The sequence below is a fragment of the Oryctolagus cuniculus genome, chromosome 1 (assembly GCF_051225735.1).
Source record: "Oryctolagus cuniculus isolate XC-2025 breed Fujian yellow rabbit chromosome 1, ASM5122573v1, whole genome shotgun sequence".
In the NCBI taxonomy this organism is placed as follows: domain Eukaryota; kingdom Metazoa; phylum Chordata; class Mammalia; order Lagomorpha; family Leporidae; genus Oryctolagus; species Oryctolagus cuniculus.
In genome coordinates, this window is record NC_142867.1 from 210789279 (window position 1) to 211029919 (window position 240641).

At 44.0% G+C, this 240641-nt stretch overlaps 1 protein-coding gene and 1 long non-coding RNA gene across 23 annotated transcripts; one reads left to right on the forward strand and one right to left on the reverse strand.

The window, feature by feature from the left end:
• Window positions 1-13840: 13840 nt before the first annotated feature.
• Window positions 13841-15725, reverse strand: LOC138844943 (uncharacterized). Its single transcript, XR_011381428.2, has 2 exons — window positions 15326-15725; window positions 13841-14989 (listed from the first exon to the last, which is right to left on the reverse strand). It is a non-coding gene; the product is annotated as an uncharacterized LOC138844943 (long non-coding RNA).
• Window positions 14884-163682, forward strand: ZNF462 (zinc finger protein 462). 22 transcript variants are annotated; one of them, XM_089319136.1, is made up of 14 exons: window positions 70705-71310; window positions 75058-75307; window positions 76164-81796; window positions 82568-82732; window positions 84315-84386; window positions 84498-84601; window positions 88069-88187; window positions 91091-91282; window positions 123929-124196; window positions 127373-127509; window positions 137428-137651; window positions 155116-155248; window positions 161821-161944; window positions 163280-163682. In XM_089319136.1, exons 2-14 carry the CDS (start codon window positions 75088-75090, stop codon window positions 163485-163487), a joined length of 7599 nt encoding a protein of 2532 aa, XP_089175262.1. In that variant the 5' UTR covers window positions 70705-71310; window positions 75058-75087; the 3' UTR covers window positions 163488-163682. The 22 variants fall into 22 exon arrangements, with proteins under 22 accessions (XP_051711938.3, XP_051711936.3, XP_051711942.3 ...); XM_089319140.1 differs by having other exon boundaries at window positions 84318-84386; XM_051855978.3 differs by lacking the exon at window positions 70705-71310 and adding an exon at window positions 14884-14983 and having other exon boundaries at window positions 84315-84601.
• Window positions 163683-240641: the final 76959 nt, after the last annotated feature.

Here is a 240641-nt window from a genome sequence, read left to right on the forward strand (position 1 = left end):
GGGATTGAATTGGAATTCCCTGGAGATTTTATTTATTTATTTGAGAGGCAGAGTTATAGACAGAGAGGCAGAGGCAGAGAGAGAGAGAGAGAGAGAGAGAGAGAGGTCTTCCATCTGCTCATTCACTCCCAGTGGCCGCAACCACAGGAACCAGTGGATCTGAAGCCAGGAGCCAGGAGTTTCTGAGTCTCCCACACGGGTGGGGAGGCCCAAGCACTTGGGCCATCTTCTACTGTCTTCCCAGGCCATAACAGAGAGCTAGATTGGAAGAGGAGCAGCTGGAACAGGAACCAACACCCATATGGGATGCCAGTGCCTCAGGCAGAGGCTTAGCCCATTATGCCACAGCACTGGCCCCAAAGCCACTCAGAACATATTGATGAATTCCCTTCCTCCAGAAAAAAACAAATTTAAATTTTGGTTAACTCAGCTTTTCTACCTGCAGTTGAATGTATCTGAATCTGTTTAGATGCTGGTACATAGTAAAAATGCCGATGTTTCTATGTTTACCTTGTATTCAGTTTCCTTATTGAACTTTAATGAATTCTATTAATTTTTTTTAAAAGATTACTTGAGCATTTCTAATTTGTATTTGCAGATCATGAGAGTTGGTCTTGCTCTTTCTAACGTTTCTTGCTATTTCTTGAATTGTCTCAATTACCTCAGTGAAATGTTGAAATGTAATGGTGGATGGCTGGTATTTCCCTTTTAAATTTCTGATCTTAATAAGAATGCTTCTAATATTTTAGTAGTAGAATTGTTGTTATAATTTTATGGTAGATACCTTGATAATGAAAGAAGCCCCCTCTAGTTCTTGATTTTGTTTTCATTAATGACTATTAAAATAAGTCAACTGGGGCCAACACAGTGGCATAGTGGGTAAAGCTACCAACCATACCATATGGGCACCAGTTCGAGACCAGGCTGCTCCACTTCCGACCCAGCTCTCTGCTATGGCCTGGGAAAGCAGTAGAAGATGGCCCAGGTCCTTGGGCCCTTGCACCCAGGGGGGAGACCTGGAGGAAGCTCCCAGTTCCTGGCTTCGGATCGGTGCAGCTCCAGTCATTGCAGCCATCTGGGGGGTGAACCAGCACATGGAAGACCTCTCTCTCTCTCTCTCTCTCTCTCTCTGCCTTGGCCTCTCTGAAGCAGTAAATGGTTCAGCAATGATGATAAATCATTGCTATATAGATTTTTAGAAAATTATTCAACTACTATTTCCAATGTAGTGCTGTAATAGTCTCCTCTGTCTGCAGTTATATCTCTTTCCTTGTCTTGATGTCATACATTTGGGTTTTCTATTTTTCATCAGACTTTCCTGAGTTTTCTGTTTGCAGTTTGATAGAGCTCAATTTTACATTTTCATCAAATTCTGCTTTTAAAATTTTTTTAAAGATTTTTATTTTATTTATTTGAGAGGTAGAGTCATAGACAGTGAGAGGGAGAGACAGAGAGAAAGGTCCTCCATCCACTGGTTCAGTCCCCAAATGGCTGCATCAGCCAGAGCTGTGCCTACCCGACACCAGGACCCAAGAGCTTTTTCCGGGTCTCCCACATGTATGCAGGGGCCCCAGGACTTATGCCATCTTCTACTGCTTTCCCAGGCCATAGCAGAGAGCTGGATTGGAAGAGGAGCAGCCATGACTAGAACCGGTGCCCACATGGGATGCCAGCACCACAGGCAGAAGATTAACCTAGCAGCGGCCCCAATTCTGCCTTTTTTTTTTAAAGATGTATTTATTTATTTGGAAGGCAGAGTTACAGAGAGGCAGAGAGAGAGAGAGAAGGGGAGAGAGAGAGAAAGAGAGAGAGAGCACGCGCGAGAGAGCGAGCGCACTTCCATTCACTGGCTCACTCCCCAAATGGCCACAATGGCCTGAGTGGGGCCAAGCCAGAGTCAGGAACCTGGAGCTTCTTTCCAGATCTCCCAAGCACTTGGGGCATCCTCCACTGCTTCCCCAGGCCATGGCAGAGAGCTGGATGGGAAGGGGAGCAGCCGGGACTAGAACCAGTGCCTACACGGATGCTGGCACTACAGATAGTGGCTTTACCCGCTACACCACAGCACCAGCACCAGAATTCTGCTTTTAACACTCAATTCCTTCTACTTTAATTTTGAAAGAAATGAACTCCCTTAACTGAGGGTGTTTGTGAACTTTTAATATTTTATGCTTTCTAATAAATACCTTTAAACATTATTTTCTGACTAAATTGGTTCACATTACATAGATTTTGATTTTTGTTATACTTAAATCAGGTAACATTTCATAGTTTTTTTTAAAAAAAGTTTTATTTTTATTTTTTTTTTCATCTACTTGAAAGGCATACTGATAAGGAGTTGACATGGAGGAGAAAGAGAGAGATTTTCCACTTACTCTTCACTCCTCAAATGCCTATGACAGCCAGAGCTGGGCTAGGCGGAAGCTCAGAACCTGAAATTCCATCTGGGCTTCCACGTGGGTGTCAGGGACCCAGGCACTTGAGCTGTCATCTGCTGTCTCCCAGGGTGCATCACTAGAAAGTTGGGTCAGAAATGCAGCAGCCAGAACTCTGGCTGGCACTCAGATGAGGAATGTGGGTGCCCTAAGCAAAGGCACAATACCCTATATAGGTTTCAATAAATAGTGATTTTACTTTATTTAAATAGACTATAATTTCAACGTGGCATTCTTTTTAACTGAGTCAATATGAAAGGCATTTCAAAAAAAATGTTAGTAGATATTATGCATTTCTGTGTTTCTATCCCTTAATTTTGATTATTGTTTTATTGCATTCTGGTTGTATTCTACTTTGGATGTTTATTGAGTTTATAGAACTTTTTGGTGTGTGACTAACTGGTCAATTTTTTTAAAAAGATTTATTCTTTTTATTTGAAAGTGTTATATAGTGAGGGAAAGAAAGAGACAGAGAGCCTTTCATCTGCTTGTTTACTCCCCAAATGACTGTGATGACTGGGGCTGGGCCAGGCTGAAGCCAGGAGCCAGGAGTGTCATCTAGGTCTCCCATGTGAGTGGTAGGGGCTCAAGTACCTGGGCCATCTTCTGCTACTTTTCCAGTGCATTAGCAGAGAACTGGATCAGAAGAGCAGCAGCCGAGAGTCCAACAGGTGCCCATATAGGGCGTTGTAGGTGACAGCTTAACCTGCTAAGCCACAATGTTGGCTCAATTTTTCTTTAAATGTTGCACAGATACCATAAGAGAATATCAGACACTCAATGTTATACATGCAACTTTAATTCGGTTGAATTAATGTGTCAATTAATTCCTTTTTTTTGTATTTAAGGTTAACTTGTCAATTTTTTTTGGTGAGATATGTCAATAATCTACAATTATCATTGTAGTTTTGTTGTCAGTTTTTCCTTGTATACATAGTAGATCATACTTGACATATTGAGAAGTTATTTGGATACAAAAAATGATGAATTTTCCCTTTTATCAATTATTTTTTCACTGTAGTGTCTTTCACTCAACTTCATTTTGCCTGATAAGACTATATTTTCTTTTTGACAGTAGTTGCCTAGTTTCTGGTTAGTGTCTTTTGTTTGAAACTCCTGTTCATTTAGCTTTATTTGTGGACTGTTTTAACAGCTATCTGCATTTTCTGCTTCTTAGATGTCTTTCTTGTTGTTTAAAACATCTTCTTCAGACTGGACAGAATCTGTGACCCTCAGGAAAAAAAAAAGATATCTAAGTTGAACAACCCACATAATAAACTTGATTAAAGTGTATGGCTATCTATTCAGTTTAATAGTGAGAATGTCTATATCTCAATAGAAAAATTTTATCTACTGACATTTATTCTGAAAATTAATGTAAATGTATCAACCAATTTTATTCTTGACATCTTACTCTTATTTCTGGCATTGTGTTTGTGTTTTCTGCTATCATATCTTCTGTATACCTTTTTTCTTTTCTTTTCCTGGATTAATTGGATTTTCCTGTTTCTCTTTTACCTCATGAGTTTTGAAGTTATCACTTTCTTACCTTAACTGTTTTCTCAGTGAGAGGAAACAAAGTCCAGTAGTGAGCAGTTGTGTAAGATATTAGACCCAGAAGCTCAGCCTAAACTGTCTTACGAAAAAGCTGATGTAAAGTTTTGAATGGATTTGTAACTTACCAGTGTGTCTGTAATTTTGTAAAATGATAGAGCCAATATTTGGGGGCATGACTTAAACTTGGGTGTTTACTAAAGGAAGCTAAATGCATATACATATATGGAAATTTCACCCAAATATTTAAAAACATATAAACAATATTTAATATCATGATCTTTTTAGTTCAAAGGGATAAATATGACAAAAATGAGTAAAAAGGAAGCAAAAATAAAACTGACATATGTTTGCTAAAGTATTCAGGCAGTCTAGAAACTTATCTTGTAATATATAAAAATTAAGTGTGTAATAAAAGCAACATTTCAATTATGTGAGTAAAGGAAGGCCTTTTTAAATGATGTTGTGACAACTAGTTAATGATCTGGAAAACAATTATGTTTGATCCCTACCCCATATAACATATTAAAATAAATTCTACATAAATTATAGTTAAATGTGAAGATAAAAATGTTGAAATTCATAAAAAACCCAATGACAAATGATTGTTCTATTAGGGCATTTGAAAGCTTTTCTAATACTACACTCTGGGCACAAAAGTATAAAGAAGATGATTGATAAATTTAAATTTAAAAGTAACACTTATATCAAAAAGCATTCTTAAGTTAAAAGAAATATATATCCAAGAAAATATTTTGTTGCATGTTATAGGGCATTAATAACCTTTATCTATAAAGTGACATCACAAATCAATGTGAAAATATACACACAGCATACCAATAAAAAATAAGCAAAATACTTAATCAAATGACAAAGAGAGAAATATAGGGGAAGAGTTGGTAGTTTTCTCCAATATGGGACTATGGGATTTTTCTTTTTTAAAAGACTTTTCTGTATTTGCTAAATTTGCTACAGCATATGTTGTTTTTATATATACACATGGATACATAGACAAATCACTATATTCCTATGCTGTACCAGGAGTTTAATGCTTGACACTGGGGAAGGATGGTGCTCTGTGGAATCAATAGCTCTGATTTCAAATTCCAGTGCCAGTTAAATGGTCTTGTGCAAGTCACTTTTAGCTTCAGTTTCTCCAGTTATAAATCAGAGAAAGGAATCTTCCTATCGCAAGCTGTTGTGGACAGCAGTTTTAAAATGTGTGTGGAAATGCTCTGTGATTATCATTTATAGAGGGCAGAAAACCCAATTCTGACCAGTGTGTTTGGGAATTCACCAGGCTCCAGACAGAACCTTGTCTGTCAAACATACCATGTGCCTCCTGAGTTGCTGTCAAGGTGACAGTTGGAGATATTTTGGAATTTGCTGTCCCTTCAGTTAATGGGACAGATCATCTGTTAGACCCCGCTACAGGTTGTTGTCAAGTTCAACTGTGATAACCATCACTTTCGCTGTTGTTTTTCACTTCTAGTATCCACACAGTTAATTTCATTGCCAGGTTCATTCCGTAGTCTCACATCGATGACATTAAAAATGTTCTATTTTTAAATTAGGCGCCCCATGGTAAGTCAGTGACAACCCTGGCCCACCTCCTCCTTTAATAATGGAAGCAGATCCTTTGGGAGTGCCCCACGACACAGGATAAATGCAAAAGCATCAGAAGAACCCATTTTTTTTATATGATCCATGGCTTGCAGAATGTTTCTGCATTTGTATCTTTATATGAATAAAAACAATTTTAATTTTCCAAGTGAAACACCATACACCTCCTTTGTCTTTCTGCCCCTGTTCTAAGCCTATAAATTAACTTCAGATGGAAAACAAGAAATACAAGTGGATAATAACGCTGAATCCTTCTTTTTTTTTTTTTTTTTTTTTTTTTTTTTTTTTTTTTTTTTTGACAGGCAGAGTGGACAGTGAGAGAGAAAGACAGAGAGAAAGGTCTTCCTTTTTCCATTGGTTCACCCCTCAATGGCCGGGGTGGCCGGCGCACCGCGCTGATCCGAAGGCAGGAGCCAGGTGCTTCTCCTGGTCTCCCATGTGGGTGCAGGGCCCAAGGACTTGGGCCATCCTCCACTGCCTTCCCGGGCCACAGCAGAGAGCTGGCCTGGAAGAGGAGCAACCGGGACAGAATCCGGCACCCCAACTGGGACTAGAACCCAGGGTGCTGGCACCGCAGGTGGAGGATTTGCCTAGTGAGCCGCAGTGCCGGCCAATGCTGAACACTTCTAAAATCGAGAAGTGTCAGTCTGGGAAGATCCTGATTGCTGTTCCACTAACCCCTGAGAGTCAAGAAGGTAAAATGAACTGAAATTCAATTCATCAAACTAAAAACCCTAAAATTATTTATTTTGTAATTGAACTGAAAGTCATCAAAACCTTACAATTATCTATTTGTAACTGAAAATTATTTTTTATTTATTTGTTAGGCAAAGAGAGCATGAGCTCCCATTTGATGGTTTATTCTTGAAAAGCCTGCCATGGCTAGGGCTGGGTCTAGCTGGAGTCAGGAAGTGAAAATTTATTCTAGGTTTCCCACTCTGGAGTGGCAGGAAGCCAATTACAAGGGCCGCTGTCGCTGCCTCCTAGGGTACGCATTGGTGGGAAGCTGAAATCAGGACCTGGCATCAAAACCAGGCACTGTCCTGTGTTTAGCACTAGGCTAGACATCTACTCCCTAAGTTCTTAACTATTATTGTCCATCTAAAGTACAGAATCTCATTTCTGGGAAACCTGAGAGAAAAAAGGCATGGCAAAAGAGGAAGGGGAGAGAAAGGAAGAAAGAGAGAGAGAAGAGATAAGGGGAGGAAAGATGAAGAAAATTGGGCTTTTGATTCCACACAAAATCAAGGAAATCTCTCTTGCTAGGTTGGGAAACAGTGGGTGCAGTGGAAACAGCCATGAAGGAGAATTGATTAAATCTCCATCTTACCTTCTGCAGAAACTTGCCTGTAGTCTTCTGCCTTTCCTTTAGGAGATCTCTTATCTGGACTAGGTGTTTTCCAACTGTGTTCTAGAACACAACTGACCAGAACCCAGACTGATGAACAATGATGTCAAAGACAATTCAAATCAAAGAAAAGTGAAAAATGGAGTGAAATAAAATGACCCTGCTTTGCTGTAGTTTATTTAGTATAACAACTCTTGCATAGTTTGGATTTTCTTAGCATATTGAATTATTTCTTGGAATCAAAATAGCAATAAGCACAATTTCCTTGATCTTAAGATTTGTTCTTCACATTTAAAAAACTATTTGCCCTGTGGCCACCTGTCTAGTAGCTGAGTTTTAGTAAATGACAAAGTGAATTCATAAGCAGCAAGTGAATAGTAAAAGAACTTAGATGTGATTTTTTTTAAAAGATTTATTTATTTATTTGAAAGAGTTACACAGAGAGAGGAGAGGCAGAGAGAGAGAGAATTCTTCCCTCCGATGGTTCACTTCCCAATTGGCTACAATGGTCGGAGCAGCGCCGATCTGAAGCCAGGAGCCTGAAGCTTCTTCCAGGTCTCCCACGCGGGTGCAGGGACTCAAGGACTTGGGCCATCTTCTACTGCTTTCCCAGGCCACAGCAGAGAGCTGGATCAGAAGTGGAGCAGCCGAGAATAGAACCGGCCCCCATATGAGATGCTGGCATTTCAGGCCAGGGCTTTAACCCGCTGTACCACAGTGCTGGCCCCAGATGTGATGTTTAAATTATCATCATTGGACTTTTTATTTGTTTAAATATTAATGGGTTGGGGGCCAGCACTGTGGCACAGCGAGTTAAAGCCCTGGCCTGAAATGCCAGCATCCCACATGGGCGCCGGTTCTAGTCCTGGCTGTTCCACTTCTGATCCAGCTCTCTGTTATGGCCTGGGAAAGCAGTAGAAGAAGGCCCAAGTCCTTGGGCCCCTGCACCATGTTGCAGAACTGGAAGAAGCTCCTGGTTCCTGGCTTTGGATTGGCCCAGCTCTGGCCTTTGCAGCAGCCACTTGTGGAGTGAACCAGCAGATGGAAGACCTTTTTCTCTGTCTCTCTCATTGTCTGTAACTCTCTCTCTCAAATAAATAAAATCTTTTAAAAAAATAAAAATATTAATGACTTGTTTGTTTTTTGAATCATGGTTACTCATTGCGGTTTTGATTTTCTGGATTAGAACCTCTCTCTTGATTCCAGTTCTAGAGCCCTTTCTTCCCCTTTTGCTGTGATTTAAGGACATAGATGATATGAGTTTACAGTTTCAGATTCCTATGATGCATACATTTTATTTCATCCTCATAGCAATCCTGTAAGTATTTAAATTTTTTTGTCTTTTACAGATGTGGAAATTGATGCATGCAGCTATTTAGATATGCTTTAAGACCAGGTCCAGGATTATCACTAATAAAACAGGAGCTGAGAACTGGTGAGCAGTAGCTGTTCATTGCTAGCTTTGGTTTTGTCTTTATTCCAAACAAATGCTCTTATACATTTTAAACCTATTCTTCGGAAAGCCGCAAATTTTCAGGATGAACCTAAGAAAGAGAGATGCTAGAAAATAAACTTGTTCTGCATTCCAGAAACGTGTGTATGTATGTGTGTGTATGTGAGCTCTGGTGACAATTATATATGTAAAACAAGCAATGAGGAACTTTTGTGAGACACTGTACTTAGTGACTTGCTGAGAAGTAAAACTGCAACCCAGTAGACAGACGAGAGGGTGTGTGTAGATTCTGTTTTGGTGAAATCCATAAAGGATCACTTGCCAGTGGGTGGTTTGGGGATACAAAGTCAAGTCAATTTGGTGCTAGCTTTCTGCACTGAACTCTGAGTTAAGGATGTTTGAGACATCAGATGAATACATGCAAGGATTTCAAAGTGTGTATTTTTTTTACAAAAACTAATTGTGAGAAAAAAATCTTACTTTTCTAAATCAGACAAACATCTGATTTGGTGAGTCTTTGTGATATAGGAGAAATTTGTGCCCACAAAATTTATTTGCAAGCTTTAAAATTTTTCTAGTTGCAAAAGCAATGCATTCATTGGGGAACTATTTAAAACTGTAGAAAGTCAGAGTGCAAAAAAATATGTATTATATACCCAAAACTTAGAAAAAAAATTGTATCACCTGGAAAAACTATTAATACTCTGATTCTATTTTATATGAAAGGCAGAGAGACAGATAGACAGACACAGGTCTCCCATCTACCTGTTTATTCCTCAAATGCCTGCAGTAGCCGGGCCAAACCAAATTCAGGAGCCGAGAACTCAATCCAGGCCTCCCTTGTGAAGCGCCAAGAATCCGTCTACTTGAGCCACCATCTGTTCAGTCTCAGGCTCCACACCGGCAGGCAACTAAGGTAGAGCTAGAACTTGAACCTCACTCTCTGACAGGGGATGCAGATATCTCTAGTGGCATCCTAACTGCTGTGCCAAATGCCCACTCCAATTACACTTTTCTAATCATTTTTCAGTGTCTACGCCCACGCATACTTACAAATATAGGATGATACTATATATAAATTATTTTTAAATCTGTTTTTTCCTTATCAAATACTCATGAAATAGTTCAATGTCATTTCATATTTCCTATACACTTTGATAGCTATACAACTTTTTACTACGTAGATGAACACAATTTAACAAATCATTTGCTGTTGGGTATTGATGCCACAATAAAAATCCTTTGCACATTAAATTTTGATGATTATTTCTTTAAGTCAATTAAAAGTTAAGTTCCTGGGTTAAAGATTTTTAATATATCCAGAAAGATGGAACCTTTTCAAAGGCCTCCCAATAGAGAATTACAAAACCTATTTTTCCATACGTTCAACAACTTAGAATTTTATGCTCTTAACAATGGAGCTATTTGGTACATACTTCCTCCAAATTTTATATATAAAGGAGTACTTTCTGTCACTGATATAACTGGTGAAGTTGAATTATTTTCATAGTGGCCATTAACAACTTTTTTTTGCTAATATTTAATACTTTTAAATTTAAGAGTAGGAATTCTGAGACCTGGATTTTATTCTTTACACCATTAGCATTGGAAGACTTTAGGTAAAATCATGAATCTTTTGGTTCTATCTAAAGTTTCTTTTCTATATAAAGTGTATTTAAACTGCCATTTCAAACCTTCATCCTATTTTCCTGTGAAAAGCAAATTAAGATATCTATGTGAAAACTGACTATTATACTATTATTTTACTAGTAGAATTAATATGTTCTCTGAAACAAATAAGTTGAACCTGTCATTTGCCTTATGTTTTTAAAATATTTTAAAAATATTCAAATATTTTCAAAGATAATTGACAATTCCATTTAAAACATTTGATTCCATAGCATATATAAAACACACAAACACCCAAAAAGACACATATATATGTGTAGGAGGTGACTTAAAAAATTTGTGGAAAAGTGGAATTAAAAATGTTTGTTTTGTGGCCAGCACCGCAGCTCACTGGGTTAATCCTCTGCCTGTGGCACCAGCACCCCGGGTTATAGTTCTGGTTGGGGCGTGCCGGATTCTGTCCCGGTTGCTCCTCTTCCAGTCCAGCTCTCTGCTGTGGCCCAGGAAGGCAGTGGAGGATGGCCCAGGTGCTTGGGCTCTGCACCCGCAGGGGAGACCGGGAGAAGAACCTGGCTCCAGACTTTGGATTGGCGTGGCGCGCAGGCCGCAGTGTGCCGGCCGTGGCAGCCATTTTAGGGGGTAAACCAACGGAAAAGGAAGACCTTTCTCTCTGTCTCTCTCTCTCTCTCACTGTATAACTCTGCCTGTCAAAAACAAAAACAAAAAAATGTTTGTTTTGGTGCAAAAAATTTGAAGTCCACACATAGGTTTTTTTCTATAGTTTCCATTTTTGTAAACTTGAAAGACCATTTGTGTGAATGGTTTTCAAAAATGTTTGCACCAAAATAAACTGATTTTTATTTAATTTTTCCTCAAATGTTTTGAAGTACCTATGCACATATAGCTTCATTCATCATAAAACTATATTTTTTATGATAAGAAGTCAACCTTCTGTACATACATGCAAGTATATTTCCTTTCAAGGTGGTATTTTTGGCAGATAACATAAGTCAAATCATGATCATAATATTTTATATCTATGCCTTCATGTAACATTAGACCACTCTTCTGTTTAATTACAAAATCATCAAATAATTTTAAGCTGCCTAATATGTCATAATGGGGATGCATTAATATTTACCTAACCATTTCTCTTCTCTTAATCACTTGAGTTATCGTCACTTACTTTATCACTTCTTGCATAAATCTTTCCTACATTTCTGTTTTCTTAGGGTAGAGTCTAAGAGGAGGCATTAATCATATGGAAGTATGAACATTTTCAGATTTTAAATATATATTGGTTAAATTGAGCCAAAAAAGCTTGTCCAAATTTTTAATTCCCACTAATAACATATAGTGAGATGATTTAATTTGAAGATGTACTAGCCACCATTAAGCCACATAATTTTTTCTCTTAATTTTTTCAAAATTATAAAGTTATTCATGTTTGAGTACACACACAATTCTTAACAACATTTTCCTTTCCACCTCTTTCACTCTTTGCTATTAAGAGTTTGGCACATATTATCCGACTGTTTTTTTCAGTCCAAAAATCTTTTTTTAATTTTAATTTATACAATATGCATTGAAAATGCATGTATAAATAGCCTATCAGATCTGTGAATTCATGGATATTATTTTTAGAAAAATCTTCTCTGATTTATTTGAAAGTCAGAGAGACAGAGAGACATCCACATAGAGACAGATAGTGAACCACTCCCTGGTTCACTTCCCAAAAGCCCTCAATAGGAAGAGCTGGGGCAGGTGGAAACCAGGAGCTAAGAAGTCAACCTGGGTCTTCCACAGATGTGGCAGGGTCTCAACCACTTGGATGATCATTGCTGTCCTCCTGGGTGCACATTAGCAGAAAGCTGGAATCAAGAGCAGAGCTGGACTTCATCCCAGGCACCCAGATATGGGATGGGATGTGGGGATCCCAGGTGGCATCTTACCCACTGCTGGCCATCATTGGCATTATTGCTTGTGATGAAGCTAAGAACTTTCAAAGTGGATTTAAAAATGTATATACTGAGTAAATAACAGTATAAGTGGTACAGAAGTGTGTAAAAATATGTTGAAGGCGATATGAGAAGATTAACTTTGGAGGAACTGCCATGAACACAATTATAACCAATGACTCTCATCAGCTCTTTGTCACTTTCCTTGTCCGGGCTTAGTTTAATACAAGGAGTAAGAATCTGAAAAGATTGACCTTTCTGCTGAAAGGGATGCTTCAACAAATGGGCAATCTTTCAGTTGAGTGTTTGTTGTTGTTGTAGTTATTTGTTTTTTGCGACTTTGGTTACTAGTTAATCTAGGGTTGCTCCTTTTTCCTTCTTACTCGTTGAGTAAGAATTCCATGTTAAATTGTGAGTTAAGGCCAGACATTAGACTTAACATGAACTCAAAAATTTTATTTTAAAAAAATATTGCTTCTCAATAGCTCTGTTTTGAATAGAAATGTTCAAATTAGATTCTCCTCATTGGCCAAATTTGTTTTGCTTTTGAGTAAGTAAAAAAATCTAAAGTTCTATGGCCAAGTGAGGTGATTTGTAAGCCATAGTTCATGAAGTAGATTATGCAACAAAATAATTGCCACTCATCTTCTCTTACTCATTTTGCACCACTGGTATCCAGTTTGGGTATGATATATTGTAGATGGTGTAGATTCAGCGGTTGATTGATACTACACATGTCTCATATTATAGTAACTAGTTTGATAGAACTGTAAATTTAACATCTACCTGTGGGAGAAAGAATTCCTTTTGAATTTTAGAACACCACTGTTGAAACATATTCTTTTGTATCCAAAAGCATCTATACAAAGATTCATAGAGCAAGTTTAATAAGTTATTGGGATTTCTCTTCCTTTGAGAGCTGTTCAGAATCATGAATGGTTCACCTTTGTTTTCTCTAAGTTCCTTCTTCCTAAGCGTGGACAGTAGACAATCAGTTTTGTTTGTTTGTATACAGTTTTATGAAAATACGCTGAGTTTTCTGTATGAGGTCAGAAAGAAGGTGTACTACTGACTTCACCTTCTTGATATTTGCAGAGTCTACAGTCATCCAATTTGAAGTTTTCAGAAAAACTTTCGAAGACTGAGCAATTTCTAGTAAGGGCAAAGATCTCAAGAATTCAGGGTAAATAATCCATTAAAAATCACAAACTCAGATAGTAAAAAAGACGTATTGAAGTGCACAGAAAAGAGACTTTTTAGATAGGCAGGGAAATGCCACCACGTTCAGGGGTGTGTAACAATATGGTAAATGTTTAAGGATGGAGTTAAGACTTCTGAAAAAGTCATGCTAGATAGATCTTTGTTTTGCTAACATCATCAGCTTGAACAGTTTTCCAGCTAGAATTTACAAGACGGACAATCAACTGGAATTTCTTTGAGAGGGGTTATTGCAGTCAGGAAGCCAGCAAGTTTTTTTGCTTTTTTACTTTATAGAACACAAGAACTGTGATAGTGACATGAGAATCTCCATACATGCTTCCTTCTGTTGAACTTTCGCCTTTTTAATGCAGCCTCCTAACCATCTCTTAGTCCCTCCTGCAGGTGTAGTAGAAATCCCCATCTTTCCCATAAATATTTTTCTTTGAGAGACCTGGGTTGCCTTCCATCTTTAACGTTTTAATAACCAAAATGATTTATGGACTATCTGTGTCCTGCAAGAGTTGGGCAAGTAAGTGGATCATATTTGCATGGGTCACTCTGATGATAGGATGCCAGTGTTTCTTGAACTAAAGTCGCAAGATTTATTATTCTATTAATACTCATCAAGTCACTCTTCTGATGAGCTATAATTTCTCTTTATGAGAAGTCTGTGTGCCAGCCACCAGGATAACAGAGAAGAAAGTCCAGATTCCAGCATATTCATATTTCCTGAAACATTAATAGTATTGAAATCCCACATGACACTGGGTGATACTGACAGAGGGTACAGTAACTAAAGGTTTCTTTCAAGGAGTCACCATGCCCCCACCAGAGTTCTCACCTATCCTTGGCTATGTACAACACCCAAGCTTTTCCACTTGAACTATAAAATGTAAACGTTGACCCTAAAGTAGAAGATAACCCACCTAGGAGGCTTGCATTATCTTTGTGAATATTCTTAGGGAATGAAGTAGCAGGAGGTGTGAACTTTCTCCTGTTTGTCTAAATGGTCCGCTAATGGGAAGGGATAATTGCAGTTACTTAAGTGCCAAGTTTATTAAGGTTTTCACTACATCCTTTAGCCACAGAGCTTTCTCCAGTGACCCAGCTTCTATTTAGTAATTTCAGTGTCCCCATCGTTTGAAAAACTGCCCCAAATAAAAACACACAACAGTCCCAAGTAAAAAACCCACTCCTCTTACAGTTAATTTCTTTCAATTATTTTTGCTGGATAGTTACTGCACTTGTGAATTTTAAAAAGAAATATATATGTATATAAGTGTATATGTATATGTGTATATATATATATATAGTGTGTGTGTGTGTGTGTGTGTGTGTGTGTGTTTGGCAGCACTAACTGAAATTTCAGCCTTCTCACATTCAAAATGCAGGGTTATGCAAGAGTTCTGCAATAGTTTGCTTCACAGCTTTGGGAAGTGAATTCGCTGCTAAGCCAGAAGACCGGGGATGTCTTCTAAAAGACCATCTTGCAGTGCCCTAATTTGGGGATGAAAACTTAGCCAGTGTACCTTTCTTCCCAAGGCACCCACACCCGAAGCCCGAAAGCCACCAGCTCTCCATCAGTCTCTGGATCTCCTCGTTGTCTTTGTCCCTTCCAGACGTGGAGCCTTGGAGAGGAGGTTTGGTTTCCAAGGATTGGAGCGTTTGAAGGGCGGGGCCATCTCCAAGTCCATCTCCCCTTTTTGTCCTCTCCTCCTGGGACGGGAGGGTGGAGCCAGGTCCCCCCGCGGCCGGTTCGGGAGCTCTATCTCGGTCGCTCGAGGTGAGTCTGCAAGGGCGGCAAGCCCGGGTCGTGGTAGCGCAGGTTAATTTCTCGAGTTCACCGCAGTCGGCCGGCCAGCCGCCTCCCGGGTCTTTGCCAAGTGGGTTTACGAGGTCTGGGGCGTGCTGGGGCGCGCTCCCGTGACCGCGGAAGGCTCCTCCCCGGGGCTCGTTCCCCGACTGCGGGAAGCCCTTGGGCGCCCCAGGAGCCTGGGAAACCCCAGGTTTCCTGTGACCTGGTCGCTCGTCCCCGCTGCCCGCCGCCCGCTTCCCTACGCGCACCCGGGGGAAGGGGTGGCCCCCATCTTAGCACTTCCCCGACCCGAGCCAACCCCGGAGGTACCTTCACGTCGATGAGGATTTTATCGCCGCGGTCCAGGGAGCTTTCAACCTGAAAGAACGATTGTGATGTTCCCGGTGCAGGGTTTGACAGAAAAAAAAAAGTCAGCTTTTTATTAAAGACAAAAGAGGTAAATTAGCAGCCGGGACCCTGCAGGGACGGCGGAGCCCTGGCGCGCTTCCTCCGGTGGCCACGAGGAATTGACGGGGCGCGGCGGGCGCGCTCGGACGCCCCCGGGGTCCGGTGGGGAGGAGCTCGGGGCAGAAGGACTTCCCCGGCTCCCTCGGGGCACCTGGCAGGGGGAGTCCTCCCACTTGCGCACAAAGCCGGGTCCGCCGAGCCGGGAGCAGCCTCGGCGTCCTCCTGGCTCCTCTTTCTCCGTGCTCTCGGCTTTCTTTGGCTCGCCTTTCCCCTCTCGCCTGCGTCCTCCTCGCTCCGCCGGGGCTCTCCTCGCCGACTTTGCCCCGTCCCTCCCGCGCCCCCTCCTTTCTTCTCCACCGCACGCGTAGAGTGTCATTTATTTATTTATTTATCACCCCCGCCATCAACACCCTTTTAGGGCTCGGGAGCTTTTTCAATGTGAGTGGGAGGAGAGAAGGGCAGGAAGTGTTGACTGGGAAGCGGGTGAGATCGTGCCTCCGGGGGGTGAGAGATTTCTGCCCTGGAATATACAATCAGGGAAATCTTGGGAAACGAGCTTTTAGATCTGCTTAGGAAGCCGGCCCCGCTCTCCGCTGGGAACCAACTCCGCGCGCGTCTCCTCCAGCCCCTTCATTGTACGGATTTATGGGTTTATCTGGCCGGATTGTTGTTTGGGGGGAGGGGAGGGGCGCGTAGGAAAGCCGACGATCTTGCCCAGGACCCTCAACACCGGCGCCTTCACCGGATGCGCGCTCCTCAATGCAAAGGAATCCAGCAACATCCCCCAATTCAGACGCGGACAAAAGAAACTTTAATTAAGGTCTCTGCCCCGCGCGCTGCGCGTTTCTCTCTCCCGAGGCGGTGGATGTCCAACTCGAGGATCTGGGAAATAGAAATGGTGCAACCAGCCCATGCCCTTGAACTTCAATCGCTCCTGACTTGCTGCCTTGATTTTTTTTTCTTTTGATACTGTCGTTTCCCCCCCTCTCCCCCACCTTCCCCGCCCTGTCAAATTAAAGCCTTAGGAGATGTGTGACCAGGTGGAGGTGGGTGGGTGGACACGCCTTTGCCACACACACACACACACACACACACACAAATAGTTCCGAACGATTTGAGGAAAATTACACTAAATAAAAATTCCAGGTGTGAAAGCTTCGTCTGGGCTCTCTTGTCTTCAGCACCCTGACACCTTATCATTAAGAGCGCTGATTGTGACTACGCGAGCCTTTTAGATGTTCAGCCAGAAAGTGCAAACGACGCGGGGCTGGAGGGTGTAAAGTTATTTAAGTAGCCTTTTTTTTTTTTTCCTTTTTGGTGCGCCGTCAAAACATTTCACAAGTTAGGAAAAGAAAGTGGTGGTTCCGAGCCTCGGAATGATCGTGCCCCCCCCCACCCCACCCCCCCGCTTCATATCAGAAAAGAAATAAAACGCACAATGAACCTTTATTTCGGGGGAGAAGACTTCAAAATACGTGCCAGTCATGGACAATTTGAGCTTCACTGGAGATCCTCACACCGCAAGCTGAGAAGGAATTAAGCCGCCCCACGTGGTTGATCTGGGCTTAGACTTGAAACCTCCACTTCCCCATGTATGTTCTTGGCAGAGGTTGGCCTCTTAGATGGATGCCTGTGAGGGACCCTCGGGGGCCGGGGCTTGGCGCCCGGGGCAGGGCTGACGGGGCGAGCGCTATGCGCCGCGGGGCAGGCTCCTCACTGGGGGCTTCCTCGGCGGGCCGGGGCTGCGGGGCGCCTCCGGGACGCGAGCGCGCACGCCTCGGCCGGGCGGCCGCGCTCCTCGCACCGCCTTCTCCGCAGGTTTTTATTCATCTCATCTCTCTCTTCCCCTTCTCCTCCTCCTCCTCTGCCTCCTTCTCCTCCTCTTCCTCCTCCTCCTCCTCCACCTCCTCCACCACCACCACCACCTCCTCCTCCTCCTCCTCCTCCTCCTCCACCGCCGCCGCCGCCGCCGCCGCCACCTCCTCCTCTTGCATCTCACTGGCCTGGCTCTGTGTTGCTCTGAGTGACAAAGACAATGTCCCAGCCTTAACTTTGCAACCACCTTGCCTCCTTCTGGGGTTCGGCGGGGGGGAGGGGGGACAGCAGCCGCAGCCTCAGCATCTCTTCCAGCTTCTCCTCGCTCTTCTGCAGCTCTTGGAGAATTCTTCGCTCGCTCTCCTTTTTTCTCCCTCAGCCCTATCCTCATTTCTTTCTTTCCCCTTTTCCCCCCTCTTCCTCTGCCGCACGTTGTTGTTATTAGCAAGGCTTCGCGCACCCCCTGGTGCTCCGGCGTTTTGTGTGGCAGGAGAAGATTGTCTTCCTTCTCTCTTTCTGTCTTGCTTTCTCTCTCCCTGTGGTTGCTCATTATTCAGAGAGAGACACAGAGGGAGGGAGAGCGAGCGAGCGAGCGAGCGCGCGAGGGAGAGGGAGGAGAGGAGAGAAGAGGAGAGCGAGGGGAGAGAGAGAGAGAGTGAGAGGGAGAGGGAGGGAGGGCGAGAGGGAGAGGGAGAGGGACGGATATCTCAGGTCATCTGCAGCTGCAGCGAGTCTGAGGAGCCGAGGAAGGCAGGGAAGATGGCGATCCTCCATTGCTGAGACCCGGCAGAAGCACATGAGACTCCCAAACAACTTCCACAACAATAACCCGAGCAGGAAGAGGAGAAAGAGAAAGAGGATAAGGAGGCGGTGGGGCTGGAGAACGCGAAGCACCTTCCGGCGCCGGGACGCTTCTTCTGTAAGTTACTGCAATTAAGCAGCACCTCGGGGTGGTCCGGGTGCCCCGGGGAGGAGAGCGCCGGGTGGTGGAGGCACCGGCGCGCTCATTCATTCGGCCGAGGAGGGTTGGAGGCGCGGGGCGGAGAGGAAGTCCCCTGCATGGACTGGCTGTTGGGAGAGAAGAAGCCGGAGAGGAGGAGGAGGAGGAGGAGGAGGAGGAGTGGGGGAGGAGGGAGAGCAGGAGGGGGAGGAGGAAGAGGAGGAGGAGAAGCGAGGGAGGAAGAGGAGGAGGAGGAAGAGGAGGAGGAGGAGGAGAAGGTGGTGGTGCTGGTAGTGGCAGTGGAGGTGGCTGTGCTTTTCCTGCTGGCTGCTCCTTCGGCGGAGGGGCGGGGGGGGGGCGGGAGCGCAGCGCTGGGGCTTAATTAATTTCGTGTAGTTCTATGAAGAGAGGAGAAAATGAAAGATGAGTGAGAAGAGAGCTGGAGGCTCCGGACGGATGCTCCGAGTGTGGGGACAGGAGTAGGGGCAGAGCGGAGGCGGAGGGCGGGAGGCAGGAGACCTGAGCCGGGCGCCGGCGGGAGCGAGCGAGGGTCAGGGGAGCGAGCGCTCCGAGCGGGCGGCCCCGACCTGAGCGGGTTGACCTCTTTCTTTCTCTGTCCCTCTCCTTCCTTTCCCCCCCCCCTCTGTCTGCCTGTCCCCCGCCCGATGGCAAAGCCCAGCGGATTGGCACCCCCCTCTTCCTCAGGTATTTGCCTCCTCTCTCTCTCTCTCTCTCTCTCTCTCTCTCTCTCTCTCTCCGAAGTTGGGATGCGGGGTCGGGATGTGGCGGGGGGTGGCCGCCGCCGCCGCCGCCGCCGCCGCCGCCGCCGCCGCTGCCGCCGGTGCAGGCGGTGAGGAGCGAGGCGAGGAGCCGGGGGCGCGGGCCGGGCAGAGGGGCGCAGGTTCAGGAGCAGCTGAGGAGCTGTCTCCAGGCTGGGGCTACAGAAGCGTCTGGTGGAGGAGGACAACGGTTTCTGGAGAGGAGAAGCCATTACACACGCTGGGCTGTGCTCTGAGGAGGGGAGAAAGGGAGGCAGGGGCCTTGAGGGGGGGGCGGCTCACTCCTGGTGCGGTTCCCAGGGGTCTGCCCGGCTTCCAGGCGCGAGGGGAAGCCGCAGCCGCCCCCCATTGGAGCAGCCCCTCTCCTTTCCCTTTCTTTATCTCTCTGTCCTCCATTTGCAAGCTGTCTGCTTTGGTTCCAGTCCAGACTCCACAAACACAAAGCTCCTTCTCACGTTCATTCTCCAGGCTGCTCACCATTCCTGAAGGAACCCTCATTTTCTTTTCATTGTGGCTCCTGACCCACAGCCTGCCCGGAGTTCCTTTTATATTCCTCCTCAACCCTCTCCCCCCTCCACCCCTAGAAAAAAGGAAGGAAGAGAAAAGAAAAAAAGTTTCATTTTTTTTTTTTAAGCACGCGTCTGGGATGGGGAAAGACCAACCAGTTGGGGCTTTCTCCCAGGGCTCCCGGGGGCTGTGTCTGCATGTGTGTGTTGGCTGTTTGGTTTGCTTTGGTTTTGTTTCTGGAGGTTGCTTGCAGGGGTTTGGAGGAAGTGACTAGTTGGGTTGAGAGCTGAGAACTGAGTCAGGTAAGCCGTGTCATGTGGTAACTCCACCAGAAAATGGAGGAGAGCGGGTTTCCAGGAGACAAAGCTGAGATGAGAAGTGTTTATAAAATTATGATGTCTCCATTTTGAAGCTCTGTTGGTGATGGCTGGAGGAGGAGGCTTGCCTGCCTCTGCCTCCTCGCTGTCCAGGGGGAAGCCTTGAGGTGGACCCTCACTGTCTGTTCATTATGCAAGGGCTGGTGAGGGTTCCTCAGGCTTCTCTCCACCCAAGGAGCGCTTTCACAAGTTGAGGCCGTGGTTTCCCTTTTAAAGTAAACTTTTGGAATTTTTTTCTCCTTTTGAGTGGACCTGAAGGGTTTTGACTTCCTTCAGGAAAGGCAATGCAAAAACCTGGAATGCTTCTCCTGAGGTTTCCACACAACTTTAAGCTGCGCCAGGTCTCCTGAAACTCACCAAGAAATGTGATTTCTTCCTTAAGAAGATGGTGGTGGCCCTGAGCTGAGATTTCTTCTTTTTTTTTTTCCCCCTGAGTTCTGGGGCTTGATTATCATCATGTGGGCATGCTTTGCAAGACTTTCTGACCTGGTTTGGGTTGATTTCTGCAAAAACCCAAACAACAACTCCCCCCCCCCCCAATCCTGCAAGATCTCAGAGGGAACTCTCACACTGGCTGAGTGACGCACCAGCTTCTCCAGGTTCTGTGTTTCTCTTCAGGCTGATCCATCTGTATGCTAGGCCTTCTTGGAGTTCCTTTGTTTCCCTTTCCTACTGCTGTTCCACTCCCCCCCCCCCCATCCCCCTGTGTTCTCAAGTACTGTAAGTCTTCAGGAATATCAGTGTGCCTTCTTAACAATGTCACTATGGAAACACACTTTGAAAATCTTATGTCACTTGACGAAACCTCTGTCCAGGTGTCTTCACCTTTTAATTGGAAGGAATCTATTAATCTTGTAGGAAGACATTTTGTGAGCATGGTTTGCAAAAAGGACCCAGTCCTACCCCAATCCACACACAGTGATAGATTGAAGCTCATGACAGATTTGTTCTAGGGAATTATGTAACTGAACCAAGTAAAGAACTGAATCTTGAAAGGCTTCAGGAATTTCTAAAAGCCAACCATGAAGATGTTGCTTTTCCATTAGGGAAGGTAGCCATCTTGAGGATGAGGGAAGATCTTGGATGAATTTCAGATGGACTCTTGAAGATAGGTGAGGAGGGTTCCATAGTGGAATGAAAACTTGGAGGAGATTCAAAACGAATTAATGTATTCTCAGGAGGCTAATTGGACCTGACTTTCCACTAAAGAGAAACATAGGAAGGTACCAGCTTCAACAGAAATAAGGGACACATTGGTGAGCGACTCATATCAGCTTTTTTTCCTGCTTTGCTTTCTCATTATGTATCAGATTGTGTGTGTGTGTGTGTGTGTGTAAAGTTCCTTATGTCTACAATATTCTTATGCATATTGAAGTGGTTTTGGATTCCAGATGTAATTATATTCTGTTGAGTAGCTGGTAGCAGTGTCACTCAGCAAATGCACAATGCTGCATATGACAACATCACATTTTTCAAACCAAACTGTTGTGTCATTAATTGAGGGTTATTGTTCTTCTGAGGGGTGTGAAAGGAGAGGGGAAATGCATGGTTCTTTAGCTGATAATTGTCCATGGCCAATGAAGTAAAACCCTGTTTGTACAGATGAAGATGTGTGGTTTTCAGTTGATGAGTATTCTCATTTAAAAATTCTTCTGTTCAGATCCCTGCTCTTTTGTTAAAACCTAGGTCCTTCCAAGAGCACTTTAAAAAAAATCTTACTTGGAATCACTCATACCTTTCATTATTCATTTTTGAATGCTATCCTTTGATAACATTACTTTGCTGCTTAAGTGGAATGTCCTCAATGTTATATTTAAAATTGCTAATGCAGGTATGGATGCTACATGTTCAAACTTGGAAGCTCAAATGCAATAGATAAAGAGAGTTATTTGAGAAAGTAATTACCAGATAATTTTGTGTCTAATTAACCATACATGTTTATGTAAACAAATACATTCTATGTTGATCCTGAAGCAAACTTTCCTGATATCTTTTTTTGATTGTTGTTGATGGCTGGGCAACTGATTAATTGATTTATTTAGTAGCATGGAGTGGGAGGGGATTTGAAAAACTGGTTGCCAGTCCAGCAGTTTGACTCACCACAGTTTGCACTTTGCAAGCAAATGTTTTGGTTTCTTAGTAGACAGTCTTAGAGTTAAGCTTTTCTGGAAGAGAAAGAATTTAGGGATGTAAGTGGCATTTGGAGTTTGAGAGTATGTTCTGACTGGTTCCCTAAGAGACACATCCTCCATCAACATGGGAATCGCCGTAACATCCAAAGAGGTCTACACATCCAAAATGGTCTACACATTTGAGTTGAGTTGAAGATTTTGGATAAACACCAAGAGAGATCTAGAGTGTGTCAAATTGAGCATTCTCATTTAATAGAGAAGCTCAGCATTCCTTTCTGGTTTTGAGACATCCAGTTCATGGGGTTTAATATACAAATTTTTTGCCGCAGCTCTAGTGTATCACAAAGAGAAATTCTGGAGAAATATTTGTGAGCTATGATGTACACTACCATAAAAATAAAATTCTTGTTGCATCTTCATATTCTGTATTATTTCTCCTATAGGACTTATGTCAACTTAATTCAATGGTGTCACCCCCATCCCTTCCCCTTCAGCTGGAGATGTCTTTTAGAGAAAAAGAAGACTCTATTCTTCCTAAGGAGTCTTCAGAATGACAGTAGGAGGAAAGACAGGAATGGTCAAGTTGCCTTGGGAAAGAACCTTGTTTTCTCTGGGGTGGAGTTTAATAGGGTCTAATCTGTCTTGAATTATTCTTTAATGTTGAAATTTCTTGGTTAAAGTAGCCTTACTTATCTTGTGGTATATGTGCTTTTCACACTTTCAGTTCACTGCTTCATGGAACAGAGACCCAACAAAGCCTTTGTTTGTTTTGAATGTTCTAAGTTGATGATTGCAGGGAAGAGATGTTATTTGATAATGCCACAGGTATAAACTAGGGAACACACAAGTGTATGATGGTTGGTATATGGAAACTAAAGACGTTTAAAAGAAGTTGGGGGAAAATATTTGCAGGGTCTGTCTCTAAAATCTGCTGAACTAGAAGACAAAAATCAACTTGTGTGTGTGTGTGTGTTTGTGAAAGCAAGTACCTTGTGAGTTTCACATACTTGTGAAGTTGATGGCTTTGAGAGAAGCATTAGCTGGGTGTTGGTGACCTATTAATTGATTATGAGAAAACAGAGGGGAGAGTGGATAATGCTAGGGGAAAATTCCTCTCCTTGTGTGATATGCCAAGACATCTGGCAGATGTTATGTTGGGCCCTAAGGAATGGACAGTTTAATTTTAGCCCCAGTAAGGAAATGGGAAGTTCTAAGCTCTTTTAATAGCACAAGTCTTAGTTTGGGGAAGGTTGCTTAAAAAAATAAGAAAGAAAGGAAAAGAGACATTTAGTATAATATGAAAAAATTCTAGTCAACAAGGAACATAAGCTTAGATTTTGGGGTGACAGTCCAAAATAGTATTTTCTAAGTAGAAATTAGGATAAAAATCATTTGAAAATGATATTGTATATATCTGGACACTATAAATGAGGAGTATTAGATAGTTACTATTTATCAGGCAGAACTTCCAATTTAGAAGCTAGCTTTGTTTTAAATGCCTTCCAGAGATAGTAGACTTCACATATCCTCCTTCCACCCGCATTTTACTGAAGAGGAAACTGGCACAAGGACGTGAAGAGACTTGCACAAGGTCAGAAAGTTCAGTTGTAACAAAGCCAGGCCTAGAACTCAGGTTGGCTGAGTCCAGCACAGTGCCCTTTCCACTACCCCAACTGCGTATGATTGTCACTGGTTGTGAAACAGCCGCTCTCCTCTCCAGGGCCCCGGGCTCTGAAGCACTCTGGAATCACACACTCATGGGACAGGAGTATGAGTTTTTGTTGGTTCTGTTGAACATGTTGGGAGCCCAGGGCAGAGCATGGTTTCATTCATGGATCCGTAGCCTGAGTTGGTTCCTGTGACTTTCAGTCAAGCTCTAGTTACTGGGTTTGGAGCTGTGCTTTTCATTTTTCTTGCTCTCTTCTCATTCCATCGTCCAGGGCTTGGGAGTCCTTTTCAAATGCCCTTCTTTAGAAGTTTGTCTGGGACTATTGCAACTCACAAAAGTGCCCACAATTGGACTCAGAGGATCTATTTTGCAATGCAGTACAGATTTAAATTGGCTTCTTTCAGAGATGCCATTTTGTAATACTGATGAATGGCTGAGAGGGTGAAATCCAGTCTAAAACAATTACTGGTGATTTTCCAGTGTTCCATACTCATTCAAAACCATGCCCTTCATGTATCTTCTTGGAGCTCATTTCTCCCTTACAGACCAATGGCTAATTATATATATATATATATATATATATATACACACACACACACACACACACACGTACAATGACTTTTAACAACAGAGCAATTTAACCATGAGCAATGGGGCAGGGGACAGCATACTATAGGAAAGGTGAAATAGATTTCCATTCCTGTGTCCTCTTGGAGAAGCAAAAATAATTTTGCAAAGAAGAGAGTGATGTTTGGAAGTTTCCACATTTTCTCAGCTCCTTCCAAATGAATGCATGAATGCATAAATTCTTCATCCAGGAGACAGTCTGGAGAAGGTAGTGTTGGATGTGGACTTCTGGCAGAAAGACAGTTAACGCTGTAAACAGTCGAACCTCAGTGTGGCACTCCTCCAAATGAGTTGACTGTCGAAAATAAAATGTTCCAGAAGAACTGGGAGAACAGGAAAGAAGTTAAAACAGCATGGTTTGCATGCCAGTACTGAAGGAAGGAAAAAAAAAAAAAAAAAAAAGCAAGGGGTTGAGGGGGGGCACTGGAGAGAAGATAATCCAAAATTGAACTGTCTCCTGGATTTATAAGACCCAGGAGAAGAAGTTTCCAATGTGGGAAAATTGACTTTTGTGAGTTTAGATTGTATTTGCAGTTTCATAGGAAACTCTTTTGAATTTTTTGTCCTGTTGAACTTTGCTTCTGGAGAACTGCACGGACTGATAAATGGGAAGTCCATTGGAAACGATTTGAATTTGCATTTTTCTGCTTGGAAAAGCTGCCCAACAATTTATCTTCTTTCCAAGACCTCCTGTCCTCAACCATTGAAATACATGTAAGAGTTTTGAAGTCTTCACTTGTGTGGCTCCAATACAAAGTTGTTTTGTTTTCGGGGCTTAGAATGGTGTGATGTGAGAGGGGTACTAGTATTGTCACCTACAAATGCACTGTCTTTTGGTGAGCAGATTACTTGGTGTCTTCAAAGCATTCTTGCCTAATTCCTAGCTGGAGACGTTTCTTCTTGAGTTATTCTTGGAGGGAAGGTTTCTTTTTGTGCCAGGTCATGGGTATTTTGGTATTGATTTCCTTGCTTTCATGTGTTTGTTTGCTTATTTAGTTCACTGAATGTTGCTTCTGGATATTATAAAATACTTGTGCTGTGCCTGTCCACATCTTCCCTCTGACTTCATTCGAAGGGTAGAACCTGCTCCTCGGGGTGAAGGATGGTTGATGGATACTTATTTGTTCAGAAAATAAATACTTGAAGATGGGGATTGCATAATTCAGAAATTATGTAGACTTTTAACAAAGACTTTTAACAAAGGAAAGTTGGGGAAAATTCTACCAAGCATCCATGGGTCCTGATTAAAATGTTTGAGGATCACTTAGTAGGAAATGAAGCATTTGCCCACGGTGAGTAAGAAAAGACTTACCTTTGGATTCGGATTGGGCTGAGCACTAATGGAGCTGGAGGCCCAGGCAGGACAACTGTGTCAGAAGTAATTAAGCCCAGGATTTGTGGAGAGGCTTATCCGCCACAGAGCCCAGCTGGGAAGACCAAACGGGCTCCCTAAGCCCTTGTCTGGCCAGTTGAACCAGAACACCAGCTAAGGCCTTCAAATTTTGGAATTCTTCTTTTCTCTGTAAAGATTTAAGAAGGTAAAGCCATTATTCTTCAGTTTTGTTCTTGTCAGCTGAGGGCCTCTCTCTCTCTCTCTCTCTCTCTCTCTCTCTCGCTGAGAAATGCCAGAAGCAGGGGGATAGGAGCTGATTTCCTCTGAGGGGACATTCTCCCTGCTCACACTGCAAATGCACCTATAACATTGCACTTATTACTCAGAAAATAATTGTGCAGTGGCACAATGTGGGATACTTGAAAGATGTTTGCCGCACAAAGGTTCCAATCCTCACCTGCAGATTAAGAAATGGGTTTCTAAACCACCTCATTTCTATTGCTAATGAAAAGCTTTGGAAGGCACCTGTGAATTAGAGCTCCAGCTGCTATCATGGTAGGGGAAGTTAGGCCTTGAAAGGATATATGGATTAGCCCATCAGAAAAGCAAACAGTAGCATCAGCACAAGTAGAAAATAGACAGGGTTGTTAAGCTAACAGAAAAGTAGGCTAAAGCATTGCTGTAATTATATGGTGGAAATTTGTTGGGAAGGAAAGACTGCTTGGACAGAAGAAGGAAAAGAAGAGAGGCCAAGGAGTAACTGACAAGTCAAAATAAAAGAGATCTGTCCACTGGGAAGAGCCTACAGGAAGGAGCTTTCAAGAAAACAATAAAGCAAATAGAAAAAGACCTTGAAATCTGGTACCTATTGCATGTGAAATACAAAGATCAGGGCTTAGACCTACATTCTTTGGTCAGTTTCTGTTGGAAAAAAAATAGAAGTGGGCTTGGAAAATAACTTCTGGGTCACAAATACAGTTTTTCTGATACAGTACAGGTGGAAAGTTAAGGGTGCTAGTTAGTAGGCCTAGGATTTTCCTGGAGAATGAACAAAGTAGAGAATAGAGCACAAAAGAAAATAGCTACATTATTACTGGGTAGAAAAATGGGATCATTCTCTCTAAAGCTATCCATACAGTTTTTCCACCCACATGCTGGATATTAGAAGAAATGAAGAAAAAGACATGCTCATTTCAGAGGGGGAAAGGAATAGACAACGAGTTGTCCTACCTGGGGTCTAATTTGTGATTGAGTCATTTTCTTGTGCCAACCATCACAGGCTGATCTGTCAATCCATTCTCTGCATTTTAAAATCCAAAATAAGGCTGTTGTGGTCCAGAATGTTTAACTGTGCTAATCCTAATTACATCATCCCTCTGTGTTATGACCAATTAGTCAGCAGTTGAGTACCAATCATTCAATCCAGATTGTCATGAATCTGATCTAGGGCTCTTTTATTTAGGGGTAAAATTTGAACTCTGGGTTATAGACTAAAGATGGCCAATGATAAATGACAGCTAGAGATCATGTAAAGATTTCAGTGTAACAGATACTTATCGCCCAGAGTCTTGTCTTGTCAGTGTTTTTGATCTTAAATAGTCTTCTCTGAAGACAGTTAATTAGTATTTAATAATAATTACTGGGAAGAGGATCTGTGTGGAAGAGACCATTTTTCCATTTGAATGTCAGAGTTCAACTGCAGCATCTTCTCCCCTATCTTCTGTCAATGGAATATCATCTGTCTTGATACTGAAGAAGAACAATAAAGAATAAATATGATTGCTTCATCCAAAAATTCTGCTAACTCCTCTACAAAGTGGAATATCCCGTAGACCTTCAGAGAAATATTATTTCCCCTCTTGAATGGGTTCATAGTTAATATTAATACTCAGAAGCCTTTGTTTAATATTTAGTATGAACTGGAGACTGTTCATGTTGTAGAAAAAAACCTAGGTTTAGGGAAGCAATTTACCCAATTTCCTACAAAGTAGTGGAATCAGAATTCACAAGAGTGGGGACCGCCTTCAGAGCCCTGGCTCTCAGCTGGTGGGACCTGGCCTTGGTTATTACTTAGTATGCTAATAGCTTATGTTCCTGATGGTTTATCTCTCCCAATTGCTTCTGCCAGGAGTATATCCTTGGTGTTCTGGAAGGAAATCAGCATAATGGAGAATTAATTGTAATATATTGGTTGATTTGAGAGCTATAATATATTATAATAGCTTGATGAAGTGTGTGTAACTGAAGAGTACCCCTTTTTTGTTCTTCTGAGTTACAGAGGAAATGATGGGGGAAAAAAAAATCAAGAGACTAAGGTGGAGGGAGGTAGAGTAAAAATATTCTCAAACTGTACCAAACTCAGTAGTGTAAAGTACTTACACACAAGGATTTTTGAAAAGAGACCTTACCTTTTAGGGTAATAATGACATGCCATGTGAAATTTTTTCTTTCTTTCTTTCTTTCTTTCTTTCTTTCTCTCTTTCTTTCTCTCTTTCTTTCTTTCTTTCTTTTTTTTTTTTTTTTTTTGAAGTAGAAAAGGTGTTTTACCTTTTTCTTTCCTAGGACTTCCTAAGTTTCAGTATTCTAGATATGGCTCTGGTTACTGTAATCCCAAGACATGTTTTCAAAAGCTACACAGACATTTGAAAATTAGTTTCACTACCAAATGGTCATTTTTTGGAAAATGGTGCAGATTTTCTTAGAAGTCTGGGTGCTAAGACTCCTTATCCCCTTTGGAGATCACCATGTGCTTTGTTTAGATCACGGAGGCTTCATGAATGTTTTGGGGTATATTTGTCTCTTCCTGAAATAATTCAGCACAACAAGGAAGCTACTGTTGGTGGATGACCGAAAATGCCCTTAACAGAGTAACACGCTGTACTGAGAGAGACAGGGCAGGTCCAAATATCCCTTAGATAGCTAGGACTGTAGCTTTTCTGTAAGACAAGTAGTTGGTCACTGAATGCTGTGGACTCTCCAGCCCCCAAGCTACAAGTGGTGGTTTTGTAAAATCTCAGCTTGGGTGCAGATCCATACAGTTGATGTCTGGTCCCCAGACAGACCCACAACCACGACTACTATAGGAGGATACACATGTATTCTGTCTATAAGGTGTGCTAGAGAAGGCAGCAGAGTCATCCTCTTTCACCTCTTATCCATCTCATCTCTACTAAACTTATTAAAACATTGCTTCTTGAGATAAAGAACTTCAATGGGAGAAAGGCTCAGAAAAAGTAACTTTATAGTTGAAGAGAGTAGAATTGAACTCTACGAAAGCATGTGGATCTGTGTGCAGGATTTCTAATTTACAGAAGTAAAGACTTTATTTATAGCTCCAGTTAGTAGTGCCTAACCTTCTCAAAGGAGCAGGTGCTTGGGCCCTCATCCCCTGTCCCAGTCCACTCTGAGTTCCAGCTCCCTACTGATGCACACCCCGGGAGGCAGTGGTGATGACTCAAGTGGTTGGGCTTCTACCATCCACATGGGGGGAGACTGGATGGAGTTCCCAGCTTCAGCCTAGCCCAACCCTGGCTGTTGGCAGCTTTTGGAGAGGGAACCAGCTGATGGGTGCACTCTCTCTCTCTCTCTCTCTCTCTCTGTGTCTTTCTACCTCTCAAATAAAATAAATAAATAAGTAACTTAAAATAATTCCTTAGGCCAGCCTGTCGTAAAGACCAGTCCTTGTATCTTCAATCTACCTCTTAAATCTTTGATGATAAACCTCCCCAGGGTTACCCTCAGGAACTATTGTGCAGAAAGTGAGGTGAATTAGGGATATATATATACATATATATATATATATTTATGGCTAATAATTTCATGACAATCAGGAATGAGATGCTGAGTTTGAGAACCCACTCAACTTGAGAGGCCCTCTAGGAGAGGGAGCCTTGGAGCATGTTGCAAGGAGGTAAGGTCAAGTTTTTGTATGCAGTCCAGGCACAGGAATCATCCATTATCTAGAAAAGAGAAGAAAGTCACATTTTCAGAGATAGATTCCATGGTATTGTTAAAGAGGTCTGTCGTGTAGATGGCGTAAAGTAATAGGTATTTAAGAAAGCAGGATTGTTATCATTTCATTTGAGCGGAAGTTCTCATTCATTCCATCTTCCCTCGTGGCTTTGCTTCCAAGTAGCAACTGTGGGGTGCTTGGGAGTGAAGAGGTCTTGAGAAACAGATGTGAACTGTCCCGTGGTTGACTCAGTGTTCAGGAGCACCTCGTCCATTCTTTTCCTGACCATTGGCTGTAGCTTGTTAATAATGAGTGAACATCACCCATAGGTCCTGAAATTAGCAAGTGTTAAATGTTATGTGATTATTAGGGGAAAACAAGATAATCGAGTCAGTGGGCTTAATTAGGTTGTGATTGCCCAATTGCTGCTCCATGGTAATTATATTCATAACCCCATTTCTAGACGTCAAATACAATTATCAAAATTGACCCCATCACAGGTAAGTGCGAATGATCTTATCTGAAGCAGCTTCTGCATGGTGAATATCTGCTGTTCCCTCTTCCCCTCCTGCCACCTGCCCAAGATCTTTTCCCTGCCTTAATTGAAAGGTCAGTGACCATATAGCTTTGCTTGTGACCATGCCTGTATTGTATAGCTTATATTGGTGTCCATAGAAAAAAGATCCTTAAATGTTGAGGAATTAAATATGCTTACAAAGTATTTTAATAAGCCACCAGATTGGAATCTTGGAGGCATAAAAATCCAAAATTGACTAGCTTGTTTTTTCCCTAGCCCAAGAAACCTATTCAGTTGATTTAATGTGATTTCCTTTGAGTAGCTCTTTTGTCTTTATAAGGCACAATCTTAAAATGAAAGAGAGACAGACCTCTGTGTTTAGGATAATGCCTCATCAACATGGTCATTAAGGTCTGAAGAAATGTACAATGAGAACTTTTAACCATGTTACCCCTTCTGTTCTCCCAAACTTAGGAGGTTTGCTGCCAGTGTTGTCTAGTATAAAAAGAACATGCCATTGCTAGAGAAATTGTTTACTATTTATCTCTCAAATGAAAGTGCTGATTTCTAGGAAATACAAACAGTCCGTATCAGAAGTGTGCATGTCAGTGTGACACAATGAATCATTAGGCCAGACTGTCTTTGGCAGCCTTCCCTTTGGACATGTAATTATATGGAAAAATAATTCACTTAAAAATTTGTACACTGTGGGTAAACTTCAGTACAGATGATAGGTCTGAAGAATATCTAGGATCCTCAGTTGTCAGATGTGCTGCTTTACCCAAATGAAGTGACTTCAGAAAGTTTATGGAAATTGGAATTAAAATAATGGTATTTTTGAAGCTTGTGTGTGTGTGTGTGTGTTTAGGAAGGAGGGGATGAAAAAAGATTCTCTGGGTGCTTAACTTCTTGAGGAAACATCAGGAGAGGCATTTCTACTGAGCAGTCATCTCTACACCTGGGTCCATTAAGGAAGTAGAGGGTGATGGGTGGAGCCTCCTGTTTGGGGCTACATAAGTGCAGTTTGAAATTCAACTCTGTCCCTTCCTGGCTGTGTGACCCTTACTAAGTCACTTAACTTCTCTGTCCCTATGATATCCTACCCAATGAAATAGGAATGATAATAATATGACTCTCTGGAACTGATATAAGGATTAAAAAATATTATGTATCTAAGGGTCTCATTTCCGAATGGATACTCAAAGTGATAGTTTCTTCCTTTCTCATGGTTAGAGAAGTTGAGTTTGAAATTTTCTTTCAAGGTTTTGCATATTCATCTACGGCCAGTCTATTGGTTATTTTTTCCTTAGTCCTAAACTCAGTTTTTTTACTCTCGCTGGTTTAATTGTGTGCTGTGTGTGCCTTTACTGATGGATGCTGTTGGCCACTCACAGGTAGACACTGCTCCCTTGGGAGTGCTGGTCTGTTTGATTGGGGACTCAGTGGCGCCCCTTATCTCGGTGTGCATTTAATAGGAATTTGTAAGGCACCTGAGAATGATGGCAGTTCCTCTCGAAAAGTGCATTTACATGGTAACAGCACCCATCTAGCCCAACTTGGTTGAGCTAGTTCCTGAGGTTCTATAGGAGAACAATTTTTAATCTTTAATCTGAGCTCTTTGGAAGGAAGATGTTTTTATAGTTCCTAGTATTTGGTATCATTCTGGCATAAATGATTCATCTGAGAAAACCATATCACTATACTGTTTTATATAAATGTTGGATGCCTCATTATTGCTTTATTTGTATAGATATCTCCGAGCAAGATTGAAGACTCTACTGGAGTCTTTGCTTAGAAATGCTTTGGTTTTCTCTGCGCAAATGTTTATTTTAAAAGCCTGTGTCCACTTGGTCTTACTAATGTACTGTAATATCAGATGCTTTGAAATCTCAGGGGTAAGGAGGCTAATTATAGAGTGTCTGAAGGGTAGATGATATTTCAAAATGCGGAAAATGTGGAGTGGTGTTGGTAGAACCTAACAGAAACTCACCTTGTTGGCTCTGGCCAAAGAACATTCATTGGTGGCTTCGTTGGTGGCAGTGTGGTGGTGGTGGAGATGTTGGTGGCGAGGATGAAGAACCTGTTAGTGGTTCTTTGGTAAAACTGTGATTTTTCACCTTTAAAATCAAATTGCCCATGAAGGTTCTTTTAATTGTTATTTATTTACACTTTGGAAATTTCTAGAGAGGCAAAGATATCAATGGGTTTTTCTTTTTAAATTATAAAAAACTTCATGGTTGCCTCTTTCAAATTGTGCTCAATTTTTATTTGAGGAGAGAAAAAGTGACCGTGTGTTTATTTACTAATGTTCAAATCACATGATTCTCATGAAAGAGAGACTTCTGGTTTCAAAGGGCAATCCTTGAAACCGAAGGAGTGATGTAGCCATGATTATAGTAGTAGTTACGTCATCCACAGTGCCCTCCGTCTGTTAAGAAATGTGGAATGACACTTAGGTAACCGGTGTACTAAGGAATGCCACCTTCTCCTGTATTCAATTCTTTACATGTCCTAGTAACCTCACCTGCCTGTGACCAAAGAGTAGCAGAAACGCCATGGGCTTTGGAGAAAGACCTACATCCACACCCCTGCCTCCTCCCACTCCTTAGTTCTGTGAATTTGGGTCAAGCTCCAAATTGTTCCTGGTCTTGTTTCTTGGCTTCAGAATGGAATCCTTCTCTGGTAAAGACTACTAGGCATAATATATGTAAAACACCCAACACCTGCCAGGTGCCCAATAAATGGCTACCTCTTGCAGTTCATTTGCAATGAACCCCAGTGGCTGGGGTGCAAATGGCTTGCTCCCTGCCATTCTTCTGACGCCTGCCTAGTTTTACATGCCTACTTAGCAGTTGTGGGATGATGACAGAGTTGCAAAGAATTTAGTGTCTTCATTATAATAAGAGGTGTTTTATGGAAGCTGTTATATTTAAGAAACATGTACTCTTCATCCACTCAGTCATGAAACATTCATTGAGCACCTTTTGAGTACCTAGCTTGCCTGCAACATGCCTAAGTGGTCAAACTCTGGGGATATGGGATCTTTCTATCAGAGTATGTTAGACCCCTTTTCTTGGTAATTGTGGTGATTGTGATGGAGATAGGTGTCCTCTGTCATATTAAAATAGCCTGGAGCCAGGGAATGGTGACCCAGGGCTTAGGCTGTGGGTAGTTGATTCCTTGTTTAGATGCTTTCACTTCCGCCTGTTTGTGTGAATTTATTTACAGTATAATTTGCTAACCATGTACTCAGTGCTGCTGTGGTTCCTAATCTGGCAGACCATTTAAATATTTACTCCAAAATATCTTGTTCTCTGTTGGTGTGAAGTTGAGTTTCCAGTTATTTTTAGGTCATTTTCATCTTAGCAACCCTGCTGGAGATGAACCAGACACGCTGCTGTAAACTGTCCCCACATTTGGATAGAATTTAATAAAGTAAAGTTTAATGGTTTGGTCCCAAGAGGCAAACAGACCATCTGGTTAGCAGAAGGTTAGGTCAAGTATTGCATGGCTGCTGAGAGGGCCACACACCAGCCCAACGCACTGGTAATGTGTCCAGTTGCTGAATGCATTAAGCATTGAAATGGTGCTTTTCAGGTCTGCCGAGCCAGCAGTTCTGTTACCACCGCTGTGACGCAGGAGATAATTCAGCTGGGCAAGCGGCAGCATGGGGGTGGATCTACAGTACAGGATGTGTAATGTCAACATGAAGGATTGGAGCTGGCAGAAAACAGGGAAGCAGTCATTTCATGCCAGTGCAGGAAGCCTGGAGAGACGCTTCCCACCCCCCCACCCCCACCCCCTTGCTTCTAGTCCTCTTCTGGAGCTTCCCCATTATGTGTTAAATGATTACCTTGTGCATGGTCCATGGCAGAACTTCAGCTGATTTTCTGCCTCTTTTGGAACCTGTCAGCACAAACAGAGTAAACCACATTCCCCACGCATGTAGGGCGGGCAAAGGGAAGAGTCTGCTGCACAGACTGGGAGGAGGAGAAAGGGCTTCATTAGGCAGGAGCATCTTTGTGCTTGAGATGGAATCCCATTGTGTGTCCCTTTGTGCTCAGATTTGAGACTGGCCATCCATTCAAAGGCTGCAATCATCTCGGAACACTACGCTGCAGCTGTAGGTCTGTAGAAGGCTGCAGAATGTTCCCAGTGATTCTGCAGAAGCTTAGCAATTACATAATTGCTATGTAACTAGAGAGAGCCATCGGAATTGTCTACTTCTCCTGCAAGGGAAGCTTCTGCAGTTTGAAGGGTGGATTGTTTTCCCTTGTTAAACCTGAAAGCTGATGAGCAAGTTCATCGAGCTACCAGGCTGAAACCGGGTCCTCTCCCTACCAAGAGGAAGAAATTCACAAGTGTGCTTAGCTGGACATTCAGTGGGCTTCACAGCTGTGCTAAAGGCAGAGCGGGAACAACTCAACGGACTCTTGGAATACTGGGTCTTTTGATCCGTTGAGCATGATATTTGACTCATTTCTGATAACTGAGAGTAGGTTCTGGATGCATTCAAAGCCTGAGATTTCCAGAGCTCCCGTAAGGATAGGATCCGTGGAGTCGTCCGATATCATTGAAATTGAGCCCTCTCAATTTCTGCAGCCTGCCCGGGAAGATTATCATAGCCTCTCTTCAAGAAAATACTTGCCTCAGATGCAAGTCCCTGGAAGCCTCACAAAGCCTGGCTATCATCAGACGTTCCTAAATCTTCTGGAATCTTCTCGGCACCTCACCAGCCCAGGGAGTGGAGCAGACTGGACAGTCTGTGTGGTGTGAGGACCTCACAGAGCAGGAATGAATTCCTTCTTTCAGCCACCTCACCACTTGTTTTCCATCACTGAGAAAACTTTGAGGTGGAGTTGGTTAAATGTAGGTGCGAGAACCAGTGAGAAGTCCAGGCCCCATTTCATCCGATGTAAAACAGTCATCTAAAATTAGCCACATCTCTAACCCAAGTGTGGACTTTGTGTTTGTTTATGTTAAGTAGCTCTAAATCTCAGCAATCCTGCCTTTCTGGTGTTGGTTTGTGGAGCTGTGAGAATAGAAAGAGTGGTTGTCGAAGTACTTCTTCATTAATGGTATAAGTTGGGCCTTTGATAGCTGTGATATTCTTCTATATTTCTCTAATTAATTGCGTTTGTACTCGGGATAAGGAAAAAATAAAGTCTTTTGGTTCCTTTGTGAATGAAAAAGGACTGCTCAGTAGGCAATGTGAGGACCTAGACTTCCAAGATGGGTTGGGTCCAGAGATTCCTAGACCTTTAACCTTTAGCCCTTAGCTTTACTCCTTCCCTCCTGGGTTTAATTCTGAGGTTGAAGGATGCAAATAGTTTCTTGAAGAGTTTTGATTGCGATGAAATCTCAAGGAGAGCCTGTCTTAACACTGAGCTTTTATTTTGTAGCAGTCTGGAGGGGGTTTGGGATCACCCATGGTGACCCTTTCCTGCGTCATTCCAGGCAGGCCTTGGCATGCTCCAGCCGATGAGTAAGGACAGCAATTGGCAGGAGGACCACTGAGTTCATCTTGCTTCTTATCTTGGGAACTGGCTTGACCTTGTTCTATCATCAGTGTTTGGGCACTCTGAGAAACACTAGACCATCTTCCAAGGGTCCAGGAGATTATATTAGGAGCAACATGCACTCATATGAACAGGAGGAACCCTTGACTATGGCACAGAGACCACATGTAAGGGAACTTTTCTCTCAGCATTGGCACACCTGTGAAGACCTTGGCAGTGAAGACTGTGGTGTGCAGTGGAAAGATCGTATACCTCAGGGATGATGAGTAGCTGGGTGACCTTGAATGAATGATTCCATTTCTGAGTCCTAGTTTGATTAGCTAATATAAATAGTATACTTTGTAAAGTTCATGTGGGAAATAAATGAGATCATGAATATAAATCTTTGATACCCAGCTTGATAAATAGGGGGCATATAAAAAACACAAATTCTCTTTCCTCTTGTCCTTAAGTTCTGAAAAACACTGATTGGCAGAAGACTGTTGGACAGTGACTATCTGATTAGGAGTTAAAATGCAATGGAATTTCTAATGAAATCCCTGTTAGGGGGCTCCTTGAAGCTTGTCCTGGTGGGATTGATAAACACTTATGTTCTTGGCTTTTGGGGCTGAACAGTGTCTTTTATTATATGTTGCCTTTTAAGAGCCAGTATGTCTCCTGTATGAAACATGACTCCAAAATCTGGTCAGGGAAAAGAAAAGTACCTTAACTTCAGTTTGCACTATCTTGAATATTCTATAATAGTTTATTTATTAAATTCCTTAGATGAGGTTCTAGTTTTTTTGTTTTGACTATTGCTACACAATCACTTCTTAAAGATAAAACCTGATCTTTTCCAAGAACAGCACAGATGTGAGAGATATTTGGTTATGCTTAATTCCAAAGACTTAATAATTTTAGTGTGTCTCATTTGCAAGTCTCTTTCTTTGACCTCTCGCCTAGTGTGCCATTCCCTATTTTGGTGCTCAATGAAGCCTTTGTTGACTGTTTTCAGGGGAAAAGATCTTAGTTAACGTTTTGCAAAATAAACACCCAAGGCCAGCCACTGGTTTGTTTCATGATCAGTTACAACAGCAGACTGGACTAGAAGCTACAGAAAGGCAGGCTGAGTCTGCTTTGTCTACCCTGGTGTCAACTGGTGTCTTGCATGGTTCCCAAAACAGGATATAATATAAACAGGCAAAAGGGTTTGTATTGAGTCAGTAAGCCAATCCTCAAATTTTTAAAAAAGATTTATTTATTGATTTAGGAAATCAGGTTACAGAGAGAGAGAGAGTGAGAGAGGGGAGAGAAAGAGAAAGAGAGATTGAGAGAGAGAGAGAGAGAGAGAAAGAGAGAAAGAGATTTTCTATCTTCTGGTTCATTATACAGATGACCGTAATGACCAGGGCTGGGCCAGGCTGAAGCCAGGAGCCAGGAGCTTCTTCTAGGTCTCCCACATGGGTGGTGGGGGCCCAAGCACTTGGGTCATCTCCAGCTGCTTTTCCTAGGCCATTAACAGAACTAGATTGGAAGTGGAGAAGCCATGACATGAACCTGTAGCCATTTGGCATGCCTGTGTTGCAGGTGGCAGTTTTACCCACTGTGCCACAATGCCTTCCCCCAATACCAACATTTCTCTAAAAGGTCAGGTCATTCCTAAATATCTGTTCACTAAATATACATAGATTTCTGAAACAAAACAGTGTCTATTAGTTTTTTCTGAACAGTGACTACTACAAATAATCATAGACATACAGCATTAAATGTTAGGAAATGAGGGTTTGACCAATGCAAAGATGAGAGTTAATGTAAATTCTTAATCAAGGGAATGTAAATTCTTAATCAAGGGAAACTGCCCAACTCTGCAATCCGTATTAAATAGATTTGGGAAGTAAGAATGTCTAGATAGTTATCTACATTAAGGAAGTTAAGGAGGAGTGGATGTTTAACCTAGTCATTAGGACACCCACATCCCACATCATAGTGCCTAGCTTTGATGGCTGGTTCTGGCTTATGACTCCAGTTTCCAATCACTACAGACCCTAGGAGGCAGCAGTGATGGATCAAGAAGTTGGATTGCTGCCATCCATGTGGGAGACATGGATTGAGTTCCCAGCTCCTAGTTTCAGCCTTGTCTCAGCACCGGCTGTTGCAAGCATTTGGAGAGTGAACCAGCAGAGGAGAATTCTGTCTGTCTCTCTTTCTACATCTTAGGTAAAAATTAAAGAAAGAAAAAAAAATCAAGAAGAGTTTTGGTTGTTAGTAATTTTGAAAGACACTCATTTGAGGATGATAATTTATAAGTATAATCCTAGATGATTCTTAAGTGAATTGTTAAAGTTTCATTTTGTAGGACTGAGTCTGAAACATTGGAGAGGGGAGATTCAAACTCAGAGTACTCAATGATTCAAGGCCATTGGTTCTGGAAGAAACTCAATTTGTAGTTTTATGTGAAAAAAAAGGATAAATTTTCCAAGACTATTTGACCTATTAAATCCAAATAGATTGTGGTATGTATTCCATAGGGTTAATTGGTGGTATATAGAGAAAAATGTTATGGAAAGAAAAGATAGGAAGCAATATTTCTTGTAAGTTTAACAAGGTTGGGAGAATGAAACAATGGAACCAGGATAATAGTCATTGTCTTTGAAGATAGTCAAGTAGATTCAGAAAACATGCTTCTTCACCTTTGACTTTTGTTCTTGAACATTTCAATAGGATGATTTAGAGCGTTGAAAGTCTAGTATGTGCAGGAGCCTTCTAGGTATTAGGTGACCTTGCAGCATTAAAGAAACCCATGGATCCTGTTAGTTCCAACCTCACTGAAGGACATATTCTGAAGAGCCAGCTCATTAAGCAAGCTTTTGAAGGGTGTGCGCTGCAGAGCAGTTTCCTGTTATTTGGTTAATGGTTGACCTAGTTCTATTGCCATATGCTTCCTGGAACGCATTCTAATATAAAGTATGTGTTAAAGCAAGACTAGGATAATAGCAGGAAAGTCAAAACCCCTCTGAAGCAGAGACCGTATTAATGCTGGCCCAGTGAAGACAGAATAGTGTATGGATGGAAAATGAAAAGACTTTTCTCTTCATGATTCTGTTTGCTAATTCTGACTTGAATCCTCAAGTTTCAATCCTTGTTCATTTTACAGAGTTGCATTTTCCCCGAGTACCTTGCATATAAGGCCTGCATCATTAATTCATTTATTGTGCATGCTAGGCCAACTTTGGTGTTGAAGTAACTTGAGTAAAATCATTACTGCAAAGAAAGGTTAGATTTGGCTAGTGGCAACTGATTTGGTTTTGTCTTATTATATTCATATCGTATACAAGGGATGTATATCGTAGAGTCCAGAGCTAAGACCGAGACTCCTTGATGTATTTATCGTTTTACCTGGAATCAGCAGCCACGGCTTGTTCATTTGGATGGATGGGGAGCCCACACAAGTCATAGGGACTGGTAAGCAAACTTTGCACCAGACACACAGTGTTTGTTTTAGCAGCTTCAGAATGTGAGGAATCTGTGGGTCTAGTCCTGCTAATTGCTGAATATTTGGGTGGTAGTGGAGGAAGCTGTTCTGCTCTCTTCAATGCTCCTAAAGAAAATGTTTGAGGAACCACAGTGTGTGTGTGTATAATGGGGGAAGGGTGGACAGCTCCTTTTAAAGGGCTTTTTGAAAAATCACCTGAAGATTGCAGTATGGATCAGTGATTTCTAAACCAAGTGGATCTTCAGGATTATTCTGAGTACTGAAAAATGAAAAGAGATTTATTAAAAATAGAATTTTAGATTCAACCACAGGAGCAGGATTCATTAGGACTCAGGGTGGAGCCTAGCGTGTGTATTCTTAGAAGCCAGGTTGCAGCCACTGGCCCTGGGAATGCAGCATCATTAAGCAAGGGAGGAAGAAGCAGCCAATGTGTCTGAGTGGTTTACATGCAGGGGGTAGGAAAAGGAAAAGAGTTGCTGTCAGAAGTTGATATTTGTAGCTGCTAATAATTTGAACTGTGGAGGAGGTTTTCGTCTTTTCTTCCCCAGGATTTTAGTACCTTCAGGGCACCTTGAGGGTACTGTATACTGAGTGATTTAGGTTTGGGAAATGTCATCTCACTGGCAGGCTACTTACTATGCTCCACCACCAGCACCATCCTTCTCTGCCCAACGTCTCCCTCCCACCATGAAGAAAATGTCAGCAGAATATCCGTCATTCATCAATTATATTGGATACACTTTTTTTCTCATTAATACATTGGACAGAAACAAAGGGAAGTTATATTCTGTTGATTTCTATATACAAAGAATGGCTGCTGATCCACTCAAGTAAATTTTGTTTTGTTTTTCTACTAACAATAAGGAGATCTACTCATTGACCAATGACTTGCTCCACATGGGTTCCTGCCTGGCCTGATTTGAAGCTGTCACTTCTGCTACTGGGCCATCATTAACTAAACTGTGAATCAGAGGGAATTGGCGAAGGAGCAACATCATCTGGTGTCTAATAGCATGCCTGATAGGTAGTTGATCCTCAGTACCTGTTAGTGAACGTGAAGTTGTTAAGATGCAGGTTCTACTTCATTGCATTGCATGTGGTCAGCATCACCTTTCTAGGATGTTTCCTGTATTAATCCCAGCAAAAAGAAAAATGACCCTGACATCAGAATTTGTCAGATAAACACTTAGTCTTCCTAAGAAGATGCAGGGAAATTATTTCTTTTATCTGTTGTCTACCCCTAAAGCAACTGGATCACTGCCATAAAACCCCTGCACACATTGAAGAGAGTGGCTCTAGAATAAATATTGTTAAGAGAACTTGGTACTTCCCCAACTTTGGAGATCCCATAGAAGGTGAGAAGCATGTTGTTTTTAAAAGTGAAAGAGAAGAAACAAGTAGAAAGAAGGATGTTAGGGGCTGGTGTTTTGGCTGAGCAGATTAGGCCGCCCCTGGCAAATGCTGGCATCCCCTATTGGACTGCCGGTTCAAGTCCCGGTTGTTCTGCCTTCCATAGCTCCCTGCAAATGCTCCTGGGAAAGCAGCAGCAGATGACCTGAGTACTCGGGCCCCTGCCATCCATGTGAGAGACACAGACAAAGTTCCAGGCTCCTGCTGTGGCCTGGCCCAGCCCTGGCTTTTGCAGCCATTTGGGGAATGGGCCAGGGGATAGAAGCGCTCTCTCTCTCTCTCTCTCTCTCTTTCTCTCTGTCATTCTATCTTTCAAATAAATAGAGAAAATAAGTCTTTTTTTTAAAAAAAGAAAGTTGTGAAGAATTGTCTGATTGCCATACTTTTTTAGTTTCCAAAAGAGCAGTGATACCCCAAGAACGCATGCTCATGTCCTTTGTGTGCTGAGAAGCTTCAAGAAGGGAGTGTAGCCTCTTTAAAGTTATTTTGAGGAGTTGGACACTGTCTGCTAGACTCCTAATGCTCACCCACGTTAAGAGGTTGAAGTGTCTCCAAGGCCTTAAGTAGCAGCTGAACATGTGATCTTGTTAACCCTGAGATGTTGCTAAGAAGTGACTCAGATCACCATGGCAAACGATCCTGTCCTCTTCCAGCTGCCCCAACAGAAATCAGCATTAGGTCACCCATTAGGCATATGGTGCAGAGCCCAAGCCACCAGCAAGACTTGAGAGAAAGGACAGCTCGACGTAGCTGTCCCGCAGATGGGTCGGCTGTTGAGGATGGCTTGGTGTTTTGGGGCCTATCTGATTCCTAAGAGCTTCCAGTTCCTACCTTGCCTTCATCTCTACCTTCACATAAACTACTTGGAGAGAAGGAGAGGATGCCAGAGAGAGTCATGTTCTCATAATTATGTGCTCTTTGGGTGTTTCCTCATCTAGATAGATGGAGGCTTTTGGGTTCCCCAGGAAAGGGTGAAGTATGCTCAAGGTAGCCTAAAAAATGTGTGATGCCTATTTTGAATAGAACAACAAAGTCAAATAGTTTGTATTTTGTTAAATCATAATTGAGAGGGAACTCATACCCAAGAAGTGAATTTGTTGGCCTTAACGTGATGGGACCTGGTAGCTGCATGATGAACCACTGAGCAGCCCTGGTTAAAAAAAAAAAAGAAAGTGGAGGTCAAGTGGTAAGAAGGTGGTTGGGGCTATCACATCCCCAAAACACTCTCTTTCATAACATGACAACTGTGTGTTTCTGTAAATCCAAACTTACTTTAAGGCTTGAGGTGTCTTTCTGTTCAGCTGCGTGAATATGCTGTCTATTTCGAAAGTAGATAATGACTCAAGGGTATCCAACTCTCAAGATTCAAGCCACTGCATGTTGGCAATGATATGGGATTCTGGTTTTAAAAATAAAATGCGGGGATGCTGCCTTGAGGATCCAGACATAGACTGCAAGCACTAATCTAAATCTTGATTCCCAAATACATAGCAGTGTCAGCTACAGAAACACACACACACACACACACACGTACACACGGAAGAGATCGTCTGAAAAGGAAGGAGTTAGAGTCATTTGCAGAGAATCGAAGTCACCAGTTGTGTGGACCTTTGAAATCATCCCATGCAACCCCTCCAGTGTGTCAGTGTGCAGCTCTGGGAAGGCTAACGTGATTTGTCCAAAGTCCACAACGTAGAAAGTTAGTTCAGGAAGCCTGAACTGGAATCTGCGTTTCCTGCTTTGGCGATCCATGCCTATTCCACTACAACGGTGCTGGCAGATAGCTTCTGTTTCTCGTGCCAATTTTGATTGATCGGTGGGGACTGCCTGGAGCTCTACTTTGAGGATTCTGTGCCTTGTCTCAGCTTGTTGGAAAAGAGTGTGGAGATGAAGCAGGGACGGCTGCAGTAGGCGGGAGAGGGTGAATGACAGGCAGTCGTGCTTCCCCATCCTTGGCTGTCCTGTCCAGTTATGTGATTCAGAATCACGGGCTTTATTCCTTACCAAAACACGTTCTCACTTGGTGCTGGTGAAAGCATCCTCTTTCCAAACATTAAAAAAAAAAAAAAAAAAAAAAAAAGACAAGTATGTTTAGTCAGGAGGCAGAGCTACTCAACGTAGCTTACTGAGGTGACTTATCCAGGGTAACAAGGCTGTTAAGTAGCAATTTGAACCAATGACTGGGTTTTTACCATGACTTTATCAGATAGCTTGAAGAACTGTATTTCTTTATAGTTGATATAATCTGACATTTGTATCAGAGTGTTCTCTTGTCTCCCTGTTTCACTACCATTTTCTTACACATTTTTCTTCTCTGTTGTCCACAGTTTGCCTTTCATTGCCTACATCCTTTAAGGGACCTTATTGGCCATCCCTGAAGGCTCTCCCTCAGTAGAGAGGAGTACGAAAATGCAGGTTCAGAGAGATCACAACTTGTGCAGGTAGCACAGAGCCAAGCTAGAACCTTGGGACCCTGACCGTAGTGCTAAGACACTTCCTGAGAGGTATTCCACCCATTGTAAAGATTTTGAAACTCGAAGGAACCTTGGAGGTTATTGATTTAATCTCATTTTATAGTCAGAGGAGTTGAATCCAAGAACATTTAAAGCATTTGCCCAAGGTAACTAAGTTGTTAAGTAGCACAAAACCCTCTCTGGATCTTGAGGAACACAGCCAAGCCCACATTGTACGTCCCCTCCCTCCCCTGTTCCTTCTTTTACTTATTTATTTTAATGAGATAAATGTACTGTTTATCATGAAATTCCTGGGGAGCATGATTGCCTTGCAACATATTGGAATCTATAGATTTCATATAGTTAGAGTGATTAAACTATGATTGAAGAGGACACTTGGGGTTATTCTTAAATAGTTGATATAGAAGACTTAGCAGGAGAAACTTTAGTCATAAATTTTCTTATGACTCTGATGTGGTGTGAAATGTAATTTTGGAACCCTTCATACATTCAGTATAAGTTGTTGTGAGGATGAATGTTGGGGATCAGTGTGCCTGGCAAATCTGCTGCTGTCCAGCCCAGTACTAGGTACAGGATAGTTACTGTGCAAGTGTGGACTTGCTTTGTCTTCCAGGATATGGTGCACCTGCAATCAGAGTTCTGTCTTGATTATCCTCTTATGTACAAACTGATAATACTTTGCCCTTGCCAGGGTTAGCTTTTGGCACAGAGGCAGCTGTGGTTCACAGGTAGAGCAGTCTGTTAACGTCTAGTTTGAGAAGAATGTTATTGATAACAGTAGAGAAAATGCCACTATCAATTCCTTCAGATGCAGCCATTTCCCTCTCTTGGCTGGTCTGTAAAAGAGAATTGGGGCTCTCCTGTTTTTTTGGCATCTTCATGATCACACAGCTCCTTTGGCAAGGATCTGTCATCTATTTCTACTGGCTACTCTACCTCTATCGCTCTGTCCACTACACTAGCCATTGAGATGAGAGAGGTACCCAGATTTCTGAGAGGTCTCGGTGTTCATGGACCTGTTGGGAAGTAGGTGATGTAGGCCACCTTGAAGCTTTTGCTCTCTGATGGAACATTTCCTTTTGAAGTGCCACCACTTATAGAATCATCAATAAAAATCTTTCCTTTGTTCCTTCTGGAACCTCAGATAACCTTGAGCCTTTGTTTGGAAGATAATGGTATAATTTCTATGCAAAACTGGGAACAAACCTCTCTTGATTCCTTTTCCTCTCAGTCAGTTGTTTCAGCAGAATGATCCCCTTTCACTTTAACAAAAAGATTCTCTTTCTAGCTTAAAATATTCCGGATATGCTTTAACTTGCCTTGGGGTCACAGCACATGTCTTCCAGGACTGATGAGTCTTGTCAGTTGCCCCAGGGTGAGAACTTTAATAAGCAAATTGCACACACCTGGTTTGCAAAATATTGGCCTAATGGGGCACCTAGGTGGAAGTCAGTACATCCACTTTGTGTGTACACACCCATCCTCCCCACCCCTCCTGAAAGGGAGGCCTCAGAAATTGCTGCCTCCCCATTTATCTTGTAAAACTTTCCCGTGTCTCTGCTCCCCTGTGCTCTGGTAGCTCAGAGGGTTGTGATCGTTAACGAGCTCAGGTTGTTGGTGTCACTGCTGCTGTCTTTCAGATCTGAAAGTAATTCCAGTGATGGGATGTGGTCTCCCTACGAAGGCGTCTGCTTAAAAGAGAGCAGGGCTGGAGAACTCTGTCAGGCTGTGCATCCCTCTGCCCTTCTCTCTGATTTGTAGCTGCCATTGGTGTTTACACAGCCTTCTCTGCTCGACCTCTTCTTGGTTACTGGAAAAACACAGCCTGTTCCCCTGTTGCTGAGTGCTGAACACTCAGCTTACTTGCATTTGTTCCCTGGTTCAAGCGTGTGTTGAGCATTTGACTACTTCTCAGGCTTCGTGCTACATGTTGGCTAAACAGAAAGACCTTGACTCTGTCTTCTAGAAGCTCAGTACCTAATATTCACACTTCCAGTCTTCAGTAGGTGACACGTCTTTGTCTTTGGTTCCTGTGCTTCTTCTAATTGCTGAAGAACAACTCTCCCAAATAAAGCTGTTTGGACATCTTCCTTGGCACCTGTTCTTTTCAGACATGGTAGTTGATCCAGGATGTAGGACCACTGCCTTCAGAAGTCGCAGACGTCACTGATACCTGTGACTATCCAGACCAACTCATGGCTGTAGCCATTTCTTCGAATGTTTTATGCTCTCGATTAGAGCTTGATTCCACATTGATCTCATCCTTCTAATGTGACCACAGGATTCTTAGACAAAGCTTTTTTCTGCACTGGTTAAACTGTGTTAATAGATGATACTATGCCCACACGTTTATAAAATCTGGTCAAGGAATTTAGGCCCTTTAACTATTTATATATGTGTATATGTATATACACACATATATGTATATCTATATACATATACACACATACATATATATATATGACTATTGATCTTGACTAGGCTATGCATGATATCTTCAAATCTATCGTCAGCCTATGTTCCACTGCCACTTGTGTGAATGGGACACAAAAATTTCAGGCATCTCTATCACAGAGTGCCTGGGTTCAAGTCCCAGTTCTGTTTCTAATTACAGCTTCCTGCTAATGCACACCCTGGGAAGGAGAAGTTGATGGCTCTAGTACTTGGGTCCTTGTCACCTGCATGGGAGACCTGGATTGAGTTCTGAACTCCTGGCTTCATCCTGGCCCACGCCTGGAAGTTGCAGGCATTTGAGGAGTGAACCAGTGCGTGGAAAATATCTCTGTCTCTCCCTGTGTCTTTCAAATTAATGAAAAATAGGGGCTGGCTTTTGTGGCACAGGGGGTTAAGCCACCACGTGCACTACCAGCATCCCATATGAACTCTGGTTCAAGTCCCGGATGCTCTACTTCCAGTCAGCTCCCTGCTAATGTGCCTGGGAAAGCAGTAGAAAGATGGCCCAAATGCTTGGCCCCTGCCACCCATGTGGCCTAGATGGAGTTCCAGGTTCTTGGCTTCAGCCTAGCCTAGCCCCAGCCATTGAGGGCATTTGAGGATTGAAGCAGTAGATGGAAAATCTCTCATTCTCTCTTTCTTCTCTCTCTCTTTTTCTCCCTGTCTCTGTAATTCTGAATTTCAAATAAATAAATATTTTTAAAAATTAATGAAAAATAAAGATAGAAAAAAAATTCCACTCATCAACCCAGTGATACCTGAAGCACTCCTTCCAGGAACACCTGATCTAGTCTCTTTGGAGTTTCTCAGACATGTTTAGCAAGGTTCTTTTATCTCTTTCCGGAGACCTTATTGGGTGAAGTCCTTTCACTTATTAATTTATTTGAGAGGCAGAGAGACAAAACAGAAATGGACTGAAAGAGCATCTGTCCACTAGCTCATTGTCCGTATTCCCCCTTCTCCTGCGAGGGGTGTGCTGAAGCTGGGAGCCCAGAAGTCAGCTCATGTTCTCCCCTGTGGGTGGCAGGAATGCAACTACTTGAACTATCACCACTGCCTTAGCGATCCGAATAGGCCAGAAGCTGGAGTCAGGAGCCACAGCCAGAAATGGAACCCAGGCACTCCGATGTGGGATGTGAGTGTCTTAACGTCTTAAACACTAGGCCAAAAGCCTGCCCTTGGGTCTTTTTGGAGCATTCTAAGCTAGCCCATGAAGACATTTCAATAAAATATCATATGCCCCGCTCTGCTGTTATTTCTCTTTGGCCCTAGCCATGGTTTTTCACTTGTGTTAGGCAGTTAGCCCTAATTCCATGTGTGATCACAAATATTTGAGGCTGTCCCCAATCGCACTCACAAATATGGACTTACTTTGATAAGTATGGGTGAATGTCTCACATTGGTCAAATGTGTTTAGGTCAGATGCTTTGGATAGGGAATTCTGGAGGTCATTCCCCATCTTTATCCTCTGCACTACAGCTCATGTCACTTGCATCGTGCGGTGACATGAAACAATATTGCATCGTAGGGAGTGCATAATAGACTGTGTTGTTCAGTTATCATGAGGTGACTGCGTACTCTTGCCTGGAGACTTGCTAGTGATAATGAACAAAGAGATGACCCAAGCAACTTTCTCACTTTTGTTCTTGAAGACTAAATGGCATCCACAGAATCTCAGTCGTCTTCTGTACCTTTCCGGTTGAGTAAAGAGTAAGCCAGGGTTTTTCTTTTCTTCTTTTGGTTTTTGGAGATAAAATGTGGCTAGTATAGGAAATCAAGAAAATTTAAGCCCATTTGGTGAGAATTAGTAAGATATCAAGTATAGAACTGAAACTCCACCAGCTAAAAAGTGAAATGATCGATTTCTAGGAAACGGAAGATTTTTCAGTATATTTACAATAATGAAGAGTTCTTCTTGGAAAAAAAAGTACCAAAGAAATAACAAAAAGAGGCATAAAAGAATAATGGCTTTCCCTTGTATCCAAACCACGAAGTCCACACTTTTTATCACTAGAAATTCTGAATTCTTGAACTCTCCAACTTTCTGGATTTTTAAAAATCTTAGCGTTTAATTCCCAAATCTTTATTCATCTCTGTGTTTTCTTTTCCCCTGAGCTATCTGTGGCCTCCGAAAGTTTCAAAACAAGTGATTTTTTTTTTCTCCTCTCTGTTGGCGGAGGCACACAATGGGCTGCCTTTCCCCTTCTCTGTGGAAAGAATGGAAACATAGCAAGGAGCCAGGGGAGCGCCATACGGATTGACATTCTTGCTTCTGCTTTTGAAGTTAAGATGGTCACCAGAGAGAAAGATATTTTTGCTTCCAAGCCTACGAAAAGGACATTCCTTTTAATATTGGCACTCTTGTTTTCACGGTGTTGATTTCTCTCAGAATCATCTTCAGTCCCATTAATAAATCACATCAGAAAATAAAATCACTTTTGCAAGTTCTTCCTCTTTCCATATCCTTGATTAAAGAATAGATGACATTTTCTTAGATTTATCTCGAGCAGCTTTAGGGCATTTTCTCCTGGCATTCCCCCCCCCCCCCATAAATTCCCATTGTTGATCAAACACGTTCGAGAGAGTTTTCCAGAGTCCTGAGAGACCCATCCGTGCATTCTGTTCTTTTAAACAAGGAAAAAATTCAAAAAAAGGCAAAAGGTTTCGTTTTCACCTTGCTTTAGAGAAGGAAATCTCAGAAGAATCATTTTCCTTTCAGGAAGATTGGGGTTTTTAGGTTAAATTCCACATTATACAAATTCCCTCGTGACGAAGAATCTATGCAATCAACAATCTTCCTTCAAAATGCGTTTTCCTATTGAAAGAGGAGGGACCTCCATTTGAAGCTGTTGATTAAGACATGAAGACAAAGTCTGAAATTGGTGGTGGCCCAAGGTCATTGGTAGAACTAATGGACCATTTGAAAATTATTAGCGGCTGGTTTAATAGAGTTTTAATAACTACAGCTGTGTGAGAAAATCCAAGCACAGAGTATTTGGAATGTTCCCTTTGAGGTCCTTTTCTCTTGTTCTGTAGTAATCCTGACATCCACTGAATGAAAGTGCAACTTGGACAGATGACTCGGCAGCTCTGTGCAGGAGCATTGTATGGGGCTTTATTTGCTTTAGGTTTTTGACTTTTTTAAGTTTCTCATACAACCTGCACACTCTGACAGGCAGAGTGGACAGTGAGAAAGAGAGACAGAGAGAAAGGTCCCAGCCAGTAACTCCACAACTTAAGGATCTGAGTGTGTTGGAGAATTTCAACAGCTTATCTGAGGGTTTTCTTTCTCTTCACTCACAGTTTTTACCAAAATTTTTAATCCCATCTAATAACTATATAATCCCATCTAATAACTCCAAGGCAATGGAGCAAAAGGCAACTAGAAGACACTCTACATTATAAAACCTGTTTTCTCAAAACACTGATTTGGTTTCTGGTTTTATCCAACTTGATAGAAGAATCACTTGCTGAGTGCTTTGTCTTCCTCTTTGGAGGCATACACACACATACACTCGTGTGCACGTCTGCATATACAAACAATTTTTAGTCTACAAAGAAGTGTGCTTGTTTCTTCCATTTGTCATCTGTACCTTGCTGGCCCAGAGGCTTGACATGGAGGAGAAATGCTGAGAGCATTCCACTGTTAATGGATTCCACAGCCATGAGTCAGCCTGGCCCCAGGCTTCTCGCCTGTGCCTCATCCTATTCCTGCTTGAAGTCAGAGGTCTGGATCTCTAGTTAGGAATGTTGGAACTTGGAAGAAGGGGAAAGTTGGAGGAAGGTGACACAAGTGAATTAAAGCAAGACTCCCCTTCTATGCCTCAGAGAAAATGGCTAAAATACACTATCAAAACCAAAATTTAGAAATAAAGCTTTGATAAACCTCTTCCTTCCATTGACTTACGAATCTCTTTTTAAATTAATAAAGGGCTTTCAGGATACATTATATGAATTGTTCTTTACTACAACCTTATGAAGTAGAAACACTCTCTATGACCCAGAGAGGTCAAACGACTTCCCCAAAGTCATAGCTGGTTGAATGCCAAGGACAAAAACCCAAACTTTGTCTTCTGACCAACCCTTTCCAGTATAGCATGGATGACTCACCCACGAAGGACACATGCTTTGTAGGCTTTTAGAGGAAGTTGGGGATATTCAGGGGACATCCTCTAACCTTGTGAGGATGTATCATCATGGAAGGAACTCACCATGCTTTCACAGACTAGTCCTTACGGCCTGTCGCTGAGATGCCTTGCTATGGCTTATGTAGGATGGATTTTAGTGATGATTCAGGCCATGGCAAAGACTCGGGAAGATAAAAGAGCACTGTCATAATGATTTGTTTTTTACTTTTGCTAAACTCAGAAGGGGTCTACCCCAGGGTATCCCCAAACCGATGTCTTCAAAGCAACAGTCTGATACAGAAGGGAAAGGGAAATGTCATAATTATTTTTCCTTTACCTTTGTTTTTACTCAGAAGGATGCTATTCCAATGCTAATGGAAGAGGAGAGGACAGGAACCGTGTTCCAAGGGCCAAACTATCTGCCATTTCTGTTATCTAATTTAATCCTCACTGTATTGGTGTGTTTTGGACCCAAATTTATTCATATTCCTACTTCACATATGAAAACACTGAAGTTGAGATGCCTAAGTAATACGTAACAATTAGCTATTAAACCGGGGATATGAAATCAAGCAACTTTCCATTGGACAGTTGTACCCACAGCTCTCTCTGAAACTGTTGAGAAGCTCGATAGTAGTTTCTCAGAATAGGAAAGTCCGTGAAAATAATGGCAGAGAATTATCAATAACTCATGTGCCGAAATAACTTTCATGTGTTACCTCGTTTATTCTGTCCTATAATCCTATGAGACAGTGGCACTTTATCAGTTTTTACAGATGAGGATATGGCTGCACAGAGAGGCTGTACAATGTAGCAAGACCAGACAATTGTTAAGTAATAAACACTGGATTCAAACTCGGGCAGATGGGCTCCAAGCCCCTGCTCCTAATTACCAGGCTAAGTGCTGTCTGCAGAACCAGTGCCAGGCTCAACACAGCCCTTGTTGGCTGAAGGCTTTTACACCTGGACCTGCTTCAGGGCTGGTGCATTCCAAAAATGACCAGTTTGACAATGCCGGCGGTAGTGACAGTGTGCTTTGAGGAAGACCCTTATCTCTTATTGTTACAGAGAGAACACATGTAAACATCTTTGCTCAATAATCCATAAGACAATATAATATGTAGCTTTTTGAACGGGAGGGATCCGTAACTCATGGGTCTTCATCTTGATGAAAATATAGAGGCAATACAGGACTGTTACGCGCAGCAACAGTTGTGATTAAATCGGCATTTTTAATCTTTCACCCCAGATGTTCAGCTGCCCAAGGTGACTACCTCAAGGTGAATGCCAATGCAAACTCTTGAAAACTATTTTGTTCAAAGGGGTCTTTCAAGGCTTTCTAGGCCTGTGCTGTCCACTACAATAGCCCTGGGCTACAAGTGGCTTTTGAGCACTTGAAATATGCCTGGTCTGAAAGGATATGTTGCTGTAAGTCTAAAATATGCCAAGTTTTGAAACTTATTAGAGAAAAAGCAAGAATGCAAAAAAACCTCATCAATACTGCTTTATATTGATTAAGGGTAGATGTTGGTGCAGCAGGTAGCAGGCCACTTGCGATGCCCACATCCCCTGTCATAGAGCCTAGGCTTGAGTTCCAGCCCCTGTACTGATTTCAGCTTTCTGCTAATGCATACTCTGGGAGACAGCAAGTGATGGCTCAAATTCTTTGGTCTCAGCCACTCATGTCAAAGACTTGATCGAATTCCAGGCTCTTGGCTTTGGCCCTGCCCAGCCCTGGCTAATGTGGGCATTTGGGAAGCAAAATAGCCAATGGGGGAATCTCTCCATCTTTGTCTCTGTCTCTCTCTGTCTCTCTGTCTTTTGAATAAAAAGAAGCAAAAGTTATTAATCAAAGGAAAAATTTTAAAAATTGGTAAATGTGTTATGTCGATTGCTGATGTAGTATTTTTGGATATATTAGGCTAAATAGACTATATTATTGAAATTAAATATGCCTGTTTTTGGCTGCCAGAAAGTTTAAACTTCCATACATGGCTTGTATTATAGTTCTCTCTGACACTGTTGGTCTAGGTAATTTACTTGCTATCTAGTTAAGTAGAAAATATATGAGAGTGCAATTACCCGTAGTTGATGCCTTGTCTCTGGGCACCATCTGCTTAAACTATTCCAACATGAAGGCTGTTGCTTCTTGGGCAGTGTTCTGCACCTTCATAGGCAGTGTTCTTAAATTCAGCTAAAAGTGCAATTTTCTTTCATAACTGAAGAACAGACTGCACTTGACGTATGTCCAACAAACCGAGCTTTGACCACATCTCATCAGTTCACTCTGGTGGAGTTGGAAAGTTAGTAGATGGCATCCATTGAGAGTTAGCTTTTGTCCTTTCTCCCATTTCAATGTTGGGTAGGTTTGACCCCTTCCCTTCACACCCTGGCTCAGGCCTGCTTGATCTCATCTCTGGACCATCTTAGCATCTGCTTTTGCAGCCTGTGTCTCCCCGCCCTCTCTGCTCCCAGGAGTCCTTCACTGTGCTGCCAAAATATTGAGAGGACACAGCTTTCATTGTATCACATTCTCCTGAATCGGGATGATAAAAGTTCCCTTTTGCTCTCCAGATGAAGGCAGGGAGGGAAGGATGGGTAGGACATTTGAGACTCTGTAGATGTTATCTTATTTGATCCCCACGAAATGACTATTTCTAGACCCATCATACAGGTGAGGAAGCAGTTGTGTAGCTTGCCTGAGGTCAGGTGGTGGGCAGTGGAGGTAGACCTCAGCTGCTCAGGTGACCTCTCGTTATCTCCCTGGAACCTATGCTAATTCTACTGACTTGCCTTGACTGCCAAGCTTTTAAGAATGTTCACAACTGGGGACGGTGTTGTGGCATAGCTTGTTAAGCTGCCACCTGCAGTGCTGGCATCTCATATGGGAGCTGGTTTGTGTCCAGCTGCTCCACTTCTGATCCAGCTCCCTGCTAATGGCCTGAGAAAGCAGCAGAGGATGGCCCAAGTGCTTGGGCCCCTGCAACCCATGAGGGAGATCAGGTCAAGCTCTAGGCTCCTGAGTTTGCTCTGGCCTGGGACTGGCCGTTGTGGCCACCTGAGGAGTGAGTCAGTGGATGGAAAATCTCTCTCTCTCTCTAACCCTGATTTTTGAAATAAAATAAATAAATCTTAAAAAAAAGAGAGAGAGAAAAGAATGTTCACTATCAAACCCACCCTCCCCAGTCCTGAATGGTGTCTTTTCTTTTTCCAAATTCTCAAACCATCATCTCTCTCCTTCTTTGTACTTAGAAACTATATCAGAGCAATCCACACTGCATTATATGGTATTGGGATTCTTTATCCCCTGATTTTTTTTTTTTTTTTTTTGGTGCCAATCTTGTCTCAATTCTGTTTTCATTCCTGTGAGGAAGAGCATACCTTATATGAACCTTTTGTTCCCTTTGTCTTTTTTTCTGCTTGTCTTCCATGTCTAGAATCATACCAGCTACTTAGAAGACATTCACATGTTCAATAAGTGGATGATGTTGGCACACTGTTGCTGATCTATAAACATTTGGTTTGAGTTCAATTGAAAATGATTTCTTTTAATGAGGGCAGAGAGGTCGAGGCCAGTGATTCCTTCTTTGCCAGTGTAGATGGGAGATGGAGTGGATCTTGGCAATGACCTAACACTTCCAGGACAGACTTTCCCTCATTGAGTCTCAGGACATATGTGTATATATATATATCCATCCTGATCTCAGGATCTCATTTGTGACTACAGGTGGCCATGATTGGTTGTCCCATATGTCTCCAAAGGGTCGTAGGTTATACCACTTCTAACATTTCCTAGAAGACATCTAAGATGTTTCTAAGTGTTTGGGGGAAAAGGCAAAGTAAATAATCCCTTGAGGATAGCGTCTGCATCCTCCAATGGGCCTCATGGAACAATATAGAACTTTAGATGGAATGGTCAGCCAGTTGGGGTCAATGATTGATTAAAGTTTGTGTTCCTGCCAAACCTTGCTTCTTGTATGGGACACACCTACTCCTGTCTGAAGTTTATGAAGGCAGCTAGCAAAGCATTGACATTTGACATACTTGCTAATAGGCAGTTAGTGTTCTGTGGTCAGCGTTGGCTGTGCCTCTTTTGTTCACGTGCCTGTATTATTGGGTACACTCATACTAAGTATTTAAACACCAAAGTGATCACAACACCCACGTGTTCCCTAAAATATGGTTGACTTGTTGGCCAGCCATTCTTGGGTCTCAGGATTTTTTTAAGAGAGAAAATGTTTAGCTTTTTTTTATTTCTCTGAAAACATTTAAACTTTAAAAATAATATCCAGCTTGCAAAACCCACATGTGGATGTTCTATTCAACTCTGCCCTCAGACAAATTTCACTGGTAAATGTTCCAGACATACACTTTCTGAACTTTTTCCTATATTCATATATTAATATCTTTATTAGTATTTTATTAGTATTATTACCATTATTTGAATTATCAGGCTATGCATTTCATTTTCCATTCCATTTTTTTTGCTTAACTATAAATATTTAAAAAAATAAAACCTTCTCCTAAGTACTCCTCAAGCAGAAGTACAGGTTTTGGCATGCAGCATGAAGCTGCCTGAGGTCTTAGCTCTGAGGGCAGGCAAGCTTTGCCTACCTTGTGTTGAACTTTGGTCATTAGAGACCTTATTCTACTTTCATATATGGATCTTTAAAGACTTACTTCTTTTGAGAAATTCCATAGAAATAAATAGTTTGGAGACCGGTTAGTTCTTTTCAATCATTGTGTTTCTCATCCTGCATATCCGCCAGTGTTCTGGAATGCAGTTACGTTTATGAGTGAAAGTTGTATTTTGTAAGGACACTCTTCTTTGTCTGAAATTTCATTGCCAGAGGCAGGAACAGTATAAGGAGCATAATAATGTGCACAAGGATATGAGAAAAGGAGGATGAAGGTAGAAACCTATCATTAAGTCCCAAAATGCCGAATCTGCTAGGGAATCTTAAAACAAAGATAGCACTGAGATTAGGGAAGGGAATGACTTGTACTTGAGAATAGAGAGGGAAAGATCCTGGCAGAAGGGCCCTACTGATCTACCGTGGAATCGCCTTCAGCCACAAGCCAAGCCCCTGACTCATGGCCATGTGGGACTGAGGCTAAAGTCGTTCAGTAATGCTGATGCTCAGCTCCTCCAACAAAATACAGCTCCCCCACCACACACACACACACACACACACACAGCCTTTCAGTTCAGCAGTGTTATTCAGTGATTGGCTCCTTAGCTCCTCTGTGCCAAGACACTTTCCCCACATTTATACGTTTCTCAAAATTGATGCATGTTATAATCAAAGTGTGTATTTAATGTGCATGCAAATTTCCCTTGCAAATCTATTATTAAGCTAGGTTTTATGGTAAATTTATTTCCAACTGACAGAAGAACCATATATAGGTTCTGAACTCTGGGTAGAGCTGGGGTTCAACAGTTTCTGCTTTCAAGGAACTCACAATGCAGTGTGGGGAGACAAGCAATGCAGCGGGTGACACTGTGGGAAAAGTGCCTAGGAGATTCAGGGTCACTCTGGAGCATTTCAGTCCAGTCTTGAGGTGCAAGAAAAACCTTTATAGAGAAAGTGGTAATCAGTGAGGACCATTTCCAGGGGGTAGGGAGGGGGCATTTGGCAGTGTCTTTAGAGAGACCATGGGAACACTACTGGTTGTCACTATTGGGCAGGGAGGCCAGGGTTACTGCTAAATACCCAGGACAGTCTCCCACAGCTGTTATGAGGCTCCCAATGTCAACAGCACCAAGAATGAGAAAACTTGGTCTAAATTGAGCCTGAAGGGTAAATGGAAATTGGTGAGGGGAGGTGCTCAGGATGGAGAGAGCTGTAGGGGTGCAGAGAAGGGAGCTGTGTAAGGAAAATTTAGGCTGTGGTGGAGAATGGTACGTAAATAATGTTAAAGTAAGATTTCAAAGGAAGAATATCCTAAGAAAGCTGTTCTTGACCATGGTGCATTTGCTTTCAGCAGAATGGTAGCTACAAAAGCCAGATGTAGAGGACTGAAGGAGAAGCAAAGAGAATGAAAGTTTATTTGGGACAAGAAGGAATTAATGAAATGATAATAGTTTTAATTAAATATTTATATATGTGTGGAAACTATGCCAAATGCTTTTACAGTCGTGATCCAGGTCATTCCACACAACAATTCTATGAAACATGGATTACTCTATATGGATGTGGTAATAGAGGTTTGGAGACTTTACATAGATTGTCAAGGATAAATATGAATATAGCTGATAAATTATGGAGTTGATTCTTTGTTGTTGTTGTTTTAAGATTTATTTATTTATTTGAGAAGCAGAGTTCCAGACAGAAAGAGGGAGAGACAGAGAAAGGTCTTCCATCCACTGGTTCACTCCCCAAATGGCTGCAGTAGCTGGACTTGAGCCCATCTGAAGCCAGGAGCCAGGAGCTTCTTCCGGGTCTCCCACACGGGTGCAGGGGCCCAAGCACTTGGACCATCTTCCACTGCTTTCCCAGGCCATAAGCAGAGAGCCAGATTGGAAGAGTTGCAGCTGGGACATGAACCAGTGCCCATATGAGATGCCTGCACCACAGACAGAGGCTTAGCCTGCTATGTCACAGCACTGGTCCCTGGAGTTAACTCTTTTTGGAGACCTCTTTGACTCTACCTATTGTGTTTCCCTACAGAGGAAGATAGTCCAAAGGGGTGTGTGTGTGTGCGCACCCCTGCACGTGTGAGAGTTTAAAGTGTGAATGACCTAGCTAGTGGTCATTGAAAATGCAGAAGGGGTAGCTATTAGGTGGACTCCCCGATAGCCAAGGAGAGAATTGGGTTAGGATGTCACGGCAATGGAGAGTGGGAACACCCTTTGATTGTAGTAAGAGGATAAAAGAAAAAGGATGGGTACCTGTGTTGGTGAGGAAGGGAAAGCCAGACAAAAACTGGAAGCCTCCTCCTCTTCTTAACGAGACACAGGAAAAATGGGAGACAGACTTAACTATGTAAACACCAGATTACTGGGTAGACTTGAAGCCATGAATTTTCAAGGACACCAACATGGGGATCTTCAAGAGAATGTGGGAGAAAACATTTGTTTAGACAGTTCCAAGGTTGAGATTTTTCTAGATGGGAGAAACAGAGAGCTAGGCTTTATAATGTAACTCATTCTCAGTTTTCCTTCTACCTGGTTAAATTCCTTTAAAGAGAGAGAGTGTGTAACTTCAATTTTCATTGGAGCTCAAAAGGCTAAAAGTGTATGGGTAAAACAACTTGATTGAGAATCAGTTCTCTTTATGATTTCAAGATTGGAGTTCCTAAGATCATTGCATATGGGTCATCTAAGATTACTGGCTTAAATAGTCAGAAAAGCATCTCAAACAGGATGTTCCGGTGGACAGAAGTCAGGGTTCTTAGTCACTTGAAATGAGACACTTAAATTCATTATTACCAGTACCTTTCCAAATCACTCCAGTTGCTTCACGTTTGATGATTTTAAAGATATTTAAAAAGATTTGTTTATTTACTTGAAAGGCAGAGTTACAGAGAAGAGGGAGAGATAAAAAGAGAGACAGAGATTGATCTTTTATCCATTGATTCATTCCCCAAATGGCTGCAATGGCCAGAGCTGGGCCAGGTTAAAGCCAAGAGCCCGGAATTCTATCCATGTCTCCGATGTGGGTAGGAGGGGCCCAAGCACTTGGGCCGTCTTCTGATGCTTTCCCAGGTGCATTGGCAGGGAGCAGGATAGGAAGTGGAGCAGCTAGGACTTGAGCTAGCTCTCATATGGGTTGCCAGTGTTGCAGATGGTAGCTTAACTCACTGTGCCACCACATAGGCCCCTTGATGATTTTTTTAAAAATGTTTATGTAGGCTTTTTGAAAATCTTTTAAATCATCAAATTGAAAATGAAAGTGTCATTCATCTGGGCCCACATCCGGCTAATTTACTTGGGTAAGGTAGGTTTGCCCTACCTTTGAAAACTTTTATGCCCTCTTTCCCAGTAGTTACCTCTCTTAACTTTGTTTTCATGTTCAAATGTATTGGCCAGCTTTTCCACAATGATGCTAACCAGTCCTTGTCTGGTTTTTGACTTGAATTTTTTGAAATTTTATCGGTAAGCATGATGCTGTTTTCATCCTGAATTTCATAAAACGCTTTTTATAGAATTCCATAGAAATGCTTCTATAGTAATCAAGTTTTTTTCTTTTTTGACCACTTAATATAGTGGAGTCCTGATAGATTTTCTTGTATTGAAACACTGCCTTTCTGCAGGCATACCTACTTGATCTTTGAGTGATGTTGTTTTATTTTGTATTTTTGCATCTATTTATGTGAAATTTGCTTTTATTATTGTTTATGATGAGCTTTTGTATCTATATTAAATACATTGGTTTTGTGAATACACTGATATCACACTTATGCTGTAGGCTAGACCAATTTAAAAAGCATCTGATTTACTATTTCCTTAAAATTTCTTAAGATTCTTGCAATTGTGTTAGCTTTTAGACTCTTTTCTAGTTGTCCATTGGTACAGTTTTTTCTTGGATTCGTTTTCATTATACATGTGTTTCTAGACAATTATACATTAAATTAGGTTTATAAATATTGCCATGAGTTTTTCATAGTAAGTTTTAAATTATAATTTATTTTCCATTCAATTTGTAGATCATGTCTGCCTCTTATCCTTCATTTTCTGTATTTGTGCCTTGCCTTTTTTCCCCTTTTTTCTTAGTTGGTGGTAGTTTTATTTAATTTGCTATCATGCTATATTTTTAAAAACAAGTAATTACTGGGGCAAGTTTTGTGGTTCAGTGGGTTAAATTCCTGCCTGCCACACTCACCTCCCATGTGAGCACTGGTTTGAATCCCAGTTGCTCCACTTCCTATCCAGGTCCTTGCTAATGCACCTGGGAAGGCAGTAGAAGATGGCCCAAGTCCTTGGCCCTTGCCACCCACATGGGAGACCCTAATGGAGTTCAGGGCTCCTGCTTTGGCCTGCCCCAGCTCTGGCTATGTGGCCATTTGTGTAGTGAATCAGCAGGTGAAAGATTCTCTCTCTGTAAATCTCTAAAACTCTGCCTTTCAAATAAATAAATAAATCTTTAAAAAATTAGGTAATTACTGAGTCATGATTTTCTATCTTTATTGTAATCAAATCTTTTCTTCCACTCTTGCTGTTTCTTCTTGTTTCCCTTTGTACTTGAGTTAGATGTTTTATTCATTTAATATTATGATTTCTTGGTTTATAATAAAATATTATTATTCAATTTATAATTCTCATAGAGCTCTGAAATTTCCTCTAAGTACTGCTCTTTTTTATATTTATTGAATTTCTTTTTTTTTTTAAAGACTTAATTATTTATTTGAAAGTCAGAGTTAAACAGAGAGAGGAGAGGCAGAAAGAGAGAGAGGTCTTATATCTGCCAGTTCACTCCCCAGTTGGCTGCAATGGTCAGAGCTGTGGCGATCTGAAGCCAGGAGCCAGGAACTTGTTCCTTGGGTGCAGGGGCCCAAGGACTTGGGCCATATTTCACTGCTTTCCCAGGCCATAGCAGAGAGCTGGATCGGAAGTGGAGCAGCCAGTACTGCAGGCGGCGGCTTTATCTGCTATGCCACAGTGCTCACCCCTGAAATTTCCTCTAAGTACTGCTTTTATCAAATTCAACATTTAAATATGTAACATACTTAATGTCACATTCTGCGATTGAGTTTTCTTTTCTGTTTATCCCAGAAATTATTTAAGAGACTGTTAAAAAAATTCCCCAAGTATTTGGAATTTTTGCTTCCTTTTCAGTTTAAGTAGAAATTAAGACTTTTCCTGATTTGTAATATGCTATCTCTGAATTCTGGCACTACAGATTTTTGTAAACCTCTACAGACACTTGAAACCTTTGAAATGTCCCTCATATGCTTGGAATAGAAATATGTTTTCTATTTGAGGACATAGAATGTGAAATATATCTCAACTCATTTTTTAAATTATTTCAATTGTGTCCTTAGTTGTCTATCTCCATTTAATCTGTTAAGTGCTTCTGCCTATTTTTTGGTATATTTTGCAATTTTTTTATTTGTTTCCGTGAAAGGCATGCCTATTCATAATAAATCTTCATTGTGAGTTGTGTTCAAGTGTTGTTCTTCACCATCTTGAAGCTTGTTGTATGTCGAATCTAACCATGAATAATATTAATCCTGAGCCCTGCTTTCTTTGGTCTTTGACCAAATTATTGTTGTTTTCACACTTTCGGTGTCATTTTGCTATATGGGTGTCTCTTTCAAACCAAAAACAATTTGGTTTTGTTTTAAAATCACACTGGGGATATTTTCCCTAGAAGAAATTAGCCAATTCACATTTATTGAAATAATATATACACTTGATTGTAATTCATTTTATGCATTTTCCTTTATATTTCTGTACAGTTTCCTTTGTCCTCTATATTTTCGTTAATTCTCTCTCTCTCTCTTTTTTTTTTTTTTTTTTTTTTTTTTTTTTTTTTTTTGACAGGCAGAGTGGATAGTGAGAGAGAGAGACAGAGAGAAAGGTCTTCCTTTTGCCGTTGGTTCACCCTCCAATGGCCGCCCCGGCTGGCGCACCGTGCTGATCCGAAGGCAGGAGCCAGGTGCTTCTCCTGGTCTCCCATGCGGTGCAGGGCCCAAGCACTTGGGCCATCCTCCACTGTACTCCCCGGCCACAGCAGAGAGCTGGCCTGGAAGAGGGGCAACCGGGACAGAATCCGGCGCCCCGACCGGGACTAGAACCCGGTGTGCCAGCGCCTCTAGGTGGAGGATTAGCCTATTGAGCCGCGGCGCCGGCTAATTCTCTCTTGATAGTAATGAAAAACAATATTATCTGTTTTTATTTTTATTGCTAATTAAATTTTTAACTTTAATTAATGTGCCTATATATCTATTTAGAGATTTATTAACCTCAGAATGAAACAGTATCACCTATTTATTTATGGCCTGCTGTGAAAATTGAGACTATTCACCCACATATATTTATCCCCTAGTGGCTCTACATGCCCACCTCTTTATTTTGTCGTTATGCCTAAAGATTTTTTTTCTTTTTGCAATCCTGTATACTTCCACATTTATTATTATGGAACAGTTAATGGTTATTATAATTATTACGCTGAAGAGATGGTAATATTGATATGCAAGCATTATAAATTATTTGATCTTAGTTCTCCATGTACGTGGATTTGGTGTTCCCATCCTCTGCTTATCTCTAACTTGCCTGTTGTCGAGATCAGGATTTTCAACCTGCTCTTGATTGGATGTACTATACATCACTTAGTAGATTGTGCAAAAGAGTTGCTCATGTGTTGTACTCTGTGAGTATCCCTTTCCTAAAATGCTTTTCTCACACTTTTATACATGATTGGAAATGAATACTTGGATCTTATTCCCTGTTTCTCAGCCCCTGATAAACACTGCTTCACGTTTTCTGTCATTGTGTGTTACTGTGAGTTAGAAGCATCTTTCTCCCCTTAATTAATTTTAAGTGTCTTAATGTTAATAGAATCTGACTTCACCAAGATGTCTCAATTTGGATGATTCTGTATCTTTCCCGGGACATTGGATATTCCTTTATTCCAACAATTTTCTATCATAAATTTCAGCATATTTCGTTTTGGCTTTGTTTTGTTTTGTTGTGCTTCTAGAATGCCTTTTATCTGTATGTTGGATCTCTGTTTTCAAACTTTCTCATCTGTCATCTTCTCCACTTGCTTTCATCTACTTGTCCTTTTCCTCTGCATTTTGTGCAGTTTTTTGAAAACTGCTTTCCACATCATCCACTTTGCTCTTGCTTTGTGGGTACCACCTCTCATAACTTTAATATATTTACTGGTTCTGCAGTGATTTTGTTTTTGTCTTCAGTTGCTTTCTTCAATTGCCAGCTTCCCTTTCATCTCATCCTGATGTCCTATCATTGCATCTTTGATCTCTTCTGTCATAGAATCTCTGCTAATTGTTGAATATGATTTCCTTCTGTGTCATGTTCCTTCTGAATAGATTGTAGATTGGTTTTTCCATGATATTTCTGTCCCCTTTTCTCTCCTCTCAGTCCATTTTTGTTTTCTAAGTTTCGTCTCTTAGATTCAGATGTAGCTATCAGAACTTTCTCTCAGCCTTCAGATAATACGGGTCCTATATCTAAATCTCCGCCTCGATCCCTGTGTAATTTGGCTTCCAGAACCAGAGTTTGAGTCCCAGTGCTTTGTCTTTCTTCTGCAGTCAGTCCTTCATCGATTTAAAAGGACCCTGGTTGTGTTCCTGGGCAGGATTCAGTTGATGACTTTTATCTTTAAACTCTCCAATGCTGAGTTTTAAGTCCCTCTTTTGATTTGAGGACCCTATATGTCTGTTGATTAGGTGTAGCCAAAGCCTTTTCTAGTTCTGTTTATATTTTTCCTCCAGCCAAGCCTTGTTTGCAGTTTAAAATAATTAGTCACTATTTTTTTCTTGATCTCTTGGTGAGTTTAAAGCATACATATTATTTTGAGAGATTTGTGTCTTTAGATGTTGGTTCTGACTGAGTGTTTGGCTGTGCACTTTAGCTTTAGTGCAACAGTCAAATGACTTATCCAAGTTTGGAGATATTCTCTATTAAGATTTTGTCATGAAAGTTTCCTGTCATAGAGCAGTCTAGAATCTTGTGGATTTAACCAACTCAGTATTTACTAGATAAAATTCTATGATTCTTTCCTCTGTGGATTGCCATGTCTTGCTTTGGAATATCAAGGACACCAGTCATGACTGGTTCTGAAATTATTAAGGGAAATGAGTATCAGTATTAGCGTTGCATTGGCCATAATATTCATTCTTTCAAGGACAATAATTTTCTTTTATGAGTGTATTCTCAATTGCTTTTGATGCTGGATGTGCAACTTGGTATTTTCCCCTTAATTGCTATATAAGAAGATAAATATTTGCAAACATTAATCTTCCATGCTCTTTAAGGACTGTATAGCTATATTGTATTCATCCAATCCACAGCACTTAAAAGTAGGCTTCCAGACGAAGGGGTTACTCCTGGTCTAACTGGTGGTCTCAGAGACATACATACAGGAAGGAAAGGAATAATCATACAGGAAGGAAAATTGAGCTTGGTTTTAAAACTTGAGCAGGAATCAGAACTAGCCTCCAGGCTGTTAAACCTGGTTGTTAGTTGTTAGGCCTCCCCAATAGAGTTTGTCATTCAGGTTTGAAATGGAACCTGAAAATTTGCATTTCTAACAAGTTCTTAGGGGTTGCTGGTACTGCTGCCTTGGGGACCAGAAATTGGGAACCATTGTCTTAAAAGATGACAATTATTGGGGCCTTTAAAATGTGGAAAGAAATATTCTACATGAAGGAAAAAATGGAACCAAACCGAGAGACCTTAACAGTCTCCTGTTTGCTAAGCTCTTCAGAATGATGGTGGACCCTTTATGGGAAAATATTTAAAATGCTAAAGTTGATTCCCAGGCATTCTGATAAATTTTAGCTTTTTTATATCCAGCAAATTGATATAGATACCTACCAGGAACACAGATAGATAAATACATAAAGGGTAAATTAATATATTAGTAAATGCAAAAAGATATCCTAAGTTATGGTTGGTTTCAGAATGCAATATATAAAATATTGGTGGAAAATGAAGTTAAAAGGTAAGTTTATGTTGGTGTAAAAACTTTTTTAATGATTTATTTATTTATTTGAAAGAATTACAGAGAGAGAGGGAGAGACAGAGAGCAAGCCAGCTTCCATTCAGTGGTTCACTCCTCAAATGGCCGCAACAGCCTGGGCTGGCCAGGCCAAAACCAGGAGCCAGGAGCTTCTTCCAGTTCTCCCACATGGAGCCCAAGTATTTGGGCCATCCTCCACTGCTTTCCCAGGTGCATTAGCAGGGAGCTGGATCAAAAGTAGAGCAGCTGGAACTCGAACTGGCACTCATATGGGATGCCATCCCTGTAGACAGTGGCTTAACTCATTAACTTGATGTGCCCCAGCACTGGCCCCAAGTGCAAAAAATTTTGAAATGCACCCATAATTTTTTTTCATAATATTGCACATTCCATGAACTTTGTGAAGGTCCCTCCTGTAATTGGAAGTGAAATCTGCTATCAACAATACTCTGGTATTATTGTTCAGAGCCACATACTAGATCTTCTAGAAGGAGGCTGGCTTCCCTGCCAGGCATCTGTAGGACTGACGACTTTTCTCTGTTCCATTTTACATGAACTGACCCTGATGTTTCCAGATACCCCTAAGGCTCATTCAGCCAGACTCTTCAGTGACTTTGTTGGCTGTGCACATTTTCCGTAAGAAACAAGACGATGTTTCTCAGGGGGTAGATTTGGCAGGCATAAAGCTACTACATAACCTTGTTCTGATTCCATGAGGTTGGATTCTGAAGAAAGATAATTCAATGTTATAGCTCTTGTTCTTGCGTGTATACCTTTGTCAGCAACTTTCAGTCTTCCAAATGTGCTTCCAAAGTCTGAACACACTGCTTGCATGCCTAAGAAGTTCTTTGAACAAACTGCAGACAATGGATTTTGTACCTTTTCAGTTAACTCTCCGGAGTGTGAATCCAGAGCAGAGGAAACACTGGGAGTTACACTGGAATCGGCCCCCCAGTGAAGAAAGAGACTTATTACTAAGAATGTGTGGTGCAGAGACTTTAAGTCTGAATAGTCTTTGATACACTGAACAACATTTATGGAGTGTCTCAACTACTGATCTCCCTTCTCCAATTATGGAATTCAATAAACATTTTTTTTTTCTGGCATCAAAGATTTTGTGTTCCAGAAGGCTTGGGCAGGTGATGTTACTTGAGATTCTGATTTTTTTCGCATCTGAAAAATGAGATGCTGGGCCAGGTTGAGCTGTGTGATCTTTAAAGATCTCCTCTCTAGTGGACATTTTCAGCCTGACCAAGGTTATTTCAGAGCATTTCTTTTTTGATTTGAAGACGGCACAAGTTATATGTGGTTTCAGTAGTTTGTAGGGATGCTAAGGAGAGAAAATTCTGCTTCTAGTTAATTCTGTTATACCTACCTCTACGATAGCATTTGGGTCGAATTCTTCCTAGGGCTTTCCAAAATGCTTTGCAAGCCAAGAGCAGAAAGGTTTGGAGGGCCGGTATTGTGGCGTAGCAGGTAAAGCTGTCATCTGACGCTGGCATCTCATATGTGTGCCCATTTAAGTCCCAGCTGCTCCACTTCAATCCAGCTCCCTGCTAATGGCCTGGGGAAAGCAATGGAAGATGGCCCAAGTGTTTGGGCCCTTGCACCCATGTGAGAGACCCACAAGAAGCTCCTGGCTCCCGAATCTTGGCTTCGGCTTGGCGAAGCCCTGGTCACTGCGGTCATATGAGGAGTGAACCAGAGGATGAAAGATCTCTCTTCCTCTCTCTCTTTCTCTCTCTCTCTCTCTCTCCCTCTTTGTGTCTCTTTCCCTTTTTCTCTGTAACTCTTTCAAATAACTAACTACATAAGTAAAACGAATGGAAAAGTTTTTGTGGAGAGAAGGAGACCAAGAAGTGTCAAATGTAGCCATAGATAATGACCCCAGGTATTATCTCAGCATGATGAATACAAGGGTGGAACAGTGCAGCCAGAGGACCTGGGTGCTGAGGAAAAGGAGGATGACTGTCTACTTAAATATCAAGAATAAGTGAGAGCTTACAATTTCTCGTATCCCCGTAGTCAACTAATCATCGTGATGTGGATTCCTTAGCCACATTAGTTGTGGTGGGAAGTGTCATACAGTACTAAATTTTGTTTTGTTTTGCTTTTCTGGTCTTGGAGGCTTTCAGGAATTGCTTGGGTTCCTAAGCATTTCATTTGAATTGGTGCCATTGCTTCATTTTCTCCTGGAAAGCAGGCATGCATACAGTTAGTCATTCATACCACAAATCTCATCAGGGCCAGACCTGTGCTGGGCCCTGGGGACATAGAACAAAAAGGAACACATTACTTGTCCTCTGAAAAGTGATTTTGAGTAGCCTGGAGCTCCATCGCTTAGAAAGAAGATAGCTTTACACATTGGATAAAAGAAAATATGCATTGTGTTTTTAATAGAAATTTTAGTTGGAGGCCACATGCTGAGTGTAGAACTTGATCACTTTTAATGACATTGGACCCTTGCTTACAAACCCCATAGGGTCATCAACAATTCAAGGCCATTTCACTTAAGGAAAGACCAGTTACATGCCTTCCTTCATCTTGGGTTTTTCCTGAAAGATTTTTGGTAAGACACCCAAATCTGAAAAATAAAACTGAAAACCTGTGGTATCATATGCATAGGCTCTGCTAATCAGTTAGAACCACTGAATCCTAAGGTCTTGATGTTGGGAGAGAACTTCTTGATTATCTGATCCAGATATTCCTCAGACAGGACCCCAGGAAGGGATTGTAAAGGCAGACGGGTTATGTTCAGAGACGAAAACCCTGGAGATCATTTGTGACACAGTTTCCAACCTTGGCACTGCTGACATTTTTTGAATCACATCACTCTTTCCTGTGAGGGCTGTCCTGTGCATTGTAGAATGGTTAACAGCCTCTCTGGCCTCTACCCTCTGGATGCTGGTAGCACTTCTCTAACTGCGATATATGCAGATATCTTCAGGTATTGCCAGATATCCCTGGGCTGGGGGCAGGGGGAGGAAAATTGTCCCTGGTTGAGGCCACTGGTTAATAACACTGGGTTAGTAGAGGAACCTAACCTTCATGTCTAATCTTTTTTATGTTGGATTAGAATCTTTTCATTCAGAAACTGTCTTTTCATTCATTCATTCACACAGCACATATTGGCTGAGTATCTGTTGAGTATACTGTGTACCCTGTCACCAGGGCTAGATACCAATGTGAACAAGACAGACCTGTTCTTAAAGTGCTTAGAATTTAGTCAAGGGATACAGACCACGGACAAACAAGTATCATGTCAACAACAAAGGAAACCAAGTATGGATGTTGTTGTGGGCAGGGTGTTCATTTTCTTGGGAGTAGGGTTAGGAGTGGTGTTTGACATTGAATGGAATTGTCAGGGAAAGCCCCTTGGAGAATAAAGTCTTAGAGCCTAGGCATGAATAATGAGGAGATTGCCACCTGAACACTGGCATCTATGTTTCATAATAATAATATAAAGTAAGGGGGTAAATGTAATCAGTAAAAAAACCTTTCAGAATGTGAGAAGGAGATCTTGTAAAACAAGTCAATTTGTACAAAAAAGGTTGACCATCATGATCTCATCTAGCAGATGATCAAAGTGATGCCTTGAAAGACTTGCTCAGGGTGAATATGGTAGACAGAGACATCACACTTCCTGTCACTTTTTGGTGTTAGTGACCTAAGGACAAATTCTTTCATTGGCTGGATAAATATTTCAAGATAACTTTTTGTTTTGTTTTAAAGACTTATAATTTATTTGAATGACAGAGTTACCTAGAGACAGGGAAAGAGAGAGAATCTCCCATCCTTTGGTTCATTCCCCAAATGGCCACAGTGGCCCAGGCTGGGCCAGGTTGAAGCCAGGAACCAGAAGCTTCCTGTGGGTCTCTCTCATGGGTGGCAAGAACCCAAGCACTGGGCTGTCTTCTGTTGCTTTCCCAGGCCATTAACAGGGAGCTAGATCGGAAGTGGAGCAGCTGGGACACAAACCAGCACCCATATGGGGTGCTGGCATCACAGGCGGTGGCTTACTATCTGAGCCACAATGCCAGCCCCTGGTTTTGTTTTGTTTTTTAAAGGAATGACCTAATAATGAATATGCTGCAGAAGCTTAAGTTTGTTAGGCAAAAGTGAGATTTGTCAAGGATTTATGCAATACGTGGCTTGACCAAGTACCTGAACATATTTTCATGTCATTATAAAGCCTACCGTTGTGTTGGCAAACAAATGTATAAGCTCTCTGCTTCATTTCTGGGGTACAGCAACTTTTGGGTATAAACTTACTTGCCAAAAGTATGATCGGAGATTGCAAGAGAAAAGAAATAACTGTCTTTTTGGAAAAAAAAATTCCAATTCTGAGGTATCTGCCAGTCCCATTGTATAAATACATGCTGTGTTTTTCCTACTATAAGACTCTATTAATATGGTGCGGACACTAACGCATCTCAATGGGCCAGTTGGCTGGTTGAATCAGGAAGAAGGGCAGCTTTCTGACAGCTTCTGCTGTAGGTGGCGGCCAAGAAGAGGAAAACAACATCACAGACTCCTTGGGTAGGTGCCGTCAGGGTGTTCCTGGTCCACATAGACCCAGCTGTCGTTGGCCTTTTGAGACCACAGGTTGCTGGGGACATTCATCAGACAGAGCAGTCAGAACAGGAATCCTGATTTGGAGAGAGTTTCATCTGACGTAAGAAATTTGACCACAGAGTCATTGTATTGAGACCTGCCACTTATAGGGAGCGACCCAGGTCAGTTCTCATCCAAAGGAAATGACGTGGCTGAAGTTTTTTGGGCAAAACCATGGACACACAAGAGTCAACAAGTGTCAGGGAGCTGAGGTTGGGACTTCTGTGGACTTTTCCCCCCACATGGATGAAGCTCTTTTGGCCGAATTTTCCTATACTCGCCACAAGACAACAGCCAGATGTCATTTTTTTTTTCCTTGAAATAATACTACTGAGTGAGGTAAGTTGTTAAAATGGTTTCTGGATTCCTTTACTGAAACCACAGAATCCAGACTTGGTGTGTTTGGCTGGATCTTGAGAGCCAAGAACAGTTTTGGCCTTGATGGTAGCTCCAAGCCCTGAGGTCAGTCAGGCCGCCGAGCTCACAAGGAAAGAACTCAGTGCGTGTTTTGGTCTTTCATGATGTGCAAGATGACTTAGTGTGGCTTTTGCTTACTCTGCGTCTTAATCAGTTCTGTAATGAAGACCCAGCAGCATATCTGCAACTTCCCTTTAATTTTACAATTTTTATAATGAGAGTTCTTGTAGTGTGAAAAGTGGCTGTAGAAACCCAGCCAGCATTCTGAAGAGTCTATAAAGGAACACCGTGATTTTCTGTCTCTGCTGGATGGGTGAGGTTTGGCTCTGGAGGAGAGAAATCAGTTATCTCTTGTTCCTAAATGCTAGGGCAAGAATGACTTCAAAGTTTCCAAGGAGCTTCCTGATGAACCCCTGACATTTCAGAGAACTCCTCTGTACTTATCACTTCTAATGTATTCATTCGACACCAAGAATGGTTTTCCATTTTTTGAAAGAACATGATGAGGAGCTGTGATCTAGTTTGTCATGGTTGCCTTCTTTGGAGATTTTTAGTGTGGGGGAAGGTGTCTGCGTTTTGTTTTGTTTCTAAGTCACATCTCAGAATATTGTCAGGACACTTGGAGAGCTGGAGTTATCTAGTGAACTGCAGGTTCCTCTTCCCACACAATGAAGGCTGAAGCTGCTGAGATACCACCCTGCTTCCTCCCTTTCTTTTCTTGTCCCTTCTCTCCTTTTATCTCCTTGTTCACATCACACGCTTCCTTTTCTAAGGACAGGAGAGCTGGCAGACTGCCTATTGGCCTGTTGGCCTCAATTAGCCTTATATCATTGCAAAGGAATGCATGAATTCTCCAGAAGGTATGTAGTATCTCTTTCTGTGTTAGACATTCACTACCTGCTTTCATAACAGGTCACTCCGCCAGAATCAGTTCTTATTTACATATCCAACATTTTTAAGCCACTTGGATTATATCCCTAGATGCTCATCTCATTTTAATGACGATCCCAAAGGCATCTGCTATGAAATATGACTCCAACATGTGCTGTAATACTTGAAAACTTTATTCAGGAGAGCAAACCTGAATTAAGAGAGAACTTGAAGACTAGCATCCTTATCCAGAAGGCGACTGGGTTATTAATCTGCAAATTGCCTGCTTCAGACACTGTGCTTGTGTACAAGGTTCCACAGATGGACCAGGCCGAGCATGCACAACAGAGGCCACTTGCATTGGCAGCACTCGGTCTCATGGTATTTCCCGGCTACTATTTAAATCCAGTCTCATATTGGGGGTTACATATGTGACTGCAAATTAATCCTTTCTCTTCTGAAAATTTGGTTTTGAAGAACAGCTGTGTCTCCCTTCTGAATTCCTTAATTATTTATCCTCCCTGATATGTTAAACCTTTCATTAGTGTGGTAAATTGCCAGGAGTACACAGAACTGCTTAGATCATGTAGCAAACAGTATAAACATTTGATGGGACATTTGAAGACACCACATGGTGAGCCAGGGTCTATAGTAGTACCAAATGCAGTGAGAGCCGTGGAAGCGAATTATTGTTGGAAGGTCTTTGCTGGGTTATTTAACTAGTTGATTTTTTAGAAACAATAACATGGTTCTAGTACGTATGTCATTTGCACTTATTCAGACATGGATTGATTCTCCCCTAGGTCTTGTGAAATTTGAAGCACACATGCTCATATCTGAGTTCCAACGTAATCAAGGAAATTGATCACTATGTATGTGTTTAAAAAATTAGATATTCCATATTTGCATTTGTAGATCTGATTCCATAACTAGTGTCCCTAGAAGAGATTTCACCTCTACTTCTCATTTCAGGACTGTTTAGAAACATACTTGAAATGATTTTTCAGTTACTAGGACTTCTACTTTGGCCATGACCGGAGTAAATGATTAGTAGCGTTGTAGAACATTCCTTGTTGCTGAGAACAGCAAGCCAACATTCACAAGTTTGTTAATTAGTGGTTTTTCCTTTCTATTTCTCTTCCCAAGGTCTTGGGTCTTACAATTAGAAATATTGACCTCCCATTACAAGCCACAACTTGTTGACCTCATTCTATCAACGATTTCTGATCTGTAAATACATTTTTTAAGAGTGATCTTAAGGTTCTTGGTTTCCTCTTTTTTTTTGGAGCTGAGCTATTCTGAAGTTCATGCATTGCATTACCTGTCCTTGGATAATTAGTTTCTACATTCAAAGGAAAGGAAAGTAAGAAAAGCACAAACAACAGGTGCTCACTCAAGCCTTTTATTAGAATTGTGATTGAGGAGGATTGGGGAGTTCAGTGTCTTATAAACGAAAGTAGGTTTCTGGAGTGGACAGAGGAAAAGCACCTTATGGTGTTTCTGGTTCAATTTCTCAGAGGCTTTGAAGGTTATAATTAGTTGCTACTGAATCACATGGCTGTGGTGCTTCACAGCTTTATTTCTGGTCCGCAGCCCTTCAGTCAGGGAACAGGTTAGATGCAGGCAAGGCCTCTGCATTTTGCTCTGGTTGCTTCCTGGAGACAGTTGGGGTTTTGACTTGGGGACCACATTTATGCTCCTGGGCCACTGAGCTTTTAAAGAGCAGTGTTTGCCAAGCTGACCTGGACAAGAGTTGATGGTGGCGGCCTTGTGAGAATGCCATGAAGCGTCCAGGACGCCTCCCCTCTCCAATTACATCTGAGCAGTGAGTTGGAAGGACGTGCACGACGAAGCTGTGGTTTCTCTCCCCGCTCCTTCAGAGGAGAAAAACCTGAGGCTTAATGATGGATCCCTGGGATTCTGAGCACAGCCAGCGGGTGGGCGGGAGGCCTAAATGAAAGTCAGTCTTCCTGAGATGGAGAAAGAGCAGGCTGTGGCCCTAATTTCCTTTTCCTCTTTCTCGTGTCTCTGAGTATGTTCCAAACCGTGAACATCATCTCTGGATGGTTTTTAAACTTGTGTTCATGAGTTTGTCAAGCATGGACAATTAGATTTTGGGTTTCCCATCAGAACTCCAGAGTTTGAAGTTCTCAAGCTATGAATGTCAACTGAAGAAACCCAGAACTAAGAGTAAGTAGAACTGAAGAATGGTGAATAGTTAGGGCGGTCTGAGGTTTCATGTTAGGAGAGTCAATCGCATTAGGTATTGGGCTGTTTTAGAGGGAACCTGTTTTCAACCTGGCTGGCGTTATCATGGTGGGGGGGGTGCTAGTCAGAGTCACAGGTGGAACCTATTCGGCCTTGTGGGGTCTGAGGATAGTGCCTTGGAGGTAGGAGATGGGGCGTGTTAGTTCATTTTGCAGATTCATCTCAGAAACCTTTTGAAATGGCTTTTCTTTTGACTTAATTCACTGCCTTCCTCATCTACTTCTGCTTTTGCAGATTTGGTGAGGAAAAAAAATGTGGCTAATCTCATAATCACAGTCTTATTAATTAAATGAAGTAAGTGATAAGAGATCCAGGCTTTTGACCTTCAGCCATAATTTTGTAGTGGCTTAGAGTCTAGGCTAGCCTCTTAGCATAGTTCCTCCTCTGGCTTGGTGAGACAGTCAAACACGCAGTTTCACTCATTGTTGGCTTCTTAAAGGAGTACCATCTGCTGCAGAAGCATAATCTTTGCGTGATGGATGGAGCATCCTCAGGTCCAGTTTTCTTTGTCTCTGTCCCGGCTCCCCTTCTCTCCTCCCCTTGCTTCTCTCCTCCCACCCTCCCCCCTTTTTTGCATGTGTGTACAACCACAGTCTCATCAACTCATCAAGTTTCTATTTCTTGGATTGCTTGGGCCATGCTAGCAATTTCTGTTTCTTTCTTCTGTCAGTGCCTTCAGGAGAAAAGTGTACACAAAGGCAAAATGGCTTTCAAAGTAGGCTACATCCTCATTTCAGTGCTTGGTGCAGACATCAAATTGAAGGCCGTTCAGCTCTACCTGATGCTGGTTCTCCCAGCAGCTTGGAGATTAACCTCTTCTAAGGCTCCGAGCTATTTTTGAGGGAGAGACTGCAACAACATTAAAGCTAGAACCCATTAGGAAATCACTTTCATCATCTCTTCTTTTTCCAAATCAGTGCCTCTTTTTTTTTTTTTTTTTTTTTTTCTGATCTCCTAACCCTTTAATCTCCTTTGTAGCCGAACCCGGAGATTGTTAGTTTATGTTTATAGCCAGTGAAGTTAGCATCCTTGAAAATAGCTTCGGAAGACACCAGGAAATCAGAGAACTGCCCAGACAGGTGAATTTCAACTCTAGGTGGATGATTGCACACCCAAGGTGCCCTGCTTTCCTTGTGCAGAAGTGTCATTTTTGTTGACGTGGTGCAAAGCAGGCTCAAACTTTCCAAAAGACACCCAGCAGAAAGCCTTTTGTGGCGTTATTTCTAAAGGCTTGAAGTTTTCAAGGGAAGAGATTTTGTTTTCCTCTGGGCTACACAATGGAGCTTTCAGAGAACCTCTTTTAAAAGGAATAGCTGCGGCCTTTGTGTTGAAGGGTGTGTCAGTTGGCAGGGTCTGCTGATGCAGACAGACTGGCTGGTGATTAACAAAGGTCATTAGACTTTGGAATCTGGCATGCAGCTTCGGGTGGTATGTCTTCTGTGTGTGGAAGGATGACTCCCAAGAAGCCAAGGCACTCTGGAGGTCCCCCTAGCGCAGCCCCAAGTCCTACTGGAGGACAAGGGTCTGTCTGGTCCAGGGTCCTGCTCTAACCAGTGCTCTGCTGGGACTAACGAACCAGCGTTATCCATCATGGAATAAAAGACCCTTTGGAGATCTTGGTGAATGACATTTGAGGAGGAGAAAGGTGCTGCTTTTCGGAGAGAAAGGAAAACAGATCGTCCTTTGTCGGGCAGAGAAGAGCCTAGGAGGAGCCCAGCCTGCCCTCCGAGCGTTCATTTCTGATTGTCAGCCTAGCAGACTCCAAGAGAAGCCATGTTGTGAACCGAGGAGAAGCCTTGAGCTAAAATGGCTGCTCCTAAAGCTCAGAGGACTAGGGCAGCTTAGTGAGTCTTAGAGCTTCAGTGACGCAGGAGCTCCTATCTCTTGAAAGTGTGATAAACACATTCAGCAGCGCTGTGGCTTGTTTGGCTGAGATGAAAGGACTAAGCTTGGGGGATGGGGAGCGCGCACTGGATGATCTGCTTTTTTTCTGTGAAGTGTTCTAAATGCAGGAGTCGTCTGCACCATGGAAAAATTTGTTTTCAGGTCTAATGGACTGTGCGAAAGGAGAAGCGGGGTGGGGCCTCACTGACTGCTGTAATTTGATCCAGAGCTGATAGCAACCTCTTCCACACAATTTGGGTTGGTGCTTAGACATAAAAGCTTGTGTATCTGGAATATTGAAACTTAGTTAGCTGAAAAGACTCTGGTGCACAGTTCAGTGTTTATTGAAAAAGGATAAATTGCTGGGTGAAAAGAAGACGAGGTAAATATCTGTGTCTCACTCTGCAAGCTCAGTCTGTCCAGGGCTGGACTTGCCAGAAGTTATTTTAGCAGGCTATCAGGAGGAGCATTCTTTCTTAGAAAATCCTCCTGCCATGGCTCCTTTCACAGCATTGACATGTTATTACTGGACTTGGTTCCTCCTGCAGAAATCATTTATCTTTTACAGTAAAGGTATAGAAAATTGCATCATAAAATAGACTTGGCTGCAGCTTTAGTTCTTGGACATCTGGTTCTAGATTGCAATGACTCAGTAGAGTTTGTGGTGAGCTTAATGAAATAACTCACTCATTAAGATAATAACCAGGTGTCTCCACTTAGGATATATAGTAGGATAGGAAGCGCTACACCTTTCAGATACCTGTTTGATTTCTTAATGGTGGGACTTTCCGTGGAGGTTGTGTGAAGCTCTCTGTATGATTTCAGCCACACAGGAAGTAGCAGAGTGAAGGAAGTTTTGCTTTATTCCACAACAGGTTCACAGCTTGTCGCATCCAAGTATGCACTTTTTTTTTTTTTTTTGTAAAGGAGAGAAGTAGGAGAGAAGTGGAGAAGATGAAAAATCATGATTTAGAAGCTCCTTTTGGAACCTGCTTGTTTCTGTCATCTTATGTAAACCAGGATGGGGGTGCAACTTTAGAAACTGGTTGTCATCCGAAGTTGGTTGTTGGAAAACCTCATGAGAAATATTTTATGACCTAATTAGATTGGAGAAACTGTTAGGTTATAATTGGTAGGCAGTAAACGAACAAATAACTATTTAGCTCATGGGAAAAAAAAAAAAACAACTACACTATTGGGGGAAGGGAGGGAAGAGGTGTACCCCAATACCAGTAAAGATATTAAGATAATAAAAGCTACAATAAACTCTCTACCATGACTCCTGAGATTGCCTACTGTTTCACCGTTTGATGATAACACACCAGTGTAATAATATGAAAACAGCAAATGAGAGTTGAACTTGCCATTTCTTCTGTATGAACATCTTCCTGACTTCTGACAAGTTTCTTGTTCAAGAAGGAAATGAGTCCAAGGCAGAATTAAAGTCCATAATATTAAGTTACCAGGAAATTTGAATTCTCTGGAAAAACTCAGAAAGTAATAAAACTTTTGAAGTAGTAAGGCTTTCCTTAACAAATGGCATTTGAAGATACATCAAACCAGAGAACATTTATGTTTTTTTCCTTCTTTGAGATTACAAAGTCAAGGACATCATGTCTATTATGACCAGTTGGCCTTTCTTCGGCCAGCGTTCCAGTTGGCAAAGAGCAGTGAGAGAAATGTCCCTCCATGAGACGTTTTCTCTCTAATGGCTGTGTCGTCCTGTGCGCTTGAGGGGTGTGATGAGCGCATGCCTTACAATGTTGTATTCTGACTTCTGCCCAGGTTCCTAATGTGAGAGGCTAGATCCAGGCCATGGAGGTGCTTCAGTGTGATGGCTGTGATTTCAGAGCCCCGTCCTATGAAGATCTCAAGGCACACATCCAGGATGTCCACACCGCCTTTCTGCAGCCGACGGATGTTGCCGAGGACAATGCGAACGAGCCCCGGTCTGGATCCATGAATGCCAGCAACCAGACAGAGGTGGAGTTTTCTTCTATAAAGGATGAGTTTGCGATTGCAGAGGATTTATCAGGTAAACCTGTACTACACTCAGGAGAGCTCGTATATGTAATTGCTGTCATCTACTTGTAGCTGTAGCTGTGGTTTTTGGTAGGTGTGGCTTCGGCAGAGTCTCTTGGTCTTTGTTAACCATTTGTGTGGTCTGGGCACTGTGTTTTCTCTCCTTGGGTATCCCAGGTTATTGTCTTCTTGACTTCTTCATGTTTCTAGTTTCCTTTTATTTTTTAGAGAAAGATTTGTGTATTTTAAAATATGTATTTATTTACTTATGAGAGGCACTGAAACAGATAGTGAGGGCTCCCATCTGGTGGTTTATTTCCTGAATACTCAGGGCTGAAGCCAGGATCTAGGAACACACTCTAGGTCTCCCACATGGCTTGCAGGAACCGAATCACTTGCATCATCACCACTCGCTCCTCTGGTCCACATTAGCTGGAAGCCAGAGTCAGGGGCTGGAGCTTGATGTACTGCAACGGGGGATGCAGGTGTCTTAATCATGAGGCTAAATGCCCATGCCTTAGTTTCCTTTTAATTTGGAGAACAAGGTAGCATCTTGGAAAGTTCTAGAACAGATATCACAATTTATGAAGCAGATTTTTTTTGTTTATAGCTATGTGGCTCATTTATGGAGATAAGGAGAATATTATACCAAAACCTGTATACTGCATTTCCTTCCATGAGAAGGTGAAATATGTGAATGTTCATTAATGCTTCACGAACACTCTGTAAAGGCTTGTATTGAGACATTAGGCCTTTTGAATGTGGTGTTTATTAATGAAGAAAAATTGACACAGGACTGATTGTCATGATTGAATGATTCACTTTTGTTTTGCTTTTCTCTTCTCACTTGCCTTGTGCTTTCTCTTTAGGTCAAAATGCAACTGCACTGGGGACCGGAAGTTACTATGGCCACAGTCCAGGATATTACGGTCAGCATATTGCCCCTAATCCCAAACCAACAAACAAGTTTTTTCAATGCAAGTTCTGCGTACGCTACTTCAGGTCCAAAAACCTCCTCATAGAACACACTAGGAAGGTCCATGGAGCTCAAGCTGAAGGGAGTTCGGCAGGACCACCTGTCCCGGGATCCTTAAATTATAATATCATGATGCATGAGGGATTTGGAAAGGTCTTCTCTTGCCAGTTTTGCACATACAAGTCACCAAGGAGGGCGAGAATAATTAAGCATCAGAAGATGTATCACAAAAACAATTTGAAGGAGACCACAGCTCCCCCACCCGCTCCTGCTCCAATGCCAGACCCTGTGGTGCCTCCCGTGTCCCTGCAGGACCCCTGCAAGGAACTTCCAGCAGAGGTTGTAGAGCGCAGCATCTTAGAATCCATGGTCAAACCTTTGACCAAGTCCCGAGGCAACTTCTGCTGCGAGTGGTGCAGCTACCAGACCCCGCGCCGAGAACGCTGGTGTGACCACATGATGAAGAAACATCGCAGTATGGTCAAGATCCTTTCCAGCCTCAGACAGCAGCAAGAAGGGACTAATCTACCCGATGTGCAGAACAAGAATGCCCCCAGCCCCACTTCCAACTCCTCCTATCTGTCCATGAATGCTGCCAGCCGGGAGATCCCCAACACGAATGTCTCCAGCTATAGGGGCTCCATGGGCAACTCCATCATGAGACCCAATTCTTCTTCAGCTTCCAAGTTTTCGCCCATGTCTTACCCTCAGGTGAAGCCGAAGTCACCTCACAATTCTGGCTTAGTGAACCTGACCGAGAGATCCCGTTACGGAATGACGGACATGACCAATTCTTCTGCTGACCTGGAAACAAACAGCATGCTCAATGACTCCAGTTCCGACGAGGAACTAAATGAAATAGACAGTGAGAATGGTTTAAATGCTATGGATCACCAGGCTTCAGGCATGTCTGCAGAGCAGCTGATGGGCTCAGATGGCAACAAATTATTGGAGACCAAGGGGATTCCGTTTAGAAGATTCATGAACAGGTTCCAGTGCCCCTTTTGTCCTTTCCTGACCATGCATCGACGTAGCATTTCCCGTCACATAGAAAACATCCACTTATCTGGAAAGACAGCGGTCTACAAATGTGACGAATGTCCGTTTACTTGCAAGAGCTCACTGAAACTTGGGGCTCACAAACAGTGTCACACGGGTACCACGTCCGATTGGGATGCCGTGAATTCCCAGAGTGAAAGCATTTCTTCCTCTCTGAATGAAGGCGTCGTATCTTACGAGAGCGCGAGCATCAATGGTAGAAAGTCAGGTGTCCTGTTGGATCCCTTGCAGCAGCAGCAGCCACCGCCGCCGCCGCCGCCACCACCGCCACCGCCGCCATCACAGCCACAGCCGCTGCAGCAGCCGCAGCCACCACAGCTGCAGCCACCACATCAGGTGCCACCCCCGCCCCAGCCCCAGCCACCACCAACACAGCAGCCACAGCCACCCACGCAAGCCCCACCCCTGCACCCTTACAAATGCACCATGTGTAATTACTCCACCACGACTCTGAAGGGGCTGAGAGTCCATCAGCAGCACAAACATTCGTTCTGCGACAACTTGCCAAAATTCGAGGGCCAGCCCTCAAGCTTACCATTGGAAAATGAGACAGACAGCCACCCCTCTTCCAGCAACACTGTGAAGAAAAGTCAGACCTCAATTCTTGGGTTGTCCTCCAAGAACAATTTTGTAGCTAAGTCCTCTAGGAAGCTCGCTAATGACTTTCCTCTCGATTTATCGCCCGTGAAGAAGAGAACCAGGATTGACGAGATAGCAAGCAACCTGCAGAGCAAAATTAACCAAACCAAACAGCAGGAAGATGCGGTGATCAATGTCGAGGATGACGAGGAGGAAGAGGAAGACAATGAAGTGGAGATAGAGGTTGAGTTGGACAGGGAGGAAGAACCCACAGAACCCATCCTGGAGGTTCCCACTTCCTTTTCGGCCCAACAGATCTGGGCAAGAGATGCCAGCGAACCCCAGAAGGAGCCCAACTTCAGAAACGTCACCCATGATTACAACGCCACCAATGGGGCTGAAATCGAGCTCACCCTCTCTGAAGATGAAGAGGATTATTACGGCTCCTCAACAAACATGAAGGATCACCAGGTTTCCAACACCGCTCTGCTGAATACCCAAACTCCTATCTATGGAACTGAGCACAATAATGAAAACACAGACTTCAGTGACTCCGGAAGGCTTTATTATTGCAAACACTGTGACTTCAACAACAAATCTGCCCGAAGTGTTAGCACCCACTACCAACGAATGCACCCGTACATTAAGTTCAGCTTTAGGTACATCTTGGACCCCAACGACCACAGTGCAGTGTACAGGTGCCTGGAATGCTACATCGATTACACCAACTTCGAAGACCTCCAGCAGCACTACGGGGAGCACCACCCAGAAGCCATGAATGTACTCAACTTTGACCATTCGGACCTGATCTACCGCTGTCGGTTCTGTTCGTACACGAGCCCGAATGTCAGAAGCCTGATGCCACATTACCAAAGAATGCATCCCACGGTGAAGATCAACAACGCGATGATATTTTCAAGCTACGTCGTGGAGCAGCAGGAAGGGCTGAACACCGAATCCCAGACCCTGAGGGAGATTCTGAATTCGGCTCCCAAGAACTTGGCGACGTCCACTCCCGTGGCTCGTGGTGGTGGCATGCCGGCTACGTTTAATAAGAACACTCCGTCAAAGACCTTTACTTCAGAATGTGAAAATCAGAAGGACCCCTCGGTCAACACCGTTGTCGTTTACGACTGTGACGTGTGCTCATTCGCGAGCCCCAACATGCATTCTGTCTTGGTTCATTATCAGAAGAAACACCCTGAAGAAAAGGCTTCCTACTTTAGGATCCAGAAAACCATGCGAATGGTGTCTGTGGACAGGGGCTCCGCCCTTTCTCAGTTGTCATTTGAGGTGGGTGCTCCAATGTCTCCCAAAATGTCCAACATGGGTTCCCCACCCCCCCCACAACCCCCGCCACCAGACCTCAGTACTGAGCTTTACTACTGCAAACACTGCTCCTACAGCAATCGGTCAGTTGTGGGAGTGCTTGTCCACTACCAGAAAAGACACCCAGAAATAAAGGTCACTGCCAAATATATCAGACAGGCTCCTCCCACAGCTGCAATGATGAGAGGGGCCGAAGGGCCCCAAGGCTCCCCTCGGCCACCCGCCCCCATGCAACAGCTGAGCCGAAGCAGCTCGGAGAGAGACGGCCCTCCTGTGGAGAATGAGATGTTCTTTTGCCAGCACTGTGATTACGGGAACCGGACGGTCAAAGGTGTACTCATTCACTACCAGAAGAAGCACCGCGACTTCAAGGCCAATGCCGACGTGATCCGGCAGCACACGGCCACCATCCGAAGCCTCTGCGACCGGAACCAGAAGAAGCCTGCCAGTTGTGTGCTTGTCCCCACCTCCGGTGCGGAGCGGGACAAAACCAAACTGCGGGCGCTCAAATGTAGGCAGTGTTCCTATACCTCTCCCTACTTCTATGCACTAAGGAAGCATATCAAGAAAGACCACCCTGCCCTGAAGGCCACGGTCACGTCCATCATGCGATGGGCGTTTCTAGATGGCTTGATAGAAGCTGGCTACCACTGTGAGTGGTGCATCTATTCCCATACAGAGCCCAATGGTTTGCTCCTGCATTACCAAAGGAGGCATCCAGAGCATTACGTTGATTATACTTACATGGCCACCAAACTCTGGGCTGGGCCAGACCCCTCCCCTCCCTCCCTCACAATGCCAGCTGAAGCCAAAACATACCGGTGCAGGGACTGTGTCTTTGAAGCCGTCTCCATCTGGGACATCACCAATCACTACCAAGCATTCCACCCCTGGGCCATGAATGGTGATGAGTCGGTGCTCCTGGATATTATCAAGGAGAAAGATGGTGTTGAGAAGCCCATCCTCCCCACTGAAGAGTTGGCAGGCCCTGTGAATTGTGAGAATAGCATGCCCATCCCCCTCCCCGAGCAGGAAGCTGAATGCCCAGAGGATGCGAGACTTTCCCCAGAGAAAAGCATGCATCTGGCTTCAGCCAACCCCGCCATCTCCTCCACCCCGTACCAGTGCACCGTCTGCCAGTCTGAGTACAACAACCTGCACGGCCTTCTCACCCATTACGGGAAGAAGCACCCGGGCATGAAGGTGAAGGCTGCTGACTTTGCCCAGGACATCGACATCAACCCAGGTGCCGTGTACAAATGCAGGCATTGCCCATACATCAACACCCGCATCCATGGCGTCCTGACCCACTACCAGAAGCGACATCCGGCCATCAAGGTGACCGCCGAGGACTTTGTGCACGACGTGGAGCAGTCTGCCGACATAACCCAGAACGACGTGGAGGAGACCAGCAGGATTTTCAAGCAAGGGTATGGCGCCTACCGGTGCAAACTGTGTCCGTACACGCATGGCACTCTGGAGAAGCTCAAAATCCACTACGAGAAGTACCACAATCAGCCCGAATTTGATGTCTTTTCCCCGTCGCCCCCGAAGCTGCCAGTCTCCCTGGAGCCCGAGATAACCACTGAAGTGAGCCCCTCCCAAGTCTCCATCGCCGAGGAGGAGGTGGGAGAGGAGGCCGTGTCCACTTCTCACTTCTCTACCTCGCACCTGGTCTCCCACACTGTGTTCCGGTGCCAGCTCTGCAAGTACTTCTGCTCCACAAGGAAGGGCATCGCCAGGCACTACCGGATCAAGCACAACAACGTGCGAGCCCAGCCCGAAGGCAAGAACAACCTGTTCAAGTGTGCCCTGTGTGCCTACACCAACCCCATCCGCAAAGGGCTGGCGGCCCACTACCAGAAGCGCCACGACATCGACGCCTACTACACGCACTGCCTGGCGGCTTCCAGGACCATCAGCGACAAGCCCAACAAGGTGATCATCCCGTCGCCGCCCAAGGACGACTCCCCGCAGCTGAGCGAGGAGCTCCGGCGGGCGGTGGAGAAGAAGAAGTGCTCCCTGTGCGCCTTCCAGTCGTTCAGCAAGAAGGGCATCGTGTCCCACTACATGAAGCGCCACCCGGGCGTGTTCCCCAAGAAGCAGCACGCCAGCAAGTTGGGGGGCTACTTCACGGCCGTCTACGCGGACGAGCACGAGAAGCCCCCGCTGCTGGAAGAAGAGGAGAGAGGCAGCTTTGAGAAAGCCGAGGTGGAGGGCGAAGCGCAGGAGATGGAGTGGCTCCCGTTCCGCTGCATCAAATGCTTCAAGCTGTCTTTCAGCACGGCGGAGCTACTGTGCATGCACTACACTGACCACCACAGCCGGGACCTCAAGAGGGACTTCGTCATTCTGAGCAACGGCCCCCGCCTGCAGAACTCCGCCTACCAGTGTAAGCACTGTGATAGCAAATTGCAAAGCACAGCCGAGCTGACCTCACACTTGAACATTCACAATGAGGAATTCCAGAAGCGTGCCAAACGTCAGGAGAGGAGGAAACAGCTTTTGAGCAAGCAGAAATATGCAGATGGTGCTTTTGCAGATTTCAAACAAGAGAGGGTAAGGATATGTTTTGATTTCCCTTCCCCCAGGAGGCCTCTCATCACTGGTGCCCACATGCACTTCTTCGTTGCCAGCCAAACTGCTGCAGGCTTCCTAGTGACTTAGCTTGCCAGAGAGCTCAATAAGTCAATTAAACATTTCGAGCCTGATTATCCCCCATTCTATGCTCTCCACGGTCTTTTCCCTGCCCTCCCTCCCTCTGACTCCTCCCATGGCTCCCCCAGGGGAGGTTCGGGGTGGTTTCTATGTATGTCTTTCTGCCAAGTAGCCTTATCTGAAGCCTAGTTACGCAACGACACTCGCTCTTTCCTAAGGCAGTGGTGGGCTGTCTCTTGGTATCATTAGCACGGCTCAGCTATGCGGTCTTCAGTGTTTGCTACATGAACCTAACATCTCAACGAGTAGAGGTTTTGTTGCTTGTTTTGTTTTGATCAAGGAATTCATTTAATGGCACAGCTATGCAACGTTTCACCTGCGTAGTTGGGACTGGTTTGAAAACCAGATAACTTATTGGCAGTGACAATGAGCTTCTACAAAGAAATCTTCTCTACTCACAAGCCGTAACATATTTGGGTTCCGGGGACTGCGTAGTAGGCAGTGTGCCATAACTCTGATGCATTTGTTATATAAAAACACTCACATATATCTCCCTTGGTTTTTAACCTGCTAATCTGCTTTAAAATACAATGTACTTGTAAGCTAAGAGAATAAATGCTGGCGGTCGAGCGAGGGCTCGGAGTACTGATGGCTACCACTGTATTTTACCAGCCTTTTGGTCACTTAGAAGAGGTGCCAAAGATCAAGGAGAGGAAAGTGGTGGGCTACAAGTGTAAATTCTGTGTGGAAGTGCACCCAACGCTCCGAGCCATCTGCAATCACCTGCGGAAGCACGTCCAGTACGGCAGCGTCCCAGCCATGTCCGCCGCTGTGAAGGTGAGCACCGGGGACGGTCTGGGCGAGCGGTCGTGTGTGTCTCTGTGTGTGTCTGTGTCTGTGTGTGCGCCACCTGAGTTACTTATTAACCCCGTCGCTGAAAGCAGCTCAGCAAAGAGTATCTCACAATGCGGGCATGCCTGAGTTATGCTTGGCTTGCTTTGGTTTGGCTTGTTTGGATTTCTTTGCAGGTCTGGACCTCCCTCATCTTTCTGTTCAGGGAAAGGTTGAGTTTTGATCGGGTTCCCTTCCACGTGGATAGTTTGGTGGAAGCAGAGTGTTCTGGATTCTCGGTATCACAGGCTTTAGTGCCATTAGGGCTTCGCTGCCCACCCCCAGTGCCCGAGGTTTTGAGAGGAATCACGTGGGTCCTGTTCCCATCATCCTAGGCTCCCCTTACTGCGTAGCCTCTTCCTCTTCTCGTCTGGCTGAGGATGCTGAGAGCCCAAGAGAATCTGTCTTTACCTTGTTATCCAGGGCCATGTGGGGAGGGCAAGAGACATTAAATCAAAATCTGAAATCCTTCAAGTCCCAGTTGACCCTGCACGTCCTCTGACCTGGCTTTTCTGCTCCATCCCCTCTCCCTGTGTGATGCTAACAGGTGTCTTCCTCTTCCCTTGACATTTATTAGACCACCTGTCTGGAACGTCATAATCCCTAATAGCAGCCACTGTTTCCATAACAGCTGCCGTCTTCCAGGATATTGCTATGCACTTAGTTTTGAAAGCAGAAGTCGAGTCAGGGTTCTGCCCTTTCCCTCTGGACCTATGGCTATATTTTTGTCATCATCCCTCCTTGGTCGTGCCTGCTGGTTTTTCAAGTTAGTGTGAAGGTAAAGCTGATTTCTTCATTGAAGACTGCAGCCTTCTGGGTTCGGGCAGAACAATGGCAGCCCAAGGACAGCAGCCATGTGCTACTTCCACGCACCACTGCCGTGGGCACCGGGCTTGTTTCCTGGAATCACACAAGAGACACAGAGGCAGCCCTTCCTGTGTAATCAGTACTCCAAGGAACTACCTGGAAACAAATGAAAAATGGGCGACTTCAAAGCAGGCCGCTCTTCCATGTTTCGAATTGATTGTACCATTGCCTTCCATTAAGGAGCAGAGTCACCGCCTGGAGGGTGGCGTGGAGGGCAGAGAGCAGGATCTGTTGCTTTGCTTCGTTTCTAGACGATGGCCCAAAGCTCTTAGAAGCCCAAACATTTCTGCTGTTCTCTATTGCTTCTTTTTCCTTTTCTCTGAGCCAATCCCCTTACCGAACTTTGTCAGTTTAGGTGGGGTTGCGTTTGAAATTTCTTTCCAAGGCGGGGAATAGGGAGTGAGCCATCTTCACCGTGGTGGAGCCCCACTTCCACATTTCCTGGACAAAAAAGCAACCTGTGTCCTGAAATGACCAGCACTGCGTGAAGATTGCCAATCAGGCTCGCCCTCCATTTAGGGGGTGCCCGAGTGTCAGGGGAAGATTTGCCAAGAAAGGCTGAGGAGTTTGGGAGAATGAAGGGAGAAGCGGAAAGCTGGGAGCAATGCTGATGGATATTTATTTTGTTGGTGGGGCGTGTGTGTGTGTGTGGTTCTCTTAGCAGGAGGCTGAAGACCCTTCCCACCTGTTCCTGGATGGATTGGAAGCAGCCAAAGATGCCAGTGGCGCCCTGGTGGGCCGGGTGGATGGTGAACACTGCTTGCTTGATGGAATGTTGGAGGATGAAACCCGGCCGGGGGGATACCATTGCAGTCAATGTGACAGAGTCCTGATGTCCATGCAGGGGCTGCGTTCTCATGAGAGGAGCCACCTGGCCCTGGCCATGTTTACCCGCGAGGACAAGTACAGCTGCCAGTATTGCTCCTTTGTTTCTGCTTTCAGGCACAAGTAAGTGCTATTGGGTGGGACCGGTGGTTTCTGAGAGATGGCATAGTAGAAGGCAGATAGGCCAGAGCTGGAGAAGCCTACATGAGTCAGAGGCCCCATTCGTGGCTCACGCCTGCTGCTGTTTTACCTTGGGCTTCAGTCATCACATCTGCAAAATGGGGCTAAGAATGGAAGCCTGATTGGATGGCGTTAGGTTTGGCACACGCAGGCGTGGAAGAGGACTGCTGTGATTGACTCAGGGAAGACTTGTAGCAGAAGGGAGTGGACCAATTTATGGGTGCATCTGTGAAACGTTCACTGGAAGCCGCATCAGCACAGGAGGAAGTAAAGTTCCATGTGGAAAGCCGAGTGCTGAAGAGGTGCAGTTAGGACTGTTAAATGCAGGTGATGAAAAAATCATGGTCTGAGTTGTTTTTTTGCAAAGGACTTTGAAAGATAAGGCAGTTTTTGAATGCCAAAGGCTGCTTGAAGTACAGGGTGGTCAAGAGGGAACTCAAGTTGCTCCTCACTACTTGGAAGGTGCAGATTTGGGCAGAGAAGTGAAGTGATTGGACAAGGTGCACCTTTTGTTGCCTCTCTCTTTTACCTGAGTAGAAGAGATAACTATTCAATAATGCGTTCCAACTGTCCGGGAAGGCAATTGGTTGTAAACCTGACAAGCTGTTTATGTTTATAATAATTAAAACACAATGATGGGCTATTTGCGTCTTTGGAAAGATGAAGTGCTACTTAATAGCTGTTGAAGAGTAGGCTTCTACAGGGGCAAAGATAGGCTATAAAGGCTTTGTTATCACACAGAGCCTGATGCCTCATCTGCATTATTAGATTCATACATTGGCACAAAATTATCTATCACTTTGTCTAACCTGCAGTGGGACTTTTGGTAATTCATCGAGAGTAAATGAGGACACTCCTGTGCTAGGCACTGTGTCTGGTGGGGAGCAGAAATAAGAACCAGACATGGTGTGTGACCTCAGGGAATTCAGGGTCTAGGACAGGGTTACATCAAGCAAACGTACATGTGACTCGACAAAATAAGGCACATGTGTTTTTAAAAACTCCATAAAATGCTGTAAAGCTTCAAAGAAAGGAAATGTTATAGCCACTTTGGTAGAGTCCGGAAGCTTTTATGGAGTAAGGAGCATTTGAGTCATGTTTTCAAGTAGGAAGCTAGGACTTGAATAATTTGGAAAAGGCACACAATCGGGAGGAAAAGATGAGAGAGCACAAACTGGGGAGGAGACTGGGAGGCGCACTGAGGCCCAGCTGCTGCTTCAGATGGACTAATCTGTAACTTCCATGGAACAGAAGAGTAGAGGACAAGGTCTGAAGACCTGAGTGGAGACCATAGGTGTAGACTTTAAATGCCAGAAATTAGTTCTTAAGGACTAGTTCGAAGTCTGAAATGAGTAAGGTAATCACAGTTGCTAACATTTCATACATCGCCTTGCAAATCATGTGCCTTCAAAGTATGACCTCATTACATTCACAAAACAGCCCAGTGAGGTATGCTTCCATTATTGTTTCCATTTTATGGTTAAGAAAACTGAGGCCCACATAGGTTAAGTAACTTGCCTACTCTCACACAGCTTAGTAGATGAGATTTTTAGCTCTGGCAACCTGACAATATTGCTTATGCTCTTGAGTTGACAAAAAAGATTGGGGGGTCATGTGCATTGTAGGGGGATGGGCACTGTGGCATGGCAGGTTAAGCCGCTGCTTGGAAATCCCACATCCTGTATGGTAGGATCTGGTTCCAGTCTCAGCTACTTTTGCTTTGGAACTGTCTTCCTGCTAATGTGCCTGGGAGGCAATGCATAATGACCCAAGTACTTGAGTCCCTGCCACCCATGTGGGAGACCTGGATGGAATTCTTGGCTCCTACTTTGACCTGGCCCAGCCCTGGCAGTTGGAGGCATTTGGAGAGTGAACCAGCACAAGGAAGATCTGTCTGTCTGTCTGTCTGTCTCTCTCCGTCATTCCAGCTTTCAAATAAACAAATTTTAAAAGAAAAAAAAAGATGGGGAAGATCAATTAAGAAGCAGTGGTAAAGGCCAGCTGCTTGTTGTGCTGGCCTTCCATATGGCTGCTGCACTTGGATCAGCTCCCTGCTAATGGGCCTGGAAAAGCAGCGGAAGACAGCTCAAGTGTTTGGGCTCCTTCACCCACATGGGAGACCCAGATAAGGCAACTGGCTCCTGGCTTCGGCCTGGCCCAGTCTCAGCCAATGAGGCCATTTGGGGAGTGAACCAGTAGATGGAAGACTTCTCTATTTCTCCCTCTCTCTCTGTAACTCTGCCTTCAAATAAATAAATACATCATAAAAGAAAAAAAGGGGGGGGGGAGCAGTGATAGTAGCTGAACTAAGCAGTTAGCTAATGGTTGAGAGAATAAATCTACATGACAAAAATTGACTTAATATATGAATGGCAAAGTAAAGTACAAATGGGATCTGTATTTTCGGTTTGGTTGAATGGTGGTACCATTTGGGAGAATGGTAGTGCTAGTTACAGAAACCAGGAGATGAAGAAAACATTTTTGTTTTGTAGGAAAAACAGGTCAGTTTGTTTAGCACAGGTTAGTTTGAGATAGCTAAAGACATGGAGAGATGTCCAGAGGCACTTGAAAACTGTGTGGGAGCTCAGGTGAGCATCATGTTTAAATGGTAAGCAGTACCTTTCCCATGTGAACCATTTAACATGGAATTCAGTTTTCTGGGATATTGATACAAATGAGAATGCTTCCTCACAACTTGTTTTGTAAATTGATTGTGTTTAGACTAATACTTGTTATGAAGTGCTATGGATTCATTGTAATTAAATAGTCTAAGAAGTTGCTTTTGGAAGACTGATATATAAAAACATGGCTGTGTTCCTCAGCCTTTTGATCATGTGACTCCTTTCAACACTCTTATGTGGGGCCTCTGTGTTAACAGTGACTGGAATAAGACAGCCCACTGCAAGGAGGGCGGCCAGTTAGCCAACCCCTTCCCCACCTGAACGTTACAGGACGAAAGTAGAATTAAAATCTAAAAAGAAACTCGGCCTTTAAAATTACCAAATCTGTCAAATTCCCATTCTTTTTCTGGATAATTTAGAGGTCTAATTGATAGGGATGGATTCTCACTGCCTTGACACAAAGTTTGAATTCCCTCATATATTACTGTCTTTTGTATACTCTTCCAGTTATCCATGCTGTGGAGAAGGAAAAATAAGTCTGCTGTGACTTATTAGCACTGTCATATTTCTCCATCCAAAAAGATCTGTTCTTTTAGCTTCTCCTCCTCTTAGTATAAGTCCAAAAACTGTTGCCAATTTCTTTGTTTATTATTTGGTAAGTGCCATTATTGGAAAGTAAACAAAAGAACTCTGAACAGCGTAGAAGTGCGATTCCTGGGAAAGAGCAATGAGAAAATGTTGCATGCAATTTTTAATTTTGTGTTTTCCTTTTCTTCCTTCTGCATCAAGTTTGGATCGCCATATGCAAACCCACCATGGACACCATAAACCATTCCGATGCAAACTCTGCTCCTTCAAGTCCTCGTACAATAGCCGGCTGAAAACACATATACTCAAAGCTCATGCCGGTGAGTTGGAATCTGTGACGCACAAGTTCTTCAGCACTCTGAGTTTGAGATCTGATGGTCTTTACTGGGTGAAAATTTTAGTCTGTTGCATGACATAGGAGAATAAGATGGTTGAGATGTTCAATTGTATTGTTATCTAGTAAAGAAGAAAATAAAGAAAAATTAAGGAAACTCACCTAATTCCGGAAGAATACAAGCTGTCTCACTGCTGTCATGGCTAATTCATGCTACCAATAAGTTAAAATTAAACTTTTTTTAAAGAAAATTTCTAATTTCTCTAGCCTTGCTAATGGAACTGTGGATAATTATATATAGTAAAGATAATTTCCAACTCAATAAAGTTACAATCTTTAAAAAGTTTGAAAGGACAAAGACAACTCAAGATTTGGGAGATTTCTCAGAGATGTGCTTAGATGCATTTCCATGCACCAGTTGAGAAGTAACTTTGAGTAGGGAGAGCACGGGGGGGCGGGGGGCTGTGCTGGTCTCCATCGCTCTGTTGTTCCATCTCTTGTGCTGCCATTACAACCATCCCTTACCTCCCAGGCTCTGCATTAAGCACCAAGCATATTATATTCATCATCCTAGTCCGTCTTCATGACAATTCTAAAGGATAGGTGTTGTGTATCTTCCCTGTGCTTTATATGACACTTGACAACACTTTGAACATGTTGTAAAATCTCCCTAGAACCTGGGTCCTTTACTTTTGTCATCTCCTCATGCCCTGTGCAAATAAGACCATGTCTCTTTGCTATCTCCTGAGTGTTGGATCTGTTAAATTGACTTAATACAGTAAAACAATCCAAGCCTCCCAGATGCCCTAAACCACACTGGGGGTTGGGGGTGGGATAGGGAGATTAGCTATATGGGCTTTTTTCTATTATTTGTTCATATTTTTGTATCTCCAGGAAATTTCTCAAGTACCTGAAATAAGTGGCTTCAGAGTTTAAAACTACTCTTTTCTAACTTGTGTATATTGTAAATTATTCAACTGGGACAGCATCCTGGCGAGTTTTTCCCACAGGCTTCGGCCCTGTCCAAAGCACTTTACCAGTTGGGAGGGTGTGAATGATTCGGCCCATGGGAAGGACTTTAAAAGACTTTTGACTCATCTTATCTGTTCTAGGTGGATTGTTGTATTCTATTTTTAAGGGCAAAAAGTAGTATGGATGAACCAAATCATCTGGATTCTCATTCTCAGGTTGTATAACTCAAAACCGTCCAGCAAGGTTCGTGTAGCCAAGCTTGCATTAAAAAAAAAAATGAAAAATAGAACAAAGAGAGCAGAGAGATTAAATACAACATAGGATGTTTTACATTAGTAAATACCTCTGTTCACTGCCCAGCATGATTGCCTACCGGCTAGGTGATGGTCGAGGAGACAACTTACTGGTGTTCTTGTTTGGATTCTCTGTCGTCCTTGAACTTCTGTTCTGCTTGGTACTGTATAATGATTGTATAATTCAGTTCTCATCAAGACTTTCCTAGGGATGCAGGCTCTAGGGGTCATCCATGGTGAGAAGAAGGTGTAATTGCAAAATTGGATGCTGAGCTCACAGTTGAGTAATTTTCACAGAGGCAAGAAAGTCACAATCTCAGCTGGTTAAAAGTAGGGCCAGGGATTTACATTCTGGCTCGTTTCTCTTACTATTAATCAGTAGACCACCAGCTCTATCTGTCATTGTGACTATTTCCTTTCAACCATTTTCTCTATAAGTATTTTTAACACTTATGATGATGATGATATCAAATATATATTGCCTTTCTATTTATTTTTTGTACTCTATGTTATTATAAACTCTTCAGGAATTTATTTTAATGGAATGATAGTTCATCAAGAGGATATGCTTGCATTTACTTATGGTTAGAAATTAAGATTGTTCCATACCTTTTTCAGGCATAAATAATGTATATTTCAAAATAAAGCTTTCTGAGTACTAAAGGATGTTTCCTTTATAGAGACTTGCAGAAGTGGAATTATTGGGTTGCAGGCGTGAGCATTTTTAAGTCTATAAAAAGCAAAATTGCTTTCTGAATTAATCATACTAGTGCATATCTACCCAAAAACATAAACATGCACATTTCACATCCTTCTTAATATGTAATTAACTTTTAAACGCTGTCTTATAGCAAAAGTAAATCATGCTATTAATTTGATTGTGACGATCTATGCTGTATTTCAGTGGCATAACTTAATTGAAAGAAAAATACCTATTTTTTCTTAATATACTCTTTATTGAAGAATGATGGACATATACACACACACTTACCCCACCCACCCACACACACATGCATGTTTGTATATATGAGTTCAACTCTACTAGAGAAATGACTCATTATGCACTAATTAGGAAGAGAAATGGAGTTTTATGCTTAGTTTGTGAACTCATCAGAAAAAGAAATACATGTATAGAGGATGTGTGGGATGAGGAGTTACGTAGTTAACAAGGAAATAAAGATTGAGAATACCATAAAAGAGCTTGAATAGAGTGACTTTGTGTTTAAAAAGCTGCTAATAGATCTTCTAGTTAAGAATTAAGCATGTTATTTTCTATGGTTGGAAACAAAGCAACCTTGAGTAAAAACTGACATGATCACTTCTAGTGTGAGAGGAACAAAGGGATTGGAAAACCTTTCAGAAGGAGATATGGTAGACGGTTGAGTTTCCATCCTGTTGGAGAATCAGCCCATAGCCTCACCCCTATAAGTAGAATATGAGACTCAGAAGGGACCAAGTGACTGGACTATGGAGCCTTGGGGAAGAGCTGCAATCCTAAAGGAGCACTGAGGTTGTGGGAGTGGTCAGGTGAGGGCTCATAGACCATGATGCTTGAGTGAATTAACCCTGCCTTCTGCCTTTCTCCCTTGTTCCTGTTCTGTCCCCTCCCACCAACTTGTTCCAGGTGAACACGCCTACAAGTGTTCTTGGTGCTCATTCTCCACCATGACAATCAGCCAGTTGAAGGAACACTCCCTCAAAGTCCACGGAAAAGCCTTGACCCTCCCTAGGCCACGGATTGTCAGTCTCCTCTCCTCACACGCCCACCACTCCTCCCAGAAAGCTGCCCCCAGTGAAGAAGTGGAAGACTCCAATGGTAAGAAGAGGCTTCTGGGCCAGCATTAACCACTTCCGGTTGAGAGAGGCTGGCACGAATTATCGATCATTCTTTTCTAGAGGACATTTTTATGTGTACGCATAACGGTTCAAGTGAAGGAAGAAACAAGAAAAAGTTGAAACAATATAGAAATGGAGTTGGAAGGGGAAGTGAGTGTGTGATATTGTCAGTCAAAACTTGTGTAAGGGTTACTTGTGCCAAGAGCTTGTTCTTCAGGATACATCCATTTTGGATACTTCTACTGTGGGTTCAAGCAAGAAAGCAATAGAATACCGGGGAGATTTCTGTATTTCTGTATCCTGTCTTGATCTTCTCTGATCAACATATGTAAATTAACTACACAAAATTCAGACTAGGAATGGGAAGGATGAATGGGTGCGGCAAGTTTGTCTGAGTGGGTCACATAACACCTTAGAGGTAATGCGGTCGTTTCTTATAGCCCAAGGATGTTCAGGAAGCATTGACTGGGAAAAGAATTAAGTGCCCGGATTTGGATCTTGAGAAGAGATACAGGAAGCCTTGGAGAGGGTCTGCTCACCGGTAATATGACCAAAGCTTTAGGAGAGACAGAGAGGCCATCCTTGGAGCCTTCATGTTTGGTGTAGTGACCAAAGGGAGAGTTTCTTGTCTGGATCAGACCTGGGAATGGGCCTGATTTGGATACTCAACTGACCTCGGATGACCGCAGAATCAGATACATGCGAGAGAAGTGGAGGAAGTCTGTAGATTCTTGGTAGATTCAAGGTATCCAATACCTTGGCACTGTTGTCCTCCAACCCTCACTAATGCTTGAACCCCTTCTAGTATCCAATTCACTGCCACTAGCTTAAATACTTCCCCAGGTCAGGAAATACTTCTCAGGTCAGGGAACCAGCTGTCTCTCGTGGTCTACTATTACATTCTTATGAGGAGCTTAGGGAACAGGCAAGGATGGAACGAAGCCTGGATTTGAGTCTTACTTCTCTCAGTGCTGGTGGGTTCCCCTGGATTTTCTTGACCTCTTAGAAACCATGTGTCAAATTGGTTAATGAGACCTGCCTCAGCCCATGACCTTGAGAGATTAATGAGGAAAAGTACACAGATAAGGACTCTACTATAACATCTGACACATACTAGATATTTCTTAGTGGTCATTTTATTGCTGTGATTTTCACCCTTTAATTGGAAATTCTGGCAATTCTTTGGGACCATTTATATCAAGTGTGAATTTGGGGTTATTATTAAGCGTTTAAGACAAGAGACTTTTTGGATAACCTGAACATGTAGCAACTTAATTTGTCAAAAGTGGTCTAATTCTCAGACTACTGAAAGAGCAGATAGGCCATCTTTATTTGTTAGGCCTGTGAGCAGACATCTATAGGAGGAAATAGAAAGGTTGTAAGTCCTGAGAAAAAACCTGGCTTGTTGAGTTACAGCACTTGGAGGCTTTTCCTTTGCAAATCAGTAAACACTGTGCTAAGCATCCTAGCTCCCAACTGGTAACCGCATCTTAAAGGATTTTTACTTAACACGGAAGTCTTGTTATGATGGCTGTGACTGGTAGTGAAGTGAGCACGTGATCTCAACTGTTGTGTAGTCGTTTACAATATAGGTGGGGGGAAGCTACTTGTTTTTCTTCTGGAAAAACTTAAGAGTCTTAAATTAAGATTGGTGAGGGTGAACGTAAAAGGGTCAAAACACATGTCCTCTTAGCATCTTGAGATTCTGTTCACTGGAAGCCTTGGTAGATTGCAACCAGAGGGCAAAATCGAGTTTTACCCAAATTGTAAGATCTCTATTAACATGACTTTTAGTTCACTGATTTTTTTTTTAAAGATTTTATTTATTTGAGAGGTTGAGTTAGATAGAGAGACAGAGAGAGAGAGAGGAAGGTCTTCCATCTGCTGGTTCACTCCCCAAATGGCTGCAATGGTCAGAGTGGGGCCGATCCAAAGCCAAGAGTCAGGAGCTTCTTCTGGGTCTCCCAGGTGTGTGTGTGCAGGGCCCAAGCACTAGGGCCATCTTCTACTGCTTTCCCAGGCCAACAGCAGAGAGCTGGATCAGAGGAGAAGCAGCTGGGACACAGACTGGCGCCCATATGGGATGTGGGCTCTGCAGGCAGAGGATTAGCCTACTATGCCGCACTGCCAGCCCCTGTTGCTTTTTTTTGAAATGGAAGCTACACCTGTTGAGCTGTTTAGGTGAAACTGATCATCCAAACCCCATTCCTAACAAAGGCTTTTCCTGGGACATTTCTCTTGATGTCACATGTCCTTTCTCCTTTGTCCTTCCTTAAAATGGGGGTCTCGGTCACAGACAAGGGAATCCCATAGACCAGATCTGCAAGGCCAAGGAGAGTGGAGGTCAGTCATCTTCCTAGTCATGGATTCTCTGCCAACAGCTGGACTGAGCACAGAAGAATCTGAAAGGAAGTCAGTACTGTTTGGGCCCTCCAGCAGCTTAAAATTAAATGTGTAGGAGACATTATGAGGACATGCATTTGAGCTTGCAACAACCCCTGAACCCGAAGCCTTACCTTTTTAGGGGATGGTTTTAGATTCTTGGAAGCAGGACTATGAGGAAGGGAAAGGATGGTCACAGCAACACGACAACATGATATTTAGTGATGAACTGAATAGCACACTCACTCTGTGTTTGCTCGGCCCCATGAAGATAATTTGCAGCATTTTTGCAGTTGAGTTTTTTCATCCTTCTTAAGAAAGAGTACAGTAAGTGTGAAAGCTCTGGATGGTGTCTATTTATTGAGGCCTGCACAAAAAAAAAAAAAAAAATCTCAGGACCTGTGCTGGTTTTGATGTATATAAATAACCTATATCAAAGGACTGGTGGTGATTAGTTTAATTTGACGACAAAAATCCGAGGTAGAAGGTGTGGTAAACAGAAAGAAGGCATCCGATGGGCTATTCTCCTGCATGATTAATTATGTGGAAAGAATAATTCATAGCTTGTTCCTTCGATAAGTATCTTCCTTGAATTCTCACTATAGGGCTTGCACAGCCTTTGCATGGCCAAGAATGACTGAGGGGGCCCACAGTAGGAAGACCATTTGCTGGGAAACTGGATGGTGGATTCCTAGAAGCAGCTAAGTCTGGAGGAGAGAAAAACAGCTGTGGGGCTAGACAGTAGCTTGTAAATCATGCTTTGAATGGTGTTTGAAACACACATGTGAAATCCAATTGCACATTTTAATAGGGAGAAGCTGTGGGGCTATTGGCTCCCAGTGAAGGTTTCCCACACTACAGATGCCAGGACACTGTGAACACACAAACCAAAAATGTGTTGCAGGCCTGGGGGGGAGTCGAAATCCATAAAACCAGGGAAATCACCAGTGTGTCTTTGGCGTTCTGATTCCCTGGTGAGGGATGTGGATAAAACGAGTTGACATGCTCTCTGCTATTTGCAGTGGTCAAATGCTTGTCGTCTTGAGAGCGAGCCAGTCTTCTCTGGCAGAGGGAAACTGCCTGAAAAAAAGGAGGTTCTTCCTAAGCAGCTCTCCCTCCCAAGCCAGAGGGAAGCCAAGAAAGCAGAAATGAGAAGGTGGAGGGGAGAGTTCGCCCCAGCTGCCAGGCCACACACCTGTTCTGTGCTTAAACAAACTCCTGGGCTCTGAGCTGTCAGTCTTGACATGTTTCGCCAGCACACGAATTCTCTCTATATTCTCCACGATCAGTTGCTGGAAAGAAAACCAATGGCTGTATGGTATTGGTTTTGTGTATAGGATAATGGGAAATGACATGAAATTGCTATTCTAAACAATGCATTAAGGAGAAACAATAAGGTTGTCAACAAAGGGAAGTGCTCTGCTGTGTTTGTGTTTACTGTGTTCCTTCTCTTGCCATATAAAATATAGGGCTGGCTTTTATCAGGCTGTTTCTAAGTCTCTGCTTTCAGTACAGCAAAAATACACACAGCTATAAAATAACAAGGAAACAGGGACAGCATAGTTTAGCTAAGAGATTTGTTTAGGTCTGAGATGCAGGGGCATTGGATATGCAATTTAAAATTCAGCTATATCCCTTATAAGAAGTCAAACTAGTGGTGACAGTCCATCTTTTTCCTCCCTCAAATTTTCCCCAATGAATAGATTCTTTTATTCTATCTATCCAGTTTTGTTGTATAACACTGCCTGCTGTAGAAAATAGCTACTATGATACATTTAAGGTGAAAGCAGAAGTCGAACAGTAAAACCAGGGGCAAAATGAATAAAGTGGATGGGGGTAATACTTGTATAATTAGTTCATTTTTTTGTCCATGCTCTAGTTAGTGACCCAGAGAAAACACAAAGTATGCTAGAAGAGTCTAGCCAACAGAGAAGTCTTTTATATTATGAGTTCATAGAAAAATGTTGTAAGGAACTATGTGACTTTTTTTTCAATGAAATATTTTGTTATATCTCTCCATTGTAAACTCCAGAACAGTATTTGATAATCAATGCTATTTTTAGCACTTCTCATCAAGGCACCACGGGCACTTGATTGTGTGTCATGTCCAAGTTGATGCCCTCTGCGTTATGTTCGTTCATTCGCCGTTGACCATTTAGTCCTGCCTTCCCCGTTGCAGAATGGCCTCGCCGACAAGTCCAAGTTGATGTTTCCTACCTTGTCTGTATGTAGCACCTGGCTTCATTTGCACTTCCTCTGCTTTCAATAAGCTCTGCTGGGAGATGAGAGGATTTATTCCCAGGCTGCTTCTCTCTGAATCTGTGAGTTTCACTTTCAGGACAGATTTTTAGTGACTTCAAGTGTATTCTGATTAATAGATGTATTTTGATTGCTCTGATATCATTTATCAGCTTACTGTTCTGTTTGGACTTGTAGACATGCTCTTGGTTCTGTCCCCTACTTTTCCGATGGGGACAGGCATTTTCTGTCAAGGGCCAAATAGAAGGTATTTCCAGCTTTCTGAGTCATACAGTCTCAGTCCTAACTCAACTCTGCCCTATAAAATACTCTGTTCTTTTGACCAACCGGTGATTTCTAGGCGACATCACAATTTTCAATTCAGTTCATTGTATTGAGTCTCTGGGCATGTCTAATCCCACAAACCCAAGTTATACAAGGATACATTTCTTTCAGTTCTGTTTCAGAAGCAAGTTTTAAAAGATAAACACTCTGAAGTTGAAACCTTAGGGACTGTCTTCATTGACGCTTTCTGATACAATTATTCTGCCGAGACAAAAAAGATCTTCCTTGACAGAGTATTTTCCATGTTATCATTGCTTCCTGCAGAGTGAGGCCTTTTGTAGGAGTGGGAAACAGAAGGTTGAGACAGGATGTAAGCCCTTCCATCCCTCAGAGGGAGACAGACGGTGTGGTGGACCGGGAGTAGGTGGGCATTAGGAGTAGCATGATCAAGCCGAGCTGCCTCTTGGAGCAAATGGACACCATCATTGACCCTGGAGTGAGCTGTTTCGTTCTTTGTGTCCATAGCAGAAGAACACAGTGTTTGGTGAGGTTAAATCCAGGTTGACAGAAACTACCGAGTGAAACTAGCCCACAAAACTCATCCTTAAGTAGGGCTTTCTAGTCTTCCTAAAAATTTTTCCTACCAGGTTTTTAACATAAGACATTATATTGCTTAGAAGAGACTCATTTTGTGCATTTTGTGTTGGTCAGTTTCTTCAAACCATAAGTCAAGGGTTGTCAAACCTTTTCTGTAAAGGGCCCGGTAGAAAATATTTTCAGCTTTGTGAGTCATGCAGTCTCTGTCACAACTACCCAACTCTTGCCTTTGTAATGTGAATGCAGCTGGTCCGTAAACAAGTAGTCATGGCAGTGTTCCAATAAAACTTTATGTGGAAAGACAGTGGGGAAACCAGGTTTGGCCTAAGGATAGTACTTCACTGATCCATGCCATAGATGATTGGGGTAAAAATCACAACAATAACTATAAAATTAATACAATATTTAATAAGTGACATTCTAGACCTTTATATTTAACATATGGACTATTCCTAAATGTCAAACTTGTCACTTGACCTAAATATAACCTTTGCTTCATATATGAAATATAAGGTTAAAAGTAGAACTTTAAAAACATTAATGTGTGAATTACATTGAAACTTAAAAGGAAAATCTTCTGTAAGAATTGTGTTGAGTCTAGCTCTAAACTACCAACTCATTTAACCTTGACTGCAGCAATACTTGACACTTAAAAATTAAGATCTGAGATGCCAGCTTTTCGAAGAGAAGCTTTTCAGATCTCTAAATAGGTCAGACATAAAATTCAACCTTTAAGAGGATCCAATTAGTTGCTAGGGCATCAGACCTTCCACGCAGGTTCCAATTGCAATCAGATTTCTCTTGGGGTGAAAGAAAAAAGAGGTGGTTTCTTTAAAAATGACAATAATGAAATGGAGACTCTCAAGTGAATAATTGTGAAGTACAAAGATTTACATCATTTATAGCACATGGGATATAAGGCATAATTTTAATGACTTAACCATAATTTTTAATAGGTTCTGCTGGTCTCAAAATTATCTGACCAGACACTACTACTACTCCCTTTTTGACATCAGCATTCAAAATGTGATCTTGAGTTTATTTTAATGCTTATTCTAAAGAAAAACATTTCCAGTGGAAAGACCTAGAGGTCTGCATGGTAGGCGCTGGATGATCTGTTTCATACCTGGAAATGAACATTAGAACTTGGCCTCCATGACTAATAGGAACCCTCCAAAAGTACCCCCACCCCAACAGCAGAGATCATGTGATAGACCCGTCCTAAGAAACCTGCCTGGGATCTATGGGACTTTGTGAATTAGCCACAGTTGTGTATGCCAAGGATGAAAAACCATTTCAAGTGTAGGCCTTGCATGTCCTGGGAACTTAGTCAACTAACCCATCTCTGTCTTCCCATGCCAACAAAAATATTTGGTCATCAGAAATACAAGCATTTACTACCAAAGTTATCCAGAGCTGGTTTCTAGCAACACCAGAGCTTGCTCCAGAATGCCACATCTGGCTTTTGCATCTCTTGGTGAACTGCTTGGAGGTTACCTTCAGTCCTCCCCAAGCTCAGCTCTGGGAAGTGCCTAGAAGAGAAAAAAATGCTCCTTCCTCTCTTTGGCAGAAAATATTTCTGATTATTAGCCACATCATCTAAAAAGACTAATCTCAATTCTGGAAAAGAAAGGACTTTTCTCTTGTCTTCTCATTGCCCACGTGAAGTTGTCTTTCCCTGGAACTGAGGTATTTGAGCCTGATTTTATTTGAGACAAAAATCCCTCCAACTGTCCCGAGACATCTTATGAGTCATTGGTCCTATCCTCTTTTTTGAATACTGTTCTGCATGAGAAAATTTTACCCCGGCAGAAGGAAGAGTACTGGAGTTGGGAGGAGTAACATGAGTGAGCCATGATTCAGAGGTAATAGATCCTGGGAGAGCAGGGTATGTCCTGGGAAAGATGGGTTGTGGACAGAATTTTTTTTTTTTTTTTTTAATGCAGGCATGAGGATACAATGACAGAAGTAATGTTTTAGAAACATTTGTTTTTAAAAAGTAAACTCTGAGTTTTGAGGGCGTGGCCCAGTAAGGCAATTCCGAATGCTACACGTGTGTTCTTGTTAACTCATTCATGATCCTAATAGTGCTCTACAGAAAAGTCTGAGTGGTGGTGTCGAAACAAAAATCGGTGAGAAAAAGCATGACCTGAGAGAGAGGAGGAGCTGCTTGCTGTTTATTGGATCTGGTCCCTTGCTGTTGGTGGCCAGGAAGGGCTCTGTCCTGCAATGGTAGGCTCTTCTACCTTGCAAGCAGTTTCAGAGTCAGCGAGCTCAACCCAAAGGAGGTGTTTGGCTGGGTGCAGAACTCAGCTAGAGTTTCATTACCAGTGCACTGCTCTTGGAGAAGTCATTCCAGGGCTGGGTTCTTCAGCTTCCTCGGGGACACAGAATATTCTTAGATGACTCGCACAAGTCAGTCTCCTTATGTCATCTTCTATTTTCACACACCGAGAGTCCTCCACCAAAGCTGCAATGATTGCCATGTCTAGTGATACAGGACCTTCTAAACCCTTAATCCGGTTCTTGATTTTTAGCATTGTTAGTTATTTTTTCCCCTGGACCAATTTGAAAGTCATTCACTGTAGTTTACATAAGGGTCCGGAATGTCTCCTTTTTTAATTCCCTTAGTTATTAAAAATATCATTTTTATTTTACAAATTTTGCTGATGGTCTTAAATCTTTTATCTGTTTTAATATGAAGGTGCTTCAGAAAGTTTGTGGAGAAATAGAATTAAGAAATAAGTCTATTTTGGTGCCAGGTATTCTGAAATTCATTCATAATTCTTCCATAAAAAGTATTTTTACAGACTTTTTTTGGAATACCCTGAATGTCTCATGAATCAGGTATATGAGGGATTAGTCTCATTTTATAAAGAAGGAAACCAGGACCTGAGCAGTAAGGTGATGAGTCCGAAAGTCTCAAAATGTGTGTGCAGTGAAGCTGAATTTCATGTACCAGTTTGTCTGAATCCAAAGCCTGTTCCCTTAACCTTTATATCTCATTGAAGCCCAGCAGCAAACATATACATGCTAGGAATGATCCAGAATGGCTAAGGCCTACCGCCACTTCTGGATTTGGGGGGCTCCAGAATCTTCTAAAGGAAATTAAAGATGCTGTAATTGTTTTTTATATCTAGAGCTTAATAGATATACAGAAAGTGTTAAGGTAAAAGGAATATAATGGAGTGAGAAATGATGCCTCTGGATTTTAAAGACTAAAACTGTGGAGAGGAGAAGGAATTGATGAGGCACGGAAGACCGTGTGGAACAGGTGGGACTCACCTGGGCCTTGAAGGGTGAGTAGATTTATACAGGCAAAAGGAAGGCCCATCCAGGGGGAGGAAGTATCAGAAGTGAACAGACATACAGATGAAAGGAGCATGGGGACAGTCAGGAGACAAGACTAACTAGAGTGGAAGATGTGTGGTGAGGTTAGTGGGAGGGTAGACGTGGTGCCAGATATGGCTACTTAGCACTGGGAAGAGGACTCTGGAAAGAAATACATTAAACGGGAAGACAGCAAGGTGTCTTTCCCTTCTGGAAGAGGGAGGGTACTTTGGAATTATACATGCATTAAACTGACATTTGTAGATCTGTAAGAATATACATTAAAAACAACCATGGTTAGCAGTCATCAAGAGCTTTGTTTTTCCTTCTGACTACATAAGTAATACATACTCATGATAAAAGAATAGCTTTCAAGCAATATGGGAAATGTGAGGGCACCCATAATGCTAGCCTCTTTTCACCAGAATAATTTCTATGAGCAGCTTGCTGTAGAGTCATCTAGATATCTGTTCAATGAATAGACAAACACAGGTTGTTTTGTTATCTTTATTTTTTTATTCTACAAAAGAGGGTCCATACTATAAAAACAATTTTTCTTTCACATGGATTCATTGTCAGTTGATAAGTTCTCTACTACTTGACATACTACATAAAGGTCTATAATCTCAAGCAAACAAAAAGATTCCTCTTGAAATAATAAATGGAATATTTAAGTCTTAAAGTGCATTGGGTGTCTTCTGATCCCTGTATTCATTTCTATTGCTTGACTTGCTAAGTTGCTAGACTTGCCCAATCAGCTTATACTGATCAGGTACTCTGTGTGTCTCCCCAGCCAAACTGGGCCCTCGCTGAGGTCAAGGACTGTGCCCTAGTCATCTTAGAGCCCTTGCACTTGTTGGGCCATTCAGTAAATATTTGTTAAATTGATTTGGATTCGGGCTGCAAAAGCAACTGCACACAAGGAGAGCTGAGAAAACAGGAGTTGTGTGTGAACAAGCCAGGGGATCTGATTGACAGCAGGCTCCATCATTTGGCTCATTTGGAAGGATCCAGGGCACCTGGCTGCATGTACACCAAGATGTGCTGTCCCACAGCATGTCACTGATCACCCCCTACTACCTCCCGTTAACATCTACCTTCCACCCCCAACGATGCTACCGTATCCCTTTTAACCTTGTGTCTCCAAAGTAATTCGGAGTATCCCAGAAGAGGAGTGGACGTGTGCCTGACTTCCTGCTACCTCTTGAGAACATTTCTGCTTCCTTCATTTAATGGTCCCCTTTCAAATGCCTGCTCTCTGTTTACTTTCTTATCTTCTGGAATGTTCCTGCTTTCTCTATGAGCTTGGTGCTAGGCCCTCCGCCTGCCTTGCTGTTCTTGCTGGAACCACCATGCTCTGGAATCTCGCTGTGCTGGACTTTCATGGTGATAACTCAGCAGCCACTTTGGTCTCCTGTGCTAAGGAGATGTGTCTCCTTTTCGACTGAACTCCAGCCGCCTGTCTGTAGCTGAATTCACCGTGACGGTGCCGTCGACAGCTTCTCACATTCTTCGATTTTTCTGACCACAGCTGTGTAGGTCTTTCCTTCCCCGCCCAACCACTTCTGTGGGATTAGCCATTTTAGAAGAGTTTTGTCCATCCTGGTTTATCTGGCTTTCTTATCTTCTGATTTCTGACTGTTAGACTGCTGAATAACTCATTCTCTCACTTCCTCTGATGCTAGCCAGTCTTCCTGTCTCTAATCTCAGTCTTCCCCTATGTTTCCAAGATTATCTTTGTTAATCACAAAGCCAGTTTACTTTTCAAAATAAATTGAGGGGTGGGTGATGTGGCATAGCAAGTTAAGCTGCCATCTGGGGACCCCACATCCCATATCAGAGTGTTGGTTCAAGTTCCAGCTCCTTGCTTATGTGTCTTGGAGGTAGTGGATGATGGCCCAGGTACTTGGTTTCCTGCCACCCACATGAGAGACCTGGATGGAGTTCCTGGCTCTCCCCTGTGGCTTGGCCTAGCCCTGACTATTGTGGGCATTTGGGGAGTGAGCTGGTGGATGGAAGATACTTCTCTGTCTGTCTCTCTCTTTCTCTCTCTGCCACTCTGCCTCTCAGATAAATAGATAAATTTTTGAAAAAAAATGTATCCCTATATAACATCAATTTACCCATAAGTATTCTGAGGTATTTTCTTGAGTGAAAGAGACAGAAATAGCAATGTTCTAGAAGTTGCAAATAGCTACTCTGTCTTGCCTATTCCAAAGCAAATGCAGTGAGCAGCTGTATAGTTAATAGCTTTAGCAATCACAAATTATTGTACTTGTGAGTTGTGATTTTATTATTACTCTGATTTTACAGTATTTTAAAATTTTGCCCGTGGGTAAGTTTTTAATTAGGAATGCAGAGAAGGAAAAATGAAGAAATCCTTATCTACCTTGCATGCAAGCTAGAATAATGCCACTAATATATCTTTTAGAAAAAACACAATAATCATGATAACTGAACCACAGGCAGACACTGAAATGTAAGTGAAATTCCCAATTAACACATTAAAATCAGTAAATTCCATATATTGTTATGGTAACAATAAAATAAGATCATTTTTGCAAGTATGTCTACAGTATGCTTTTGCAACTCGGTTTTGTTATCTTTGTAATGATGGTCTGGAAGACACTAACCCTTTAAAGGTTTAAATTAAAAAGGGCTGAAATAAAAGAATAGAATGATCTTTTTTTCTCTTTTAAAAATAGCAGTTTAAAAAAATTGTATATTTATTTCATTTTATTTGAAAGCCAGGGAGACAGAGAGAGAAAGAGAGACAGAGACAGTCAGAGAGAGATCTTCTATCCACTGCTTCACTTGCAAAATGCTCACAATAGCCAAAGCTGGAACAGGCCAAAGCCAGGAGCCTAGAACTCAGTCCAGGTCTCCCATGTAGGTGGTACCAACCCAAGTACTTGAGCCATTACTATCTGCTGCCTTCCAGGGTGTGCATTCACAAGACGCTGGAATGTCGAACAGAGCCAAGCACTCTGATATGGCATGTAGCCATCCCAGGTGGTATCTTAACCACTATGCTAAATACCTGTTCCTAAAATAATAATTTTAAAGTTACTGTTTGAATTACATCGTTATTATGCACCTCTGTCCCTGTAGCTTAACAATAAGGTTTACAGTACTTTTCACTGCGTTTCATCCCATTCAAAAATCTGGGAGTATTTTTGGCATCGCAATATGCCTAAACAGGATGTGGCACACGGAGATGTCACCCATCTTGTGCTGCCCAAGCAGAAGAGGGTTTTAGGTCTACAGGATAGAGAAGTGGTGATTCTGTGCAAGTTGAGGGCAGGTTTAAGTTCTTCTTTATTATTATTTTTTTAAGTGAGAGAAAGCAAAAATCCTGCATGAGAAAGAAACTCTGTAAACTAATATGCTGTACACATTTGGTGGCTGATTTTACACCAGTCATCATCATCCCAGTAAAAGGAGGTGACTCTGCTTCAGCTGGCCACATAAAGCAACTTTTAAGAAAGTGCTGAACCCAAGCTCAGAGCCCCACACTCCTTGCAGACCAGATGGAGTAGCTGTCGTCATGCCCCGGGACTCACTGGATTCCGAAGGGCCATGAAGATTATTGATAGCCCCGGGTTGGGAACATTTGATTGCACCCCAAGGCGGTCCAAGTTCCACCCCAGGCATTCCTGGTTGCCAGAGCTTCAGTGAGGAGAAACATCCAAATGCTCCATGGAACTTCAGGGTTTTTTTTCCCCACCCCTCGTGGAATTTTGGAGTCACACTGTTGCTATGTATCACACCAGGTTCATTTTGATTGAGCCAATGCCAGGAGAGATCATTTTCCACCCAACTGGAGCCTAGTGAAAATCAGGGACAGATGCTCTTTTGTAGCTTATCTACTGACTGGTGTTCAGGTCACCGTGGGGATGTCAGACTCCTGAGCGTGGGGTCCATCTTGAGCACGCCTGCAGGCTCAAGTGTGGGAAGTCCCATTCTCACGTGGTTAACAAGATGTGCAGCCCGAGGCAGAGGTCCAGTTGCCCTTGCGTGGGTCATTCACCCTCCGGGAGCCTCGATTTTCTACGATGTAAAACAATAATGGGGTTACTTCCAGAATCAAATGGTGGCCGGCGCCGCGGCTCACTAGGCTAATCCTCTGCCTTGCGGCGCCGGCACACCAGGTTCTAGTCCCGGTCAGGGCACCGGATTCTGTCCCGGTTGCCCCTCTTCCAGGCCAGCTCTCTGCTGTGGCCAGGGAGTGCAGTGGAGGGTGGCCCAAGTACTTGGGCCCTGTACCCCATGGGAGACCAGGAGAAGCACCTGGCTCCTGGCTTCGGATCAGCGTGGTGCACCGGGCGCAGTGCACTGGCCGCAGCGGCCATTGGAGGGTGAACCAACGGCAAAGGAAGACCTTTCTCTCTGTCTCTCTCTCTCTCACTGTCCACTCTGCCTGTCAAAAAAAAAAAAAAAAAAAAAAAAAAAAAAAGAATCAAATGGTGTAATATGTGGAAATGCTGTCATATTCTAACTTACCATAGAAATATTAGATGATATTAAAGTAGTATGGTAGAAGAAAATTTATCAATTTATAATAATTTGTCATCAGGCAGGGAATGGTGTGGACTTTTTTTTAATGGAAAAGGGGGAAACAGTTCCTGTCTAGCATCAGAGCTGAACGAAGTTCCTTTACTCGTGAGCCTGCTTGGAAGTCCAGAATCTTTCAGTATTTGGTGAGTTCGCTTCATCAGCAGCGCTGTTGATATAAACTTGCTTGACTTCAGGGCTTAATTGCAACCACCCACACACAAGAAATTCCTTAGCACTTGGTGTCCTAGCCAGCTGGTAAGTCCCCATGCCAGCCAACATTATCACTATTATTGGCATTAATCGGCACACCATTTTAATTAATGGTAACTATCATTTAGTGTGTGTCTATGGACTGAACACTTTACAGATCACTTCATTTCCTACACACAATTGTCACCTGAGACAGGAACTTCCCTGACCAGCTCTTCCATTTCAGGAAGGAGAAGGATAGGCTGAGGAAGCTCAGTGGTGTGCTTGTTTTACAGGTGAGCCCTGGCAGAGTTGGGGTGAGGGTGCCATTAGCCCAACTCCTAAGCTCTCTCTACAGTGTCACAGTGCTTCCCTAAACCTCATTCTTAGAGGTGTTATTTCCCACCTGGAAAGTCTGAAAAGAGGTATCCATCAGCGCACCAGGCAAGTACTCTGAGTTTGTAATATTAGATCCATTCTCAGATAAGCCCTTCAGTGATTTTATTCCTGCAGTTGCAGTCTTATCCTCCAAATCTCTTGAAAGAATCGATATTCCCAATATTCTCCTTCCTTGCCTCTCGCTATCTTACCCTGACCTGCTGGAATCTGTACTCCGTATTGAAACTCCCTCCTGAAGTGATCTCTGATTGGCCAGCTCCAGTGACATTTTCTCCATGAAAGAGTCACTCCTTGCTGTTGACACCTGCTGCTGCCTCCTTTTCCTCCCTCTCCCTAATGGCTTTCGCAGGGGTCATCAGTGATCCCAGACAAACAAGCCCATGGCCTCTGCTCTTGCCTCATCCTTCTTTTTTTGTCTGTGGCATTTAAAACTGCTGACCTTCCTCCCAGGGAAATTCTCCTCCCGTGGTTTGGTCCTGCTGTCTGTTTCAGGCTCTCCTCCCACCTCTCTGATAATGCCTCCCTTTTCCCACTTCTCCTCCTTGCAATTGTCACAGGTACCAGGGTGTGATGCTCAGGCCTCTCTGCCTTCCCCTACCCCCTTCACAAACCCATGGAATTACCTCCCGGGGCTTTAATGCCACCTAAACCTCCAGCGCTCCCCTCTCTGGTTCAGCCCCAGACTCTGTTGCATCTGATCCTCACTTTATCCACCCAGAGGCCTCACTCAGCCTTTGGAAGTAAAGCTTCTAAAACAGAACTCAGTAGCTTCCTGCCACACGGGTCCCTCTGCAGGAGCTGTCAGCTAGGATCCTCTGCATCTTCTGGTCTTCCTGGACCCGTTGCCATCAGCCGGTCCATTGCCTGCTCAGTCCTGTTGCTCACCTCTACTTGATTCTTCTCACTTCATCCTCCTCCATTCCCGTCTTTTACCTAAGTCATTACCATATCCAGCGTGCTTGTGAGGTTGAGAAAGTCCCACTCAACGGTCTCCAGCTCATTCCCGGCCCTTTCTCTTCCTATCAGCTGCCTTCCCCTCCCCGTGTTTTGGAATATACCCCTCTCTCTGCTGCCTTTGGCCTTTGTCCCTGATGCCTCCTCTTTCCTCCATCCCCACATGTCCAGATGCTGCTCATCTTTCAAAACCATTGGCAGAGTCCTTTGCTTCCATGGCGGCCCCAGAGGAGAGTCACCTCTCCTTCCTCTGTAGCTGCACTGTGCTGTGGCCTACCTCTCTTGGGGACATGGGGTCCATTCTGCCAACTCTACAAGATGACTATTTTCTGTATTCTGAACACCAGGCACAGGGTCACTTCCCAAAGTAGAGGTCCTATAAGTGTGAAATGAAAGTTGTAAGGTGAAGACTAATTGTGTCATGTAATGGCCATTACAGTCATTTAAAATAGTAAGGCAAGATTTGAATTTTTTCTGACTTCAGAGCCCACTGTCTTCGGGCCACTCTGCTGGCAATAGGTAATGTACTCTTGTGGGTTTCCATTCAGTCCCTGGAGCACTCACTCTGCAATGTGTTCTAGTGATCTCTCCTAACAACCTGAGAGCGCTTGATAGTTGACATCTGATTATCTTTGTATCTATCAAATTTCTAACATCTTGTAGCTAAAGCAAGTGTTACCAATAAACAAACTATTTATAAAAAGCTAATGAAGCCAGAATATTGTATCTTTATTAAATAATAAAATAATACCTGACCATTGAGGTGAGTGTAGAGTCCCAGAAATATGTATCAAGTGACTTTAGCTTGACACATGGATGTTAAAGCTAAGGGCTAACATGCAGCTCTAGAAACATTTTGAATGTTACTGAGAGTTACAACTTGGGAAACAGACCAATGGGTCTTGGCTGATGACAACATTTAATAGTTTACAGTGTGTGAATTTACCCCTTGGTCTCCTGTGCTTCCTTATGTTTTTGCTCGTTTTGGCAGCAAGCAGAAAAGGTAGCCTACTGTATTAGTCAGCTTTTTGTCACTATGAAAAACAGCTGAGAGAAACTGCTGATGAAGGAAGAAGGTATATTTCAACTCGCAGTTTTGGAGGTTCACAGTCCAAGATCTGGCAGCCCCAACAATCTGGTGCCTGATGATGGTGGTGAATGGCATAAGGTGTGTGGAGGAAGGGTTGCATGGTGAGCCAGGAAGCAGGGGCAGGGAGCACACTTGTCCTGTGTCGCCGTGATTCCTTCATAGAGACTCATCCTCCCAACCTAGTCCAATCCAATCAATTTCCAGAGGCTCCACCTTCAAATACCATAATTAGATCAAGCTACTATCCTCTTTTGTGCTATTAACTTATGACTTTGAGATTTAAATGTCTGAATCAGTTGGGGAGCCATTTTTTTTTTAATTTATTTGTTTGAAAGGCTGAGTAACATAAAGAAGGAGAGGGCAGGGGCTGGGGCTGGGGCTGGGCCAGGTGGAACATGGGTACCTGGAACTCCATTTGGGTTATACTACCCATGTAGGTAGTAGGGGCCCAGGTACTCAGGCCATCTTTTACACTTTCCCACATACATTAGCAGGGAGCAGAATTGCAAGCAGAGAAGTTGAGATTCGAACTAGCACTCCATTATGGGATGCCGGTGTCACGAGTCATGGCTTAACCTGCTGTGCCACAACATTGGCCACCATGGAGCCAAATCTTCAAACGTCAGCATCCGCTGAGCATCTTTCTTTCCTGCCCATAGGGTTCAGTATTCTGCATGTGAGTATGGTGCATTCATAGGAACAATAGGAACCGAATTTCAGATGAACAATTCCTGTACCCTATTAAAATCCAGAGCTGAAAAGATAATGCTTTTTTTCATAAATACAACTTTATTTATTTTATTTTTTATTCTCCCCTCCCCCAAGAAACCTTTTATTTAAGGAATACAGACCTCATGCATTTCATAAGTACAACTTTAGGAATATAGTGATTCTTCCCACCACTCCTCCTCCTCCCTCTACCATTCCCAGTCCCATTTTCCACAGGATCCATTTTTGGTTAACTTCATACGTAGAAGACCAGCTCTTCACTAAGAGTTTAGTGTTTGCATGGTAGAAAAAAAAAGTTTTCCTCAATAGTCGAGATAAGGTAAGGGCTATTCAAAGTCATTGCATCTTTTTTTTTTTTAGAGACTTAATTAACTTTAACGAAGCACCCAAGAATGATACATCTTTTCGAAGCACTTAGACATAGTTATAATACAACTCTTTGAGGACAGAGGTCCTTCCTGGGAAGTTAGTGCACAGTGACTCTTGTTAATTTAACAGTCAGTGATCACCCAAGGCTGTTGACATGAGCTGCCTAAGCTATGGAAGCCTTTTGAATCCGCAAACTCCATCGGTATTTAGACAAGGCCATAAGCAAATCAAATTAAGTAATCATGGATGGCTGATGATAGTCCTTTGTTAGTAAGGAAAAGTACTGCTAGTTGAATAAAAATCCAGGTAAGCCTAGAGGTTGGTGACAAAATCCCTCATAGGTAACAGGGAGAACTAAACCATCAGCCAATACCCATTGACTAGAGAGGAGGTGGCAAGTGTTCTCAAAAGAAGGAAGATGATGACAGGGGCTGGTAGGTCAGATAGGGTGGTTGGGAGGGCCACACTGATGATAGCAATGATTAAGGCCATATCTGTAAGATGGATACCGAGAACTTGCTCAAAGTTGCAGGTGATCTTGAAAAAAATTAAAAAGAAAATTGACCCCAGAACAGCTGCCAGGAAAGCTTCCACAGCTTGGGGATTAAATTTGCTCTGACAGGCCTTTTTGTGGCAAGTTGATTTGTGACCATTCTGTGTGCATTGTTATCTAACAAAATGGGGGTGAATCATTCAGTCTGTGCTATTATTCAGGTCGAGCCTTGCCTTTGAGCTGAATCCAGGCCCCACAGTCAGTGCCCTCGACGCTTCAGCCATCTCCAGCTACAAAATCAGCGGGCAGGTTGTTTTCAGAAGTCGCTATGCTGGCTGTGCCCAGAATCAAGCATTCAAAAAGTAACTGCTGAGCATCTGCTGGGCACCTAGAGCTGGGCTGAGTATTCCATATGTTTCCAGCAGCGTGAGAGGTCCCCATTCCTCTTAACTGCGCACTTCAGTTAAGGAGACGCGATTGTTTCATCTGTAGAAACTCCATAAACACTGTAGTTCTGCGCAGAATTTATACGATATAGACTTGCATTGCTGGGGGGCTGAGGCCCGTGCAAGCACTTCCTCTCTACGAGGCAGGTGCTCTGCTTCACATGCTGGTCTCATATCATCTCCTCACCCCGCCTTTGGAGTTGCCAGTGTCATCTTCACAAATGAGGAACTGGAGCTCTGCTTGGTTGAGAGTCTCTGCCGGGCTGTTGGGAGCCTCATCAGAAAGCCCTGCAGAAGTGGAAAGCTGTCTGTTTTCCATCTCCCTCGTCAGTTTCCCCATCTTTAAAATGGGGAATATTAATCCCCATTCCCTGAGGTCTTGGTAGAGATCAACCAGAGACTTTGTAAGAAGCACCTGGCACGGTTGCCAGGCATAGAGCCGGCTAAGACAGTGAAAGGTGAACCTGGATCTCACTACCTGACACCTTGACAGCGTACACCCTGCACCTGAGCCCAGCACCACCGAACAGGGTTCCTGTGGGGGAGTTTGGAGTAGGTGGAGGATCTATCCTAAGGGAAGAGCCTACTGCTTTAATGGTGATTAAAAATACAGCTTAACTCAGAGCCAAGATTTTCTTACACTACCAGGGAATAGGTGAAAATAAAAGAGAAAAGGGTAAGAAACCCACTGGGTTTGTTGGTTCAGAGATTCCCACTCAGGGACAATTTTAGAATAGCTCTCTGCTTTGAAGCATGGCTGCTCATTGCTGTTCTTGATCAACCGTCGCCTTTCTCACCTGATTTCCATATCATCACTTAGAGCTCTGTGTGTCTAAATATATATCCTTATACCCAGATATGTTCTTTCCTCCTGATTATCTAATCTTTTAAGAAATCTCCACAGTGGTTTCCTCGCCAGGCTCTTACAGCCCTGTTCAGAGCTAGCCATATATCGTGACCAGCTCCTTGAAGTCAGTAGGCATCTTCCCCGCAGGCAGGTCTTGAGAAGGAAGCGCAGTGGCCTTGCCCATGGCCCAAGCGCTCTAAATACCATCCAAGGTTGTTCGAAAGCTCTCCATGGTTGGGGCCAAGTCATTTATATAAAGAGGCTTTTGTGCTCAACCCTTTTTGTTGGATTTTTCAGTGTGGTAAAGACATCTATGCGATCTAACCGAACAGCAGGAAATGCTGCTTCCTCATCATACAATTCAAAAGTCACAGGTGAATTATGCATTTGGTATTGTAAGAGCTTCCCAATTAACAATGGCAGATGCCACCCAGAGTTTCCTCCAAAAAAAAATTAGAAAAAGGCTTCACCACCACACATTCGTTTCCCCAGGAATTTTCAGTCTGTTTTAAGGAAGATTTTTAAAAACACACACTTTTGAGTTGCAAATACCATCGGGTGTAGAAGGAATACCTACGATATTTGCTAATGACTGGCAGATAAAGAACATGTTTCTGTAACTGGGGCATGCAGGAGCCCCGGGTTATGTTCCTATTTCTCCATTGGCTGTCTGGGGTAACATGAAGTCATCTCTACTTTTCAGAGCCACCGCAAGTCCTTATGCAAAACGAACAGTCTGCACATTGCATATCTGGAGTGCATTCCTGATGCAAGAAATGTTGGCAAAACAGTTTATACAGCAAAAGTGGGGTTCTGAGTACCTGAAAGTAATTTGTGACTATCTACTCCTGGATTGCAAAGGGCTCTATTTGCATGATCTTGGGCTAGGACTATCAAGAAGTCAAGTTGTGTTTAAATAAATGATACCTGTTACTCCTGAGCATCTCATAGAAATCTGTGCCTACCGTGATTTAAAAAGAAGAGAGATAGCTGTGTATTGAATCATCTAAAAGCTTCCAGATATCTTGATATCAAATATTTCAGAGTTTTGACTTAAGGTGACCTAGATGCAAAACCAGAAGTGAATGTCTTTGGCTTCTTGGGGTGGTCATTGATTCTGAATTCCATTGCATTCAAATTCCCAAATGTTCAGAAGGCTTTGTCCAGGTAATTTTAAAAATCCAGGCTTGTTTCAGTAAAGGTGGGTCAGTGTCCAGTGTTTCAAATGAAAAAATGTACAAAGAGAGTGTCATTGTGGTCTATTGGACTTTCCTTATAATTCTGAGTTTTCCAGACCACTATTTTCAGTTTGAACTATTTTTGGATGTTTTCAACATGTTTGTTGAGAACTTGTTTTAGGCCAGGCTGCTGAGCTAAGTTAAGCTTTTAAAATAGTTATAGATAAATGTGCATACATGCATGAATGGATAGATGAATGGATGGATAGCCTACTTGGAGAAAGATCATAGCCTGGTGGGAGTAAAATAAAATTAGCATCTATACAGTAAGATAAATACCAGCAGGAGAGTCCAGAGGGTGAATTAAATGTGTATCTAGAATGAAGGAAAATCTTCATAATGGTGGTCCATTTGAATTGAGTTCAGTTTTAAAAGATGAATAGGAGTTTGTCAGGCTGAGAAGTATAAGAAGGGCATTGTAGAAATATACAAAGATTCAGCTTAAAAAGGACAACCAAAGTGAATATTAGAAAGCTTCTCTGTGCCTGGCATTTGAGCACATGTGCTGACTGTGGATATGGGGTGAGGACAGGTCAGGAAAGATGAAGGAGAGGTTCGGAGTTGGACCTTTTCCTGGAAGAAGAGGTGTTGTGATTGCATTTGCATTTCAGAGAAGAAAGGCTTCTTAGAGGGAGGAGAAAGTGGGCAATAGAAAGCCTGCTAGGAACGTTGTGCAGGTGAGGTTCACAAAAGCAACCACGAGGGCCTGGACATAAGCAGTGGCAATGGTGAGTGGAGCCCAGAGAGAGTTTCAGGCGCTCGAACCCACAGACCTTTTTGACTCATTCAATGTGTAGAACAATAGAGAAATGAACCAAGGATTTATTTTGACTTTGTCAACTGAGTGAATGATGATGCCTCTTGGGGGCTAAATACAGAAAGACAATTATATTTGTCCCCAGATATAGGGCCTAGTGAATTGGAACCTCACCAACCCATTTTATCTTTGATCAAGCCTCCCTGGGTTCCCCCAAAATATATAGAGAATGACATCATGAGACTTAATACAAAATAAGGCCTTTGAGACGCCTTTCAATGAACTTCGGGATGAAGTGTGGAAAATACGGAGAATTAAGTATATATAAGAAACTAAGTCTCAAAAAGGCTGTCCCTTGTTTGCTGTGTTTTTGTCATTTTGAAGACTAATTTTTCTATTTGGGTTTCTTTCTCTCCTATTCCATGAGCATATTTCAAGGTTTTGTTTTTACTCATCAGAATGACAGGAAGTTTTCAGTGTGTGTTTCCTTCAAGTTTGGCCTCAACCTTATTTTCAGGATTAGGCGTTTGTTTTTCCGCTTGCCTCCATGGCAACCAAGCCCAGAATTCCTATATATAGTCATTCAGTATCCATTGTCCCCTTGGCCATTGTATCATAATCTTGTGCATACAGGCCAGGGAGCTCCACTGATGATAGAAGACAAGGAGGTGCCAGAGGCCTTGGCCTGGAGATTTTCAAGGCATAATCAAAAGAAGGAAATAAAAATAACGTGACTGCCTCTGGAGAGTTATGTGCCCTCTTTAGACACTATCCAGAGGAGTTGAAATGGTTTGTGTTCTAAAGCTTAGTTTCAGATACAATTTTCTTTTGGAATGGTCCATAGGGAACATTTTTGAGGCTCTTCAAAGGAAGTCGTCGGAAAGTTTCGTTGGTGATTTGTACTTTTTGTTTCTGTTCTAGATGCCAGATTCTGTTCAGTGTTGTAGCACAGAGCGAGAGAGAAAGACAGTTAAATGGAAGGACAGAGAAATCTAAGACATCTTCTAAAAGAAGTAGATTCTCTGAGTCAGTGAATCAACCTGACGGCTCTGTGTCACCTGCTCTTGTCGTAACTTCAAACAGTGTGTACAGGGAACATGCAATCAAAAGATTTGTTTCTTTCAGTACAAAAATTGTGGGTGCAGAATTTTCTTTCACAATACACATTTTCGGCGAACTTTCTGAGGACATCTCGTGTGCAAACTCCTCACAGAACTAAGAAAGCTGTCCACAAATTCAACCCAGCAAATATTTTCTTAAGTACCTTTCCCGAACTCCTAAGTGCTTGGGCTACATCAGTGACAAAAACATCAAGAACCCTTGCCTGTGGAGCTTGTATTACATTTTAGATTGACAGGAACAATATAGTACCTTATGTGGTTTCATAGCCACGGTTGTCCACAAACTCTATCTAGCAGACACTTTCTAAAGGACCATAATGAAGTCATTATGATGATAACTGAAGTTTATTATGTTGGTAAAGGACCTAGCAAGACTGTCTAAAGGTACTTAAAGGAATTATTAACTTAAAAAACACATAACATGAAATCTACCCTCTTCACAAATGTTTAAGTGTACAATAGAGCTGTGTTCGTTGTCTATCCATTGTTGTACAGCAAGTCTCTAGAACTTTTTTATTTCATGTGCCCAAAACTCTACTCATGGAACAACTCCTCCCTTGCCTCTCCCTTCTAGTCCCTACAGCCCAGTTTTCTACTTAGAGTCTCTCTGAGTTTAACTATCCTAGGTACCTGATAGAAGTGGAATCATGCCATCTTTGTTCTTCTGTGGCTACCTTGTGTCTCTTAGCATATTTTCCTTAAGTTTCACCCACGTTGTAGCATATGACAACATTTTCTGGTTTTTGTTTGTTTGTTTGTTTGTTTTAATTTATTTACCTATATGAAAGGCAGAGTTACAGAGAGAGGAGGGGAGAGACAGAGATCTTCCATCCAATGGCCAGGGCTGGGCCAGGCCAAAACCAGGAGCCTAGAACTCAATCTGGGTCACCCACATGGGTGGCAAAGGCCTAACTAAGCACTTGGGCCTTCTTCCACTGCCTTTCTAGGCACATTGGCAAGGAGCTGGATCAGAAGTGGAACACCAAGAGTTCGAACCCATGTTCACATGCAGTGCTGACATTGCAGGCAGCGGCATAACCCACTGCACCACATGGCCAGCCCCAACATTTCCTGTTTTTCAGGGCCAGTGGTAGTCCACTGTGAGCATATAATCTATGATGTCTTTTTTTTTCTGTTTGACTGTTGATGGACACTTGGATTGTTTCTGCCTCCTGACTACTGTAAATAAAGCTGCGGTACAGATACCTTTTGAGATTCTAATTTCAGTTCTTTTGTTAGAAGAAGTTAGAGAAGTGAGACTGTTTGATCTCTGGTAGTTCTGTTTTTAATTCTCTGAGGCGCTTCCATATGTTTGCCATAATGGCTGCACCATTTCACATTGCCAACGGTAGTGCCTGCCCATGATGTCTAGTTTCACCACATCCTCACCAAAACTTATTTTCTGCCTCTTTTAATAACCTCCATCTTAATCAGGAAATATTTTTAAATGCTTTAATCATTTCATTTTCACTTAAAATGCAAATACACTCTTTCAGCAGTGTTGTGATTTAGGATCACGTCTATATATTTGAGTCTAGGGCCTTTGATTGGGGTTCTCTGGTTTCTGTCTTGCACAAACCATGTGCATATCATATCATGCACTACTTCCAGTTTTGATTTCTTTTAAGTGGAGTGAGAACCTAGACATTTGAGACACAATGTTAAAACAGAGTTTTAGATTTCTGTGTTCTCAATCTTTTATAATTGGTCTTGCCAAAACAGAATTTGACACTAATTTTTTTTAGCACCTTGACTTTATTTTTTTAAAAAAGATCTATTTATTTTATTTTATTTGAAAGGCAGACTTACAAAGAGAGAGAAACAGAGATATGGGGGGGGGGGGTGTTTGCAGGGAAGAGAAAGCGATCTCCCACCTACTGGTTCACTCCCCAAATGGCCAGAACAGCCAGTGCTGGACCAGATGGAGGCCAGGTAGCCAGGAGCTTCATCCGGGTCTCCCATGTGGGTGGCAGGAGTCCAGGCACGAAGCCATCTTCTGCTGCTTTTCCCAGGTGCATTATAGCAGGGAGATGGATTGGAAGTAGAGCAGCCAGGACTTGAACCAGTACCCGTGTGGGATGCTGGCATTGCATGTAGGCAACGGCTTCACCCACTACACCATAACACCAGCCCCAAAGCAACTTGAGTTTTTAAAAAGCCTTCAAGAGGCCAGCATTGTGGCGTAGTGGGTAAAGCCACCGCCTTTGACACTGACATCCCATATGGGTACCAGCCTTACCCCCAGTTGCTCCACTTCTGATCCAGCTCTCTGCTAATGTGCCTGAAAAAGCAGTGGAGAATGACCCAAGTGCTTATGCCTCTGCACCCACTTGGGAGCCCAGGAAGAAGCTCCGGCTTCCTGACTTCAGATCAGCCCAGCCATTGCTGTTGTGGCCATTTGGAGAGTGAGCAAGCGAATGGAAGATGTCCTTTTCTGGCTCTCCTTCTCTCTGTGTAACTCTTCCTTTTAAATAAGTAAGTAAATCTTAAAAGTTATCAAAAATTTCAAAAAGCATTTAATGTAGCCTTCATAGAAATAACACTTTCTATGCCCGTATTTCGCCATCTTAAATTATAGTAATTAGCTTGAATAAGCTCAGTAACAAATAAAATTGGCCTAAAGGAGTTTGTCAACAAATAAACCTGGTTCTTGGTGGCACTAACTCAGCCACTGGAAATAGAAAGGGGCCGGGTAGAGGGTGAAGTACAGCCCCAGCCGATGCTGCTGTCACCACCGGTCTTCTCCGGTTGGGATGCTTCAGGGCTGGAAGTGTTGATCTGACCGCCATTAGTGGAGGAGGCTTAGGAGGACTTGTTGTGTGAGTGTAGCATGAGGCACACCGTGCCAGAGCAAGAGTCACTATGTGTGTGCATGGGCAGAATGCAGAGAAGCACAGAGTTCCATCAGAATTGTTGGGGAAAACCTCAAGAGGAGGTGTGCATTAGCCCATTTTTACCTCCATAGCAAAACAACTGAGGCAGACTAACTTTATAAAGGAGATGGGTTTATTTGGCTCACATTGGGAGGTTCAAGGGTTGCATCTGCTGACAGTCTTGCTCACAGAGTCCCAGGGTGGCAGAGACACGGAGCATGTGCGTGTGCCTGGTCTCTCCCCTTCACATTTCAATCATGGGAGCTTCACCCTAATGACCTTATCTAATCCTAATCAGCTCCCCAAGGCCCCACCTCTCTCAACGATGAAGTCAGATTAAGTTTCCCAGCTGTCTTAATACAGCACAATGGGAATTCAAGTTCAACGTGTGAGACCTTAGGGGGCACACTCAGCTCATTTTCAAGCAAGGTGATACTTCAGTTGAATTTTGAAGGGTGTGAAAGAATTTGCAGGGGAGAAAGAAGAGCACCAGTAGCCCTGGACAAGGACTCCCAATGATGGAGTATGTAGAATATATAAGGAATCAGCTGCGGGCTGGAGATGTGGGTGGAAGTAGGTATAAGAGCTCTGTGTTCTAAGAAATGAAGACTTTACTCTTGAGCAATAGGGCATAAGCATCTCGCAATCACACAAGTGCTATATAAGTCTCAGAAGATGTATGCCAGCCAGACTGGAACAGATCTTAGAGGAAGGAAAACCAGTTGGAAGACTGTTGGAGTGGCCTGTGTGGTACAGGAGGACCTCAGTGAACAATGGGTAGAGAAGGCAGAGGAAAGGAGAACCAGGTAGCAGGGTAGAGGTGGGTCTGGACACCTGTCTCTGAAGCGTAGTACCTGTTTAAATGTGCTGCCACATTAAAGGGAGAAGGCTGACAACCTGATGGGAGAACCTCACAGTTTGGACTTGAACAAGGAGGTGGGCCATGCACTAACATTCAGAACACAGAAGGAGAGGTGAGGTCAGCTTTCAGTGTCCTGGGTTTCAGGAGCGCATCATAGAGCTCCAAGGAGCAGACTCCAGTCAACTCAAAGCCCAGTGGTCTCCCATTGCCACAGCATTCTTTTGAGTCACTAGATTCCTGGGTCACTATCACATACATGAAAATACTTTGACTATTTTTATTAGCAGTTGTATAATAGAAGTTGATGCCATTCTAGAAGTTTGCTGGCCATTAACTAAAATATGTCTAGCTACTCTGTTGTATGTATGCCTTGCTCAAATTCACTATAATTTCTTCACAAGATTGAACTCTGTTTCCAGCTTATTAGGGCCGTGCTCCCTCCCACAGACATTGGGCATTTGCAATTATTTATGTTTAAAATATCCACAGGTAATACTCCATTTCGAGTTCTTTACATTACCTTACTTGCTAAATGGTCTGCTTTTCTGGGGAAAACTCCCATCCATGCATTATTTTGAACTTTCTGTGGTATTTTAGCACTTGGAGATCTTAAGTTGTCGCACACAAAACCTGCCCCACCCTCTGATGTACATGTTTTTCTGTTCAAACTCATCTGCTGCTCTCCATTGCTTTGCCCAAGGGAAATTAAGTGGCTTTCTTTTTTCATGGCGATAAGAATTCAGTTGTTAGTTCCTGACTGGTTTCTCCAAAACGTAGGATTTAAGGTAGAAGAGTGGTGCGCTGAGTACTTAGTATCTGCACATCTAGTGTTGATTTTGTTGATTAACACAGTAATTAATACCAGTCATATTTATTAATGGACAGTCAGGTTTCCCTTAACACCCACTCCTCGCCTCCTTCACTGCCACATTCCTGGGCGACAAGTGCTGCTGCTGTTCCCTTCCAGCCCCCCACCCCTTTGTAGATGCCTCCATTAAAGCCGTTTGTTTCTGGCAATGTATCACAATCAATTATTTATGTGTCTGTCTCGGGCAGCGAGTGGCTTGAGGTCAAGAATCAGGTCTTACTGTCCCAGAATAAGGTCTCATATTTACTTTGATGCTCTATAAATACTTGGTGAATGAATGGGTCATCATTTAATCATCTGCTTCCCCTAAAAGGGGAATAATTTAATCATTTGCCCCCTGGCCATTCAGGATTTGCTTGCCAACTGTTCTTTGTCTTTTATTTTTTTTTTTTTTCCTGGTTCTTGATTCGCCTGGGCCAATGAGCCTGTCTTCTAAATCATGAACAAATTTTACTAACTGTGGTTTCTGCCACCAAGGTGCTTCTGCTCTCTTTCACCTTCCCTCACACCTTCTATGCAGAGCTGCAGGAAATGGAGACTTGATGCTTTGGTGCATCCTCCTTTTTTGTAGCACTCAGCGCGTACAAGGGGGCTGTCCTCTGTGGCTTCCACAATTTACTGCCCGATTGATTCTTGCTCTTCCTTGTGTCTTCCTTGATCTTACCATGGTTAAACTCTCCTGTTACTGTTCACTTGTTCTCTTTGCCTCTTTTATTCCTTCAATCAGTGGAGGAAGGATGGCCTGTCTTTTCAAAACAGTCAACTGCTCCATTCTCTCCCTGTAAGAGATCTGAGTTCCTGGAAGACCCCAGAGTCTGCGCATGGCCTGGCACGAAGACAGAGTTAACTAAATGTTATGGGATGGGAAGTGTGAATACCCAGGAAGGCTCTGTTCTGTTGTGTATTGTTTTCCCAGAGATTGTATTTCTGTCGTGTGCCTTTATCAATTTATTGTGATTGTTTCTACGGTGCTAATTTCTAGAAGAAGAAAAAAGAAGCCCCCCACTGATACTCACCTGGCATTGGCTGGTTTTGTGGGGAGCTGGGATTAGCCAAGAAACTTCCCATTTCACCAGGAACTTGGAAAAGTGAGAGGGCTAGGAGGGCTCACCTGGAACCCAGCACTTTCCTGGTTTGAAATCCTGAGCTCTTCAAAGGTTCACCTGAAAGCTCCCATCCCCTGTTTGCATTTGTACGCTTTCTTTCCCCAGCCAAATCTCACTGGAGGAATTTTACAGTTAAAAGTGGAACCCGATTTATCAAGCATTTAAATGAAGCATGACATTTAGGCAAACAGGCTTCCAGTTCTGTTTACCTGCACAGTGCGTTCCAAGAAATGTCTCCTGTGCAGAAGCTTGCTCTGTTTCTAGAAACACTTTGAAATTTTGGAAACTTTTTATCTCTCCCATGAACCTTGCTTATTAATTTGTTTCCACATGCTCCAAAATGCTTATTTTATTTATTATTATTTTTATTTTAAAGATTTATTTATCTATTTGAAAGGCAGAGTTACAGAGAGGGGAGAGAGGAGAGGAAGAGCCAGAGATAAAGGTCTATCTGCTGGTTTACTCCCCAAATGGCCCATCAGGATGTGGCCAAGGCTAGGAGCCAGGAGCTTCTTCCAGGTCTCCCACAAGAGTACAGGAGCCCAAGGATCCTCTGTTGCTTTCCCAGAAGCATCAGCAAGAAGCTGGATCAGAAGTAGAGCAGCTGGGACTCAAACTGGAACCCATATGAGATGTGGCCTCACAGGCAGAGACTTAATCTGCCATGCCACAATGCCAGTCCCCAAAATGCTTATGGTAGTGCATTTTCTTTTGTATTTGTTTTGGTGGTTTTTCTGGCTATTGTATCTGTTACCATTTGTATCAATTTTAATGTTATCTTCTTCACTCTTTCAGCCTTTCTACCACTCTTTCCTCTCTGCTGTGTGCTTATTTCCTTTTTAAAACATGTTTACCTAATAATTTTTATTTTATTTGAATGTCAGAGAAAGAGAGAGAAAAACTGACTTCTGAAATCTTCCACTTACTGGTTCATTCCCCAAATACCCACCACATCCAGAGCTGGGCCAGGGGGAAGCCAGGAGCCAGGAACTCAGCCATGGTTTCCCATGCAAGTAGAAGGAGCCCAAGTACTTGAGCCGGCACCTGCCATCTTCCCAGGTTGTACATTAGCAGAAGGTGGAGCAGAAGTAGAGCCAGTACCCGGATACTCCAACAGGGGGTGCATGTGTCCCAAGTGGCATCTTAACCGTGTGTCGGAAGCCTGCTCCTTGTCTGTGTATTTCTGAAAGAATTCTCTGTTCTTTCTCATTCCTCTGACAGTGTCCTGGGACGCTGAAGGTCACCGCTGGGTATGGATGCCTTACTGAGAAGGCTCAGATGTCACAGGCAGATGGGTCTTTGTTCAAACCCAGCCTCTGCATCTCAGCTGTGTGACCAACCATCCTCAGTTTCAGCCACCTCATTGGTAAAATTGGTTAGCGAATCCCTTTATTCCTCACACCACAGCTGTGAGAATCACCTGCTGGCCGCTCAGTAATTGGCACACCCTACATAGTCACTATGACCAGCCATGCTACAATTTGACCTTGGTTTTACAAGATAGAATTCTTTTCTTATAATAGGCAATTTATAGAATGAATGCTACATATGATTTCACTCGATTTAATTGTGTAATTCCAATCATAAATTATAATTTAATTTCGAAAACTTGGCATCTAAGGCATGAGTCAGGGAGTTGAACTGTGGTCCCAAAGTTGGTTAGTTGCTAAGCCACATCCGGTTTTCAAAGATGCACCGTCTTAGTCTTTGCTCTTGGTTCCGTGGTAGGTACCACTGGCCACACGGGCAATCAGGATACAATTCGGGTGACCCATAGTGGGGTGCAGAATTTCCCTCTGAATTTGTATCCATGTGCGTCAGCTTCTGTGGTTCCCCAGGACCAGAAGTCTGGATCTCCAAACACAGGAGTGTTTTTGCTTTTTTTTCCTTAAGCTCAGAATGAAGGAAAATAGTCTTAATGATGATTTTTAACTTATGTGACATGCCCTTCACTGCTAACAATCTGTCTGCCTTTCTATAGAACCAGGGCACAACACAGCCCTCTCCCTGCTCTTCAGGCTGTGTTTCATGAACAAGCTGGAATTTTATGTAGCAAGTGGGCTTTTTTAAGATCAGTGGAATCAGACACACTCACATCTTTGTCACTTTAGTGCCCAAAGTGCTAAAATCGTACATTATTCACAGACTCTGAGAGAGAGAGAGAGAGAGATTGAGAATATTGGCACCAAGGAGAGAAGTAAAATTCTAAGCTCTAACCTGCCCATTATTACATACATATCCTCAGAGGTAGGATTTGTTTATTTTTTGCAAATATACCTGCCCTTCTGCCTTTAACCAAGAGGGAGAAGGGCGTTCGTGTCATGGAAACCTATGGTGATACATTTTGCGTTGCCATTTAAGAAATTCTTGGAATGCGTTTTCTTTCTTGAAGTTTCCTATAATATATAAATATTGGAGTTAAAATTTAGACTTTGTCTTTTGAGAAGGATGAAATAATATGCAAGAAACACGTGTTACCTAAAAGGAGAGTCCCCTTCCTTTGGCAGGGGTCTGCCTAGGCAATCGGGCCTTGTATTGAATTGGGGGTGGGTGGCAGGCATGGGAAGGTGATTCTCTTGGCTTATCATCTGCCTGGCAGCCGTTCCTTTGTGGCCTTGAAATTCCTTCAAAGGAGCTGAAGCTGTCCTGTGCTGGTGTCTGAGACGACTCCAGCCTCTGCACTAACTTGTCAGGGCTCACCGAGATGTGTACTCTGACCTCGAGGGCACTGCGGCTGCCTGCGGAGGCGAGGCCCAGTCCTGGGGGTATTTGTTTTGGTCTCTGGTTTGATTTGTAAGGTGGTAGACAGATCACGGGCAGCAGGATGTGGCTGTGGCCTTCTTGGCCACAGAATTTCTCTTCTGCAGAGCTAAGAACAGGACCTAGCACCAACATAGCGGAGGGGCCGGTCTTCCAGAGATGCTGTTTGGCAGTGCTCAACTTGCTGCTCAAGACTGTTAACAAGAGAGGTGGAGTGCATTTTGTACTTCATTGTGTGCACGTTCTAAGCAGCAACTAGTCTTGAGGGCTTACATAGAAAATATCTCGAACGATCCATGAAATGGTAAACAAACCTGCTATTGAAGGCAAGCATGAGCAGTTGACAGTTGCATTATTGTGATCCTGAGTGGGTTCATCAGCGAGGGTAGAGGAATAAAGAAAAAGCAGATAAAAGACCTGGGTAAAATGAATCCAGTTGTGTCAGTCTTTGCTTCCTTTGTCTCCAGTTTACACCTGGTAATGAACCCGTGGAGGCTCACAGAGATTGTTCAAGTTTCCTTTTGTTTTATTTTTATGTGTAGCAGGTTTGTTTACAATTTCCAAGGGGGTTTTTCTCCATCTTGAGGAATATGAATTGAAGGGAAGGTATGTTAATATTTTGGACTCGGGAGGTGGCCCCACCGCCACCAAGGCTGCTCTGCTTTTGTCTGGCGTGGGGAAGAGGCCATCGGGATGGATGGTCCTGCTTCTTCCAGGATGGATTTTACAGAATTCCTCCATGTCCCGCCTCGGGGAATCATGCTTTGGAAAATTAAGTGTCCATCAAATCAGGAGGAGGCTTGTACAGTTTCTGTCCCCTTTCCCTCTGCTTTTTGAAAGCTAAAGAATAGAGCCCTTTGTTTTCTTTTCAAGGCAAGTTACCCTGAAATTCATCTGTGTGGTAGCTGTGGACGTCATTGTGCCATTCACAGGCAGCTGTAGGTTGTGGAGGGCAATGTTGTTGAATTCCTAACCTTGACATTCAAAGCAGCGTGTTGGCTGTTGGGAAAAGGTTCAAGACCTTTCTTTCACTTTCTCTCTCCCCCCACTCCTGCTTTTTTTTTCCTCCTTAAATTTAAAGAAGAATCTGAGATTTCCCCTCCTCCCACCTAGATCAGATTTCTCTACCACTTGGTGTCAAAGCTTCTTGGGGGTGAAGATTTATGCCTGTCATTTCCCGACATTTTCCTCAGAGTTGCAAACTTTAAAATACCTTTCAGAGAAACTTGTTTGGGATTTCATTTTAATGGGATTTATGAATAAATCTCCATCTTAATGCTGACTAAGCTTTAAACATCTATTCCAGGAGAACACTATCGGATTTTTATATTTTAAATTTTAAATCGCTTGTCTGTGGAAGCATAAAACATTTTTATATTTGTGGGAGTGCCATGTGCCTGAGCATTTCTGTTAAAGAGTGACTTTTTTTTTTATTTGGTTGGCTTGAATAATTCTCGGCTGCCAAGGAGGAGAGATCGCATCATCTCCTTCCTGTCTCGCGTTGACGGCTGCGTGTACTAGGCAGGTGTGCTTGTCTCACCTGACAACAGGTGTTCTGGGGCAACTGGTGGCCTCGCTGCAATTTCTTGTAGAAAACAATTTATTTTCGTCTTTCACTTTGAAACCTGTAGATCCCAATTTTATGCTTACGTGTCATGAGCCTTCAAAGTCACAGGGAAAGAAGTGACACTTCCCACGTGCATTTCGCAGATCTGGGTGGCAGCAGGTAAATCAAGAGGACAGATAGGATCACAGTCATCATCCCGCAAAGTATCTGAAACTAAGGGGGAGATGTTGGTCAAAGGGTGCAAGTGTTCCGTTGTCAGATGGGCAGGTTCTGGGGACCCCTTGTGCACCATGGTGAGTGTGGTAAAGCACACTGTAGGCTTGAAATGTGCAAAAAGAGTAGAAGTTAAGTGTCCACATCACACCTAAAAAGTGGTAAGGTAGCAGTGTGACTGATGGATGTGTGAATGAACTTGACTGTGAGAATCTTCTCACAGGACGTGCATATATCAAGTCCTCACTGCTGTGCCTTTTATTTTGGTCAACTATACCTCCATGAAGTTAGGGGCAAAAGAACCCTCACGTCAAGGTTCTCTGTACCCCATTGTTGTTTTCTCCCTCTCTGCACAGACTCGTCGTACTCGGAGCCCCCAGACGTTCAGCAACAGTTGAACCACTACCAGTCAGCTGCCCTGGCAAGGAACAACAGCCGCGTCAGCCCCGTGCCTCTTCCTGGGGCTGCAGCTGGAACTGAGCAGAAAACCGAAGCCGTTCTTCACTGCGAATTCTGTGAATTCTCCTCTGGCTACATCCAGAGCATCAGGCGCCATTACCGGGACAAGCATGGAGGGAAGAAGCTTTTCAAGTGCAAAGACTGCTCCTTTTACACAGGCTTTAAGTAAGTGGCGTGAAGCGTGGTTGTAAAAAAACAAGGTGGCTGCCTCTCCTCCGCCCCTCACTGCATACTCCTCCCTTGCACTTTCCTACTGGGGCTCCGGAGAGGCCCTGCCTATGAGCTGCTCTGAGCTTCACACACTGAAGATTGCTTTGGCAGGGATGAAGAGCTCTACGGGAACAAATGAGTTTAAACGCAGAGCAAATGGGCCCCTGAGCCCGGTGAGGCTACAGCACAGAATTTCCCTGGCCTAGCACACGGTGCAATGTTTTCTCTTGGTCAAACTCTCCTTATCCCTTTTTTATTTGTCCTTGAAAAAAAAAAAAATATGTTCGTACAAGCAAAGTCAAAGTCGAGTGACTTCTTGCTCTCCTTGTAGAGAAGTTATTTCTTAACCTGATGTCATTCAAGACCCCCGCCCTGGGAGGACTAGACTTAAGAATGCTGCAGACCACAAAAGGAGAATCCAGAGTGCCCCTTGCTCTTGTCTGACAGAGTTGGTGAGCTCGAGGAGTGGATTGCTCCCTCTGCCGTCATCCGAACCAATTTAGAATCTCATCCCGTGGATCCTTTAGGTTCATGGTTGCAGGTGTGGAGTGTGGGGTCTGGCTTTGCCACTTCCTGGCTGTGTGACCTTGGGAAAGTCAGTAGGGCTCTCTGTGTGTCCATGTCCCTATCTGTAAAATAACGATAATAGTCCTCTCCCTACCTCAGGGGCCACTGTGAGTAGGAAATGAACCAGTGCCTAGAAGAGTGTGTGGCACAGTGATTTGTGCTATAATGCTATAGATAAAAAGCTACTATGGTAATAAAGCATCACTTTTTCAAAAAATATTTATTAATTTATTTATTTGAGAGGCAGTTACAGAGGGGGTGGGAGAGATACAGAGAGAGAGAGAGGTATTCCATCTGCTGATTCACTCCCCAAATGGCTGCAATGGCCAGAGCTGGGCCGATCCAAAGCCAGGAGTTTCTTCTGGGTCCCCCATACAGGTGCAGGGGTTAAAGAATTTGGGCCAACTTTCACTGCTTTCCCAGGCCATCAGCAGGGAGCTGAATCAGAGGTGGAGCAGCAGGGATTCAAACCGACATCCACTTGGGATGTAGGCAGAGGCACCACAGCGCCGGCCCCTAGCATTACTTTTATATGACGGCTATAAAACTCCTACCTTCTACTCCTGTTGCAGTCAAGATCTGAGTCCTCAGGCACCTCACCACAGAGAGAAGCTGCAGAAGTCAGGCCTTGTGACTGCTTCAGTCAGCTTTCACTGTTGCCACAAAATTCCCGAGACAACTGGCTTCATGAAGAGAAAGGGTTTATTTAGCTCATAGTTTTGGAGGTTCAGGTTCAAGATCAGGCAGCTCCACTAGGGTGACCTCCAGTGAGGGTGGCAGAGAGTGGGAGCATGTGTTGGAAGAAGTGATCACTTCTCCAGACAGGCAAAGAGAGGATGGGCCCAAACTCAGTCTTTTGTACCAACTCTCTCACAAGAACTCAAGGAGCCCCATGAGAAATGCCTCTGAGCACACACCACCAATGACCTAAGGACTCCCCATGAGGCCCCCACACTCCTAAAATTCTACCATCTCCCAAAAGCACTCCCCTGGGACACAAGCATTTAACCCATGGCCTTTCTAATATCCATACCATAGCAGTGTCCAAAGATAAAGATGAACTGGGAGAAGAACAAGTTTTTCTGCTACCAAAATCTCAATTGCTAGGATTTGATGGACACTGTGTCATATCTCTGACTGTTTATCCAGTCCAGTTATTGTCCAGATAAGAATGTTTGTGGCTTAGAACCGAGAGAAGACTAAAGGACCCGATTCCAAGGGCCCCCGACAAATACACGTTTCTCCAGAGAGAAGTACTTGGGTTGGTAAGAAGAGGTCCTTGCCCATTAAACTTGGTTTCATCCATTTTATGAGAGCCATTTAAGGCTTTGTAAATTGAGAAGGTGTAAAGGATGGAGGAAGAGGCCACTATACCATCCCATGTTGGAGCTAGCACAACTGGGAGTGCTGTTTACCTAATCACTGATCATGACCTCCTAAACAACTTACCACTACTTCCTTCTGAAGACTCAGATAGGCAGCTTGTCTTTAGAATAGTCCTTCTAGGTGCTAGTGTTACAGTGCAATAGGTTAAGCTGCCGCCTGTGACTCCACCATCCCAGAATGAGCACCAGTTCAAGTCCCGGCTGCTTCACTTCCTATCCAGGTTTCTGCTAATGCACCTGGGAAAGCAGTGGAGATGGTCCAAATGCTTGAGCCCCTGTACCCATACAGGAGATCCGAATGAAGTTCCAGGCTCCTGCCTTTGGCCTAGCCCAACCCTGACCACTGTGGACACTTGGGGAGAGAACCAGTAGATGGAGGATCAACCACCTCTCTCTCTTCCCCTTTCCCTTCCTCCCTCCCTCTCTCTCTGTAAAACTCTGTCTTTCAAGTAAATATTTCAATTTTTTTTTTTTTTAAGATTTGTTTACTTATTGGAAATACGGAGTTATAGAGAGGCAGAGGCAGAGAGAGAGAGAGAGAGAGAGAGAGAGGTCTTTCATCCACCAGTTCACTCCCCTGATGGCCACAATGGCTGGAGCTGAGGCAATCTGAAGCCAGGAGCCAGGAGCTTCTTCCAGGTCTCCCACGTGGGTGCAGGGGACCATGGACTTGGGCCATCTTCTACTGCTTTCTCAAGCCATAGCAGAGAGCTGGATTGGAATTGGAACCAGCGCCCATATGGGATGCCAGCACTGCAGGCAGTGGGTTTACATGCCACAGCACCAGCCCCAATAAATCAATCTTTTAAAAAATAATAAAATAAAATAGTCTGTCTCCCCTGCGACCCTCAGGCTTGATGAGAAGTAGTTCCTCTAGATTTTGTTTTCCTGCTTTGAACTGTTTCTAATTTTCAAGAATAAGGTGTTCAGAGAATCTCTTTCTTAAACTGAGCCCTGAACCCAGCCAAGTGGCAGCATGTCCTGAAAGAAGCTACCAGATCCCGACAGTACACAGCTCATGGCTGAGTGGTCAAGGAACCTTCGGGCAACAGCTGGGACTCACAGCTTTGTTTTTCAGGCCCCTGGAGCAGGGGAGTCACACTTGCGCGCCTCTGATGGGTTTGCTGGCCGGAGTCCTGAATATCACACTCATCTCCCATCTCCCAACCTCTCTCCTAGATCTGCTTTTACTATGCACGTGGAAGCTGGGCATTCAGCGGTTCCTGAGGAGGGCCCCAAAGACCTTCGCTGTCCTCTCTGCCTCTACCACACCAAATACAAACGCAACATGATCGACCACATCGTGCTGCACCGAGGTAGCCTTCCTGTTTTCCTGGGAGACGGGGGAGAGCTGGGCTGCGTGGTGTCCTGTGGATGTCTCTTAAGGTGGCCTGGTCCCTCGTTCCTCACTGTATCTCCAGGCAAGAGGTCACAGTGCCGGCCAACAGTGTGCAAACACCCTCCTGTTGGGATTTCCTGCACCTGGCGGGAGGCGAAGGTGGCAGATTCCGCTGTGCGTGCTGCCATAGGGCTTCCCAGCAGGAGGGATTTTCGCTTTCTGGCTCCTCTGCCACAACCACGTGTAGAACGCACTTGAGCAAAACGTGAATGAGAAACACGCCAAGTGGATGCAGGCAAATGTGGAACGTGAAGAGCTGGGTGGTGGCGAGCAGCTCTTTGGAGGAAGACCAGAGGGATGATTTCTAGAGCAGAAAGGAGAGAGAATTCTTCACAGTAGCTGGTCCACCCTCGTACAAGCTGAGCATCCTGAATGCAAAAAGTTTGTGAGCATTAGGTTAGGACCCCAAAGGTCTCAGATTTTGGAGCATTTGGGACTTCAGATTTTTGGCTTGGGGATGCTTAACCAGCAACGTCTCTGTTTGAATATTCCAAAATTTGGAAAGATCCAAAGTCTGAAACACTTCCAGTCCCCTATACTTCATATGAGGGAAACTCAGCCTCCATTCGAAGGTCCTTGGACTTTGGCTTTGAATGGAGGTTTTGAAACCTGCTCTGTTTGTTGTCTTTCTGTGTAAAAGGAGATGATTATACCTAGGAGATGTAATCACCGCTCTCCAGTGCAGTTCCAGAAGGGATGCGTAGTGGGTTTTCCGTAAATGTCAGTGTCTCTGATAAACAGGGCTACTTCTTGTAAGTTCACTGCAGTTTTTCTCAGAGTTGAGTCTACTCTTGGCCAATCAAAACATTGCTAAACAACAGGCTCCCTCTGCACTGGGAGGAAAATTATGTTTCTGTAGACGTGCTTTGTCCAAAAAGATTCAAGCCACAGGTGGATGGAAAAAGATTACGGGGAGATGCCTTGCCAGTCTCGGCTGCTGCTTCATCTGCCAGTCTTCCCATCTCTCTCCTCACCTCCTCGTCCTTCCTGTCCTCCTTTGCCTCTCACTTTGGGAGCTTTGCAATCAGTTGCCCCATGTGCCTCTAACATGTCACTTGCTGTCCTGCTGAGATGTCCTTGACTCTGAAATACTGAGTGTTTGGGGTGTTTGTGGAGTGCCCCGCACTTCCCTCAGGCACTGCCTTTGGCTATTTCATTTTGTGATGCGCTCACCCATCTCTGCTGCAGGCACCGTAGAAGGCTCGCACTCAGCACTATCAGATGTCTCTGACCCCCCACACACACACCCCACCCCCGTGCTCTAATGGGATGTGAGATCCTTGCTGGCTAGGGCATCCAACTGCAAGCTAGGAACATTTAGGCAGGAGTTCCTGGCCCAAGCGGTCCCATCTACTGTTCTGCCTCAGTTACCTGGCTTCCGGTTCCCCATGTGTCGTGGTGGCTCTGTGCCCCAGCACAGCTTGGGTGGAGGCCATCAGTAGCACTGTTGCCGAGCAGACAGAAGCCGTGAGTCCTCGCTTTGTGTGGTTGCCTCTCTTTTCCCTTATTGCTGCCTGGCAGCTTCAGAGCTTCGATGTCTAATGAGCTCAATGACTTCTCCCCGAGCTGAGGATTCAACAAAGGGGGAGGGGGCACAGGGAGATGAGACACCAAGGCCCTGAGCACTGCTCTACAGCATGCCATCCTTGGCGCGCGCACACAGAAGTCACCTCATCTCCCAAAAGCGTTGGGAGGGATAGTACTACGAAGAGGATGCAAATAGTTCTTTAAAGGATGAAATGAAAGGGCACGTTTATTTTGGTGCCAAAAAGCTCTTGAGACCCACACATTTTCTATGAACTTCTTGACGACCTCCTCACATAACCCAGATTCCTGTTTCATATATGTGAAACTTGAGGCTGAGAAAGACAACATTTTTGTTATAATTTGGAATGTTTCTTTGGACTTTTTTATTTTGGTTAGGGTATTTATTTGTGGTGCCTTTCATTTCACAAAGCATTTAATGTATCTTAAAGGTACCTTCACAGAATGGTAGGTTTGAGACAATTGAAGAAATTGATGCGACTGCAAAAGAAAGCAGAACCGATGGGGCCGGCGCCGTGGCTCACTAGGTTAATCCTCTGCCTGTGGCACTGGCATCCCATATGGGTTCCAGGTTCTAGTCCCGGCTGCTCCTCTTCCAGTCCAGCTCTCTGCTGTGGTCCAGGAAGGCAGTGGAGGATGGCCCAGGTGCTTGGGCCTCTACACCCGCATGGGAGACCAGGAGGAAGCACCTGGCTCCTGGCTTTGGATTGGTGCAGTGCCGGCCATAGTGGCCATTTGGGGGGTGAACCAACGAAGGAAGACCTTTCTCTCTGTCTCTCTCTCTCACTGTCTAACTCTCTCTGTCAAGAAAGAAAGAAAGAAAGAAAGAAAGCAAGCAAGCAAGCAAGCAAGCAAGCAAGCAGAACCGGTGGAAAGTTCACATACAATGAAAAAAGCTGGGAATTTCAATACTTAGTGGATGCCATGAGGTGCTGCACACCTGTTAGCAGTGGGCTGCAACTCTGGCCCTGAGATTCTTGCCCATCAGGGAGAGAAGAAACCGGAATAAATTAGACCTAGGGTGTTTGTGAGACCCGGTGAGTTCTCCTGCAGAGAACAGTGTATAATATAGCACATGTTGTATCCCCCACAAATATAATAGTAAGTTCTTAGGACCGGGGGGGTCTGGGATAACTGAACTAAAGTCACTAAACCAATAAGCAGTGAAGCTACTAGTCAACCACTGTCCTTGGAGCCCACCCATGTGTCATCACGTCACCTGCCACTGGTCACATAACAGCCTCTTCTGTAACAGGGGTGGGGAACGTCTGACCTGCAGGCATATGAGACCCATGAAAGCATTTGGTCTGGTCCTGCTAAGGCAACCACAGGTGGGGCTCAAATTCAATAAATCTATAGCGGGCTAATTTTTAAGTTGATAATTTTGTAAGCCCACAAGTGATGTTACAAATATTCCACTTGGCAGAGAAAAAGGTCCCATTCCTCATAGGAGGATAATTTTCTGAGTATCTAACTATTGTCCTTTTCAAATCAGAAAGCGCCAGTCTGAAAAGATACAACATTTGAAGATTAAAAGTAATAATGATGCCAATATCAACCACAACTCTTACAATTACTGAGTGCTTCCTCGGTGGCAGGCACTGTTCTGGTGCTTTACAATATATCATGGTATAGTATTCTCATAAACCCTGTGCAGTGAATACGACCATTATCCTTGATGCACAGGGAGCAAACAGGTCCAGAAACAGCAGGAATCAGGATCCAGATTTGTATGACATGCCTCCCCCTTCCCTACCCCCAGGCTTGGCTTTAACCACAGGCATCACTCTGTCCTTGGGAAGGTGCTGTTGCCCGTTGAGAGTTCTAGTGACTGTGGCAGCTGGGTCCAAGGGTGGAAGTATCCGAGGGCTAGAGGTAGAGATGAAGACCATCAATCCACAGGTGCAGAGTGCTTTAGGACCGTGAGCCTACCATCTGTGGCCTGGCCTGCCACGGGTGTCCATCTCAACTCAAAATGGCAGCTCAGTGGGAAGCTGTCTTGGCAAGTCAAGAGGCAGGGTTGTGTTTCTGCCTTGCAATTACAGGGTAGAGTTGATCTTAAAGTAACAAGATGTGACTCCTTCTGCACCTGTGCTCTTCCTCCTCCCTGCGTGAATAAACATCTCGGGTCTCTAGGGCCTGCAGACAGCATCTTTCTGAGGCCTTAATTAATGAAAATACTTGGAATGAAAGACAGGAAAAACAACCTCTTAACTGACCCTGAGACAGAGCTGCTGCTGGCAAGAATGGAGTTGCCACAGCTTTTTGTCCAGAAAAAAGTTATACATTTAAGTAGGAAGAAAAGAGAAGAATCCATTATTTCACTCAGGGGAAATTTGAATGAGAGCTAATCACAGATGTGTGTTGGCCATGACAAACGAGGGCATACATGCAGTCAGCAGACCTTTATGATTTGCTTCTTCCATGCCACACAACGCTTGGTTCTTTGGGCAAGATGAGGTCCCTGCCCTCCAGAAGGAGATGTGTGTGAGAGATAGTGCATGGTGAGTTTCTAGAGGATTCACCATGGCAGGTGCATTTCTGTATGGGGTAGAACAAGGAGGTAGAGAGGAAGGCTTTCAAACTGAGCCGCATGTCAACAAGCTGAGATCTAAGATGGGGTACATTCGTTTCCTAGGGCTATGGCAACACCATTTGGTTGGCTTTAAACAACAGAAATGTGCTCTCAGAGTTCTGGAGGTGAGATGTCTGAAACCAAGATGACCACAAGGCTGGTGATGAGTTCCTAAGGTTCCTTGGCCCTCCTTGGCTTGTAGCTGCTTTACTTTCTGCCTCCATCTACAAATGACCTTCCTCCCCACGTGTGTCTCTGTGTCTTCTCCTCTTACAACACCAGTCATTTGATTTAGGGCCTAATCCGGTATGATCTCATCTTAACCAATTACATCTGCAAAGGCTCAACATGTCAGTAAAGTCACATTCTAGATTCCAAGTAGACATAAATTTCTGGGGGACGCTATGCAACCCACTCTATGGGGGAAACAATTTAATAAGCCACTGAGGTCAGTGGAAGCCAGACATGTTTTGCAGTATGATATTAGAATATTCTAGGTGCCTGGAGAGAATAGGAAGCATACCAGGAAAGTGTGTTCTGGCCAAATTCTGAGGGTTTGGTTACTAATGTAGAAGTCTGAACATTACTCAGTAGACAGATAAGAAGCCAGGACGAGTTTTGATAAGGTTACTGATTAGACATCTGTTGAATTTGAATTGAGGAAAACTTGAAAGCAAAATATTGTTAGACCCATCTCTTTGAGAAACTAGGAAATTAGGTCAGATCAGTATTTGATGAGATGAAATTGGCCATGGTTTGATGAATTTAACTTGGGAAAAATTAAAGCTGGTGGTAGGACTTTTTTTTAAGATTTATTTTATTTATTTGAAAGCAGAGTTACAGAGAGAGGTAGAGACAGAAAGAGAGGTCTTCCATCCGTTGGTTCATTCCCCAGATGGCTGCAACGGCTGGAGCTTTGCCGAACCAAAACCAGAGCCAGGAGCTTCTTCTGGGTCTTCCACATGGGTGCAGGGGCCCCAGCACCTGTGCCATCTTCTACTGCTTTCCCAGGCCACCGCACAGAGCTGTATCAGAAGAGGAGCAGCTGGGACTAGAACTGGCACCCATATGGGATGTCAGTACTGCAGGCAGCGGCTTTACCTGCTAGGCCACAGCGCCGGCCCCGGTGGTAGGACTTCTACTGGGTTTTCATTCACGCAGCAAATGTAGATTAGCATCATTTGAAGCTCTTGGATACAACCATGAAGAGTCAGGCAGGGTTTGTATACTGAAAGAACTTGACCTTTAATGGGAAAAGAAGGAATAAACTAGTAAAATGAGCACATTTCAATGGAGTTTGTCATCTTTAGGTGTGCAATGCCTCATGCTACAACCTTGCCCACATCTACCTTGCACCCTGATAGTGAGCCTGCAAAAGTGGGCACAGGCTGAATTGTAGGGGTAAACACAGTTTTGCTAAATATGTGCATTGTGGTTATGTAGCTGTGCACTCACTGCTCCTGGTCTCCACTTGGCATGGATTTAGAAAATTTATTTTCCAAAAGATAGACAAAAACCGAACTTGTATGTTGAAGTCAATTCTCCTTATTTATCTGATCCATATCATTTTGAAGAAAATAACCTACAATGAGATTTCCTACCTTCCTGTTTTGTTAAACTTTAGTGAAATTGTATATTCCCTTTCAACCCCATCAATACTTTTGCCTGTTGGAATTAAAGCAGGCATTCCCAGCTTTCTCTAGCTTGAGGGTAGTTACCTGCTAACATCGAAACTTAATAACTTCTTACCAAGAGCTGTTTTACTTGCTTATGTTTGTCTCTTTATGGTTCTTTTTAGAATCTTTTTTTTTTATGTTATTTTCTTAATGGGTTTCTCTAGGATTCAGCCTTTGTCACTTATTAGACCAGAGAGAAATGGGCGGGTCTTAGTTTGGCCTAAAGAGGGACTCAGTCCTCTGGAATGGTGTTTTGCATTTCTTCCTGCTTCATTGAGATGTGGCACATTCTAGGAAGGAAACCCGGGTGTGTTGTGTTCTGCTGTTCAGGAAGAAATTTTCACGGTTGTTCTGGACTCCACGACGATGTGGCTTTTCGTGGACTGGAGCCAAAGCAACGCTTCTGTGGTTGCAGTTTTGCAGATTTTCCCACTGAGCTCCACGGGAGCTTGACACAACATGCACTTCTCAGCTCGGGCTGCTCCTAAGTGCGAGTACACGTGGACTTCAGTGTGCTGTAACTCTGGGGTCCAGCCTGTGCAGCCCCAGGCACCTTCTGAGTAGGAGGAGAAGAGAGACACCCTCCATCCCAGAGTCGAACTGGGAAAGTCATAATATTTTGCAGCCCGTGCTGAAAGCTGAGTCACAATGAGTGTGATTCAGGCCTGGATTTCTTACCCAAGGTAATTTTGAGAGGTGTGAAGTCAAGAAAGACCCACGGTTGTCACTGCCCCCATAGAAAAAAAGCTGTGAGCACTGAGCTTCTGTAGTCCAGGCAGGGCCCAGTCCCCTCCTGGAAGCATTCCAGTCTTTAGGTTTATGTCCTGCGCTTGCGTCAGCAATGAATGGTCTCATTCAGCAAGTGCTGTCAGTCATTTGCTCACCTTTCAGAGTCTGTCTTGTTGTTGTTGTTTTATTTTATTTTATCTTGGTTGTGTTTGCCATGTTTTGAGAAAAGAAAAAAGGTTGACTTTTTTCTACAATTAGTGTCTTAGTAAAAATCCATGTAATTAAGAGACTTGGTACACGAATAATGTCTAAGTTTGGAAGTCTCATATTTTGGGAAGTCTCATATTTTGCAGTTTATAAGGAGGGAAGTGACCGCTTCTCAAATCCAGAAGATGCTTGAAAGATATTCAGGTATTACCGGTTAACTTAGACATCTATAGCTTCTTTATGTTTTAAAGGACACAGACTGGGTGTTGCTGGAGACAGGGAACTCTTACCAGCTGTGGTAGCTGAGGGCACTGACTGCAGCCAGCAGACTTGTGTTCCGAGGTTACAACTTTGTACTGAACAAAAACTATGTTTTGTGGAAGTGGCTTCATTGATCAGTTCTCAGTTGCCACATCAGTAAACCGAAGAACATAAAACTGGCTTTGCAGGGTGTTCCAGGAGAATAAAACATCACAATGAAGGCAGAACACCTAACAGCGCTTAACATAATCAGCTGAAGTGTCATTTACATTTATTGTTAATATGTGAACTTCAGAGTTCACATATTATTCATATATAATATTCACATATTATATTCACATCTAGTATTCAGAGCATTCATGACTGTCAAATTCACTTCAGTACACAGAGTAAAACTCGAAATTGCAAAGAAAACTAACCAAGGTGGGAGAGGAATTGAAAAGGAGACGTATAAAAAAGTTGGAAAGGACTGGTTATTTAGTGTGGGAAGTGGCTGAATAACTGAAAGGTGTTGGGAGCATCTTTAGTTGGGAAGTTACACCCTGCTTGTCTTTATCTCTGCTGAGATCAGCTGGGTCAGGGTAGATAGGGGAGGGTCAGAGCCAAAGAACTAAGTGGAAGTGGTAAAGATGACAAGATAAAAGGCAAGAACAGACATAGAAAGAGCCAGGGGAATGTGGCCTCGAGGAAGGAGCTAGTAAGGTTCGTGCCAGCCCTTGCAGCAAACTCCATACCCCAGAATGGGGTCCGCTCACCCTGTTGCTGTGGGCACCAGCTTGCTCATGAGTCTTTGCCCAGGAGTGCCTTACCCAGGGTGGTTGCACTTAATGCCTGGCACTTGGCTTAGAGTGTGATTCTCACCTGGAGCTGATCTTGCCTCCCAGATTACATTTCTCTGCAGACATTTTGGGTTGTCACAACTGGAAAAGAAGAGTGGGACTGGCACCCAATAGGTGGAAGCCACAGACACTGATTAACATCCTGCAAGGCACAGGAGAGTCCCCCAGCACAAAGAATTCTCCAGCCACAGAACGTTAGTCTTGCTACCGTTGAGAAACCCCGGGGTAGAGGAGTTAGAATATCCTCATCTGAGCTTCCTGAGCCTCACTAGTTTACACCAAAGCAGTTTTTCCTCGGTTTATACCAAACCATGGAACTGAATGGTTACAAGACTGTTAAACATTTGCTATTCTAAGAAAATGTGTGGATTACATTATAATCATGTGTTTCTGAGCTGTCTGCTATACTTTGGTTTAAAAATATTTATATTTCTAAATAAGCGACTGACTCTTTGTATAGGGAAAATAACATATGCATTAAAGCTCCAGGGAGTATGTTGCAGACACCACCTTCCACGCTTCCTCTGCCCAGCGTTTTGCTGGCCAATTAATCGCTGCGTTCAAGGACTCCCAAGGCAGTGCCTGCCTGCAGTTAGAATGTTACAGTGGAGATTAAGGCATGACATTGGGTAGGGAACGTTCCCCAGGAGCCACACACAGGCCAGTGATGAAAGGGAGACTCCTGTGACTGGCATCGGCACAAAATTCTGATGCTCTGGAAACATTGTCACTCAGTGACTCGGAATAAATCATGCTTTCCTGCCTTAATAATACATTTGCTGTTTCTAAATAATATAAGTGTATGTTGCATGTGTCCACTTGTAAACTTCCAGAGTCTTCTGAAATCCAGACACAGCATGAGAACACATGCTATATTTGATTCTTGCATAAATAGCACAGATTTTAATTTTATCCCAGTTATGGATATCTGGCGCGTGCGCTGATACTCTGGGCAGACTGGTGTGAAATTTAATTTGAGCAGTTAAACACAAGGGTGAGAGAGTGCAGAATAAACAAGCACATACACTTTCAGCCCTACAGCATTTGGTTTGTTAGCGGGAAAAGCACCCAAATCCTCTCTCTCTCTCTCTCTCTCTCTTATTTTTTCCCTTCTCACAATCAGAATGCAGATTGTCTGAAAAGGCACAAATCCTCCACATCTTCTCTATGACCCCCACCACCTCCTGAAAGTTGCCTGCAGCCATCACATCTGTGAGCTCTTCATAGCTGGACGTGGGAGTTTTAGTGAGGGAAAGTGTATAGGTATCTTCGTGTTCAGGTTTGATATTACATTAGAGGTCTCCTTGGTTTCAGGACAAGTGGAAGAGGCTTGTTGGGAACATCTTAGAAGGGGAAGCAGAATGGAAAATGATGGATCTGCAGCAGAGCAGACCTGGTTTCGCATCTCACCCTTGCCATTGACAATGCCTGTGGCATTTGGAGAGTTACTTAAAGACCCGCCCCTCATTTTAAGGATACGTGAAATTGCAAGTTAACTGTATCCTCATAGAGGTGTTAGGAGAAGCAGGGTGCCAGTACAGTAATGGCACATTGGTGGCCATTTAATGTAAGTTTCCTTCCGCCTTACAGATACCTATAAATCCAGCCCCAATAATGTGTGGAAGGCACACGGGCTAATGATTGTTGTCGATAACCATGAACCTTGGTAAAGATGGTGACACTTCCACTCCCCCTCTCCCCGCCTGCCCTAATCACCTCAGTCCAGAGTTAGCAAGTACCTCGCAGCCCTCCCCTCCTCTGTTTGGAGGTTGCTCTGGGTATTAAGTACGAAAGAGCTTTTGGTCTTAACTCCCAACTTGTGCCAGAGGAAGATGTTGTTCTGGGGGCTGGGGAAGGGGCAGTGTGCATGTGTGTGCAATTCACCAACCCAGACCCAGGAGAGGTAGCAGATTCGAATGGGTGAGTTTCTTATACTCCAAAGAAAGAACATCTACTTGCTGTCAGTAAAAATTCCCATCTTTCCATTCAATTTGTTTCCACAGAAGAGCGAGTTGTCCCCATTGAAGTGTGCCGTTCCAAACTGTCAAAATACTTGCAGGGAGTCGTTTTCCGCTGTGATAAATGTACCTTCACCTGCTCCAGTGACGAGAGCCTCCAGCAACACATAGAAAAGCACAATGAACTGAAACCGTACAAATGCCAGCTCTGCTACTATGAGACCAAGCACACGGAGGAACTGGACACCCACCTTCGGGATGAGCATAAGGTACTTGCCCAGGACTTCCTGCCTCCCACCCTGAGCACACCTGTGGGGAGGGGCCGAACTGGGAAACAGAGCTGAATTGAGTCACGCCCACTATGTGCAAGACACAGACACGCACAAAGGTCAAGTGAAGTGTAGTTTTTTTCTGTTATAAAAGAAATGTAAAAATGTCCTTCCAAGAAATTACAAATACAGGTAGGAGAAGGTAGATCACTCACAACACCCATCACCCAAATCCAGCTGCTTACATTCTTGGTCTTTTTTCTATGCCCACTTAGATTTATTTTACATAACTGTGATTATCTTGGGGTTTTTTTTTAACATTCTAGTTGGAGTATTTTCTATATTATTTCAAGTATTTTGTCACCAGAGTTGGCAAACTTGCTCTAAAAGGCCAGGTAGGAAATATTTTCAGCTTTAGAAGGCGTACAATGTTTCAGTAGTAAGAACTTAATTCTGCCATTATAGCAAGAAAGTAGTCACAGACAATATGTAAATGAATGGATGTGAATTTGTCCAATAAAACTTTCTTCCCCCAAAATAGGCAATAGTGTATATGTTTATAGTTGCTGACCTCTATTCTATTTCATCTATTTGATGAAAATTTCAAAAATTTCACAGAAAAAATGGAATTGAAAGATGTATTTATTTTGGCACAAGTTTTTTTTTTAAAGTTTGGGGTTTTGTTTTTTTTTAAGATTTATTTTATTTCTTTGAAAGATAGAGTTACAGAGGGAGAGAGAAGTCTTCCATCCACTAGTTCTCTCCAGATGGCTGCAATGGCCAGAGCTAAGTTGATCTGAAGCCAGGAGCTTCATGGGCCATCATCTGCTTCTTTCCTAGGCATGTTAGCAGGGAGCTGGATCGGAAGTGGAGCAGCGGGGGCTTTAACACACTGCTGGCCCCAGCAGTGAACCAGCAGGTGCATCCATCCGCTGGTTTACTCCCCAACTTGCGTGGTGCAATGGGTTAGGCCTATGCTGGCAATACTGGCATCCTGTGCTGGAGTGCCAGTTTGAGTCCTGGCTGCTCCAATTCTGATCCAGTTTCCTGCTAATGTGCCTGGTAAGGCAGCAAAAGATGACCCAAATGCTTAGGCCCCTTCCATCCATGTAGGAGGCCAGGATGGGATTCCTAGCCTAGTTCTTGCTGCGGTGGGCATTTGGGAAGTACACCAGCAGTGGAAGATCTTTCACTCTGTCTCTCCTGCTCTCTGTTTCTCTGCCTTTCAAATCAAATCAATAAGTAAATCTTTTTGAAAAATCCATACATAGCTGTTCATAATGCATATTTTGTATAAAGTTTTAAAGATCCCTCATATACGTGGATTTCAAAATTTTTTGAACCAAGGTAAACTTGAGTTTTAATTCTGTTTTCTGCAAATTTTTTGAAGTATCCTTGTAAATGTCTTATTTGGGAAGGAGAATTGACAAAGAACAGGTTAGTAGAAGATACCAAACGCACAAGTTTGTAAAGAAAAGTCTCTCCCGAAGATTTGTCCATCAGAAGGTAATAATCATGCCGGATACCTTTCTCACTCCACACAGGACGTATTTGGCACATGATGAACTGAGATAGTTATTTCTGGTTTTTGCGTATTGCCCAGAGTACAGGAAGAGCCATAATTAGTATTATTAGTATTTGTTTAATGAAAAGAGCCTATTGAAATGCTGTCTAATTAACCGACAAGTCCAAAGTGTCTACTGACTGTTCACTTAAGGCATAATGAGCTGCACTTCCGACCTTGCTTCCTTTTTCTTGTGCTGTATCCTCATCATGGAAGCAGGCCTCTTCTTATCTGGCCTGTCTGAATCACCTGTGCCTAAGATTAGAGCCTGTTACCTGCCCACCATGCAGTGGTTCTGTGGTAACCTCTCTGCTTTGGAATGCACTCAGTTTTCTTTCTCTCTTTCTTTCTTTCTTTCTTTCTTTCTTTCTTTCTTTCTCTCTCTCTCTCTCTCTCTCTCTCTCTCTCTTTTTTTTTTTTTGCCCCAATGATTTATTTATTTTACTTGAAAGTCAGAGTTGCACAGAGAAAGGAGAGGCAGAGAGAGAGAGGTCTTCCATCTGTTGGTTCACTCCCCAATTGGCTGCAATGGCCAGAGCTAAGCCGATCTGAAGCCAATCTGAAGCCAGGAGCCAGGAGCTTCCTCTGGGTCTCCCACGCGGGTGAAGAGGCCCAGAGACTTGGGCCATCTTCTACTGCTATCCCAGGCCATAGCAGAGAGCTGGATCGGAAGTGGAGCAGCTGGGTCTTGAACCAGAGTCCATATGGGATGCCAGCACTTCGAGTCAAGGCGTTAACCCGCTGCTCCACAGCACTGGCCTCTGCACTCAGTTTTCGAAGTGTCTACCCAAAAAGTGGAAACAAAGAAGAAACACCTGAATTACTTCCTTAGGAAATTTTAATGTTCTTTCTACTTCCTGGACGTGTCTCCCCCAGACTTAAGGGAAGATCACTCATCTATTGCCAATCAAGCTTTCTGCATTTATTCACCATGTCCTATTTATGTAACCACCTCAAACCTTTTCATTGTAGTGTTTACATTTTTAGGCTGTTGTTTTGGGACCTAGCAAATCAGGAAGATATGTTCTCCCTTCTGTTGTTGCACAGTAGCTTGTGAGTCACTAGGGAAATGCAGACAAAGTTAGAAACCGTAGCAGACATGGAACCAGAGCCTTCGTGAGCAGTGGGTGATCTGTTGAGGCTTTGGGGTATGGGTCCGGGAAATGGGCTGCTCAGGAATCTAGGGGTGCAGTTTACATCTTTTGGAACCCAGAAGACCTGGGTTTTAATCTGGTCCTCACTGTTTCCTGTATGTGCTTTGGCAAATTACTTAAATTTCTTGGTCTGTTTTCTGATTTTTAAGTGGGTATCATTATATCTTTCTCAGAAGCTGTGTGAGGTTACATGAAGTCCATGTATTTCCCCGACTCTGAGACTCAGCTGTTTTCCTCAGAAGAATTGTGAGTTAGGTTGTACCCAAATATAACAGTAGTTGTGCCTATCATAAAGGCAGTTCTGTTTCCAAAGGCCTAAAATATATTTTAAAATCACTAGCTACACTTTGCAGTTTAGAGGCAGCCTTTGATATTATATGAGTGTTTTCACTATGCCATATTGTGTTTTTTAATTTTTCTCTTTCTCATGATTGACCAGCTTATTCAATCCAATGAGCACCTAATTGAGGCTAACGAATTGCCACGTTAAGCATGCCTAATGATTTTCATCTTGTTTCAATTGTTATTAAGTTTATGAGACTCATACTTAATAAAACACTTTCCTTTTCCCATTTTCTGTTCCCCTACTTTCCCCTAAATGGTGAGTACAAAATGCAATTGAGACTTTTGAAATAATTGTCCAAATATTATTATGTAAATAAAGATGGCAATGCTGTTAAAACAGTTTTGGGCTGATAGACAGTGACATTATGCACTAGCTAAAAACAGTCATTTTTATCAGGGAGAAGGTCATACAGAAGTCTGGCTTCAGCATTCATCAAAAAGGTACAAGGGCCTCACTGTACAGTGCAAAGAGGAGTTCGCTGGCAATTCAGATACAAAAGTCAATGACCATAGGCATGAGAAAGGAAGAAATATAATTGTTTTTATTCACAGACATTGTGATTATTGTGGGTAGAAAGTTTTGCCTGAGAAATCTACAGAAAAACTACTAGAACATTAAAGAGTTCAATAGCATTGCAGGATATAAGATCAATGTACAAAAGTCAGTTAAATTTCTGTACACTTGTAACATACAACCTGAAAATGAAATTTTACAAATTCCTTGTATAACAACATCAAAGAGATTAAAATTCTTAAGAATAAATTTAACCTGGGGGCTGGCATTGTGGCATAGCAGGTAAAGCTGCTGCCTTCAATGCTGGCATCCTATTTGGGTACTGTTCAAATCCCAGCTGTTCCCCTTTTGATCCAGCTCCCTGCTAATGACCTGGGGAAGCAGCAGATGGCCCAAGTACACCAACATGGGAGAACTTCCTGGTTCCTGGCTTCAGTCTGGCCAGCCCTAGCCATTGCAGCCATTTGGGTAGTGAACCAGTGGTTAGAAGATCTCTCTTTCTCACTCTCTGTCTCTGTCTCTGTGTGTGTGTCTCTCTCTCTGTCTTCACCTCCCTGTGTAACTCTGCCTTTCAAATAAATAAAATAATCTTTAAAAACAAAAATAGGATAAATTTAACTTAAGAACTGTAAAAAGATATACTGAAAACTATAAAATCATGTTGAAAGAAATATAAATTAAATTAATATAATATATACCATCTTCATGGATTAGAACACCCAAATTAAATTGCTGAATCAGCATATTTTTTTTATCAAAATTAACAGGTACTTTTTTTTGGAGTGGTAGAAACTTCACAAGCCAATCCTGGAATTTGTATGAAAATGCCAATGATTTAGTATAGTCAAAACAATGTGAAAAAGAAGAAAGTTGAGGAACTCACCCTTACTGATTTTGTACTTCATATAAAGCTATAGTGATTAACACAGTACAGCATTGGTATAGAGATAGATGCATGGATTACTGGTGCAGAAAAGTCCAAAAATAGACTGTCATATTCATGGATGTGGTAAATTACTTTTTTTCAACAATCTCCGGGTCCTAGGGAAGGGGTGGTTTTTCAAAATTGGTGCTGGAACAATTGGATTTATATATGAAAATCATAACCCTTGACCTTTACATTGGTCTATACAACAATTCAATCAAAATAGATCATAAATTTAAATGTGTGAGCTAAAACTATGAAATTCCTACAACAGTAGTAGAAAATTATGTGATCTTGGGTTAAGTAAAAAGATGTTAGAGGGGCCAGCACTGTGACATAGTGGGTTAAGCCTCCACCTGTGGCACCTGCATCCTGTCTGCTCCACTTCTGATCTAGCTCCCTGCTAATGGCCTGAGAAAGCAGTAGAAGATAGCCCAAGTGCTTGGGCCCCTGCACCCGCGTGGGAGACCCAGAAGAAGCTCCTGGCTCCTGGCTTCTGATCAGCTCAGCTCCAGCCATTGTGGCCAACTGGGGAGGGAACCAGAGGATGGAAGATGTTCTCTCTTTCCCTCTCTCCCTCTCCCTCTCTCTCTCTCTCTCCCCCCCTCCCTCTTTCTCTCCCCCCACCCCGTCTGTCTGTAACTCTGCCTCTCATATAAACAAATAAATCTTTTTGAAAAAGATGTTAGATATGATACAAAAGCTATGGACATTAAAATAAAATTATGAGTAAATTAGATGTCATCAAAATTAAACTTTTGATCTTCAGAAGACACTATTAAAATGAAAATCAGTCAACAGTCCGGAAGCAAATATTTACAAAGTAATTATCTAACAAAGGACTTTAGCCAAAATATAAAACATTCTCATAACTTAATTAGAAAAAGCAATTCAAGTAAAAATAAACGAAAGATGTGAAGACACAATAGCAAAAAGCATATACAGGTGACAAACAAGCAGGCTCCACTGCCAGGAAAATGAAAACCAAAACAGAAAACAGCAGGAAGATTGTCCCACCCACCCACTGGAATGGCTAAAATTAAGAAGGCTGATGGGACTATTATGTTTAAAAGATGTAGAAAAAAATGGAAATCCCATAGATTACTGGTATAACCACTTTGGAGCAGTTTTGCAATTGTTTTGGTAAACATACACTTAACAATGAACCGGGCAATCTTACTCTCATATAAAGTAGATGGATAAACAAAATTTGGTATATCCATGCAGTAGAATACTTTTCAGTGATAAAAATGAATGAGCGACTGATATGCTTAACAACAGGAATGAATCTCAGAACACCATGTTAGGTGGACAGAAGCCAGACACAAAAGACTACATATTATTCTATTTAGGAAATTTCTAGAAAATGTGAAATTATAGACAGAAAGCAGCCAAGAGATTGCCTGGAGCCAGAGTTTAGGAGCAAAGATTGATTACAAAGCATGTAAAGGAACTTCTCAGAGTGGTGAAAGTGAATTCTTTATTTTTTTTAAGACTTATTTATTTATTAAAAATCAGATTTACAGAGAAAGAGAGATCTTCCATCCCCTGGTTCATTCCCCAGATGGCTGCAATGGCCAACACTGGGTCAGGCCAAGGCCAGGAGCCAGGAGCTTCTTCCAGGTCTCCCATGTGGGTGACAGGGGCACAAGCTCTTGGGCCATCTTCCACTGCTTTTCCAGGCCATTAGCAGGGAGTTGGATCTGAAGTAGAGCAAGCAGAACTCAAACTGGCACCCAAATGAGATGCTAGCATGACAGACAGCAGCTTTACCTGCTGCCTGCCCTGAAAATGAATTCTTAAACAGAATTGTGGTGAGGCTTGTATGGGTATCTAAATTTGCCAAAAGTCGTTGAATTGTTCTCTTAAAATGCTGAGTATAGTACACCTCAATATCTAAAACAAATATAAGTTTCCCAAAACCCAACATATTGTTAATTTCCTCTAGTCTGTTTCCCATAAAGTTGATCCTGAGAACTGAGAACTTCAAGAATATACTCAAGATGCAAATTAATGGGCAAATTGTCAAAAATTAAATATGGAGGGCCAGTGTGTGGCTCACCACTTGGGATGCTGGAATCCCATATTGGAGTGTCGGCTCAAGTTCTGGCACTTGAGCTTCCAAAACAGCTCCCTGCTAATGCACCTGAGAAGCCAACAGAAGATGGCCCAGGTGCTTGGCCCCCTGCTACCACATGGGAGATCCAGATGGGGTTCCAGGCTCCTGGCTTCAACACTGGCAACCCCCAAATATTGTGGCCATTTATGGGGGAAACCTACAGATGGAAGATTCTCTCTCCCTCTCTCTCTCTTTCTCTCTGCTTACAAATAAATACTAATAAATTATTTTAGAAATAAAATATGGAATAAGTTTCACAGTTGAATCTAAAGAAGAGTTTGCTAATCATTTTTTTTTTTCCAGTGAGACCAATTGTTGAGATTGTTGTTACATTCTTCCACAGATAGTTCTCGGTGATTTTGTATGGTAGAGAGAATCTGTCAAAAATAACCTACATGGTATAGGAGGATGTATTTTTATGTCAGGTGATTTTATTATACAGAACTGAACTTCTGATTTCTGCATCCAAAGGTTGTAAAATTCAGGAATGTCTCTAAGGATGTCAGGCTATCCTGTTCACGGCCTGGACAGAATACTGGTAACAGCAGGAAGGGTCCTTGAACTCAAATATATCATTCCATTTAAGAACCAAAATGTCAAGTGCACTTGATTTAGGCTGCTGTGTTTATCCTCAGAAGCCAGAGTGCAGTAGACAAGGGATGACAATCAGAACCCTCATTTTAGAGGTAACAAACAAAATCTTGTTCTCTTAGACCTTTATCTGTGTGCCCGTGAGCAAAGGATCACAAGTAATCTCGTAGGATCCAAAGTAAACAGTGCAGGCTATTTGAAATTTTATTCTTTCATCTTTTGACTCTGTCCTTTTTTAAAAATCTTACAGGGTCTTCTAGAAGGTTGACCATTCTGACTATTCTGTCTGCTCTTTCAGTCTTTTTATTTCTTCTTTCTCTCCCTCCTCTGAGTTTCTCTCTCTTTCTGAAATATCTATCAGTATGCAATTTATTAACAGTGCTGGTGAAAGATAATGGCTCAACATTTCTGGAAATTCAGTCCACTCTTCTTTCCCCACATTATGATCATTGTCATGAATCCCTTTCTCTGTGATATTAATATCTCTTTTCAAGAAAAAAATGTTTATATGTATATATATAATGTCTACATTTGAAGTGAATGTGACAAAATGTTAAGAAATGAAGTGAAATTTCTTCTTTGAAAACATTTCTAGAAACTTAAAATCATGAAATAACCAAACTGCACACTTCTCACATTTAGAAACAACGTCTTCCTTTTTACTACTTTTTTTTTTAAGAAAGCTTAAGTATTGGCAATACCTTGTTAGTGTTCTTTACGGTTCTGAAGTCTCTTTGCTAGTTTAGGGAACATAAAAATGTATTATCTCTAACTTGGTTTGCTCGTAAAATTGTCATGTTTGGTATATTAAATTTAGAAGGATAGACTATTCAGGCAATACACATTCACTAATTGAATTTACTTTGAAATGTTTTTAATTTTTTATACAAATGGAGCCTCAGGCAACTGAACTCTAAGGAACTCATATCTCTTACTTTTTGCCAGTTTGGGGAAGACAGCAAAACATTAAGCTGAGAAGGAATCACCAACATGTTAGTTATTTCAATAAAACTGTTCATTCAGCTTTCTAGACTAGCAAAATCCACAGTGGCAAAAAGTCACATAAAACATTGGTTTCCAGAAAAGGAAATGACGATAAATAAAGGAAGAACCTTCCTGCACTTCAAATCATAAAACACACCTTTGGCTACATTTTTTGGATCGTATTTAATCTTTAAGCTAAATACTAGCGGCTTTCGCTGTATCAGTTCCAAAGATTTCTGCAAGCTTAAGAATTCTCCAGAAGATTGTCATTTCAGCTCATTAGTTTTGTTTCTTAGTTTATCAACCACACATCAGATTCTTTCCTAGAAACCAGAAGTAGATGAGCAGGAGGGTGGCCGTTTTTCAGAGGACAGAACACTATTTCTCAAGCAAACATTTGAAGGCATTCTTACCTGTAATTTTGGGTGTCCGCTAACCTCCCCAGTCAAAATTAATTGCTCCTTTTCCAAGCTTCCATGGAGCTTTCCTTCTTCCTTTCTTCAGACACATCATATGCCTCTCTTTTTGTGCAGAGTGCCCAGCATACAAGAAAAGGCCCTATGGAAAAATAAATCAGTGAATGAAATCACTTTACAAATAGGGAACTTTATGTACCCTGCTTGTTCACATTAAGCAAAATGTGATGGCGTCCATCAGCATGTTGGCCAAGTGCTCCACTGGCCAACAACAAGGCTCAGAGATGTTCTTAATGGTGACTTTCTGGGTCCTTGTGTCTGGAATTACACTGAGACTCTCCAAAGGAGTTGACGTAGTACGGACTTTGGCTAACCCAAGTCTGGAAGTACAGAGTTTTCTGATTCTGTGTCACTGATTGCAATGAGATATTATAAAGTAGATCTTCCTTGAATTCTGCACTCTGTACCCTTCTCAGTACTTGATGGTCTTTTATTCTTACTGTTCTTAGATTAGTTTTTATTTTGAAGAAAAACTTTCAAAGCATGCAAGTACTGTATCACATTAGATTTTGCAACAGAACAGTCTCATCAATACATTTTTCTCCCTTTTTCTAGTGGTCAGCCAGTATAACTATGGTAGTTTTTACATATTTTGTGAGTAATTTTGCATTTCTACAAGTGATTTGCATTCTAATGAGAAAAGCTTGAGCTGTGGCATCCAAATATGTGAGTTTTACTCCTGGCTTTATCATGTGTTCTGTTCTCTTCATCTGAAGTATGGAAGATAGCTTCATCTTACAGAATGTTTGTAAAGGGGTAAGTGATACACATAAAAACTACCACATCTATTTTGAACTCATAATAGACATTTGATAAGCATTGAAACAAAATCCTCCAGGAAGTAGTCAATGTGATTCTCTTATTGCCAAGCAAATTTATTTCATGGGATGTAAATCTTATGGCAATAATATGAATTCTTTATAGTTTATGATCTCCCGTGGGTTTTTCATGTTAGCAGTCAATTCAAATCACATCTGTTGTGTGTCAACCTGATGACTGACCTTATACCCTGCACCAAGCATATAAAGCAAAATAAGAAATGTTTGTTGCTCTGGAAGAGCTTATAAGCAAGTAGGCAAGACAGGCTTAAACAAAGAATACAACCCAACATGTGTGTGAGCCCAGTAGGTGTGTGATAAAGGTATCTATAAATTAGGAAAGTAGCACAGTACAGAACAGATATGGTATATTGTGGCTCATCTTCCCCAGAATTTTAATACTGCAAACTGGCTCAAGTGGCTGAATATCTTTCTTCCCCCAGCTTTGAGGTATAATTGGCAAACATGATTGCTTATCATTATCAGGGCATACATAAGATGCCTTGATATATGTGGAGAGTGGCCAGCGCCACGGCTCACTAGGCTAATCTTACACCTGTGGTGCCGGCACCCCGGGTTCTAGTCCCGGTCGGGGTGCCGGATTCTGTCCTGGTTGCTCCTCTTCCAGTCCAGCTCTCCGCTGTAGCCCGGGAGTGCAGTGGAGGATGGCCCAAGTGCTTGGGTCCTGCACCCACATGGGAGACCAGGAGGAAGCACCTGGCTTCTGGCTTCAGATCAGCGCAGCACGCCAGCCATGGTGGCCATTTTGGGGGATGAACCAACAGAAGGAAGACCTTTCTCTATTTCTCTCTCTCACTGTCTAACTCTGCCTGTCAAAAAAAAAAAAAAAAAGAAAAGAAAAGAAAAAGATTTTTGTGGAGAGAAGGAAACCCTTATGTACTGCTTGTGGGAGTGTAATTGGAGTAGCCATTATGGAAAATAGTGTGGAGGTTCCTCAAAACTTAAAAATGGAACCATTCCGTGACCCAGCAACCATGTCCAGGTTCATAAAGAAGCAAAATCAGCCCCTGAAAGAGATACCGTACTCCCATGTTCCCTGCAGCATTGTTTACAAAGCCAAGACATGGAAACAACCTAGGTGTGTACTGTTGAGTGAATAAAGCAAATGCAGTCTGTGTGTGTATACAATGAAATATTGCTTAGCCATAAAAAAGGAGGGACTGGCACTGTGGCATACTGGGTAAAGCCGCTTCCTGGGATGCTGGCATCCCATATGAGTGCCAATTTAAGTCCCGGCTGCTCTGCACTTGGTCCATTTCCCTGCTAATGTGCCTGGGAAAACGATGGAGGAGGGCCCAAGTACTTGGGTCTGCACCCACATGGGAAACCTGGAGGAAGCTCCTAGCTCTTAGCTTCAGCCTGGCACAGCCCTGGTAGAGTGAAACAGCAGATGGAAGACCTCTCTCTCTCTCTCTCTCTCTCTCTGACTCTGCTTTTCAAATAAATAAAATAAAACTTAAAAAAGGAAATCCTACCTTTCATGACATTGTGGATAAATGTGGAATATCCTTTCTTGAAGCTTTTTTTTTTTAAGTTTATTTATTTGAAAGGTAGAGTGACAGTGACAGGTAGAGAGACAGAGAAAGAGATCTTCTGTCTGCTGGTTCACTCCCTAAATAGCTCTAGTAGCCAGGGCTGGGCCATGCTGAAGCCAGGAGCCTAGAACTCCATCCAGGTCTTCCATGTGAGTGGCAGGGGCCCAAGTGCTTGGGCCAACTTCTGCTGCTTTCCCAGGAACATTAGCATAAAACTGGATGAGTTGCAGAGCAGCTGGGATTCGCACTGCCACTCGATATGGAATGCCAGCTTTGAGATGGCAGTGTAGCCCACGGAGCCACACCACCAACCCCTCTTGAAGCTTTTCTTTTGTTTTTGTTTTTGTTTTTTTATTGTTTGTTTGTTTTTGTTTTTGTTTTTTGACAGGCAGAGCTAGACAGTGAGAGAGAGAGAGAGACAGAGAGAAAGGTCTTCCTTTTCCATTGGTTCACCCCCCAAGTGGCTGCTACAGCCAGTACATTGCGGCTGGCGCGCTGCACTGATCCAAAGCCAGGAGCCAGGTGCTTCCTCCTGGTCTCCCATGCGGGTGCAGGGCCCAAGGACCAGGGCCATCCTCCACTGCACACCCAGGTCACAGCAGAGAGCTGGACTGGAAGAGGAGCAACCAGGACAGAATCCGCAGAATCCGGCGCCCCAACCGGGACTAGAACCCAGGGTGCCAGCGCTGCAGGTGGAGGATTAGCCTAGTGAGCTGCGATGCTGGCCCCCTCTTGAAGTTTTTATAAGAACTCTATAAACTTTAGTTGAGGTAATATGATTCCAGAATTCAAGGTATTTTAAGTTTTGGTGTTTTTTGTTTGTTTTTTTTTGTTTGTTTGTTTTTTTACTTAGACCTTTGACTGCCTTCCTCTAAAAACATATAGATAATATTTTACTGAATTTATCTCCTACTAATCTCTTTGTTTCATCCCCATTCTGGTCTTCAAATACAGGCAAAGAATATCTGTTGAGTAGACCATCTGATTATAAATTGAGGGTTAGCAAACTGGCCTGTGAGCTGAATCCAGCCTATGATCAGTTTTTATATGACCCATCATCTAAGAATGGTTTTGACATTTTAAAATTATTGGAAAAAATCAAAGGAATATAATGTTTTATAAGATGTGACTTTATATGAAATTCAGTTTTATTTTCTCTAAATAAAAGTTTATTGTACTACAGCCCTACTCCCTCATTTACATAGTGTTCATCATTGCTTTTGAGCAACACCACTTGAATAGTTGTGAAGAGATTGTTGGTTCAGAGTGCTTAAACTCTTGACTTATCCAGCCAGCCCTTGACAGAGAAAGTTTGCCAGCCTGTGTGATATGTCATTCAGAATCCGCACCAGCACTACCTGTTCCTGGTGTAAGAGACAGATCAGTGTTTTCCATGTTCTCTTGTCTCACTTTGTCTGGAGATACAGTTCACTTTGGCCTCGATTTTTAACATTGACATTCAACATTCAGTGACAGGAGCATCCTGATTGAGTACCTGGATTTGAAGCTACAGATGTTAACTGGGAAGGAGGGAGGGGCTCATGCTTAGAAACTCCGGAAATGTTAAGTGGACTTTTCTTCATCGTGGTCTCCCCTACTTGATGCCTACATTGTAATCGGAAGACAAGGATTTCCAGTTTTATTCCATCATTAACAAGCCTGTTCATATCAGTCTTTCCTAGAAGACTGGCTTGGCCACTCAGGGACAATATGAAAATGCCGGTTAACTTGGTAATATCTGCAAATCCCTTAATTATTCTTACTATTTCTCAGAACAGATTTAAACCATTTTGCCAAGTGGTTAAAAAGCAACAAATAGAAAAACAACATTGTGAGGCAGAGCCTGCGAGGGGTTTCTCAGTCTCATGATTCCTGTTTTATGGATACTGCATTTGCACCTCCCATTCTTTTTTTTTTTTTTAAGATTTATTTATTTATTCAAAAGTCAGAGTTACACAGAGGAAGAGACAGGGAGAGAGAGAGAGAGAGAGAGAGATTGATTTTCCATCCACTGGTTCACTCTTCCAAAGGCTACAATGGCTAGAGCTGGGCCAGGCTGAAGCCAGGAGCCCCCTCTTGGTCTCCCACCTGGGTGGCAGGGGCCCAAGGACCTGGACTATCTTCTGCTCCTCTCACAGCGCATCAGCAGGTAGCTGGATCTGAAGTGGAGCAGCCGGGTCTCAAACTGGTGCCCATATGGGATGCCGGTGTCACAGGCTGTGGTCCAATCCACCAAGCCACAGCGCCGGCTCCTGCACCTCCCATTCTTGGTGGACAGCTGCCTTCACCAGCCTCTGGCTTTGTGGCTCTCACAGGGGAGTTTGGGTTAGTGGGCATTCACAAGTAACTTTCCCAGGACACAAGGATCATGCTTCAATTATCCGAATGATGGTGCACTAGTACAGTCCACCTTTCAAGAACAGGCTATGGTGCTTCTTTCACCAGCAAACCTGACAAGGACCCAGCTTCCAAATCTCAGACTGTTAGACTTGCTCTTTCTCCTCTTGGTATGGATCCTTTGGTAAAAGAAGGTAATAAATTGCTTTGCATCTGAAGAGAAAAAAGCAAAATCTCCTCAATGCAAACTCAGCAGCATAAAGTAGTTAATCTGATCCCCACCTCTCTCCAGGTCCAGAAAGTAATGTGAGAATCTCAGAAGCCAATTGAGAAATATATTGAAACATCAATGAAGTCTATACTCTCTGACTTTTCACTCCAAAATGTCACGTCTGCAATTTCGGCTTATAAAAATAAAACTAAGTGTGAGAAAAAGTCTTCCAATGCAGTAAGGCTACTTACTGTACCTTTAATAGTGAAAAGTCACAAATAACCCAATGTAAATTCATGGGGAATAGTCAGGACAACTGTGGTATATCCACTTGGTAGGCTACTCTACAGTGATTCAAAATTATATTTGTACAGAGAATGATGTATATGCTTTGCCAAGCATAAAACAGCAGAAGACACACTCATATATTTTAATATCACAGCAGTGTCCATAATCTTCAGATAGAGACTGGACTATAAAAATCTAATAACTTCTTCTTAACAGTTTTTATGTATAGGTTGTTGGGCTTCAAGTGAGTTCTATTTTCCAAATTTTGTTTGTACACATTTATATGAAAGAAAAGCATCTTAAATTAAAATGCTGATTCCAGTAGCCAGGAGGTTAGAACAGCATCCACTCTACTCTGGACACAGTGGACCTTTAGCTGTGAGTGAATGTGTCCTCAGGGAGTTTGCAGTTCAGTCTAGGGAGAGGCTGGTCGCAGACAGGGACTGCATGGGAGAGTGCAGGGTGCCGCCCAAGCGGAGAATCAGGATGCTTAACCCAGGAGGAGCGTAGCAAGGATCTCCTGGAGGAAGTGGCGGAGGCCAGGCTGGAAGATGGAGGATTCAGCCTGTGAAGAGGGAGCTCCAAGCAGAAGCGTGGTGTATTCCAGGAATGGCAGTGACTTCAGAGTGGTGGCAGGGAGACTGGAGAGCGTGGCCCCTGATGAAGTAGGCAGCCCTGTCCACCACAGGCAGAAATGTCAACTTTTTTATCCTCAGAACAAGCAGCGACTGACAGAAAGGTTGCAAATGTCTTTGAAGTTCATCTCAACCACACTATAGAATAGATACAAGGAGTGAGAGCAGGTGTTGCAGACCCAGAAGGGCTGGTGCTGGTTTCCAGTCATCCAGGTGAGAGAAGATGATGATGGACTCAGAAATGCAGAAACAAGTCTTTTGGTCCGAATAGTATTTGGATGGCAGACTTGGGAATGTCAAATATACTAATGGCCTGACACTACAAAGAATCTTTATTTTTAAATCTCCTAATGACATGGCGAGGTCTAGCTTTTACTTTTAAATCTTTTAATTGCCTAGCAAAGATTGTGGAAATCCCAGGACAAACCATTCTTGGGTTAACTGAGGATGAGCACCCTGCAGTGACAATGTTATGTATTATTTTTAAATCATGCAGAATCCAAAATATTACGTTTTCTAAGTGAAGAGATGATGGTGATGGGAAGACGGATGAATACCATATTCAAAAAGAGAATCCAGAAGGAGCAAAACAAAATATTTGATTTGGTGACAGATCTCTTGACACCATGAGCTCAGGGGTTTAATAGGGACTCCAGGGCCTGGCACATAGCTGCCCTCGGGGAGTCCTTGTTGAATGAATGAGTGCAGCTGACTGAGTTAGAGAGTATGTTGGAGGATTCTTTGTTGACCTACTTGATGAATTATTTTTGTTTTCTGACCACTGGCTGCCCCGTATGTCCTCCACTCGCAGTTGTCCTGGTTACTGGTTACTAAAGGTTGAAATCAGGGAGAAAGTGGTCCAGAAAAGACTGCCTTTTAAGAATTGGTCATTTTAAAAATAGAATCTGTCAAACATATTTCAAAATTAGGCAAACTGGAACCTTGCCTACTTTTCCTGAAACACTAGCAAGTCAGAAATCTTTTATTCAAGTATTTGTATAAACACTATTTGGTTCAAATGTAGACTTTGTGACCAAACAGAACTCCATAAATATGCATTACCAAGAGCCAAAATTGGAAATGGCCCATACTCTCAGAAAGGGGAAGAAAATTACAGTGGGGGGAAGGGGGAGGGGAGTAGAGATTCTACTGTGTTTCATGTACTGTGTTTACCTCCTTTCACAAGTGAGAACATCAAGGACATAATCCATTGAGTCTACCCAGGGCCTAGTGCTTAATGGCAAACCATGAACTTGAACTTTAGGTTCTGTCTGACTTCAAAACTCCTGATCCATATACTTTCCCTTTCATGTGCCTTTATGTCATAAAAATAAATAAATAAAAAATTGTGCAGGTGTGTATGAATGAGCATAGTAGATAAATCCTTAGTTAGCAAGGTGCTACAAGCAAAAATCTTTGGATACCATTGACTGTGAACTTGGAGGAGAAGAAAGAGAAAGTCTACACTGACCTCTTCCTTCTCCTCCCCTGAGTCTATTGGTTTTTAAAACCTTTTTTTAATGAGCAAAGCAAGCAGTTGCCTCCCAGAGTCCTTAGCACTGGGATTGATGAGAACAGGTTTTCCCCCTCATGCTGACTTGTTTGCAAAGTCTGCCGATCTCAGTATTACAGAGAAATGCATACATTGTCTGCTTTTCCTGAGTTGTCTCCCTGCTTTTCCGTGCCACCTAGCTTTGATGTGATGTTGTTGGGACAATAGTAAGCCTTTCACAGGACTGTTGGTTGCCCTGGTACTCTGAATCTCTTTCTGTCACATTTGTCACAGTCCATGGGGATGTTCCCATCTGTCAGGCATATGGAGTTGGTGGTGCTCAGCAAATCTTTGTTCCAGTCTGGTCCCACAGAATATTTTGGAATTGTCTTGTAAATTCTCTTTCCTCTCCTGTGCCCTCATTACACTCTATTTCAGCTGTGACAGCTATGGAAATCTGCCTAAGAATCTAATTAATGATGTCTGTCTTCTCTCTTGAACTAAACTTTGAGCCTCTGGAGGCCAGAACCTAGTCTCAGTCATTTTTGTCTGCCCCTCCCCTGCCCCGCTTCGAGGGGAGCACAGCATCCTATACAGAGGCGAGGCCCGTGGCTGTTTATTGCTTGCGTCCTGTGCCAGCTTGCCATTTCTGACCATGCTGGGCGTGTCATTGTAGAGCTTCTGAAAAGAGAGTAATGAAGGTAAATTTTGTGCTTCCATTGATCAGGGAATCCAAAACAGAAAACTGTTACAGATTTTCCTTAGCGTGGATTCTTGTTTCTCTTGAATGATCAGAGCTGAACAAAGCTTAGATTCTCACATTATTCTAACCACATTTTCTATAATAAAAGCCAGCCATAGCTAACACTTTAAATGGCTTTTAGGGGGTAGTCATACAGGATTCTCCCAGATAATCCCAGACTTGATACATAGGTTATTGTTAGCCTAAAATAGCAGTGGTGCCAACAGGAATACTGTTGTCTTCCAGTTAAACGACAGTTAAAAATCAAACCATTGTCATCTGACCCAAGCTGGACCACTCACAACCCCTAGAATAACAGGGCCCTGGCACAGAAGGTTGGATGCTCTCTGCTGGAGACCAGGATGTTTGTAGAATCTCTACCTTGGATAGTTTATGGAAGTCACATCTTTGAATTCAACTCAAAACTGTTGACTTTTTTTTTTAATACTCTACAGTAGTGCTGGCCTCCTGCTTAGGGCCATTCAACTTCCCCAGTGAGTTTGGTCATGAGAGTCCGGTGTTGACCGTTCCAGTGCAAATGGTGGAATGTGGGAGTCAGGGAAAGTTCCAGCTCCAGGAGTGTCCGCGTGAAGAAGAGGACCTGCAGGTCTCTAGGTTGTTTGGTCTTGGTTCCCACAAGAACACAGCCATAGGAAAATGATCCAGCAAGGCGGTTGTGCTTGTATTTCATCATGTGTTTGGGCCTTTTTCAGGTAAGCCGTAACTTTGAGCTGGTTGGACGGGTTAACTTGGATCAGCTGGAACAGATGAAAGAGAAGATGGAGACCTCTAGCAGCGACGAGGAGGACAAGGAAGAGGAGATGAACAGCAAGCCCGATGACGCAGGTTAGTCTCTTCCTGCCCTCTTGGTCCCAGATGGCAACTGGTGCGTCCGTGATGAGACAGGCAGGAGGTCGTGGTGGGAGCAACAGAGGGATGAGCCTCCTCGGTGAAGTCGCAGAACACACGCAGTTATGGATCACATCGGGATCGTGTCTTTGTCAACTCTTACCAGCTATAGGAATTCCACGAAACACAGACATTTTCTCCCTAATGATAGATACATGTTTAAAAAAAAAAAAAAAAAAAAAAAAAACTTACAGCAATGCTTTGTTTTTAATAAGGAAGACGGGTGTCTAGGGAATTTTTAGAACAGGGACAAGCAGGCCGCACGGTGGGTGATGCTGTATTAAGGAATGAGAATGAACTTCCAGCTGGACGCTTATTGAAAATGACAGCTGCTGGGGTGACGGTGCTGAGGTTGTGGGCAGGCTGCAGAGGACTGGAAGCCTCTCCATGTGCCCCGCTGCAGGGCCCTTCTCCTCATCCTCTTGGAGCAGTGTGTTCGCTTTGTAAAGTGGGAGGAAGAGAAACCACCTCCCTCATTCCACCGTGTAGTTACTGAAGGCACTGGGGAAGCTTGCCTGGGATTCTTGTACTGTTTGTCCAAGTTCCTGTGAGTCTATTGTTACTTCAAATCACAGGAATTTCCAAAGTGTAGTTACATGCAAATATATATTTATGGGATCTAGAGTTAGTTTTCTGTATTGTTCAACATTGAATATTGTGGAAATCCAGACTGTACACACAAGGGTACTTCAGCAAGTTCATGGAACTAAAATGTAAGTTAATTTTGGTCCACCCCAATGTGGAAATCCATGCATAGTTTTTTCATAGTACTCATTTTCCATGAACCTTTTGAAGACCCCTCCTGTAGGATTATAGATTCGAATACTTCTTTAGTTACCATAGACTTATCAAAAGCATATGGATAACATACATACAAAAAACAAACTGTCCCCGTGATGGGAAGAATGGTATTGTCAATCACTTGTGGCTGATTCGTTGTGACTAATGAGCATTTTGATGTGCCAGACTCAGTGTTGAAGGTTTCTGTTTCACCTTTTTCCCCTAATTTCATGTAATATTGAGGGCTCTGTCATTTGCCTGCCTGAATTGGGCTCCTGTTTCTGCTACTCACTATCTATATAACTTTGGATAAATTTTTTTTTGACAGGTAGAGTTAGATAGTGAGAGAGAGAGAGAGAGACAGAGAGAAAGGTCTTCCTTTTCCATTGGTTCACCCTCCAAATGGCCGCCACAGCAGGCGCACTACGGCCGGCGCACTGCGACCGGAGTGCTGCGCCGATCCGAAGGCAGGAGCCAGGTGCTTCCTCCTGGTCTCCCATGCGGGTGCAGGGTCCAAGCATTTGGGCCATCCTCCACTGCCTTCCCAGGCCACAGCAGAGAGCTGGAGAGGAACAACCGGGACAGGATCCGGTGCCCTGACCGGGACTAGAACCCCGGGGTACTGGTGCCGCAGGTGGAGGATTAGCCTAGTGAGCCGTGGTGCCGGCCTGGATAAATTTTTTTATCTTCATGTGTGTTTATAATCCTTAAGATGATAATATCATTATCTATTTCCTAAGGTTGTTGTAAGGATTTTTTTTTTTTACTTTTAAAGATTCAGGCTTCTTTGAAGTTTTTTTTAAAATCATTGACTTTGTTGACAAATAAAAATAGTGCATATTTATAACAGTCATACAATATGTTGATGTTTGGAATTATGTATAAATTGGTGAATGGTTAAATAGAGTTAATTGACAGATTCATTACTTCACATACCATTTCTAATGGTAAAAACACTAAAAATTAATCTTACAGCTATTTCACATATACAATAGGTTGTTGCTAGCTGTAGTAACCACATTGTGCTTTGGGTCTTTTAAGCATATTATTTCTGTTATCTGCAATTTTGTACCCTGTGACCAGCATCTCCCTATTACCCCACCTCCCAGCCTCTGGTAGCCACCTCTGCTTCTGTAAGTTTAACTTTTTAAAATCCCACATAGAAGCAAAATCACACACTATTTGTCTTTCTGTGCCTGGATTATTTCATTTCATATATCTCACTTCATATAATAGTTTGGGGTCATCCATGTTGTCTCAAATAACAAAATTTCCTTAATTTTTTGAGGAGGGATAGTTTGGTATTGTGTGCATATGCCACATTTACTTTAGCTGCTCATCATTGAGATTGCTTCCATAGCTTGGCTATTGTGAGTAGTGCTGTAATGAACACTGGAATGCAGATATCTCCTCCACATACTCATGTCATTTGCTTGGTCTATAGACCTAGTAGTGGGACTCCTGGATCATATGGTACTTCTGTTTTTAATTTTTTGAGGAAACTTCATACTGTTTTCCATAATGGCTGTACTAACTTACACCACAGCAAACACTGTGCAAGCCCTCCCTCATCTCCATATCCCCTCATCTTTGTCTTCTTGATAATAGCCAATCCATCAGGTGATAGTAGTAGTTGATACAGTCCCATTTGTCTTTTGCTTTTGTTGCCTATGCTATTTGACTCATATCCAAAAAAACCATGGCCCAGACTGATGCCAAAGAACTTTTCCCCTTTGTTTTCTTCTAGTAGTTTTAGAATTGCAATTCTTATGTTTAGATCTCTAATCCATTTTGAGTTGATTATTGTAGCTGTTGTGACAAAAGGATCTAATTTCATGCTTTGTCATTCTTCTGGATGTAGATATCCAGCTGTCCCAATATAGTCTATTGACAAGCCTGTCCCTACCCATGTGTGTGTTCTTGGCACCTACTTCGGGGCTCTCTATTTTGTTTCATTGGTCTGTGTGTCTATTTTGAAGGTAGTACCATGATGTTTTGCTTCTAACAGCTTTGTAGTAGATTCTGAGGTAGTGTGATGTCTCTAGCTTTGCCCAAAATAGCTTTGACTATTCAGGGTCTTGGTGGTCCCATAAGTTGTTATATAAAGATTAAACGAAATGGCACATGATATGCTAATGCAGTTCCTATAATATAATAATCACCTAACAAATGAAACCCTCATTGCAAGTGGTATTGTTGTCATTGTACAAGTAGGGAAAAAATGGCCCAGAATGTTTAAGCCCTTGGCCAACCTAAAAACAAACAAAAAACCCAACTGGAGACTGAATTCAGGTTTTCTGGCTCCAAAGACAGCACCTCTCGCACTAATAACATTTTCCCAATTCCCTGTATAGTGGAGTGTTCTTTCCTAAAGGGAATCTGGCCCTGAAATCTGTGGGTTCAGAGGCTCTTAGGGACTTGCTCTAAATCTAAAGGGCATTTGTGCAGAATATCTTTGTTTTTCCTGCTTGCTCAGTCTGCAAACTGAAGAAGCCCTGTTTGGTGGGCCAGTTTCTACAAGGTGCTTCTCATTCCTCTTCTTGACCTGCCCCCACCCTTTTACCATGATGTCAGAGCCAGAGACCACAGGATTACAAAGTGGGGGAATCTGTCTGGCCCTGAAACCCCCGACTCAGACCAAAGGAACTGATAGCCACAGTGTACTAGCTTGTTAAAAATCCCTGAGCTTGGCTGGTGCCACGGCTCACTTGGCTAATCCTCCACCTGCGTAGCCGGCACCCCAGGTTCTAGTCCCAGTCGGGGCGCCGGATTCTGTCCCCGTTGCTCCTCTTCCAGTCCAGCTCTCTGCTGTGGCCCGGGAAGGCAGTGGAGGATGGCCCAAGTGCTTGGGCCCTGCACCCGCATGGGAGACCAGAAGAAGCACCTGGCTCCTGGCTTCAGATTGGCACAGCACGCCGGCTATAGCAGCCATTTGGGGGATGAACCAACGGAAAAGGAAGACCTTTCTCTCTGTCTCTCTCACTGTCTAACGCTGCCCGTCCCAAAAAAAAAAAAAAAAAAAAAAAAAAAAAAAAAAAAATCCCTGAGCATATAGTCAGCTGAAAAGGACATGGACAAATAAAATACCCTCACCATATAGGTCAATTATAGAATTACTGCTCTGATTAATAGAAACTGTAGTAGTGCATTTCTTACAAGGAAAATGACTGTCATCTCAGACGTGTGCCCTTTTGTTCTTCATTTTTTTTAAAGCATTTCACAAATAAGTTCTTCATGATGAATTCTTAACATCTGTGCACTGTTCCCAGCGTCCTCTGGTAGCGAAGGCTTTGACAGAGGGTACAAAGCTTCCTTTCTCTTCGTGATGCTCCATGGCCTGCCATTCCTCTTCAGGAAATTATTCCTCATCGGATATTATGATTTCTTTTTTTTCACCTCTAAAGCTGAGCACGCATTGAGTTTGAGGTTATTATGCGTGTGACAGAGGCGAAAACCCCTTTTCGTCCTCCCCTTCCTTGTGACTCCATAAAAAATTAATACATTTTTTTTTAAATAAAAAAGTAGAGGGAAACAAAGAGTTTGAGAGTGTGGTGAGTGTGAGTGAGACACCAGGCCAGTGTCCCTGCTTGTGCAGCTTGGCCTCTCCTGTCTCATTCAGCAGTGGCATCAGACCAGGGTGGTTTTAGTGGAAAGAACATCCTGGTCTTGGCTTCTCAGTAGAAAGTGGAACATCCACACTCATGAGTCTTACCCACGTGCTGAAGAAAAAAAAAAAAAGTCCAGTGGAGAGAAAAGAAGCGTGAGTTCCTCTCAGAGGGTGGGGGCTATGGAGGAGTAGCTTCCAGTAACATTAATGAGAATTTGCAGGCAAAACTGTCCCATCCCCCACCCCATGCTTGAAAGGGCAGCTTCCTTTGTCCTATCTCATTGGAATAAACCTAGGCTCAATTTTCCACCAAATAGGTAGATTCTTGCCAAGAAGAAGCAACCGCACACACACAATCGCCTGGGGTGTTTTTGCCAGACAGTCTGGCTTCTGGGAGTAGAGGTCAGGAGGTGGCTTTAGAGAACTATTTGAAGTGTGACAGGTCCTGAGTGGCTCCCTCCTTTGAAGATGAAACTTAGCAGGTGTTGGTGGAAAGAATAGATGACTGGGTTCGTGCTTCCGGTAGGTAAAGGAGCAAGTCACCCCTTGTTGGCAATTCTGACTTTCATCCAACACCCTCAGTTTAGGGGGCTCACGGCTGTGTAGCTACCCTGTCCCCAACCTCCTTTCTAAACACAGAGCTGGAGAGATGACTGGATATGGCCACATGGCAGGTCCTGCCTAGGAAACACAGAGCGAATTTGAAAGCGAAGAAACCAGGCATGAAGAAATCAAAATTAACCCAAGCAGAATCCTCCCCACCCACCCCCTCTCATTATGCAGTTGGGGAGGAGTCAGAAGGCATTCTGTTGATTTCTTGCCCAAGATAATCCCTGCTAAGGAATTAATGCGTAGAGCAGATGGTGCTGTCTCATTTCCAATGAAAAGAATCAAGGAAGATAGTCTGTGCAATTATTTTTAATGGCTTGTGTGGTGATCTTCTTAATTTGTGAGAAAATGTTTCATCTTTTGTTAAAACTGGCCCCGTCACATCGAGTTTTTGTGCTGAAGATTAAGGCATCCCAGAGCCCCCATCCCGTTAGCATCCTAAGGATTTTATTAGACAGAGCATTTTAACCAGGCCGTCTTCCTGGAACGTCTTGTCTGTGTGAGCCCACAGTGATCAGATACAGAAAGATGATCAGCCTCTGCCTGTGTGCTGGCACCCCCACTCCCCAACTTTGCAGTGTGGCTGCAGGGCCGTCTTGGTACTGTGGTTATTATTACTCATGTGGGCGTGGGACTCCGGGTAACACAAAGGCCATATAAGCTCACGTCTTTGGGTTTGCCAGGAGGTGCGGCCTGAAAACAATTAGCCAGCCATTCGACATTTATCAGACCGTAACGTGTGCCCAGCCCCGTGGAGGACACTAAACAACCAAGTCAGTATTTGATGTTGATAGCAGATCCACCCAGCAATGTCTACATATCCCCACTTCCGTGGATGCCACCAATTGTGAGTAGATGGTGGGCAGCTGGCAACATCCCTCGAGAACTGGGGGCTGTGCTGTCACACATTTCCGCACAAGCGAGGTTCTTTGCTTGCAGATCTCATTTAGGGCTCATCACCACCCTGTGAGATGTTGATTTTGAAATCCGTGACTGATGACCAGCATCCTAAGCCTTCTGCCTTACTTGGAACAAGGAGAAGCCCTGAGGTCTACAACACGTAACCGCGTCCAGTGACAGTTATCGGTGGCCTGTGTGCTTTGGGGGAGACAAAGAGAAACCTGTGTCACATGGCAGATGAGTAGATGTTCCCCTGGAGGTGCTGATAGAGAACATCACAGAGGGGAGAGATGAAACAGGAAACAACGGCTCCAATGCCTTTGGCATGGGCACAACACAAGACAGCAAGACAGACCCAGCATATTTGTGATGGGAGCTGTTGGGGGTGCTGAGGAGAAACGGGGAGGCTCGGGGCCTGGAAAGAACTATTCTTCACAGCGGTACAAGAGGTGCCCTGAGGAGAAACCCAAGAGAGAGTAAGGACTTTGGAAATCACGTTTACTGCGCAGCTTTGCAGGTGGAGAGAGGAGAGAGAGGGCTTTCCTAGCGGAGGTGCCCCCGTGTCGTCTGCCGCCCCCACAGCACAGGTAACACGTCTGCTTTCTCTTCACAGAGCTCATGAGGTTTTCTGACCATGGGGCTGCTGTGAGCACGGAGAAGCGTTTTCCATGTGAATTTTGTGGACGGGCGTTTTCCCAGGGCTCTGAGTGGGAGAGACACGTGCTGAGACACGGCATGTAAGTCGAGCCATCCCAGGGTGACGGGTTAGGAGAGAGGTTGGGTCCTTTCTTGGGGGAGTTGGGGGTAGGGGTGCTTCCCCTGACAGTCTCATGACCCCTGTGTGTCACCTCTCCAGACCGCTACTCAAAGGATCAGCTTCCTGCTTTTCTGTTGGTTTTTAGTATGATCAGCCAGCCCCAAGTCAGATCGAGGGAAAGTCACCTTTGGCAGTGACATATTCCACGCCAGCCCCACACGCACCTGAGCTTCCCCACCCAGTGTCCCTTTAGCTTCCATGAGCGTGGTGTTCTGGGATAGAACCTGAACCAGGTTCTGCTCCTGCTTCTATGCCTGGCCATTCCCTGTGGCCTTAATCATTCCCATGCCCACCTCAGGAAGTGAGCCAGCCTCTGCCTGCCCGCCAGGCCGCTAAAAGCATACGTGTCCAATACTTACACAAGCTCCTTGAACAAAAAAAAAAAAAAAAAAAAAAAATCCCTCCACCAGACAGAGAGAACTTAAGACTTGGTCCTCCTGGGGGAAAATGCCCTGAAGCCTCAGAGCATGTAACAAGCTTCCCAGGATGTGGGGTCCATCTTCAGATTGTGCTGTCTGTGTCCATGATTCATTTCTTAGATCTTAATATCTGAGATTTATTTATTTGAAAGGCAGTGAAGGCGGGAGCAGGGTGGGAGGCCCTGGGGGTGATGGTCCATCTACTGATTCACTCCCCAGTGGCCACGAAACCAGGGCTGGGCCACGCTGAAGCCAGGAGCCCGGAACTCCAGCTGGGTCTCCCTCTAGGGTGGCAAGAACTCAAGCACTGAAGCCGTTGTCCACTGCTTTCCAGGCACATTAGCAGGAAACCAGATTAGAAGAGGATTAGCCAGAACTCGAACCAGCCCTCTGGTATGGGGTTCAGGCATCCCAGGAGGCAGCCTAACCGCTGTCACAACACCCATCCTTTCCTTTTAGTTTTAATAAAGTTAGCCAACCCTCTGGGTGCGGTTGATGAGTTTAGGCATAAGACAATTCTCTATTCCAGTAGAGAAGGTGACATAAAACTATTACATTATTCTGGAAACAACATAGTATTAATCATAAGGTAGTATGACAATGACTATTTTTGTAGGTTCAAATAGCTAAAAAGATGCAGAAATATATGACCTAAGCATACCATTTAGCGCGGATAATGCACTCTGAATTGACTTACATGTCATAGCCTTTGTTCAAAGGAAACCCCAGGGCTTTTTTTTTAGGGTCAGGGAAATTAGGACACTTGAGCCTTTTGCTTAATTTGAAAAAACACGATTGCTCATCCATCTCTTCTATAAATGTTTTTCCCCCAACAGGGCATTGAATGACACCAAGCAGGTGAGCAGGGAAGACAGCCATCCCAAAGAGGCCCTGGAGGACAGTATTAAGATGCCCTCTGTGGAGGAAAAGGAAGTTGGCGAGGCGATGGGGATAGACTTTTCCCTAAAGAATGAAACAGTAGCCATCTGTGTCGTAGCTGCCGACAAATCTCTCCTGGAGAATGCAGAGGCCAAAAAAGAATAAGCATTTGGTGAAATTCCTAATCAACCCTTACTTGAACCGTGATGAGAAAGTGGGAGGGCCAGCTTGGGCTGAGAAGGGAGGGACAGACAAGAGAAGACAGAACAAAGCTGCTTTTTAGGACTGAACAATCTATTTTCAAAGCACTGGTACCTGTGTGAGTGAGTCTGTAAATTAAAGTTATTTAAATGGTTGGAATATGTGGTTCCTTTTCCATCACTACATTCTTTGTTCCGGATCTTCATCATGGAAGTTTCCTTTGTTGTGGAACGTGGAGGCACCTCGCGTGGGCACGGTGCGTTCTGTGGCGGTCTTGGACGGTAACTGGAGACAAGAAGCTCCGGGACAGAAGACTTCTCGTAGGGGAACAACTTCCTGACGCACAACTTTGAGTGCGTTTTTCTAGTTTTAATACCTTAAGCTTTTTCAAGACCTAACTGCAGCCGCTTTGGGAAGAAAAAACAAAAACAAAAACAGAACACAAAAAAAAAAAAAAACTGCTTTGCATAAAACAGTCACCTGTTTCCTAGTACCTCAAACTTAACCAAGGGAATTCTCTGCATTTGTCAGTACTACCTGCCGTCCTTGTGGCTAAATGTAGAGAGAACTGCTGGGCAAGATGGTGAATGGAGAAAAAAAAAAAGAGTTTTAAAGAAAGGAACACAAATTGTGCTTAAAATCCCCATGTGGGTTTTATTTCTTAAAATACTGTGATTTTTTTAATTATTTTAGTAAAAAACAAAACAAAAAAAAGAAACAGACTTTAATTATTAGATACCTGTTTGTGAATTGTCATCCTTTATTCCAGGTAAGCTGTTTATTAGTGTTCAACTATAATTTAGAATTTGGTAGATTCATGTGAGCTAATTTTAAGGTGATTGTGGAGTTTTGTTTGCCACATGTTTATTTTCTATCAATCTGAGTGTTACAAACACAGCACAATTCAGTTTTTCATACGAATTGGTTTTTGTGTGTGTGTTGTTACTGTTTTAATTTGGGGCAAGGGAGAGTTAGTTTTCTGTGAATAGGAATGTTTTTATTTTAAACATGGAAATAACAAAGAGGTTAACTTTCTTTTTCTTTTTATTTAACTAAAGAACCAAACTTTCGGCACAGCTATGCAGCTCGCGGGCCAGTGAGGAGGCCCTCTTCACCCTTTGTTGCTCGTCACACTAACATATTATCCGTCTCACACAGTAATTTCTGTTAGGATGGGCTGGCTTTTGTGTGTGGTTTTCAAATCTGTGTTTTTGTTTGCATTGTGTTTTGCGGGGATTTCTTGTTTATTTTGGAGGACAAGGGGGTGTGCTAGAATCCCATCCCTTTGGTGAGAATGGACAAGAAATAATGTGTATCCTACAGGAACCTGGAGAACTACTTTTTTCTTCTTTTTCTTTTTCTTTTCTTTTTTTCAAACTAGCTGCCAGCTGCTCTATTTCCCCATATTAGCTTTTTCAGGATGGAGCAGCTTAGACTAAATCTAAGTCTACATCTATCATATGTTCTGATTGTGAACAAAGGGTTTTGTTCCAAAAAGTAGAAAAGAATTTTTTTGCAGCCTAGGTTTTAGAAGCCTGTGTGTGTATGTGTGTGTGTGTGTGTGGTGTGTGTGTATGCTTGGATACATGTGTGTTATGCAGGGTGTGTGTGTGTGTGTGTGCGTGTGTGAGTCATTTGGTTTTCATGTTTTGGTTTTTTTTTTTTACTTGGAAGGGTTGGGGGAGGGGGGTGGGAAGAAAGGGAAGGGAAATTGCTGAGATGACAGTGTCCCACACAGCTTCAAATAAAATCCATGGAGAGACGTTGCATTTGTGGAATAAGTGCTTACTTGAAAAGCATGTTCTTCTTTTATTTTCTTGCTGTTAAGAACTTTTGTTTGTAGGACGTTTGTTTTAATTTAATTTTTGGGGGGGATGGGGGCCATGATGTGGAAACCTTAAAATGTGGAAAGTGTGAATTATCTAGACAAAGATTCATTTTGTGTCCATATTTGTTTTAATTGGCCTCATTTCAAATGTATTAAACAGTTCCATACCTGGATTGGGTGTTTGTAATGGTTACCAAAAAACAAACAAACAAACAAACAAAAAAAAACAAAAAAGGAAAGAAAAAGGAAAAAAAAGAAAATAATTGTGACATGCTTTTATCACTACTTTATTTTTCAAATAACATGTAAATATTGTAATCCATTGGATTTTGTTTTGCTAACCTGTTAATAAAAATATGGGACCATTATCCTTTTAACAAGGCTAGAATGTCATTTTTTTTTCTTTTTCAAACATATACCTGATATTTTGTGGCCGCACATTTTGGATGCATTATTATAATTCTGTTGACTGTAATGACATAGAATTTACAACATTTTTTGTTGTTGTTTAATTTATACAGAGGACATTTTTTTCAGAGCTTGAGAGAAGAAAATAAATAGCAAAATGATAACCTATTGACTCCAATAATCAGTGTTTCCCGAGACTTCACAAAAGATAGGGAGATCCTGAATCCTTGAAGCCAAGGGTTGAAAAACAAATAAAAAACAAAACAAACAAAGAAAAAACACAAGTAGGTTATTCAAGTTGTTTGCAACATACATTTTGTAATGAAATGTGAGAAATTAATAAAGAATTTTTTTCACATGTGTCTATGTGCATCTGTTGTAAATCATTTCCATATACAACTCCAGATACAAAAGGCAGAAATAATAGAGGACTGTCGTTCAACGCAGGCACAAGAAAGCCAATTTGAATATACACAGATATCGAAGGCAAAGGTAACAGGGTGACAGGTGAGCTGGGGCCTTAGAATGGTAGCATTTCTGCTTCGGGTGCTTACCATTAACTGAGGGGTGGTTTTCCATCAAAAATGTGAGACACAGGAATGCATGAAGCTCAGAAGGAGGAAGTGCCAGGGATTAACCATGGTCTGGGGACCCTGAGCCTGTGAGTGCAGTCATTTTAAACTCACTGCAAGTCACAGCCAAGGGAGAGAATCCGCTTCCGTGTCACGACCCTCCTCCCATGAAAGCCTGAGCCACAAACTCTCTGTTCACCCTGCACCAGTGATTATCACCATTACTCTCTGAGCTGCCCTGTTAATTACAGGCAGAATTTACAGCCGTGAAACCTCGAAAAAGTATAAGTTGAAATCATCAGTGTAAATTGTTCAAGTCAGAACTGACTTGCGCAGTCTGCCTCTCCTGGCGTTAGAAGAACGGCTCGTGGGTAATTTGCTCAGGGTTCCTTCTAAACACTTGTTCTCCCTCCCCTTCATTTATCCCCTTCACCCAAGGAAAGCTGTTACAAGACTTCCAAGAGTGTGTACAACATAATGAGAGGAAACAGAAAATTAGATAAACAGCAATCAAGGGGCAAATGAGGAGTGAGTAGCAAACTAATGGTAGGAGAAAGAGGACCAGCAATGCTTTGCGTGAGGCCACACACAGGCCACACGTTAGGCTCTGTGCTTGCCTTGCAGGCAAGTGGAAAAAAGGCCCAGTCGATAAGAATCACCTTCTTAGCGTTTATTATCAGAGGCTCAGGAACTACTCAACCTTTCCTGGGTCTGCAGGTTGAGTTTGTGTTTAATCCATACTCCCACATTGTTTTACATAAAGGAGATAAAATGTATCAATGAATTAGTCATACTAGAGGCTGCAACAAGGCCAGGCCTGGAATCTCTGGGTTAGCACAGTGGAGGTTTGATTCTTACACAAATTCCCAGTCGGGGTGCAGGGGTGCCCTTTCACCTGGTGGCTCAGGAACCCAAGCTCCATCTGGTAATGTTCCCACGTCTACATGTGAATCTTGGGCCAATGCTGAGAGCGGGGAGGTGTTCCACCTGCTCAAGTCCCTGTTCGGTCAATAGCACGTATCTCTTCCAGTCTCATTTCATGGGCTAGACTTGATCACTTGGGGCTGAGGATCGTGTAATTGCATCTATGAAATGTGCCCAAAGAACACACGAGCCCACAGCTTCTCTCACAATCAGGAACTGAGAGACGTGCTCATTAGGACACAGGGCAGGTAGAAACACTTGTTCTTTGGAAAGCATCAGATGCTGATTCCATCATCCATATTCTTAGCCAACATTTTTGACCAAACCACTGGTGCTAACCTCTGTATGCCAAATAGGATAGACATGGCACACAGCTCACAAATAGAATAGAGATGCTATTGACAGCTCACAAATAGAATAGAGATGCTATCCTATGGGAGTCTACCATTAGGGATGCTAGTGCTTGTTGGGCCCTTAGTTTGTTGCGTGCAAGACTGTGACCTCTTCACCTCTGATAATGCTGGCAACTCGGAACCATGACCTTGACAGAGTAATTTTTCTGACCATCTAAAGGAATACATTTGATTTAGGGAGGCAAATAAGATATCGGTTACACATAGTAAGTCTTCAGCCCTAAGCTTGACAAAAATTGTTCTAGGTTATGTTCTTGCCTTGCAGCTATCCTTGTTGATCTGTTACGTCACAGCTCTCAACGGAAGTGTGTCTTCCTCTCACTTGTACAGAAGTGCCAAACAGCGTAGTTTTAAGGGTAGGAGAAAATATTTATCTGAAGAATTTATTTTAAAAGTTCAACTTTGTAATTAATTAATGTAGACAATATTCGAGGAGACATCAACATAAAGTCATTCTAAAGCCTCTGATGTCCACATGTTGGAGTTTTTTTCACCACTCTCATTCCTGGACACTTTTTACATGTTTGCAATCATCATCAACAATTTCATGACTTGCTTTTCTTCACTTAATAGTATAAATATTTTCCATGTTGCTATAGAGGCTTCATAACTAGAACTGTTCAGAGCTATATAACATACTGAATGGAAATACTTAACTATAATTTATGGCTCCTGAATGTTACTGAACAACCAGATGGGGGTTTTTTTGTAACTTTTGCAATATTATAAATAACAATGTAGCCAACATCTTCTCACCTGTGGCTTCCTTAACTACTCCGCTTTTGGATAATTTTGCTAGAAAAATAATTCTCAATGGTACAATTTCAAATAGGTATTATCAATTTATACCAATGGCAGCCATGAATGGAAGTAATAACTCTTGGACATACTAAAGGGAGTATAGAGAGCATCGTCATGAATGTGGGTTCCAAAGTTAAACCACCTAGATTCAAATCCCAGCTGGTTCACTAAATGTGTGGTCTCAGGCAAGTTACAAACATCCCTTTGTGCTATAGTTTCTTTATTTATAAAATGAACATGACAGTATTTGGCCATGCATCATGAACCAGCCATCAAGGCATCAGCAGGATTGCTTCTTCTGGAAGGCTCTGAGAGGGGACCCCATCTCATGCCTCTCTCTCTGCTTCTGGTGGCCAGCGCAAATCCTGGTGTTTGGGGGCAGTGGGATGGGGGATATAAGGAGAGGTGGGATGAGAATGGTGTGACTGTAGTTTAAGCGTGTCCTGCCCCCCAAAGTGTTCATTGCTGAAATTTCATTGTGAAGGTATGAGGAGGGTAGAAATGTAATCCAACTCCAGCATTTAGAGTTGGGGACTTTGGAAGATGATTATGGTCAGGTGAGGTTGTCAGGATGGAAGCCTCATGATGACGGTCAGTGATCAAGGGACAGAGAACAGGCGAGACACATGGGCACACACTCCCTTTCTCTTGTTGCCTGACGCTCCATGCCACTTCGAGATTCTACCAGTATGAAGACTGTCACCAGCTGAGGGCCCTTGGGACTCCGGAACCGTGAGCTAAATAAGCCTCTTTACTTTGTGACGTTGCTCAGCCTTAAATACTTGATGATAGTAGCACAGAACGGACAAGCGCCCGAGCCTTATGGCTGCATTCCCCCACCTCTGCCTCTGACTTCACATCACCTTCTCCTCTGTATCTTCTAAGGACACCAGCTATTGGATTTAGGACCCACCCTAATCCAAGATGATCTCATCTCAAGATCCTTCATAACATCTGCAAGGACTCTTGTTCCAAAATAAAGTCACATTCACAGACTCTGGGCAGACAGATCTTTGGAGAGGTCACTGTTCAATCATTACAACCCTCCTAACAAACATATGAAGTGAGTACAATTATTAGCTTCATTTTCAGTATTAAAACCCTTAGTGAAAGGTTAAATAATTGCCTGAGATTCACGGCTTAGAAGGGGTGGAGCTCTCCAGCAGCCAAAGTGCATTCTCTTAACCACTGCACAACGCACTTGGCTTTGTCTGACTCATTTCTGTCATACACAGAACCTGGCCCTGAATCAGGACTCAATAAATGTCTGTGGAAGAAATGGATGGATGGATGGATGATGAAATGTGCGTCTCAGCCCCACCCCCACCCCAACTCAGTCTTTCAGTAGCTGAGACACATTGCTGTCAGATGCAGCTAGCCTTTTTAAATTCAAATATATTCTTGTTGATACCAAGTGTTAGTTCTCATCTGATTTGGCATCAATGTTACATTTTCTTTCAGAGCTTGATATTGCTTTTTTAAAAATCTAAGTAAAAATATGCGGCTTGGTAGATGGGAAAAAAAAAGTCTTTGTCTGCAAGTCCAGGCTCTGTCTCAGGGACAACACCAGAGAACTGAACAGCAGCCCTGGCTCCGAGGCGGTCACCTTGACCACAATCCTCCTCTCTTGTCCAGAGGCAGAGAGGAGATGGATGGGCAGGTCCCCTGGGTCTGAACATTAGAAAGTGGTGGTGGCTGCCCCTGGAGTAGGCGGAACAGAAGCCAGCATTGGCTGTGAGGAGGGTGAAGATGCATGGCCCTAACAGTAGATCCAACTATGTCAAGCTTACTAGTGAAAGGAAGCAGGCAAGAATGGGCCAGTAGCTCAAGACAGGGTTGGAGGAAGATGGTTGTTTTAAGAATACAAGTGATTTGGACGTGTTTACTGCACTGAAGGGAAGAAGCTGTGTCAGCCCCAAGGAGGTGACAAGCAAACCCTCACTGGAATCCAGGACATGCTACACCAATTGGCCTGGATGATGGAGAGGGGACTAAGAGCAAAGAGAAAGTGCTGAGCTCCTGGTGATGAGCCTTGACCTTCAGGTGGGAGATGAGTAGGTGGATGAGTTGAGAACTGGAGCTGCTGTACTGGGGCAGGAGGTGGGCCCAAGGCGTGTGGAAGAGAACGGAGTGGAGGGAAAGGCAAACTGAGCAGGAGTGCGAGCAGTGTTCTCCCAGAGGGCCTGGAACAATCAGTCGTTTGCTAGGACTTCCTTCACAACGGCCCTCGCCACACACCACCTCCAGGAGTCCGGGGGGACACTTCCTTTCCCCGCCTCCTTAATTATCTGGCTTCTGGGATTAGCTCTGGGAAGCAAACTTGCCTCATTTCTACGCACAATTCCTCCCTGAGTTTGCGCCCATTAATGAAACAGCTTAGTTTGGTTTAGCTAACTGCATGCATGACTTCCAAAAACCACATCACAATGTGGGAGGAATGCAGCCTGGAGCAGCGCTTCAGCAGCTTAACCGCATTGTTTAGGGAGCGGAGCTGGGCAGCAGCAGTGCCTCCGAAATCCATTTAAGATGTGTGAAAACATGAGATTGAAATTCTGACCTGCCCCTGAAGCTGAAAAAGACTACGCTGGCGGACTATTGGGAAGACCTCGGATGCAGGCCTGGGCCCATCTGTGTCTCCCCAAGACTCCAACTCCCGGCGGACCATCCAGCAAGGAAGTCCTGCCTCTGCCTGTCCCGTCCCGTCCCGTCCCTGATGGGGCATCCGCCTGGAGGCTCCTGGGCCTGTTGGATGGGGAGCTGCTGCTTGGGAAAAGACCATCAGGGCCAGAGGAAGACAGGGGTCATGAGAGGGCACATAGAGGATGGGGAGAAAGCCTCTCCGAAATTGCATGGGCTGGAGTCTGTAACCACCCACCGCCTTTCCAAATTTGGGTCACGGAAGGGCTCTACCCGGCTGGACCTTCTGCTGCCAGCCCAGATGTTGCCATGTTGGGGCTCCCGTGGCTCGGGAGGAAGCGGATGGAACTAAGAAATTTGATTAACAAGTCTGAATTTTAAGTCCATCTTGTGACCATAGACTGTGCATAAATAATACAGTCCTGGGGAAGAGTAAACTTGCTGGGGCCAGACCTCCTTAGTTTAAACCCTGACTGCTTCACTTACTCCTCTATGGCCTTGGGCAATTACCTTAATCCTCCACACCTCAGCTTCTGCGTGTTGTTGGTATAGAAGTTGTGGGCATAAAAGTACCTGGTTGTGCAGGAATCACAACTCAGTCCTCCATATCCGTGCGTTCCTCATCCATGTGGGAAGCAGTTGAAAACAGACAGTTGTGTACTCCCTGAGTCGTACAGTGTATAGTATATACTGCATATAGTATATACTGCATCTTGCGTTATAAGTGATATAGAGATGACCACTGATGAGTGTGGATTGTATGAAAATACCGTGCTGTTTTATGCAAGGCCTTGAGTGTCCTCCACTTCTGGCACTTTGAGGGATTCTGGAACAGTCTCCCATGGATGCTGAGGAAAGACTGCACACAGGCTAGGGATTGAATACAACATGTCAGCATTTCACTCAGAGCCTTTCCCATAGTCTGTGCGCAAGGGCTACTATTGACCCTCCTCCTCCTCCTCCTCCTTGTTGGGTAGTTAATTCTTTCATGACTTGGAACATTTTTTTCCCCATCTTTCGAGAAGGGGCAAGATAGAAATGGCTCAAGATAGAAATACATTCAAAAGGTTGCCATATGTTTGGTGTATGGTGGGCACTTGCTGTGTGGCCACTGATTTTTTTTTTAAGATTTATTTATTTATTTGAGGGGCAGAGTTACAAAGAGAGAAAGAGAGGTCTTCCATCCACTGGTTCACTCCCCTAGATGGCCACAACAAGTAAGCTTGGCAGATCCAAAGCCAGGAGTCAGGAACTTCTTCCAGGTCTCCCACATGGATGGCAGGGGCCCAAGCACTTGAGCCATCTTCCACTGCTTTCCCAGGTGCATTAGCAGGAATCTGGAGTGGAAGTGGAGCAGCCGGGACTCAAATTGGTGCCCATTTAGGATGCCAGAGCCATAGGCAGAAGCTTAACCTACTACATAGGCCACAGGGTCAGCCCAAGGGGCCCCTGATTTGTAATACATGTTTACTAAATCTACAAACATTATAATTTCTCAGCCCTGCAAAAATGTAATGCATTTGATTTATTCAGACAAAAATTGTGGCTACAGAAGATAGGTAAATAGAGCTTACAGACTCTGGGATCAGACCACGTCTGCTTGGAGGGCCTCCTCCTTCAAGCTCCGAGACACTGGTGGAGCTCTTTAGCCTCTATGCCTTGGTGCTCTCCTCTGTAGAATGGAGATGAGTGGTATCGACTGTGCAAATGTCACGAGACGAGGCAGCGTCGGGGTTGGAGGAGATCCGAGTGTGAAATGCATGCTTCTTGAGGCTAGGGCCTCTCCTTGCCTTCCCATTCTGGCACCTCTACACCCATGAGCACACCTGGCCTCTTCAGAAGATACTCAATACGTCTGCAGCTTGACCGACAAGAGAGCATCAGCGCTGATTTTTAAAAGGAGACAAAGCCACAGGAACCTGTTTCACTTTGCTGTTGCTGGTCGAGTAAGGGCTTCCTTGTCTCCCCACCTTGATGGCAATTCTCTTGAAGTTTCCTAGAAACTATGGTGAAGTGCTTCTCTGCAGGTGCGGAGGGGTCTCCCATTTCAAAATTCCAGCCGGTCATCCTGAGTCTCACCACCCCCACCAGCCACCACGAAGAAAGGGGCTTCTCCAAAATCCAGGTGAGGGACTGTCATGCCCCAGCCAGAAGCAGCCAGGAGATGTCTGGTTTCTATAAATTTTCCTAAACCAGTCATTCAGTCTGATCAGATTCAGAACTAGAGTCACTATGCTGGTTTAAACAGAAGCACTGCAGGAGTCTTGCTGCTGAGCCAAGTGAAACTGCGAGAAGACCCTGACCGGTGTCTATACCACACTTTGAGAGCCCCTGGAAACAAAGCTTCCAAATAATTGGAAGTTGAAACAAGTACAGCAATGATGATGATGACTAATGTCGATTGCCCACAGACTATGAGAAAGGCGCAGTGCTAACTGCTTTACATGTTTTATTTTATTTAATCCATATGACATGCATATGACTAGAAACAAGATTTATTGACCAAGTACACACTCGGCTGTCTGGCTCTCTTTAAAAGGAACCAATAAGCATGAGCTTTTGAGTGTAAAACATTCTCCACTTCATAGACTTCTAGAGGGGTTTTTCTGGAATTAAATCCAAGCCAGTCTCTCACACTCAAAGCCTATCTCTCTCCTCCAGTGAATCTCCACTCACCCTTCAAGTTCCCTGTTTAAATGTCCCCTTCTCTGGAAAATGTTTCCTGTGCTCAAAACTGCACGCGGCTTCCCTCCCGGGTGCTGCTGGAGCCTTCAGGGCTTACTGAGCTCATTGCACTGATTGCTCAGCATTGAAACATTCTGCCTACCTGTGTACTTCCCTCTCTCCACAGTGAGCAATCGCATCGCGTTAATTCCTGTGCCCAGGGCCTGTCACTGCACCTGGGACAAAAGAATCACTGATCTTGTTGGGATGATTTGTTGAAGGATAGTGATAGAAAATCCCAACTCAAACCCAAATGGGCTTAAAAGATCAGGAAGTATATGGTCCCAAACACTCAGCAGTCTGGATATACCATGCAATCGGTTCAACAGCCCAGCAAGGGTTTGGGTTTGGCTCTGGCCACCATCAGTATCAGCTCCATTCGGAAGCTGGCTCCTCTGTGGCCACAGCAGGACCCCCAGCAAGGGAAACCTCGCCCCAGGCTTTGTGGGTAAGGCCTCCCTGGTAACCTGACTGGGTCATTTTAGGTAGGTCCACTCTTACAGTCTGTGCCACCACCTGCTTGTCTCAGATGAATCATGATTTCTACTTAGACTCAAAGTGAGATGAGAAAAAAAATCTGAGTTTAATGAGAAAGGAGCAGAAGGTTGGATGTTGGCTAGGCAATCAGTAGTGCCCTTCACATACGTGCTAGATGCCCATTTGGTGAATGAGTAGTGAAAATGAGAGCATGACATGGTGCTCCTAGAAATGATAACCGGGGCAAGTTCATCGACCAAGTGGGGAGGGGCTGAGGCTCCTGTGGTGCCCTCCCAGCACTGGAATGTCTCCACTGCAGGAACCTCTAAGTGACTGAGGCACAACACAGCCATTTGCTTTTTTTAAAAAAAGATTTATTTATTTATTTGAAAGGTGGAGTTACAGAGGAAGAGAGAGAGAGAGAGAGAGAGAGGTCTTGCATCCACTGGTTAACTCCCCAAATGGCCACAATGGCCAGAGCTGAGCTGATCTGAAGCCAGAAATCTGGAGCTTCTTCCAGGTCTCTCACATAGGTGCAGGGGCCCAAGGACTTGGGCCATCTTCTACTGCTTTCCCAGGCCATAGCAGAGAGCTGGATCAGAAGAGGAGCAGCCGGGACTAGAACTGGTGCGCATACGGGATCCCTGCACTGCAGGTGGTGTCTTTACCACAGCACTGGCCCCAACACAGCCATGTTCAGTCAGAGGCTTCTCCCCAGAAGTGTCCTCCCAGTCAGAAGCATGGAGGGACACTTCTCCAGCCAAGCAAGAGCATTTCAGGCAACACCGTTATCTCTTGGCTTCAGCTCAGTTCCTTGAGCCTAGAGAGGCATGTGTGAGACCTGCTGCTGTCTTACTCATCACCCCGTCCCTTCAGCACTCACTCTTTTTCAACAACCAGAGGTCTCTGCTTGGAAGCAGCTGTGGAATTGCAGCCCGTCTTGCGAGGCTCAGTCTTCTACCCACCCAACCCATGCACAGGGAAGGGGCGAGGGCAGACAGAAACGTGGGCCTTTGGGATCCCATGGGTCTATGTTGGAACATCAGCCTCATTGTTGATTCCGAATGGGACCATGAGAAAATTAGTTAGCCTTTCTGAATCTTTTTTTCTTTATCTGTTAAAATCAGTTGTTCATAAATAAAATGCTGCCTCCTCTTTCCCAAAGAATGGGCTTCTGAAAACTGTCAGAGCTGGAAAATCTGAGTTTGGAGAAATTAAACAGAAAATTGAGGAGAAGTGTTGGGGGGGGGGGGCAGGGAGCAACACCAGCAATAAATTCATGACGGATCTCATGAATGTATGCTTCTAACATTGCTTCAAACAGAGTTTTAAAAAGACACAAGATGTCAGTGACATTTAACACATATTAAAACACTAATAACAAGTGCTATCCAATTAATTTCTATTTACCATCCCTTGCTTGTAAGAACATCTTCAAGAACTCTCTCCCCTTGAATTTTCAGAAAAATGCTGAAGATTCAGATTGCAGGTTATTAGGAAGTGTTTGTCGCTTGCTCACTGAGTTCTTGCCTTTGGGTCTCCATCCATATATTCATTGTCGTGCTTAGCCATTGTTTTACCCTGCTCCCCAGAGACCCGAGCTCAAGGCACCTCAAAGAAAAAACCTCCTGCCCACTCCAGACCTGCTACTCCCCTAGGGCTCTGAGTCTCCGGGAAACACCCAGTTACTCAAGGATAAACAGCGCCTTGGCCCTCACACCTCCCTCACACCATCTCCTCACCTCCAAGAGGGTCCCAGTCCAATTGTTCACTCCATAACACCCGTTGAACCTGTCAGCTCTGCTCGACTCGGACTCCAGGTGCGGAATCTTAGCTATCTGGTTCCCTGCAGTCCAACAGACCATACAGCCAGCCTGCAAGCAGACAAATCCTATCCCATCACTCCCTTCCTTAAAATACAGGTGCTCCTGCAGCTCCACCTCTCCTCAGGCCCCTGCCTTAACCTCCTCCCCACCAAGACACCTGCAGTCCCCATTATTCCTCCAGCTCCGTGCATTCTCCACGCCGTCACAAATGCGGCTCCACTTGCTTGGGACACTTCCCTCCAGCCCAGCCCACATAACTCTTCTCTACTCTTAAATACTCAGCTGAGATGTAACCACACAGTGCCCTGATTTTTTTTTTCCTCCCATAAAATCGAGAACAATAACAGTACTGACCTGACAGGTTATTGGAAGGGATAAATGACTGAATGTATGGAAAGCATGAAGAAGTGCACTTGGCGGTCCAGTAGAGGTTGTCTATTACTACCCTCCCCAGGTAGCCCTGACCCTCAATCATAGTCCTCTCTCTCTGGCTCTGTGCTCCTTTATTAGCCCACACACCCCTCCTCGCGACCTTAACAAACTGAACCCAAGTCGAGTCGCTAGAATTTACATGCCAGGTCCCATTTATCTCTGTCGCTGGTCAGAGCGTAGGGCCAGGAGCACCAGAGGGGCACAGTGAATTTTAGTTGAAGGAATGAATGTTCACCGCCAGAAGCGCTCTTACCGCTGCCTGAAAGACACCCTGGGTGAATTATGGAAAGTCTCGCCGGGGCTTCTGCCAAAATACCCCTGAGACTTTTCCCGCAGCTCTGCAGTAGCCAGAGACGACCCCAGAGAGGACCCTGGCAACTCGCTGGCTTAGAGGGTGACAGGTGGAGCTGCTCTCTCCTTCACTTAGAAAAGAAAAGCAGAAAAACACCATGAAGAGAAAAATTACTTAGTCATCACTGTCAATCTTGGCAAATAAACATTGCTATTACATACTCCACGACTCGAGCAGCGACACGCAATTAGGCACAGGTTCAATCAGCGCGCAGCGCGGGTGAGGTGAGTGTGCGGGAGTCTGAGTGGCTCATTTGCAGGGCAGAAGTGGGGAGGGGGTGTTGATTTTCATGCAAACGCTGTCTCAAAGATTCCCAATTAAATCGCACATTAATATTTTTAAGGCCCAACCTGGGTGAAATGCTTTTTCTAGCACGAGGAGCAAGGACGTTGTATAGATTTCTTTCTGAGGGGAAGCGGATTTATGATGATTTTATTGTTTTCTGAATATAAAGATGACATATTTTCCATTTGAATGCCTTGGAAAATATAGAAGAAAATAAAAATCCATAAGAATCTTATGTACTCGATGCTATCATCCATTTGATCCACTCCATATCTACATTCAGAAATCCACTCAGTGAATGGTCTCACCCAGTCCCGTGCCTTTAAATGCTAGCTTTGTGCTCTTGATTCTCAAGTTCATGTTTCTTTTTTTTTTTTTTTTTTTTTGACAGGCAGAGTGGACAGTGAGAGAGAGACAGAGAGAAAGGTCTTCCTTTTGCTGTTGGTTCACCCTCCAATGGCCACCGCGGCCGGCGCATTGTGCTGATCCAAAGCCAGGAGCCAGGTGCCTCTCCTGGTCTCCCATGGGGTGCAGGGCCCAAGCACTTGAGCCATCCTCCACTGCACTCCCTGGCCACAGCAGAGAGCTGGCCTGGAAGAGGGGCAACCGGGACAGAATCCGGCGCCCCAACCGGGACTAGAACCTGGTGTGCCGGCGCCGCTAGGCGGAGGATTAGCCTATTGAGCCACGGCACTGGCCTCAAGTTCATGTTTCTAGCCCTGTTCCCCTCCCCAGATTCCAGACTAGATGTCAAAGAGGCAGAACCTGTGGACACTGAATAAAGTCCAAAGCTCAATAAGGCTACTACTATACAGTACGTGCTTTCTACCCTCCACTTGCAAAACTGTCTCCCCTAATTTTCCCTATACTAGCAAGGGTCTCCATTATCCATCACATTGCTTAAACCAAAAACTAGATGCTATGCCCTTGACCTTCACACATATTTAGTCCATCAACAAGTCTGAACCCTACTTCCCAAAACATCCCAATTCCCTACATCTTCCACCGCTACTGCCATCATCCAAGTGCAAGAGGACAGTTTTTTTCTGCCCAGAAAATTCTAAGACCAGTTATCTAACAATTAATTTTCCCTATTCTTTGTACAGCAGTCTGATGCTAGCTCATTATTTTCTTCAGACTGATACTTGAAAGCAGAAATAAAAAATATAAAGAACTTAAGGATCTTGATTATCTATGTAGACATATCCAAGTTGGTTTACAGAAATCATCTACCAATAGTGACTGTATCAGCAGTTGGCTGGAGTTGTGGGTGCACTGGGTTAAGCTGCTGCCTGCAAAACTGGCATCCTGTATCAGAACTGCAGTTTGAGTCCTGGCTGCCTGCTTCCAATACAGCTCCCAGCTAATGTGGCTGGGAAAGCAGCAGAAGATAGCTCAAGTGCTCCAGCATGGCCCTTTGGGGAATGAACACATCCCCAGTTGTACCATACATTTGGCCAAGAACAAGCTTTTTTGTTGTTACATTTCTATCTCTCCTACTGACTAAAGTAATAACTACTTCTTTGGGCACTTCACGTTTATATAGCAGTATCAATTTGCAATCTATGGTGCAAATTAATAAACATCTTTTTTTCTTGTAACTGAACTTCATATCTATCTGGAGCCCCCATGTTGTCTAAGGGTAGAAAAGTCACCTTATTTAATTCTAGGCGAATGCAATCTTTTAGTGTTCCTTCTGTCACTTCAGGATATAACTCAGCCAATTTGTGTTTTCTCTGTTTCTTCCTCTTCTCAAGACGTGAGATTTATCTAAATTGACGGAGGTGGCGGGGCATGGAGACATTTCATAGGATCCTAGTCTCACACTGAAAAAGGGGAGTGACCTGGTTGACAGCTGACCTGTAGTCTTGCTGAAATCCACTAAAAGAACCTTTGTTCCATGTGGTCTTTGATTTAATCCCACTTTTATCAACTGACATGTCCACTGCCTCACCACCACCTCCACCTGTGATTGGTCTAAGCAGTCCACACGTGGCCCTTGGGGTCACAGGGAACTTTCGGACACTGTTCCGTGGCAACCCGGGGCCAGGAAAAACTGAAAGAGCTCCCTGAGTCCTTGTGTGTATTCTGCCAACTGCTTCTCTCTACTTCCCATCCAACGTGCTGCTCTGGCGTTGCACTTGGGAAGTGTGCACAGACCTTTTCTCTGGCCTTTCCAAGCCCATCCAAGCATTCTATCATCTCCAGGCCTGAGAGTGAGCCTGGAGAGGGGAGAATTAGCATGGTAGTCTTGGAGATACACTGCTGCCCAGATCTTTCCTTATGCCAGGAGTTGCTGTCCAGCTATCGGGAGTGAGAGCAGTCAGCAGATGGTCTCTAGCAGTCAGCTCCTTCCAGATTTGGAAAGTCACCTTACCCAAGGTAATACCTTCCCCAGCTTGAATCCGTGACTGAGTGCCATGGGGACATACAGGTGCAGCCATTCTACCTGGTGCAGATCAACTTTGGTGAGCAGTATCCTCTGCCGCCCAACACTTTGGTAAGTTCACATGCACTTGAGCTTCTCCCTCTGCCCAGTCTTAGTCTCTTTCCCTCCCTTTCTTAGGCATTAATTGCTCCTCAGTATTTTGTACCTTGACCTGAAATGCTTGGTAAGCAGAACCACATTCAAGGTCTCTTCTTTGGAAAAGTCACTGCAACACCCTGACTCCCCCTGGGACTCCCTCCCTCTCTCCCTCCCTCCCTCCCTCCCTCAGCTCAGCCCTTGGAAGCTCCCGGGAAGCCTGACTCTTTTCTACAGAAGTTGACCATTGGCTTTTGTTGTATCATCATTCAACATCCCCAAGTCTCGTGGCACAAACAAAGCCAAGGTTTTGAAAATTTTTTCTATCACCCCTGTTTTCTACACCAGGGTTTTGAAACTCTAAGATTGAGAATTGAAGGCTTTCTTCTCTTTTGTTTGGCTTCCTACATTGTCCTTGAGACAATGAGTTTGAATCAACTTAGCGGCTGCCTACAATGAGAAAATTCTTGTGGCATTTAAGAAGCATGGAGGTAAGTATGTGTGGAACTTGGAAAACACTTGCATTAACTCAAAACTTGATCCTAGCTTAATGCTAAATATCTGTAGCCATTTTAAAAACACTTTACTGAGAATAGTTTTTTTTTAACTTTTATTTAATGAATATAAATTTCCAAAGTACGGCTTATGGGTTACAATGGCTTCCCCCCCATAACGTCCCTCCCACCCACAACCCTCCCCTTTCCCACTCCCTCTCCCCTTCCATTCACATGAGGATTCATTTTCAATTCTCTTTATATACAGAAGATCAGTTTAGCATACATTAAGTAAAGATTTCAACAGTTTGCTCCCACACAGAAACATAAAGTGAAAAATAATAGATGATTTTTTAAATGATGATGAAATCAGATCAGACCTATTGTCATGTTTAATCCCAGTGAGAGTCAAGTTGGGAATTGATAATTTCTTCTTCTTTTTTTTTTAACAGAAGATCAGTTTAGTATACATTAAGTAAAGATTTCAACAGTTTGCACCCCCATAGAAACACAAAGTGAAATATACTGTTTGAGTACTCGTTATAGCATTAAGTCTCAATGTAGAGCACATTAAAGACAGAGATCCTACATGAGGAGTAAGTGCACAGTGACTCCTGTTGTTGACTTTACAAATTGACACTCCTGTTTATGGCATCAGTAATCTCCCTATGCACCAGTCATGAGTTTCCAAGGCTATGGAAGCCCCTTGAGTTCTCCGACTCTTATCTTGTTTAGACAAGGTCATAGTCAAAGTGGAGGTTCTCTCCTCCCTTCAGAGAAAGGTACCTCCTTCTTTGAAGACCTGTTCTTTCTACTGGGAATAGTATAGTTTTAAATTTATAAAACAAAAATCATGGCATAGCAGGGGCCTTTCAAATAACAATGAATACAGTTGGAACTCAAATATATATTGGATCTGAAAACTAGACATGGAAATCAAAGCTATAGGAAGAGCAAATAGTCAATAACTGAAAGCTAAAAGTTGTACCAAGAGCTTGGAAATCAATTAATCAATTTTCTCCTGAAGAAGATATACAGAGTCTCCTGAAAGGGGCCACTGGCATCCCATATGGGCTCTGGTTCGAGGCCCAGCTGCTCCGCTTCCAATCCATTTCCCTGCTAATGTGCCTAGGAAAGCAATGGAGGATGGCTCAAGTCCTTGGGCCCCTGCACCCACGTGGAAGACCAGGATGAATCTCCTGGCTCCTGACTTTCTGGGATTGGCCCAGTTCCTGCTGTTGCAGCCACTTGGGGAGTGAACCAGAGGATGGAAGATCTCTCTCTCTCTCTCTCTCTCTTCTCTCTTTCTGTCTAACTCTGACTTTCAAATAATGAATAAATCTTACAAAAAAAGAAGTCACCTGAAAGAGACAGAGTAGCACTCAAAAGAGTAGGGCTGTATGAAGGTACCTCAAATTTCATAGAAAATGGAGTGAAAGTTTGCTTTAATAGACTCAGAGGAAGAGATGCTGTATTGTTCCAAGCATATGCCTTAAGACCTGGCAGCTTCTAGTTTTGTGCTCTTCAGAGCCACGCCCCTCCATGTTAGGAAGCTGGCAGCACTGTTAGAAAAACCTTGTGGAAAAGCCATGGAGAGCAGCCCTAAGATAATGAGTCCCAGCAATCTCAACATTCCAGCCAACTGCAACTTTCACTGACTTGCCAACCTAAAGCAGCCACGCATGGGGCTGGCATTGTGGCACAGTGGGTTAAGCCACCTGTGATGCTGGTATCCCATAGGCACATCTGTTTGAGTCCCTGCTGCTCCACTTTTGATACAGCTTCCTGCTAATGCACCTGGGAAAGCAGCAGAAGATAACTCAAGTACTTTGGCCCTTACAACCCAGTGGGAGACCTGGATGGAGTTCTAGGCCTCAAATTGTAGCCATTTGGGGAGTAAACCACAAATGGAAAATTTCTATCTCTCTCTGTAATTTGGCTTTTCAAATAAATAAGTAAATATTTCACAAAAATAAAAATAAATAAAAACAGTCACATGAGTAACGAATAGTACAATGGATTTAAGAACCGCCCAGCTGAGCTCAGTCTTTTACGGAATTATGAGACCCAGTATAGCATTCTTTGTTTTTAAACACTAAGTTTTAGAGTAGTAGTTTGCTATTCAGCTCTAGGTGATTGAAAGGAGATGACATATCGCAGAGTTCATGTCTTCAGGGAAGACCCTCTTAATTAGGAGATGCATCCATCACTTGAGTGTATGTAATGCCATTCAATATCCAATTCGCTTCACTCCCTCTGTGCTAATTCCAGCTTTACCCAACAATCTTCCCATCTCCTCTTGACCCCCTCACTCCTTCCTACACTGCTGTGCAGTTCTGATGTAAGAGAGAGAAGACACTAGTAAAAGATTTCAATAAATGTTTTTAAGGATATTTTTAATTGAAACAAATATAGCTTACATATACCAAATTGCACAAGTCTTACAGTTCAATGAATTTTGAAAAAATACATACACCCCTATGGTTCATATCTTTAATAAAAATGAAAATATTTTCATAATTCCAATAGGTTCTCTTGTGCTTCCTTCTTTCAATCCAACCACCTGAGAGCCATCATTCCAGGGTTGCTCTTTGTGTGAATTAGCTTCGAACACTCTTGAACTTCATAAAATGGCTTCTCTTACTCATTATAATGTCTGTGAAATTTATTTACATTGTTATGTAAATTAGTTGACATTTTTTAAAATTTAAATTAGTATTCCATTATTTGGATGCCATTCTCTATTTAATGGACTTTTTTTTAGTTAGTTCCCAATTTTGGCTACTAGGAAAATACACAGATTCTGGTGCTGTGGTGCAGGTTAAACTGCTGCGTGGGATGCCGGCATCCAATTTTGCTGCACTGATTTCAGTCCAGGCAGCTCTACTTCTGATTCAGCTCCCAGTTAATGCACCTGGGAAAACAGCAAATGATAGTCCAAATGCCTGGGTCCCTGCCACCCAGGATGTCATTCCTGGTTCCTGGATTCAGCCAGGATGTTGCAGGCATTTGGGCAGTGAAACAGCAGATGGAAGATTTCTCTCTCTCTCTCTCTCTCTCTCTCTCTCCCCTCCATCTCTTTCTACTACTATTCTGCCTTTCAAACAAACAAATAAATCTTAAACATAAATAAATAAATGAAAAGAGTGATGAGACCAAATAAATGAAAAGAGTGATGTGAAACTGGAAGTCTCATATTTTGAAGGAAGAAGTAAAGCCATATTATCACTTTGAAAAACTGTTTAGCAAGTTTTTTGAATACGTTAAATACAAATCTAGCCAGTGACAAAGATATTCCACTCTCAAATATTTACCCATGAGAAATCGAAACACATGTCAAATAATTTCTGAACTTTATTGTAAGTTGATAAATTGTTTTTCTGAAATTATACATACGTTTTTTATTTTAGTTAATTTCAGTTCACCTCAAAGAGATAAATCTTGTCATGGGTGTTGACAAAAATCAGGTTTTAAGCCTACATAGCTGAGAAACAGATGTCAGCTGTTAAAGGCTATCCCAAGACAAGGAAGATCATTCTGTGGGGTCTCCCCTTCATTCTCAGATAAAAATACCCCAACGTCACCGCCATAAAGTTCCATAAGAAAAAGTAAGAGTAAGGATAACAAATTAGATTGGCATCATGGCAGACACTAACATTTAAAGGCAGATTCAAGAGTTATGAATAGGACAGAGAAATATTGGTGTTAGGGAAATCAAAGTAGGGGGGGTTTAACAAGAGGAATCAAGAATATCAAATGCAATAAAGAGGTAAGTTAAGAAGACGCTGAGAATCAATGGATTTGCCTACAGGAAACTGGCAGTTACAGAGGAGTGATGGACGAAGGAACCAGGAGGCTCTGTGTAGAGGAGTGAATCCAAGAAAGGAAGAGACTGCGATCATGGCGATGTCTTCAAGTCATGGAAGATGGTGAAAGAGAAGGGATTTTAAATGAGGAACCTGATCACATGAGTACTTATAGCTTAAGGGGAAAGGGAACATAGGGAAATATGGTTTAAATAAGAAAGAGAAAAGAATTCGATGAAATAGAAGACAAAATCTTGAATTTACTAAAATAATAATCAACAAACTAATGCTGAGTAGAGACTAGTCTCGACAGACAATACAAAACTATATTCTTTTGTGATAAGAGAAAGGAGGAGAGTTGGGGGTTTGCTCTAGAGGTAAAGATGCTGGTTAAATGATGTGTCCCATATTGGAGTGCTTGGGTCCAATACTCAGCATGGTTCTTGACACCAGCTTCCTGTTGAGGCAGATCCTTGGAAACAACAATGATCTATCAAATAGTTGGGTTCCTGCTGCCAAATGTGAGACCTGGATTGATTTCCTGGCTCCTGGCTCCAACCCTGGCCCATCCTTGCTGTTGTTGTCATTTGGGGAGTGAACCAGTAGATGGGAGCTCTGTTTGTGTGCCTTTCTCTCTCTCTCTCTCTCTGCTCCTAAATAAATTTTTAAAAAATAAAAAAAAATCTATTACATTTTTTAAAAAAGGAAAAAGAGGCACAGGTGAGTAAAGATACCCATAAATCTCCTGAAGAAGAGATTTTGTCTGTGTTATAGGATGCAAGGTCACCTGTTGATGGTGAGTGGGATATGGACATGGGGGGGGGGCGGAGGAGAGGAGTGAAGCTATGCAACAGAACAAAAGAAGGATTTGCAAGACAGTTTATGTGTTGATCAGGAAAATCAGGAACCTTGTTGCAGGTGAGGAGAGATTTGAAATGAAGCTAATGCAGAACTATGTGTAACTATGCACTTGAATCATTTTTGTTACAAAGCCATGGAGACAATGGGAGAGTTGTATCAAGTTGTATTGTTTGCCATTGGTTCACCCTCCAATGGCCACCACGGCCGGCGCACTGCGCTGATCCGATGGCAGGAGCCAGGTACTTATCCTGGTCTCCCATGGGGTGCAGGGCCCAAAGACTTGGGCCATCCTCCACTGCCCTCCCTGGCCACAGCAGAGAGCTGGCCTGGAAGAGGGGCAACCGGGACAGAATCTGGTGCCCCGACCGGGACTAGAACCCGGTGTGCGGGCGCGGCAAGGCGGAGGATTAGCCTAGTGAGCCGTGGCGCCGGCCTAACCCCAAACCTTCTGACTCACTCTGTCCAGGGTGGGGCCAAGAATTTCCACTTTTTTTTTTTTTTTGACAGGAAGAGTGGACAGTGTGAGAGAGAAACAGAGAGAAAGGTCTTCCTTTGCTGTTGGTTCACCCTCCAATGGCCGCCGCAGCCGGCGCGCTGGGGCCGGCGCACCGCACTGATCCGATGGCAGGAGGACAGGAGCCAGGTGCTTCTCCTGGTCTCCCATGGGGTGCAGGGCCCAAGCACTTGGGCCATCCTCCACTAGGCCATAGCAGAGAGCTGGCCTGGAAGAGGGGCAACCGGGACAGAATCCGGCGCCCCGACCGGGACTAGAACCCGGTGTGCCGGCGCCGGCCCAAGAATTTCCACTTCTAATAAGTTTCCAGGTGCTGCCACTGTCCAGAAGCCCCGCTGTAGGCATCACGGTCTAAAAGAACTGCAGGTTTGATGCACTGGGTCGCTCCCCACGTGGCGGCACTGCAGGGCAGAGCCAGCAGCGCTTCCTGACAGCAGAGGAAGACTTTTTCACTTCCCGGAAGAATATGGGACTTTGTTTCTTTCTTTTTTTTTTTTTTTTTTTTTTTTTTGACAGGCAGAGTGGACAGTGAGAGAGAGAGACAGAGAGAGAAAGGTCTTCCTTTGCCGTTGGTTCACCCTCCAATGGCCGCCGCTGCAGCCGGCGCACCGCGCTGATCCTGGCAGGAGCCAGGAGCCAGGTGCTTTTCCTGGTCTCCCATGGGGTGCAGGGCCCAAGCACCTGGGCCATCCTCCACTGCACTCCCTGGCCATAGCAGAGAGCTGGCCTGGAAGAGGGGCAACCGGGACAGAATCCGGCGCCCCAACCGGGACTAGAACCCGGTGTGCCGGCGCCGCAAGGTGGAGGATTAGCCTATTGAGCCACGGCGCCGGCTCGGGACTTTGTTTCTTCTTTCTCAATCAGTGGTCCAAAGCAAAAGGCGCTGCTCCTGTGATTCAGCGCTAGAGCTGGGTTGACCAGTTGTCCAGGGAAGGGTTTACCCACACACCTAAATGAATGGGTTTGATTGATAATGAAGCAAGTTGTTTCTGGAATGATTGGGATGACGAAGCCATGGTCATGCTGCATGATGCAGGAGGCAGTTAGGAGCAGTTTTGCTTGTTCAGACTCACTTCCAAAGGGCTTCAGGGAGTAGGAAACGGGGCCAAACACAGTACACATAATTTCATTGCTGCAAAATATAAATTAAGATGTGATATAAAATCAGCACTATTTAGAGGTAATACTGAAGGAAACAGGAAGTGTCTCCACCTGTCTTCAAACCTGTTTCTCGTGCTGGGAAATAACCTTATTTGGGAAGTTGAGTCCAAGGCTCACAGTCTGAAAATTCCAGGCCTTCCCTGAACTTAGGGGACTTGATGGAGGCTCTGCCCTCTGGGCCCTGACTCCTGACTCCATCCAAGGCCCAAGAAGCGGGAATCACTGCGAATGCACACACCCCCCCCCCCAAGCAGAGCAATTCCACTGAGTTTCTAGAAGCATCTGGGGCAGCAGTCCAAGAGACAGCATGAAGCATGCCAGTGGTTTCCAGGACAGATGCTTTGGTGTACAATGTTCAGGGAAAGCTGCAAGGTGCCTACCCCAGGTCAGGAGGGGGCCTGGTTGGGTGATGGTGTTTGTGGCTCCAGAGCCTCCTGGCCTAGTGCCAGACAAGTCTTGTCAATAACCTTTGCTTAAAGCTAAGAACCCAGCTAAATTCAGAATAACTTCAAAATTAACTCTAAAATTTAACAAAAATTAAAAAAAAAAAACTAGTTTCAGTCTTACTCTTTTTTTTTTTTTTCCATTTTGAGAAACTCTCTTAGCCTGAGCCTTAATTCCTTAATTTGGATATTTATTTTCTTTTTTTTTTCAAAGATTTATTTATTTACTTATTTGAAAGGCAGAGTTAGAGAGAGAGAGAGAGATCTTCTATCTAATGCTTCACTCTCCAAATTGCTGCAACAGCCAGGGCTGGGCCAGGAGTCTGTGACTCTGTCCAGGTCTCCCACATGGGTGACAAGAACCTAAATACTTGGATCATCTCATGCTGCTTTTGCAGGCCATTAGCAGGGGGCTGGATCAGAAGTGGAGCAGCCGGGACTTGAACTGGTGCCCATAAGGGATGCTGGCACTACAGGCCATGACTTAACCTGCTGCACCACAACGCTAGACCCAGAAAGCTGATTTCTACACAAAGATTGTGAAGAATTAAAATGAGACAAATATGGGGAAATAGCTTGATAAACCATATTGTGTTCTAAAAATGTGAGTTACTATTTTTATTCAAAAATTGACAAAACACATGGCCCCTCTGTAGCTAAGGCTTTATTTTGTCCCTTCTTCAAAATGAGTGTGCCTTCCCTCTTCTGGTCCGTACCTCAAAGGGTGTCTACTTCCAGCATTTTCACAGTGAATTTTAATCAGTTGTTTGTTAATCAGTCCCTCCTACTAAACTAAGAGTTCCTAAGGGTAGAGTCTGGGTTATCTTGTACTTCTCTTCTAGTGTCTATTGGTAATAGTAGGTTCATGGTAATTGTTAATTGGATGAGAAAAGAAAAGAGTTTGCTGAGAGATCCTAGACCATAGCACAAAGTTTCCCATTTAGATACAACTCCCACTTTCTGCCTTTGCTACACTTTTTGGATCTGTAACCACTCAGCCCCACCAATGAGGGAGCAATCAGATGGAGAATGCTCCTGGTGAGTCTCCCAGTTGCCCTCCAGGTGCAAGTGATGGACACAGGAGAGGAGGTACATCTTAACTGGTGGCAGAAAAACATTTCCCAGGTGTTGGGTTGGGTTGTAAGTACCATCTGTCCCTCCACAGAGGATTCCTGGAAGAATACCTTTGTCTGGATTCTGGGGCCAGTGTAGGCATGAGGATGAGCTGCTGATACTAACTCATCTGTGCTCCACCTGCCGAATTGCAGGCAAGGGAATCTGTCTAGGGTGTCCAGTTTGAAATCAGACGGATGATGTGGTGGCAGATCTGTCGTGCCCAGGTGTTTAGTGGCATTTGCTAAAGAGAATTCTAGGGAGAATGAGAATTAAACTTTTTCTGTGGCTTGTCTTGGAAGGTTTTATGTCCAAATAGCCTACTCTTTGATGTTTGGTCATTTAGTGGCAGAAGAAATGAAATATACTTCTTCATTTGGTCCTGTCTTCACTTACACAACCTCTTTGATTTGTTTGTTCACTGGATTCCTAGGATGAGTACTGGGGGCACCAAAGGAAACCTGACATAGTTTCTGAAACCTGGAAATTCATTGTCTTGGATGGAAGGTAGGGGAGGAAGTCAGATCTGTAAACAAAATACATTATATTGTAATGAACAGTGTAAGAGAGGCTTGAACAAAGAGTTCTGGGGAGGGGAAGGAGAAACAAGGAAAGAAAAGGCTCTCCCTCGTCCCTATGTCTAGGGGGTCACACCATCCCTGTCTGTCGTTTCTCTGTACTTCTTCCCTCATTCTATTTGATAACTCCCTCCCCCCATCATTGAAGTTGTAGGTCAACTACACATCCAAGTGCTTCTCCCTTGTCCAGAGGGAAGTCACATGTCCCAGAGCTGGCCCACTGCATTGCATCATCTTTCTGTCCTCAGTGACAGATACAAAGGACAGGACATGACCCAGAAAAGGTCACAAAGGGTCTCTCTGTAAGACTGGCTGTTAGGATACTGAGAAAGAGAGGATGGCTCTCTCCTCTGACACCACGACCTGTACCCATTAACATTTTGCTCTTGAAAGCCTTCTCTGTGGGAATCGTTATAGTAAAAATCTCCAGCTCTCAGGGGCTGAGAGCAAAGGTTTACTCCTTGTTCATACCGTGAGCCCACTGAGGCCAGCTGAGACCTCGGTTCTAAATTCCCATTCTTGATCAAGCAACCCCTGATTTGAATGTTGCTGATCATCAATGGTGGAGGAAAGAACAGATGGTTGGAGGGGCATGCACTGCAAATTAAATGGTCTAGGCCGTAAGTGACATGTGTCTCTTCTGCTTAGTACTCATTGGCCAGCATTACTCATAGGACCTCACTCCATCGTAGGGGGGTTGGGAAATGTAAGTCTCCTGTGTTTTTAAAAGGAGGAATAATCAGAATTATTTGGAAGACAACAGAACCAGCACACTGTAATCCATGTGTATATATATTAAACACATGTGTATCTAGAGATATGTAGGTATATGTACATTAAATATATATGTTTGAGAGAGTACTTAAAGAAGTGATAGAAAAACAGAATTAAAAATGTTTATTTTGGTGCAAAAAATTTTGAAATTGTTTATACATAGAGTTTTCAAAAAGTTCTTGGAAAATGTGTATGATAGGAGTTTAAAAGATAATTTTGCCCCAAAATAAAGTTATTTTGGAAAGCTTGTGGAAAATTCCACTTTTCCACAAACATTTTGAAGTTCCCTCGGTATATGTATATGTATATGTATATGTACGTATATATATATATATATGTATATATATATATATATGCACACACACGTATATAAAGAGGGAATAAATATCTATCTACTGAGTGATGAGAAAGGGGCATGTACTTGCAGCTACATGGATGACTGTAAGAGAGAGGTTCTGCAGGCACCATAAGCTACAAGAGACTATCAGTTACTTTAGCCAATAGACTCCTTTTTTACTCCTTTGTGTGTGTGTGTGTGAGCTTGTTTGCTTTTGGTCTAAGCATGGATAACTCAGTGCTTGACCAATACAGGAGCTGCAGCAGGGTGATGGGCTAAAGCAGCACCTGAGTGGACGCCTGTCACAGTAGGAAGACTGGGTGTCCTGGACTGAGAATGGCACATGCCAGGCCAGGAAGAACAGGCATGCCTTGGGGAAGGTTGGGCTATTACATGACTGCATTTTGTCAGACAGTTCAGATGATTCCTTTTTTAAAAATAGTATTTATTTGATTTATTTGAGAGGCAGAGTTACAGAGAGACAGAGGTAGAAACAGAGAGATCTTCCATCCACTGGTTCACTCTCCAGATGGCTGCAATGGCCAGAGCTGAGCCAGGCTGAAGCCAGGAGCCAGGCTGAAGCCAGGAGCCAGGAGCCAGGAGCTTCATCCGGGTCTCCCATGTGGATGCAGGGACCCAAGGACCTGGGTCATCTTCCGCTGCCATCCCAGGCACATGCATGGAGCTGGACTGGAAGTGGAGCAGCCAGGACCTGAACTTGTGCCCATGTGGTTTGCTGGCATCACAAGCAGCAGCCTGATCCACTATGCCATAATGCCGACCCCAGTGATTTGAGGTGGTTCTTAAACATGCCTGAGTTTGAGAACTTCCACTTTAGGTCGGATCTAGCTATTCACATTTTAAGGAGTTGCCCAACTTTAAAGCAAACATTCCCCAAACTTCATCCCCGTTACCCATCATTCTAGCCACAGGGAAATGCATTTTCAAAAAAAATTAACCCAGCCCTTGAAAGAAGGGCTAAGCAGTGAATGTATCGCATTACTTATCCTAAAATGTGGGCATTCCCTTCCTGAAACAAATACTGCAGTTGAGATAATGCTTTTCCTGACATGACAAATGAAGCAAGCGTCCATGAACAGTGAGGACACATATACGCATTCTACTGTCTTGGTGTTGTTTCTGAGGGGAGGGAGAGACAGCTGCCTCTCTGCCTAACCCATGTGTGAACCTCATGATGCACAAAGAAATGAAAGTGAGTGACGTTCCCACCTTCAGTAATAGTAAAAAGAATGGCATCCGTTTACTATGTAACTTCTCTGTGTCCAGCACTTGAGTGGTTCTGTGCGTGATCCACTCCCGTTCTCAGAACATCCGTGATAAGTACAGTTGTCCCCGTTTTACTGATGAAGAAACTGAGACCCCAGAAAATGTAAACAAGGTGTTCATAGCTAGTGGGGGTCAGGTGCGGATCCAGATTTTTCCTTTATGCCATACTTATTTCTCTCTCTCTCTCTCTCTCTCTCTCTCTCTCTCTCTCTCTCTCCAGTTTCCTGACTCCCTCACTTCAAAATCCATTTCTCAGGACCCACTTTTGGGGATGAGTGACTTTGACCCTCTCAGCTCTACAGTGGGAGGTGAACTTCCAGTGAGAAGCTGGGGCAGGGTGGATGGCAGTGAAGAAGGCAGCCAGCAGTAGCTCCTTTCCATGTCACCTGGCACAAGGCTGAAGGAACCTGAAGTGTTTCCTGCAGAGGGGAGAGTAAGGAAGACGAGGTATCTGCTTCTTTCAAACATCCCAGGTCTCTAACCTCAGTGGCTCTAAAGGATAAGCCTAGGACAACGGGTGGAGATTTCAATATGAATCTTCTTTCTAATAACCCAGATGTCAAGAGAATGGGCGGAACAGAGGGAGGTAACTCAGGGTGTTCAGGCAGACTGGAAAGAGGCAGGGCACAGGGACTGGACGCTCTCGGGGGTCAGACAGACCCAGGTTGATCCAGCCCTGCCTCCTCTGAGCTCTGTGAGGAAGGACAGATGATTTAAACTCTGAGTCCCTCTCCCCTCATCACAAGTTGAGCCCAATAATACCTATTCTACAGGCTTCTTAGGAGAATTAGAGGACCAGTAGAAATAAGAATAATGTAATCATGCCCATAGACTGGACATCTCCCTTAGCACCGCTTTTTAAAACTCAAGAATCAAAGGCGACAGGTGGAGTCTGAGTTGTATTACCTGTAGAATTCCCCTGGTGTAAAAGGGTCCTTGGGAAACCTCGTTGCCTAAAATGTGGCCAATCTTCTCAATGATTCCAGGACAGCATTCTTGAGAGCAGCACCGATGGGTGGGAGGCGGCACTCCTGTTACAGGAACTTGGTCTCCTGGTGTGCGTCGGTGGAGGAGTGGGGAGTTTCCCACATTATGTGTACTTCATCTCCAATAAGGCTTCAAGTTACACTCTTGGACTTAACCGCAGTGAGCCTGTTATCCACCCTCTCTCTCTGCAAAATTCTCACCGCTGCGTTTACAGTTGATTGATTGCTCCTTCCACAAACTATAATTGCTTCATTAGAGGCTTCAGATGGTTCATTGTGTTGGCAACTTCCTGTGAAACTGCCTGCACAATCGGGGCCAGACACATGCCACTTGAGCCATCAGGGACTGAAGCCTTTGTTTGTGTGTGTGTGTTTGTTTGGTTGTTGTTGTCTTGTTTGCCCAAAGCAGAATATGACACATGGGATTCAATCCCATGACTGAGGGGCAGCACCAGGGCAAACAGGATGTGTCCCCTTCATGGTCTCAGCCACTCCAGGGCCTTGGTCACCACCCATTTATTAACAACTCTGCTCCAGCTCTTATTTCTCCCCCGAGCCTCAGACAGAGACAGCCAGACATCCTCGAGATAGTCCCCCACTTGGATTACTCCAGAGGCAGCCCCGGTCTTGAACTCAGATTTCTGGGAACCTGTATCCTCTCCCCTTCCCCATCTCAGTAAATGGCATCGCCATCCATGCGGTTTCTCAGGCAGATCTCTGCTCATGTCCACAGGGTCTTCACACTCTGACCAGCCACCAAGCCCTCTGAATTCCTCCTACAGTTGGCCCTTGATATCCACAAGGGATTGGCTTCAGGACCCCACACTGATACCAAAATTGGCATTGTATAGCATTTGTGTGTAACCTACACAAAGCTCCTGCATACTTGAAATCATCTCTAGATTTCCTGTTAATACCTAACACATTGTAAATGCTATGCAAATAGTTGGTGAATGTATTGTTTAGGAATGAACGACAAGGGGCAAAATTCTGTACCTATTCAGTACAGGTAAAAAAATTTTCTGAATAATTTTAAATTCTGGCTGGTGGAATTCGTGGATGTAGAGTCTGTAACTACTGTACTCCTTTTCCTTTGCTTTTTTTTCACAGCTGTATTTATTTATTTGACGGTCAGAGTTACACAGAGAGGGAGAAATAGAAAGAACTACACCTTCCACCTGCTGATTCACTCCCCAGATAGTCTCAAAGGCCAGGGTTAGGCCAGGCCAAAACCAGGAATCAGAAGCTTCAACGAGGTCTGTCATGTGGGTGGCAGGGGCCCAAGTTCTTGGGCCATCTTCTGCTACTTTCCCCGGTCATTATCAGGGAGCTGGATTGGAAGTGGAGCAGCTGGGACTTGAACCTGTACCTGTATGGGATTGCATTGCACACAGCAGCTTTACCCACTATGTCACAATACCAGCCTCATCTGCTTTTCTTATTCACCACTGAATACGACCGAGTTGAGTAGGCTGCTAGCCCAGAGAGGGAGCACAGGAACTCTGGCCTGGCCTGAGGCCAGGAGAGAACAAGTGGGAAGTATTCTTGCTAGCTGACTTTCAGTCCCTATTCTAAGATGGCACAAGGGACGGAGAATGCAACACTTAAAATATCAAACACGTCAACCTACCCTAAGAGCAAGATTCAAGACCTTCACAAATATGCCTGTCCAGCCTCAGCCCTAACAAATCCTCCCCTTTGTGTCTGCCCCATCTCTACTCTGCTGCAAGTGAACTGTCCCTCCATTCTCCCAAATAGTCTGTCGTATCAGTCAGCCTTTTGTTACCATGATGAAAGACTTGATATAACTAACTTTATAAAGAGAGAAGGCTCATTTAGCTCGAAGTTTAGGAGGTTCAAGTCCAAGTTCAGTCAGACCATTGGTTTATGATGGTGACAGATGGCAGTGAGTGAGCGAGCATGTGCAGAGGAAGGATCACATGGGAACCAGGGAGCAGAGTGAATGGCTGGGTCCAAATGCAGGCTTCTAGATCCACCTTCCCTTGAGAAGTCAAGAGGTCACACGAGAGCTATTGTTCAGACACAGCATCCCTAAGGAGGACCTAAGGACCTCCCACTGGACCTGGTTTCTTGATGGGAAATAGTACCACTCTGAAGACCACAACTTTAGCACATGGACTTTTGTGGAGTACCCGGATTGTTATCCAAACCATGGCACCCATGGGGCTGGTGCTATGGCATAGCGGGTAAAGCCCTGGCCTGTAGTGCTGGCACCCCATATGGGTGCCGGTTCAGGTCCTGGCTATTCCACTTCCGATCCAGCTCTCTGCTATGGCCTGGGAGAGCAGTAGAAGATGGCCCAAGTCCTTGGGCCCCTGCACCTGCATGGGAGACTCGGAAGAAGCTCCTGGCTCCTGGCTTCGGATCGGCACAGCTCTGGCCGTTGTGGCCATCTGGGGAGTGAGCCAGTGGATAGAAGACCTCTCTCCTCTCTCTGCCTCTCCTTCTCTCCCTGTGTAACTCTGACTTTCAAGTAAATAAATAAATCTTTTTAAAATAAAATGATAGCACCCCACATTCATTCATATTACTGTTACTCGTGCACATGTTGTACCTCAACCTTTCTCTCCTTATCTACGTGGGGAAACTCTATTTATCCTCCAAAAAGACAGCTCCGCAACCACTTCCTTGGCTCCTCCAGAAAAATACAATTGCTTGTCCCTTGTGTTAGTTCAGGCTGATGTAATAAAATCCCATGGCTGAAGTGGCTTAAAGAACAGGTATCCACTTCTCAGACTTTCAGAGGCTGGAAATCAGACACCAGGTGCCAGTATGGCTGCATTCCAGTGAGGGTCCAACCCTGACTGTCTTCCTTCTGTGTCCTCACTGGCAGGTGGAGAGAGAGAGAGAGAGAGAGGGAGAGACAGAGAGAGACGGGGGGGGGGGTTCCTGGACTCTCCTTAGAGGGACATTAATCCAAACGTGAGGACTCTGCCATCCAAAGTGTGTATAATCATGGTAATGACATGAATATCAAGCCCTTGCCATGTGTTTCATAACCTCAAGTTCACTGAATTCTCAAAACTATCCTAAGAGGGAAAATATTTTTGTCACTATCTTAGAAATGAAGAAAGAGTTTCCAAGTAGATGGATCCTGTGTCCAGTCATACAACCACCAGGTGGTGGCCTCACCCAAAGCCTGGAATCAGGGTTCCTATGCCCAAAGCCAAGGTCTAACCATGCTCCCAAATGACCTTGATCAGGAATTGGTGAGGAGTGTTTTCTCTAAAGGGCCAAATAATAACTAATTTAGACTTTGCGGGCCATATGTTATCTCTCATAACCACTCCGCCTTGCCATTGGAGCACAGAAGCATCCATAGAAAATACATAAATGCATAAGCTTGGCTTTGTTCCAATAAAACTTTATGGACTCCAAAATTTGAATTTCATAGCATTTTCATGTGTCACAAAACAGTCTTCTTTTGATTTCTTTGCAACCATTTAAAAATGTGAAAATCAATCTTAGTTCCCTGGCTGTACAAAAACAACTTTCCGAGCCCTGGCCGAAGCAACTTAGAACAGTCATGAATTTTGAAGTCATGCTTCTCTTCAATTCCTCCTGACCCTCTCAGGAAAGGATCTGGAATAGCCATCCCATATCTCCAACAGTCCATTTAATATTTCCCATCTCGGGGGCCGGCGCCATGGCTCACTTGGTTAATCCTCCGCCTGCGGAGCCAGCATCCCATATGGGTGCCGGGTTCTAGTCCTGGTTGCTCCTCTTCCAGTCCAGCTCTCTGCTGTGGCCCGGGAGTGCAGTGGAGGATGATCCAAGTGCTTGGAGCCCTGTACCCACATGGGAGACCAGGAAGAAGCACCTGGCTCCTGGCTTCGGATCACTCAGCGCCGGCTGTAGTGGCCATTTGGAGAGTGAACAAATGGAAGGAAGACCTTTCTCTCTGTCTCTCTCTCTCACTGTGTGTAACAATCTGTCCAATTAAAAAGAATTCCTATCTAAGGGTCTTTTCTCTTACTCCTACTACCTGTATCTCCCACCCAGCTTAGGGCTCTTTCCTCATTTCCTTCAAGTCTTGACACACGTGTCCTCAGCCTGGCTGGTCTTGGCTACCTTGTCTATAAAACTGTGACAGCCTCTTTAGTCACCAGGCCTTGTACTCTGCTTTAACTTCCTTCTTAGCACTCCTCACTAGCTCACTGAGTCTATATTTCCCCCATCTATCTTGTTGTCTGTCTCAGTCCATTTTGTATTGTTATAACAAAATCTCTCCTGCTGGGTAATGTATAAAGAAAGGAGGTTTACTTGGCTTCGGAATTTGGTGGTGAGTCCAAACAGCATCACGCCAGCATCTGGCAAGGGCCCCCTGGCTGCATCACAACATGGCAGATGGTGTCACATGGCGGGGAAGGAAGCAAAATGATGAGTGGCCAGAGCGGAAGCGGCTTCAGGGGGAGGTGCTAGGCTCACTTGTAGCAATCTACTCTTGAGATAACCCATTAACCAATTAATCCGTCCATCGAATGAATGGATTAACCTGCTCATGAGGGCAGAGTCCTTACTATTGGAAGGTCCCATCGGGCCCCATCTCTGCATATCTCATGGTGGGGATTCAGCCCCAAGAGGAAGGCTTTGAAGGGAGCCAGCCAAGTTCAAAGCACGGTACTGTCTTCCTGCCATTAGAATCTCAGCTACGGACAGGCAAGGATTTCTCTTTTGTTCACTACTGAAAACCCAAAAAAATAGAAGGGGACATAGCACATAGTAAAAGCAAAATTGCTACTTGATGAGTCCATTCATTCACCTAAGTCTTTCATACATACCCAAGCGCAGAGCAGATTCTCAAAATGAAAAAACATGGATGAATGAAGGATGCATCATGTGTCTCCTGAGAGCTTACATTTTGGGTTTGTAGAAAATCTCTCTTCTGCCATGGAGTTTCTACCAGCCAGGATCAGCCCTCACTTTTCCTCGCTGGCCTCTCTGTTAAGCAGGGGTGTGTGGCGGGATTTCTTTAGGGCATGGACTCTTGACCTTGCTCCTTCTGGGATGCGGCGCTGCACCTTCTCTGGGAGGAGACAAGACTGGAGTAAGGCATGGGGATCAGCCTCAGACGGCAGCAGCAGATGGAGCTGGGGACAGCGTGGGGAGGGAGGCCTGGAGTTCTGGCAGGAAAGGGAAAAGGTGTGTGCCAGGGCTCCTGGGTGTGCTGGCAGAGGTGAACACACTTCTTGTTCCGTTAATTGAGGTAATTTTTGCTGCCACCTTTTGGATGGTAGCAAAATTCTCCCTCCACCGGGCAGCTCTCTGCCTCCTGCCACATCCCATTGTACTGAGACAGAGCTCTAAATTTAGCTGCATTTATTTAGTGAGTCCTTAAAACTTTGTCACTTAAAAAATAATTATAGGATTTCTCTGACAGACTGCAATACATGGAGTGCACCAAATTGCAGGTATAATATGGGATCCAACTGGGATCACCAAATAAAATTGACAGCAGCAGCCTAATTCCAGAATAATCCATGTGGAGCTGGAGAGACTTTGCTCCTTCAACCCTTCGGCTTAATCTGCGTATTGAGCCAAAAGGTCAAAGGGACCCAAGGAAACTGAAAGAAGCGGTCTTTAGGCCAAAGTGTGGGCCCCGGGGAAATGCAGCCTTCTCCCTGCTTGGCACAATCAGCCAGACCACCGGGCCCTAAGGAAGTCATCAACAGTCTCCCTGAGCACAGAGAACATCGGCCTCTGTGCTTCTACTCAGCCAAAAGCCTGACCTGATAGGAAGACCTCCAGGCAAGGGGGTTCTTCAGTCATTTTTTTTGAAAATGTCTTTAGTGTTTTCAGTGATTGTAAACTTAGGAATCAAAGTCAGTCCCCCAAGAAAAAAGAGGAGAAGGGGTCCTTCCGGAAAGTGAAAACCCACTCGGCAGAGCCTCAGAAGACAGAAATGCACAGAGACACGAATCACTCTGTTTGCTGCTGCTTTTCACGAACAGTACTGAGCGCCTGCGTTTGGACAGATCCTGGGGATACACAGGTAAGTCAGAGGGTAGGAGAGACCTCGCTAACCTGAAGCCTTGTGCAGATGCTACGAGCACAGGGCCCAGGAGGGACACAGGGAGCACAGGGAGCCATGCCTGGGGGAGCAGGACGGCCCACAGCAGGCTCCTGGTGAGGGAGATGGCGCTGCTCTGCTGGCGATCAGCAATGGCTGCAGATTTCTTCCCCTCCCTAAATCAAGCTCCTGGGGCTCTGAGTGGAGGTGAGACGTGCCCTCTGAAAGTTTGCCCCTTCTTTTGTGAATTAACCCTGGCACACTCCATGGCTCAGAGCCCCTGCGGCATTAATCCAGCCAGAGTCAGTTGGAAGAGAACTCTGGAATTTTCTGTTGCAAGCTTTGTTTTTGTCAGAGTTGCTAACTCAAGCCCAGGGTAGTTAAGTCACTTGCTATGGGTCGTGGAGCAAGGCTGTAGCCAGGTCTTGAAACAAAACAAAACATAACAGCTCTCTTGTCTCTCCGTCTGGGCTTATGATTTTTAAGGCAACCCCTGGACTAGCAGAAAGACCACTGACTTTGGAGCCGGATGACTTTGGCTTTGAATCAAGGCCCTGAGGCTTGGGTTAGTCCTCTCAAAGCTGCCACTTGCCCATCTGTAGAATGGGATGTCGCACCTGCTGGCCCTCCCTCATCATGCAGTAGTGTCAGATGATCCAGAGAGAGTGGAAATGCTTTGTCAATTATAACACCCACCCACCAGATCCCACCCGTTGTCCTATTGTCATCCATCACTCAGATCCCAAAGGGGCCCGCTCTTCTGATGTCAGCCCTAAATCAAACAGCAGAAGTGCATGATGCGGTATAGAAACGGCAGACCAGTGACTGCCCCACAGCAGCTAGAGGCCCCTAGCACCTCTCCACCTGCACCTTTCCCTCCCTCCCCTTCCTCTCTCCCACCAGGCCTGGGCAGAAGGAGCAGCGACTGCGTCTGCCTCACGCAGTAGCGCTGAGACCTCTACCACACACGAGCCCGGAGGCAGATCTTGGGCATTCGGCTGTTTTCGTTCTGCTGGTGTGAGCACGCCAATTCTCAGCCTTTCCTCCTTGTTTCCCAAGGGCTTAGAATATGCAGAGACTCCACCCCTGGGCTGTTCATCTCCCAGGAAAGCACAGGGGCCCTGTAGTCTGGAAAGAGCAGCAGCCGCCACTTTGTAAGGCCCCAGACGGGAATGGCTGGGAGTGGCAGCTGGCCCCAGCCCCGACCACGGCTTCGGCAGCGTCCGTGCTCGGAACCAGCCGGGCCTGCTGGGCTGGGCTCAGTGTCCAGCCAGACCTGAGACGCACGAGGTTCTGTCGCCATCTCCCTAACTGCCACGGTCTCTGACAGCGAGCCTGGCTTGTGGGTTCCCATCTTCATCCTCAATCTCTGTCCCCTCCTCAGCTGGCGCTGTGCTCGCCTGCATCACCAACAGCCCCCTCTCCTTGTAAGCGAGGGGCTCTCCTTGTTAGGTCTCAGTGGCCACCAGCGCTTTTGCCAGACCCTTTTGAAACTCTCTGTAGCGTCCCTTTCTGCTCATTCTCCTCCAACACTCAGCTCTCTTCTTTCAGCTGTCTCTTAAGAGACCTCTCTGTCTTACTCTGTCCCTTTAACCCAGCTTTTCCCAGGACCCTGGGTTCAGATGCCTCCTTTCACCACTTTGCTCGCCCTGGGAGACATCACCCACCCGCGGCTTCAGTGATTCTCCCGGTGTTGATGGTGCCTTTCACCTGTCCGGTGCTCCCTGAGCCCCACATTGGGGGGGACACCCACTTGCTTCTGGGCCCCTGCCACTTGGCTGTCACAGGTGTGTCCGGCGCCGTGTGCTCCTCAGCGACTACAGTGTCTTCACTTGTGCTGTCCGCTACTCTTCTTTGTGACGGATCACTCCTGGCTCACTGAAGGCAGAAATATGCTGATTACGTGAGGAGTTCCTCTCCAGCACCTCGGGCCCAGTGACTACCAAGTTCAAGAGATTCTAGCTTCTAAATCTCCCAGAAGCACCCGCAGCTCCCTGCCCACGTGGCCACTGTCCCAGGTTTCTGTCCCTTCAGTGCCCTGCTGGGTTCCTTTGGGGACTTCTGCACAGATGGCTTATCCACCCAACCTACTCTCCTTCCCAAAGTCCATCACCCAGGCCATACCACGCGCCTACTGAAAAACACTATTTCCCTGTTGCCTTCAGGGTAAAACTCAAGCCTTTAGCCCACACCCTGGGCACTTCTTGAGGAGTGAGGAGTTCCTTTCCTGCCTCTGGCCCTGAAATTCCCCTACAGGCAGCCCTGTCCATCCTCCAGACGCTGAGACCTGGGCAGGCACAGTTCCGGGAGTGCTTCAGGATCTGTGGCCACCTTTGCACATGCTGTTCCCACTTGTGGGAAGACACGTGGCCGCTTTCTTTTCTTTTCTTTTCTTTTTTTTTTTTTGAAAGGCAGAGTGGACAGTGAGAGCGAGAGAGACAGAGAGAAAGGTCTTCCTTTGCCGTTGGTTCACCCTCCAATGGCCGCCGTAGCCGCACTGGCCAACGCACCGCGCTGATCCGAAGGCAGGAGCCAGGTGCTTCTCCTGGTCTCCCATGGGGTGCAGGGCCCAAGCACTTGGGCCATCCTCCACTGCCTTCCCGGGCCACAGCTGAGAGCTGGCCTGGAAGAGGGGCAACCGGGACAGAATCCGGCGCCCCGACCGGGACTAGAACCCGGTGTGCTGGCACCGCAGGCAGAAGATTAGCCTAGTGAGCCGCGGCTCCGGCCCGCATGGTCGCTTTCTGCACTAACGCTCTTGCCTTCTCTGCTGCTCATCCTCCAGCTCTCCCCAGGGCCACCTCCTCCAAATCTGCCCACCAGGATTTTCGGTGCCCCTCGCTCACCTCACCTAGCAGCCTGTGCAGCCCTCTCCCCCAGCATTTACCGCCAACCCTGACCCATCACTGCCCGCTCTGCCTCTCGCAGCAACTTCCTGCCTCATTCCTTTTCCTCTCTCCAGGGCCCAGGATAGTACCAGTAGCACTTCCTAAATGTCGGAGGGTTAATGATCATGAAAATAATCACATACACCAGGCACCAACTAATTACAGGCATTACAACATTTAACCCCTACAAAAACCCTAGAAGGAAACGCATTCCCATTTTACAGGTGAGTAAATTGAGGCATAGAGATATTAAGTAATTTTCCCAGGATCACACATTTCAAAACAGAGCAGGAGTCAGAGCCCACCATCCAATAGAATGAATGCATGAATGGAGGACATGGTGACTCCTGGGAGCACAGGGACTAGATCCCCTTTTGGAATTTTAACAGAGGCCCTCTTCAGCAACTCTGTAACTCTGTAACAATTTAACTGTTGCTCTCCAGCAACTCTGTAACTTCAGTAAATCCCTAACTCTGACAGCCTGATCTGCATCACTGGGAAAGAAACTGTGAACTCACCGTGGGAGAGGAAGCCCCTTAGCTGAGAAAAGGGTCCTACAACTCCGAGAGTCTCCAGTAGCCACCCCAAGAAGTTCCCAGGAAAAACAAGGGCAGAAAGGTTGTCCCTCCTGGCCTCCCTGCGCCCTGCCGCCACCCTCCCTCCTCCTCACCCTGTCCACGTTCCCAGCATCTCCTCGCTGCCCCGGCAGCTGGAAGGGCAGGGAGCAGAAGCCACACGCTCCATCTTCTCCTTTGATTGCCCCCAATTCCCGGCTACAGCAGGAACAGACAGAAAACCGGCTTGCAATCTGTATGCGGGAGAAGTTGGGGAGGTTGAAAAGAGCAATTTTTGTCTCACATCGCTCCTTTGTCTAATGTTGTATCCTCTGACAAGGCCGCATAATGCAGCTTAACTTCACCAATTGCTGCCTTAAGGGAAAACAGTGAAGACCTATCTTTAACGTCAAATGAACAATGGGCGTCCCTCGCGAGGAGGAAAATGACTTGCTTTGAAAGAGTTGCAGAAGAAAAGTGCAAAGTGTTCCAGCTGAACATTGGGGGGGAGGGGGATGGAGAAACCCTGCAGCTGGGAGTTGGCCGGGTGGCTCCCGGCTGCAAGAGGGGGCAGGCAGCCTGCACCAGCCTTCCCCCGGCTGTGAAGCCCCTGGGCTGGGGACCAGTCTTGATGGTGGCACTTATTCCTCAGCAAAGTCGGGCCACCCCTCCCAGCTCAGGGGTGCCCGGGTGTCGATGTGCAGGTAGATGTGCCACCGCTTCAGCTCCTTGACACCTGCTTTCCCATCAAGGACAGCGGAGCCCTGAATGTGTTCATGCAACCCCTGGCCACTGCAGTGATGGGTTCTCCTCTTTCCGCCAGAGCCTTGAGATTGCACCCGATTCTCCCTGCATGTAGCCGCAAAGGCTGGGCAAGCTGAACGCTCCTCCACTCAAACCTATTCAGGCTTTTTCCGTGAGCTAGGGTGCTCTGTGGGCTACCTTTCCTGTTTCAGCTCTTTGCAATTTCCTGAGGTCCTGTTTGGTGTCCCAGGATGTTTGCACATGTCACTCCCTCTGCCATGGCCCTGGAAAGTCTCACTTATCCTTGACAACTAAGCTGCATGTATTCTCCTTCTGGAATCCTATCTGACCTCATTCGTAATCATCACTTTCCTTTGGGTCCCAAGCTACCTCTCTGATAGTAAATTTTAGCCTGTATGAAATCTATTGATGTACCTGGCCATTCTGCTATTAGCTGACAACTGTTTCAGAAGCAGGGACTTTGCTTTATCTGAATAAATGGAGGTGGAGATGGAGACATGGTTATATCTCCACATCCTGGGCCTAGCGCAGTGCCTGGCACATAGTATGTGCTCAATAAATGCTGGTTGGATTAGAGCATCTTAAACTGGCTGAAATTACAATCACCTAGAAAATTAGAAAAAAAAAAAAAAAAAAAAAAGCCTTGCCCTAAGCAGCGCTTCTCAAATTCCTGATTCGGTGAATCTGAGGTGGGCTTCAAAGTCTGCATTTCTAGCAAGTTCCTAAGTAAAGCCAAGGTTCTACAGTGTGAGCTGACAAGTGCTTCATGTAAGGGACAAGATAATAAATATTTGGGGCTTCCTGAGCCACACAATCTCTGTTGTGATTATTTGCCCAGCCTGCAAGCCGTCACAGACAATACATAAACAGGCATGCCTTTGTTCCAATAAAACTTTATTCTCAAAAAATATAAGTGAGGAGGGTGGGTTTTATTCCATGGATCATAGTCTGCTGACATCTGTTCTAGACATCTGAAACAGTAAAGAATACTGCATTGGCCAAGACATTGTGAGGTGGACAAGGTTGAAGAGGAGGGAAAAAATGAGTTGGGTTTGGCATTAGAATGTGATTTAGGCTCTGGATAGAGAAGAAGAGAGAGGATACTATGGACAGAGGAACAGACTGAGCAAAGGCACTGAGGCAGGTGTGAGAGCCTCATGGCAAGAATGATAAGACCCGTGTGGGTGATTGGGCCATGGTAGCCTTGGAGGGATCTGCTTAACTCTTTCCTCATACCCTTTCCCAACCCCAGAATAATGACCCATGTGGGGACAATTCCCAGAGCAGCCTGTCTCAGGAGGAAAAAAGAACAGGCAGGGGCCAATCAGCAGGGAAATGTGTTGGGAAGAAAGGTTCTTGAAGCTTATTTCTCTTCCCATTGATGCACTCTAGGATCCAGTAGAGGCAGCATCAGTGAAGACTGCTGAGTTGTCCAGCTCCCAGGGCTGTGTTTAGCACTGTTCCAGTGCCTTCCTTACCTGATTGCATTTCACACCACCTTCTCTGTGCGCTCTGTGCAATTAGCTCTACATCCAAGGGCCTGATGGTGAGGGTGGGCTCATCTCCACCCAACACACAGGTACCAAAAGGATGACTTCTGAAGGAAAAGAAGTATTTGTGCTACCAGAAGAATGCGAGACTCATTCAATTTCTTCCACTGCCCAGCGTATGTACATATAAACTCCAAGATGCTGCCATCAAACACGGCAAAAATGTCCCTTCAAAAACTGGAAACACACTCATGCATATTCCCAAGGGAAGCTATACAAATAATAAAGAGAGTTGAAATTTATTAACCTCTGAATTTATGCCAGTCACTATAAGGCCTTCTTGACATATATTGACTTAGTGAATCTTACAAGAACGTGATGAAATAGGTGTTGCTGTTCCAGCCTCACTTTTACATATGAAGACACTGAGGTCCAGAGCAGCGACACAAACTGCCCGGAATCACTCAGAAATGAGGGTGGAAGTAAGGTATCAGTGCAAGCAGTGTGATTCCAGAAGTAGTGCTCCGATTCCCACCCCGTCTCAATGACACCTACCACATGCCCCTCCAAGGACGGGATTTCTGTGACAGAGATTCTAGGCTGTGTGGACCAAGTCCTTTGTGTTTAGAAATTCATGCTTAAATGATGTAGTTATTCATTCTGTCCCCCAACACATGTACTACATATGGAAGAAGAAAGAAAAAGAAATCTACAACTAAACACTGTCCCTTGGAAAACAGGAGAAGGGGCAACAACCTATTGAATTACTAGCATGGAGCATATATTATAGGGATAATATCATGGTAGAAGGCACAGCCAGGATGTCTCTGCCCTGTGGTGGATGGTGCTCTTTGGTGACCAGTTTGGCTTTTTCTGGTTCTACTCTCTGGTAGGAACTCCCTTTTCTTTTTGACAGGCAGAGTTAGACAGTGAGAGACAGAGAGAAAGGTCTTCCTTTTTCCGTTGGTTCACCCCCCAAGTGGCAGCTACGGCCAGCACATTGTGGCTACCATGGTGTGCTGATCCAAAGCCAGGAGCCAGGTGCTTCCTCCTGGTCTCCCATGGGGGTGCAAGGCCCAAGGACCTGGGCCATCTTCCACTGCACTCCCGGACCACAGCAGACAGCTGGACTGGAAGAGGAGCAACCGAGACAGAATCTGGTGCCCCAATCAGGACTAGAACCCGGGGTGCCGGCGCCTCAGGCAGAGGATTAGCCTAGTGAGTTGCAGCGCCAAAACTCCCTTTTCTACCCACCCTGCAGCCCTAACTAAAAGGGACAACAGGAGACAGTCCCTTCTCAAGGCTGCCTCAATTATTGATCAATTTGTTGCAGATAATCATTTGTCAGATTTTGCATTTCTTAGGCATTACAACTTGTTTTAAAGGTTTATTTATTATTTGAAAAGACAGAGTCCGAGAGGAAGAGAGAGAGAGAGAGAATCTTCCATCCATTGGTTCACTCCCCAAATGGCAGTAATGACCAGGGCTGGGCCAGGCCAAAACCAGGAGCCAGGAGATTGTTCCGGGTCTCCCACATGAGTGCAGGGGCCCAAGGACTCAGGCCATCTTTTTTTTTTAAGTTTAAAACTTGTTTTTTTTAAAACTTTTATTTAATAAGTATAAATTTCCCAAGTATAACTTTTGGATTATAGCAGCTTTTTCCCCCATAACCACCCTCCCACCCACAACGGAGAGATCATCCAATCTGGTGGACCTTGGGCTGAACAAGACAGACAGCCTCCTGTGGCTGGTACATTTCACTGGATGCAAAGTATACCCCAACTTTTAAACAATGAAAAGCTCAGAAGGCAATTTTATTTTATTTTATTTATTTTTTCTTCTTAGTATTTTTCTTTTCTTTTAATTTTTTTAAAAACTTTTATTTAGTAAATATAAATTTCCAAAGTACAGCTTTTGGATTACAATGGCTTTTTCCTCCCCATAACTTCCCTCCCACCCGCAACCCTCCCATTTCCCACTCCCTCTCTCATTCTATTAACATCAAGATTCATTTTCAATTATCTTTATATACAGAAGATCAATTTAGTATATATTAAGTAATGATTTCATCAGTTTGCACCCACACAGAACATAAAGTGTAAAATACTGTTTCATTACTAGTTATAGCATTAATTCACATTGAACAACACATTAAGGGCAGAGATCCTACATGAGGAATAAGTACACAGTGACTCCTGTTGTTGACTTAACAATTTAACACTCTTGTTTATGGTGTCAGTAATCACCCTAGGCTCTTGTCATGAGCTGCCAAGGCTATGGAAGCCTCTTGATTTTGCCAACTCCAATCTTATTTAGACAAGGCCATAGTCAAAGTGGAAGTTCTCTCCTTCCTTCAGAGAAAGGTACCTCCTTCTTTGATGGCCCATTCTTTCCACTGGGGTCTCACTCACAGAGATCTTTCATTTAAGTCATTTTTTTTTCTTGCCAGAGTGTCTTGGCTTTCTATGTCTGAAATACTCACATGGGCTTTTTAGCCAGATCTGAATGGCTTAAGGGCTGATTCTGAGGCTAGAGTGCTGTTTTGGACATCTGCCATTCTATGAGTCTGCTGTGTATCCCGCTTCCCATGTAGGATCATTCTCTCCTTTTTAATTCTATAGTTAGCATTAGCAGTCTTGTTTATGTATCCCTTTGACACTTAATCCTATCATTATGATCAATTATTAACTGAAACTGATTACTTTGATTAGTGAGATGGCATTGGTACATGCCACCTTGATGGGATTGAATTAGAATCCCCAGGCACGTTTCTAATTCTACCATTAGGGGTAAGTCCGATTGAGCATATGCTAAACTGTACATCTCCTTCCTCTCTTATTCCCACTTTTATATTTAACAGGGATCACTTTTCAGTTAAATTTACACACCTAAGAATAATTGTGTGTTAATTAAAGAGTTCAACCAATGGTATTAAGTAGAACAAAAAAATACTAAAAGGAATAAAGTAATAAGCTGTTCCTTGACAGTCAGGACAAGGGCTGATCAAGTCATTGCTTCTCATAGTGGCCATTTCACTTCAACAGGTTTCCTTTTAGGTTCACAGTTAGTTGTCACCGATCAGGGAGAACATATGATATTTGTCCCATTGAGACTGGCTTATTTCACTCAGCATGATGTTTTCCAAATTCTTCCATTTTTTTTACTGCTGTATAGTATTCTATAGAGTACATATCCCATAATTTCTTTATCCAGTCCTGTTGATGGGCATTTAGGTTGAATCTATGTCTTAGCTATTGTGAATTGAGCTACTATAAACATTGAGGTGCAGACATCGCTTTTATTTGCCAATTTAATTTCCTTTGGGTAAATTCCAAGGAGTGGGATGGCTGGGTTGTATGGTAGGGTTATATTCAGGTTTCTGAGGAATCTCTAGACTGACTTCCATAGTGGCTTTACCAGTTTGCATTCCCACCAACAGTGGGTTAGTGTCCCTTTTCCCTTACATCCTCGCCAGCATCTGTTGTTGGTAGATTTCTGTATGTAAGCCATTCTAACCGGGGTGAGGTGAAACCTCATCGTGGGTTTGATTTGCATTTCCCTGATGGCTAATGACCCTGAACATTTTTTTCATGTGTCTGTTGGCCATTTGGATTTCCTCTTTTCAAAATGTCTATTGAGGTCCTTGGCCCATCTCTTAAGTAGGTTGTTTTTGTTGTTGTGGGGTTTCTTGATCTCTTTGTAGATTCTGGTTGTTAATCCTTTATCAGTTGCATAGTTTGCAAATATTTTTTCCCATTCAGTTGGTTGCCTCTTCACTTTCCAGACTGTTCCTTTTGCAGTACAGATTCTCAATTTGATGTAATCCCAATTGTTAGTTTTGGCTTTGACTGCCTGTGCCTCCGGGGTCTTTTCCAATAAGTCTTTGTTGGGCCATCTTCTACTGCTTTCCCAAGTGCATTTGCAGAGAGCTGGATCAGAAGTGGATCAGTTGGGACTCGAATCAGCACCCACATGTGATGCCATTGTTGCAGGTGGTGGCTTGACCCACTATGCCACAGGGCAGGCCCCCATTACAACTTTCTTAAACCTTAATAAGCTCTTGGTTGATTTGCATTCAATCAGATCTTAAGTCAGAACAATGGGCCCTTGAATCTAGACCACTGTCTGCAGATTTCTGTGCCTGAGCAGCAGGCCTTCTCTGTCATGCAGTGGGGAGGCAAGGCTACAATGCTCTTTGCTTGCTTCTGCATCCCAGAGAGCGGGTTTTCATATTGCAGAAGAAAGAAGAGTGTTTGGAAGGTCTTTGGAGATTGCGCCATATGCAGGTTCCCCTATTTTCTCCCTTTGTGTTTTTAGCCTCCCTTAACTTCACTTATACTAAGTCTGGCTTAGGATAGAGGATTCTGCCATCCTGGCTCAGCCACCCTGGGCTGCTGACTGATGCACAGCAGGCTGCCTCAGCTTCTTTCCTCCTTAAAGGGCATTACTAAGCCATGACAAGCAGCCAGTCCTCTTCAATATAATGATAGTTTCTATCTCTAGAACATGGTCCAAGCCTTAGGATATCAGAGGTAATAGCTCAACTTAGCTGCTGTCTAAATCATGACTGGGTTTTCTCATTCCCAGCCGAGTAGGGAATTCTGGGTTCTCTGCACACCCCTGTCGTTCAGCCAGTTCTACATTTTAGGACATCACTTCCAAAATCCCACTTCCAGGAGCCAATGTTATTATTAGTTAGGATTGATTCCACGGCAAGGGAAGGAAACTCATCTTGAAATGGCTTTAGGAAAGAAGGGGAATGTATGGGCTCATCTGGAGGGAACTCCAGGGCTTCCGCTGGCTTTATCTGTGTCTCCCACAAAATCACAGCTCTGCCTTCCTTTGTACTGACTTCATCCTCTGCCAGTAGCTGCAGGTTTATGTATAACCAGGAGCAAAAAGGATCACTTTTCTACTGGTTGTAGAAAAGCTCTGTCGACGATGCTCATCTATCCAACTTGGGCCACATGACCATCCCTAATCCAGTCACTCACTGTACACGGCAGAATACAATACATCCATTCGGTGCCTCTAAGCAGGGGCCCACGCTGCAAGCCAAGAAATGGAGATTAGCCCAACCTAAACCACACAGTCTGAGAGTGGGACATGTATTTTCCCAGGAGAAAGGCGTGGTTTTGCTGGCACAAGAAGAAATGATGCATGTACAAACAATAGCAAGCCCACTGTTAGGACCATGGCTGCTGGTGCTGGCTGTGTTGTCCCCAGACCCAGTACAATGCCTGCCACCCAGGCTGGGCTGCGTCGATATTTGTTGAATGAATGAATTAATGAATGAATAAACACATGAATTCAGAGATTATGTTCATATTCCAATTACCCGGTGGGGAAGCCCAACAGAAGATGAGCTCTTCAAGAGCTGCCATGAGTTTGAGAGCATAGCTTAATTTTAATGGATTTGCCTAGTTGGAGAAATAATCCTCTTCTCCCCATGGGGATCCCTCTTTCCAACACTCACCAGAAGGAAAATCTAGCAATTTCTACACTTCCCCAAATTTAGATGTACAACAGAAATTTCTTGGAAGCAACAAAATTATATATACATTCTGCAAACATTTACTGAGAATTATTAGATACTAGGCAACAGCCAGGTACTAGGATATATAGGCATGAAAGATCATAAGCTCTTATCTCAAAAAGGTGAAAAAGAAATAAAAAATAAATTGGCCGGCACCGTGGCTCACTTGGCTAATCCTCCGCCTTGCGGCGCCAGCACACCGGGTTCTAGTCCCGGTCGGGGCGCCGGATTCTGTTCCAGTTGCCCCTCTTCCAGACCAGCTCTCTGCTGTGGCCAGGGAGTGCAGTGGAGGATGGCCCAAGTGCTTGGGCCCTGCACCCCATGGGAGACCAGGAGAAACACCTGACTCCTGGCTTCGGATCAGCGCAATGCGCCGGCCGCAGCGCGCTGGCTGCTGCGGTGGCCATTGGAGGGTGAACCAACGGCAAAGGAAGACCTTTCTCTCTGTCTCTCTCTCTCACTGTCCACTCTGCCTGTCAAAAAAAAAAAAAAAAAAAAAGAAAGAAAGAAAGAAATAAAAAATAAATAAAGGCAATTTAAGGAATAAAAGCTTATGGACTTTAATTCTGACTTGGTTTGAAATCTGGCTCCAACATTTAATTATCGGTGACACATTAGAAGACTTACTCATCTCTTCAAGTTTCATTTTTCCTTATCAGTAAAATTAAATAAAATTTTATCACCAACAACTTCATGAGTGACTTAGATGCTGGTACATGGATCCTTCAAAACACTTGTGGAAAATGAAATTTAAAAAGTTTTAGTATTGCAAAAAAATGTGGAAATCCATTCACTTTCCATAAACTTTTTGAAGACTCCCCATTTATGTGAATAGCATGGAGCAAGAGCCTGGTAAAAAGGGAAGTTGCATTTGGGTCCATAGAAGATGAGAAGGCAGAAAAACTAACTCATCGTGTAGAAGCCGAAGATTTGCTGTGAGCTGGAAGTTGTGAGTTGTCTCTGAAGGATGGCGGCGAGATCACAAAGCAGAGGAAGTGGGGGTGGGTAGGAACACCCTGAGACAGGGAAGAGTTTGTTGAAAGCCTTGAAAGCCCGGAGAATGTTGGCACATTTAGAGAGCAGCAGATCTTTCCAGGTGTCTGCAGTACTGGTGGAACAGTGATGGGTGTGGGAACGTGTAAGACATTCACAGAAAGAACATGGACTCCAGGGTTGCTTTGTCCAGTGGGAGTCAAGGGTACCTGAGAAACCCTGCCCAATAACCATCAATCATTGCCACCCCAGGTAAGTGGGTGTCAGAACAGCCATTATTTCTCCTAAACACACATTAAGAGGGTGCCTTTCAGATGGGCAGAGAAGTTGAGGGTCCATTTACGGCTCCTTTCAGATGATGCCCGATAAATCACAGCATTTATTATGTAGAGTCTGGTTTGAATGGAGCAGGGGTTGTGAGTTGGGGTGAGGGAAGGGGCTTGACTCCTGGGGGTAAGGTTGGGGCTTTGATGAGATAATATCCATAATGCACTTTGATCTCCCTGAGGCACTGTGCTACTGCTACTGCTCAGGGATTCTGTGAGATAATGTTTCTAAGTGGAGATGCCAGACTGCAGGAATGCTAGACAGAACGGAGGGGGTTGAGGGGGAAGGGAGCCTTGGTCCTTAAGTGATTTCCCTTATCGGCATCCCAGCTAGAGCAATCCATAACAGCAAGCACAAAGAAGTGCCAGCTGACCAGCTAGGGGACTTGAGTGCAAACGCTCAGACCTGCGTGGCATCCTGCATCAGCCCTCAGTGCCGCACTGAGCCAGACACAACCTCTGCATCAGAGAGCTGCGTGGCTCCGGAGCCCCACTCACACCTTGGTCTGAACCTCTCTCTCTCTAACTCATCTGATGTCTCACTTCCCAACCTAATTCCGATTCCCAATGGTGACAGAAAGACAGAGGACTCAGATGCTTAATTCCAAATTCTTGGGTCAGCGCTTTCGGATGCCATAGTGGCTGCCTATGCACCACAAACGAACATGCACACTGCATCCGCCGCCATGAGGCAGGGGCTGGGCTAGGCTGTGTGCAGGAAGTCATGTGCTCCTCTCACCCTGCTCCATTCTTCTTTTTCCTCTGGATCATCCCCCAGTCCCATGCAGCATTACCCATAGAGACCAAAGAAACCCCAGGCCCATGGAGGAAACATTCGGAAGAGATGGTCAAGACAGTGAAACAGTAAACAAATGACCCACACAGGAGAGAGAACTTTCATTCTCTTTGTCCCCTCACCAAGGTTTGCCTTCCTTTCCCGGGGCCCAGGTTTTTTTTTTTTTTTTTTTTTTTTTTTTTTTTTTTTTGTCCTTGGTGGCTCTATTTGAATCTGATCCATTTAGAATTCCTTCTCCCTGCACATGTGAGTTAGTCCAAATGAAATAAACTGCTACACTAAGCCATCGCGAAAGTTTCAGTGGCTTAGCTCTGTATCAAGCCTGTTTTTTTTTTATGCATGCTCCATGAGTGTTCTTTTCTTCTGTCATGGGAAGCAATCCAGGGGACAAGGAGAGAGGTTTCTGTTCCGTTCAGGAATGCAAGGTGCTAGTCTCTGACTCCCCATCCAGCGGCTTGCAAGATCCACGTGGCTGTCAACATGCAGTCTGGAAGAGGCGAAGGCCATGAAGGATTAGGTGTGGGGTACTGCTGTGGACCAGGCCTCAGAGGCCACGCTTGAACACAATGCAGTCCCATGGCCCCACTTGGCTGCAAGGAAAGCAAGAGATGCCATCTACCTGCCTGGACAGGAGAGTAAATGGGTTTGATGAACAGGTAATCGGTTAATCATTTCTACAGGGCTGAAACCCTAGAGCAGCATGTGGGAATTTGACCTTAAAAGTAGAGCTGGGGGCTGGTGCTGTGGCCTCGTGGGCTGAGGCCTCCACCTGTGGTGCCAGCATCCCATTGGGCACCAGTTCGAGTCCCAGCTGCTCCTCTTCTGATCCAGCTCCCTGCTATGGCCTGGGAAAGCAGTGGAAGGTGGCCCAAGTCTTTGGGCCCCTGCACCCATGTGGGAGACCCAGAAGAAACTCCTGGCTCCTAGTTTGGATCAGTCTAGCTCCAGCCACTATGGCCATTAGGGGAGTGAACCAATGGATGGAAGATCTCTCTCTCTCTGTCTCTCCTGTCTCTCTCTGTCTGTAACTCTACCTCTCAAAATAAATAAATAAAATATTTTTTTAAAAATAAAGAAGAGTTGGGGGCAGGTATTTGACAAAGATTTTAGGATTCTATTGAGGACACTCACATCCCACAGTGGAGTTTCTGGTTTAAGTTCTGGCTCCACTTCTGCGTCCGATTCCTATACATGTGCAACCTAGGAGGAAGCAGGTGATGGAACAAGTACTTGGGTCCCTGCCACCCATGTGGTACTAGGTACTAGGCTTCTGATTTGGGCCTGGTCTAGCCCCAGTTGTTGCAGGCATTTGGAGGGTGAATCAGCAAATGGCAGGTTGGTCTCTCTCTCTTTCTCTTTTTGTCATTCTGCCTTTCAAATAAAATGAAAATTAAAGGAAAAAAAAAGAGAGAGAGACAGAGTTGGGGTGGTGGGAAGACAGCAACAGCACAAGCGCAGCCTCTCCAAGTCAAGGGGAACCATGGCAGCCATGGTGAGGACAAGCAGGAGTTCGCTCCGATCTGGAGACGGTGCCTGCAGGCACCTTACGAGCTGGGGACTTGGGCACAGGGCCGAGGGCTGAGAGGACCAGGACAGTGGGGGAATATCTGGTGAGAATCAGTCATCAAGAACATCAGCCAGGCAGATGGCGGGACAAACGTAGAGAGAAAGAGCGAGCTCATCTTTGCAAATTCTGTCTTTGAGGAAGATGACAGATATGTGGGAGGGGAGAAAGTCTGGGATACAAGAATGCTCTATGGAAGGAGACGGCATGGAGGCTGGTAAGTGCTATTGCAGGGGATAGGAAAAGAGAGACAGAAGGCCTTAGAGACGGTGCATAGGCAGAAGGAAGGAGTCAGAGGACCTGGATCAGCGAGTTGGGAGGCAGGAGGCTGACTGCTCCACTGTGTGGTCCTGACGTGGAAGGAGTGAGAGCATGCATGGCTTCCCCTGAGAGGGCAGAATCAGCCTGGGCTGCTGTAACCCAGTACCGCAGGCTGCACGGCTTCCAACCACCAAACGTCGATTTCTCAGCCCTGGAGCTGGTACAGGTTAGGGTGCAAGTATGGTTGCTTCTGATGAGAGCGCTCTCCCAGGCTGCAGATGCTCCACTTCTTGCTGGAACTGCACCTGGTGGAAAGAGACGTAGCTACTTCACTCTACTCTCCTTGTAAGAGTACAGAGCCCATTGAACCTAATCATTTTCCAAAGGGCCCACTGCCAAATACCATCTTGCTGGGATTGAGTCTTAAACAGATGAATTGGCGGGGGTGCACAATCCTCAGCCTATTGCTGCCATGAGAGATGCTGCGGGTCCAGTACAACCGGGTCTCACCTCGGCTCAGGAGAAGTGGTGGGAAGGGCACATCAGGACAGCTTTGAGGATATGCAGGGGTCTTACAGACGCCCAATGCTGACAAGCTCCCACTGGAGAACAGCTTGGGATGGTGGAGCGTCAAACAAACAGATCATCCAGTCCAGTGGACCTTGGGCTGAACAAGACAGACAGCCTCCTCGTGGCTGGTACATTTCACTGGATGCAAAGTATACCCCAACTTTTAAACAATGAAAAGCTCAGAGGCAATTTTAAAATAACACAAATTACATTAAAAAGTATTAAGCATTTGCACCAAAAGAAGATGTGTGGGTTCTCTACGTTTTTTTTTTTTAAGCTCAAAACACGAAGAGAATAAATTGCTTTTAAAAATGTGCATCAGTGGTTAATATGTGAATACAAATTTAAGAAAGAGCTCAGACTCAAAGAAACAAGCTACTCTGCTGCTGTTTTACTCACTTGCATGAGGCTTATCTGGCCCAGTAATTGTTTCGACTCAGGTTGGAAGTGCCCAGCAGAGAAGTGCAAAGTTGGTTTCCTTGGCAAGAAAAAGGATGGATTCTACTTTAAAGGTTAAATTTCGATCTGGGAGCTATAACAGCGCTGTCAAATAATTATTATTGTTATTTTTACAAATCTATTTCACTCTAAACCAAGTTGGGAAATTTCTGACTTCGTTTAAATGAGACTTCAATTCTCCCAGGCCTGATCTGCCACCTGAGGCAGGATCTCCCGCTGAAAAAGGACGGCGCTGAGTCATTAAAATGGCAGTTCCCACAGAGAAATAACGGCGCCGGCTCCTCGCTGCAGAGCCGCGGAACAGTAGGGGGAGGGCGAGATGGGGGCGAGCTAATTTTTCCAGGCAGATCAGAAGGCTTCTTTTCCATAGGCACTCTTAGTCAATATTTATCTAACTAGTTAAAGAAGCACACGCAATCATTTATCTCTTTTTCCTGTTCCATGATACCTTCCTGCTTCTGGGTGGCACATGGAACTGGAGCAACAGAACAAAGTTCTAGCTGCTTCTCCAGCCTCTGGGATAGCAGATGTCAAATCTGTGACTGAGGCCGGATGAAGTCTTGAAACTCAGGCGACTGATTCCAGACCAGGAAGAGCAAGGCTTAGGCCTCCGCCTCCTGGGTGCTAGAGACAGTAAAGCTCATGAAGTCTGACTTCATTTTCTAGGCTCCTTTTTAAAAAAATGTATTTTTTGCTATGGTTCTATTTGGAAGGGAGGTCACCAGCCAGTTCTGATGTATTGTCTTCTCTGAATTTGGACAATAGAATTGGTTTCCTGGGAAAAGAAATCTTATTTGCCATTTTGAAGTTTGTTGGATACACAGGTTTAGGTTCAAAGGTCCCAGCTTGCATTGCTGTAATTATTGAGTAAGAGCCACAAGGCTTTGCTAGCCTTCCACCCGGCCCTACTGATGGGATGCCTGTCCCCGGCCAGGGGGCGAGGAATCAAAAGGTCCAGTGTACTAGAAAGCACTCAGATTTGTACGCAGCTGTTCCGGGAACAGCTCGAAGGAAGTAAAGAAAGCAGCTCCGCTGGAGTGGAAGGGGAGGCCGCACTGGGATTCAGTTCCCACAGAACCCCCCGGGAGCTCTGAGGCTGTGGTGACTCTCCAGGGATGTCCAGGATGGAGGTGACAGGGATGGACCTTCCCTACAACGACCCGTGCCTGGATGGAGTCTGGGGAAAGGCTGCTCCCTTTGGCTAAGCGCTGTGGCTGTCGTGGAGCTGGGGCACGAGTGGCTTGGACCTGAGCAGGGAACCTGAGCGCTCATCAGGGCACCTGTTGTAGCGGCCCCTCCAGGTGTGCATAATTGATTGCCAGAGCCCTTCTTGGTCTCTAAAACACCACTCTTCTCCATCATTTCCTCCTGGGTTTATCCTTTATCATTTGCGTGACCCTTCCACATCCACTGTCTGGTCTCACGAGTCATAATAGAATGCTAGCGAGGAAGGGAACACGATCTAATCTAGCATTAGTGTTTTATGAATGGAGAAGCTAAGGCCAGGAGAATAGAAATTATTCATTCAAGGTCTTGTCTGTGATGGACCCAGACAGGACTTCTGACTTCCAAGATCCCAAGCTCATTCCATTATCCATGGATGCTTGCTTGTTATGTATTATTCCTACAGTGGCCCTGGTTCTTTATATTTATAGAAAGATGAGGTGCCTGGCAGAGCTCACTAAGCTAGAACATAGAAAGATTCCAATCCAAGTGTGTTGGAAGTCCAGGTTGTTGACTTGCCAACCACACGCCACCAGGAGTCTTTCTCAAGCCTGCTTGCTCCCCGCTCAGTACAGCTCCGTGAGTGACAATGTAAAGCTAGGTTAGACACTACCTCAACATCCAGTGGCTTCACCCCATCTCAGGGGGAGAAATAAACCAGGAAAACTGAGATAGGTTAGGTGATGCTTAGTGAATGCTCTGATCCACTAAACCACAGCCTGCTTACGAGGACTCTAACTCAGCCTGAGAACCTCCTGGAGGACGGGATGCCTGAGAGTGTTCACTTCTGAGCAAGAGACCAGTGCTCCATTCTCCTTGAACGCCACCACGTGGTCTTCCAAGGCTTCCTGTAGCTCAGATGGTGGACGATTCTATCATCTGTCTACTTAGTGACCAGACCTGAGCACTTGTAAGAGAAAACCAGAGCAGTCGCTTCCCCTGGCACTACCTGCAACAGCTTGTCTGTCACCAAGGATTCATTAAGCTCTCTCAATTCTGAGTGCTCCTTCCTCCCTCCCCACCGATTCTCACCTTTGCCTTACTTTGTATACCATGACTTCCTAAATGCAAGAGGAAAACCACTGGCTATCTGGTCTTTCTACCCCCACTTTTGTCCACCCTCTCCTTTCTGCCCCTACCATCTTTATTCATGGCCAACGGCACTCTGCCACTCTATTAAATATCCTTCCATGAGCGCACACAGCTTTCTTCTGATACCAAGATCTTGACACTTGAATGACTTCTGGTACTGCCCATCTGTCTGCTGAGCCCTTAATCAAACCCCCCTATTGACCTTGCAATTTCCCACCCTTTGTTAAAAACTCAGCTCAGAATCTACCCTCTCTCTCAGTCTGATGGAAAAGTACCTGTAGCACCTCATGTTTAACCCAGCTGATCCCTTACCACACAATTCTGTGCTTGTTGGTGTAGTTGTGTGTTTCTCCCACTAAACCACAGGTAGGAGGTAGGATGGGGTGGGGGCACTATGCCCTATTTGAATTGCTTTCCAAGTACTTGAACACAGGAGCTATTCAGTAATTGTGAAAGCGGCAAATTCGCAAAACAAGAACAGTTTGAGCGAAGGCATGATGGAGGGCAACCATGGTGAATGTGCGGTGCTATGCAGGTGGAAGCATCATGATTCTGCCAGGCAGCAGGGGGCAAGCTCCTCCTGAGAGCACCAGATAATAAATATGTTACACTTTGCAGGCCAACAGGCAAAACCAAAGGAATTACGTTGACACTTAGATAATAATTGAATATGTCGCTGTTCAAAGACATAAAGACTATTTCTAGCTTTTGGTCTGGTCCTTGAGGGCTGAATTATGCCCCTGGGCTGCAGTTTGCCAGCTCTTGCCTCCGAGGATGAGCAGACAGGGTCCACAGTGAGGGGAGAGGCTGGAGAGGGAGTAGACAATGGCCGGATCACAGAAAGCTAGACCAGCAGGTGGGAGATGCAGAGCTTGGTGCTCTAGCCAAGGGCGAATCACCAAAGTGTTGACGCAGGAAAAGGATGAGCTCTGACTTGCGTTTCATAAAAGCTCAACTCGCTGCCATGGAGAAGGGGTGCTTTCCTCATCTGAGCAAGCAAAACTCCATCCTTCCAGTCACCACCTGCTGACCCCAGCCTGTGAGCCCTTCAGCTAGATCCTGACACCATCTCTTTTCCCAAGTGAGCAATTCCTGGCAAGAGCTACACTCAGGACTGCAAGTTCTTCTATATTTCTTCAGAAGCTATCAGAGGCCTTCAATTCAGGAAAACATTCCTACAAAATTCCTTATCCCTTCCAAGAAAAGTGAAAGGTCATTTGGAACCAGTGGGACAAGGGTCATGGAGAACATTCTCCGGGGATCTGCAGACCCATGTCTGTCTGGGTCTCCTCATGACAATGGTGATTTATCTGATCTTTACTTCCCCACCAGTACAGCTCCCACACTTAGTTCCAAAACAGGTCTTAAATCACTCAGGAGCCAAGCCAAGCCAAACCAGGCTGAAAGAGGAAGTGACCTTGGCTGGGCCAGTGTTTTAGGACTCTTTACAGACACCAAAACAAAGACAGGGTAAAATCTAATGAAATCACCCACAGTAAATGCAAGATGTTGGCATCTTATTTGGGGATTGCCCCAAATGAAGATTGTAATGTCTGTGGATCAAACAGTGAACTGGGTCAGAAGGGCTTTGCAGGGACATGTTAGTGGCTGAATCAGATGACAATTACTGGATATTACAAATTTGTGTGTGTGAGTTAAATGGGTTTCTATCTGCTTTTGGATGCCACCTCAAGATGACCAATTTAACACTGACCACTAGAGTAGCCCCAGCCATTTTCCTGCCTTATTAACCCTGTAAGTTCCCTCCAAGAAAGCAACCTTGGACTGGACTCCATTGACTGGCTGAGGTGGTGGTAATCACACTTTGCAATTGTCATACTGAATCTATGCACTCTTACTCAACTTCTTTGGAGAGGAAATGGGTTTTAGTGTTGGTCTGAGAGCCAGTCTGTTAGCTCCAGGTCATGATGAGACCAAATTGGTCATTCAAATACTGAGTCTTTGTTCTATGAGCTCCACCTCTCCCATGCACAACACTTTGTTCAAGTAAAGCAACTTCCTCAATGATCTGCAATGATCCTCTGGGGATGATGTCACCAGGAAAGGGCAGAGATTTTGGTATTACGATTTCTCTTTGGAATTGAGCTTTAGAAAAATGATTCATATGGGGAAAACAACTTGAGGATGGCAGACTTCAAAAGTTTTTAAATTATCTTAGGAAAACCATCATGAGAAGTACTTACAGTTGTCCAGAACCATCTGTCCAATATGCTAATGGACAAACATCTCAGGTGAAATATCCAAGTGAGTAGCTCATTCCTGTAGGATCTCATAGACCAGACCCTCATATTGTAGCATCTAATATCAAATTGGTTAATGCATATCCTGGGGTGGGGAATATGATTGAGAATTTGAATAAAATGGAGTCTGTGTAAAATACTATGAAATCAGCAAATTATAACACTTGGCTACTTTGGTGATCTGCAGAGAATCCATTTATTTTCTGTCTAGCAAGAATCCTCTGTCTCCTTTAAGAAGACCTTGGCTGACAGGACACATTTAGTCCTTTTCTGAATCAGGACTCTGGTGTGGTTAGAGGTATTATAGGATATTTGTGAAGGATTATATCTGGATTGCTAAACCACTTAGTGAACTATTTTGAGGTTATCTGGTTAGGACCGGGATACTATTTAGGAGGAAGAGGAAGATCCAAGGAGTAACAAAAACACCAACATCCCTTCACCATTGCCTTCCACTTTTTGAAAACTGGCAAAAGAAGGAATTCTTCCCTTACAAGATTCCACTAAGTCCCTATCTTTTACAGACAGTTCTTGATTTAGAATTGTTTAACTTAAATTTTTTCAAGTTTGTGATGGTACAAAAGCAATTTGCATTCAGGAGAAACAAGACTTCAAATTTTGAGTTTTGATCTTCTCTCATTCAACCATTATGTACCAACATTTGCTCTTTCCCCAGTCTACAATACTCCCTCATAAAGTTGGGCAGCCACAGTGAGCAGCAGCTCCTAGGCAGCCCCATGATCACAGAGGGAATATAACCTATGCCCTCCAGTGTCCTGGGCTGCTAAGCTATGATCTTCTATAGATTAGGTGTGGTAAATGCATTGCTGACTTATGATATTTTCAACTTAAGATGGATTTGTCAGATATAACTCCGTTTGAAGTCAGGAAGCATCTGTACAGAGATGTCAGCTTTGAGAGTCTGGGTTATGCTTGTCCAAGTATAATATTATAAGGGCAAACGTGAAGAGGAAAGGAAACCTACCACTCTCACTAGCAAAGGCTGTGCATCTAAGAGACAAGGTACCCAACTCACAAATCAGAACTGCCAATCTTAAATAAGCAATCACTTCCAATTTGGGCGAATATGTGGAAAGGGTCCTTGGACGTGCCAGTTCAGAGTAGGAACCCATATAATTTCATGCCCCAAAGGGTAAAGTGACAGCCAGTTGCTTATACATCCATTGGTCATCAGAAGCAAGAAGCCCATGCCCAGTAAATACATAGGTATGACTGCTAACTTCTTATACTATACCAGGCTTATCCCACCATTCAAAGTAACCCAGATTATAGGAAAGTGGTTTTTTTTTTTTTTTTTTTTTTTTTTTTTTTTTTTTTTTGTATACGGATTCCCCATCAGAATCCATCCACATGATGGAGAAATTCCCAAGGTAGCTTACTGTGAGAAGTTCCTGAACAAATGGGAGTGTGGAAGTCCAATGAAACTACAAGTGGAGCTTGTGCATGGAGCCTTCTGGGTCCCTAAATGAGACAGGTGTCAGATGTCTACTGTTCCTCTTGCAGAAGAGCGTTTGGCTTCTGCTTGGCAGACTCACCTGTGGTAAGCTATTCTCCTGGGGCAGTTCACCCAAATCAGAACCCATGACAATCAATTATTTCACTGAGTCACCATGACTTCCACTGGGCCACTGACTCCCTCCTTGTACCTTGTACCCTGTATACATGCAAGGGCCTGAGTCTCTCACATGAGTTGGGGAGTACTCCGTAGTGGTCCATCTTTGGAGCTCACTGGTAACCCCCAACCTGTGCAGCAACATGAGGACCCCTGCAAGTGTCTACTGGTGCCATAGCCTGGGGCCAAAACCTGAAAGAGGATCATAGTCAAGAACTCTGCAGAATTAGGAAACTGACCCTAACCTTGAAGGCTGGCTAGGCAGATGGACCCATTCTGCCAGGGTTACCATCACTTAGCTTTGCAATTTTGCCTTTCTCTGGATGACTGACTGTCATTGATATGCACCAGCAGTCCCAGGCTTCACAAGACAGAAATCTAGCCACTACCCAAGGGCACCTCTCAGGGGCACCCCCACACACGCTCATAAACTCATAAAGGTACCCTGCATGATCTCCGTGTGAGAAGGAGGCTGAACTTTGGAATAGGTTGGGTCACTTAAGTGCCTTGGGGTGGAGGAGGCCACACCTCTGACACCCCATTAATGTAGAAGGCAGGTGGAGAGCAGGGAAGTATGATGTTTAATAATAACAGCAAGAACACTTGCTGAGGGCTTCCTCTGCAGCTGGCATTGTGGATATGAAGCATATATGTGTTGTGTACATGAAGTCGTTCAAGATTCCTAACAAGCAGCCCAAGCACACATTGCTTTTTGTAGTTCTTTTATATTTAGGAAAAATGAGGCACCGAGAAGTGAAGGAAATTGATGTTAGTAGTAAGGGGTCAGTTGGGCAGGCAAACCCGGCTGCTGGCCTTGGAGCCCTGGTCCTGGCCACTGTGCCTCTTCCGGGACTATATTTCACTATAATTCAATCCTCCCAGGTATTCTGAGGAATTCATTGCCCCCATTTTCCAGATGAGAAGTTGAGCTTCATAAAGATGACATAATTTTTCTAAAAATCACATAGTTACTATGCTCTGTGGCCTGCATTTATCCTTCTACAACACAATAGTTCCTTTTTTCCAGGAATTTTGAAAGTGAGAAGGCAAAGAGAGCAAGGGAGAGTGCAAGGCAGATGGGAGGGAAAAAGTGGATATGTAGGGAGCAAAGAATGAAATATTTATTTTTCGCCCATGTTATTAATCTGAAGTTTTGCCCTGTAGGGTTCAGAGTGCGTACAATATGTGATTTGGTTTTCAGTCTGCTAGCAAAACGTCCATGCCTCATTCATTGAACGGCATGAAAGCTTAGAAGGGGATTGAAAGAAACTGGCATGATTAAAAAAATAAGCAAAGACCCTTAGGGAATTTTATAAAAATACACAAATATACTTCTCACTCATTAAAAAAAAATCATCACGGCTTCTCCTCTTTGGTTTTTACAGGGCTCTGCAGCCGTCACACACAATTTGCAGTTGACCATTTGGGAGAAAGTATTTTGGCCCAACTGCGCAGCCCTTTCGGCCCCTCCACAAAGGGTGGCACACTCCAGAGAGCTCTGCCATTCATCAGAGGGGCTCAGCTTTTAGACTCAGCTTTTAGAGCCACCCCATGGGGAAGGGCAATTGTTCCTCTTGGTCCCAAGGGAAGACATCAGTTTGGCTGTGACAGTCCCCGAATCGCATGCATAATTGTTCTGGGGGAAGTATTATAGGACCAACAAAAAGAAATCTGTGCTGTATTATTTTGTAGGTTCCAACTGGTTGAATATAAAACAAAACAAAAAAGAAATTACATACTTGATGCAAAATTAGAGCATTTAACATTTCTATTTCTTTTAGACATTTTAATCTATTCCTACACAAGGATAGCTAATGGTTGTCTAAAAGCTTTTGCCACTTTTCTACCGCATTTTAAGATGCCTATTTTCTTTAGCTGGTCCTTCCAACAAAACCATGTTCATTTTGTTCTTAGGATTTATTTCCAAGGATACAGTTCTTAGAGTAATTTAGGAATTATCCAAAGAATTATTAAAGGATTTAAGAGTCTTAATATAGCAGTATTAATTTACTAAGGGATCCTTCAAGAAATTTTTCTGAATGTTTGATGGTGAGAAAAATCGGAAAGGAAGGTTGATGCTAACGGGCTTCAGAATGATTAATAATAGATGAGATGGAAAAATGCAGTGCCATTTTTGTAAGTCTTTTCATATATATGTACATATATACATAAAACATTTACATTAGGCAAATTTCCTTACTAGTGCTATGAAAATATTTCCTCCCCAAATAACATTCTCTTTCCCCATCAGCATGAGGAGGTCCATGATGTGGAAGCTGATCTGTAGAAGGGGATAACATGCTTGTTGGTTTATGCTCTTTCTATTTACAGTTCTTTTCCTAAAGCTAATTAAAGTCTCCTTTGATCTGAGGCTTAATAATAAGAACTATTTGGGCTTCAGAAGTCATATTTAATATGAGAAAACCAGTCCTTCAAGCATTTCCCTGTGTCGGTTACTGCTGGATGAACCAGATGGTCTTAATTAAACAACCAACCTTGAGCACACAAAAGCTCAATCAGTGACTTTGCTGATCCTTCCCCCTCCTTGCACACGTGAGCGTTATGTTGCCATCTACAACATATGAAGTGCCTCATCTTCTTTGTGCACGTATCACCCCAGTAAGGAATAGGAAATAGAAATTTTGCCCTATCAAGCAACTCTGTCATTTATGGGGAAATGCTGTGAAAGCAAGTATGGGAGAATAAAAATATTCAAAGCCATGTTCAAATTCAAAAGGGGATTCCTGCCTTGCTGGTGGGTCTGTTTCCCACCAGCCTGTGCATTCACTGAGCCCCAGGAGTTCTGGAGACAGCAACTGGGGCGGAGCTAAACAATGGGAGAGGGAAAACAGTACTTCCATTGGTGCAAAGGGAAGAAAGGAGGGCCTCTTGTAGCCGGGCAATAGTAAAGGGATTAAGGAAAAGGGAGATGTGTGAACTTGGGCTTCCATCCTGAACGCTGTTTACCCAAAGGGCAAAGCCTCTTCTCTGTTTCTTACGCTGCGTTCAGTGACGTCCACCTTGCTCACAGAGGCTTTTATACAAGGGAATTCTCCAGGGGAGTTCAGAGAAGACAGCAGGGAAGGACTCATGCGTGGCCTGTTACCTCCTCATGGGATCAATACAAGCATCAGTAACAACCCGACCTCTGCAGGTTTCACAGTGAGCTGAGTAGTTGTGAAGGGTGTTCCGCTTTCAGACGTGAATGGTGGGTAACTCAAGAGGAGGATCTATTTCAGAATCAGGGAGGTAGGACAAAACAAACAATAATATGATACTAAATATGCAGGCTCCCAAATGAATGATATATGCTAAAATGTAATAATTCTAGATGGTGGGTACATAACCAAAGGCAAATCAATACACATCTCCAGAGTTCATTTTCCCAGGTGTACAATAAATTGTTTTGCCTAAACTAGCAGTGAACAACCCATGGAGAATCCACATGGCCCACCTAGTTACACATATGATCTAGTCTGTTTATTAGTTTTATGATAACTAATATCACCTTCGATCTAATTGAAGTATGAAATTGGCAATTATAAAGCTACTTTGTTGCAGTTTCTACAATATGCTCAAAATTCATATTTCAGTGACTAAAAGGTAATGTTGCATTTTTCTAACAAGAATTTTTCTGTATAATAAGTAACAAGTTATTAGAATATGCATTTCTCTGCAGGACTCCATAGTGCTCTTTTTTTTTCATTTTGACTGATGAAAAATTTGCTATATATAGTTTTTTTTTTGAATGAGATCCTAATGCAAAATCAAAAGTTTCCTATTACTGGGTAGAAGAATATTTCTTTTTTTTTTTTTTTTTTTTTTTTTTTTTTTTTTTTTTTTTGACAGGCAGAGTGGACAGTGAGAGAGAGAGACAGAGAGAGAAAGGTCTTCCTTTGCCGCTGGTTCACCCTCCAATGGCCGCCGCTGCAGCCGGCGCACCGCGCTGATCCTGGCAGGAGCCAGGAGCCAGGTGCTTTTCCTGGTCTCCCATGGGGTGCAGGGCCCAAGCACCTGGGCCATCCTCCACTGCACTCCCTGGCCATAGCAGAGAGCTGGCCTGGAAGAGGGGCAACCGGGACAGAATCCGGCGCCCCGACCGGGACTAGAACCCGGTGTGCCGGCGCCGCAAGGTGGAGGATTAGCCTATTGAGCCACGGCGCCGGCTTTTTTTTTTTTTTTTTTTTTTTTTTTTTTTTGACAAGGTAGAAGAATATTTCTAACTCTTTGGGCAGTAAGTGACTGAAGTTTCTGAACGTGGACTTTACAGGGAAATGTAGCTAATGGTTCTCCATTAGTCTATAGTTAATTCTGTGTTACAAGTAGAAATCAGGGCCTCATAATTCTATCATTTGGAGCAATTTTGTTAACCATAAAGTAATGATCACATCAATGATTCAGTGGTTTCCATGACATTTATTGATTACTATTTAGGATGACAAGAAATGGGGAAATGGAGGCAGCGGGCAGGGACCTGGTTCTTTGTGCCTTTGTGTTTTTGAAGACTCTGTCTTGCTCTATAAATGATCTCAATAGAGCCCAAACCTCATGGGTCATTCAAACTCCAAAGACGAGAGTAACCACCTGCAAGTCGCCATCCTCAGAAGTGTAGCTGGTCTAACAAGATGTTTCTATCTGTTCTGCTTGCACAGTCTTCTCCTTCCACTGATACCAACCCCAGCACCTACAATGTTTGACCTACAGCCTGGCTCTGATCCTATTACTCTCCAGCTTAGAAACCTCCCCAGCAGATTTGGAAAACCAAACTCGGAGTTTGTAACACAGCATCTGATGCATCCTCCCGTTGTAGAATAAATGCAGTCTCGAAACTTCCCTGGACCCTTCTGCTGTGTTTCATTCCTTTTCTTCGTAGCTGGCTGGTTCTCTGCAATGCCCTCCTTTCTGGAAAGCATCCTGATGAGCTTAAACATACACACTCTTGGGATCTTTTGTATCTCTTGGATGACACGGAATCATTTTGCCTGCTAATGAATTGAGTTACATGTATCGTGTCACACTTTCAAGACCGTAAGCTCCCTAAGGCACAGAACTGTCTCATTCATTTGCCTCCAACGCCCACCTTCTTCCTGCTGCCTCGCACGGTAGCTTTCCTTGGGAGGAGCAGCTAAGGTAGCCTAGTTCCTTGAAATTGACACATTTGACTGGTGCTGTCACTGCTTTCGAACATATAGCTAGCCTTGAATTCTGCCTCTATCACCCATAAGAGGAGGCCTGTGAGTTACAATGGCAAGAACCCTTTCTCTCTCTCTCTCTCTCTCTCTCTCTCTCTCTCGTCCTCTCCACAACACACACACACACACACACACACACACACACAATTGTAATGAGGCCATTGCATGGTTAGAATGCCCAGTCAAGACCATCAATGTCAGTTCATTGTCTTTAGCCAAGTAATGCATTTGCAACCCAGCAAGGGCTGGAGGACATCCCCTTCTCCTTGGCACATGTCCCAGACTCCTGGTGCTGCTGTAACATTTCACCACAAATAGGTTGGTTTAAAACAAGAGAAATTTGTTCTTTACATTTCAGGAGGCCGAAACTCTGAAACCGAGGCATCAACCTGTGCTCTCCGAAAGCTGCAGGGCACTGCATCCCCGCCTCTTCCTGGCTCCTGGGGGCTGCCGACCATCCCGAGGGCTCACTGGCCCGCTGGCGCATCGCGGCTGCATCTTCACAGAGGGTTCCCCCTGCGTGACGCCTTCCCGTGTGCTGAGTCCTTTATAATGACAGCAGCCAGGTTGGGATAAGGCCCACCCTCATCCAGTCAGACTACGTATTAACTTGATGACATCTGCAAGACACTGTTTCCAATAAAGGTCACATTATAAGTACTGGGGATTAGGGATTCAATGTATCATTTTAGGGGAGCCAATCCAACCCAGCACAGCACCCACAACCCTCTTCATACAGTTTACTCCTCATAGAGAATTATGTAATGTCATTATTCATGACACTAGTGATGAGGACCTCAGCTTAAACCGTCCCTCCACCCTCTGGCAGCCAGAAAACAGCAACCCCAAAGCCCCTGAAAAAGAAACAATGTTACCTTAAAAAACTGATCAGCAACATTTTTTAATTATTATTTTTATGTTTCAGTTGCTTGTATTTTTATTGCTTTCAAAAATTATTTGAGAGGCAGAGATAGCTGCCATCCACTGGTTCACTCCCCCAAAAGGCCCACAATGGCTAGAGCTGGGCTAGGCTGGTCTCCCATGCAGGTAGCAGGGATCCAACTACTTGAGCCATCACCTCTTGCCACTCAGAGTATGTATTAGTGGGAAACTGGAATCTGGAGCAGAGTTGGGACTCAACCCAAACTCTCTAAAATGGGTCGGGCATCCCAAGCGATATCTAACCACTAGGGAAAGCTATTACTTTTAATTGTGATAAAGAATTTATTATTGTAATCAGTTTAAAGTGTGCAGTTCAGTGACATGAAATGCATTCTCATCGCTATATAGCCATCACCACCATCCACGTTTTCCTATCCTTTCATCTTGCAAAATAGTAACTTTCGGTCCCCTGTCCCCTTGATGATACTTTTGAGTATGGAACCTATCATGGATGACTGATGATTGAGTTACTCTAACCCCCAAATTTTAACAGATATGGGTTTATATATTATCTATATGGTTAGAAGTAAAAGTAAGGTACCAGTGATAAAGTCTCCATTACAGATAGGTAGAATAAGTTAGTCTTGTGCAGGCGAGAAGCACTTTGTGCTACTTGTCCCAGAATGTGACCCAATTCCCTCATTTGACTGATGAAATGATTGCCTAAGCAAAAGTGACTTGGGCCTCTTGGGGATATTTGTGATAAATCCTCATGGGAAGGTGTTACTGGCCCCATTTGAAAGCACATTCAAATCAATGCCACAAACATTTGCTCATAGCCCTTATCTGTGCCAGACACTGTTCTAAAACCTGAAACACAGAAATAAATAATCTAGTCCTAGCTCTCAAGACATCAAACCTATAGTAGATATATGTATATTTAATACCAGGAATATATCTGGAAACACATCCTCTCCTAAAAATATATGGCTTTTTTATCCTTACTTTTGTTGTTTAAAAAAGGACAACATGAGCCTCAGTTTGTCAACACCTTCTTCACGCCTCCACTTAGTTCCTAATCTTTGGCATTCCACCTTCTCAATGTTTTTCAGTGAGGATTGACTCTACAAGGACAAATAAGATACTAGTGTACATTGAGAAAATATTAGAAAATACAGGTTTAAAATTCAGAAGCGTTTGGTGTTGGGGAGGAAGATTTGAAAGCAGTTAAAGTGGAAGTTGTCAGAGGACACTTGCTATCACTCCCCCCAGAGTATCACGTCTGGTACTTCTATACCACCTCCTGGTTCATTCTGGCCTGAAGGAGTAATTGTGCGCCTTCGTAGAAGTGTGCTATCCAGGAAGCACTTAAATTTCCTGGATCTTCTCTTCCTCTGTCTGTTTAAGCATTGAGATTCTGTCCTAGGTCTTCCTTATGGTCCCTTTACATTGTCTCCCAGGATCATCTCTTCTCATCCCAGGGCTTCAATTACTATATACAATCTGATGACTCCAAAATATAAATTTTTTTAATTCATTTATTCAAGAGGCAGAGAGAGAGAGAGAGAGAGAGAGAGAGTCTGATAGAGCTCCCATCTGCTGATGGATACCCCAAATGCTCACAATGGCTGAGGGTACTAGAAACAATCTAGGTCTTCGTAGTGGGGGACAGGGACCCAATCACTTGAGCTCCCTGGGCCTAATTGGCAGGAAGATGAAACTGGGAGTTGGAGCTGGGAATCAAACCCAGACACTAAGATATGGGCAGTGAGCATCCTAACCAGCATCTTAAGCATTAAGCCAAAAGGCTGCTCATGCCAATTCCAACACTGACTTCCCTTCTCAACCTTAAAATCACATATCCAACTGCCTGCCAGACATCTTCACCTAGAGATTCTACTGCATGTCCCTAAAGCATATGTGGGGAGCAATCCGGACTGGACTGAGTTACTGGAATTAAGACTTATTCTATGCATCTGCTCTCCTCTGTGGGGAGCAGCTCGGACTAGACTGTTACTGGAATTAAGACTTATTCTATGCATCTGCTCTCCTACAATATGGCGCTGGGAGAGGAGAAAACAGCTTCTACCCAGCTGCCTCCAGTTCAACCAATAAACTGTAGGACTTGCTCCTGATTGGAGAGCAGCGTACTCAGCGTGTGGGCAGCCGAGTTAGGATTGGCGGAGGAGGACTATAAAGGAGGAGAGAGACGGCATGCACGAGGAACATCTATGGGGAACATCTAGCTGAAGGAACACCTGTGCAGCCCCCGAGACGAGCCGGCCGGCGGTGTGCCGCTCCCCTGCGGAAGTGGGGAATGTGGCCAGGGGGAACTGCCCTTCCACGGAGGTGGAAGGGATAGTAGCCAACCCGGGAAGAACCAGCAGTAAACCCGGGGAGGGCCGAGCAGACGAAAGAACAGCGCAGGGTCCTGTGTCGTTCCTCCACGAAGAGGGGGAGCGACATAATGGTGCCGTGACTCGGATATGAAGCCTAGGCAGGGCTTAGTGTCGTTCCTCCATGAAGAGGGGGAGCGACATAATGGTGCCGTGACTCGGATATGAAGCCTAGGCAGGGCTTAGTGTCGTTCCTCCATGAAGAGGGGGAGCGACATAATGGTGCCGTGACTCGGATAGGAAACCTAGGACGGATAGAAAACTTAGGAAGGAAGAAACGTGACTCGGATAGGAAACCTAGCTCGGATAGGAAACTTAGGACGGATATGAAACTTAGGAGGGAAGAAACGGGAAGAACTAGGGAAAATATCGGAGAGAGAGACTAGCGAAGAGCCTAGGGGAAAGCCAGACGAGAAAGGTGCCGGAAGAAGCTATTGAAAGCCTAGGCATAGACTTGGATACGGACTGTGGGAAAGAAGTTAGGATTGAAAGCGAAAGTGAAAGCTTTCATAGACTCGGATGCGGACTATGGCGGGGAAGCTAGGAGACTGAAAGCGAAAGTGAAACCTGGAGGAGGCTTGGACTCGGATACAGACTGTGGGGAGAAGCCAGGAGAAATGAGAGGAATATTGTTGGAAGAAAACTTAAGGAAACATACCGGGTAGAGAGAAATGTTAGGGAGGATGAAGCCGCGAGTGCAGGCCGAGGCGGAGATATAAGCCATCTTGGAATTCTTCAAGTCACCCCGGGGAGCAAGAGGTGAAGATCTGGAACCAGAGGCAGAGACGTGGGCCGCCAGGATTCGCCAGGTTAGTCCGGGGAACTTGGACTGAATGCCGGTGGTGGCGGAAACATTCGCGGAAGCCGCCGCGTGCAGAGAGAGCACGGGGCGTTGGCGCGAGGCCGTGGTGCGGGCGCGAAGTGCGTGGAGACCGCGGAGCGTGCGCGCAGAGCCGGGAACCCGCCGGCGGGGCGAGGCGCCAGGAAGCCGCGCAGAGCTGTGAAGCCGCCACGGGGCGGGCGCCCGCGGGGCGAGGCGCCGGGAAGCCGCGCAAAGCCGGGAAGCTGCGCAGATGAGAGAGGCGCGGGCTGAAGCGGCTCAGCCGGGAAGCCGCCGAGAAGCAGCCTCGGGGCGGGCGCAGCCGGGAAGCCGCGGGGATAAGAATGAGAGCGGGAAGCCGCAGGGATAAGAGAAACAGAAGTTTAGAAGTAAAGTGAGAAAAATAGGAATGCTGGAAGATAGAAGTAAAATGGGAGAAATAGGAATGCCCGGAGATAGAGAAATAGAGAAATAAAAAGGCCTCCCTACAACACTGCAATGTGAGAGCTTGGATTCGGTCTGCCTAATCAAGTGAGGCGATGAGCACCTGCGGGCAGCTAGCAGCTTATGCGCCGCAGGTCACCGAAGACAGGCACGAATTAACATCAGTAAGGCTTCCCCACAATACAATTAGGAGGCTTGGATTCGGTCTGCCTGATTAGGCGATAAGCACCAGCAGGCAGCTCGACCAGAGTATGAGCTGCAGGTCACCGAAGATAGGCACGAACCAACACTAATAAGTCTCCCCCACAATACGGCAATGAGAAGGCTTGGATTCGGTTTGCCTGATTGATAGGACTTGTAAGAGCCTGTGGCAACTCTAGCAAGTAGAGCAGAGTGTGTGCCGCGGGACACCGAAGACAGGCGCGTATCAACGCCAAAAATAAAAAGAAAGGGGGATCTGTGGGGAGCAATCCGGACTGGACTGAGTTACTGGAATTAAGACTTATTCTATGCATCTGCTCTCCTCTGTGGGGAGCAGCTCGGACTAGACTGTTACTGGAATTAAGACTTATTCTATGCATCTGCTCTCCTACAATATGGCGCTGGGAGAGGAGAAAACAGCTTCTACCCAGCTGCCTCCAGTTCAACCAATAAACTGTAGGACTTGCTCCTGATTGGAGAGCAGCGTACTCAGCGTGTGGGCAGCCGAGTTAGGATTGGCGGAGGAGGACTATAAAGGAGGAGAGAGACGGCATGCACGAGGAACATCTATGGGGAACATCTAGCTGAAGGAACACCTGTGCAGCCCCCGAGACGAGCCGGCCGGCGGTGTGCCGCTCCCCTGCGGAAGTGGGGAATGTGGCCAGGGGGAACTGCCCTTCCACGGAGGTGGAAGGGATAGTAGCCAACCCGGGAAGAACCAGCAGTAAACCCGGGGAGGGCCGAGCAGACGAAAGAACAGCGCAGGGTCCTGTGTCGTTCCTCCACGAAGAGGGGGAGCGACAGCATATCCAAAAGTTACCCATCTTCCACTTTCAAATCTTCTCTTCATCCCATCCTGTGGGGTGTGTGTGTGTGTGTGTGTGTGTGTTGAATTGCATTAACAATCACCTATTTTTTTCCTCTCCATCAATGAGACATTGCATGGGGGAGCAACACATCAGAGTTGTAAGATTCTCAATGCTTTTAGAACCAGATTATCTGAAATTCAGGGCTATGTGAAAGCCCATCAAAGATTCACAGCACAATATCCAACCTCCCTGACCTGTGTGTTGTATAAGACCTGCTCATGAAGGAGCCGTGTCTGAGAGTTTGGGACAGCCCCCAGGAGCTGCACTATGTGAGCTGGACACATGAGCACTATCTCAGTTGGAGAGAAGCAGCATGTGTCACCTGAGCTCAAGAAGTTGATCAAAGAGGAAAATGGAGAGCTCTAGGCTCTCTGCCAAGGGCATGAAGATTTTGGTTCAGAAAGAGAATAAACTGGTGCAAGATAAGGAGGAACCAGACTGAGCATTTTAGTACCTCATGCTGCTGTTGACTACAGGAAGTACTACCTGTAAGTACCGTTTCCCCAAGAAGTCAATTCTTTTTTTTTTTTTTTTTTTTTTTTTTTTTTTGGACAGGCAGAGTTAGACAGTGAGAGAGAGAGAGAGAGAGAGAGAGAGAGAGAAAGGTCTTCCTTCTGTTGGTTCACCCCCCAAATGGCCACTATGACCGGTGCACTGCGCCAATCCAAAGCCAGGAGCTATGTGCTTCCTCCTGGTCTCCCATGCGGGTGCAGGGCCCAAGCACTTGGGCCATCCTCCACTGCCTTTCCGGGCCACAGCAGAGAGCTGGACTGGAAGAGGAGCAACCGGGACAGAATCTAGTGCCCCAACCGGGACTAGAACCCGGAGTGCCAATGCCACAGGCAGAGGATTAGCCTAGTGAGCCATGGTGCTGGCTGAGAATTCAATTCTTAAAAATTGGAAACCATCATACCTTTTGAAATAAGCTAGCCCCAAAAGACAGATTTCATGTTTTCCTTGATCAGGGGTGACTAATAGAGTACTGAAAATGTAATATATTGGAGTGAGATTGACATTTTGAGATTCGATAGCTGTGTACAGCCCTCATTTCTACTGCTGAGGAACCTGGTTTTTTCTTCACACTATTTGTTAAACTCTTACTTAGTGTAGGGTTAACCTTGTGAGTATAAGTATGCTAGAAATAGATGTCTATAAAAATTAAGTGAGAATAAGAGAGGGAGGAGGAAGAAGGGTTGGAACATGGGTGAGAAGGAGGATAGAGTAGGAAGTATCACTGTTTCTAAATCTGTATATATGAAATCCATGAAACTTGTATATCTTAAATAAAATTAAAAATAAACTTAGCACAATGATTTGCATTATGAAAGAGAACACTCCACAGTGGATCAAGGCTGGTTCTTTTCGGACATCAGGTCTAACTGGAAACATTTGCCTCTGCATCTGGAAGCTGAGAGCTCCGTATCTCAAAGATGCTGTGTTGCATACAGTGAGGTTCACGGAATCGTAGATTTACATGAAGTCAAACTAATAAAGGCGATGAGCAGTAGATCAGGGGTGCTGAGAAAGTTTTGTCTGACACAGAAATCCTACCAGTGGAGCTTTATGGGTGTGGGGTTTCACTTCAGATTACATAACGGTTTTAGAATAGATAGAAGTGCCGGCTGTACCACATTGTGACTGTACTAAATGACACTGAATTGCTCACTTTAAAAGGGTTAACTTTATATTATATGAATGTTATCTCAGTTAATTCAGAATATTTCATCAGTTGGTAATAGCTGACCACCCCATACCAAACAATTTCTTGCTTGTCTGGCAATCAATTCCAAATGAGTTGCTATGTCCTACAAGACTCCGTAAGCCTGAATCTGCCTGATCTCTCTCACCTGTCTGTTCCTTGCATGTTTGTCACACAGGTTTTGGGTTCTTTCACACATCAAGTTTGTTTTCACCACAGAGCCTTGGCACTGCTGTTTGCTCTACTCAGAATGCCCTTCCCAAGGGACCAGCATCGTGGCACAGAGGTTAAGTTGTTTGCGATGCTGGCACCCCATACTGGAGAGCCAATTTGCATCCTGTCTGCTCCACTTCTGTTCCAGCTCCCTGCTAATGCACCTGGAAGGCAGCAGGGGATGGCACAAGTACTGCCATCCACATGGGAGACCCAGATGTAGTTCTGGTCTCCTGGTTTCAGCCTGTCCTGGACAGATGGGATATTTCTTTCTCTATTACACTGCCTTTCAAATAAATAAATAAAATCTTAAGGAAAAAAAAAAACAGAATGCCCTTCCCTTGGCTCTGTGCAAGGCCATCATTTTCTGATCTTTCAGATCTCAGCTCAGAGCCACTTCCTCTGGGAAGTCTTCCCAATAATCAAATTTCAACTAGTCTCTCCTCAGGCTCTATCGTGCCATTCTGGCTCCTCTCCTCTAGAGCACATATACAATAAACAATTATGCTTTCTATTCTTTTTTAATGCTTTAGTATTTGTTTCTCTCCACTAACAAGTAAATGTCATGTGAGGAGGACTCATTTACTACTTCATCCCCATTTCCTGTCACATGAGGCATTCAATAGCTATTTGCTGCAGAGGAAGGAAGGGAGTGAGGAAGGCCGGGTAGTAGATCACACTTAGGTTGCATTGGGTGAGACATCTGTGATTGATTAGCAATGTCTGCAATGAATAAAGACTGGCATGGAAGTGGCATGAAGATAGTCCTATGCTAGCACATGTTTAATAACTAGTTCTTGGTGTTGGGAGCAGAGGAAATGGTGGTTTGATTTGTAGCATTTGTCAGTTAATGTGTAAACATTCCCACTAAGGTTAATTTCAAGCAATTAACAAATTTCAAACTCGTTTGCAAATTCTCCGAAAATTTAATAGTTCTCAAGAGTGGGTTTGGGCCAATGCCAGCACATTCCTGGAATAGACGACATGTATTCACTGCCCCAAGGTCTCTCACTGATGGCTCACACTCAGACAAAAATCATGCCTCTCCTAGAACCTCAGTCTTCTCATCTGTACAGTGGGGCAATTGGACTACAGAATCCCCAGGGTCACCCTCTCCAGGCTTTAAAAACCTCTTACAGAACAGCTTCCAGCCCATTTTATTACAGGACCTGGGATGCATACTCTAATTCTATACCAACTCTGATCTTTCAGATATAGTTGTTAAATATTTAGTCAGTGTTATTTTTTTATTTTGGTTTGAGAAATACAGCCATTCACTATTTTTTTCCTGAAATTTTACCTAAAAGCAAAATAAATGAGTATTTCACAACACAGTCCCATTTACATTCAAAAGACAGAATTAATTATTGCTGTGTAATTGAAAACAATTGGTCTTCGAAGTTGGGTAGAATCTTCATTTGGCTCCTCTCCCTACCAGCTTGTAGCACTGAGCAAGTTACCTTCCCTCTCTGATCTTTGAACCTCTGTTTTGTAAAGAGAGACTAGCCCCCTCTGGGGTTTTTTGGGTAAGTGGAGAAAGATAGTGACATATCCAGCACCAGCAGTCCACAAAGACTCATTTCCTTTCACGTTCCTTTTTCTCTCCACATCCAATTTAGCAGAATGTTTTTAAGAGGTACCACTGAAATATTGAGTAATTACATCTCACATTTGACTTATATTTGCATAATACAAAATATTACAAAAGTCCACCCACAGTGGCATACAAGCTTATTAAACTGACATACCATATTCTCTCTCTCTTTTATTGTATATTTTTGTGGGGTAGAGTGTGACATTTCAATACATGTGTACAGTGTGAAATGATCAAATCAGAGTGGTTAGCATTTCCATTTTGTTAACTTTATATATATATACAGTGATACAGTGCAGTCTGGGATACAGTGCAGTGTTTCAGAGTGTATGCAAGCCAGGCTCATTAACGTCTCCATCTCCTCATCGTTACTACGTTGGAGGCTTCAAGCTCCTCTCTTCTAGTGATTCATAACAAATAGGCTCAGTTATTCTCTGGAATGCTGAATTTGATTTACTCATTGACAAATTTACCAATGTATCCTCTACCTAGACACTCTCGTCTGTAAAATGGAAAACTTTTCAGCTGAAAGAAAGAAAGAAACAAAGAAAGAAAGAGAGAGAGAGAGAAGGAGGGAAGGAGGGAGGGAGGGAGGGAGGGAGGGAGGAAGGAAGGAAGGAAGGAAGGAAGGAAGGAAGGAAGGAAGGAAGGAAGGAAGGAAGGAAGGAAGAGCAAACAAAGAAGTAGAGAAATGGTTGTGCATGGCTGAATCCACCCCCTTCATGTTTTTCCATCTTTTTTTTCTATCTTTCTCTTAAATACAATATTAGGAGCATGGTAATTCTTCCCACCTCGCCCACCCTCCCACCCACTCCCCCTCTTCCTCCTCCCTCTCCTGTTTGGTCTGAGAAAGAGAAAGAAAGAGAGAGAAAGAGAGAGAAAGAGAAAGAAAGAGAGAGAAAGAGAGAGAAAGAGAGAGAAAGAGAGAGAAAGAGAGAGAAAGGAAGGAAGGAAGGAAGGAAGGAAGGAAGGAAGGAAGGAAGGAAGGAAGGAAGGAAGGAAGAAAGAAAGAAAGAAAGAAAGAAAGAAAGAAAGAAAGAAAGAAAGAAAGAAAGAAAGAAAGAAAGAAAGAAAGAAAGAAAATCTTCCATATGGTGGCTCACTCCCCAAATGGCTGCCACCTTCATAGGTTGAGTTCCTGGCTCCTGCATTTGGCCTATGAAGGTGGCAGGAATCCAAGTACTTGAGCCATCATCACCTGCCTTCCCACATTAGCAGGGAGCTGGATCAGAAGCGGAGCAACTGCGACTCGAACCAGAACTCCAATATGGGATGCAGGCATTGCAAGCGGCAGCTTAACCTGCTGTACCACACTTGCCCCTGCATTGCCCCTTTAAATGAGGGGTGATGTGTGGGAAAATGTGCAGAGCAGGAAAGATCCAAGCTGCAGCTGTAACCTAAGTGGAATCTAATCTTTCATACAATTTGCACTTCAAGATCAGCAGCCAGAGACTCCATTAAGAATCAGAAACAGTTTGTTCTTTTTAAAATTCTGTGGCATGTAATTTTAAAATTATTATACCACTACCACTCACGATTATGAATTATAGAAAAATAGGCCCATTGAGAGAAAAAACACCAAACATTGTATTTGCCCATAAGGTTACATTTACTTTTAATTTTTGCTATGCATTTACATAGCATTATATTTACACCAGTAGAGTTAAACCAGACATAATGCTTAATACTTTGTATTTCCTCTTTTAATAATGGATAATAATTTTCCCATCTCATTACTTATCAACATTGTGCCAATTTTTGGCCTCTTATTACTGTGTGGCATGGGAATACAAATAATTATTTAACCAACTCCCATTTTTGATCATTTTGGGTTTTTCAGTGCTGAGCAAACCCACAGAACCATTCTGAAAGAAACTGTCCTCATCCAGGAGAGAAAGACCTGGGAAGCAAGAAGAAAGAGCTCACAATTACAGGGCGTGATGGGCCTCCATCCTTCTAGGTGATGACACGCTTCCTAATCGTCATGTAAGCGAGAGCTAAGGGGACTTCCACAGCTGCCAACATTCTGCACAAAAGCTAATACTGCTGGTTGTACTCTTTCTCCTCTTCAATGCCATGGAGCAAGGGATGGGCAAATCCAGCTCACTGTCTGTTTCTGTGCATGGTTTTTACATTTTTATATGAGTGGGGGGAAAGTCACAACAATAATGTTTTGTAACACATGTAAATTATACTGAATTCAGATTTCAGGTCTACAAATAATGAAGTTTTGATTAGCATATAGCCATGCTCATGCAATTACACTTTGTGTTTGTTTTGATGCTACAATGGTGGAGTTAAGTAGTCACAAATACCATGTGACATGCGGTGCCCAAGATAGTTACTACATAGCTTTTTTAAAAAGAAATGATTAATTTGTTTATTTGAAGGCAGAGCAATGAGAGAGAGAGAGAGAGAGAGAGAGAGAGAGAGAGAAATTCTATCCACTGATTCACCTGTCAAATGGCAAGATCCAGGGCTGGGCCAGACCGAAGCTAGGAGCCGGGAATTCCATCCTGGTCTCCCACATGGGTGGCAGGGACCCAGTTACTTGGGTCAGCTTCCACTGCCTTCCAAGGTGCATCAGCAGGGAGATTGATTGGAAATGGAGCAGCTGAGATTCAAACCAGCACTCGGATATGGTATGCTGGCAACACAAGAGGTGGTTTCACCCACAGTGCTACAGTGCTGGTCCAATATCTGGCTGTTTTACATAAAAATTTTGCCAATGTTGGGGCCAGCATTGTGGTGCAGTGGGTTAAGCTGCTGCTTGCAACACTTGGTTTGAGTCTCAGCTTCCTCACTTCTGATTCCGTTCCCCTCTAACACACGTGGGAAAGCAGCAGAAGACGGCCTGAGTATGTGGGCTTCGGCCATCATGTGGAAGGTAAGGATGGAGCTCCTGGCTCCTAGCTTTGGGCTGTCACAGACATGGCTGTTATGGTCATTTGAGGAGAGAACCAGAGGATGGAATATCCCTTTCTCTGTCTCTCCCTTTCTCTCTCTGTCTCTCTCTCTCTTTCAAATAAATAAATAAATTTTTTAAAAAGATACTTCTTAAAAATAAGGTATTCCAATGCCTGCCAGGGACTATTTTCTAGTAAAAATGAGAATTTCCTGTATTCACAATTATCCCTACCTGGTCTTTAGAATAATGCTTAGGCTTGGCGAGATCAGTTTTGTGGGCTTGCTCTGTCACTGATGATGCTGTGTGACTCATTTTTCTTCTCTACAATTCAGTTTCTTAAGCTGTAAAAGAGTTAGGTGGCACTCGATCTCTGATGCACTTGGTTTATTAATCTATTGGGCAAATCTTTATTTATTGCCTGTAGCCTCACTAAGTCTGGAATGTATAGTAATGGTTAAGACATGGAATAATACTCTGTGGGTTTCATGGAAGGGAAAGGATTTCCGATGTAAAAAGGAAATGTAAAAGCATCTGCCAGTCAAATAAGCATTAGAACTACTGGGTAACAGGCAAGCAAAACTCCTATATGTTAGCTCTGGGCACTCCAACATGAACCATCTGCAGGTCTACAGCAAGATCACCAAGGGTAGGCAGTTCAGATTCCATCTTGTGAGCACAGCGGCAACCAAGTTGAAAATAAAATAAGAATTTGCTGGAAACAATGGGGGCAAGATACCAGCAACTTCAACAGTGACTATGCTGAGGCCTGTTCCAGGGCCTGCCTTTCAACGCTGGGCCCTCTAGTTCCCAGCATGACAGAGAAGCAGGGCTGGTACCATTTTAGCAACACATCAGTCTCAAAATAAGGATGCGTCTCTGTCAGCGGCAGCGGTCCCCGAGGGGTTAGTGTCCTTTGCAGCTGCACACTGTTTTATTTCTCTGGTCGTGCTCCTGTTCTTATTAAAGGCTGGTGAATAACTGTCTCAGTTTTTCACTCTCATCCATCCCTGACTGCCTGTGCAGAAAGGTGTGAAACAAGAGCTTTGTGAGGGTCAGCAAGACCCTGGAAAGTAAGTTTTTCACAAGAGAACTTCAAGATCCTCTCAGAGTCTCCAGCATGGATAGCTAATCAATTTTATCTCTTATATGGATCCCAACAAAAATAATATACCACCCCTCTCTGAAATGCTGCACAGAGAATTCTTGGCTTTTGCCAGGTCCAATGGCCTAGGATGCTATTTTTGATTGGTAATGTCTGGCAGGGGTGCAGCAGGGGGAAGTGGCAGCGTTGAGTACCATGGGGTGGAGACAAGCAAAGCTTCCTCTAAATGAATCAGTTCCTGCCCATGTGACTTGACAAATCTGAGTCACTTAGGGATGAGATGGTTGAGTCATTTGAGGAAAGTTTGTTATTTTCCTCAATTTTTTAAGGATTGGAAAAAATGGGAAAAAAGAAATTGTTGATCCTCTCGCCTCTGGTAATACCTTGACCTTGAAAGACATAATTAAATCTTTTCCCATGTACAATGCTCAGAGCTGCCATTTACTGGCTCTGCTATTTTCAAAAACATGACTCAATCAACGAAAGTCTTGGTTTTTTTCCATCAGAAAAAAATGGAAATTATGGCATACATTGTTGATACTGTACCCAACAGAATTTCCCTTTCCTTCCGTTCATTCCCACATCATAGAGACTAAAAAGGGAAGATATCAAATTATGTCACCTCCCTTACAGAAAAGTAAGTCTTGGGACTCAGTTGTGGCCTAAAAAACTTGGGAGCACATTTATAAGGCTGACTGGGAAAGATGACAAGAGACATGCATGAGCATAGGGCCCTGCTTCTCTCTTCCTGGTAGTATTTGAGGCCTGGTGCTATGCAGCCATCTGGCAACGCTAAGAAGAAGGCCAAGAAGCTGATGCAGGGTTTGATATCATTGAGATGTGGAAACCCTCTGGGACCTCCTGCTTTCAGACTGCATGTTACATGAGAAAAATAAATCTCCACGGTTTCATTCACTTTTGGTCAGATAACCAGTTATATCCAGCCCAAATCGATATCGATACAGACATAATCATACGTATCTCACAGGGTATTTCAGTCATTATCACTCATAAGAAACCACCCCATACTCTGTGGCATAAAAATACAGCCATTTCTCTACGTTTATAGATCCTGTGACTCAGGAATATGCAAAGCACTAGGGCCCAATGTGCCTGTTCACAATCTGCTGGAAGACAAAAGTCTGTGGGTGACTCCCCACTGGGGGCAGAATAATCTCGGGTCTTGTTCACTGACTCATCTGGAGAGGGTCAGCTAGGCCTAGGCCTTGAGCTGGGACTTGGCTAGAACCCCTACCTGTGACTCTCTGCGTGGCTGTTTGAACTTCACAGTATGGTGGCCAGGTTCCAAGCACCACCACCTAAAGAAGGCCATGGAGAGAAATTGCATTGCCCTTTATAACTAGTCTTGAAAGTCACATAATTCATTTCCTCTCTAAGCAAAATCCCAATCAAATTCAAGGGCAGGAAAACAGACCCTCAAGAGAAGAAGTGTCAAAGTCACAGTGTAAGAAAAGTGTGCGGAATGGAAGGGGTTTTTGCAGCTATGTGCGTAGTGAGTGTGAGGAGTGAAGAAGAGTTTGCTTAAAGCGCCGCAAGTGCTCACTCTCCCCCGTCTGCTCTACCCTCTGGTCCCTTTCTTGTCTGTGCACAATCCCCCATGAGTACCTCTGTCTTCTCAGAACCTCCTCCACATCATGCCCGTGCTCTGACTTCCTTACTTCTAATTTTATTTTTGTTTAAAATTTTTATTTTATTTATAAAATTTTAAGACATGTAAAAATTGTACGTATCTATGGTTTACTATGTGATGCTTCCTTATGTGTATACAGTGTATAAT

Excerpts from the sequence above, each read along its gene's own strand:
- ZNF462 (XM_051855978.3), top strand. The coding sequence starts at position 75,088 with ATGGAGGTGCTTCAGTGTGATGGCTGTGATTTCAGAGCCCCGTCCTAT. Across the intron at positions 127,510-137,427 it reads CCACATCGTGCTGCACCGAG|AAGAGCGAGTTGTCCCCATT; the intron begins GTAGCCTTCCTG and ends TTGTTTCCACAG. Across the intron at positions 161,945-163,279 it reads CACGTGCTGAGACACGGCAT|GGCATTGAATGACACCAAGC; the intron begins GTAAGTCGAGCC and ends TTCCCCCAACAG.